The 250,413-nt window shown below is 39.7% G+C and overlaps 3 protein-coding genes across 16 annotated transcripts; 2 read left to right on the top strand and 1 right to left on the bottom strand.

The window, feature by feature from the left end:
* The first annotated feature begins 17,738 nt into the window (after window positions 1–17,738).
* Window positions 17,739–150,472, top strand: CLASP2 (cytoplasmic linker associated protein 2). Of its 8 annotated transcripts, none has more exons than XM_085226538.1 (40): window positions 17,739–17,956; window positions 26,165–26,243; window positions 37,771–37,874; window positions 41,164–41,255; window positions 41,573–41,648; window positions 42,835–42,932; window positions 47,799–47,869; window positions 65,986–66,132; window positions 84,792–84,871; window positions 89,186–89,278; window positions 90,082–90,227; window positions 91,711–91,846; window positions 94,782–94,852; window positions 96,736–96,795; window positions 98,853–98,930; window positions 99,509–99,676; window positions 101,069–101,124; window positions 101,735–101,905; window positions 104,710–104,733; window positions 107,396–107,413; window positions 109,203–109,304; window positions 114,556–114,726; window positions 115,680–115,787; window positions 119,623–119,685; window positions 120,401–120,507; window positions 123,418–123,662; window positions 124,298–124,361; window positions 129,223–129,386; window positions 130,321–130,399; window positions 130,550–130,600; window positions 134,759–134,902; window positions 139,878–140,021; window positions 140,451–140,557; window positions 141,230–141,380; window positions 142,019–142,241; window positions 145,132–145,298; window positions 145,845–145,973; window positions 147,667–147,873; window positions 148,945–149,061; window positions 150,132–150,472. In XM_085226538.1, exons 1-40 carry the CDS (start codon window positions 17,762–17,764, stop codon window positions 150,216–150,218), a joined length of 4,593 nt encoding a protein of 1,530 aa, XP_085082664.1. In that variant the 5' UTR covers window positions 17,739–17,761; the 3' UTR covers window positions 150,219–150,472. The 8 variants fall into 8 exon arrangements, with proteins under 8 accessions (XP_085082664.1, XP_085082662.1, XP_085082663.1 ...); XM_085226536.1 differs by having other exon boundaries at window positions 145,105–145,298; XM_085226537.1 differs by lacking the exon at window positions 107,396–107,413 and having other exon boundaries at window positions 145,105–145,298.
* Window positions 150,473–150,623: 151 nt separating this feature from the next.
* UBP1 (upstream binding protein 1) lies at window positions 150,624–197,072 on the top strand. Of its 5 annotated transcripts, XM_019616620.3 has the most exons (17): window positions 150,624–151,093; window positions 160,632–160,748; window positions 174,526–174,677; window positions 178,855–178,931; window positions 181,582–181,687; window positions 182,293–182,399; window positions 183,856–184,008; window positions 184,160–184,270; window positions 184,836–184,943; window positions 189,948–190,051; window positions 190,808–190,862; window positions 191,081–191,174; window positions 192,278–192,368; window positions 192,869–192,978; window positions 194,338–194,480; window positions 194,973–195,024; window positions 195,228–197,072. In XM_019616620.3, the coding sequence occupies exons 1-17, from the start codon at window positions 151,014–151,016 to the stop codon at window positions 195,263–195,265; spliced, it is 1,698 nt and encodes a 565-aa protein (XP_019472165.3). In that variant the 5' UTR covers window positions 150,624–151,013; the 3' UTR covers window positions 195,266–197,072. The 5 variants fall into 5 exon arrangements, with proteins under 5 accessions (XP_019472165.3, XP_085082671.1, XP_085082673.1 ...); XM_085226545.1 differs by lacking the exons at window positions 150,624–151,093; window positions 160,632–160,748 and adding an exon at window positions 166,084–166,790 and having other exon boundaries at window positions 191,084–191,174; XM_085226544.1 differs by lacking the exons at window positions 150,624–151,093; window positions 160,632–160,748 and adding an exon at window positions 166,086–166,790.
* A 188-nt stretch (window positions 197,073–197,260) lies between these two features.
* Window positions 197,261–249,377, bottom strand: FBXL2 (F-box and leucine rich repeat protein 2). Of its 3 annotated transcripts, none has more exons than XM_031553977.2 (16): window positions 242,345–242,400; window positions 242,115–242,232; window positions 234,323–234,384; window positions 221,172–221,226; window positions 219,679–219,753; window positions 215,572–215,666; window positions 212,056–212,124; window positions 211,874–211,969; window positions 211,434–211,560; window positions 211,170–211,244; window positions 207,721–207,851; window positions 205,188–205,248; window positions 203,438–203,482; window positions 202,830–202,886; window positions 199,668–199,884; window positions 197,261–199,261 (listed from the first exon to the last, which is right to left on the bottom strand). In XM_031553977.2, exons 1-16 carry the CDS (start codon window positions 242,383–242,385, stop codon window positions 199,056–199,058), a joined length of 1,530 nt encoding a protein of 509 aa, XP_031409837.2. In that variant the 5' UTR covers window positions 242,386–242,400; the 3' UTR covers window positions 197,261–199,055. The 3 variants fall into 3 exon arrangements, with proteins under 3 accessions (XP_031409837.2, XP_085082674.1, XP_010711289.1); XM_085226548.1 differs by having other exon boundaries at window positions 199,672–199,884; XM_010712987.3 differs by lacking the exons at window positions 242,115–242,232; window positions 242,345–242,400 and adding an exon at window positions 249,049–249,377.
* Window positions 249,378–250,413: the final 1,036 nt, after the last annotated feature.

The raw sequence follows: 250,413 nt of genomic DNA, 5'->3' as shown, positions 1-250,413 counted from the left end.
GACTGAAGCTGAAAATGCAGATCATCCCCAATTAAAACAATACGAAACAAAACAAAACTCCACCCGTTACCCCACTGATTTTGTAAAACAATGCTGAGCTGTAAATTTGGAACTGACAGCAGCTTCAGCAATGGTGATATATGGAAAATGTTAGAAAGACCAAAGGTGAACTCAATGGAAGAAAAAAACACCCCAAAATGAGAACTAGGAAGCTTCCAGTTGCATGCATAAAAAAGAAATCTGTGCACAAGTAGATTAATAGAGGTGAGGTCACATCAATGCAGTGTTGAGCAGGAGAATCACTTCCCTCAACTGGCCGGCTGTGGTTGAAGCAGCCCATGACATGGTTGGCCTTCCTGGCCACCTGGGCACACTGTTGACTCATGTACAACTTTGGTCAACCAAGACCCCCACACAGCCGGGGTTGCCCTTTTCCAGTTGCAGAATTCAGTACTTGTTAAGCTTTATGTAATATAGTATAGGGTTTTCATAATAAACACCATTTTTATGGCTAAATTATTTTTATACATCATTAAAAAGGTGGTAAACTCCTCGTCTGTGCAAAAAATATTTTCAAGAGTTTTAACACATTGTTTTTAATGTCCATGCAATTCCTATCTCTGTGGTTTAAATTTACAAAGCAGAGCAGCTTGTAGAAGACAGCAGCAACACTCAGTAATAAGTAACTGAGAAGTGATTAAAACATCTCTTCCAAAAGCTGAAGGTCAGGATTAGGGCAAGGTGCATCAATACAAACATTTAACATCCTCCTTACAATGTATTGAATAAAACTGCTTTCAATTTCGTTAGACTCCCATAGACTTCTATATTGCATACCAAGGTGCAGTCACATTCCGGCTCTGGAAATGTACTTTCTGCTTAAAGTGATGCAATGGTTCTATAGGAAATTTTGCTGATGGAATGCAAAACATAAACGTGCACTGCTGTAGATACACTGGCACAAGTCAGTACATCTGTGCTTGTGAGTATACGTGCTTACCTCCTGCTTCCTCACTAGTGCTTGGGGGGCAGCTATGCATAAGAAGAGGTGAACATAATGAGGAATATCATCACCATTTGATCCCAGACACGCACACAGCCCTTTACTGAATCCAATCCTGCATATATAATCTTCTGAACAATCCATGTGTGAATATTTGAGTCTGATTTTGGCATGAAAACTTTGCAGTCAACACATTTCGGTGCAAACTTTATGATGTGTGTTTTGAAAAATGTTCAGAGCTTTTCTCTGAAAGTTTGTTGAAAGAAAGAAAAAGACTTGTTCTGCCTTTGTTCAGTGTTGAACTGCTGCTTAATACATCGTTAGTTCTGCTTTGCATATATAAATTATGTATTTTAAAATAATTTTTACCCCTAGGAGTGGAAAACAAAGTACCTGTCATACTGCACAGAAAGAAGATGAAAAATCAAACATCTGCTTTTTGAACAAAATTTTGTCTTACACAGCACTTATTCTTGCTATGGACCTTTCCTTGAACTGTCATAGGATTTCAAAAGGCCCCAGCAGGAGATGGATAGCACTCTAATGTTATCACATCTTTAATTAGATTAGAAGTTAGAAGAATAAAGTATTAATAACCTTGAAACATAAGTTTTTCTAATATATTCTTCCCCTCACTATACGCTAGTTTTACTGTTTCCAATTTAAAGTAAGAAACAACCAAAATTTAAGTATGCATTTCTTTATTCATGACAGGAAAGAGAAGAGGTTTTTAATTTTGCAGATTGCTCTCACAGGCTTGACTAATTAAGCTGACCCTTCAAATCTGAAAGCCAGAGTGTTTTCACTTCAAATAGTGCAAAGATGTCAATGATGGGAAGTGACAAAACAGAAGAAAGATAGTTGGGTAACATGGAATCTCTTAATTATTGTTATACAGGGCATACATAAAGCAGCAACTTCGTTTTATTCACTGTAAGGTATTGCTTGCTTTATTTAAAGCATTGAATTTCACATTTTATAAAGAATTTGTTCTGAGTATGCCATCAATCCCATTCAAATTTTTTTTTGCATCGAAGAGTAGCCTTTAAAGAAGTAGAAATTCGTATTTTCCTTTGTTGGTGTTTTACGCTCTGTAATTAAATTGTATGTTGTTTTTGCCTGTATATTTAATGTAAGAAAATGTCCTTTTCCTGTTTATTACATTATAACTACAAAGTTTGACTAGAAAGCTCCATGTGTAATTGGAAGACTGGGAGTTTTACTGGACGTGAAGGTATGAAAGAAATTAAATCTCCTTAATTGAGGAAGATTCTTTACAAGTCATCTTTGACTTAGCATTTATTTTAGTAGTATTTTCTGTTTGGGGTATTTGTTATCCTGAAACATGATATATTCAAATAGAAATCATTTCAGAGAACTTGAAATAGGTCTGAACTGGATGTAGTCATTAGACAGCATAATGTGTGCTAGCATAGAGAGGTCACATCTTGCTACATGGAAAAAGCAGGATGGTGAATAAGATCCCTACAGAAGTACCTTCATTGGCCAAGTTCACCCAAAAACGCTGCTGAAATTCAGCTCTGTGGTTCTTTATGGCAACTGGGAGTTTCACACTGCCGTGCAATCCTTTCTACAGACAAGGAAGTATTATATTTTTGGCATTTCCAGTAGAGAAGAGCCTGTAGAAAGTCATAGCCCAGATACCTGCAGCTCTATCACTGCACAAAGCAGCCTTGTGTATTGATCCTACATATGTCCAAAAGTGGACCTACTGGAGCATGCTCCTATGGATCTATCCTCTGGATCCCCACCCGGGCACATTGCCCTTGGCACTGCATGGATAAAGTCTGTTAAGCAGAAAGAAGCTCAGAGAGGGAAGTGTCTGCCATGATGGGCCAGACAGAGCAGGCCCACGCTGCTGGAGCAGTATTCAAATGTGCCAGCAGGGACCGAGGCCTAATTTTACATCTGAGGGGATGGCAAAGATGCAAGGAGGAGAGAAAGAATCTGTTTTTAGAGCTGTAAAAATCAAGATTTCTCCTCTTAATGTGGGAATTGAAGGAACTGCTCCCAGGAAGGCACCATGGAATGAACAACTGCAGGCCTTATTTGGTGAAAACAACTCCAAAACAGCTTGAGACCTTGCAAACAGGAAAGGCCAAATCAAATACAGAAGCCTGAGAGCATGGTTGTTCCATGGTCCATGCAGGAAGGGGGTTGTGCCTTTTCCCAGTTCAAGATGTCTTCTTAACACCCACACTGACAGCGTTACAAGGAGCCACCACTAATAACAGCACAGGAAATGCACTTCTGAAAGCAGCAAAGATTCTCATATCTCACTGTTAAACTTGCCCATAATGTCAGGCTTTTATCTTACACATTCCACATGTTATGAATCAGAACAAAGTTTCTCTGTTATGTAATGTTACAAAAGCCAGTACAGACACTTCATTTGCAAAGTTTTGTCCGGCCACAAAAATCCAGGGCTAAAGAAATGGCAACGGGATTTACCAACAGTGCTGCAAGAGGACTCCTTCTAAAAATGCTTGCTTTGCAATTTTCAAAGGAGAAATGATACACAAACTGAGACTTGTGCAGACTTAAAAATGCAAGATGCAAAATTTGTGGCTTAATCTATTTCAACATTCTCTTACTGGCTGTGTGTGGACATTTGTGGCACAAGCAGGCAATGAGATGCAGCATCATTCTGTGCACTCCAATTGCACAGAAGGAGGAAAAGGAGGATGGTTTGATCAAGGGCATTGTTACAGTACGTTTCTATTTCTATTCTTTTTCCTCACAAAAGGTGGTATAAGTGTGACTGATGTGGATTTTAATCATGGTAGGACAGCCATAGGACATCACAGAGGCTGACTCAGACATTAAAGGGGATTTTGTGAGAGAGACTGGGAGAGCTGGCTTGCATTAGGAGACTGCACTTCAGGCAACAACACCTTTGCAGAAGTTACATAAATTAGGGCAGATTCCAGTTCACTGCTCAGAATATATGATTCATCCTGGCATGAAGTATCTGGATGTGGCTTGACTAATGCTAGCACCTAAAATGTCACTGTAAGGAGTGTAGCAGGCACATCATGCTCTGCAAAGCTCAGAAGATTACCCCTGGTGATTACCTCTCCAATTCTAAGGTAGCTCTGCCTGGCATTCCCTCTGCAGGCCCTGGAAGTTCCTAGTGACATGTAGGCAGACTGAAAATTGTGTAACTGTGGAATCAGACATTCAGCTGATTTGCATATGCAACATTTCTTTTATTTGCACTGACTGGAATAAACTGTAGCCTGGCATTCCTTCCAAACTGGTCAGCCTCACAACTTGACACTGTTTCCTCTACTTCCAGACAGAGAGATGCTGACATGCACAAATAAGGTATTTCAGGAAACACAGGATAGTATACTTCTGCTTCAGATATTTTGTTTAAATGACGTTTCCATTCTTCACACAGGCATGACAGGTTTATCAGCAGTCACTACCTACGAGCTACTGAGCTAGGAACTTGACAGTGACTAGGGATGACTGACATAAAATTGTCCTTGGAGTCCAATGAATTTCTCAAAGTAAAACATACAGGCCAACTAGCAGAATCCTTTGCCTTTCTGTAACTCCAGTAACTTTGGATATGCATGTTTCTGCCTACTTTCACTCTTGTGTTTTCTGTATTCTGTCTCTACTTCTCTGCCTATTTCTAGAATCTACTTCCTCCGCCTTCCACAGTGTTCAAAGGTGTTATGCTCAGATTGGTTAGCTGAATGTGAGTCATCAGAGCAGGCCAATTCATTCTCCCATGGTGTGTTTTGCTGCAGCTCATGACCGTCATTTTTTTTCCATTTCAGCTTACCAGTATTACCTGCTTGGCACGGTAGTTTATCAGTAATTAATGAGGTACCTATTTTTTGGTATGAAGCAGCTAAAGAAGTTTTTTCTTTACTATGTAGATGATTCAGTATGATTTTCATTCTGCTTTATTGCCCAGAGAGGTGTGCTGTGATTCAGTTCTAACCATATCTGTTCTTATAAAACTCCCATGAAGTCTAAGTATATACACATCGTTCCCAAAAAACAGCCTGGTGAGAGATGGGCTTGTGATGTACTGTTTGTTAAGTGGGAAGACAAAAACCGAAGTGAAACCCTCTAGCTGGCTAGAAAGTATTTTCAAAAACACTCCACATGTACCCAGTAATTTGCACTCTTGTAGCAGCATGCTGACACTGTAGCTCATCACGGGCAAACAAAAAGTTTGCTCCAACTTGTTTTCCCTCCTGTTTTCTCATGGACTTACACAGAATAATAAATCACGTCAGAAAATGGCACATTAGCCAGATTACATGCAGAGAAAGAGGAAATAGGAATGTTGGTATTTTAGGAAAAGGCTGTAAGAATGGAGAACTGTGGGCAATTATTGCAAGCTGAAGTGATGACTCACAGTACTTGTTGTGAAAAAGCATCACATTTGGGGTGTCCCAACCAAGTCTAGTCATTTTTTTTCCCCAGCTTTTAATTTGTTCAGTGAAGGACACTGGGAGTGTGGTTGTATTTGCTGTAATACCTGTTGAAGTACTATAGCTATTTGCAAGGGTCTTTGCAAAGAGTTAGGAACCCTTCTGTAATAAAGATAGGCAATAATTGAGGGAATTATGTTTGAATAGACCTGTCTTAAATGTAGACAGAAGTTATTTGCTGGAGGAACTCTTATGCCAGGCCTGAGATACAAACTGGGGATTTCTCTTTTGGTAGATTCCACTGACACATTCTAGCCCTTGGCTATCCCTGTCTTTCCCTTTTTACTTCTCATCACGTTCCCAAGAACACCTGCACCACACAGGGTCTTCCCAACAAATAAAGCAATGCTTCAGTTATTTGCTAAGGACGTTTCAGCGTGCCAACCAGCAGGAAAGCAGTCTGAGGTGTGGCTGAGATGTTCTTCAGTACTTCTCACGTTTAGTGCTGAAAGGGAAACAGCAATTATGATACAAGTTAGGGCAACTCTTAGGGTAGCTGGAATGTTTCCAGGGACCAAACAGGCAACTTCAGAATAGAGGTAGCCATGTATTTCTTGTACCTGAGAGGATCTCCCCTGGCTGACATTGTTTCGATTTCCCAATGTTTCTATTCCTGTTCTGCAGAGAGTACTCAATCAGGGGACATGACGCTGCTGCTTGAAGTGCTGTGCATGCAAATAAAAAAAATTCTGTCCAAAACAATGTACATGATGAAGGCAGACAGATAAAGATAGGCAGAAAGGTCCAAAGTTACTTATCTGAGGCACAGTGCAGATTTTGATGTAATCCCACCAGAACTAGTTCCCAAACTGGAAACCTATACCAGCACCGCTTGGAGCCAACTCGCTCTGCATCTCAGCACAGTGTGTGCATGGTGACAGCACACAGGTAGCTTTAATGCCATAACATACAGCCCACAGTTGTTACTGTCCAGGAATAAAATGCACTTTTCTCCTTCCATCTTAAAAATTCATTTACAGAACGGAATGGAAAGCTTTTAAAAACAATTAGCGTGTAAATGTTGTTTCCACCCTTGCCATCCATGCTGCCTAATTTAATAGGGATACTAACAAAAGTGACAGGAATCTCATTTCTTCTAGCCACAAGATAAAGCTAAAAGTAATAATATTCATGCCATGCTTTTGATTTATTTCCTGAGAGTGGTGATGTATGTTGTAAATCTATTACCAACCGCAAATGCCAGGCTGACAAAATTCATCTCTCGGAGCCAACAGCTTACACTGTACTAAGCTCTTGTGTATTAATTTGGTGTCAGATTTTCTCCTTGTTGCAGGATCAGCTCTCTGCTTTATGACCACTGACATGTGAAATAAAATGCAGTGACCAGAAGATGTCTGAAGCAAAGTCAGATTTCATTGCGTAATGGACTTTCATCAGTGCGGGATTAAAACAAGGCTCATAAAACCAACTGCTATTTAGTGGTTATGGAAAGAAAGTAAATCTGCAATTAAATTATAACGGGGGCATGTTAAGTAGGGGTGAGTAAAGGCAATTCAACTTAATTAATTAAAGCTGGAAAATATTTAAACTATCAGGAACAGATTTTCTACTGAAACCATATGATGAGCTTTGGCTTGATTACTCTCAGACAGCTCACTGCTGTATAACTCTTCAGGCAAAACACCTGCCAAGAGCCGTATGCTGGTAAAGAGAGATGGCAGACACATTTTGAAGTCGATGAAGACAGTCCGGATTCAAGCAAAGATTACATAACCACCGTGTAGCTCTGCATGATGCTGGCTGTGCTGTGTTTCAGTGGGGGGTGCTTCTTCATGGAAAAGTATTGTTTGGATTCAGTATTTGTTTACTTGGGCTACCAGAAGCAAAATTATGGCTCAGAAAAACCTTTTCATGATAATGGTGTTCTTGGATCTTCCTGCACTGAGCACGTCTTGACAAGGAAGTTATGGAGTCTTCCTGCAACTCTATTCTGTGGTACAGCTGCAGCATATTGTCATATCATGCACTGCCAAAAGCCCCAGCTCTCCATTGCCCACTGTTCCTGCATAGCCCAGGCACGGGGAGAGCAACCCGCTGAAGTGCATCCTCCTGGCAGTGCCCAGCAGCACACAGGTCGGAGGGCCTGGGCTGATCTGTTCTCAAGAGCATCGCTGCTAGGACAACGTACAGCCAACAGGACTGCGCTGCAGCCTGCACCATCTGTGCGTGCCTTCATCCGTGATGTACTTCTTCAGAAATTCTGCCACACGGGTGGGATGGTTAGCCTTGTTTGCTGTGCCTACCACACCATCCGCAAGACACAAGGGAGCAACTCAGTACCACATGCCAGCACTGGAAGGTCCAAGATCTTGATGACCCACTGGATCCAGAATCTGTCTTCTGCCTACAGTAACAAGCAAAAGGCCATGTTGGTGGCAGGCAAGCACAACCACCACATCTACACCTACAGTCTAGCTTTGGCTTTTACCCACAACCGTCTGTTAGCTGTTGCATTTTAAAGAATCTGCAAGATACTGTAAAACTGTACAGAGGAAGGCACAATTTAGGTTTGGGGTAGCTTCTGAAGAACAGGAGACAGTATTATGGCAACAGTATTCTCTGGAGTTGACTGCAACAGCTTCTGTTAGGCTACAGCATATGCTAGTAAGGACAGCAGAAGTGTTTTGTCTTGAATAATATTGGCTTTGGGGTCTGGCCAGCAATATGGTCACAAAACCATACGAACACTGCAGTGCCTGAGATGGTGCCTTGGAGATAGCTTTTGGTTTGCACACTGACATCCTTAAGTGCATATGAAGTTGCACAAATGCCCACTCAAAAGTGCTTTCAGTGCCCCATTTCTGGTTTCTTTTTCTGACATGCCTTTAGTGTATCCCTATGTATGGACATCTCTATAATAGTCTAGAAGCTCCCTGCATTGTGAACATGGATAGAATAACCTCAAACATGGTGTGGGCATAGTCAGAGTGTCTGTTTCATTCTCTGGGCTCAAGTTAACATTTCTCAAAGCAGCATCAAGATATCAATGACACTGCATTGAAAAGGGAAAATGTTTCCCTTCTAGTCTGTCCCAGGAAAACGCAGAGAGCACAGTTCTTGTGAACCTCCCAGGAGCTCAGGGAAAAGAAGGGAGTGCTACAAAATGCCAGGAATGTCAGAGCTTCCCCAAAAGTCTTTTTCATTAGCAAGACCTGACTTACTGAAGAGTTTGCTTTTATAAAATGGATAATCAGGAAGCTGTTTCCTTTCATCTGACTTGAGGCAAGTCAGACTGGGAGATTAATAAATTCTTATCCTCTGTTTGAAGAATGTCTTGATTTTTCTTTCCCGAAAATACATATAACTGGATGCTAGTTCTGAGAATGTCATCATGCCCTAGGATTGCTTGAGTAAATAAGAGGAATTGTAGCTATTGCCAAGATGTTCTTCATTCCTATTTTTGGGCATACTTCTGAAATTCATACGTAAGCAACGCTCACTGCAATCAAGGGAAGTTGTACTTAGGTAAGAACTGATGCTGAACCTCATCACAGCAGGATTTTCTGGATTTCTGACTCTCAGCCCAAGTTTACAGCTCAAATCTTTAAGCTACTCCTCACCCTTACATTTGTCCACAGCAAAACCGCAGAAAGGAACAAAAATGAACTGTGGGTGGAAAATCAAACTCTGCGTTGGAATGTTAGATGTTGTCATTCAGGTCTATCTCAAATTTAAATCAGTAGTTCAGATAGACTGGTTCTACTGCTCCTACTCCTCCTTTACCACGTAGCTCTGTGACAGAAGCGAGACAGAAGTTCTCCTACGTGCAGTAGCAGGAACCTCAGAGATGCTGCAGAGCACAAGGCTGTGTGTGGCAGTGTGCTGCCCAGCTGCCCCATGCCGTAAATATTACAGCACTAAGACCTAAAAATGGAGAACACTGTTTCATCACACAAAACAAGCTGTTGGTCACTCGATTGACATTATTTTAGCTTAGGCTTTGCAATCTTTCTTCTCGAAGGATTAGGTTGTAGACTGGTATGTAAACCAGTTTATAATCAGCCAATGTGTTGAGAAGAAGCATGTATCTAAGCTAGATGAACTTCAAGTCTGTTCATAGGTGGTGGCTGGCTAATCACTGCCATTTATATCCATCTTTGATTCTCTGTGAGTGCCTGGAGTGACATCAGTGAGAAGGAATAGACTGGGAGGTTCAGGCATTCGCTGCAAAGGTGGACGTGTGGTGTGCTGATACAGACAGTGCTGCCTATCTGATGACATGCCGACAGCTGATACACCCTTACCCACATTCTTGTGCTGTGGGCACGTGTTCTGGAAAATCCAGAGCATACAGGATACATCTGCAGGCAGAAATGCCCACATGCAGAAATTTTTATTTCAGTAAGAATTTAATTCTAAATAGGAGGCTATTGTGTTTAAATTCTGGCAGTGAACATAACAATGTTTCTGCTGTGAGTCATACAATATTATTTAATATATATATATAATTTTTAATTGGCACAGACACTATGGTTACTCAGTTAAAGCAGATCCAAAAGAGTCCACTTCTGCTGTCATGGATCCGTGTGACTGTACTTGGGATTATGTAAATAATCTGCATGGATTCAACGAATGCCAAGTAACAGTTAGAAGCTGTTTAACAGTTAGAAGAACTGTTTAACAGCTCTTTGAAAGTGATTGTTTTTAAGATAACTTGCACATATATGTGTACATATGGCAATTTCTCATTTACATTCTGACAGATTTCATTCAAGGCCAGGCTGGATGGGGCTTTGAGCAACCTGGTCTAAAGGGAGGCATCCCTGTCTATAGCAGGGGGTTGGAACTAGGTGATCTTAAAGGTCCCTTCCAATCCAAACCATGCTATGACTCTATAATTACTTTTACTTTTTTGTTATTTAAATTAACTGGTATTTGCATGTGCTTTCATTGAAAAACCACATAAGCACATCAACTTCTTCCTGCAACTTAATAAAATAAAAAGTACCAAGCCCAACTTCTTATCAGGTCAGTCCATAGGATCTGAATCCAACCCCAGTTTTCAAAAAGTGCCTGCATTTGAGTTGCTTGGACTTATATATTTTGTGATAAATGCTTTGTTTCTTGGTTAGGTACTGATATGTGACAAGATGCTTTATTTTCTTGATGAAGTAAGCTTTCTGTTGCTCATTGAAACACTATGGATCTGATTAGATTTAATTTAAATAGTCTATTTCAGACCCCACAAGATACATACACACAGAAACAACCCCACTATCTCCCCCTGTAATCCACCTTACTTTTCCAGTGATTTTACTTCACTTATAGCACTGCTGCTTTCATAGCTGCAATTACAGCTGTTATCTCATTTCATTCAAAAATAGTATGATTCACTTTAGCTCTGGACAAACCACTAGCATGCCTTGAACTCCAGCCACAAGAAAGCAGCAGCAACAGCATCATCTGCATCCTCAGAAGCATCCTCTGCACTCCCTGGGTACAGAGGTAGCACAGAGCATGACTCAGCCTCTCTCCTAAGAGCCACAGGATCCAATCTCTATGACTTCACTGCGTTGCACATGAAATCTGCAGACTCTGTGGCTGCTACTTCAGTCCCTGTCGCAGCAGATCTGCATCTATTCCCAGGTGAGCGCGGGAGGTGGGGATGTGGGGGGAAGGGAGGATGTCCTGATGTTCTTTTTCCGAGCCAATCTTGCTCCTCCTGAGTTCTGAAATGTGGTTGAATAAAAGCACATCCTTCTATGGCATGGATCCATAATGGTGCATTTGGTCAGAGCTGTTGATGGCTGGGCTAAGTGCACTGCTTTAAACTGCACATTCAGCACCAGCCCAAGTACAAGGGATTCCAAACAATTATAGACAAGAACAGTCAGTCACTCTTCTTAGGTTAAAAAAAAAAAAGAAAAAAATTATCCATAACTGCATTTTTTTTTTCTAGAACACAAATGAGTACTTCATTTTTATCATTTATAGGTATCAGCCCCAAATACCAACTTATATTTGCATCCGTGCAAACCTAGTAAGTTTCTATGTGAGAAGGGTGGGCAGCCAAGGAGAAAATATTTCTAGCAACTGCTGTCTTGGCTTCTTTCCTTTTCTGCACAGCATTATCAGTAACAGATAGGGCAGGTAAAGTTTCAGCTACGTGCCTCTGACCAGGAATACTCGCTCAGGGCTGCGGAAAATGCACCACACGAGGGAGCTCTCCAGCAGCCAGACAGTCTTTTTTCCACCGACCGGAGGAAAAGCCTATGAAAATTAGGCAACGGCCAAAAACTTCAGCCGGCTTAAACTCGTTCCAAAATGTAAATGCATACAACTACTTGTGAGAAAAAGAACTCAAACCACCACAGATTCAACTATACATATGAAACTTCAGATGAGCATTAAATTGTATGTATGCGAGGAAAACTTTACCTTATTGAGGAAGAATCCTGCAGACTCTACTTGTGTGAGAAAACCTTTCTTGGTCAATCCTGTTAAAGCAGGAATTGCTCAAGTAATGAATGACTGCTGAATCTGATTCTATTGATAGCAAGGACTTGCAGTACAGGAAGGAAAAAAAAAAGCCAAACCAAAGACAACACACATATTTTCCCTTTCCCTTCACCTAGCTCCAAGAGCAGTGGTTGCTCTGTGTAGATGCGGGCACGGTCTGCAGGCATGCTGGCATTACCAGCATGAGCAAAAAGCACTTTTTCTCACGCAGTTCAGCACATTTACTGTCTTGTAAGTTTCACGCAGATGATAAAAGTGCCATGACTTGTTTTGCAAGAGTAGAGATTTTGGCGGTCCAAGGCCAAAATATACTAGCTACACATGTCCCTTGATACTGCTGTGCAGTACACTGTGTGCTGCCTGCTTTTCACTCTTCAGGTCAGATGAGTCAAGTAGTTTGGATCTTTTTCCAGTTCCTTCATGCCGCTGTAGAAACAGCAGTAAGGGAATTGCATCTACATTGAAAACACTTTTATAAGTATTTTCAATAAATTTTGGTCAATTTCTTACATATAACAAGGTAGAAACTTTTCTATTGATGGACTCTCACGATGAGCTATTGTGTCATGGATTTTTCCAAAAAGTTGCTGTGCAGCAACTTTACACAACTGTATCCACACAGTGCAGGCGTGTCACAGAGATTTACAGATGGAAAAGCAAAATCAATCAAGAGCTAGCAAAGTAACCAGCTGCACAAGAGAGGCAATCACCCTCTGACAAGTGACAGTCAAGTATCTCTACCACTGGAGACAAATAAATACCTCTGCCATGTACAAAAATGACACACAGGACAGAGCTAAGTACCAGTGCTTTGGAAAATTGTAGAGGATGTCACAGACTAAAGATGATAAAAGAGAAATGGCTGCTTTCGGGTTAACTCTGACACTGTATCCTTGATCTATGTTTTTCATCACCTTCATCACCTTCATTTTCATCATCTTTGAATTTATTCTTCTTTCTTTGTATCACACACATCAATAAAATTAGCAAATGATTCATAAAAGATGTATCAGCATTAATTATGTAATTGAAGCATCTACATGTTCGTAGATGTACATATTTGACCATAAGAAATGAATTAATACCTTGCAGTAATCCAGCAATCAGCGATGAGTCTGCACAACCTCACTTATTTCTGCAATCAAATCCATTCAGTATATATCAGAAAAATTATTATATACTCTGTATAATAATAATTTGACCTTTTGACCATCTAATAAACAGGCATATGAAAATGACCTCTAGCAAATGTGTAACTTCATCTGTGGCTGAACCCAAACGTAGCAAAAGTTAGAAGGCACTGAGTACAGTTTTGACATTTACAAAGAGTTATATCTGTAAGGCCTTGTGACAACATGGACTTTAACTATGTATTTTTTTTAATTTTAACCAACTTGCTACAGATATTGCAACATCACCAGAAGGATCTCCCTTACTGTCCTCATCCATTTACATTCAGAACATATGTATTACTCCATTATTCTGATATTCTTCTCGGAGGGGGGAATTCAAACCATTCTTAGAAGTTATCAACAGTGATACATACAAGATACACATCATCCTTTTACAATTAAGGTAAGAAAAGATATACAACAAATACCTGTACAACATGGACAGCAACCAAAACAATGACACATTTCTGCTTCAGATGGCACAGTACGACAATGTTTTACCTCATGACAGCATTAACAAAGCCCTGGGTGCTCTGATCTCCAGCCTATTAACACGTAAAGCACACGGGGTGCACCAGCACACATTGCTGTGCAGCTTACAGGCACCATCCAAGGCTCCAACCCAGTGCTGCCTGGAGCTGCCCAGCTGGTGCAGGAGCACTGTGTCTACTGCTGAGGAATCTGGCAGGAATGGAAGGACAACTTTCTCATGGATTTCTCCAGTGAAGCTGAGGCAGTGTCATTTGTAATTTACTGGAACTTTCTGCATGATTCATGTTTAAATTCACTCTATTTTTATCATTAAGGCCCATGCTTCTGACCTGTAATAAAGAGACATTTAAATCACAGAGTTCGTAAGGGATTTTTGTGGTTCCTTCACCGACGGGATTACATCTTCTGTACGGGAAGCATCTGTCAGAAGTCGGTGCGGGAAAGCAGCCTGCCCGTTGCAGTGACTGACAGTCCCACTGTGGGACAGCCTGCTGGTGGTACCACTGGGAAAGGAAATGGCAGAAGGGCTCCTAAAAACTTCCTCATCAGCCAAAAGGACGAAGAGCGCAGCGTTCTTCCTCTCCAGCGTTCTCCCAGCCTGTTTCCCAGCACAATTCCTGCCCTTTTCAGAACAGGACACTCTATGCAATAATTGTGCCGCTCACTTGTATGGAGTGGGGGCATGGAAACAGCTTTGGTGTGAAGTTGAGGTTGGAAATGCGCCTCATTGGATTAGTGTCATTTACCTCAGCTCCTGCTGTAATGGCTCACATTGCTGGCCAGCCACACCCTGAAGACTGAAAGAAATTTTGATTCTGCATTCAATTATGGGGCTTAATTGCTCTGCAAAGTACTATTCATTGTTACCAATACACCAGAGTGGATTTACCCTCACATGCTTGCCTATCATAAAGAAGATTGCATTCCAAAGGAAGCAATCTCCTTAACCGAGCATAAGAGGCTTTAGGAGATCTTTGGCTTGAATGAAAACGCCTTCTTCTTGGAGCCAAGCCTACATCCCTGGGAATAAAGTCCACCAGGGCTCTGTGCGAACATCTAACATCTAACGACAGAACCGTGTCCTTTATCTGATCTGGAGTCTGCTTTGGATGCAACGCTGGAATGCTGCTCCTGCCTTATCAAAAAAAAACAAAACAAAACAAAACACACAAACAAAAAACAAACAAAAAAAAAAGAAAAAAAAAAGAAAACGAAAAGCGTATTCAGAAGCTCTACTTGCCAAATGAAATTGCTGTTTGTTGGCAGAGAGAAAGACTGGACCACGGTTTTCTTTATCTCCACCAAAAGTTCACTGCTAAGAGTACAAAGGCAAATGCCACGGGCAACACTTCAGCAGCAAAAAGGCCATCAGCAGTGTCCATCCACTATAAAGGCAGTGGTGCTGGCAGGCAGTCCCCTGATTTTATAGCAAGGCTGTAAAAAAAATATTTCCTCCTATGTTTTCTAAGTGCTTCTTACAAGAAATTGGCGGGGTAGGGGGGGAGAATGTCTACATATCCCGGTGTGGCCTTTTGCACTTCACGTAGCTTTGTGATGTTGTCTGTGAGTTGACAAAATATTTTCAACATTTACCCTTCCCCTTGGTTTCAGTGCCATTCGCAGCTCATCAGATTACCTTATCAGTTTATTTGCATTGATTCAAGGGAAATTCAGAGAAGTTAGTGCTATGGGATGCCCCCATTTATTGACTTAGGATTTTCCATCTTAAGAGACTGAGGTTAACTTGGACTGTAACTAAAAGTGAATTTTTAATTTCCTAGGGGATTTTTTTTTTTTTTGGAAGTTTGTCTGCTGAACCGAAACTGTTTACAGCTCTTGTTATTCCAAGAGTCCAGTGTGATCTACACAGTTACTTTCTCTTTAGCCAATCCTATTAGGTCCGCAGTTACTTTTCAAACTCACAGTAAGAAATTTAGTTTTCAAACTGACACTACCATAGAATCGGACTCTAATGTGCTGAAAAAAAAAAAAGTATATATGACACTACAGAATTTTATTTTTCTGCTGCTTATATTTCCATTTCCAGCAGTTTCTTGGGTCGTTTACAATAAGAAGAATTCATAATTATACACTATTTTTTTCCCCATAGTCTTTCTTAGTAAATGACATTGCACACACAGGACAAGTATTTAGCTTTGTCCAAACTCACATGCCATACGTGTGTGTAGGTGAAAACCAGATGAGAAGCTTATAAAAAACGTAATAAACTCAAAGTATAATACATACATTTCTATTTCAAAGGTATCTATAGGTTTATAAATCATCTTTATTACTTTAATGCCTACAGACAAGCAAGGATGGGATCCCAAATTTGTCAGCTCACACCAAATCAACAAAGGGCTGCTTGTGCTCATGCCCTCCCCCACGCCTGTGCAAGGTCACACAGACATCAGCGCGTGGGAAAGATTGCACAGAACTCCTTGGAAAGAGGATTTGTGAGAAGCAAGCGAGACCACTGTAGCACCAAGTTAGCTTGGTTTAAAGTGCTGCGAGGTGTGGTTCCCTTGCTGGGAGGTGCAGCTCCTGTAACAGAGTTTAAACCTGCCTGAGTCTCGCAGCCGAATGAAGGGAGTACCCGGAGCTCCTGCAGTCTCACCCATCCGCAGCGCTAGCACTGCCTCGTCCTGGGACTAAGAGGAGCCTTCATGCCACGACGGCTAGCAGCGTAAAAGAAAAAAAAAAAAAGAAAAAAAAAAAAAAGATCTCCCTGAAGCGTTTGCACAAGGTCAAAGCAACACCAGCTGGGGTGGAAGAGAGGGAAGGAAAGGACCGAGTACGTGACAGCGCGGGAAGGAAGGCATCGCCTGTCCCAAGGGCAGCTCGCACTGTAGAGTAACGTGATGCCTCCAGAATCAGAGGAACGGCAGACAGAAACCACCCCTCGCTGTCATTGAAAGGAGCTGCCGCGTCCTCTGCTTCTGCCCTTGGGAGCCGAGCCCGCTCACCACTACCAAGGCACTGAGGCGGCTAACGGAGCTGCCACAGGGGACGGCCGCGTCCGAGCGCAGCAGTTGCGTGAGAAGCGGAACCGCCGCCCGCTCTCCTGCGGCACTGGCAGCCACAGCGCGGCTCTCGGGGCAGCGCCGGCACCTCCTTTCCCCTTCCTGCATCGGCGGCGTTCGGACCGCTACATCTGGCCCCTGCTCACAGCACCCCGCGTTTTAAATAAAGCCGACCCACAGGTGGGCTATTACGCCGCAGATTCAGCTGCAGCGTGGCTACCGAGCCGGCTCCCCGGGCTTTTCCACCTCACGCCACGGCAGAGGGCGTGGCGAAGGGCTGCGGGGCGCTTGCTAAGGCGGCGCCGGGAGGGGAACGACGTCGCTTTCCACCTCCGCCCGCTTCCCGCTCTCCGCAGCGGGGCTCCCTGCCCGTCGTAGCGGCGCTCGCCCACCCGCGCGGCCCGCCCCGCCGCCTCCCGGCCGCCGCCGCCCCCTCAGGCACGGCTCCGCGGGGCGGCGGCGCCGCGCACGCGCGTCCTTCCGCAGGGCACGGCCCGCAGGGGGGCGGTAACGCCGCAGAGCGAGGCAGGAGAGGAGGGATGTGCCGAGAGGGCGGGGTCGGGGCAGGCCACGCCCGGTCTGGCTGGCGCCGGCCGGGGCGGGGGACGCAACTTCCACGGGACGGCGGTGCGGGAGCTGTTCTGTTCCGCGAGGATCGCGCGGCCCGGCCCGGCTGCAGGGAGGGGGAAGAACGGTGAGAGGCACCGGGACGAAGTTTGGGAGCCGCCCCGCGACCCGGGGGCCGAGGCGGGAGGGGCCGGAGGCCGCGGCGTAGGGAGCATGGGAGGTCCGGCCCGGCCTCGCCGCTGCGGCGCCCGCGGGGGCACCTCCGTGAGCTGCGCGTAGTAACAGCCGCCCGCCTTTCCTCGGTCTCCTCACCCCGCGGCAAGGAGCTCTCCGGGACGGCGTGCGGAGGCGGCCGGGAGCCCCCCCGAGAAGCCCGGATCCCTACGCGAAGCTTCGTCTCGGGGCCGGAGGCGGCTCCGCATGGAGGCTCCGGGCGCGGAGCCGGGGCGCGGGGCTCTCCGAGGATCGCCGTGAGCCCGCCCGCCTCCCCGCCTCCCCCCGGCCCTGCCCGGCCCGCCGGCGCCCTCCGAGAGAACTTCTACCGCCATGGAGCTCCTGAGAATGGACTATTTCTGCGCCCAGGTGCAGCAGAAGGACGTGGGCCGCAGGCTGCAGGTCGGCCAGGAGCTGCTGGAGTACCTGGGTGACCCCGCCCGGTCCCCCGACGTGGAGCAGGACCAGCAGCGCCTCGACAAAGTGATCGACGAGCTGGCGGCCTGGGTCAACTCCAGCAACTTTAAGGTGAGGTCGGCCGGGGGCTGCCCGGCGTTCCCGTCGTCGTTAGGCGGCTCTGCCGTACGTGGGAAGTTGCGTCGGAGCTCCGTAGCGGCCCGGCGATGACTCACGTTGGGCTGTTTGTATGTTTGCCGTCGGCTGAGGGGCGGCGATCGACGGTCACGTCGGGGAATGTTTCCGCCGGCGGGCAGCCGGCCCGGAGCGATCGGCGCTGCGGTTCCACGGCGGGGATTTCCGTGTGCTGCCTGCGAACGCCCGGGCCGTCGGCGGGCGGCGGTGTGGGCACGCCGCGTTGCCTTCTGCCTGAAGAGCCCTTACTGTAACGGAGGGCGTCGGCTGCGGGGGAGCGCGAGAGCGGGGCGGGCTCTTGGGCTGCGCTGGAAAGAGGGACCGGTTGGTTCCTTGTCTCGGCAGGACGGCTTAAGCTGTTTCCCTTGTAAAGGGGTGAAACCGGGAGTCGAAAAGCCGATGTCGAGGTGTTGTGGTGGTTTCTTTCCCTCTGTCACTCGTTGGTGGCCCCGTGCACGAACAGTTGTGTTTTGGAGCGTTGTGTCGCGTTGTTAATTGCAATAGAGCGAATTGTTGGGTGCTTTGTGAGCAGCTCCTGTGCTCCCCTGTGCGGTGGTGGCTGCCGGCATCTCTGCCTCAGTCACAGTGGAAGTTAGCGGGATGCTGGGGAGCTGCGCTCTGCATCTGACCTGCGTGTTTTGTCTTGAACAAGCATGTGTTGGAACGGATCTGCAGAGACCGAGCCCAGCTGAACTGCTCTGTGCCATGTCGAAATGTTAGACTTCTGTTTTTTTCACAGAACGGCCAGGGTTGGAAGGGACCTCAAGGATCATGAATCTCCAACGCCCCTGCCACATGCAGGGCCACAACCTCCTCATTTAATACTAGACCAGGCTGCCCAGGGCCCCATCCAACCTGGCCTTGACCACCTCCAGGGACGGGGCATCCACAACTTCCCTGGGCAGCTTGTCCCAGAAACTCACCACTCTCATAGTAAAGAACTTCCTCCTGATAATGTTGTTAATAACTTCAGGATCTGAATGACAATATAACGGGTGCCGCAGGCTCCTGTGCATCTTCAAGACAGATATTTGATTAATCTTTGTTTTTAATTGCTGTATTTTTGTTCATTTGTTGGATGCCTTTTCCTCTGCGAAGGAGTAGATATAACAGCACCTAGAAAATTCTGTTTTCCATCTTCTGTGTTGCTGAAGGTTTTGCAGCTTGATGTGGCTGGTTAGTTGAGCAGCGATACTGGCTGGCAGCTGACTTATTCATCAGAACTGTTGAGCCTGATGAGCTGGAGTGGCAAGTCGGGAACATTCAAGGAAGTTAGGAGAGGGAGCACTATTTCCTCCTAGGTGACAGGTGTGGGTAATGTGGGAATAACTAACATAACTCGCCCTGGATGTGCTGTGTCATTTTCCACTGACAGAAAACTCAGTTTTTGCATGTGATGTGATCTACTGACCACGCTGAAAACAGCAATGAGAGATGCAGGGGCTTTGGGTTCAGAACTGTGCTGTAGCTGAGAAATGCCATCCTGGGAAGGGGTAAGAACTGGAGGGAATAAGAATAGAAGAGTGGATTTGTCAGACTTGGTAGCAAATGGGGGAAAAACAAATAGGTGTGGTGTAAACAGGTACAGACTTGTTATCAGCAGGGTTGAATCAGCTTGTGGCAAGATTTTTGACCACTTAAATAGTGCTTTTGCTTTCTTGAAGTTGGCAGCTATTCACAGGGCTTTAATAAGCAAAACAAATCTGGTAGTTCTGAACTCTAAAAGCAGATTAGGGAAAACTTGCGACTTCATCTAGCTCATGGAAGAGGAATGCACGATTACCAGTTTGAGTAGCTGACAAATCAGTAAGGTGGAATTAAGAATGTGTGGATGGGTGCTGAAATGGGATGGAGTTTGCACTGAAGGTTTGCTGGGGAACACTAGAAGTACTCTGAAGAGGGAGATGGGTCCTCATTAAAGGCTGTCTGTAATGGGTGTTCTTTGTGGACTTAGCATGTCCATCAGAGGTCTTATGCAATCAGTGATTAAGTGTCTTCCAGAGACACTAGGGAGAGCACAAAGGATGTGCATGTTTGAATGCCTTTATTTTGGTCATATTTAGAACTAGAGTGTTGCCCACTGAACTGGGAATGGTATGTTTATTGTTCTGGCACTGTGATTTGGTTTATTTTGTGGTAGTTGGGACTGCTTCCTTTCTTCCTACAACCTAGAGGTCTTTGTGTCTGTGTTTTTAAATGGCTGCTTTCCCAGGGCTGTGAAGAGCAATGGAGAAAAAAACTTAGAGAAGTGAGTTATGTAATCTTCCTTTTTAAGGAGGAGGTAAGTTGGAAGCAAAGCATTAAGAGTTGATTGTGTTTTTTTGCTGGTATTTGTTTTCCCAAAGCTTTGAAATACCTGGCAATCAGAAGACTGGAACAATGCTAATATTTGTGTTCAGGCTTGTGGGCCAACTTCAAGCACTAAACTCGTTCCACTTTCCTGAGGGTATCCTATCCTTCTATTACTGATACGTACTTAGAAGCTTTGTTGTGTTAACCTGCATGTTCTTCCCTGTGAATGATGCCTAATCTGAACAGATTTGGAAGACCTGCCATACTCAACAGTCACTTGAAAAGAATTACAGGATTATCTAACTTGAAACAGTCTGGTAGCTCAAACTGTTTTGTGTCTGAGTCAGATAAGTAATCTGGAAATCTGCTTTGATACATCCGCTGAAGAGTTGTAAGATGACACTGGAGAAATAGTGCTTCAGCTGCAGAGTTGAGTAAGTCTGCTTTTGGTAGCTAGCAGTTTGTGTGTGTTCTCTGGTTCGTTTTAGAGCCCATGAAATCAAATAATTGTCCTCCCAAAATGTAATTATTGAGCAGTGAAGCCAACTTGCTGATCTACAGCTAAATCCAGTGTGACTGGCAGTAGTAAAAATTACTACTAAAATTCTGATGGGAAGTCAAGGTATTGCTTATGTGAGAAGATTACTAAGCAATATTTGGATTTCTAACCTTTGCAGTAGAGATGTTTTATTCAATTGCAGCAGGAAATCAGTAAATGATTGTTGTTCCTGTGTCAGAGCAGCAGATTACTATTGCATGACAAAGTTGGATTTCACATAGTCTCTTCCAAGTAATATGATTTACCTGTTATTCCCAGGCAAATCCTTGGAGTTAATGGTTACTCTGTGCTTCTTGGAAAGCATGCTATTTCTTAAGCTTTGCTTGTCACCTCACCAAATGCAGGAAATGCTAAAATAACAGCAGTGTGGCTGCTGTATTTATTATCATTGTAGGAAGTACGTGTTGTGTCTTCAATTCAAGGGAAGGCTACCAGCAGGAGGAGTTCACAGCATGCGGCAAGGAGGGGAAATCTGCACTGCAGTCTTAGAGTCAAGAAACAAGTTTAGCATAGTAGCAGCAGTTGTAACTTCTGTGCATACACGTAAGTAGGTGAATGAGGAGCTGAATGAGAAAATGACTGTTAATAAAAGGAAACAATTGACAATTTAGACATGGTTGACAGGGGCCACACATGAACATGCATTGATGTGGCACAGCTTGACATGTGACACAAATGGACACATGACGTGTTTTAACAAACAATGCTTTAACATGCATAACTACATCTATTGCATCAGCAGTGCATCAGCATGGGGTGACATGTGGCAACTGTTGATATGAGATATGTTGACTGATGTGTTAACAAAAGAAGCTGACATGCGACACGTGGCATCACGTGACAGGCGGCATCATACATGTCATGACATCACAACACAAAAAAAGACATCTGTCAACGTGCCAGTCATTGACAAGCATTTACCTAACTCACGTTTGGACAAGTGTAACAATGTGACACACGTTGACACACGTGAACACAACAGTTGTCATGTCACACAGTGCCCTTTGACATGTGATGACAGGCTTCAATAGGTGACACATGTCAGTGTGTGACAACACTACACGCTTAGATGATGACATGCGTCATGCTACACTCTTTGGTATGTTAGCATGCAAAGTGCTTTAGTGGATGTGTGGTCGTGCCCACATAATACTGGTGTATGTTGACACAGAAAGTCACATATCAACGTGTGATGTGTCAATTTGCAGTGCACTTAGCTACCCTGACCCTCTGGCATATGTGGCACACCTCATCATGCGTCCATGCATGACATGCTTTGCACATCAACATGCAACATGCTTCAGCATCCATTGTCACACATCAACATGTGACATGTTTCAAAAAAAGTTTTGGCACGTAGCAGACTGACATGTATCAACATGTGACATGCTGACAGATCAACAGGCAATACGCTGTGACATTATTATCTCACAGTGGTGTTCTTAAATGCTTTGGCATGCAACATGCTTTGATACATGTCATCACTCTAGACTCTTCAGCATGCTTTGACACATGTTGACATGTAGTATGTTTTGGCACACTGATATGTGTTAACGTGTGATGATTTGGCACACTTACACAGTGATGTGGACCTATGTTTATACACTCCCATATGTTGTCGTGTGACATGCTACAACTCTCGAACACATGGGCACATGAAACACTGATTTACATCTGGTAACACTGAATGTGTGTTGGCATTCACTGGCACAGAATAAGCAGCAACATGCAGAGTGTCGATACATGACAGTGAGTATCAGCAGACTGACAGAATACAAGGATGTGATGATGTGACAACATGCAAGATGAATTGTGTTGACTTGCATTGACGTGTCACACGTACACTTTTGACATTGATGCATCATACGTGGTGTGACAACACAAAATATGTCAGCATGCAAGTCTTGCATGTGCATGAACACATCACATGTGAACATATTTGAATCTCAGGGCTGTGCTGTACATGTTAATATGCTGCATGAATCAACACACTGCACATGTGAACACATGCATGCAACATGCTTAATACCATGCTAACTTTATTAAAACTTATGAGAGATATATCCCCAGTTGAAGGTAGTGGAAAAGAGCCATGCTGATGATGACATTAGTATATGGCCCAATGCTATTGGAGCACTTGGAGCCTTTATCTTGTAGATCAGTTCTGCTGCAGCTCCATAACATGTACCCCAGCATTTCCAGCAGGTCAAGGGAGGAGGTCCTTCCCTTCTGCTCAGCATCTGGCTCCAGTTCTGGGCTCCCCTGCACAAGTGAGTTGTGGACATACAGGAGAGTTGTGAATGGCCTGGAGCATCTCTCCTGGGAGGAGGCTCAAGGAAATGTCATCTGTCTCCATAAACACCTGAAGGAGGATTACTCAGAGAACAGAGCGAGACTCTTTGCAGTGGTGCCTAGAGCCAGGACAAGAGGCAGTGGGCAAAAACCAAAGCACGGGAGGCTCGCCCTGAACACACGCAGCACCACTTTGGTGCTTGTAGATGGCAGAGCGCTGGCGTGGACTGCCCAGAGAGGCTGTGGGCTCTCCTCCTTAGAGGTCTCCAAAAGCACCTGGGCACCGTGCTCTGGGTGTACCTGCTGGAGCAGGGACTGGGACGGATGGACCCAGAGGTCTCTGCCCTCCTTAGACCTGCTGTGATTCTGTGATGCCAACTGATAACAGCTCCTTAAAAAGGCGTGCCTGAACACTCAGCATGGTGTTTAAATTGGTAGTATTTACTGCACTGGTTATAGAAGTAGAACTCCGCATTTGCTAAGTAATTCATTGATAGACAAGTTAGAAAGAACCAGCACCATCCATATAAATGTGACTTACATTGTAAAAGCTGATCACACAATCTTTCTCGCAAGGAGGGATACAAACATATGGACCACACAAGCATTATATCAGAGTACTCTGGATCAAACTACTCTTACAGGAAGGAAAATGCAGGTGGTCAGATTCTCTGATGGTAATGCTCAAAGTAGGACTTTCCTCTGATAACTATCAGGCCTCTCACTGAGATTTATGGAGCCTCAGATCTTCCAAATGGCCAGGTGAAACTTCAAAGAAACAAAACCCCAAACCGTAGCAGCACAGCACTGGAAGGATTCATCATGAAGTATTTGCTGTCTTACTCAGGAATGTTCTTCAGGATTGTAACAAGCAGATAGGTAATAAAAGGCAATCTTACATGTGTCACTTGTTTTAAGTCTCTGAGCTGTTCTTCTTCAGAATAGAGGACTTAAGAGAGATTTAAGAAATGTAATCAAACATGGAGAAGGGAGTTTCTGTAAGTGCCTTTACAGAGGGAAGTGCTGCAGTTTTGTGTATTAATGGAAAACAGAATACTTACAAAGGAAAGCTGTCTTACAGATTGCCATTGGAGAACAGGTCTAGAGTGGAATTTGTAGTCTGGAAACAGATGCATAGGAAGACAGAATGTTTATCCAAAATAATTCAAAGAAAATCTCAACCTGAAGTCTTTTATAGCATGAAAAGCTATAAAAATAACATTAAAGGTAGGAGTCTTTATGAAGTTTTGATGTTACCCTAAAAACTGATTTGTATTTAAAGTTAACAATTATAATATTCCACTTCCTCGTCTTCCTAAATCTTAGCTGCAGTTACTTAGTGGAAAGATATTAATTTAATATGGGATAGCATCCACTTACGTTTGCTAGTGTCTGTTAGCTTGTAGTAAAATGAGTTTCCAAGTAAGTTGGAATTTTGCGCCTCCCACTTAGGAGGAGATCTAGTCTAGAAATAATAAATCCATTAAAATCTGTTCCATTATGTGGTTGTTTCAGGTCCTGGATTTTATGGGTGGCTTAGCAGTCTGTTTTCCTATGGAAACATGAGTCCCGTGATGCTGTGTGTGTGGGCTGCCTGTGCTCCCATTCATCTCCACTCAGATTGGTTTTGGCTTGTTGCCTGGGGTGGACAGTTGTTACAGTGAAGGATTTTAAGAAAACATTCTTTTTGAAGAAAATGAGGTTTCAAATTCTATGGAAATAAACACTGATAGGAGGGATTAATTCTGCTTATGTATTCGTGGGGAAATTACAAGTGCCAGTGTTTCAGAAGGGCTTTTCTTGGGCATGGGCCTCTTGATGGGCGGCACCTCGAGGTACTGCAAGATGTGACAACGTGTGTTGTGTGTTCACAGCGAGCTGCTGGAGGGAATTAGGAATGAAAATTGTAACTGGGTGCAGGATAATAAAAAGAGAGAAGATGCGTCCCAACTGGTCACAGTGGGTTGGTTTAACCAGTTGTTCTGACCGTGTTCTTGTTCTGATGTAAATGGCTGTTGTCCTCGAGCTGGTTTCTGCTCACAGCTGGGAATTCCTCAGAATTCCAGTAACATTTTGAACTGTGTGCTGGTTTCTGAATTTTGAACAATATCGAGTGAAGAGAAAAGAAAACTTGTTAGCTGAGGAGGTAGGCAGATGAGGGGTGTGGTCTGCACCGTGATGGCAGACAGTGTCAGTTTCTCTGAATTCTGCTGGGAGTTCAGAAAAAGTTGTCATTGCTTCGTGTGAGCTACGTAACCAGACTGAAGCAAGTCTCAGCATCTGGGAAATACTTCTTTTTCTTGCCTGCATTAGTGCTTACACACGAGGGCTTGATTTGTTCTGTGTTTTAATCTGTTTGCCTTTTCTGTGTCTGGGATCTGCTCTTCCAGACTCCTTTTAGTTATTTTTTTCTTTCATTTTATTTTTTTTGCTGAGGCTTTCTGTTTGATGTTTCTTTCAGCAGCTGGTAGAGGAGGTGAGCCCCTAAGCAATATGCCTGTCCTGCTGCTGGTCTCTGTTTCTAAGGAGCTTTGGTTTCCACTTCACATTGAGCTAAACCTCTGGCAGCCTTCTTTTAAAGGAATAAACAGCAGAACTGCCTAATATTATAACCCAGAGAGATTAACAGCTACATCCAACTCCTAAGTCCTTTTAATTAATTACTTGAATTTTTATCGTTTATAGTTGCAAATAGTGAAATGTGAAAATAGTAAATCTGAAGTCTTAACATTTATTTTCTTTCTATTTTAAGGCAAGTACTGAAAAATCTGAACTGCTGTGCTATATGTAAATATAATTGATCCGTTCCAAACATCTGCTGATAAATTTGTGTTAATGAAAGCTTTTAAGAAATTGGCAGCTCTCTAGTAAGAAGTTTCATTTTTCTTTAAGATATGGTGGTTGAACATGTTTTCTTATAAAGTCTGTAATTTCTGTAGAATTTACTCTAAAGAATTCTGTACTCTTCAGTTTTGTATATCTGATGCTTTTCTTTTCAACAGGTGGCGTTACTGGGATTAGATGTTTTAGGTGCCTTTGTCCACAGACTATCGGGACGCTTTAAATCCTACATAGGAACTGGTAAGTGAAAAGTAACCTTATTTTAAGACCAAAATGAAGAAGGAATGCTGCACCCCTAACCCTAGCAGTGGTAGCTGGACATGTGGAGTTAAGTCCTAACTCAGATGAGTGAATTTCACGTATCTGCTCGATTCGTTTTGCTGCTGTCCTTCAGAAGAGATTGCAGTTCCAGGGCATTCACATTGTTGTTTTATCACAGGTTGTTTTTAACAGAAGTGCCTGGCTTCATGTCCTTGTTCAGAATGTGTGTGAATTATCTTGTATCTTGTCCTCCTGCACAACCAGTTACGTTAAATTGCCTGTCAAAACTTTAAGCTTGCTCTTCTTTGGGTTTCCACTGTTGTCTTTAATTGTTAAGAAATCAGCAAAATTTGAAAGGTTATGAATACAAAGATTAATTTATGATGTTAATAAATCAACAGAACACATATTTTAGGATGCTTTAGAATAGTATTTGTGCTGCAGCAAAGTGCTACAGAACTTACATATTTTGTTGCAGAGGGTTTTGTTTGGGTGGTTGGTTTTGTACTTCAGTAGCATAAGGGAAATTGACTCATATTGTGCTCATGGAATATTGATTTATGAGCGTAGTTTGTAGCTAGCTACAGACAGTGCTGGGCTTCAGTCTTACTATGTTTTGGTTTATATTTTAGTTACTTGTGGAACTTGAAATTTCAACAATCTTACTGATGGATGTAATGCTTTCTCTTCATTTCTTCTATTTTTGCCTCAAGTGAGCTGTTTAGGTTCACACTTAGACTCTTCCATTGAAAAAGCTTTTTGTTCACTCCTGGTAGCTGCATACACTGAGACTGTGAGCAAATAGAGACATTTATTTATTTATTTATTTAATCTTGGTAGCATTTATATGGAAAGAAGAGAAATATTGGCACTAGGTAACATGTGTAGCATCAGTAGGCATCTGAAGCCAAGTATTCCAAAAGTATTTTCTAGAAAAGGTGAGAAGCAGTGCCCTCAACTGGAGTGAGTCCTCTGAGCATCTCCAAAATCAAGACCTATAAAATCCATTATGCTCAATATGCAAGTCAAACCTCTGCATGATCAGCTTTTTATAAGCTTAAAGACAGAAAAAAAGGTTACAGAATGCACCATGTCCTATAAGAAGGTTTGGGTCATTTTCAGCTCATATCAGTGAAGTGGAAATACCAAAACTTGATGATAAATGCCTGACTGAGGATAATAGAGAGTTTGAGAGTAATTAAAAGCACACTGGTGAACAAGAAATCTGCTTCCTTCAAAATCTAAAGAACCACCAGTTTCCCAGGTCATAATGTGTTGGATCTGCAGATGTGACTCCAGTAAGTCAGAACAAAGATATGTGTCTGACAGTGGCCCATTTCCAGGTGCCTGAGAATAAAGTAAGAGCAGAATAATACTGTAGGGATTACTCCTTCAACATGACGTGCAAACTGCCTACGGTCCTAGAGTTTAGAGCCAGCTGAGGCATAGATGTTGCCTTCAGTGTCTTCTTTAATGTCACTGTTTTTGTACAGTTCATGGTTTTTGAACCAGCCTTTGACTTCTGAAGTGTACTGTAGTAATGCTTAATTATGCATAGTGTGACAAAACTCATTTTTTGGACTGGCTGTGTAATAACTTTATGCTTGCTCACCACATACATTAAGAATGTAAGCCATAATTTCTGTTCTTCTTATAATTGACTGCCTGTCTTTGTCTCCTGTATCTCTTCCGTGCCCCTTCTCTTCTGTCCCTATCCCTTCACTCCTCTGTGGTTTGTTTCTTACACACTGTTCCACAGTTTTTATTGTTCTTGTTGCTGCTTTCAGTGCCTTTTAGTTGTAAAGCTTTTGAACTGAGGAATTCAAAACAGCCCGGAGGGAACCTATTTTTATTATGGCATAATTATGTTTGTTTCCATTACATCACAGATTACTTTCATAATTATTGATAATCTTTTTTTTTTGTTACATTACTGCTTCCTGAAAATTGACCCAATGTATTCCTGAAACTGTCTAACAACATGTTTCTTTTTCAGTGATGGTGCGTTTACAGCCCAGCCTGATGTTTCTTAGTTACTGCCTCGTCATTATTCTCTATTTATTTTTATGATACCTTCATTCTTGGAAGCCCCTTTCTTGAGAATATTGTAAAAACCCACCTGCATTCTGTCAGCTGAGTTTCTTTCTGCAGAGCTGTACTTCAGAGGGCTCTCAGAAGCTTGTAAGCTATCACAAAGGTGTTGCCTCCTATTCGCTGCTGGAGCTGATTGTGCATGTACTAATTTTAAGTATAGAAGATTCTTTACAGATGCTAGAAGAAACTACTTTGGCTAGGGTTTTAGATGGTATAGCCTCTGTATTGTAGCTGGATGATTAGAATTGCTTGGAGGCAGGAAAAGAAAAAGTTATTTTTCTTCACCAGAAACTTCTACGAAGTTTCCGTAACCATTTATTTGAGGAGATGGGTAATCCTGTATTGTAAACGTGCAGACTTCTGGTCTTCAGTAATCAACTGTGTCTTCATTTTTCTCCTGCTGTCTTCCAGGGAGAAACCTTTCCAGGCCTGTTAATCTGCTTGTTCAGAGATTTCTTTAATTGCATGTAACAGTATGCTCCCTAGTTTTATTTTTGGGGTGATTTTTCCCTTCGCATTTTCACTGAGTTCACCCTCAGTCTTTTCTTTCTAACATGTTCCATACATCATTATTGCTGAAGCTGCTGTCAGTTCCTCATTGACAGCTCAGCATTATTTTACAAAATCAGTGGGGCGGCAGGGGTGGTTTTCTTTTTAATTGGGAATGATCTGCACCTTCAGCTTCAGGCTCCAGTGGAGAAGAAGTTATTCAAGTGTAGTTACAGTTTTGGTGGATTTTTTTGTTGTTGTTGTTGAAGGGAATTACTCCGCACCTAGACCTTGCTTCCCCTTCCCTGTGTGGTCCCTGAATAGCTCTCTTCTGGCCTCTTTGGTGTCCCTCTGGTTCTCCAGATGGGGCTGCGAGGGAAACAGTTTCCCAAGCAACACTAACAGAAGAAAATAGCAATCTCTCCCCAGTTAGTTTCCATTTCTTGCAAACGCTCCATGATTTCAGTATTCAGGCTTCTGGAAGGCAGTAGCTATGTTCCCCAGTAGTGCTCTGCAGTGTCAGCAGCCTCTCAGACACTGCTCTGTAGGTCTAACTAGAACAAGACACTAAGTGCATTTGTTAGGTGGCATAAACAGGAGATGTGCAACCCCTCTTTGGCTCCTGTGCTTTCGTTGCATATTTTAGGATGTTAGAAAGCAAGCTATCAGTAATGATCTTTAAACCTTTAAAGTCACACTCTTCTCTCCAGGATCAAGTGCTTCATCTGTCAAGGAAAGGCTTGGTCTGGAGATGGTGTCTGTTTGCAGGGCTTGAGTGTATGCTAAGTCTGAGGACACCACTAAATTGGAGGAGCTGTTGACTCCCTCAAGGGCAGAGAGGCCTTGCAGGAAGATCTTGATATATGTGAGGGCTGGGCAGTCACCAAATGCATGAAGTTGAACAAAAGCAAGTGCCAAATTTCTGCAAATCCCCCTGGGATGAGGCAGCCCAGGACGTGTACAAACTGGAGGACAAGAGGCAGGACTTCATTCACTTCCAGAGGAAACAAGCCAGTGTTGCAGTAGCTTTCTTCCAAGGTGGTATCCTTTTATGAAGAACCACATCACACACTCCCTGGGCTGACATCAGTATTTTAGGAACTTGGACACAACAATTTGGATTTTTTTGATAGTACTTAGAGATGCTGTGAATAGCTTTACAAGCAATGAGAGTCAGGATATGTGTTAGTTGATAAGACTCAAGGGCTGTGTTCTGGAAAAATAGAGCAGATTAAGGAGTATTTGAGTGTTCCATCTTTCACTATTTAATACTAATGCTTGTTCTGTGATTAAAAGAGATTACGTAAGAGTACTTAATTACCTTGTCACGATCTGTTTTCCCAGGTGAAGGCATCAATTATTAAAATACTGTATATAACAAGTAATTTAGTTCTTTAAAAAAGTGAACATTGTTTTGCTGCTGTTCCTTATTCTGCTTCCCAGCTCATCATTATTTGAACAGTTACTGAAAAAATGTTATTTGTACTTTTTTTTTCCCTATTCCATATAAAACCACTGAAAAAGGTTTAAGTCCTTTGACTGCCCTGATGTAAGAAATGCCAGCTGGAGTCAGACAAAGATGCAGTGGTTCATTCAGTGGGGCCTGGCTTCCATCTGTGGTCAGTTACCTCTTACTGCTTTCACATCCCCACTCATTGTACATCTGTGCCTTTTCTCTTTGGCAACTGTTTATCAACTCGTTGTCCATTAATTTCTGAATTTCAAACCTGCTGATAGTATCTATCTTTTAGTATTCCACGACGATGGATTCTGAGAGTTCGCTGGTTAAAAAAATAAATAATAAAATAGGAAAATCACAACAGCTCACTCATTTTTAAACTGCTATCTAACTCTTTTCAGCACTGTTTATACCATGCTTTTCTAAACCAGTGCTGTCACCAGGGATTTCCACCATCGGAATGTTCAGTATACAACATACAAAAGTGATCAGTAATTCAGAATTTTCTTTTTAATTTAGAAGATGAATTTCAAAGTAAATTGTAGCTTTTTGTATTGTAAGCTATTGTATGAACTGAGGTCTCATACTGCAATGGATAAAAACAAGGAAAAAAGATTAAAAGTAGTTTAATGAGATTTTGATTCAGAATTCTTCTGTTATTCACAAAGGAATAATAAAAAGAAAAGGTTCAGTAAAAATATATAGAATATGTTTCAGTTTTAATATATTACATCATTATACATTTTTCTTAATGTATAGAACTGTACGTTAGTCTGTGATATGATGTTGCCATTCACTGTCATAATAAATCTTATGAGAGGTCCTAACATATCTTTTAGTTACCTATGAATTAAGAGAAAAATATATGACACTTAGAAAACCAGACATTGTTTATGTACGTGTAAGTACGAATTCATACATACATGTGTGTTTGTGAGTGTATGTAATAGCAGTGTTGATGTCAGAGCTCTTAATTTTTGCTAGTGAACAGCAGTTTTGGATGGAATGACATTTTTTGGATAGAAAGGGCTTAAACATGCAGCTTAATTGCAGTGTGACTGCTCAGTAGGTGGATTTAATGATGTATGGAAAAATGTTTTCCTCCTTACCATGAAAATCAAGAAGCGTTTTAGGATGAGATATCATGGACATGTATTATGTTGAAAAATATGATACTCTCAGGTTTTATGGACTCACTTTGTTTTCAGATTTTTATTAATTGATTTTAAATGCTGAAACTAATGTCAAGAATCTGGTGTTGGATAAGCCAAAGCCTAAATATAAAACCTGGAATAATTTAGGTTGGAAGGGACCTGTGAGTTCCTCTGGCCCAAGTCTCTGCTCCAAGTGTGACTGACCTCAAAAGTTAGACTAAACTTTGAAATTAAATCAAATTGCTCATAAAAGATAAAGCTTTTTTTTTTTTTTCTTTTTCAATTTATGTGAGAGAAGCCGGCCTCAGAGATACCTTGTTGCATGTAAATGCGTATCATTTGTTCTGACTTTGGCTTTTCATTTTGCTGCTTAGTAATCTCAGGCAGAACTCTGTTGGATATGTGCCGTAGGATTATTTTAAACAATAAATGTTGAATATTTATTTTTTGTTTGTTTTAGGAAGGGCTGCAAAGGGAGACTCAATTATCTGTATTTTTCTCCTCTAGAACAGATGTTTTAAGTGGCTCATATTTTTGAGTTTCAAAGAAGATGGACTTTCTGCAGCATTTCAGAAGAACATTAAATCTCCTTCATTTCCCTGTATGGTTAGTGATCACAGCTAACGGCCACAGCTCTTTTAGTCTGTGACTTCTTTCATCTTGGTGACAGATACTCTAATGCTACTATAAAAACCAGAAAACTACCCACACAACTCAATCTTTAATGCTCTTTACCTCCTGTCCAGATAGCACTGGAATTTGTATTTATTAAATAACCATAATTCTATGTGATCAGAATGACTTTTATTTAAGTGATCAATGCTGATGAGTTGGAGTACCATCTGCTTGCTTCTGTGGATAATTCACTGTATGACCCTTAAAAATACAGTGTCAATAAAGTAGAGCTGACAAACTGTAGCCTTCCTTTCCCTTTCTTACCCAATTCTAATTAATGTTAGTTCCCCACTTCATAGTTTTCTTGTTCATCTAACGCACCTCTTAAAACTCTTTGGACTTGAAGCTCTCTTCTTGTGTTTTCTGGGGCTGAGACCTTGATGGATTCATGGTTATGTCGTGAAAGAAATGCGTGCTTTTTTTTTTTTCCCTCTCCATTATTGATGATGAACAGCAGGTCTAATTAATCCCATTAATGCTTGTCTTGGCTCCTGGAGAGATGCAGAGAGGCATTTGTGTCTGAGATATCTCCTGACTGAACTGTCTTGCTCTGGACCATACTTCATCTTGAGGAGGATCAGAGGGGGAACAGCAAGGCCTTAGTGGACATTTTAAGTCCAAAAGCCTGTTAAAGAGTCTTTGTTTAGAAGCAGTCTTTGTGCTGTCAGACCAGCCATATCGCTGGCCTTGTCGCAGCCTCTGTGAGATATTTGCTTCTGTACGTCTTTCACAGAAAAACAGTCTGCTCAGATTGTCAGCTGTTTTCCCTCCCTTCTTTCTAATACCAGCAGCCATTTAGTGCTGTTTCCTGAACTGGCAAGGTTTCTGAGAAACCTAGTAGACACGGCTGCCTGAGTTTAATCTGTTTCTGTCCCCAAGGCCTTTCTTTTAACATCTGAAACAAGAAGATGCACTTTTTAGTAACAGAGTTTTTACTTATGCTGATGTTGTTCCAACTCTGGTGGAGCTGACAAGAATCATCTGAAGTTGGTTCATGTAAATGTGGGTAGGCAGGAGAGGGTCTGCATGAAAGGCGCACTTTGAAAGAGCAGTGGTCGAGAGAAAAAGGAAGAAAGAGGGAGCTGGGAGCCATAATGCAAACTGAAAAACTGCGTCATAACAGAAGGAACAATTGTTAAAGTTTAACAGAAGAAAATTGTTTGTGCTACCTGTGGCATTCTTTGCTGCGGGGGTCATACAGTTAAGCTGCTCAGAATTTTTTAAAATAAACTGGGTGCCATTCTGCCATTCTAGGCACCGACTTCTGTGATTTATTTGTTTATTACCTCCCGTCCCTGTAGAGTAAATAAATATTTAATCTCCCAAGGCTGTACTCTGACTCTCCAGGCTGATTTTGGCCCCAAATCTTGCATATACTGTCCAACTAACAGTGATAAAATCATTATGTGAATTTGTATAAATGAAGTTTTATTTAGGTTTACCAAGCCAAGAAGAGGAAGACAAATGAAGGAAAATAAACCATTTGGATAACAAGCTGCTAGGGATATAATACCAAGATAACTCTTCATGCACTCAGAGAATGTATAAATAGCAACTCAGCTGTAGAAGGGAGGTTAGGTGGAGATAGGTCAGGCAGAATTAATGTGTACTGTAGAATACAATTACTGACACCTTTAAGTTTACTTCACTAATGAAAATTCTAAAATCTTTGTATAACAATGCAGAAATCTTGGCAGGAAAATCTCTGGGATGGCTGGTAGTGATGGAGGCTGACAGTACAGTGTGGTGAGAGGGCAAAGAGAATGGGGTACAGTACTTCTTGGATCTGCAAAGAGTAATCAGCAACTCTGCATATGGAATCAGTGTCTCTGAAATTTAGTGTAATATTTTTCTGCATATCAACAGAACTGAGTAAAAGGAAGAAAGCTGTAACACCATCACTAGTTTTTCAAATCCATTTGAAATAATTTAAATAAACTAGAAACACAGAACTGCTTGGTTGGAAAAGACTTTTAAGGATCATCAAGTCCAACTGCAACCTAACCAAACTACCCTAACTCTAACAACTCACTGCTAAATCATGTTCATGTTCCACTATGTAGTGGAAGAAGTAAGAACAGCAAGATTAGCGTAAAGCAGCAGGAATACGAGTCCATATTCTATGTGACATTGTATACTTCAATGTGGTATTATCCCAAGTTCCTCAGTGAACACTGCCTTCATGTATGATGCTGCTTCTGCATCTTCACCTTCCTGTAACTCCAGCATCAATTTGAGACTGTTTAGTTGGCAGACTGAGGCCAGAAGTTACCAGATGCATATGTTTGCATTGCAGCATAAAGAAGAACATCAGGTTGATAATGAGTGAGAAAGTATAAGTGTCACCCAAATGATTGTTCAGTTGTGTTTGGGATAAAGTTGGGATATGAAAGCACTTTCTCATTGATGCACTTTCTGGTCATCTATTTGGGAACTAATAGCGCTCTCATCTTCTGATGCAGGAACTTCAGTATTACAAGTATGTCTTAAATTGTTCCTGTTAGGGATAGAGACAAGTTAAGTTAAAAAGTTGAGAATTTGTTTTGTAAACTCTTAGTGCACAAATACCCAGTGTTTACTTTCTAAGGTGCTGAAAATTTTCCGTAATTTGTTCCCGTTCGCTTTGTTCCAACATGTCTGGTAACTTCTGCTTTTGATTGATGTGTGTGTATCTTCATGGAGTGTGAGCATGTCCTCAGTTCTTATGAAAAGACAAATAGTGGTGCGAGGGCTGGGATAGCGAGTAGGCAAAGCTGCTGCTTTCTACTAACTGTGCTGGCTTATCTTGATGTAGGGTAGTGGCCTGTGTTGAGCTGTAGTCTCTGAAGTTTGGCTGTAATTGGGCTTAGGTGAGGCTTCTGCTAAGAAGTTGAAGTTTCTTGTGCTCTGTAGTCTTGGCTGGACAGGACTTGCATGGAGAATGAAGAGGCCAGGAGGCACTAGGGAAGGGAAAAGAGAGGGGCAAACCAGGATGCTGAGAGGGAGCCAAGTGCTTTGAGAATGGTCTAAGAATGTTCAGGTAGGGAGATGTGTTTCCCACTTACCTGGAGAAACAAGAGCAAATACCTTCCAGCTATTTTTTGTCACTAATGCAGAAAAAAGTGGTAATATAAGTAGCTCTTGCTAAACATTTAGAACATCTGGAAGAAAAGTGGTGGAGGCATTAAGAACTCCACTTGCTTGGTGGAGCTGCCCTTCTAGGTGAGCATTCTGAAACTTTACCCATAGGCAACCGACTTAAAGTCATTTCCTATGTTTTTTTTCCCTCTATTTAGGGGAAAAAACATGAAGCCCGCAGACTTGTGGGCCCTTGAACAACTCATGCAATAGATAGTCCCTCTGCCCAAGCCAGCTGGGTGACAAAGGCTGGCACGTTTAGTAGTCTGTGGGTTGTGTCATCACTTAGTTTAACACAGTGACCTCATCTCTGTTCAGCTTCTTCTAGTAGCTGCTGTGTGTGCTTGTCTTAGTGCTTTCAGCCTGGTATCTGCAGTTCCATGAACTGACTCAGCCTGCTGATGAGTCACCACAGAGCCCTGCTCCAACAGGACTGGCACTCGCTGTGCTTCCCTCCCTTGGAACAGCTCACTGTTTGGTTTTGTTTCCCTCTTTATAAGCAAGATTGCCTTGAGCTGCGCAGTAGTCAGGTGAGCTTTGAGGGCCTCAGCAGTAAGGGATGGTGCAGTTCGCAGTTCAGCTGAGAGGTGCTGCAGAGAGTCAGGAGAGGTACTGTAGGAAGGAAAAAGGTAGCCAGTAAATGTACAGAGAGCTTAGGAAGGATCAACTGTGTAATCCCAAAACTGATTTCTGATGTTCAGGATGTTTCTTTGGTGTTCACAAAACGTGGTGTGGGGGAAAGCCCTTCGAAGTGTAAAATGAAGGCAGCTGTACTGACTTATTCAGAGGAAAAGGGGAAGAGAAAATAGAGGAAAAATGCAGAAGCTGCATAACGAGTGCAGGAGATGTCAGTGCAGTATCCAGGGCCAGGTGAATTAAGTGTTCAGATTAGAACAAGTAGGAAGTCTTTGGATACAGCTGGAGAAAAAGTCAAACCTCAGCAATGTATTTGTCCAATAACATCAAGCTGCGGAGACAGCTGTGGGTTTTAATTCTGTTATGTGGGAGCAGAGGACTGAGGAGACATTCAGAGTTAATGATTCTGTTCCCTTTCTTTTGCTGGCAGCGCTGCTGTTTTGTTATAATATTATCAAGCTCTGTTAGAACTCTTCCATATCTTCCTTTCAAAAAGTAGGGGGGTGGAGTTATATCTTTGGTGAGCAGAACAGCAGTCAGTGGCTGAGAGAAGGATCAAGCAGCAGCTGTAAAGGGCTCTCTGGCGCAGTAAATGCAACACCAAACACATCAAAGGCAGATTTGAGGTGTAATTTTGTGAGCTGGTGTTGGAATATGAGAGTCTCCAAAAGGCTCGCGGTAAATATTAGGCTGGTGTTAAAAGTTTGAAATAAATGACCCAGTAATTGCTAACTTGGTCCCTGCTCGAGTGGAATACTGATTTGGAGGACAATTACGAAGCCGGGTGTCGTGATCTGTGTTGAGTAAAAGCTCCGGCTAGGATTACCTCCCTGCTGCTTCCAGCTCTTAGAAACCTGTGAATCAGATCAGAAACAAAAGCTAATGCACGAGGTTGAGCTGTTAAGAGGTAAATGTTACTGTTAGCCTGTGACACTCATTCTCCCAGGTTGTGTTTCACGTACTGATAGTGCCTCTAAAAGCTCAGTCCCCAGGGAGCTAAGTGGGAGGTGACATCCCTGCCAATTCTACCTCACTTGTAAAGGCCTGAGCAAAAGCAGAGCACTCAGTGTTGTTGCTGCTTGCTTTGAAGAAGCGGTACTGAGAGCACTGGGGGTTGGAAGAATGTGAGTGTGCGTGTGGGCCCCACACAGAGGGCGGGAAGGTGGTCCAGCAGGGCGTCCTGCACAGTGCTGATCAAAGCCTTCGTTCTGTAAGTCGCCTGATGATCAGATGGCATTAATTTGTTTGTCAGGTGCTTTTATTAACCTCTCTCCGTGCGCAAGCAAATCAAAGGTTTCTCATGTTCAGTTTTTAGTGAGTTCTAATTTGTAGGATGTGAAATCCATCAGCTCTGATGTAATTTTAGTTAAATACTACTTGAGGACGCTTTGTTGTAAGATAATAACTTCTACTGAGATAAGTCCAGTTACCACAAGATACACTGTGCGAAAAGAAGGCTTTAAAACGTGTTGCATTTTCATAATTAAATAGCAAAATCTCAATGATTTGACAGTATCCTGTTTTTGTCTCGTCCCCTCCATTCCCTGGGTCTTCAGAAAAACCGGACATTCAGAAGTTTATGGCGTACTTCCTGAAGGTTAAATGGAATCCATTCATACAGTTCTTAAGACAGGAAGCTTTATTTCTTTTTTCAGTCCATGTTCTTCAATTGCAGTTCAGTGCATTTGTTGTTAATTTTTGTAATGTATTCAGGAATACATTTCAGAATTGAAAATACTTTGGCCAATTTACAGTCAGCTTTTGTTTTTGAATGAGGTATACCTTACATCAAACAGATGTAAGAAAATACCCTTTTGAATTTGAAAATCTTCACTGGATAAGTGTTTCTTTTATTATTTTTTTCTTTTTTTCTCTCCTGTAGTTCTCCTGCCTTTGATAGATCGTATGGGAGATGCCAAAGATCAAGTTCGAGAGCAAGCACAGAATCTCATATTGAAGTTGATGGATGAGGCGGCACCGCCCATGGTATGGTTTCACTTTATATAGATTGAAAAGTAGGTCTCTATTAAGCATATTACTTTAGCATGAGCTTGACTTTGAATTTATCATAACGTTATAGTGACTGTTAGTGAAATAAATGTTAAAGATGTTCTTAATGGGTCAACAGTGATGCTTTGTTCAGCTGAAGATAAAAACCTAGCACAGCATGATTCTGCAGTTTTTGCATATTGTAACTAAATTCTGACTAGATGTTTTCATGTCATGTGGCGGGACTTTGTTAATTAAACACTGGAAACAACCTCCTGTGTCTGAGTTTGTGTAATGAGAATAAGTAAGTTTATTTAGCTCAGAATTTAAAATTTACTTAGTGCCTGAACAAGTAGGAGTAGTCTCACAGTTCAGATGGTGCATTCTAACTTAGAACATCTAGCTTTCTACATGTTTGACAGACATGTGAACCTTTGACGAACTCAGATGGGGATGTTTCCTTCTGCCTTCTCGTATGTTGAAGTTTGAGTTCAGCAAACCTTTCTACAGCTGTTAGTGCTGTATGGCTTCCAAGTTCTAAGTCTGGTATATCTACTCTGTGAGTCTGACAAATGCGAATGTTTAACAGGACGTTACTGATGCAGGAGTGACATTATTTGGAACTCTGAGAACCCCAGTTGTCAGGAGAAAGAGTTCTTTGAGTCCTTAATTTCTTAAAAAGATCTGTTTCTGACTTTAAATGGCAGAAGTTAATTGGGAATGTCTTATTTCTCGTGATCCAAAATGAAGTTTTTCTGCTTGCTAATTCTTGGCTTTGTTTATTCATAGATAGAAGTTTGAATGTTTGTACATAGGGATTATGATTTTTCAGACTTTATCTGCAGTGAGAAAACTGTTCATGCCTGTTTTATTTGTGTGCTGGTACAAAAATATTGCAAGTTAAACAACTGCAGAAACTTAGATTTCAAGTAGGATTTAGGTCTCAGAGTATTGCAGTGTCATCCATGAAGCCTAGCCTTTATCCACTCACTCATTGCATTTTTGATCATATTCATTACCAAGAGATGTCGCAGCACTTGATGTGTAAGTGCTCATTGCTTGGTAGCTCACAAGTAACATGGTCCTGTGCCCAAGATGCTCTGAAGTGTCTCTCTTACACCCAGCCCTACAGTAACAGCTTTTGGACAGATGCATTGCGTCTCGGAGACACTTTCCCTTAAACAGTCACTAATAAAGAGAGTGGTTGTGCTGATTTTGTGTGGGCCCTGCTGATGAACAAGTTGTGGTTACTGGTGCATCTTTCAATTTCCAAAGGGAGCATTTGTTGTTAGGCTGTACACTAAGACGATAGAAGGAAGCTTCCCCTTTGAAGCTTACCCTGTGTAAGAAAGAATACAAGATTTGTGGGGTGCAAGGAAAAGAATGCGTAAGTGAGAGGAGGCATGGTTCAGGTGTCAGCTCCCAGGATAGCTTTTATGTATCATTACATACTTGAAAAAAAAGCATCTATCATCATCATAGCAAGGACCAAAACAGAGGAGTCTTTCCTGTGCCTCCTACAGAGTTTTAGGCTCCCTTTGCTGCAGAGAAACATCCCTTTGGAGGAGCTGGGTGGAAACCATTTTGGGGGATAAAATTTGTAAGTTTCTTCCTGATTGTCTCCTCTGGTTTGTTTTGATGTGTTCTTGAATAGTACTAAATTTGTCCCGTTGTCAGTTCCTTTTTCTCATTTTTATTGTTTGGGTTTTTTGTGTTGTGTTTTTTGTTTTGTTTTTAAGAGCTTGATGTGGCTGTCTATGTGCAGGGTATCATCAAAATAAGAATACAGACAGTGTTAATGCATGAATAGGATAAAGAGAGGTCGGCACAAACGATTGCTAGCAAGTCAGTAGAGCTGAAATGTCTTAGAAGCCGTTTGAATTTCTGATTAGATGGATTCAGTACTCTCAGTAGGTTTAATAGCAAAAGACTGAATTTTTTTTCAGTCTGCTTTCTTTCTTTGTGCAGTTTCTTCTCTGGCTGTTTCTGCACACCTAGTGGGGAGATTTCCTGTATTTCACATTAGTCCTGTACAGTGGGCTAATTGGAGGGATGTTTTCTTCCGTAAAATCCTGTTCTTTACCGTTAAGCTGTGCAGTTTTGGCAGGCTGTATTCTGATTGTCTAAGGTTTTTGGTTTTTTTTTCAAAATGTGATGAAGTATAAGGCACACAAACAAGAAACCACGAGACGGATCCAAGTGATGAAGTAGGCTCTAGCTAAAACATCTGCTGTGAAGTGTGCTTCCTCATCAGTGCAAACGGTGCAGTATTCCCTGTTCCCTCACTGCCTGTTCTGTTGACCGATAGCTGTTTGTATTCCTTCTGCGAAGCCAAACACAGTCATTGGTATCTAGGAGATGTTATGCAGTCCCTGTACATCGCAGTTGCAGCCCTCCAGGGGCAGGAGGGAGGGTGGTGCCTGCACACGAGATGTGCTGCTGGCAGAGTGCGGCCATTGCTAGGCGACGCTGCCGCGGATGCTCGCGCCGTGCCGGCTGTAATGGCAGCACTGCAGCTGGGGGAGTTGCACTCTGGGGCTGCGCATCCGCTCTGAGGGACCGCTGGGAATCCCACGTCTCGTAAGCTTTGCCTTTACACTCTTTACACCCTGTGCAGCTGGAGATTGACAGGGAGATGGAGAGGTAAAACGATGAGCTGGACAGTGAAAGGCAACGGGAAACAAATGGGCAGGAAGGCAACCGAGGGCTTAGCGAGCCAGAGAATTGTGCTACGGAAAGCAACATCAGCACAAAAGGAGAAGTGAAAGCAGAACGAAAATGGAAGCTAAGAAAGTAGAATGAATAGGCAAGAAATAACCAAAAAATTAAGAAGCAAATTTAAAGCAGAAGTAGGAGAGGAGTGGACAGTAGGAGTGTGGATAAGCACAAGCTAAACTGGGTGAGAGGAAATCTTGGCCGGGAAACAATGTGAAGCAGAAGGGATATAGCAACTTCTGCTCGAGTCCCTAGTTGGAAATGTTAATGTTTGTGTTTAGCAACTGTAACAATTCTGTATATTTTCTAAAGCTGTTTCTCGAGCAATACAAATACATAGGTAGATTTCTGAAGAACATTTCTTGAAATTGTTTTTAGTTTATGAGTAATCTGTATTGTGTTTGTTACTGCATATTTTAAAACTTAATTTTATCTGCAAAGTCTCTTTACTTTTCCAATGGACCTGTCTTGCATTATTTTTGTAAGTGTTATGAATGTAGTTATAGAAAATGGATAGAATTACATTGTATTGTGCTCCTGGTAATCAAAGACAATTATTTCTGTTTTATAGTACATTTGGGAACGCCTTGCTGTTGGTTTTAAGCACAAGAATTACCGATCCCGAGAAGGAGTGTGTTTGTGTCTTATTGCAACCTTAAACATGTAAGCTTTTTGTTTCTATGGAGACATAAGGATTCTATCCTTTTTCTTAATTGTCCTTTCTTGTCTGAAACTAATACTTCAGGAAGTCTGATTCAGTTAAAAGAATAAATGGGAAAAATCTGAACAACTTGACCAGTAAGCTTTCCAAAAGAAAGACTGAAGGTATAATTTTATTTTTTTTTTTCCCAAAACTAAATGTGAGACTAGTAAAAGAAAGATGGAACTTGATTGGTGGTTGTATTTTATCAATGCTAAGCTAAAGATCCGCTTTCTGTTTTTCTGCCAGAAAAATAATTTTTCTTCTTCTTTCTCTCCAGTTATGGTGCCCAACCATTAAGTCTCAGCAAGTTAGTACCACATCTGTGTGCAGCATTTGGTGACTCAAATAGTCAGGTAAGTGTTTCAATACTTCCTGGTGCTTCAACAGCCATATTTAGAGAGAAGGGTGAATGCAAAATAAATGAAGGCAATTTAAGAAAAATTGTTAAGCTTGCTTTGTAGTAGGTCACTATTTTGTAGTTAATTTTTTAACTTGTAATTAAAAACAAAACAAAACAAAAAAACACCTTACATAGGTAAAACATCTGCAGTGAAAATCAAGTTGTAGTTCATAATGAAGACATCTGTTGAACTTTAGAAAGCCTTCAAATGGAAATGGTTAAATTGTCTCGACTTTTCTAAAGCTGTGTCTTAGGGGGAATACTAAGAATACAGTGAAGAAGAAGGCAGCACTGGCAGGAGGTGGGCAAAGAAAAACTTGTTTTTATGCTTACCGTGTGTCAAAGTCTTTGTCTCCTATACATACCATAGTATTTCTCTATTCTGGAGAAAATCTGTTAAGAATTTGACTTGTTTGTTGCTCATTAGTGAGGAGGTAGTTTATATCTTGATAAAGCAGTTCTAGTTTTAGTGCAGTCTGCTACAAAGGACAGTACTCAGGTATTCCAGAAATTCTTTATAGAGAATAATGACGTGTTATTGTCAGTTTTTGTTGTGATGATTCTGCTTTACATTTTTGTAAAAGGCACTTCATCTCTTGCTGTAATGGTTTTTTCCTTTTACCCTAGATATTTTACTCCCTTTCTTGTGCTTATGTGAAACCACATAATTCCTTACAAAGGAGTTCAGGAAATGCTGTTTGCTTTGGCCCACTCTTGTAGGCTGTCAGATACCTAGTTTTCTAGAAGGTCCTTGCTGCACATAGGAAGTGGTCAAAGCAAGATGATGAGGTGTCAAGAGTGAGTTCAGGGACTAACTTTTGGAAGTGTTGCCTGGTGTGATAAGCTCCTAAAGACAGCACATGTTTCCACAGATAGTATTCTTATGTCATTCCCAGAAATTCCCTCCAGAGCTGTTATTTCTAGGATTTTTCATTTACTGTCTGGAGATGCTCTAACTTGGAACAAATACCATCTTGAAATAACAGTTGTATTTCCTTTCCTTTCCATCCTCACAGTTTCAACTGTTCTGTGAAATGAGTTGGTGCACAGGTCTGGAAGATTAGTGGGTTGTCAGCAAAATGTTGTTTTGCTTTCTGAAATCCTGAAATGAAATAATAATTTAAACTTGGCTTTCACAGGTGAGAGATGCTGCCATACTAGCCATTGTGGAGGTTTATAGACATGTGGGGGAGAAAGTACGACTAGATCTTACAAAAAGAGGAATTCCTCCAGGAAGGTGAGCAAGTGGTTTTGATTTTGTGATGCTGAGCTGTTTCGCGTTACTTTTTTTTTTCTTTTTTTTTTTAAATCAGAACACAAAATTGACCCAGAATGTTTCTGACCTTCATTTTACAGTCTTTTCTGCTTGGAAGAGGTATATGGGTTATAGCCAAGAGCAGCCTAACATTCAGCAGTTAAAATTCCCTGATTTTAGGAGAAGGCAAGAGCTGTAAAATAGTTTAAAAAAAATATAAAATAATAGTAAATCAAAATTATGCCTAAATATATATATAATGGGAGCAGTGAGAAGTACAGTAAACAGTAGGGAAATAGCTGAAAAACACTTGAATACTTGAAAATATTCATAATGTTCCTTACTCTAGAGTTTGAGTTAACTTGTGTGTAGAGAGTCACAGCTGAGGAACTTAATCCTTTCCATGCACTGTGCATAGTTACTTTGAAAGGCAGCTACTTCCCAATTCTGAACTGAAGTTGTGGGATTCAGTGAGAAGGAACTGCTCTAAGGGAGTGTAAGCTGGTCCGGTACACATGCCATCACTGGATATTTCATGCAAAAAGTGAAATGAGATTTTGAAAACGCTTCCTGAGTTGCTTTCTGAGCAATTCAAGTCTGTAAAGGCTGGTCTGCATTTTGTGTACGTTAGTTTGTATGAAATAAAAGTAGCCATTGTTTTGTTGTTATGGAGTTAAGCATTTGTTTTGTTGTGAAAACCAGACAGATCTTGACTTTTCAAATTTGTCATTAAAATCATTTTACTTAAAAAAAAAAAATCTTAACCCCGTACAAACTGAGATAACACTGCATTCTGAGTCCTGATGGTGTTTCTTTATTTTAAGAGAGCTGATTGTGTCTGCATGGGCTCAGTCAGGGTATTAGAATGGATTCTGTGGCTCACGAGAACGCTGAAAATTGTTAGCCTTAGTTTTTAATGGTTTATAAGGTATTGAAATACTGTCATAGGAAAATGATGCTAAATTTATTGTTTCACATGCTAGGCAGTGCTCAGCCTCTTTGGACAAAAACTTATCCTGCCTATAGGAATGGGAAATTGTGTGCATTCTCATCTATTCGATGATTGTTACAGTTCAGGGGTATAAAGTGATTATATGGTTACCACAGAAGTTTAAGTTGTGTTATTACTACAATTCCAAAAATTCAGTTCCCCAGCAGATAGTTTTGTCTGAGAAAATCCTTCTTGCATTAAGGCAGAGTCTTGGATGTTCTTTGGAACAGAGAATGCAAGCAAAAGAATGCAGATAACAACAGCTTTTGTCTGTGCTATGAATGTTGGGTCTGACCATAAGTCTAGGTTCAGCACTCATCCTGTTCACGTTTCCATGTGATATAAACTAAGTCAATCTTGAGATCCAAATAGGATTAAACACCACAGGAGCTTTGTCCCTCCAGGCTAATCAACAGCTTCTAACTTAACTTGCAGTAGGGACCAAATGGCTCATACCTACTGCCAGAATCACTTGAGCACCAAATTCCCCTTGATCTGAAAGCAAGCGTAGTTGTGCCATTTTCATTTACATAAACAAGCAAAGCTGGACTTGGTGCATATCCAGCTGGTTCTTGCCACTGAATCTCAGCAGTTTCATACCTGACAGTCAAGGTTAGCATAAAATAATACATGAACTGAGACTCAGTGTTGTGTCTTCCCTAGCAATCTTCAGGTTGGGAGGAAGTGATGGGTTACAGTCTGCATGAGCTGAGCATGAAGCTACTGGTCTCCATCCCTACTATTGATGGAAAGCAGAATTCCTGCAGTCTCTTCCTACTTAACTCAGTAACAAGGCGGCTGACAAAGCTCAGGAAAGACAGATTAGCTCTATCTCAGACAGTTGCTCCTTTGCTGGCAGACCCAGTTTAAGAGCTTTCTTTCCCACTGTCTGCCAGAAGTTCTCCCTTTGCTCTGATTCATTAAACTTTTCATATGGACATGCAGGAGCTATGGTCTGTGAAACAACTTGATTTACGGTACCATCTTACTATTATTCTGAGGGAAATTTATGTTCATATTTGTGTGTCTGGGTAGGTTTTAAGGATTTTAAGTAAGTATTACGGATAATCTGTAGTTCAGACGCAGCTGCTTTCAGTTGTTCAGTTCAGCCTTAAAGAATGCTATTGCAGCTCTTCCACTGTATGACAGTGCATTAAAATTGCAAGCATAAATATTAGCACCATTACTTCAGTATTTGGTAAATATGTGATTTCAGAGAATGTAGGCTTGCTTCGTTTGCATAACAAATTGCACATTAGAGGTCTGTGTGTTGCTGCCCGAGTGCACTGTGCCTTAAAGCTGAGAATAAGAGCTCATGACAGCTGGAAGGAAGGCAGGAAAGTTCATCAAGCATTATTTAGAGAAATCACTCAAATTATTTAAATACGAAAATAGTGTATACATTTTATGTCTCTATAAATGTAAATGTACATAGTAATTCACAGACGGTAGCTTAAACAGGTTTTATAATCTGTAGATTTGCACTTGCAGAAAATAGTAGCCTGTCTAGAGAAGGATATTGGTCCTGAGCAGGGTCTAGATGGCTAATAAAAGAAGATGCAGTTGTACTATTGTAGTCAACTCCACTTGCTACTAGTGTATTTTTTGTTCAGTCACTGAGATTAATTTGCAAATAAAACCGTTGAATTCCTCTTTGCATGTATGTTTTTCAAGTTACAAATCTCAGAAGAATATCTTCAGTTAGTCTTGAAGAGCATTTCTTTTCTCAGAAAAATCAGTATGGAGTCAGTGGCCGGAGATACGGCTCTTGTGTTTTCCCTTTAGTTAAAGTTACTGCCAAAGAGGTTTGACAGTCTTTGTTATTGAGCCTGTAAGTATTAATGTTAATATGTTTGTGGATACTGAGAGTGGATATTGCATTTCTGGCTCTTTGAGCCAAGAATATGGAACCATTTTTGTTCCATTTGGACCAAATGGAATTTGTTAGAGTATGAAACATGTAGCTGATCTGCCATGAATAGAAGAAATACATATGGATTTAGAAATTAGCACTTGCTTGGTCTGAGCGTTTACAGTCTTTCAAGATCTTTCAGGAAGTTATCTGACAACTTTTTCCACCATTACTTGAGTAACATAAATGTAAAAAGTACATTTGTTTGTTTAGAGTTCTCGTGTCTAAGGCTGCAGCTTCATATCTGGAAATGCGACGTATTTTACAGGAGGCATTGATGAATACTGCGTTTAATGCGGGCTGCACATTCTACATATCTGTCTGGTTCATACTGTAGTCAGGGTCCATCTATGTGTCCACATGTGGGCACTTCTTTTTTTCCAAAGGAGGAAGTAAGGAGAAATGTATGTCAGCTTAAGTTGTGTCTGCACTGCAGGATACGTCTGTCTGAAGTCAGAAATACATGCTTTTAAGCTTTTGCAGCTGGCAGTGCCGTGTTGCTCTCTAGCCTGTACCACTGTGACTGCATAGCACTGAGTGCGGACAGGTTATTGGTGCGTGCTTATAGTTACTACTGTATCAGATATTCTGCCCACAGTGAGAGGCAACGTGTATCATCACAATGTGTTTATAAGGAAACATTGCATTTTTCCCTACTTTCTCTGCTTAAAATGCTCCGTGAAGCATGTTTTGATAACTAAGTTCAAAAGAGCAGGAAATAATGTTTTGTTTTGAATTCTCTGAAAAATGTGCACGTGTGCCAAAAGCACACCATCAGCCTAGCAACGTGTAAGAATCAGGGTGCAATTCTAAAGGAAATCTGTTACCCTCTGTAGTCTTCATATTCAGCCTCTCTCAGGATAACAGCTTCAGCCTTTCGGACATACTGCTAAGGGTGTTTGTTTTTTGTAGACATTTGAAGGAAGGTGGGCCTTCCTGTGGAATTCTCAGCTAATTGTGTGGTGTCTAGCAAATGCTTTCAAGTATTTGGCAAGGAAAAATAACACTTCAAGGCTACTAAAGTATTTGAAAGTGTGAGGCAGCGTAACTGAGCTATACCCACTATGAGAATTGCCAGCTGCTGTGTGACTTGTAGTTGATAAATGTGCATTTAAGGTCAGTATTCAGTCCTGCTAGTTTTGTACCTAAATTATCCTTACATCCATACATACCATACTGAGATACTTCTACAACTTTTATTGCATTTGCTGCAGAACTGATGAGAACTGGCTGTTCAGATTTGGCCAACTTTCTTGCTTAAATAGCATTTTCTACCTTATGGGACCAGACTGGAACTGTGAATTTTTTTTGTACTTTTTCTTGTACTTTTTTTTTCTTTCCGTTTAACATGTAGCAAAGCAATTGCAGCTTGTTTTCCATGTGAGAATCAGTGGTACAGAAGTGCTTAGTGTTCCTGGAGTCTAGAAAAAAGAGTTTCTTCTTTTCAGTGGAAGCACAAACCACTTAAAAATATCTTCATAACAAACCAGATTTTTCAGAAAATTAGCAATTGTCACAGAGCAAATGAAATATCAATCACTGCCTGTTTTTTTCACATCAGCATTCTGTAGTTCAAATTGTTGCCTTGTAGGGTTGTGTATCACTGCCCTTCTGAAGCAACTATATGAGATTACTAAACCTCTACTTCAGAATTTTCATTATTGTTTGTGTTACTAATAGTGATACTTGGTTTTATTTGCTGACTTGGTGACATTGCTTTATGTGCATTTGTGTGAAGATGCTCAACTGATTTAAGAAGGGGAGTCCCTTGGAAATGGTTTCTAGAACTCATAATCCCTTGTCTGATGGCTTTATATATACTAAGAAACTAATTCATGTTTTTACTGGTAACCTGGAGGATTTCCAATATGTATATATATGCTTTTATAGATATATTTATGTATATATGATATTATATATTTATATATATTTTTGTTCTTTACAGGTTGCAAACAATCTTTGCAAAATTTGATGAAGTGAGAGACTCTGGAAATATGATTTTAAGTAACATCAGCGGTGAGTGTGAAAGAACATATGTTAATCATCAGCTTTAGATTAATACAAGATAAATATTTGAATGCTAGTATGAACAGTGTGAGGTGGTTGACAAGAAACATCTGCAAGTATACTGAGACAAACAGACATTTGCATAGTGAAACAGACTTATGTTACCGATAGAGTTTTTTAGGACTGCAGTCAGAATACAACTGGAAAAGATTTTGAAATCACATGGAAACTGGCAGTGAATCTTTAACAAGTTCTGTGTGCATGCAGTAGAGGCTACGGGAATGCTGCAGAGTATTCGTGCGTGGAAAAAGGGAAATGAAACAGGCTTTTATCTTAAAGTGATTCCAAAAGAAAATAAGTGAATAATGGCTGTTTTGTGTGGTTTCTTCTCAGTTAAAATGTTGAATGATAGAGTAAGTTCTAAATTAAAGAAATAGATGATTGAAGCATTAAGAGACACTTCAGTGTTGAAGTTGTGACTTCATCTTAAAATTCTCCTCTAATGTACTGACTTCAAGCTCTTTCTCTGGTGTCTTTCATGAAAATGAAGCCTGTTATGCAATGAATCCCTGTTGCTTCCTGCTGCAGTCCTGAAACAGTATCTGATGGGATGAAAGAGCAAAACCATCATTCTTTCTTACTTAAAACTATACTTTAAAAAAGAAAAACAAACAGCAGTTACATAACAGCACAACAAGGGAGGTGTTGTGGCAGTGGCTTTAATTTGATTGGTTTTGAAAGCTTCATTGTCTGTCTGTCTTCTGCAAACAGCCGGCAGATTTTGGTTTATGGTGGAGGGTTTTCAGATGCTTTTGGTGAAATTATACTGAAAAGGAAGCTTTGCTAGACCTAAAATGTAACAGTTTGAGGGAAGAAATATTTTGAGGAATGCATATGTGATTTGATAATGTATGCAAATGTACTTTTTCATTTTAAACAGTTTCACCTTTCTGTCGTTACTGTGAAAACAGAGATTGTGGGTTTGCAGAAGTGCATTTTTAAACCTTTTTGAGATTACAGTAAAGTTCTGCATTGCATTCTGGTTTGAAATAAAACGTTGCTTTTCTTGGGCACTTGGAAATAAGAAAATATATTTGTAAGGATTAATATAAAAACGAACAGTAAATATGTTCATTTTTTTAGAAGAATGTTATACATAAATATTCTCTTTGATTGTAGATTGACTCCTATTGAAAGGACAAACCATTGTTTTTTTGCATTTAAAGTTCATACACTGCATGGGTTTGAGTGGTTCAGAGATACATTTTAGTTGTATTTTTTCTGTTCTCAAGAGATACGAGAAAGTTACAAAGAATATAAATGTATTGAAGTAATTTAAATTGTGGGAATAAAGAAACAACACCTTTATTGCTGGACTTGTTTACATTGCGTGTAGGAGCTTTTGCTTGGTATCTTACAAGAGTAGATGCAATTCGTTTGAAGCCGTTTTACCTCATCTGTACAATGCAGGTATTAGTGCTGATCTGCAGTGGTACAAATCCTTTTGGGCTCGTAGGTGGCAGATTCTGTGCAGAAGCTACCATGAGTCTGTTTCTTTAGTCCCAGAGACAGAATCCCTCTCGTACCTTTGTTTCAGAATCTCTGTTTATCTGTTGAATCCATCTAAGTGGATATTTTTTTAATGCTATGGAAAATATACTCTTCTATTGTTAGTGGTTTATCTCGACCTTCTCTTTCTTTATTCTCTAAAGGACAGTTTATATTTACTGCTTCCATGTGTAGATTTGAAGTTAGTGTTGAATTCCTGTAGCTTTGCTACCAACTTCTTTCAGAGCTTTATCGAACATCTCTGGATAAAGGCCAGATGTTCATGTCTAAATACATGTGTTACAGTACAGAGGATATTTTAGTGCTTTTAAAGGCTGATGTTTTGGAGTAGGATTCAAAGACTGTGGGGAGTAGGGTTGTGTTTCCAAAGGGTGAGGAGCCAAAAACTGTTTCACAGACTTCAGTGTAATTAGAATGGTACAGTCCATAGCGGACCCTTTTTTTTTTCTTTTTTAATTCTTTTAACCTCCAAAAGGAATGGCTTTTTGCTATCTTAGCTGAGTTGTTTTCTTAAAGAAGTTAGCTGTAACTGATGGGAGTTCTCTTCAAAGTGTGTGCTGGATAGGGAAACGCTGAAAACAACTGTCAGAGGTGCAGTCTTTTACGTAGTTGTAAGGCACCACTGTGCTGGTAAATCTTTGTTGTGTTGACCTAGTTTCTGAGGATCCAGAGATGTCACTTAGGTTCCTTTCTTCCAACAATACTTCTGACAGTTGTTCAGTCACTTCATTTTGCATATGCAAAAAGAGAACCATAACCTAAAAAAATAGGAGCTTTAAGCAAGCTGAATAGAAGAACGCTTTCCTAGTATTTTTAATAATTCAGACAAACAAACAAAAAAGAAAAATATGTTCCTACTAACACAATTAAACATGTGACAGGTTTTAGAAACGTATTGGTGTTCTTCAGCATGTGTGGGAGAAACAAGGGAGGAGAGAAAAAAGTTCTCCTGTGTTCTCCTGCACACTGGTGGATTTCATGTGTTGTTATCCCTTTGACTGTGACAGTGGACCTCGCGTGTGCAGTTCTCCTTCATTGAATCTAATCCCTGATAGAACAGCAAAGAGAGCAGGAAATGAGTTGTCTGTAGGTACTGATGGATTCTAGCGAAGGGCAAAAGATGTGAAAAGCACACTGAAATGAGTGCTGCTAGAATAATTGGGGCAGGATGTAGCTTCAAAAGCCAGCAGATGAGAAGTGTGGAAGGTCCTGTGTCTAATGATGGGACTGGGCTCGAGTCTTATGCTGCTGCTTGATGAGTCATTACAAGCTTAAATAATACCATACCAATAATTTGCCTCTCCAGCTGACCTTTGATTCCCTCTCCCCCCGTCTCGGTTGCAGCACCTCCCCTCCAATAAGCTGTGGTTAGTAAAATCAGACATCTTTTCTTTGCCACGAATTATGTGAATGAATGAGCTGTTCTGAGAACCTCGGGTTCTGTTTACATTCACATAATGCAGCATGTTATTAGAATCGTATCTGGACGTGTTCGTTACGCCAAATCTTGTGTGCGGTGCTTGTTTGGCCATTTTGCTTCAGCAGAAATGTGTGGCATCCCTGCAAACTGGAGGAGGCTCTTTAAAGCACCTCCCCGTTTTTCAGCACATTAATGAGCATTTCTATGGAAACGGGACTGGCAGCCAATCTCAAAGCTGAGCAAGCACTTGTTTCTGCCGGCTGAGATTTGTAAATACTGTTTTCCCTAAGAGAATTTAAACAGACCTCCATACTGGAGAGCAGCGTACATTTTCAGACAGAGAGTCAAAAGTAGGGGGAACAATAACTGAGCTCTGTGTTTTGCTTCATTCAGTAGAACGATCCAAGCTGAATATTGATTGTATCTCTCTATTCAGCCCATGCAGTTTTCCCATTAAAGGCATGCCTCGCAGTGCTACCTTACAAACATAGCGTGCGATCGGTGGGATGCACTCATTTTGGTGTCACACTTGTTTTAGTGTCACACTCGTGGGGGCTGATGGTACGGATTACAAAGACACAGCCAAGCTGTATGTTCTCCTATAGCAAACAGTAAACACCTGCAGAAGGCAGAAACGGGTATTTGCTTTGCCACGTTTTGCTTTTTTCTTTCTTTTCCGATTTTCCTTTGCTGTGTTCTTTTTGCAAAGAAGGTTTCTGTGAGATCACACAGCGACAGCCTGTGCCAGCGGGACGTGGTGTGAATGTATAGCGTGGGAAACGCTGAGGCTGCCGATAGGCGCTACAATCATTTTACGTTGTTTGGGGTCCGTCCGTGTTCCGCTTGCTCATCCGGCGGCTCGGAACGCATTCGTACGACGATCAGCTTCACCCGCTGCCCTTTGTGGTTCGTAGCCGGACGTACGGAAGCGTGCCGTGCAGGCCCGTGTCCGCACCGTGCTTCGAGGTGCCCCGTGCGTCTCTCTGGGCACCGGAGCTCAGCGCCAGCGCTGCTGGAAGCGAGCTGCTCGGCACGGAACGGCTCAGCGCGGCGCCGCCGGTTCTCAGACGAGAGGGAGCGAGGCGGGAGGCAGCGCTTATTACTTATTACAGCACGCGGTGCCGTCGCGGTGGTTTTGGGCCGGCCGCGAGCGGGAGCTGAGGTTCCGTCAGGCTTTCCTGACGGCAGCAGGACGCTCTGCGGCAGCCGGTTCCCGGACGCCGTCAGGAGAAGGCGTTTTGCTCCAACCGACCGGCTCTGAACGCCTCTCCTCCGCCGCCCCGCTCGCGGTTCCGGCGCTCCTTTCGGCCCGGCCGGGGCATGGCGCGGGCACGTGACGGCGGGGCGGAGCGGGGCGGAGCGCAGTAAAAGTCCCCGGTGGGACGGGGCCGGGGCCGGTCGCCGGCGGGACTGCTATTTTGAAGCGGGGCGCGGCGGGCGGCTGTGGCGGCGGGGAGCGGGGGCCGTACGGCCCGGCACTCGCCGCCCGCGGCCGCTCCGCGCTATGATGGCGATCGGGGACGGTGAGTGGCCGACCCGGGGTCCCGCGGCGAGGGGCGGACGAGCTTCGGCGCCGCTCCCCTTTCTGCGCTCGCGGCGAGGCTCGGCCGCGTTGAGCGCGCTGAGCCCCGCGTGCGGCGGCTCGACGTGTCGGCCCGGTGCGGGGGGTCCCGCTGCGGGCGGCTCGGGGCGCGCTGCGAGAGGTCCGCCCCGGGAGCGGGAGGCGTCCGGCCGCGCTCCTCGGCGGGGAGAGGCGGCGCTGCGGGCGCCGGCGGGGAAGCGGCTCGCTGCCGGGGCTGCCGTGCGGCTCGGGTGACGCTACGGCGTGCGGAGCCGCGTTTCCTTCGTTACACAAACCGGGGGAAAGTAGGTCAGTAAAGCGGTGCGGGCCCCGCGGTCACGTTTTGGATAAAAACCGGATTCGTGCCCAACCCTCTCCCGGTGTGACAGCTTCCCCTACGTGCGTCTTCGTTTTCAAAGGAAGTTGAGAAGTTGTCATTTGGCTTAAAGCAAGATGAGGAAGATAGTAGGAGGGCTTTGCGTTTACAAAGTGCGATGTGCGTAGTACTAAAAACGTTGAGGAAACCGGTCCTATAAGGATTCTGTGTGTAGATGAAGGTGAATCTTTTATCTGAGTTTGCCGAGATGGCAGTAGTGAGAGCCTGGACAAAGACCTGTTCTGAGGCGTCCTGAAATGGACGTGTAGCACTGGGTGCTCTGGGCGTGCGAAGCTGAGGGACACGGCAGAGGGATCCGGCCTCAGGCTGCTCTCTGACGTTTGTTTTTATTTGTCATCAGCAGACTGTAGGGAAGGTCACCGTCTTTGTGGAACTGAGCGCACACTGAGCTCTTTCTTGTCATTTTTGCTCTAGGACTGTTTTTCTCAGTGCCGGTTTCCCATGAAGCAGTGCAGTTCTGCGTGGTGTAAACATGGGTCGTGGTAACGCGCAGATGAAGGATGCGAGTTGTAGCACGTTAAGAAATAACTGTATTCCCTAGACAAAGCCATAGGATTTTTGTGGTTCTCTAATGGTCGAGGGTTATGAAGTGAGGGTGGTTGCGGAGCTTTGCTCTGTATAATTAAATTCGTCATTAACAAAGGCACTAAGAACAGAGTACTGTTCAGGCAGTCAGCTGACATTCTGTGTGGGAGCTTTGAGCTGTAATGCCAGATACAATTAAGAGTGTGTAGGATGATTATGTAGCTGCTGGTTTCTCTTGAAACTATTGCTTACCACATTTACAAAGAATTCAGTCCTTTGGCATTGTGTTATAAGACTGTTAGGAATAACAAAACCTTAGTAACCATTAAGAAAACTTTCTGATTTCTTTTTCTGTTTTAGCCGTGATTTTCCATTTCACAATCATCCCGTACATCCTGCAACACAGCAGACACGTTCTGTTCTAAGGGTGGTGATTCTGTAGGCTTTGAGAAGTTTATTTTCTTGACAAATTGGCTCTGTGCTGTGGCTGTACGTTTAGCTTACTGTCTGTGAAGGTGCGCCATTGTTCTGAGTGATGTTGTGCTGCTATGTCAGAGAACAGAACTTGTCATTTGTTTTCCTTGCTTTGTTTATTTAATCGGCCTGGATATGTTGTAAAGGCACAAGGAGTCTGGAAGTACTGTATGGAGGTGGTATTTTGAATGTTTTGTCTGAAATGCAAGACAGTGGCTTATTGTAACTGTTTGGCATTCTTTCAGTGTTTCTGGAGCGTGAGCAGGAATGTAAATAAAACATAATGCTTAAATGTTGAATCTTAATCTGATTTCCAAAGTGAAGATTAAAGGGAAAAGCCAAGTTTTCTGTTTACCACTGCTAACTGTCTCAAGCTCTCCAGTCTTTTGTTTGAAGCATCGGAGGAAGAAAATAATTCTGTTTCTGGACTAGCGAGCAATTGAACTGTTACTTCCACTGCAGTGAATGTGTGCCAGTGGGAAAGCATTCACTGTCTTGGTCTAAAGGCATTTCACATGCCTGTGTGAATGTAGGTCTGTGTTTGTTCCTCAGGTTGCTGAAGAAAACCAGTCAAGAACCATTCCTCGCTTGGGATTTCTTGTTTCTTGGAGAGGCTAATGCATTTCTGCCCTTATCCGCGGATAACCAGATTAGGGTGTTTAGGAGGCAGCTAACGTAATGGCAGGGTGGCACATCACCTTGTGCATTCTCTTCGTGCCTTGCCTTCGATCGGTCGTTGCCATCAACTCTTTCTTTCCTTGGTACTGTGCCACTTCATTGTTCTACAGGTGAGGGACTGTCCTGCTCTCAGTTCAACAGGTTTATTAAAATAAGGAGAAATTTATCTGCCTAAAACTTGGGTCTGTGGGAAGAGTCATGAAAGAAAGGTTAGACCTAAATGTTCTTTGGATGCACTAACGAGTGCAGTTCCAGACACAAGGTATTTGAGAGCTATCTAAAAGCATCAGATCAGCTTTATGGGAGAATATTCTTGGTTCCCTCATCTGTTTACTAGTGTGTACGGAATATTCTGTCTTGAACTGCATAGATGAAAGAGGGGATGTTTGTGTAAATGCTGTATGGTGTTAACGATGTTTGATGACTTCAAGCTCTCATCATATTCCAAATGATACAGTATATGCAACTGATTTAGCTGCTTATACTAGTAATTATATCCAGATAGTAAGAATTGTACTATAGCATATACACATATGAAATTATGAGTTTTGTCTTTTTTGAAAATAATTCATTAACGTATATGTGTCCTAGAGCACAGGAACCGTCACCTTCTATTCCCTGATGTTCTTCTGAGCGGAAGGCTGTCTTCCTAAGTCGTTAATCTGATTAGTGCTTTCTGTAAAATGTAGGTGCTGCTCAGCTTTAATATGTTATTTTTGACAAATAACAATAAATAAATAAAAAAAAAACGGACACATTAAAGTTAAAAGGCGGTAGAGTTTGTTTTCAGATGATAGCTTAATTTTCAGTATATAAAAACTGTTGTCCTTATGCATTTTTGACATTCTGCATTCTGACTATTCAATCCTCTGGTAGAAGGGAGGAGGCTTTTAAAACCCACTCAGGCCTGGGAATGATAGTAAATAAAGCAGTTGTTACACGAGCCTGGAAAATGGGCAGGATTTCACTGTGGTGCTTCGTACTGTCCGGAGCCATTTCCTGAAAAAGATCTTTTAGACAGTAGATGTTGTGAAGTAGAAATGCATGGCTTCTTCCCTTTTCTGTTTTCCTTTGAGCATGTTTTGTAAACATGCTAACTGTGCCTGCCTTGGCTCATTTCCCTCTGGAGGAGCCCTACTCCTCCTCTTCCATTGCAAGCAGCTGGTAGGCGCTGTGCTGGGGGGAGTGGCTTTCCTCCCTGTGCCTTCGAGATGAAGGACAGATACTGTGAGTTGGAATTACATGGCTGTTCTGAATCAAACCAGTTGAGAGGTTCTTTTCACTGTAAGGTCATGTGGAACTGTCACAGTATTTAACATAGGTTATGAGTGGTGTTTTGTCTTTAAAGCGCACATACCATTGCTAATAGCTGAAAAAGATCCGTGGGACAATGAAACAAATAAATGGGGGAGGGAGGGAATGTGTAGAACAGCCAAGGGCTGTATGAAAATGAACACTTTCTGCTCAGCGTGGATGAACAAAGTAAGGTTCAACATGGAAACAAAGAGTTTCAAAGAAGAACTATGTAAGTCAGACCATTTCTTACTAACAAAGATGCAAACATATGGAAAAGGCATCACTGTTTTCTGGATAGCAGTAGATTCAAGACTGATAACTGAACTTGATTTTTATTTTTTATTTTTATTTTTTATTTTTTATATTCCAGCAATGCGACTAGAAATAAATTTTGTCTTTAGATTTCTAATTGACATTCATAAATGGTTGAGGATCGTCTGGTGTTCAGAACTGGGGAATTTGTATACATGATTCTGTAGTTCAAGAGTCAAGAGGGGGTCTTTCCTATGTTCTTGATGATGCGTGTGTGAAATATCGCTGCCACGTAGCAGAGGGTGCTGAGGCAGGGCAAGGGGACAGCCCCAGCAGTGCGGTGGTTGTTCCTTGGGCTGGCAATGAGGGCAGTGTGTCCTGCTGCGGGGTGCGTTGTGTGTGCGGGAGGCAAGGAGGGGACGCGGGAACCTACGTGCAAACTCTAAGGTTCCTAAAGCAGAGAGACAATCCGTGCTTTTCTTTTTAAAAATGGAAAATGTTTTATTTAGTTTTGTGCTTTTTACTTTTTATTATTTTGAATTGTTACTTTAAAATGATGATGGTCCATTCTTGAAAGAGAAGTCCAAGCGAAGCATCTGATCTTCTTGCTGTGTTTCAGCACTTCTTCATGTCCAAACTGACGTGTGATTCTCCCCAGGAGCAGCTGCCTCTGTCCCTTCTTTGGCTTCTCCTCCAGCCCTGGGCAGAGATGAGGGAGGGGGGCAGGAAGGATGGGTTCATGGGAGCCTTGTTCTGTCAAGAGAAGGATGATCAGGAAATGGAGGCTCTGTGTGAGCCCATGGGATGGCCGTGATTTGGTGCTGTCTCTCCCGACTAAGGATAAACTTACTGGATCCTCGCACCCCTGTGATGTTTGAGGTCCTTCTGTCAGACTCGTCCCGCTGCCCCGGCACAGCAGCTCTGAGGATGGCAGTCCCTGCCCTGCCCTCTTCCTCAGGACTTGGTGAAGAAGAGATGAGAGGACTTGGGAAGGGACGAGGGAGGGGCTCGGGAAGGAAGGGCTCATAGGAGCCTTGGCTGTGAAAAGAAGAAGGACCAGGCAATGGAGGCTCCACGTGAGCCTGCAGGATGGCTGTGAGCTGGGGCTCTCCCGGGTAAGGGCAAACTTACAGGACGGGAGGATCAGCGCCGGCGTCGAGGCGGCCATTTTGCGGGAGGTGGACGGATCCTGGCGCCCCTGCGATGAAATTTGGGGCGCGACCTCTTCCTGGTTGGCCTGGCAGCAGCAGAGAGATGGCCAGTCTGCCCCAATGGAGGTGGATCCACTTCCATCAGCTCATCTGCCACAGGTGGATCCACCTCCATGGGCTCCTCTTGGCTGCCAGGCGGGTCCACCTCCATGGGCTCGATGTCATCAGCCTCTTCCAGCAGCCGCCTCTTCTTGAAAGGTGGCTGCTCCATCCCGTCCTCGAAAATAACAAGAAATACAAACTATCTCTTTCCGATACTGGAAAGTGCCGCTGTCTCCTCCTGGGTCAGCTGAGGGACTGCAGTTGAGGGCAGTTTGGTGCCCATGGCAACAGGATTCTGAGTGCCACGTGCTGGCCCAAACATTGCGGTTGGCTGTTGGGGCCTGCGGCCATTTCTGGGAGGCAGTGGCAAGACTGTAGCAAGAGGGTCAGTCGGGGCAGGGGCTTCTCAAGCACCCTGCAGCTGCCTGGGGTGGAGGAGGAGCAAAGCATGCTGACACCCCACAGGCAGCCAAGGGAGAGGCAGTCATTAAAAACAGTGGAGTTTCTGTGTTCGTATCAGCTGTCCTTTGCCATCCTTCAGCTCTGGCCCTGGAGCGTGAGAAGGTGGCATCTCTTCTGCCCTGATGCCAAAGGAGAGGGGTGTGTAGGAGAGGGCCTGGCATCCTCTGGGCGGCTGCACTGGGACTGCAGGAGGTACATTGGAGAGCCTGTGAAGTCCTTGGGGCCTGGTGCTGGGGTTTTGCACCCAGAGGATGGGAAGGCTGATTAGGGATTGCTGTCCTCAGCCTGTTCTCTCCTTGATTGCAGAATGGGTGGTTGAGGGCGAAGCAAGCTTTATATGTGATAGAATTAATTTGTCTTAGCAACAGATCTGAGTATTTTTTATTAATGGAAACATAAAAAAAAGTGCAGCAATAACATAGAACGAGTGGGATATTCTACATTGTCTCTGACACTAATGCATCAGTCTGGTGCCATAGTAGGGGCTGCCTTTACACACTTGTTCTAAAGTTTTATGGGGATAATGACCAGAAATTCTGCCTTTAAATCTGATTTCAAATATTGTGTGTGTGATCCAGTTGCCTCGCCTCAGGCGTCAGATGCCCTTTGAAATATCCTGTAGCACCCAGACTGCCATGCATTACCTAGAAGAGCTGGGTTTCCTTCTGGAATATCCGCTGAAAGACAGTTGGAGACCCAGGATGTGTATGTCGTGTAAATGGTTGGTCTTAGGTAGCTATATCCTGCTTTTTTTGGTTGGAGAAATCATAGAATCACAAGGTTGGAAACAACCTATAAGATCATCTAGTCCAACCATCTTCTCACTACCACTGCTACCACAAGCACTAAACCATATCTCGCAGCTCCTCATCCAGACGCCTCTTGAACACTTCCAGGGATTGCGACTCCACGACCTCTCTGGGCAGCCATTCCAGTGCCTGAACACTCTCTGAGAGAAAAAGTTTTTCTAACCTAAACCTTGTCTGATACAACTTGTGGCCATTTTCCCCAGTCCTGTTCATTGCTTGGGAGAAGAGGCCAACCTCCCTTCAGGAAGTTGTAGAGTGCAATGAGGTCTCCCCTGAGCCTCCTCTTCTCCAGACTAAACAATCCCAACTCCCTCAGCCACTCCTCATAAGCCTTGTGCTCCGGACCCTTACCCCTTTTGTTGCTTTTCTCTGGACACGTTCCAGGGCCTCAACATCTTTCCTGTAGTGGAGGGCCCAAAACTGAGCACAATACTCAAGGTGCGGCCTCACCACTGCTGACTAGAGGGGGATGATCACCTCCCTGCTCCTGCTGGCCACACCATTTCTAATGTAGGCCAGGATGCTGTTGGCCCTCTTGGCCACCTGGGCACACTGTCGGCTCATGTTCAGCCGAGCATCAACCAGCACCCCCAGGTCTCTTTCTTCTTCACAATCATCCAGCCACTCATCCCCAAGCCTATAACTCTGCGTGGGGTTATTGCAGCCAAAGTGCTGGACTCGACACTTGGCCTTATTGAACCTCATCCCATTCATCTCAGCCCAGTGATCCAGCTTGTCTAGATCCCTCTGTAGGGCCTTCCTACCCTCTGGTAGATCCACACCACCTCCCAACTTGGTGTCATCTGCAAACTTACTGAGGGTTCACTCAGTCCCCTCATCTAGGTCGTCGATAAATATATTAAACAAGATGGGCCCAGTACCGACCCCTGGGGAACACACTCATAACGGGTTGCCAGGCTGGACTTAACTCCATTAACCACTACCCGTTGGGCACAGCCCTCTGGCCAGTTCCTTACCCAAAGAAGTGTATACCTGTCCAGACCACAGGCAGCCAGTTTCTCCAGCAGAAGCCTGTGAGAGACCGTGTCAAAGGCTTTGCTGAAGTCTAGGTAGACTACATCAACAGCCCTTTCCTCATCTACCAGATTGGTCACCCTGTCATAGAAGGAGATGAGGTAGGTCAAGCACGACCTGCCTTTCATGAACCCATGCTGGCTGGGCCTGATCCCCTGGACGCCAGGCACGTGCTGTGCAATCTCACCCGAGATAATTTGCTCCATTACTTTCCTCAGTATCGAGGTCAGGCTAACAGGCCTGTAGTTCCCCGGATCCTCCTTATGGCCCTTCTTGAAGAGGGGAGTCACATCAGCAAGCCTCCAATGCTCCAGGACCTCTCCAGTTAACCAGGAGTGCTGATAGATGGTCGAGAGGGGCTAGGCAATCACCCCCGCCAGCTCCCTCAGCACCTGAGGGTGTAGCCCATCCAGTCCCATGGACTTGTGACAGTCCAGATGGAGGAGAAACTCTCTGCCTGTCTGCACCTGAATCGCCGGGGATATATTCTCAGTAGGGTCCCAGACTTCCGGGTCAAGGATAAAATGCCCAGCGGATGACTGGTCTGGCTATTAAAGGCAGTTGTAAAGAAGGCATTGAGGACCTCAGCCTTCTCTTGTCCTCAGTGGCCACATTCCCTGCTGCATCAAATATAGGATGAGAAATATCCTTGGTTCTTCTTTTGCCATTGATATATTTATAAAAGGATTTTTTATTGTCTTTTACTGCAGTGGCCAATCTGAGCTCAGATTGGGCTTTTGCCTTCCTAACTTCCTGCTTGCATACCTTAGCTACTCTCTTGTAATCCCCCCAAGTAGCCTGCCCCTTCTTCCAGAGGACATAGACTCTCTTTTTCTCCCTGAGTCTCAGCAATAGTTCCCAGCTCATCCACACCGGTCGTCTTCCCCTACGGCTCGCCTTACGGCACTCAGGGACAGCCTGTTCTTGCTCCTTTAAGATTTTCGTCTTGAGGAGCATCCAGGCTTCCTGGACCCCTTACCCTTGAGAAGCGACTCCCAAGGGACCCATGCTACATACACCCTGAACAGATCAAAGTCCGCCCTCTGGAAGTTCAAGAAAGTAGTTTTGTTGGTCACTCTTCTGACATCTCCAAGAATAGAGAATTCTACAATTCCATGGTCGCTCTGCCCAAGATGGTCCCCAGCCTTCACTTCTCCCACCAGTCCTTCTCTGTTAGTGAAAACAAGGTGTAGCAGGGCACCACCCCTGGTAGTCTCTCCTACCAGTTGCATAAGGAAGCTATCTTCTTCTATGTAATGTATTCCTACTTCTTGGAGTGCTTGATGTATCAGGGTTAAAGTGTTCAGTAAATAGTGTGCAGTCTTTGCCTGAAGAATGAATTAAACAAAAGGTTCAGGTTGCCTGTCACAGCTGTAGTTTTTGTGGCATCCTCTTCATGCTTGACAGAAATCTGAACCGGTACAGCCAGCAGCACTGGAGCTAACAATGCTAACCCAGATGTTCCAGGCAGCTGATGCAGGCAGTGTTTGTGTATCACTGAGTGGGGACTGGCAGTTGGGATTTTGGTAGGCACAGGGTGTAGGAGGGGCTGGAGGAACCTAAGGATTTTAAACTGTTTGGCTTAGGCACATTTTTGCAATCATGTTACCAACAGTTTGTGGTGTGAAAGAGGAAGTCCTAAGAGTAGTCCAAAAGCATTCACTATTTGTTAGCAGTACTTGAAAGTAAGATGTCTATAAGAAGGGCATCTTTTAATAGAAATCAGTGTTTAGAGGCAGTTTTGTTTGAGTGCATCCTCTCGTCTGATGTCTCTTTATACTGTAAAATACTGCAGTTTTGTATGCACAACTCTAGAAGATCTTGGTACTGCTACAGTTTTGTTTTTTTTTTTTTCCTTCATAGCCAACTTTAGTTCACTGTTACTGTGAGAAATACAGGGATTTTTTTTTTTTTTTCCTGCAGTATTACTTAGGGACTTGCTTTAAGATTAATTATCTCCTGATTAGCTTCTAATGAATGGCATGAGTAGATTGTCTGTTTCTACAGCCATTTAGATGACGATGCATTTCTTTCTTTCATCCTTTATTGTGACTTACAGCATAATAGATACTAAATGTCACATTTATTCTGTGACTCTTAAGATTAACAAAAGTAAAGACTTCAGTTGTATAGCAATAAATTGACTTTAATTTACTTCAGCCCTAAAATGCTTTTTTCTCTCTATGTATGAAAAGTTTTGGATGCTCTTTTGTCTTTGGACATTTGTAATTACCCTGATTGTTCCACCACCAAATTGGAGTACGTAGTTTGTTAAGAGGCTTCTTGCATTAATAGTAGTGAATATCAAGTTTGTAAATAGTTGTCCTTTGTATGTCTGAATACTTCTAAAAAACAGATACTACATATTTAAAATATAGGGACTGAGTGTAATGCTACAAAGTGGAAAGATAGCCCTTATCGTTCAGTTATTTTTACTTCAAGTTGCATACTGTTTCTTACGAGTTTTAGCATAAACTTTTGCCACTGCCAAAATTTTGGCTTGTGTTCCATTAGGAGCAGCTGTGCCTGGATTTCATCTAAGAACATTTGTGGTAAATGCTGTGTTCTGAAATTGTGGCTATCTCTAGGGCCAGGTGTTTCAGGTTGGTTTGTTTTACTAGAAGCGTTCTATTGACTTTTCTGAAATGTTTTGCAGATAATGGGCATCAATGGATACCAACTGACTTAATATGCAGTACCTTCACAGCATATGCCAACTCTACAGGTTTCTGTTTCCTTTATTGGAGGAAAGAACTTCTAGTGTTTGTTGTTGTTTTGTTTTGTTTTTCCTGGAACAGAACTCATACCAGAGCGAGAACATGCATTTGGTATTTACTTGGTTTCTTGAAAAGCTTTTGGCAATACTGGATTCCACATCTTCTGTTGGTGTGCTTGCCTTCAATACTCTTTTTGAGATGCAAAATGAAGACACTGTGTACAAGAATAATCGAAAGGAAATTGAACTGAGATCCTGTCTCTTACATTAACAGTGTTTTTTAATATGTGTGTTGTTAGCAATTGTTAGCAGTTCGTACAGCTTTCTATTCCCATTTTCAGTAGCTTGGAACTGTATTGGAAAATGCTGATTGGAGAGTGCTCTCAAGCTGTCAGGTGTATTTGCAAATGTGGAATTAGATATTCTTCAAGTATTTGGTTTTCAAAATTATCTTAATATCTTCAAGTTATTTTTCTCCAAGCTGTTCTACAATGAACATTCTGCATCCTTCAAATAGATTTTATTTGAAATTATTTATTATATTTAATCTTTTGTGAGATCTCTTGATTATGCTCTGTGGATTAACAGCTCATCCCAAGCTGGAGTTCCCTGTGCTCAGCTGTATGAATGTGCTTTTGGAAGAGATGGAAATATGTGTCATTGGTAAGCATGTAATACTGGAAGCAAATGTGATGCTTCAGTTTCATTAACTTCTGTAAATGCAGATTTCAGTTATCAGGTCTTCACAATTATTGTCAAATATCTTCCTGAGAAGGAGATACTCCTGAAGGTCAGTTGGTGCAGTGTTAGTGAAGCATAAGGAAATAAAGCTGTGAAGGCCTGAACTGGTGGAGAAAATGGACTTATGGACTTCTGTTAAAAGTGGCACAAAACCTTCTTGTTTTTCTTTATTAAGAAAATGGGCTGGTACCACATGAGCCTTGGAACTTAGAATTAAACCAGCCCTTTTCATCAGTTAATGCTACGTATTTATGGTACTGGGCTTTAACTTTGTAGTGACTGTACTTTCAATTTTAATGTTCTTAATGTAAGTCATGAAAAGGACCAATTAAGAATGCCCATCTATCAGTGGTTACAATCAGTTCTGTATTTCAGACATGCTTGTGCACGTGAAAGAAGAAAAAAATGGGATTTTCAAGTGATTTTCTCTGCAATAAGCGACTGTATGAAACTATTTCATAGGCTAGATCTTTAATCCAGTGCTAACAATGTCTTCAGTGCGTGGACAAATACAGCCTTTGGCAAGGCAAAGAAATTTGACTGTGTTGTCATGACCATTGGTTAATGCATAGTTTGCAAAACAAATAAGTAGCAGTTTTCCGAAATAGAGTTTCTGTATTCTTGCCTCGTGCAACAACTGGCACAACTGCTCGTCTTCCTTGGTCATCTGCAGCTTGGGAAGAACACAGCTGGAGATGTGGGCTCCCGGAGCACAGCACTGTTTGGGGTGGTTCGGCTGCTGGTGTGTGGCTGCTTTCTGATTAGCAGATTTTGAGTAAACGAGCAAATGCTCACTTGCTATTTTTATACCTGTACTGTAAATAACTTCACTTTTTCCAAGGCGTCTTATGCAGTATTTTTGCATATCAATGCTGTGTTGTAGTGCTGCTGGATAGTAGCGTGGAAGTCCACCCTGTTTCATTATGGGTACTAAAAAGGAAAAAATATATATAGTACAGCAACAGAAGCATTTCTATTAGAAAAGCCTATTTTTCATGTTTAATCAGTGATGGCATAATGATGCGTTGATGTTGGTCTGTTCAGATGTGCAAGTATCTGCACGATGCTCCTTAATGCCGTTTTAAAATGATCTGCAGCGTTGCAGGCATCCTAGATAGAAACCATTCTTATTTATGTCTCTGTTAACCCTTTTTGCTCATTTCTTGATCTGGCACTGGGCTTTCCTGTTTAGAAGTCCTGAAGTCTGGCTACCTTTAATCTACAGGAGTAAGAGCAGCAGGAATCAAAATGTATCCCTCCGTGAGCTGGGCTGCTCCCATGGCAACGTGCAGCCTCTGTGGTGCATGAATCCAGCCCTGCCTGCTATGAGGGAGATTCTCTAAAAATCAGCTCTTGAGAAGGGAACGATTGTTATGAAAATCACTGCTGTGTCACTGTGCCTCCAGATGTTTATTGCGTTTTTTTGTTTGTTTCTTCTTTCATCATAAGGACTTGGCTGCGCAGCACGGTGATTTTTGCTAGTGCAAGAAAAAGATTCAGCTGTAGGACTGGCAATCTCTGACATGTGCAGCGTGGGGTGTTCCCCTGTTCGCTGTTGCTGCAGATGCTGTTGGAAAAAAACCTGCTTTACTGCTCTAATAAAAGCGGCTTCCCTTTGGGAGGCTGTGTTATTAAACATAGGTGACATATTGCTGGAAACAAGTTCTGGATAAGCCAGGGTAAAAAGTCACCGCTCTGGAGATAACAAAGGTGTGCAATCCAATGGTTTGTTTGTTTGTTTGTTTTGAGGTGCCAGTTTTTAGAGATGGTAATATGCTAAATTGGTCTTTTATTGCTGTAGTGCAGCTGTGGCTCAGCCTCGCCCATTTTCTTTAATATGGGAGCCATAGGCTGATACTTTCTTCCATGCTGAAGCTTATAGGTAAATCCTTCTTCCGCTAACATGATTGATTAACAGTTACCTTCTGCTGGAATATATATTATTTTGAAGGCTGAGCATTTTCATTGAGGCTATTCTATCTAGTGATTACAGATCGATCTGTTTCTTGCTCAAACACGTACAGAGCTGGAGTGACAGAGAGGAGCACACGCCCTGGAGCACTGTCGGTCAGTCTGTCCGATCTTTCAGTGCAGGATGGGGATTGTGGCGAATGCCGTGTGTGGGAATGAGTTTCTTTGCATGAGGGATTTCCACCTTTCCCCCTGGCCGTGGCTCCCAGCAGATGATGTCACCTCGCAGCTCATTGGCTCCGCCTGCACCTAGTGCAGGGAAGGCAGAGAAAGATGCCGGCACAAATCTCAGTGGTGGATCTCGGGTGTTGCGAGCAGGTTCCAATAGCATCTTGGATTAGCATTTAGAATCGACTGCGTGTGGCCATGTGAGGTGCTGGGTCCTTCCTAGGGCCAGGGGACTTAAGAGCTATCAGAGGAATGAGGCGGCTGATCTGCAAGCGGATCTGTGATTGTAAGTTGAAAAATCTGGGTGGAAGGGAAGAGACAGGGAGTGCTGGTAGACACATTGTGGGAGGATGTGTAGCACAAAATGCATGCACGAGTAAAAGAAGAAAAGGGAGAAGCATTTGTCTTCGGTAGAATGCAGTGATAAAAAATGGTATCTCCTTGGGGGGAAACATATGCAAGTGGGCAAAAATATTTGATCTGTGCAAAGATATTTTCCCTTTGTGGGAATGAATGTGAAGGATTCATTTTTAGGTGCAGTATTGTAGCGATTAATTATGGAGGCAAAATGATATTTTATGAGCACTTACTATGTAGAAAATGCTGTTTATTTCTGATTGTCATTTTATTCGTAGGTCACAGGCAGAGGACAAAGTGATAATACATGTTTTTATTTATGCATTTTTTCGGTCGGTGAAATATGAAGCAGAACAGACGATTGAGAACTAAATATACATTCATTCTAATATATATATATATATATATATATATATTTCAATTTAATGTATCCTTTTCTAGACAAAAGCTTCGATGATGAAGAGTCGGTGGATGGAAATAGGCCATCATCAGCTGCTTCAGCCTTCAAGATTCCTGCACCTAAAAAGCCAGGAAATCCTTCCAACAGTGCAAGGAAGCCGGGTTCTGCTGGTGGGCCGAAGGTTGGAGGTAATGTAAAGCTATTCAGTCGCTAATGGGTGTTGCCAGAAACCTTGCTAGAGCAAGCACAAAACAGAACTTTGAAAGGTGATGTTTAATTCATGACTGCAGTATTCTTGCAGAACTGAAAACAGTAAGGGACCCTTTTTTACGTAATTATTCATATTTAAAGGTGTGTGCATGCCTGTCTGCTTTATGATGTGCAATTGGCTTATAAAGGCCTCACAAATAAAAAAAAATATCTGGAGAAAGTGATTGTATTGGTAGAATGAATGTATGGATGCCCTTTTCATGGAATCCACATGTCCATCACAATATATACACTAAATATATTGTGAAACTGTGTTGTAAATGTATGTAAGTGAATTTTTTACTGTAGGTGTGCTCTGTTTTGCATGGCTCAAAAGGGCTGGTCATCAACTGTATACTTCAGCAGAGGTGTATGGTACAGCTCAGTGACTTCTACTACTCATAAACTGCCAGAGTAATGTGAAACTAATTGTAAAAGATACAAATGAGAGCCAAAACTGTTGCCAGGATTTCTTGCATGCTAGATTTCAAAGTGGAATAATGATGATGCTTGCTAATTATAATCATTGAAGGTGGACATGCTTTTTTCTTCTTCTTTTTTTTTTATAATAGCTGGGAGGGGCAGAATCTAACAAGCAACTGTTCACTGCTATTTAAAAAAAAGTGACATCTTTTTTGATGGTTTATGCACACATTCAGAAAAATGTATAAGTGGAAACATACCATGCTTTAGGTATGGTACTTTATAAATAATTGTTTCTTTTGGTAGGGTGTTCTTCTGAGAGTCATTTTTTCATGAGCCTATTCATGGAGTGTTCTCTTAGGTGAACTCCACAGCGAAGATAAAATTTGAGCTAAAATACACATACCAAAGAATCTGCAGTATCCGTTTGCCTGTCAGTAAGATAGAGCTCATCTTTTGGCAATTCATTGCATCTCTAATGTGATCTTCAGACTTCCTGATACCTTGAAAAGATATCCATAGGGCGGGATCAGCACTGCCATAGTACAACTCACAATTGATAGCAGTATGAATCAGGAAATGCCACTTAAAAGACTTTATAAGGGAAACTGTCTTTGAAATTAACAGTTTGTATTTTGTTGTCATTATTTATATCTTTACAGCCAAGTGTCTAGAACAAGGTTCTTACAGAAAACCATTAGTTTGATGTTAGAACCATTGCTTCTGCTTCTTTTGAGAGACAAAATAGAGACGTCACCATTAAATGAATGAATAAAGGAGTGAGTCAAAGGACATGACAATGGAAAAAGGACAATTATTCAAACATTTTATTTCCAGAACCATTAAAGAAATAGATAGATAGATAGATAGATAGATAGATAGATAGATAGATAGGAGGACTTGAGATCAGAGGGGGCATATGATTCAAACATCTTTCCAGACCTGTCTATGAGCTCTCAACTCATGAACCTATCACTGGTGCTGCTGTCCCCGCTGCCTGCAGTGGGTCCCACCTGGGGTGCCGGCCCATCCCCTGCATGAGCCCAGTGAGAGCTGCAGGTGCCATTGGGGCAGGACGGGGCTGCTCCTGCACGGCTGCTGCAAGGGATGAGGTGAGGAGAGCATGATGAGCTGCCGCTCTGCTGCCTGTGGGTGCCGGGGAAGCTCCTGCTGTGCTGGGCCGGTTGTAAGGCTGCTCAGTGGCAGCAGGGAGGGGGCCAGAGGCTGGCACATTTCCCTCTGTGCTGCTGCAGCAGTCTGGCAGGGCAGGAGCAGAACTGGTTTGGGTGGTGGCTTTTTTTGGGTGCTTCAGTGGGGCTTCCATGAGGAGTCTTACCATGTTTTCAGTCTGAAAAACTTCTTACTTCCCAGTACTTGGAGCTTAAACATTTCTTCACTGATGACAACACAGTTTCCACCATGACCCCACCAACTCATCTTAAACTGGTCACTTTCAACCAGTTGCAGAATTTCTGTGGAAAGCTGAGGGCTGAGGAGATGCTGGCTTTGCTCTCCTCAGAAGAAATGTGAGGGAAACATGTGGTTTGTTCTTCATCTGAAAAATTAGTGAATCCTTTTTTTTCCTTTACCTATACTGCAACAGCATCCCATATTGTTCCTTGTTCATCCTGTTCTGGAGGATGAGGAGAAGGGGAGCCTGAGACCTCAACTACCTTCTCTGGCTCAGAAACAGAAGACGTTTCTGATTCAGCTGGCTCAATTTTAATTTTTCTTTTCTTGATTTGACTGAAGTTCTCTCATAGAGGCATTTCTGTGACAAACCAGTCTTTGCCCTGCCAGTTTACAACCAATGGTGTGAATAGGAGATGCACAAACCATTTTTGTTTCCTATACTTTTTTTTCTCCTTTTCAAAAAAATTTAGGAAGCAAGCTAACAAAATCAGTGACGTTCTTTTAAGTCTTTTAAGTCACCCCTTTTCTACAGGATCAGGTGCTCCATCAGACCTAGCCTTTCCTTGTCAGGAGATGTATCTGGATGCAGGTCTCTACTGTATGCTAAGTCTGAGGACACCGCTAAATTGCAGGAGCTGTTGGCTCCCTGGTGGGCAGGGAGGGAAGAGAGATCTTGAGAAATGTAATGGCTGGACTGTCACCAAGGGCATGAAGTTTAACAGGAGCAAGTGCCAAATTCTGCCCCTGGAGTGGGGAAGCCCAGGACATATATATAGTCTTGAGGACAAGAGTCAGGAGGGCCGCCCCGCAGAAAGGGCCTGGGGAGGTTCTGGTTCAGGGCAAGTTGAATCTGAGCCAGCAGCATGCCCTGACAGCCCAAAGGGCCAACTGTACCCAAGGGTGGTGCATCAGGCCCATGTTTCCAGCCAGGTGAGTGAAGGGGCTGTCCTGCTGTGCTCTGTGCTGTGCAGCCTCACCTCCAGCACTGGGTGCTGGGTTGGGCACTGCAATCTGAGGACGTGAAAGTGCTTGAGAGCATCCGAAGGAGGGTTACGGAGATCGTGATGGGTCTGGAGGGATGACCTATGAGGAACAGTTGTGGTCCCTTGATTTGTTCAGCCCAGAGCAGAAAAGCTGAGTGATTCTATTCTCACAGGAGCTGTAGGTCACAGGAGCCTCACAGAGCTGACCTGTACTCTCTGGTAACAGCAACAGGGCCTGAGGGAATGGCATGGAGCTGCCTCAGGCTGAGGTATAGGAAAAAAGTTCTTCACCAGGGGGTGAGTTGACAGTGAAAGAAGTTTCAGAGGACAGTGGTCACTGCCCCCAAGGTGCTGGATTTCAAGAAGTGTTTGGACAGTGCTCTCAGGCATAAGGTTTGTGTTTTGGATGGTCCCATGTGGAGCCAGGAGTTGGACTCAATGATAGAGTGGATTAAGGTTGTGATCGGCAGCACAGAATCCAGCTGGAGGCCTGCATCTGGCGGTGTTCCTCAGGGATTGGTGCTGCATCCAGTCTTGTTTAACATCTTCATTAGTGACCCTGATGAAGAGATAGTGTCCACCCTCAGCAAGTTTGCTGGTGATATGAAGCTGGGAGGAATGGCTGTGCTGCTATCCATTGAGACCTGGACAGGCTGGAGAGTTGGGTAGTGAGTAACCAGGTGAGCTTTAACAAGAGCAACTTCAGTCTTGCACTTAGGGAGGAGCGACTGCGTGCACCAGTACTGGTTGAATGGTGACCTACTAGAGAATCATGGAATCACAGGGTTGGAAAGGACCTTGAAGATCGTCTACTCCAACCATCCTCCCATCACCATTGCTACCACAAGCTACTAAACCTTATCTCGTAGCTCCTCATCCAGACGCCTCTTGAACACTGCCAGGGACGGTGACTCCAGCAGAGAGTAGCTCTGCAGAGAGGGACGTGTAGGAGTCCTGGTGGACAGTAGTTTGGCCATGAGTCAGCAGTGTGCCCTGATGGCCAAGAAGACCAATGGCATCCTGGGGTGCATTAAAAAGAACGTGGCCAGCAGGTCAAGGGAGGCAATCCTCCCACTCTGCTCTGCCCTGGTGAGGCCTCACAAGGTTTATTGTGTCCAGGTCTGATCTCCCCAGTACAAAAAGACAGGGATCTCCTGTAAAGAGTGCAGCAGAGGACCACAAAGATGATAAAGGGCCTGGAGCATCTTTCTTGTAAGGAAAGGTTGAGTGACTTGGGTCTGTTCAGCCTTGAGAAAAGATGACTTGGGATCTGATCAATGTCTGTAAATATCTAAGGTGTGAGAGGCAAAAGGATGAGGCCAGACTCCTTTCAGTGGTGTGTGGCTATAGGACAAGAGGAAATGGCCACAAACTGAAGCATAGGAAGTTCCACACAACTGTGCATTAAGATCTTCTTCACAGTAAGAGTGATGGAGTGCTGGAACAGGCTGCCGAAGAGGCTTGTGGATTTCTCCTCTGGAGATGTTTGAGACCTGCCTGGATGCCTACCTGTGCAACCTCGTCTAGGGAACTTGCTTTGGCAGAGGGGTTGGTCTAGATGATTTCTAGAGGTCCCTTCCAATCCCTACAATTCTATGATCCTTGTGGGTCTCTTTCAACTTGGGATATTCTATAATCCTAAAATGTGGGTTTTTCTGCAAGGAAGACTTGTATATGTAGTACTAGAACTGAATAGTTAGAATTACCATTTATTTCAGTATAATCTTAAGTGTAGTTGATGTCCTCACTGCCACCTTTAGTAACATAGATGTTTGTTAATGTGTATTGGCTTTTACATGCAGATTTTCACAAGCTTTATAGTGAAAGCCTGGGGATAGGAGGATAAGGAAGAGGAAGCAAGAACAGAATAAATACTTAACAGGTTTATCATTTAATCTAGAAATTCTATAGAGCATAAGCGAATATCTTTTTTTCCCTTTTTTATGTATTGGGAAACATTTAAAAAGAAAAGTACTTGGACTAAGGACAATAATTAAGCGTGCTGAAAATTTAGAGCCTTTGGGTCCTTGTTTGCTTTATACCTCCTTCTTTCAACTCTCTGGAATACTGGGCAGTGTTTACCTACGTACCTGTTTTCCCTCTTTTTATGCCCGTAGTCAGAATTTCCAAAATGTAAGGTTGTAAAGTTGAATCGACCAAATGTTTAATGTTGATGTAGTTGTTCTTCAAATGGTTGTGTGTATGTGCATCACAGTGTGCTTGTATGTACTTTTCAGGTACATGTCCGTGGAGGATTTTTACCTTATTTTACAGGGTGCAGGTTGTGTCTTACATTCTTCACCAAATGTCTAGATGGTAGAAAAGTGCCTACTGGTCTTCAGTTCTCAACTGCCTGCACATTTTTCTCTTGCTGTCAACCACAGAGAAATCTTTTCTGGTCTATAGACCTACTTGTGCACAGATTTCTTTAATTGCATGTAACACTATGCTTCCTTGTTTTCATTTTTGGTGGTTTTTCCTTTCATATTTTCATTGAGCTCACTTCCATTAATTTCTTTTTAACATTTTCTATATGTAATCATTGCTAAGCAAGGTTGTTCTCTTATCTTTTCATATTTAGCAGCCACTATACTACTTTATTCCCATTACTTGTTGTTCAATATCTTCATACACTTTTTTCTTTTACCCTACTTTTTATTTGTAGTGTTTATTCTTTTTTTATTAACCATCTTGTTACTAGTTCAAATTGTCAAATGTATGCCTTAAGAGAGCAAAACCATTCTGATGGTATTCCCAAATCTTCGGTCACCTATTCTAATAAAAAGCGTTTGTGTGGGTTCTAAAAGTATTTGTTACTCAAGTCATCATCTTTTCAGTAATGTGGTTTTCCATAACTTCTGCCACCTGCTGATCGTGCTTATTTAAGTTTTCTTTGATTGACTGTGTATGTGTGTGTGTGTGTGTGTGTGTGTGTGTGTGTGTGTGGACATGCATGTACATACTGAGAAGTTATGGTTCAGCCTTGGAGGAAGCAGCAGCTCCGGTGACTGTGTTGCTTTTTCTTCATTTTTCACAAAGATCTTTTAAGTTATCCCGGTGCTGGGCAGCTGAAGCAATCTTTCACTGCAGTTTCTTTACCTCAGGCTTGTGTGACCAGTTAGAATTGTCAGTGCAGGTGGAAATCTCGTTTAGTGTAGGCTGAGAATGCTAGAAGTTGATTCCTTCAAACCAGCTATTACGTTCCAGATGTCGTTTTCCCACTACTACTTCTTTAGAAAGACAGTTTTTTCCATCAGCTGGAGATGTTCCAAAACTGACTGGATGCTAGCTTGGCTTGAGGCTAAGAACATTAAACCTCCTAACCATGTTGTTTTGTTTTGTCTTTAACAATATTATCTGCTGAATTTGATCTCAGATGGATGCGTGCTTGGCTTTTTATTACATACTCTATGGAGATATTTCTTATTGAAGACACTGTTTGCTTCCTGTCCAGTGTCCAGGAGGAGATTTTCACTGTGTGGAGGACTTACTGTAGGAGGTGCACTTTGGTGACACTGGAAATTCAGAATCATTGTCCAAGGAAGCCAGGCGAAATAGGTACAGATGTTAGTGATAGGTGTCCTACTTGGGGTGGAATTGCTTCTCCTAGTGCTAGGAGTTGTCATTCAAGATCTATTCCTGTCTACAGCAGGGATGACACAGCTTGTCATTGCCTTTGGTGGCAGGTGTGATTAAGTCTGCAAGAAGATGGGCTGCTAAGAAAGTATCAGAAGTGGGCAACATTAGCAGGCTGAAAAACCTAGTGGTCTGTTTTTGGTCACACTTTATTATTGGGAGGTGCTCAGACACTTTCTTTCTTCTGAAGAATAAAAAGTGTTGGATCTTCAATTTAATGGAGCAGCACATCATCTGGCATGTTTTTTATTCCATGATTGATGCACTTCCCTAAGCTAGTGATTTGTCAACAAATACAGTGTCCTGCATAGCTGATCTACTTCTGGCACGCTTGTTTTCAGCTGTTGAGTAGAGTGGCACAACCTCTCAAATGCCCATTTGCTCAAAGGCCACCTTCTTGAGAATGCAGGCAGCATGTGTTATATACTTCAAGAAATGGATATTCATGGGCTCTTGGCAGTTTGGCAAGATACTTTTGGGTTGAAACAGACACCATAATTTCTAGCAGAAGACAACCTAAGTTGAGTGTTAGCCAGATGAGCTATATTTTTTATCCTTGTGCTCTTCAAGATCTCTTGGAGGGCTTTGATTGGTTCTCTTGCCAATGTGAACTCCTTTTATCACAATTTCTACTATTTAGAAGTTTTATGCAGTGTGGATATTAGGAAAGCTCCATCCATACCTCAACGAGAAGGCTGGCCTCTTTCCCCATAATGTCAGTTTAGGTCAGTAGTCTCTAAAATCTGTTAAGAGTAGGAATGCTGGCATTTCTTTAGACTGGAGTGATGCTGGGAAGAAAAGCTTGCAGATTAAACCATGTCAGGGTGAAAGTTTGTAATAACTTCCAATTGTATGCTTAAGAGAACCTCTGTAGGGCTGGAACATTATTTTTAATGTTAATTATTTTTAATGTTAAGACAATAACTTGGACTTCATAATGTTTAGAGTATCTCCAGTGAGAAGATCATACATCAAGTATTTTTGTCTGGGGTTTGTTGGCTTTCTTTTATGTGTTATATTGGCCTAGTATCACTAATGTGTGTTGCTTACTGTTTTGCACTAATAATATTGTTAGACTTTTGGAAACAAGCTTAGTTTAGGATGAATTATCCAACGACAAACCAACAAAGGTGATTTTATTAGTTTAAAATAATAACTATTCTGAGTGCTGTTTTAGAATAGATTTTGGAGTAAGAATGTTGATGGTGAGGCCGTGGATGCCCCGTCCCTGGAGGTGTTCAAGGCCAGGTTGGATGGGGCTCTGGGCAGCCTGCTCTAGTATTAGATACAGAGGTTGGCAGCCCTGCCTGTGGCAGGAGGTTGGAGCTTCATGATCCTTGAGGTCCCTTCCGACCCAAGCCATTCTGTGATTCTGTAATGCCAAGTGCAATCCAAAGGACATAATGTTTTGCTTTTTTGATTTTTTTAACCTTTGTTAAAAAATCTGTACACATCCAAAAAGCTTATTTTTTTTCAACATTGAAATAAAAGGATTTATTATGCTGCTTTTTCTTAAACTGCTCGAAGGTTCTGATCCTCAGTGAAATCTGCTAGTGTGGCAGTGTGAGGTTTGATGTTGGTATTACTTGACATAACCCTCAGTTTTAGGATGATCTTAATTCTTAAGAACCTCCAAATGTTTGATGGCTCAAAAATCATTAAAAAGACTTTCTTCTAGGTAGGAATCCATTAGCTGGAAAACAGGAAAACCAGGTGAACAGTTTTCTCAAAAAAAAAAAAAGAGAAAAAGAAAAAAAAGAGAGAAAAAGAAGAAGGTTATAGCAACTATAATAGCGTAGTACACATTCTTCTTAACTAAAGGACCACATTCTTCACTGTAGGAAGTTATTCACACCTGCTGTAAATTTAAGTTTAGGTTGTATATCTCTGTCTGTAGTGAGTTTTATTAGCATTGTAATGCTCTTTTTTCCTCCTTCTCAATAATAGCAGTGCAACCCTTTGAAAAGTGTTACAGTGGTACTGATTTACTCCTTTGGAATCTATTTTTTAGCAGAAAAAGAATTCAGTACTTTGTTATGTTAGTATGAGGCAATATAAATGAATAGTCTCTACCTAAAACAGATGTACAGAAAAATGGATGCTTGCCTTCTGAAATCTTAGCCAGGTTAGGTTAGCCTCATTAAAGCTACATTGTGTAGTTAAGAAGTGTATTTGTTAAAAGGACTTCAATAATTGTGGAACTGTAAGTATAAATTGTTAGTGAATGGACTTCAATATAGCAAGATAAATGCCTTTCTTGCTGTATTGATTATCTTCAGACTGATGAAGACAGTGCTGTGTTTACTTGACACACAAGAGAGACTTCACACTAATCATACTCAAATTATTTTGTACTTTTGAGTTCTGTAGAAAATAAGCTCAGGAGTACTAGTTCCATTAATGCATTGTGATAATCCTCCTTCTATTACTTGAACTAAAACTTTAGTTTTCATGAAGTGACTTCCAAAGTGCTTTATTTGTTGTGTGAAACTAACTAGATTTTTCTTCATAGTTGTGTATCTCAACCCTTTGTGAGACACAAAACCGAGATCTTGGCATTCAGAGCATCACTGACACTCTGTGACAGTTACCTTCTTGGCTTACAGGTTGCTGAGAGTTGGGAGGATTTTTTTTTCTGCAGTCAGACCTGTCTTTCTGACCACCCTTTAGAATCAACAGGTGGGAATTGACACTGAACCAGAAATTGTTACAGAATATTTGTTGGCTTCCTTGTCGCCACAGTGGAAGTACGTTACTTTCCTTCCTTACACAGCCTTGCCTGTGAAATAGCTGGTTTGCAGTGATGCAATCTTCAACTGCATCAACCTAACCCAGAATTCAGGGAAGTAGGAGGAATTCCAGCTTTCCATCTTCTCCTCCAGTTTTGTTACTGTTTGATCTCCTGTGTAGGACTTCAGGAGAAGGTTTCGTTTCATACGATCAGTGATCTGTTCTCCTTAGCCATAATAAATTCATGGGGGTTCCTTTTCTTGCCTATAGTATTCTTTTGTTTGCAGCTTATCTTATCAGGTGAATTAGCAAACCAGCCCCAGAGACCAAAATGATTTGCATATGCTGTTACTTCACATGCACATAAATACACATATATACATTCATAGAGCATGTGTGTGTCTCACTCTGTATTCACTTATAACTACCGTTTATTAGTCTCCCTAATAAAATAAGATGAAGAGAGTGACAGTGAGCAATAATTAAGAAGTCTATAGGTAAGAGCTTATAACATTTTGTGACCTTCTTTTAACATCTGTACCCTATGATGTAGTCCCAAGCATCCTACTAGCCATCACGGGAATAGGGAAGAAGAGCCAACCCTTGTTTATTTTGCTAACACGGAATACTGATTTTTAAAGCACTGAGAAGGGGGAAGGCAGCTTCTTTGTTTTCACGTGGCTGAATCTAGAAGGAAAAAGAGGAATGAGATAGGAGGAAGGCTGACTGAAGTCAGCTGACTGTGTTGTCACTTTGAGTCCTTAGGGACTGTGGCTGTGTTACACAGTAAGTGAAAACAGACATGCAAAGTAACCCTACGTTGCTGCTGTTGAAGAGAAGCTGCTTTACAAAGTAGAAAGTATGATTCCACTTTGTAGGGCTGGAAGGAGAATAAAGTGACTTAAGTTTCATTTCTTAGGACAATTGTATGTACTTTAAAATAGAGTAGAAAAGTGGAGTAATGAAACAAAATAAAATAGACTAAAAATAAAAGGAAAAGGAATAAAATCAGTACCATTCTAACGAAATAAATGAAAATAACTAGGGTTGAAAATAACTTTGAAATTAAATATAAACATAAAGTGCTAATTATTATAATGTGGAAATGTGAATAGTGCAATTTTAGCAAAGTCACAAGTATTGCTTGCACAGAATAAATAAGATGTTCTTAAAAATATAAAGTAGCCATATGTTAAAATCAAACGAGTTGACCTTCTGTCTTGCACTAGTGAAATTCTGGAATGAAAAGATAGAAATTCATTCTCATATCCACTTACTTCAGAGTTTGCAGCGACAAACAATGTTAGTTCTACTTGTTCTTAATAGAGTATCAGTTTAAATTGTGTCAGTAAAGAAAGTGCAGCTGAAGAGAAGCAGTAACAGTGATGAAAATTCCTTTCTTTTGAAAACATGACATAGCAGCAAAACCCCCAAACAATTACAATACCACAACCCAGCCTGTTTTGTAAAACAAGTTCTAGGTGATACAAATGAGTTGTTTGTGCTCCTGCTTGTTCTCAGTAATAATGCCTATAATGTAAAATAATTGGCAGATTTTACACTATTGAGGTGTAAGACTAGGAACAAATTAAAGTAAAATGTAAATTCTAGGTTATTAGAAAACTAGACTAAAGCTGAAAATAAGTCCAATTTGCATAACATTTTAAGCCCACCTGTTGAAGTTTGGCAAGCAAGGCAGGGTCACAAATGATCTTTTAAGTATTTGTGAGAATCAGCTGTTAGTTAGAGAAAAGAAATACATGAGCGATTGAAAGATGACAGTGTGAGCATGAGCATTGTGCCTGCTTTGAAAGATGACTGTGTGAGCTGATAATTCAGCAGAAACAGACATTAATCAACTATGAGATGAGCCCAGAGGAAGTCAGAGATCTGTATTCCTGTTGCTCAAAGAGCTGCTTTTCCCCTCCATGCAGCCTTATCTAATTTATGCCGTCCAAACTTTGAGCTGACTACATGATTACTTTCTTGTGTTGTCAGCGTGTCTGCATGCTTCACAGATGCTTGTTAGTTGATCTGCATAGCATACCTGTGAAAATAGCTAGTAATATTAATCTTTTATGATTGTGAAACTGTGCTGCATTGAAAATTGGGTATTGAGAGTAGAGCTGTTGAAAGTGTGCATTCAGTATTGGGACTTCAAATACTGGTAAGTATCTCAGAGAATATAATGTTTTTTTAGCTCATACACTCAATACACGATTCCAAAGGAATCTTCACACTCAAGCACAGCTCCAAAATTTAGACCAAGAATGCTAAATCTTCAGTTTCTTCAATTGAAACTTCAGTTGAAGTGAAAATTAGCTCCTGCTTCCTCCTGGTACGTGAGTCCTGGGACAAGGAACGTGTGTGCCCTTCACTCTGTGCTTGCTCTTGGAAAATGTGTCACACCTCAGCGACTGAGATGGGAGCTTCTAGTGGTTATGCACTTCCTGTCACCTTCTTTGCTGTAAGCATAGCTCACTCCCCATTTCTTCTCATCCCTCCTGCCCCTATTCTTTATTGGAGTGAGTAATTGCATGGAAAGTTCTGCTTAGCATTGCAGTCCTGAGAGAGAGAGAATGCACTCCATTACTGCATGGAAACTTCTGTTCATGCTCAGTGGCTTTGGCATGTGGGAGCAATGTTTTGATGAAACAAGCACACCATAGGTGGAGTCTCTTACCTTGACTGTCAAGTTTCTAATGGAGGAAAAAAAAGCAGCAGCAGAAAGTAAGAAATAACATTTATTTGAATATGTTTGAAAGCATTTTGCTATTTTGTTCAGTTTATGCAGCTGTTACAGCTTGAATGACTGTTTCTGGCTGCCTCAGGATCAAGGACTTTTGGCATCGGAGGAGTTGAGGTGGACAGGTTGTCTCTGTTGGCAGTCACTGGGGCTGAATTGGCCAGAATTCATCTGTCAGTTTCCTTCAACCAGGCTTTCTCACTGAGGCTTTTTTATTCTGCAAAGTCACTGTGCTGTCTTCTAAGCTGATTTAAAACAGTGGGAAGGTATCCTAAGTCAAGTTTCCGTCGAAAGTGGTTTATTTGGTGTTAGCATTGTATCTGATGATTAAAAAGTGTATTTTGTTTCTGAAATTGTTTACCAAAAAATCTGGTTGTGTTGGGACAGCTCAAGAGTTTTACTGATCCTGGTTGTCTGTCTGATGTCTGTCAAAGGCACTTCAGGCTATTTTAGTGTAATTTAACTGGCTTGAGGAGCTTATACATGTTTCTTCTGCTGTTTCTCTTCCTCCTCCTTTTTCCCCTCTGTGCAGAAATAACTGCCATCAAAAAGACGTGCTAAGCATCCCAGTATGGTAATCTCCCAATATTTTTCCAGCATTAATTATCAGAGCCCATTTCATGGAGCCCTGTGTTTTATGCATGAGGTCTGTCAGGTAGGCAGGGTGTGTGCTCCTAAAAGCTCTGAAAGTACAGACAAGTTCCATAGTATCAGGGTTTTTAAGGATGGGGAGTTATTTGTTTCTCTCCAGGTGCAGTTGGTTTTTATCTCAGAAAACATACATGAGGCAGCTGGAATTTAGCTGATTGATTCATCATCCACAGTAAGATCACTGCAAGTTTATTTTTGGACATTCTGAGTTTTAGTGGCAGAGCTGAGGTAGTGAGCAGTGTGACCTGTTTCTTAATTTGTGTACAGAGCCTCCAAGTGATGTGAACAGTTAAACCGGAACATTTGTGCTATGAATGGTTTGTTTTGTGAGTGAAACTTGGGACATCTTATTACAGTAACAAAATCTTTTAACAGTTACTCTAAATATTGCTGGTAGCTGTTTACTGGTGCAACTATTTCCAAGTAAATCAGCCTTGTTTGCAAAACTGCACCTCATCTAACTTTGATTGAAGTGCTTTTTGTTAGAGCAAGTGCTGTATCTCTGTTGCTCTAATAGTTTTTTAGCTGGCAACTTGAAAATACCTATAATACGAAGTGACTCTTAATCAGCCCATGGAAAAATACTTTGTTCTTTATCCAGGTACTTGAGACTGGAGAGTAGCTCTTTCCTTGTCTATTGATGAAAGTTTTTTGATTAAAATCCAAACGTGGAAATAAGAGCTTACTGAACTGAGGTAAGACCACCTGTGTTCCCTGTGTGCTGTTAATAAATCAGGGTGTGTGCATTCTATTGAAAACAGAAATTGAAATAGATTGTGCAGTCTATAGAGATGCTTTACATCACCTAGTAATTTAAAACATGAAGGGATTTTTCAGAGTTTTAGTCAACTTCCAGACATTTGTTTCATGTTTTTGAGAAGCAGGGGTTTGAAAACCGCATAAGAAAAGATGTTATTCTGCACTGTTGTATTAATTGTAGCAGTAATTGCATGGCATCTGGAAAGGTGGAGTGATTCCTTACTGAACCACTGAAATGTAGCCTATATTAAGGGCTTCACCAGAATCATTTTCTTAAAAATCACCTTTGCCAGCTGAGAGTTCACAATTTGGATCATCGAACACAGATAACTTCTTCCTGCAAAAGGTACCATTTTAAACGTGAGCAGTAATAAAGGCTGACCGAAGGAGAAATAAGTACATTTGTAAAACACTGCTCAGGAGCTACAGAAGATTCAGGAAATCTCACCGTTTGAGAGACTAACAAACAGCAGAACACGCAGGGACTGTGGAAACTTACTGAGGATTGTCTTGGCACACTGCAAGTACTGTCCTCCTCACAGGTGGTCAAACTTTACATCATTTAAAGGGATTCTATGAATTGGTGATAGCAAAAACTGGTTGCTGTAATCTAAAGGAAGTATCTTCTAATTTCTGTCATTTATTTTGTATCTTGTGTTACTTTGTATCAAAGCTGTTAAACTTCTTTTTCTACTTCCATTTTAGCACAGTGTTTGTATGGCCCCACAGTGAGGCAGACCAGGGAACTTCTCTCACTGTAAGCATTCCTCTCAGCCAGTGTATTCCTAGCCCAGCCTCTCCTGTTCTGATGTTCTGTTTGGTTGTGCTTGTGATACAGTGATAGGGTCAGTGGGAGGAACCAATTTGAGTTCCAGATAACGTATTGTTTGAAAAGCTCAGTAATTTGTGAGCTTGTCCTGTGCACTTAGCTGTGCCGAGCTGAGGCGGCTGTCAGTTCCTAATTAACAACTCAGTAGAATTTTACAAAATCAATAAGGTAACAGATGGATTTTTTAATATATATATATTTTTAATTAGGAGTCTTTGAGCTTCTTTAGATTCAGTTTGTGGTGAAGTTATTGAAATATAGTTATGGCCTTGGGGATTTTTTGATGTTTCAGTTTCGTTTATTTCAGAGGAAAAAAAACCCTGAATCATATTACTCCAAGGGTAAGATCCTGTTCCTGTGTGTTGTTAGAGAATTCAAAGGGATAGAACGAGTTTGTGTAGCAGTGTGCTTTTTAAAGCTTACCAGTGCCTTCTTCCTTTGGTGCTGCCAGCAGGTCCTACCTTGCCCAGCAGCTGCTCCCTGCAGCTGGGCACCTCGTCTGCTCTTCAGGTGGCTCTTGTTCAGGTCCTGCAGGGCAGGGGCAGCCACCTCTCCTCTCCTCAGGGCAGCTCCTTGCTGGCAGTGTTCAGGCAGTTGTGGATCATCTGTCATGAAGCATGGGTGAGAGTAGAAGAGTGAGTGAAAAATGCAAAGGAGAAGAGTTAGTTGTGTGGAGAAACTGACGTACCTCTCTGTGAGCAGCAAATGCTTCTTCCTCTGGGAGAAGTTGGAACCTCAGGAACAGAGGGAGATCTTTTTGCAGGCCTGGTGTGTTCTTGTCAATCCATGCAGATTTAGTTGGCGAACAAAGCTTTTCATGTTTTTAGTCTGCAAAACTCTCACAGGTCCTTTCCTTCTCAGTACTTGGAGCTTAAATATTTCTTCATTGATAGCAACAGTTTCCACCATGACCCCACCAACTCATCTTAAATTGATCACTTTCAACCAGTTGCAGAGTTTCTGTGGAAAGCTGAGGGCTGAGGAGATGCTGGCTTTGCTCTCCTCAGAAGAAATGTGAGGGAAACATGTGGTTTGTTCTTCATCTGAAAAATTAGTGAATCCTTTTTTTCCTTTACCCATGCTGCAGCAGCATCCCATATTGTTCCTTGTTCATCCTGTCCTGGAGGATGAGGAGAAGGAGAGGCTGAGACCTCAACTACCATCTCTTGCTCAGAAACAGAAGACGTTTCTGATTCAGGTTTTTGATTCAGTTTTAATTTTTCTTGTCTCTTTTGGACTGAAGTTCTCCCGAAGAGGCATTTCTGAGATGAGCCAGTCTTTGCCCTGTTAGTCAGCAAACAAAATCCAAGGGAACAGTTGGGGGGTTCCCTTAGAGATGCTCAAGCCTCACCTCACCATCATGCCCACATGTCATCACAGCGCCTGTGATGCTATGTCTTTGAGTTTCTTAATTGGATAGTATATGTTTGAAATCCTAATTAAAAAAACAGGGAAATAAAAAAAACTTGAATTGGTCTAGTGAAGATGTGATACTATAAAAAACTAGTAGAACACTTGTTTTTTTAAGTTTTGAGATAGTGTATTTATGTTTTATTAACTAGTTAATCATGCTTTGATTAGGCTGTTCCTTGTTTCAGAAGAAAAATATCGGTCCACTACCATTCTAATGCTGTATTTCTTCTTCCTTAATATGTTCTTTGTTATGCTGTTTCTGTCCCATCCTGTAGAGCTTTGTAGGTACTTGTGGAGAGAGCATGAAAATGGTAAAGCAGTATAGTGATCCCAAGTCATTGCAGTGCCATCATAAGATTCCAAGTGTTATAGTATAAAAGCAAGGACTTTAATGCCTGGTTGTTAAAACTGCTTCTACAAAACAAACAAACACAAAAAACCAACAACCAAAACCCAACAAACTTATTTTCTTTATTTGCATTCGGGACTTATTCTGGTTATTGAGCTTTTCACATTACTGAGCAGCTCAAAACCTTGTGACTGGGAAGAAACTTTCTTACAGAAAGAAAAAAACAAGTCACAGGGCCTCTTTAAACAGTAAGAATTCTTGAGTTTAACTTAAGAAGATGTCATCTGTTGTAGTAAAGTGCAAGAAGGAAGGGGCTCATTTCCTTTGCCTCCATCCCCACACACATCCAAGCTAAGATGAAAGCACCAAAGTTGGAGATGCTTAATATGCTGTAATTTTCTTCCATATCAAGACTGTTACTTTCAGTACGTTCTCACCAGCTTCCTGATGTGGAACCAAGGCCTGCTGGTGGCTTTGTGAGCCTTTCTAACCAGGCTGCTTGAATAATAAGAACTGGTGAAAGTTATAATTGATCGCTAACAAGAGGATGAAATTTGTGTATAAATGTCTTGTGTGCATGGTTCATCTCCTTCAGATTCATTCCTGTTCTGTTTTTCGGCCTAGGGGTCTAGATCCAGAAGTGATGTTGATTGCTCTCCTTAAAGACAGAGCTGTTTGATGAGGCTCTGGATTTTAGTTACCTGCTGTGCACTTGCAGATATTAAATGCAGTGGGCTTACAGACCTGTAGAATTACTTATAGTGTCCTTAATGCCAGGAATGCAGCGGTTGAAATTGTCTTTGATAAAAAGATGATGTGTTATGTGGCTGTCAGTTAATAGCATGCGTTGTTCGGTGGAAGACATTAATAGTTAAAAGTATGCTTCTAAAAAATGTGCAGTCATAGCTGGGTCTAAGAAGTTAAGTAACAACAGGCATACAGCTTATCAGACTACGGCATACTCTGCCAGATCCGCCAGCTATAGGTCTGAGGGGACTATCTCTCAAATGAGAGTTTTGTAAAGCTCTGGCATTGCTTTTGTGGAGGAAAGGCAAGCTTTATAAATGCATGAGAGGTTCTTTGGGGGGGTATCTTGAATTGTGTGCCCGTTAAATTCTGCCAGCAGGGTTAATCACTGTGGATCACATTCTCTGAATTTTTTTTTCTTAATCTCTATAGAAGTAATGACTGAGTGAGTTGATCAGAATACTTAGCAAGCAATCAGGAAAGAAAATGAACAATATTTTCTTCCTTCTGCAGTGTAGACAAAGGCAAAGCTGTAAAAGCACTTCCAGGATCAATAAATTAAGAGAAAAATGGACTGTTTAACTAATTGAAGCTGTGTCCCTCAACTATGTCAGATGGGTTTGCAGTAGTAGTCTGTCCCTCTTTTTTCTAACATCAGAAATTGTTATCCATTAGATAAATTATGTTCCCTTATCCAGTACTGTTGAGCTCAGTCTTGTTGCTTTCTGTATGACACAGAAATGCTAACGTGTCCAAATTCTGGTAGATATCCTTCAAAAGTGTTCTTGAACTGCAATTTCAAAGGAGTGGGAGAGAACTTAATCTGCGTAGGGGTGTTCAGATCTATTAAGTCTGCAATCTGAGCCATGCTTGAAGTGGATGCTCACACTTTGAAGTACACAAGTGTACAGTCATAGCAGTGCTTAGCCCTGCACTATAAATAGAAGATCCAGGTCTGTAAACCATAAAACATCTGTGAAGACTGTAGTCACCAAGTGTTTGTGTTGTCACAAAGTCCTTGTTTTGTGTTTTTGATGACCTCTCAGGCTTAACTTCATTTAATGATGGTTATTTGCCCAAGGAGGTTGTGGACGCCCCATCCCTGGAGGCATTCAAGGCCACTCTGGATGTGGCTTTGGGCAGCCTGGTCTGGTGGTTGATGACCCTGCACATAGCAGGGGGTTGAAACTAGGTGATCATTGTGGTCCTTTTCAACCCAGGCCATTCTACGATTCTATGATTATTTGTGCTGTAGTAAGTAAAATACATCTCTGCTCCAGCTGATGCCTCCATTTCAGCTGCACTTTGTAAGCTGGCAGAACAATGTGGGGAATGCACCTCACACTTTCTGACTCCTGAGGAGGATTCTGGGGAGCACAAGGTATTACGACTCATGTAGGGTACTATCCAAGATTTTTAAAAAGAGAAGAAAATGAAAGCATTAAACAAAACCAAAACAAACCACAGCCATGGAGGATTGATTCCTTGTGACACGTGTTTGTGTGAAAATGAATCTTGATGAACTTTAATGACACATAACTCTTGCTCTGTTAAGCAATCTGAAATTTTGTGCTTGGGAGTGTTTGCATTATCAGGATGCAATCCTGATAACCTTTGCAAACAGCTACTGGAGGGGTGTTGTACTGAACATGTTTCTGGTCAACCACAAATAAAAACTAAACCATAACTTTGTCATTGGAATCTGCTTAGAATTCTCAAAGAATGAAAAGATTTGTTTTTGTTTTTTTTTTTTAACTTTAAGATGAAATCAGAGTTGCAGTTTTACACCGGTTGAATGAATATTCTGGCTTTTTGTGAGCTGTGTTAATTGTTTGAAAACAGGTTGAAAGCTAATTCTTTCACTTCGAAATCTTTCATGTGCATTAGATTCTGCTTAACCTTCTTTTATGTTTTTGTAGGTTCCTCTAAAGAAGGAGGAGCTGGAGCCGTGGACGAAGATGATTTTATTAAGGCATTTACAGACGTTCCTACTGTACAGGTAATGTGCTGTGTATGCTAACTTTTGTTTCAGGAATATGCTATTTACAACACTGTCTTAGCTTAGTCTTATAATTTTATAGTCTTTCAACTGAGGCGCCATTACCTTTCTGTCTTTATGAGCATTGTAATTTACAGCCTCCATGAAAACTTACTATTTTTTCCAGTTGTTAATTAGCAAAACCCACCTTTTAAAACTATTTTACAAATTATAATCCCATCGTTTCAGCTAAAATCCATTATTAATCTTTTCCAAGGAGTTACTGAAAATAATTGCATGTTTCAATTTTTAATAAGAAAACCATTTCCATAATCTTAGGGAAACATAGGATTTGAAGTTTTGTGGGATAAGCAACTAATAATAATATAAGCAAATAATTTTAAAAGCAGGAATTACAGTTTCAAACCTGACTTTCTGAATTCTAATGATGCTTGTCGGACATAAACGCACTCTTCTGTAGCAATACTTCAAAAAAAGAGAAAACTTATAGTGACTTATTTGAATACTAATGAACCTTTGGGATGCTGAGTTCTTGAAAGTTAAGATCTTCTCTTTTAACAATTCCTTAAGCCAGAGACTCACACATACGTGGTGTTTTCACACGAGCTGAGTCACCTAACATCTTTGAATATGTTTTATTTGAGCAGCTGAGCAGTGGAAGGCAACCAAAAACTCAGCCAAAGTTTTAAAACGCCAGCAGGATTTTGTACAACTCTCTTGATATATACTTCTGTTCTATTTTTATTTAAATGTTATATATATTTATTTCTATATGATATATTTTTATATTATATATTTATTTTGAGATGATAATGTGGTTCATTGTTCGATGTCATTTTACAGACTGAAATACTGTCTGTTTTAATGAACAAACACGTTATCTCCGTGGTTCCTGTCTCGTTCAGCAAAAGTTTGTTTATATTGTAAAGGTTTTGTTTCTTCTTTGCCTCTCCGAGCTGTTAAGAATTCTTTGGAGAGCAAGACCATCAATCTTTTCATATTATTTGTCCGTATTATGTTGACCAGTCATATTCCACAACACTGAAAACATGTTGCCTATAATTTGATACTTCAGTGTTTACAGTCCTGAGCAGAGTTCTCTGATCAGTCAAATTGCTTAATAACACTGGGAGAATAAAAGTGGAATACTTGGATGTGTGTGTGTGAGTGAGATTTTTCTCTCTGACTCTGCTTGGGAAGGTAGGTCATTGCTTAATTGCAGAAGGTGGAGGAGAAGAAGGACCACCTTGTCCTCACTAATAGCCCCTTAACTGAAGTGGAGGCAAATAGGAATGTGTAATTGACCCAGAATAACCTAATTTGTAATGTATGAGAATGTAAGACCTCCTAGCTGGTCAAAAAACAAAAATAAATGCTTATTATCTTTAAGAATAATGACTTTCTGATGTCCAGTCTCAATCTCTGATCTTTCAAAAAAAAAAAAACACCCTGCAATCTGAGACTGCATTTATTACTGTGGTAGGGAGAAGTTTTTCTGATAGACCCTGGGAGAATTAGCAATGCTCCTGTTTATTCTTAAGCCAAAATCTGTTAGACAGAATGGATAGGTGACGTTATTTCTGTGTTGCTGGGCCCATTCCCATGTCTGTTTTCATTACACTTGTGTGGGTTTTAGTAGAGGTTTCAGTAAAAACAAGGGAGGGAAATTTATTATGGAAATACTCTCAATGAAGTTTATGAGTGCCTGGATTAATCAAGTAAATTCAGAGTGTTTTCTCTGTGTGTTTAACTTGCTCCTAAAAACCTTCAGTGGCGATTCTGCTTTTCCAGTAAGCTATTCAAACGGCTACGCTCATCATTAATCTTTAAGGAATATCGTATTGTTTACTCCTATCTAGTTTGTAATTCTTATGTGGAAATACTTTCTGTCTAATTTGTTATTTCTTTAATTTGTGTTTGAGCGTTTAATTTCTCTGTCTTCAGTGTAGCTTTTACCATTACTGCTGTGTGTGCATGCTACCCTCCAACGGATAATTGCAGCTTATAGAGAAGACAGGTTATTTTGAGATACAGTGCAATGGCTCTTTTTGCTAATGAGTTCTTTACTTACAGCACTGTGATAGACTGTGAGGACTGTGCCTCCGTATTTAGATTACAAACTGAATCATTTTACAACTCCTTTTTACAACTTTTGTTTAACTGGAAGCAGAAAATTCAGTTGTCATGTTGATAGGAATAATAGCCATTAATAGCCACATTCTTTTTCCAGAACGAATTTATTTGTTTGTATAAATAGCTGACATTGAGACTTGCGAAAAAAAGAAAGTGTAATTGTTGTCTGCATTCAAAATTTCACAAAATCAAAGGCAGGGAAAAAAGATTAAAAACGTAACTTGTTTTGAAACTGCGTATGGAGAATATATTTGGGATTTTCAGCGGAAAAATTTTAATTTCATTCTAATTGAAGTTATGCCGCTTTCTAAATTGCTCATTAAAAAGCCAATTTGAATAGCAATTTGAATTTGCTTAGACCCCATTCTGTTTTTGCTGGGTAATCAAAATATTAAATTCTGTGCCTAGGCATGCAGGTAGGACTAACTTAAAGTCACTGTATGTGTTGCTTCTCCCTTGTCTATTGCCCAGCAATTATAATCCCGTGGCATTAAATACAGCTCATGACTGAGGTCAGCTGAGAACAGAAATTGGCCTGTTTTTGAGGGCTCTCTCATTGAGACAGCTTCACCAGAACCTCAGACTGAGCTTAATGTGCCCACCAAAGAGGTCCTGGTTAGCTGCCATAAGGTATGATCATGCTTCCCTTGTGGTTGCACTTTGCTTTTGGGATAAGTTGGCATCGGCTGCTAAATTGACATATTTTTGTGTATGTTAAAGCCCTGAATTAGGAGCAAGACATAGCAAGGTGGGTGGTGGTAAAGAGGGAATCTGAGGAGCTAAGGTTCCTACCCTGCCTATCAGACTGTTCAAATATGCAGGTGTTGTAAAGCATGGATATTTTCCACATCCTTAATATTGCAGCATGCAATACAGAGGCCTTCATTACTGTGTTCTGTTGCCAAAGCATAGGAGAAAAGGTAGAAATTAGTCTACTGTAGCTACTGTAACTTCAATTAGTTCGGTATACTCAGGACATTGGAAAGCTGGTTGTTTGAAGTTGCACAGGAAAATAAACTATTTTATGAAAAGTACAGATTTGGCTTAACTGTAAAACAGAGACATTTCTAAATCTTCAGAATAAAGTGAAAGATGTTTGTGCAAGGGACCAGAGTAAAAGTGCATGCAGAGTGAGCTGTTCCTAACCACTGGTTCTCATTTCCCCTACACTGTGCTCTTCAACATTAAAAGTAATACCTTGCATTTAAGCAGGTAATTGGTGAGAAGTGTTGAGTTTCTACGTAAGTTCTAATGCTCGCTTCTACTTTATAGGGCATAGGTCTTGTAGCAGTCCTGCAGAATATCTGGCAGCCCCATGTAGATGTCTCATTTGCTACCAGATGCCTGTGTCTGGGCAACTGAATGTAGTTCAGTATGTTTATGTAAACGACTTTGAATGCAAGAAACTGGAAGTCCTTAGCTTAAAATACGTTGTTGAAAAAATTCTTGCCAGAGCAGTTTTCAATAATTTGCTTCATATCTCCTTCATATTATTCTGAAGCTGGGGAATAAAAAACAAAAAAATCCTTACATTTTGCATATACAGTGAAAGCAGAAAAGAGTATGCCATGCAAACTGTCTCCACTTATATTCTCATACTTAAATCCGATAAAAATGTATTATGTGTATTAACATGACATCTCTTTCTTTCTCACTGTGTGTACATACATATATACACACACACAAAATAGTTTTTTACAACTCTTCTATTTCAGTGTTGACAAGCAGCCCAGTTAAGGCTTTATAGAGTCGCACACTCTGAGCCTGAGTCCCTGTTCCAAGAGGGACTTATAATCAGGTGGTTGATTACCGTTTGTATCAGTGGGTGTGAGAATGAAACTGAAGTGCAACAGATTATTTAAAATCTCCACTCATAGTGAATTGTAATCTGAAAAAAAAGGCAAAAAAAGATGAGGCAATGAAATTCTTATGGAAGATGAATTTCTAATGAAAGGTGAAATCTTGAGGAAAATATTGGTTCTTCTTTTCTGTTAGTGAGCATTCGCTGCTTAGTGTTATCATCAATATTTGCTTTAAATTGCTTTTAATACCACTGGCATAGTTCTCTGGTGTTGTATAAGAAAGGCAAGATTTTTAGAATTATAGTGGAATTTCAGTCGTCTTCAACTAGCTTCCTCCATCATGTTAACTGGGAATTTTCCTGTGTTTTTAATATTCCAGATCTATTCGAGTCGAGAACTTGAAGAAACATTGAACAAAATCAGGGAAATCCTCTCAGATGACAAACATGATTGGGATCAACGAACCAATGCGGTAAACTTTCTGTCTGATTTTGAGTGTGGGGGGTTGTATTTTCTAATACATGGGTGACTGCATGTTTGAAAATGCTTTTCTTACTGATAACACTCACAATACTCAAAGGCAGTTTTATTTTACATTTTAAAACCACGAGCTTCCACGTATCAAATAATTTCAAAATAAGCTTTAAATAAGTGTTTTCTAAAGGGCTGAAGTATATTTTTGTTGACATCTGAGTGGAAGCTTTTCTAAAAGCCCTCATAATTATTGGTTTTTCATTTCTTCATTTCTTCAAAATTACATACTCTGCAGGTAAACTGCTAGCATTGGTATCCCTTGTATGGCTATAGTAACATTTACTTCTGGAATTAAAATGTCTGTGTACATGTGGCAGCTATATTCTTCATCTAGTTTGTGGTATCTTAGTAAGTATTCAGAAATGGGTACATGAACACAGTTGTGTATTTGTATATTTGTAGACTGAGATCTAAGACTTTCTATCTCCAGAATTTATGTAATAATTTTTTTAACTGTTTTTAAGTTATGACCATATACTTGAAAATACGATTTGCTTTAAGTTCCTTATTGTTGACTAACATAATGTTCCTCTTTTGTGGAATTAGACTTTGCTGGAGACAGACACACTTCTCATACACTTAAACATTTTCATGCACAGTTGTCTCAAGAGCTTCAACTTTGAAACTGGGGACATACATATGTACATTCTTACAATAATTTGATACTTCTAAAAATTATTACTATTTTTAAGGAGAATATGTATTAGTGGTGTGCTAAACTAAATGCCTTGCACTTTTTAGCTCAAGAAAGTTCGGTCGTTGCTTGTTGCTGGAGCTGCACAGTATGATGGGTTTTTCCAGCACTTACGGTTGTTGGACGGTGCGTTTAAGCTGTCAGCCAAGGATCTCAGATCCCAGGTGGTTAGAGAAGCATGTATTACTGTAGCGTAAGTATAGTTTTACGTTTGTTTGTGTACACTGCTAGATTTTAGTGTCATAGAGTCACAAAGTTGGAAAGGACCTACAAGATCATCTGGTCCAACCGTCCTCTCATTGCCATTGCTACCACCAGCCACTAAACTGTATCTCATAGCCCCTCATCCAGACAACGTGAATTCGACTTAAAAGTACTTTTACCAGTGTTGCAGGAAAGATTGTCTTGCTGGGCTACTGTACACTATTACTGATAAAGTGTCAAGATCTGAAACTATAGGGATAATGTAAAAGAAGCATTTCAAAGTAATTTGTTCTTTTAGATGATAAAGATACAGTAAAACACTGTATGTGAAGAGGAAGTTACCATCACTAGACCAAGTACTTAGTGTTAGTACAAACTGCAGCAGGTACTGCTGTACTGTCAGGTTAGTCTTAAAAGCACTTAAGTTTGAGTGTTTGGCATAGGACTTTACTGTGACTATAAAAGTGAGCTGCAGTGCGCTTTGTGCCCTTCCACTTGACTTGAATTGTCTGAGATCTGATTGAAAAGGTAAAACTCAAGTGAAAGCTTAAATAGAACATCATACGTTTTGATGAGGCAATAATCTTAAATTTCTGTGACAGTCTTAACTAAGCTGACTTTAAACTTAACTTAACTGACTAATAGAATTAAGACCTCTGCCCTCATTATTTTGGGATATAAGCTGGGAGGGAGGGGGAAGACCTATGTTTACAGCAGAGCAGTTTTTCCTACTTCCATCTTTTCTGTGGCTTTTTTGCCCCTTTGTAAAGGCATTAATGTACTCATTGGTATGCAGTGGCTGTGTATGTCCTAGAATTCAACCAATTCACCCTTGCTCTTTTGGCCTTACAATAGAACAGACCACGGAATGCTGCTGGAACATACAGCGGTCCTTGCCAGGGAAATTCAGGGTTTGAGAACATAATTATTGTTTCCTAGTTGAAGTCGGTAGAAGCATAAGCATACTGTGTCATGTCCTCATCCAGACCTAAAAGTTAGGAATTTTTCATGATCCCTAAAACAATGATGTATTTGTTGTTACTTCCAGATTCTTTTTGTATATACAGTCTGCCTGCATGGAAGCATTTGTTGTCACCACTGGACAATGATGTTACTTTGTGCTGTATGTGTTACCATATTTGTTAGTATTGAAATTATAATGTTGAAAAAATGGAGTACATTTTTATGGATAGCTTACTATGATGAACTCAGTTTTGCCAGCATTTTGATGAGAATATTAGCTTTTATTTGTTTTTCCTTATGAAATAAAGTTACGTAGTTGAACCTTCTAATGTGTCTGCTAAGTAATAAAAATGTTCTGCAAATCCTATGTTTCCAGTGAGGCAAAGACTTGGAAATAATGAAAATGAGAAATTCTGCTTTTAATGTTAAAACAACAAAATTCATTGTACATTTTACGTAACTAAGAAATTAATTTCAACTAATCAGCTCCATTTCTTTTTCCTATATAGCCATCTTTCAACTGTTTTGGGAAACAAGTTTGATCATGGCGCTGAAGCTATCGTGCCTACTCTTTTTAATCTGGTTCCCAACAGCGCCAAAGTGATGGCAACTTCTGGGTGTGCAGCCATTAGATTCATTATTCGGGTACGTGTTCCACTCAGTTGTGTTTGCTAGAAATAGATAGCTGCTCTTAGTAGAGATAGGACCAAGTTGGAAATATTAGAATTATCCAGTAATTTTTTAAAGACTGTTTACTGGATAAATAATTTTTCTTCTGAGAAGATGAGTATTATTTATTGTTGGTGTAAAACAACATTATCATGGTAAAGATATTATCAGTATGAAAAGCAAGTCTGCTTTCATGATTTTTACAGTCTTAATCGTATTAAAAAAAAAAAAAGGCATTTTCAGAAGTTATCTGACCTTTTGCAAAAGACAGAGTAAGCTACCAGTTAACAAGCTTATAACAGATTATTGGATAAAATTCTTTTTGCAAGAGAATTATCATTTATAACACATTTAGTATCAATATATGAATATATTGATATGTAACATTAATGTACATTAATATATAAAATATATCTTCACACATATGTATTACATATATAAATACAAAATAAATATTTACTTATTTATTCCATGGAGTTCATAATAGAATGCTGAAGAGCTCAGACAAGTATAGATAAGTTCAGAAGGCACAAGTTTATTGGAGAAGAGTGCCACAGAGATTTGTAATCCTTGAGTTTGAGAACTTTCTAAGCTTTTGATTCCCTAAAGCTGTAACACATGGAGGAGAATATTGTAGGCTAGCTTTGTTTTTTTTTTTTTATTGTCCATTCCTTAAGCACCTACTAACAACCTGTGTCTGAGCCAACATACTTAACTGGACTTCTGGAACTTGCACTGCCATATTTATGTTTTGTATAGGAGTGGGAGGCTGCCTGTAGTTTCTAATTTCTAGTTAAATGCTTTGTTGTTCTTTAGTTATTTATGCAAGTCGCTTAGTTCTGTTTGATGTCATCAGTGTAACAGTGTCACAGTTGTAGTTTTCTGAAGTTTTAGGAACTTAAGTGTTTTGATCACTCGCACATTCTGTTGCTGTGCTCATTATGTTTTGGAATCTGAAGTTATCATTGTCTGACCATGCCTCTAAGAAGGTTTTCTTGAGAGTTTCTGCATCACCTTCACATCAGCACTTGGGCTAAAAAGTATCAGCATTTCCCTCCCAGAGTTTTACAGTGCATTCTGAGATGACTGATGGCATAGTGTTGAGAGAGGAGGAAGAAATACACCCTTACATAGTATGATTACAGTTCTCTCTGAGAGAAGAATATCATTCACGGTCACATTAGATGAGTTCAGACATGTAGGAAAATAACCCTGGCTTCTTACTTATGGTGGCAAATCTGTCACTAGAAAAGCAACATGAAATTAAAAAATCACTAAATTATGTTAAATTGGTTTTGTTGGTTCAGTTGAAGATGAACCTGTGCATCAGCTACAGCTGCCCTGATTTTGTAAAGCTTCTATTATCTTTAGCTATCCTTTAACATACAGGGTTAGAAACACGGAAGCAGGAACATCCTACCCATTCTGTTCAAATCCTCAATAAATAAATTGCATATGCAGGGTGTTTTGACAGACAGATAATTCACATCTCAGTGTTAAAATGGAAGAAATAAATATCAGAGTTGAGCGAAATGCAGTCCTCCTGTCTACAGAACTCTCCCCCTTGGATTATGTGAGCTGAAGAAAACTTTGTGATCAGTATTAGATCCTAAGCCATTATGACTGATGTGTGCTGAAAAACTCATAGCAGAAATCACTGACTGCCAGTTCACATCTTTGTGCTGTTTAGCTGAATAAAAGCAGGCCTGAGCCTTTGAGTCCTTTGTTGAACATATTCCAGAAATTAGAGTTGATATCTCCGCAGATTTGGAACATGGAAGTTTCATACATGAAACCATTTTATTTTTTTTCTCCCCAGTATTGCTTGTTATTCTCTTGTAGCAGTCACATGCCATTTAAAACTATGGAAACATAAACAAAACACCAAAAAATAGTAGGAACAATTGCAGCTGCTAGGCTGGGTTTTTGGACTCATTCCCTGCTAATTCTGAAGTTGGCAGTACTGTGAGAGCTGATAATTCTTTGTCGGCTCTTTTGATTTCTGTGTTTATATCCTGTAACAATAAACTAAGGAGAAAGGAGTGATACGTGAGATGCTAACAGTTTTTCAGAACTGTAGCTTTGAAGCACGTTCTATAGACTTTAACTCTGGCAATATAAGGGGAGCTGTTACGCAAGTCATCTGATGTATTTATTCAAGAAAGGAATAAAGAAATTAACAGAAAGTGCATTTGTTTAATCATATTACTTGGAATTAAAATGGTACTGCTTTATGTCTAAAATAAAATGAGCTGAAGTAAGGCTCTTTTAATTCTGGATTAAATTATTGCATCTAGATTTAATGTAGCTTAAACACTTCAAGTGATAGTTCAAGGATTTCCTTTTTCCATGAGAATGTTAGGTGTTTACATTTAGATTTCATACGTAAGTTTGTTTATATTGTATATCATACTTTCATTGTTTTATTGACATATTTTGCATTAAAAAGAATTTGATGTTTTTAATGTTAACCATATTGATGGAACCTTAAAAGAGAGCCCATAGTTTCAGGTTTCTTTTTGCTCCATAACTCTGATTATAAGACTGCTGTGCCTTTAGTTTTCCTTCAGGAAAAACAAATGAACAAAAAAAAAGCTGTTTAGAACTCTTCTGAAGAGAAAGTTGCATTTGAGCCTTCAGACATGACTTTACACAGCTAAACACTGCACATCATAGTGAGGTTGTTGACTCTTGTTGGAAGCACATTTTGCTTGATCTTGTGAGAATGAACAAAAGCTTAATAAATGCACGTGCTAGCAGTAATCTCCTATATGTAGCTTCACTAATAGTTGTAAGAGACCAACTGTAATTTGTATTGTTTCTAATTCTTCTTGAGTTAATTGTTAACTCAAGTAGATTGTGTAAATTCAGGAATACTTTTGTCATTAACTACTTTGTTTACTTTTTTCAGCATACCCACGTGCCCCGACTCATACCTTTAATAACAAGCAACTGTACCTCAAAATCGGTTGCCGTTAGAAGGTATGTTACAATATACTCAAACAGCAACTTACTGAGGTTGTTGCTTTCTAAACATGACAATTGTTTGTTGAAAGTAAACAGCTTTAAAAATGTTTAGCTGTCAGCTCTCAATACAAGGAACTGTGTGTTCTGGTAAGCAACAGTAATGAATGTAAGCAAAGTTACTTGGACACTGTTAAGGAATAGTATTTTCTGACATAATCAGGTGTGCACTGTATCCTTCTGCAGAATTTAATTTCAAGTATTCTTAACACTTGTAGGAAAAAGCACCGTCTATTTTAAAATCAAAAAGGGGGAAATAAGTTCTAAGTTGAATCTCTGGTGCTTAGGCTAACAAGAACAAACAGACCAGGTACTGAGAGGCATTGGGAGATTGTAAGTTAGGTATGCATGCCTTTGCTAAGAATCAGCCAATTACTATTACAATTACTAACTGCAGTTAGAGCTAGTCCTGGCAGACCTAGGGAGGTTAGCTCTTGCAGGAGCACTGCATTATACTCCTGCCTACTGCATGTGGAGGACTTTGTAAGTGGAACTAGGCTGTCTGTGCCCAGATTAATGAGCATACCCCTGCACTGGGCTGTGGGGTTGAGGTAGAGGTATGACATGGTGGGTCAATCTGTTGCCATCTTTAAATGCTGATGTGCATCTTTAGCATGTTTTTTCAAAAAAATGATACTTCAGTACTTGATGGGGCTTTTAATGACTCTCATTACTTCTGATAGTCTGTAGTTTTTTGCACAAAATCTCTCAAAAGCAGTTTATGCTGTTTCTGGATCCACAGTAACCATAAGTGCAATATAGCTATGTATTTACTAGAAATAACTGAGCATCTACACTGTTTACTCTTTTTAAGCTGCGTTGTCATCCAAAGCAACTACTATCTCAACCTCTCAACTAAATTATACTAACATGTTAAAACTTGCTGTTTTACTTTAAAACACGGCTTCAGCGTTTCCATTTACTTCAGCTTTGTCAAGGAAAATTGTTTCAGTTCATAATCTGGTGCACATCAGTGAAGGCAGCAAAAATTGTATTTCATACTGACTTGCTGCCTTCGTAAAGAAAAACTAAATTAGTTAATAGTGAGAAGAACTTCTAATCCTTTCAGGGCTTTTTTTTTTTTTGCCGTGTTTTATACGTGTCCAAATGATTTGGCCAGAAGAAAAATGATATAAAACAGGTCTAAAGTGAAAAATATCCAGAAAATGTAAGAGTTCTATACCATAGAGTCTACCACTTTTTCAAAGTCTCAGTTATCTACACACCTTCCTAATCTGTGCCAGTTTGATTTGTTCACAAGGATTGAGTTTCAGACATACTTCAGAATATGCATTTGCTAATGTGTGTCTGCTGTGTTGTCAGGTATTATGAATTATAATAAATACAATTAAATAACTCATTATATTCAGTGCCAGGAAATACTGAGGAGTACTTTCTGTGTGTATGTCCCATAATAATGGTGCCATGGTGTCATGTTTTCCTTCCATGGAACGTACTTTGTAAAGACTTGCAAAAGGATGGGAATAGTGTTTGGGACAGAAAAACAATGCTGGATGAACATTATGGTGTAGCTTAATAGCTGACTTTTTAAAGTATTGATGTATTATTTTTTAATATTAAGATGTTACAGTTTGTGCAAATTTTGAATTACTGATGTAATTCTTGTATTTAGAAGCTAATAAAAGTAACAGCATTGTGTAATAACATGATTTGTACTAAAGATGTTTAAATTTCTGAAGTTTAAAGTTTTGTTGACAGTTAAACACACTTTTATGTTAAGTATTTCTTCCCTCAGTATGAAAATACTGAAGTTGCTGTTTATTCTACAAGCACATTGGAGAAATGAGTATCGGTTGATATGTTTTATTCTGTCTTCTTAGGCGCTCCTTTGAATTTTTAGACCTGTTATTACAAGAGTGGCAAACACATTCTTTGGAAAGGTATGGGCCTGTACATTTTTTCCCCCAATAATAAACTACTAACGAATGTTAGTACAGAAGTTTTTTAATTGAATCCTTGAATTGATTATGTTATTGAATGTTTGCTAGCCTTTCTAGTACAGCAGGTCATGTGGCTCATTTAGGTACCAAGGAGTAGGAAATCTGTATGCTCCCACTTTCTGCCTCTTCTCCTTATCTTCTCCCTCTCTTCCTATATTGCATATGAGAAATTGCTTTTCATCTGAAAAAGTTAGTGAATCCTTTTCTTCCTATCAACAGCATCCCATATTTTCCTTTCTCATCCTGTCCTGGAGGATGAGGAGGAGGGGAGCCTGAGGACTCAACCAGCTTCTCTGGCTCAGAAACAGAAGACAGTTCTGATTCAGGCATCTCAGTTTTCATTTTTCTTGTCTCAATTTTTTCAAAGCTCTCATGTAGAGGCATTTCTGCAAGGAGACAGTTTTTGTCCTGCCGATTCTGCTGGGAGGTGTTCAAACTTCACTGTGATACCCGTGTCATCACCGTGATACTGCTGTGTCATGCCTAAGGCCTGGTTGGCTTGAGCAGCCAGAACAGATGTCACTGACCAGAACTTATTGTTGGTCCTGCACACAGCAAGAGATGTTTGAACTGGAGTCAAGTAGCAAAGAAAGTAGCAATCTCTTCCTAGTTGGTCACCATATGTTGCAAATGCTCTATGATTTTAGTAGTGCAGCTTCTGCAAGGCATTAGCTATGTGTCTGGTGATGCTCTTCAATATCAATAATCTCCCAGAGGCTGCCCTAAATGACATTAAGTGCATTTTGCTGATGACATAAACAGGAGATATGCAACCCCTGTTTGGTTCCTTTGCTTTTAGTGGTTATTCTAGAAATGTAGAAAGCAAGCTAACAACATCAGTGATGTACTTTAGGCCTTTTAAATCACACCCCTCTCTACAGGATCATGTGCTTTATCTGTCAAAGAAAGGCTTGGTCTGGAGATGGTGTCTGGAAGCAGGACTCAAATGTATGCTGAGTTTGAGGGTGCCACTAAATTGGAGGAGCTGTTGACTCCCTTAAAGGCAGACAGATATTAGAATCACAGATTCACAGAAGTTGGAAAAGACCTCCAGGATCATCTAGTCCAACAGTCCAACTATCTCCAATATTTTCCCACTAAACCATGTCCCTCAGTACCACATCTAAACGTCTTGAACATCTTGACAGATGTGATGTCTGAGCAATCACCAAAGGATGAGGAACTGTGTATGAGGAACTGTTGTGGTCCCTTGGTTTGCTCAGCCCAGAGCAGAGGAACTGAGAGGAGGCCCGATGGCGGCTGCAGCTCCTCACAGGGAGCGGAGGGCAGCGCTGAGCTCTGCTCTGTGTGACAGCGACAGGGCTGAGGGAATGGCATGGAGCTGTGTCAGGGGAGGGGGTGGTAGGGGCGGGTCGGGGAGTAGGGACAGGGTCTGCAGAAGGTGATGAGCATGGAACAGGCTGCCCAGGGCAGTGTTCAATCGCACCAAACTTGCCAGAGTTCAGGAAGCATGTGAATAATGCTCTGAGACACAGGGTTAGAGTTTTGGGTTGTTCTGTGTGGAGTCAGGAGTTGGACTTGGTGATTTTTGTGGGTGCCTTCCAACATGGTATATTCTTTGGTTCTTCCAGAAACTTTTTGATTCAAGGAAGTAAACTGTTGAAATATCTCTGTATTTACACAGTCAGCATTTCAAAGTCTGGTTAAAGAAAACAAGAAGTGTGTTTTCATTTGTTTGTTTTGTTTAGTTTTTAAAAAAACTGCACTTGTCTGCCTTTGCTGTAGCCTTTACTTTTTTAGAAAACATAGTTTCTACCTTCAGAGAAGGAAATAGCTGGGAAGCCTACTTAAGCCTCTACAGCAGGTGCAGTTATATCATCAGTATGCTTACGCATTTGTTTACTTCATACCTTAAAATTTCTCTCTCTGCTTTCTTTTTTTTTTACTTTATTATATTTTAACTATTTAAACTTTACTACTTACTTTAGAATTGAATTCGGAGGAGCAAAATAATATGAGGAATGTTTGTCTTCTAGGCATGCAGCTGTCTTAGTTGAAACGATCAAGAAGGGCATTCATGATGCTGATGCAGAAGCAAGAGTGGAGGCAAGGAAGTAAGTCTGTACTACTTTTTGCTTTGAAAATTTGTAGATTTTACATGAGGGGCTGAAGGGTGACAATACATAATGCGTTAGCCACAGAAAAGGGCAGAAGTTAGATTGAAAAGTTACATGTCTTTCTCAGAGTCTTGAACTATCATCTGATTTCTATTGTAAGAAAAATATTCTAAAGATAGAGGCAATTGCTACCTTCTTAAGGTATTTGCAGATTCTTGTGAAACAGGAGAAAGAATGTTTGATATTGCTGTATAATAATTTTTTTTTTTCATGAATGAAGTTATCAAAATTTTTTTCAGCATTTTCATTACTTTAGGCCAGAGTAGAATTATTGTTCCTCACCCTTAGAATCAGTAAGTGAGTGGAGAATTTCAGAGGACAGAGAGACTCATTTATTTTTGAAAAGATGTGTTAGTCAATTTAGTTGGTTCCTTAATGAGCTGGAGAGTTTCTCTTATACTTTGTCTTTTCAATTCAAGTTCCTTTTGCTCTCATCCCTTGTAATCTTTAACATCCTGACTATATTTTGAAGACAATAAAGAACAGTTACAGTTGGTTGTTTTCTTTTTTTACAGGGCTTATTTGGGTCTTAGAAATCACTTTCCTAGTGAAGCAGAGACTCTCTACAATTCCCTTGAGCCACCTTATCAAAGAAGCCTCCAGACATACTTGAAGAATTCTGGGAGTATAGCATCTCTCCCTCAGTCAGACAGGTCATCTTCTAGCTCACAGGAGAGCCTCAAGTAAGGGTCACTTGCCTACTTCTCAGTCTAAAGAAATTATTTTTTACAAAAATGTTATTCAGATATTATTAATTACTCTTCTTTAAATTAATGTGTATTGCTTACCTGAAAATTAAAAATGTTGTTAAAACATGTTGTTAATGACTTGCCAGTAATGTTAAAAACTATGTTATATAGAAATTAAAATTTTAAAATACTCTTAAACTACCAAGTGTTACTTCCTGTACTGCAGGAATTTTGTACTGTATGTAAGTTTGCAGATATTTGAACTTAAATATTACAGAAAGGAAAGAAGGGTAGAACAATAAATAGAAGTAGTTACGATGCAGGAAATGTATTTTTAATTGAGTTTTGAGTAATTTTGTATTTGGATAGATGTTATTTTCCCTGTGTTACACAAAACTGAGTTTTTAGCTTCTAGTATTGATGAAAGTTCTCCCTGTGTTTACTACCCTGAGAAACAGGGACATGGTTTTAATTTGTCTAATTCTCCATGATTTTTGACTTCACTGTACTTACAGATCTCCTAGATCATTGATTAAAAAAAAAATGGCAAAGGAGATTATGGGATGAAAAAAATATGATGACTTGTCCCTACAAAACAAGAAACAAGCTCTATTTGAAACTGCTTAAATGAAATGGCATTTGCAGTAGATTGTGTAAGTGATGAAATTATAACAGTTGTGTAGGACTTTTTGGAGCTCAATTTAAGGTCAGTTTAACCCAGGACTTGCATCAAAATGCTTCCAAAACGCCAGGTATTAATATTAGGAAACCGTTTTATATTGTTGTTGATAGTTAGCTGCAGATACATAGTTCTCTGAGAAATTATATAATAATTCTGACATCTGCATTATCCTTGAGTGCCTGAGCAAGTAACTCAGGTAAATACACAGTATTATGCACCTTCTCTCAGCCTCGCCTTTTTTGTAATAAAAATACGAAGGCTTCCCCTCTTTCATCCATTTTTCCTTGTTACTGCAGACACCACATAATTTGTTATATATCAGTCGTTTTTATCTCCCACTCTTTTTGCATGACAGCTGATTTTGGAGATCAGCTCTGTGGTTAAATAAGAATTCGCTGTGGCAGCCTTATATATTTCTGTGACTTGAACTTTCTGTTATCAAAGGAGAAATGCTCTGTGGTATAGGTGTAGTTTCAGAAAATATAAAAGATGCTCCAATAAAAACATTTGTGTTTTCAGTCTGTATTAAATGTTTTTCTCCAAAAATATCCAGAGAAAGTAGAAGGGGAGAGGCAAAAAAATATATAAATAATCCTTTTGTTCTCTCATTTCACCATGTATTAATTGCCTTTTGGATCTGATACATGGGATGTTTTATTTATAAAAGCCCTTACTTCATGGGTTTATTGGATTTTGTCTTTCAGCCGTCCTCTATCTTCTAAATGGTCTGCAGCCAGCCCAGCCAGCTTTGCAGGCAGAGGTAAGCTAGTGCTATCTAGTTGCTAAGTGCTATCTAGTTTGCTAAGCTAGTATTCTTTAAAATTCTTTGAATTAAAAGATTTAGGTGGAACTTAAAATTTTACTTTGTTATGTATTTACCCTGTTTCAGAATTGAATAATGTTATGTCTCTGCAAACTGCACCTCCTGCTATGTTTTCCTCTCACTCAGCTTGGATTTTACATATTCTCAGTTGCGAGCAAAAGACAAGACAATTTGTTATGTATTGGAATTGTTTGGCTGTTTATCTTGGAGTTTTGTCATGGGACAGCCATTCTCAAAGAAGCAGTGCATTGTTCTGTTGTCTCTGTGTGATAATTGGGCTTGTGGTGTTTGCAAGTGAAAGATTCCTTGTACCTTTCATCTGTTCCAAAGTAGCTGCTGCTGTCTACGTGAGAGAAAACAAATAAAGCAGAATTCAAACAGTTTGATTTTGTCACCAGTTTTCAGAGTTGAATCTCATTTATATTAACTTTATTTCTGAAATACGTGTTTTTTGCAGGTTTGCTGCAGCAGTAGAAAACATTAACCTTGCAAATATAATTAATTCTATTCATTACTAACAATTTGTTGTTGTTGTTGTTGTTACTAGTTTCGGGCAGCAGCAAGAGTGTTCCAAGCCCAGGAACTCTGCAAAGGTCTCGCAGTGACATTGATGTTAATGCTGCTGCAGGGGCAAAGGCCCGCCATGCTTCTGGACAGACAGCTGGAGCTGGGCGCTTGTCAGCAGCTGGTCTGCCTCCAGGATCTTACGCTTCACTAGGTGAGGGAAACATCTTTATCTTTACTGGGAAATTATTTCTGAGGCTTTTCTTCAAAGAGTTATGGGAAGACAAGCCTACTTTTGAAAATCTCTCATTGTCATTTTTGCTAGAGTGTTGTAAAAGAGCATATTTTCTCACGTAAGTTACCAACTTTGCTAGATCTTTTATTTTTCGTCTGCTAGAAGAACACTGATGTAAAGAATATATTCATACTATGCTCTTTAAACATCTTAATCTGGTATTACATCGTGTATTGGAAGGGACGATACCTTCACTTAACAGCAGATGGTGATCGTGTTTTTTTTATATCCAAAAGTAAAAAGGAAATCAGTATCAGAACTCTTGATTTCCATGTTTTTTTTTTTTCTCAGCTCTTTAGCACTGTTGTAAAATAATCAGTTAATGAGACATCCTTGTATTAAGTAGTGGTTCTTCATATAATACAAAGCGTTGCACAAATGTGTACAGCCGATTTTGGAGAGAGCTTCCAAAGTCCATTCATAAAACTCTGTGAAAGTATTTTTTTCCACCTGAGTGATAATCTTCTTTGTCAGGAATGCTTGCTACAGGTTCGCAGAAAACCTGATAGTGATGGTTGGTGTTAGACGGTAGAACTTCCAAGTTTAAATTTGACCATCACATAAGGAGAATAAAGGAATACTAGGCATGTTTTCTTCTTAGGCTATCCTTAATGTAGGGGTGAGATTCAGTGGTCACTGGTAGTTTTTTCTTCTCAGCCTATGTTCCTGCTGGACCACAGAGGAGGCAAGTTCTAGAAGTGATACTGCCAATCATGGTCACAAGAGAGGCAGAGAAATAATATTTAAAAAAAAAAAAGAAGAAGAAAAAAAAAAGAGTACTTCTTATTTAGCCTTTTTAAGCTTTAAAAAAAAAAAAAAACTTTTATTTAGCTTTTCAGTTTGTGTTGTGCTTTGGGAGATGTTAGAATATAAGGATGTAAGCTATGTTATCCAAGGTTTTGATTGTGTTTTTAGTTGGGTTTAAGTGAGCTGCTTCTTTTGTCATCAGTTGCCTACTTGAAGTGGTTTTGAACTGCTACTGAACGTGGATCCAGTGTGTTTGCAGTGCTCTGAAAAAGAGCACTGCTTGGAGCAGGACTTCAGCATAGGGATGTGGGCTCCCTCTACTGCCCACACGGGGAATCAGGGAAGCTGTTGGGTGTAGACTAAAGGGTTAGGCTGCTCAGTTTGCTTGCTGTAGGAGAGAGGCTCGTGACTTTCAGTTGGAGAACTGATACTCCCTGCATGATGTCTGAAAGCCTGAGATAGGCAGGATTAATATTCTTCAAGATCAGAGTATTTTTTAGTCTGTTTTGGTGGGCCAGAGGACATAACTCTTGTTCTTAGGTGAAGCTGGAGATGACTCATAGGAAAATAAAAGTGATAATAAACATAGCAGTAGGAGGAGGAGAAAAATGTCAAGTGGAAAGCAAAGAGATAAATCTGTTGGTGTTTATTCATTGTGGAACATAGGGTTTACTTCATCATTACAGATTTTACAGAAATTTAGCTCTTGTTTGGAATACTGGTTTGCTTTCAGAACATCTTAAGCCGTGGGTGTGATTCATGCTCAGAATTTTGCAAGCAGGAGCTAAGAAGGGCACAGAGGTTTTCAGGGAAGTAAAGAGTGGTGGTTTTATGCAGGGAAATAACAGATAAAGAAATGACCTATTCTCATTGGAGTTTGTAGATGGGGAGTGGTGAATACATGGTCTGTTAGTCCATGTCAAATTCTTTTAAGGGTTTTGAGTAATGGGAAAGTTTTGCCTTGCTAGCGGATACAGTGACTTGTGGAAAAGAGTGCAATGTTGAATTGAAATGGCAAGATAATGTGACAGTACTGACAGATAGAAAACTCAAATGCTGTTATAGATGGATTGTATAAAGGTAGTGATGGTGAAGGAGGCCAAGGTTTGTTAAAGTCACACAAAAGGAATACTTCTCAGTTTGATCCTGATTCATTCTCACCCTTACTGAAAGAGTAACATCTATATTTTGATAAAATAGCTGCAAATGTAGAGCCTAAGAGAACAAGTTCATAAGCATAGTAATTAGTATTTGTCTCTGTCTCTTAGCTTATTATTATAAGCATTCTTATGTGTATCTCTGTGTGTTTTTGTTGTTTTAAATTATTTGTATTCGTTAGTTTATTTTAAGAGTCTTCTCGATATAGGACAATCTTATTCTGAACGTTGACTAGCTTTAGCATCCTTAATAGGTAATGGCCTATCGAGGAGACTTGAGCTGTAATTATATCTGTTGCACATTAAATATTTTAATTCAGCTTGTTGCTGTCAGAATAAGCACTTCCAGCTGAACTTGTGAATCTTTAATGCTTTTAAATTTGAGTGGAACTTTGTCCCATTTTGCCTCTGTTTTTATTGTGATGTCTCTTCCCTTCCTGTCCCTTAGCCCAACTTGAGGAGCAAATTTCATCAGATACTGTAGTTCAGTAATGATACAAATGTGTATTGATGCTGAAAGCCAAGCATGAAACAGTAGATAAATATTTTACTACAAAGGCTTGATCAAAGCTGGATAATATAGATGCTAAATCCCCATGCGGGGTACTTACTTGTACCTTGCTCTGTAATATTGTACCTGGGGCTGACAGAAACCAGTTTTACTTAAGTTAGCTTATACATGCACAAGTTAGATAGATGTGTCTACAGCATTTAATATTAATGTATTTTCCTTAATTAATGTTTTATGACTCTGCTGTGAACACCTTTATTCTAACACACTAAGTTTTCCATGTTTCTTTGCCTGCTTTTTCAACAAAGAGGATACTTCTGACAAGATGGATGGTAAGAAATTGTTTAGTCTGTCTTCTAATTCTATTAATTATGTTAAAGTGTCTTTTATGTAAAACATTTAATGTTTACTGTGTTTGTCTATTGATTAACATGTACTATACTATTTTCATTAACTCCTATGTAATCTTAAGGTCTTAATATATATGTTGTGTATATGTATTTGTCAACGTTTTGAATACATCAACAACAGGAAGTTTTATCAGAATTTTGCTATTACTCCAAAGAGTAAAAAAAAAATTACAGAGCAATTCTGTAGTTAAATTTGTTTTTATGACAAGGTCTAGTTTTGTTGTATTCCATAGCTCTATCTCTGAAGTCAGCTTTTTTGTTTGCTTTATTTTGGAGTTTTTGGCAAAACAGCCTTTGGAAAACAGAATAAGCAGATAATTAAGAATTTCTAAAATGAAATTAAAATTTTCTCTTTAGAAATTGCTCCCATCAGAATCTGGTCTAGCTACTTAACTTTACATTCCTGTAAGTCGCATAATCCAATGCAATTCTATTACAGAATAGTTTGCTGAGGAGACCTACCTTTTTAAATAGCTTACCAAGTAGTCCAGCTATGCTTCAGCACTAACTTTTTCTTAGTTCACTATACATGGACGAGGTTGGCTTATGTTTTTGTCAAAATTTCAGGGCAATTGAGAATCATGTTTCTCATAGTGCTTGTTAGACTTTATCAGGTGTGTGCAAGTAATGCTTCCCATGTCGATACCTGGTAGTGGTAATTTCTTGTTGGGAAACACTTCACAAGTCAATTGCATTTGCTACTTAATTCATAACTCTTGTCACGTGCACGTTTAGAAGAATGAGTAGTTTACTGAAAGCAGAGCAGGTGATGTTTTTCCTGTCATAGACAGTATACTGAGTCTCCTGAGGGAAATATATACAAAATAGCACAGAAATGAAAATAGTGGGAAGGTAGGTCTCTACAGAACTCAATATCGTGCACATGTAGCTATAAGAGAGATCCTCTGGGAAGAATTTTAGCTATTTCGGGGTGTTGCAGGTGGCAAGTCAATAAAATACGATTTTCTGGTATTTTAGTATCTTTCTTACTTATTTCCATGTCAGATTTCCTTCTATTGCATATAATAGGATTTAGACTGTGCTGAGCACTTGCTGTGTGCATTTTGCACATTGTCACCAGGAAAAAGCTTTCTTAAGGACTTGTGTCATGACTTGTGGAGGTGTCCCATGCACCTGTTTTAAAGGGGAAGCGCTCCACAATTGATGAGAGCAATGATTTTTTTGTTTGTTTTGGTGGGATAATCTGTAGAGATGATGTGAGACAGAATGAACGCATCTTAACTCTCAAGCTGTAGTTTATCACACAGCTGCCCTGATCTAACCGCTTCCTGCAGGAAGTTTTTTTTTTCTTTCTACTGCTAATCATGGCCTTGTTTCTATGACTTCTTTCACTCCTCGTTTGTAGTATTCCATTATGAACTACTGTAGGTGAAGAAATTCCAGAAAGGTACTTAGAACGGAGATGAGTCGTATTCTTTTTAAAATTTCTTGAAACTGACAGTGAACCTTTGGCTGGCCAGAAAAGTTGGTTGTGTTACAAAGGTGGATAAAAGGAAGCAGCACCACTTGTCCTGGGATGAGAGCTAGCTGTTAGCCTGGCTTAAATGTTCCAAGATCAAGCTCTGAAAGAATGTTGGGTTTTCTGTTCTTTTTTTTGTTTGTATGTTTTTTCTTAACACAGACTAGCAAATTTGATTTGGCAAAACTGAGGTACTCCTACATGTGTATTTCTGTACCTGATTTTTGTGGAGAAATTTACACTGAGTTAAGGTGTAGAGAAAGTTTTTAACAGTAGTGACTTCAGGATATTACAATATGAAGAAGTCAGTCAGATATGCTGGTACAGTACAGAATGAAAAGAAAAATGGAACTATCCTTTGAGTACTTATTTTTTTTAGTCCATTTAACATTTTATGAGTGTTCCTGTATGTCTGTTTTTTATCATCATCAGATCTGTTTCAGAGGAGCTTGGAGAAATGGAGCACTGTATAGATAGCTTCTCATTGATTCATATGCACTGATTCACATTCGTCCCACTATTTTGTCATAATGTAGCCTTGTTAAAGTTGACGTATTTGTTCAAGTGTGATCTTGTTTCAGCAAGCTCCTGTTCTACCTGCTCACTTCTCTGAACAAAACTTAATCTCATGTAGATTTTAAAAGTAATCGTGCACTCAATTCAGAGAAACTCTCCTTGGTGGAGTTTCTAATGAGTTTTAACTGTCCAGTGTGTGAAACACAGTTCTTGTGATGTGTTCTTGTCTGAGATAATTTATAGTAGTATGTTTTATATCAGAAAAGCTTGCACTAGAATATTTATAAAGTCTATTTTGGTCAGGATCTCATTTAGTTGCCTTACTTACTCTTTCTATTCTTTTTCTTGTGTTTTTGTGACAAGTTTGGAAGGCAGTGCTGTGTGTTGCATTCCTGTAAATCACTGAAAGGATAGCATGGGAGTTTTTTGATAACTCTGCTTCAGTTTATTAATGGAGTTGTAATCTAGGTTTTAGACTTCTTCCTGATCTGGTAAATTGTCAAGATTCCTAAGATTATCTCAGAAAAGGAATTAAAGACGCACACTGTTGTTTGGAATATCATGTATTTTGTTATTTTTTCTGTTTAGGAACAGCTTCTGAAGATGGTAAGAAAATATTTTGTTAGAATAGCTAATATTTTCAGCTTTATATTTTCATTGATACAAATTAAGCTTTGAAAGTACAATGTGGTCTTCTTGGGGTGTTGTGGAGATACGTAACTCCAGATAGCTTATGCATCTAATACTTGGTTGTCATGTAGTATTTTTTAAGTTATTTTTCCAGTACTCATCTGCAATCTGCAATCGAAGTATCATTGCTTAACATTTTCAGTGTGAAAATATAAGAGCTTTATAGTTTTGTGTTTATTTTATTTTTAAAGCACACAGATAATCTCATCAAATATGCTCATGCTCTGGGAAACAGGTGCTGCTATTATAATTCATCTTTTTGAGACTTGTGAATCAATTTTCAGTATGCTGTTTGTTTAAACGTGTCATTAATGACAGATAATAGTTTATTTGCCTCACAAATACAAACTGCTTGTTGCTGGTGTTTTTATTTTTTACTTTGATGAAAATGAACCAGGTTCCAATCGATAATTTAACACAGCAGTGAAATAGTGGCACTCTGTATTCCTATGATTTGGGGCCAAATTCTGAACACAGTCTACATGCCTTGCAGTCTCACAGCACTCATTGGGAAAACACTGCCATTGCATGGGGATAACTAGTAGAGTTTGGAGCACTTAATCTAACCAATCTTGCTAACATATTTTTTCTAGTAGTTTAGTGAATAACCTCCTTTATTCTGGTTCTCTTCTTATAGACTCTCTTCTATAGCTATTCCCTATACTTGGATGAATAATATTAACTTGGTTGGTCTCCAAATTCTGGTGTGGAAAGCTTAAAGAGACTAGAACTAAAGAATAGTCTGTGTACCTGGTTATTCTGGGTCTAATACTGACTGTACGTGTCTGGAAAGCATTTAAATTATTCTATTTTAAAAAATGAATTACTCGTTGAGCCTGATCCACGATGCTCAAATCTTTCAGGTTTTGCTTGTGAAACTTCTGAGAAGCATGGTTAGCACAGTTTTATGGGAGGGTTTTTGGTGTTTTTTGTTTTTTTTTTCCCTCTGTGTTTCTTTCTTTGGTAATTTCTTTGAACATTTATGAGGGATATAGTTAATAGTGCAAAAAACTTCAACCTCTGGCATTCTAGAAAGAAGTGATTTTTGTTGTTTCAGAATTGTCAGTTCTTCTGTCTGCCGAGAGGAATGGTATTTTTTGATATTATGCTGACACTGAGACTTGATTTTACTTAATATTTCCTAATTGCTGTAAATCCTATAGAAGTCTATTTTACCATGGTCAGGGAAACAGTACAGTAATAGGGAAGATAGTTTTCAGGTTTCTAAAAAGAATGCAGAATTTAGGAAGAAATCTGAGAACCCTATTCAGAAATTAAACAAGGCTAGTTTTGTAGTTTTGTGACAGTGAAAGTAGAATTATGAACACAAGTACTAATGAAAAGACTAAGTCTGCAATATTAGCACCTGCATTGCCTGTTATACATTTAATAAATTTCCCTTTTTGTAATGTGTGATCAACATATTAATGTAGGAAGCAAGAACAAACTAGTTCAGGGTGTTTAAATGGTAACATGCAAATAATTCACTGAGGCATGAAGCATCAGAGAAGTATTCTGAACCCTCAATTATTAAGTCCTTAAAATATGTTCAAATTTCTACTAATTATCCCAAGTGAATTTTCACCTTTTACATTGTGCTTTGTTTTTATGCGCAGAAATTTAAGAACATATTAGTAAATGCTACTAATGCTCTACTTTCTACGTTGCTGTGAAAAACCAACTTAATGCAATTTTTCTGTTATAGGTCGTATACGAACAAAGCTTTCAACACCTTCTGTTGGTATTGGAAATTCTAAAACAGATTCCAGAGGACGGAGTAGAACCAAAGTGGTCTCTCAGTCTCAGCGTATGTATTTGCTGTTTCTCAGATATACCTGATAAAAGGCCAAATGCTTTAGCATACGTTCATTGACAAATGGCTACAGTCAAAGTTAATTTAAAAAAGAACAAGCTACATACTGAGTTGTTGTTCTGTGCCTTAGGTTCATCATCGCCAGAGAAAAATGAAGGTATTTTTTCAGTGTTTTGGGTCAGTGGTATTTGCATGCTTTTCTAATTCATGTTGTTTTTCTCTGGGCAAAATAGTAGGCTAGGTCTTAGTTTGTCAGTTCAATTAGATCATGTAAAAAGAAGCGAAACCTACCCTTAAATTCTTTCTTCAGTTATAACCCCTCAACATTCTTCTCTGCCCCTCCTCCCCAAATCCTGAACACACAACACCAGTAAAATATCTGTGTCAATTATATGTAATACATGGAGAAATAACTCAGAAAAATGTGTAGGCTGAATGGTGTCTTCAGTGTTAACCTTAAAAAATTAATATTTCACTTTTCAAAAAGTCTTATATTTTCATCCAGAAACACCAGATTTCATTTTAAGCTAGGCCACTATGCTAGTTCTTGAATATTTACTCCTTTTTTGTGTTACAGACATTACCTTGCCTTTACTTTTATCTTTGGAACAAAAAACACTACACACTACCCAGATAGTCTTGTCCGTTCTGTAGCTTGTGCTGAAACCTAAAGTTGTAAAGAATAAATTTGCTGTATGTTAGCTGATCCCCAGTCATTTTCTTGTGTGCTCATAAACAAAAGCAAATGGAGAATTTCTCATCTAGTTGAGCTGCCTGTCATTAATTAGAGACATGACTCTGTCTCGCCTTCTTTGACACTGGCAGACCTATGGCAGTTTGTTTGTTACCTGATGCCTACAGCCGACTTCTGAAAACATACCTATGTTGTTTTCAGGTTTTCAGCTTTGTCTCATCTAGTGAAATGCATTAAACATCTCTTAATTAAATTGAATTTAATTAAATTAATGAAAGGAACAGAAATGAATGATAAAATTAATGAAAATAAATTAACCAAGGCTATAGTTTCACATGTTTCATGTTACAAAGCTAGTAAGTAGCATAGATTTTCAATTTCCCATTGTAATTATTTTTCTGATCAACTGTACCTACTTTCAGTAAAAACCTTTAATTCCATGGTTAATGGCAGAAATGTTTATCTTCTTTGTAGTGATGATTGCATTTCTCATAATTAGAATTTTAGAGGTTAAAAAAGTAGAAAAAATTTTGTTTGTTTTTCTAATAGAGCTCTTCCCGTTCCCTTCTACTCTGTAGAATTCATTTTCCGTCAAACGTAGTTGGATCAAATTGGATCCAATAATTTCAGGTTTTGTGAAGTAAAATTCTAAAAACAAAACAAAACAAAACCAAAACCCCAAACTGAGCAAATAAATAAAAAATAATAAAATAAATAACAGAAATGTTCTTAAGTAAACTTTTCATGGATAGTTATCTAATCCCATGATTATTTGTTATCTAATCCCATGATTATTTGTGGTTGAAAGTTAAGTTAGTTATTGGCTGTGACAAAAGTTGTGCAAAACTTGTTCCGTTTCCATTGTCAACTAAACTCTATCATAAGCAAAGAATTTTTGGATTAATAGTTTAAGGGCAAAGTAGGGACAGCAAATGACCTAAAAAACTACTTCAGTAAGAGCAGTGAGCAATATCTGTATCTTTCCACTGATACTTGGAAAAGCTGATCTTCCTTTGAAGGAATGTAATAAATTCTTAAAAACAAACGGGAGGGAAGGGAGTTTAAAATTTAAGTAGTGATCTATGACTTCTCTGATGATAAACATCATGTCACACTGAACTGCCTACAAATCAAGGAAACAAACTGAAGCATGTACAGTTTGATTTTTGCAGGTGATGACAGTTTTTTTGCAAGATAATTTTTTTTTAACCATATTGATATCAAAAGAGATGAGTAGGTATTGAAATAACTAGATGTGTTTACTTGTGATAATGTGTAAAAATTAAATATAAGAATGCATCTTCAGTGCCTTTTATCGCTACCTCTGTTCAGAACTGATGCTTTCAGTTAGCTCTTTATAACCTGTAAGTTGGGGAGAACAGCAATTCTGTTACACTTTAAAGAAGGTAATCAGGGCAAATATAATGTGAAGGAGAGCTGTCAGGCAGTGTATACCTGCTGTTCAGATGATGCTTCTTTACATAAATAAAAATTTTCACAGCATCGCATGGAGTGAGATTCTTGATGTTTCCCTATTTGGGGCTGGTTTAGTTTCCTCACTTGTAGCAGGGAAATAATTTCATATTAGATTCAAGCTTAATACTTCTTAAACAACAACAACAAAAGACTGTAACAGAGATGCTTTTGTAAATTTAGGTTTAAAACTATTTAGTATTTTTGTTCAAAGCTCATTGTGTGAAAGACTTGCAGATCTGAATGCTTTTACAAATGATACTTTTTAGGGTTTTAGATGGGCTTTACTCCTACACTTACCTCAATTATTAAATTGTTTCCTAAAATAAATATCTATACGACCTGCATCCCATTACTTTATCCATGGAAAAAATTATTCAGTTTTTTCCTGTCCCTTTCTATTTGGTTCTCAGTTAATATGCTAAAATTAAATCAGTCTTCATTCAGAGAAAGAATAAAATTTCTGAATGGAAACAAATTCTTACTGTTACACTTCAGATGAATTGAGAAAGAGGAAAACCCTAAATTATATGCAAGTCTTTTCAAATGTGCCATTGTGAAAGTTGTTTGCTTTTTTTTTGGTCATCCACCGCACTTGCAGCTCAGTTCCTTTACTGTCTGTCTTGAACAAAAATATGTTTTGGCCTTGTGTGTAATTTTTGTTCAGCTGTTGAAATTTTGAAGTTGTTTTGGCAAGCTAGTATTTTTTAAAAGTAATTTGAAGGCTACAGTTTCATGTTTAATTGAAATTAATTCTTCAGTGTTACCCAGTTGTTGATTAGAAAGCTGAAGAATTGTAATTTGCTTGTGCAGCTTTGCTTCATCTGCTTTGTATATGGCATTTGAACTTAGTTCTTCAATCGTGGAAGCTACTTAAAAGCACTGCTTTAGCATAACCCCCTTGTGGCTTTTTTTCCTGTGTGAAATGACTAAAGCTTTCTTATTTCCATTTGCCATCCATTTTTAAATCTGCTCTGCTCCCTCCCTCTTCATGGACTATAAACCCCCACCCTAATCCTGCCTTTACACTTGTTCAGGATCACAGTCTGCTAACCCCATTGGTGGTAAGAGTCTACAGAATTTGTGTATACATCATTGTTTGATCACCTGTTTTACACACCTCATTTTAAGGCCCCTATTCAGCAGAAATTCTGGCTTGCTTTTCTCCACATGCTGCACTTAACTCCTATGATGCAACTGTTATTCAGAAGGCAGCAGAACTGGGAGGGTTTTGTCAGTTTAGAATACTGTTTGAGTAATTCCTCCTTTTTAATTAATCATCTAGCTTTCGGTGTTTAGATCTGATGCTGATGGTAGTGTTAAGAACAGCATGACAATGGTGTTGCTCTTAAAATAACGTTTTCAGGATATTACACTGGGTTTGGTTTATTTAGGCTAAAGTGGTATGCTCTGCAGGTCAGGCAAAAAATACTAAAAATAAGCTAGAATAATGAGAGGTTATATTCTACCTGTATATTTTGAGGAGAATTGAAGTTCTCCAGTTTCTGATGTATTGTAAAAAACAGTCTAAAAATCTCTGGGACAGTGAAAGGTTTTTCCAGCATTTGGGTTGGAAATACAGGAAAGTGGGAGCACAGCATAGTAGCATCAGGCATAAGTTGAATTACCCCAACATGAAGAAACTGACAAACCCTTAACTTCTGCAAACCACAGCAATTTTATCCACTTGCCTATTCTTTTTCCTTCCCTACACTCCCCCAGTTACAGAAGCTATGCTTATTTTTTTCTAGGCTGTTTAAAATTCATTTATCATTTCTGCTGAATAGGTCCGTAGTTTGGAAAAGGGCATTTTGCTAAATAACCATTTCAAGTTTGAATTCAAACAATGAATCTGAAGGTATATGCATGGTATATATTTTTTGTTTTCTCCCTTCACCTAGCCTACATTTTGTTTTGTTTAGGATTTTGTTTCTTTTCCCATACAGTCAAGCTTTATTAAACTCATTTTTTTAATAAAATACACCTCATAAGAAGCATCCCATGAAACTTAGTTAAGATGTTGCATGTTAAGGTCATAGATTTGATAGCATAGGTGAAGTCATATGGTTACGCGATTATTTTTAAAAGATTAATGGAATATTCTTATCTGCACATAATTAACCTTTGGTTTAAATTGTGTTTTGCCATGTCTTTGGTCAGAATTGTTCAATTCCGCAGCTGGAAATACAAATAAATTTATATCAACTGGTGGTACAGAGTTGTAAAAGAAGAGTGGATTGTTTGTTAGGGCATAGAGCTGACATGCGCTCCAAGAGCGATGTCAAAGGATGGATCCACATCAGGGACCACTGACAAGTTTCTTGTATTGGGTATGCTGTGCTGAAATGAACAGTTCCAGTGTACTTCAGAATATACAATTGTACTGTAAACTGTTAATAAAAGATACAAGGTGTTTAAATAGAATGTCCTGATCAGTTTTTTTTTAACCTTGTTTAAAACTAGTTAAAGCTTTTAAATTTGTGGAGTAATCTCCACAGCAAAGAATGTGAATATTTGAATTGTTTTCAGTGGCATTTTATTTAACTCCACTAAGTTTGAAGAACCTGTGCTTTAAGGAGCGTGTAAGAAGAGTTCTTATGTTAGGAAAATAATGATTTCATTCTATTATAACATTGGTGGCACTGGAAGAGCTGGGATAATGACAAAATCACTGGTTTATAGTTCCTCAATTCAGCTTCCTAGCTGCTCTTTTAAAAATTATTTTATTAACATAACTATAGAAAACATGATCAATGACACAGTGAAATTTGAAAGAACAGGCCAGTGTTCGTGTCAGGGACATCCAAACTGATGATGAAAATGGGAAATGCAGTTTGTGGTTTCTTGAGCATACCTAGTGCTCAGTGCCATACCAAGTGCTTCCTTGTTCTGATAACTGTATCTGCCTGCTGTGTGGTTCCTTAAGAACTTGTACCAGTGCTTTAAATTTCACATTTTTACCATGTCTGTTTTTTCAGACCATTTCAATCTACCACCAGTTTCCTGCTGTTTTTAAGCATTTTTTAAAACCCTGGTTGTTTATGTGCTGTCACTTACATTCCTTCATTTTGCCTTCAGCTGGCAGTAGATCTGGATCTCCTGGAAGAGTTTTGACAACAACTACACTGTCCACTATGAACACAGGGGTTCAGAGAGTGTTAGTGAACCCTGCAGCTGCACAAAAACGAAGCAAAATCCCAAGAAGTCAAGGATGCAGTAGAGAAGCTAGTCCTTCTAGATTATCAGTAGGTAAGAACTGATAGAGAATTCTTGATTTCTTTACAGACGATTTTATGTTATGTGCTGGCTAACTATTCCTTGCATTTACATTACAGGTGAATGGTAAAAATTAGAATGCATATAAATAAAAATCTAAAATGTACCTGGATGCTGACACTAGGAATTGATAAACTAGACAGATTTTCTAACTTGAAGCAGATAGCTTTTTTGCTCTGAAAATGCAGTAGTTGTTCTTCTCTTCTCCATTTCTTCCTTCCCTCTTTCACTCTTGTCTTTTTCTCACCCTCCAAACTACCACATCCATTAAATAAAAGTGCTAACATTTTAAGAAGGTTTTCTTTATTACTTCTGTGTCCTCTGGATATGTGTGTGTGTATATATATTTCTGTGATACAAAAATGAATGTCCTGCTTCCTATGCCTCACAGTATAAGCTGATTACACTTGATTATCTGTACTGAAATCAAACAGTGTTTTTCAATAGGTATTGCTGCAGTTCTTCATCTACTTTATTTTGTATTTTTGATTTATGTCCTAGCAGTATGGTCTTTATATTTTCCTTCTTGTGAAAGCTTAATTTTTCATTTCTGTTACTGTTGAGTAGATTACCTAGAGCGTGACCACGAATTTTGAATGAATATTCTCTCCGTAATTTTTTATTGCTTGTTCAGTCTCCATCTTTTTCAAGAGTTTTTTCAACCATTCAGTGAAGAGTTGATAAATCAATTTTGTTAGCTGTCCAAAAAAGTAGTTTCACTGAACTGACTACACTCAGTGTATTCTAGCACAGTCAAGAAAGTGTGTGGAGTCAGTTAAAACTTAAAATACAACATAATCATCAGTGTCTTTTCGTAGAAATACATCTTTGATCTTAGTGAAAAGCAGAATATCATTAAAACTGCAACTTTTCTTATGTCTTCTCCCTTCTGTGCTGCTGTTTGTCTGTACCCTGAATCATACTAGCACGAGGCAGCCGCATTCCTCGGCCTAGTGTGAGTCAGGGGTGCAGTCGGGAGGCCAGCCGTGAAAGTAGCAGGGACACGAGCCCTGTCCGCTCTTTTCCACCCCTTGGTAAGTACTCAGAGCCCCTTGTCGTGCATGGCTGTCTTTGCCCTTCATTATTTGCACCTAACGAACCCATGCCTCCTCCATGTAGCTTGTAGCAGGCCACCGTTATTTCCCTTCCTTGGCTCACTCACCATTTACTTGGATGGAAAATTGACCAACGTGTGAATGGGTTGCACACTTCAAAAGTACTTTGCTAGTATTAGCCTTACCTTAAAATTTAGGAGCTTGGAGAGATGTGTGATTCATTGCACCTCGCTGTTTGTTGTTGTTTAAAGGGTGATTCTGCTTTTGGAGGGTTTTTGAAATTACGTGTTGATCTTTGTTAGACTACTCATCCATTTGAGCAACTAAAATATAGCTTGACTGTCATTCTCCACCTTTCCCTAGAATCTGTTAATACGTGAAATGAAGCAGATTTTGTGCTTAGCTATCCTGTCATCAGAGTGCTCTGTGCCATTAAAGGGAGTAATGCAGTGGTACAGATAAGGAACTGCTTCAGAGGAGTCACTGTGGTGTAGGCTGCCTTCAGTTTGCTGCAGATGAGCAGGGCAGGTAGCCGAGTCCTTATTCTAGTACATGAACCAAAGTAGTTTTGTAGTTTATTTTTAATCGGAGTTGAAAAAGTGATTGTGGAGCAGAGAAGTAATTGAACTGTGTTTTTACATAGGAAAGAAAGAAGTTGAAAACTTTAACATTCACACACACAGTGTAACCACTTTCAGTCCTCGTTCCTAGAGTTGCTGTAAGTTTTGTTTTCACTGAGCATTTCAATTTGCTGTCCTAACACTTAGATGATTTTGTATAATTGTCAAGCTGGTTTGTGTTTCTGAGAAGTGGATAAGGAATAGGGAAGTTTGCTTGTAATTATTTTAACATGCTATGGATTAGGGAAACTTCTTAAATCCTTGTCAAGCTTGCTACAAACTTGGTTGCAGATGTTGATGAAAGTATCTTACATGCTAGATTTTTATTTTTTCAGCAGTACAAAACTCTCTCCTTAAGACTGAACTGTGTAATTCTGTTTGCAGTTTAAGGTGATGTGATTTTAGCCGTGAAGCCTATCCTGAATATAGAAGATCTCTGGTTTCTCTTTCAGATGAAGCACATGACTGTGCTCCTAATTAGCACTGGAAGTCTGTTACAGTCTGTTAAGGCAGTGTGCTTCCTGTCAGCCGTGGTTTTTATTGGGGAAGTGTGGATTAATTGAATGAAAGCTGTTTCAGTAACTAATGCTAATCTACCCAGATGCTGTTTAATTGGGAAATTCAATTAAAAGTAGACATGATGCAGGATCCAATAGTAAACCTGTCTGTCTTACTAAAACACAGCAGGTGGGCTGTACTGTAGCATACACACAGCTTTTCTCTTAAAAATGAGATTTTTCCAGTTCTTTTTGTGCTGCTTTTGCTGCCCTACACCTTGAATTTAATTGCATGCATGTAAGATCTGATTTGATTTTTTTAATCAGTGCTGTTAATTAAAAAAAAAAAGAAAATCTTTGTTAAACGAATACAATAATAATGGTATTTAGTGGATCATTGGGCCAGATGCTACTTGAGATTTTATTTCTATAGATGGAGTTTAATTTTTGTATTAAATTTCAGAACAAATACCTGTACAAACACAATAGGTTGAATGACTGATAGCACAGGGAATGCAAAGTAGCAAGTATGGGAGTTCGAATTAAAGACAAACAAACAACTATAACTGAAAGAAACCTGAAATCCTTCTACTTGTGAATTTCAAATGTCATTCAGTATTTTGTTAGACCAGCTTTGTCTTATGAGATGTTGTTGTTTTTTTCAAGGATAGAATTAGAAGACAAATCAGTCCCTGTATCTGTAACAGAAATAGTTACACATGGTATTGGGGAAGGGAGGAAATGTTTGTATTATCTGGGGTTTAGCAGAGGAAGTTTTGCTTACAAGTGCTAAACCATTCAGGTAAACTGGCACACTTGTTTTAAAGTTGCTTCTCTATGTGAAGTGCTTCTGTAGCCTCACATCTCAATGTAAGACCACAAAGGGAGAAAGAAAAGCCACTGAGTAGCAGGAGATTGGTAGCTAGTATGGAAGGGCCAATTTTTCTCTTACATGCAGCTATCAAGCAGCAAGCCAGTGTAATTTTTATACTGTAGTCAAGAAATACATTGTTATTTTGACTCCTTTTAAAATAGTTCTTATTTTGATTAATCTTATCTTTCTTCATTTTAATTGTTTAAAAGTAAATATGTTACTTCTGCTGTTCAAAGGCTACAAAAAATATTCTTGAAAATACTTTTTGAAATGAGTTGCATTTGATCCAAAATAGTGCCTCCTTTCACTGTCCTAGAAAATTTCCCAGCATAATTCAAATGTATATGGAGACAGGATCATCTTGAATTATATGGCTAAAGTTTACCTTTAGTTTTCAGGGCTTGTTGATGGAAAACAATGGAAAGGTTTACTCCACTGTTGCATGTACTTCCAGCTGTATCACTCTTGATGCACATGTTTTGACATGTTCTGTCTCCTTTTCCATACTGAGATGTGTGTTCTGAAGAACCAAGCACTCCATAAAGTATTATTTTCTTAATAAAGCTACCTAACTAAACATTTCCATGCAGATTTCACTTGGCATAAAATACTCAGCTGTACCTTTGTAAAAAGCAGAGAAAGGGGAAAAAACAGTGTTGTTTCTGGGGGCTTTGCAGTGCTCAGTATCATTTTGGGGTTCACTCAGGTTAAATGATACGTTGTTCCTCAAGTGTGATTTGATCTGTGTTAGAATTGCTCAATTCAAACCAGGCTCTTAGATTGTGTATGATAATCAGAATAAACGGTGATTCATTTAATTCCTGGTTTCTATTTTTACTGCTTAATATATCTAAAAGGTGTAAAATATTTGCATTTTCAGTTCTTTATTAAATTGTAGAATTATGTCTGGGATGCAAGTCACTTTGGTTACACTTCGAAGTCTTCAAAGCCAGTTTCAGTTACATGATTGTAAAATTCTGCATTAAGTGAACTGCAGAAGAAAACTGACTTGTTAAAAAAACATTACTGTTTCTTGATATAAGAAAGAAAATACTAGCAATATTGTGTAGGCCAACTGTTTTAGAATCTCTGTTTTATAGAAGCATCAGAAGAAAAGAGGGTGCTCCTTTTTATTTAGAAGTCCTAAGGGTCTTTGGTTCCAGCTTTCCATAACTTTGAAGGATTTTCAGCAGCCATAGTAACCGCCATGTGTTGTTAAGAAAACAATAAAAATGTGAGATGTTAATTACACTAACTTCCTTTATTTTTTTAATTACAATTGAATAATTTTAACTTGCACCTGTAAAGTCGTGATTTTAAGTGAAGGCTAGCTTATCTGCACATGGGCAAGAACTCAAGCTAATGCCAGTTGTCAGCTGCTAACACAGTTTGTGCAGTAGTTACTTCCTTCCAAATTGTTTGGTGTGTGAGCTCTGGCTCTTGAACTTGCAGAATCGCAGCTACCGCAGTGGAAAAACAGTATTAGTGAACCTTTTCCAGTGTTTTTGAGGATACTGTGTGTGTGTGTGTGTGTGTGTGTGTACCTATGCTTCCTTTTTTCTTCGAACTTGAACATATTTGCTTTTAATCTGCTCTTAATCCTTCAAATTAAAAAATCATGCATGAAATATGCAGTGTACATAAACCTCTCTGTTCTACATAATCAAAGGACTTGTCTGAATCTTTATCCTTCTGTGTAGTATTCATTTTCTTGTGCTAAAGCTCTGTCTTTTTGATAAATGTGCTTTTGTTCATCTAAGCAACTATTGCAGCACTTTGTTTCCACGGTAATAGATAGGGTTTGTATGATCCTGTTATTGCAGCTTCCAGACATCACTCCAGATCCACTGGTGCCCTCTACGCTCCTGATGCTTATGGGGCTACAGGTGAAGGATGAGTACACTTTGCTGTCATCTGTGCAGTCATCCTGGATTTTTTTTTCTCACCCACCCACTTGGTTATCCTCATAGTTCAGTTGTAAAAAGCATTATTTATATTAATTTCTGTTCTGTGGTTTTAATAATCCAGATAGATATGTTTGTGTTACTAGATTTTGTCTCCATCCTCATGCCCCAATGATAATCCTTTCCTTCCCTAACAACAGTCACTTTATTTTTCCTTGCAGAGGATTTTTTAGTTTTTCCACTTATTCAGTATTTGTAGTGCATTCTTTATGCATGTAGTTTTTTCATCAGTAGTCTCTATGGCCTTCCTATTATTTTTGCTTTCCTTTGAAATGAAAACAAAAACCCAAAATGAAGATGTTAAACAAACAAACAAACAAAAAGAAGGGCACTACTGAGTTCTTTTAGTCAAAGTAATTCGTTGTTGTGTTTTTTTTCTTCTGTTATACCGGAATAGAATCTTCATATTCCTGTTGTTATTTCAGTTGCACCTTTCACCACACCACTAAAGATGTTGGGATGAAAACATCCGTATTTTAGCCCCTATGTGATTTATTAGAACCATTAAGCAAATGCTTTTCTTCTGCTTGGGTTTTTTATTAATAGTGAGTATATTATTAATATTTTGTGTTACTGTACTGACTGAAGTCTGTTTTGTTGTTTTTTTTTTCCCACTTTTTTGTTGATGATTTCACAGGTACCAGCTTTGGAATTAGTCAGTCGAGTAGATTGTCCTCATCAGTTAGTGCTATGCGAGTTCTGAACACGGGTTCTGATGTGGAAGAGGCAGTAGCAGATGCTTTGGTAAGACTCTCATGCCTGTGTTGTGTAGGATGCAAACTGCTAAAATGTTTAGTGTCTGTACATTGAAGAGTGCAAAAGAACTTGTCCTTCCATGTCTTACTGACTTGAAGGTGTGGAAGAAAGAGAAGCTGAATTACTTCAGCTGCAAAGCATGGGAATTCTTGTTCTTAACTTCTGAGAAATGTTCATTTTCCATGGCAGGCTGGATATAGTCTTGGGCTCCTATAGCTGGAGGAGCCTCTTGAGCAGAAGGCACTTAGAAGCAGTGTCCCACAACAGCTACACAACTTCTAGATAGATTGAGGTTGGTGGGCTTCTCAGAGCTGGGGACGATGAGAGCTAAGGCACACTTAAAGTTGTTTTGACAGTGTGCAAGGTTAATGCTGGAGAGAGAAACTGATGGTTTGACAGGCAGTGTTTAGTAAGCTTGGTTTTTATTTCTAAAATGTTACACTGATTTTTAAGCTAGTCGTGCTGTTCTTGGTCTGAACTGGACTGTTCTTTAAAAGGGTCTTTTGGCTTCTTCTCCATTGGGCCCAGTTAGCCAAACTGAAAGCACATGTCATGTGTTTCATTGTTCTGCCATCAGTCTCAGCAAGCTGAAATCTTCAAATAATTTAAAATACTGGTATTATAAGTTTTCAACATTTTTATCACATATTGTAGAAAATTTGTGTAACATTATTTATATATAATATCTATTACATAACTAATAGAATTCTTTAAGGAGTTTGTTGTTATTTTTTTAACAACAAAAAAATGTATCTAGAATCATAGATAAGTTTGCGTTGGAAAGGACCATAAATACCATTTACTTTCAGAGAGGGAAACAAAATTTTAAAGAAAGAAAAATCTGAAGAAGGCAATCAAGTTTGTATAGTCTTGCCAGCTTATTGACTTCTTGGTTAATACTGTTTTTATGATAAATTTATTTCTAAGTTGTTTGCTTTCGCAGGCATGAGATAGTATTATCTGTGACATCTTGCCTAACAAGCCATGGTGTTGTTGATGATTAGTGTTTATCATTTTTGATATTGTGAACTTGCAAAAAGTTTTGGGCAGAAATCTGGAATGCTTGTTAACAAACTCAAACTCAGTCTGCATTATAGGTTTTTATAATGTCAAATAGAGAGAAATAGCACATGGGACATGAGAAGTTTCTGTCTATAACAAGAAAACCCATGTTGCTGCTACGTAATGTCTGTCTTTTCTTTGAGCAATTTCATAGCTTATTCAAATTTAGCTTGGTTACAAATATAGTAGGAAATGCGTAATAAGTTGAGGAGAAACTCTTGCTTCTGATGACTGTTTCTAAGACTTGAGTGTTCTCTGCTTAGCTGAAGCAATCAAGTTTGTTCATAGGAACTCATTTGTATTACCTGAATGCAGAATAGCATGATGTTTCTATAAGTGCTAGAGGAAAAGTAATTTGTGTATTTTAGCTAGAATCTACACACCTAGGGAGGATCGAGAAGAGCTGAAGTAGAGTACTACAGTATTAGCAAGACCGCTTGCCTCCCATGCAGTTGGCTCTTTTTAGATGAATCTGGCTATGAATGTTTTTTTTCCATCATAGGCTAAAGCCCCCTATCAGAATTGTGTTCTTAAAAGGTAGAACAGTAACATTATATAAAAATCAAATACTATGGATTGCTTTGTTGTTATGTTATCTTTTCCTTTACTCTCGTCCATGCATATGTATGCATGTGCTGTTGACAGTAAGCCTGCTTATTACATGATGTATTGACTAGTTTGTATTTAAATACTATTGAAGCTATTCAGCAAGGAAAAATGAAAACCCTATGTAAACTGCAACGGTAACTAAAGGGAAAACAATCACTTCTGCTTATTTGAATGTGTAACGAAACTGGATTTTTAACTACTCAGTTCAGCTCCAGAGTCTGAATGGCAGAGTTATTTTGCAGCAGCTTGTGTTTGTCCTTTTAGGATAAACTGCATTTTTCCTCTGGCCTTTGTTATGTTGTGTTTTGTTTTGTTGGCTTGCTTTTGTTTTTTAATGTATTTGGGATTTCGCAGTAGGACATTTTCCAAATTTATTTCTACTGATTGTTGCAATTAGAACATTTGAATATTTTACATTCTAAAATGCTGCTAATCAGAACAAGATTGAGAAGCACATGGAAAAATGAATTTTAAGTGAAGCTTCCATACTTTAATAGTGTAAGAGAGAAAGATTTTGACCAACTAGCTTTGTGAACAACCAGAAGGTGACATCATGTAATGTGTCCTTGGAAATGGAAGTTTGGCAGACTTCTTATTGGTAATGCATGATATGCTAATCAGATAGAGAGAACTGAGTCAAATTTGCAAAAGATTGTGTTTTCCAGTGACAGGTAGTTTAGTAGTCACAGTGCTGCTATGCCTTACCTTGCTGTTCTCAATTTCTGTTTCTTTTCAATAATTTACTGCTATCAGCTCTTAGGAGACATACGGACTAAGGTATAGAAATTATTTTCCTTCTTCAGTAGTTTAATATTTTGATATTAACATGTTTGATGCAAAGTAAGTTAAAATGAGAGAATATGGTTTTAGACCTGATTCTTCTATTCTTTAACAAGTATAAAGTTAAGTGAAATAACTAACTTTCAGTGCAATCTGTCATCCTATCATGCAATTTTATGAATTTTTACAAGTAAACTTTAAGCTGAACGTTTCATCAAACGTATGTCTTCTTTCCATTTGCTTTGCTTTTATATTTGGAATCCTATGCAAGCCATACATTTTTAAAATCTTTTTATTAACTGGCTTTGAACTGCTGAACGGTTAGAGCCATTTGTCAGTGCAAGGAGTAGGGCTTGCATCAGTTCTTGGAAATGTTGGTGTTTCTACTGATAATGGATAATACTTCTTTGTAAATCGCTGTTAACGTGAGGTGTTTCTGAACAATAGAAGAAGCCTGTGCGAAGAAGATACGAGTCCTACGGGATGTACTCTGATGATGATGCCAACAGTGATGCATCAAGTGCCTGTTCAGAAAGGTCCTACAGCTCTAGGAATGGAAGCATACCAACATATATGAGACAGACAGAAGATGTGGCTGAAGTCCTAAATCGCTGTGCTAGCTCCAACTGGTCAGAGAGAAAAGAAGGCCTTCTGGGCCTGCAAAATTTATTAAAGAACCAGAGAACTTTAAGGTAAGAAGACATGTTAGTAGAAGAATATTTTTAATTGAGAGTTGAAAGAAGGCAGGGAAAGTAAGAAAGGAGGCTAATGTTCTGAGCAGCACGGAAAGTTGAGGAGAGGGGAAGCAGTGTGTGTGTCTGAGAGTAAGAATGGGGAAGGAAGGAATGAGGAATCTACTGTCCATTCTGGCTACTAATGCAAAGGGTCCCTTAAAATGCTTTGTTTAAAAATGGAATTTAAAATCAGTAGCGTGCTTATAATACAGAGGAGTCTCAAAGTGGTTGCATCTAGTATTGATGACATGCTAGGGTAGGTGTTTTATTCAGAAGAAACTGTTCATGGCTACCTCTGAGAATGTCTTTTTCATGACTGGCTCTACAGTAGTTAGGAATAGGAATGGAATTTAAAGTGACTTTTGCTGTTTTAAGATTCATAAGAATTAAAAATTCATTTCTAGCTTGAGAGTCATATTTTAGACAAAATTATGACATTTTTATTTATGTCTTAAAGGAAGTGAGTGCTTTTTTCAAAGTGGTATACTAGATTATTTGATTCAGCATTGAGGGTTGATTTCACTGATTGCTATGCATTATGTACCAGTAGTACTGGCACTCGAGTTGACTAATGTGTTTTGTCACTTTGGCAGTCGTGTTGAATTGAAAAGGCTGTGTGAAATCTTCACAAGAATGTTTGCTGATCCTCACAGTAAGGTATGTTTAGGTTTCCTTATCTGCAGTAAAAGCTTGAAAACATGTTCATAGAAGGCCAGCTTCAGTAAAATGTTGGCAGTAGTTGCACGTGTAAAAATTTCACAAAATATGTTCTATACATAGCTAATGATCTTAGGTCTGAATCCATTTAATTTGCAGCTTTGAATAAGGTAATTCTGCACCTTTTGTTGCAAGATAATTGAAATAAAGTGAAGGTTTATTTCAGTTAAGATACATTAGTTTACCAGTTAGTGCTCGAAATTGGCAAAAATCTGTAGAAAGTCATGGTGTTTACAAAGGTCACTTCAGCATAAGCTAGTGGTTTCCTCTCAACTACAAACAAACACCCTGCTGCAATAATTTAAGTCATAATGATAGATACGTAATCTTAACTGTGCCAAATATATGCTTGCTTATTTTCCAGGGTATGTATTCTGCATTTCCATTGCTACTGATATCTTCCTCTAGTTTCACAGATAAGACTGAATAATTTTGTATCATTGATAATAATTGAGATGGCAAGTATGTTATGTATAAAAGAAAATGTTATTAATTTTTACAGTAGTAAAGACTGCGAGTGAATCAGTTTCATAAGAACATTTTAAATCTTTAAAACTGAGTTACCACTCCTGTTTTTTTTTTTTAATAACACTTATTGTGATGTGCATATATATGCAGCGTATCTGTGTGTATATAATCTACTGCAATAATTTCCACTAGCTAAAGGACTGCAAGTGAATATGAACCTGATCAAAGTTAAAATAATAACATACAGAAAACATGTAACTTCATGTTTAGTTTACAGCTACAGTCTTGCTTGGAAGAAACTCTATTTTTTATGTTGAATGTAACATGTGCCACTTCATATCTGTATCTCAGAATTGATAAAGTGATAACACAGAAAAACTCACAGTGGAGTAGTTACTTCAGAGCTACTGGCTTTCCACAATTCTGTTGAGAAGAAGCTTTGATTATACAACACTTTTAACATTTTGAAGTCTTTGTGATTGTTGTGATGGAAAACTAAATTAGAGAGATACAAAATCTTGACAGGCAAACTTTGTTATTTTTCTGGCAGGAAAAGTAAAGGCAGGTGAATGCTCTCTGTATTTTTGGAAGAAAATTCCATTGCACACATGAGCATAGTAATAAACTTGCTTGCATACTGCAGTAATCCAGAAGAAACAACAAAAACCAAACTGAAGAGAAACAAAACGTTCAATTAAAAAGAAGAGAGCAAAGAAAATTAAATACTGAAATATGATTGGTTTCCAAATGAAGTATGATAACATTGTGAATAGCAGCTTGGCTTCATTTTGGTGGCTCATTCTTCTGTTAATTCATACAGCAGCTCTGCATCTATTGGTGCTATCCTGGAGATTTTTGTTGAGGTTGGGGTGGGGGAGGAGAATGAAAGCACTCCAAAATATGGCTGTATGTGTCAGAAGAGCATTTTAAATTTTCTTTGGGCCTTTATGAATTACTGCAACCCAGTCGATTTTTCGGTTGTTGTTTATTGGGCATTCTGACGTGGAATAATGTAACTTTTGAGTTCTGAAATTTGATTAATGCAGTAGCATAGGTGTTAGCACCTGTTCCAGTCACTGAAAGCTTGCCTGCTTTTTGATATTGCAAAACTAATCATAATTTGTGAATATGCTACTGGGGGTGAGTGGGGGGGTCAGCTCAAGTGTCAGAGTTCTTGAGCTGTGGATTTTTTTTTTATCATGCATATATGGCTGCACAGATCTAATCTTAGAGTCTTGTCTTCAAATGCCTGTAGGAATTGTTCTGTCATCACTTCTGTGTTGTCTTTTTTTCCATTTAAAGGTTTCTTTTAACATGGTATCTGGATGTAGGGAGTTGCTTGGGAGGACAGTAATATCATTTGGAGGAGAAAATGGGTGAATGATTTGAAGGATGTGCCAGTGCTTACTGTTTAGATATCCCAATCTAGCTTAGATAGTTTAGATATCCCAATAAAATCCTTAAATTTGTGATAAAAGCTTTGAAATACCTTTTTTGTTTTGTTTCGTTTTATATTCCATACAGGAACTTTGTATTGCTGGCCACTAATTTATATGTTTTTATCTTTTTCCCTTTTTTGTTTTTGTTTTTTGTTTTGTTTTGTTTTGCATGCTGTCTCCTGTGTTGGAACTCTCTTTAGAGAGTAAGTTGGTTCAGTATTTGTTGGAAGCCTAACCTTATTTGCATGAATGTGCAATTAACCCTTTTTCTCTATTTTTCTTCCCCAACAAGTTCATGCAGTGTCAAGCCTTTTGCAATCATAAAATGCTGTATACAATGACGTAAACTGTGTGGCAAAGTTTTGAGATGTGCTTTATCTACTAATTAACTGACATTGTTTGGTTATGCATTCCTGCTTTATATTGTGGTGGTTGGCACATCTGAAATAATTCACTTTAAAGGTAGACCAGTTACAATTATTTTCATATCTGTTTATTTTTTCCACTATCAAATTATTAAGAACTTCAGCTTTAGGTGCTTGATAGAAGTTTTAAGTTGCATCTTAAAAATGGAGATTGCAGAAGTTGTAGTACCTACATACATTGCTCAGGACAGAGGTGGCTGAGATCCATTTTCCATTCCAAATTCATCCTTTACCTTAAATTCTCTTCCAGCTTTTTTTCTTTTTAATCCTCACGCTTTGACTGAGACAAAAAGCCATGATATTTTCATATTTTTAATACCAGAAAATGATTAAACTTACACAACCTTTCTGCTGGCAGTCATGTGGTAGAGCTAAAATCAAAGCCTGAAAAGAAAACTGAGTCATCAGTTGTGAATGTGTATTTTTAACATTGAAAAGTTGGCACGAAATTTTTAAAGTACTTTTGCCATAGTAATTCATTATTCACTTCATTCTAATTTCACTGTAATCTCCTTACTTGTTGGAAGTATCATAAGGAGTCTACATTACTCCATCAAGTAGCTTGCTGTAACCAGTCTGTTCTGCCTGCACATTTTAATGAAGAATTGAGTGTATTGGTGTACAGAAACTTTAAGAAACAGGTACAACTTCTAAGTTCTGCTATGCTAAATAATTGAATCGGAAAGATTTTAAATATAGTTGTAAGACTTCCAGTGTAATCTTTATAGTACCTTTTTTTTTCTTCTTATTCTAGGGGGCTGTAAAATCCAAAGATAGTAACATTAGAATACAGAAAGTACTGTTTGGCTCATTTTGTCTAGCTTTTAAAAACTGTGTCCATGATTAACCCTTTGTGTTTAGTGGCATATGGTTTCAGTTCAGCCAAATAGAGAAGGCATTTACAATCACAAATGTGAAAATTACTTCCCACTTCTGGGAGGGCAATTTTTAAATGTCGGACTTGCATAAAAATCTAAGTGCAATATTTTTTCTCATTTTCAACCTAATTTACCCCAAAAGGGAGGTTGTACTATTACATCCTAATTGGCTTTATGTCAAGTAGAGTTTGTATTACTTTCTTTCTAACGAAGATTTTTCGGTGTTCAGGGTATCTCTTTGTAGATCCTCTGGTCTTTACATGGTTCTGAAATTAATAATAAATGTTGAGACATTTTTTAACCTAACTCTATTATTTTTTTTCATTATACGAATTGACTTACCCTGGCTTGATTTATCATCGTGAAAAGCTAGGAGATCTACTTCCCTCAGTAATGGTCTGACCCCTCCATTCTTGGTCAGTGTTGTGGATGTGGTGTGGTATCTACAGCCATGAGAGGTATCATTACTGCTGGGGTTCATCCACTCTTACAGCAGCAGAATTTGGCATCATCACAAGGCAGATAAGCTGCAGGAGGAGGAGGAGGATGTGGTGTTACAGCCCATCCTCTGCAGCAGGTATTTCCAGCCTTGTACCCATGTCAGGTACACACTCAGGAGGCAGTGTGTGTCCAGACCTCTTTGTATCGTAAAACTTTGTTGTACCCAGCTATTTGCTGGAACAAGAGTGCAAGTCAGATGTGAAGGCAGCATTTTCAGCTCGAATACCTGTTTTTATTATCAGAGAAATGGGAAACTCATGAGCTACGCTGAATTTATAGCATACACGTCTTGATATCATTGTGAGCCTAGGAAAAACAAAATCAATGAGAGATACTAAAAAGACTGTTCAGATGAAGTTGTGTATTTATGATGTCCTTCTTCCTGATCTCCGTGGTAAAGTTATTATCCATTAGTATGCATCACTTTTTAAAAACTGAATACTGTGTTTTCAGCATTATTTGTGTAAAAGAACACAATGGATAATATGTTTTGGATTACAAAAGTACTTAAACAGCTGTCAATCCAAAACGTATTGTGGCTTTTTTTCCTGCTCTGGGGAACGACTTTGAGTTTGGATATCTGCAGTAGAAGAAGAATCTTGTTCTGTTCCAGAAATGTTTTATGTAAGGAGTTGGCCAGCTTTCATGATCTTGCAGTACTTAGTAGTGAAGATATTTACAATGAAGATTCTACTAGAGCACTGTAGGTGTTTTTGTAGTTGTTGAGGAGTATGTAAAATCCACTTAATGATAAAGCTTGAAATGGGGGAAAAAAAGTTTTACTTTAAAAAAATGAGATTGCGCCAGCCATCACAGTAAGCATTTCTTTTCTTGACAATACTGCATGGAATACCTAGTTTTCAAACTTCTGCAGAAGTCAGCTAATGCTTCCACTGTACTCTTGTATCAAAATCCAATGAAAAAGCAAGACAGGTTCTTTTTATTTTTTTCCTGCTTGGCTGCAAAACACTGCCTATCTCTGCCTCTGATTCCCTTACTGCTGCTTCTTTGTTTGTAAGTTCAGCATATGTCAGTGTCATTTCCTCTTTTTCCCCATCCTACCCTCTTTCCTTCTTCTTTTACCTTTTAGGTGTTCAGTATGTTTTTGGAGACACTAGTGGACTTCATCCAGGTCCATAAAGAAGATCTGCAAGACTGGCTATTTGTACTGCTCACCCAGCTATTGAAGAAAATGGGTGCTGATTTGCTTGGGTCTGTACAAGCAAAAGTTCAGAAGGCACTCGATGTCACAAGGTAATGAGTTTTGGGGAAAAAAACACACAAAAAAACCCAGCAACGTAATAGATCATCACTTCATGGTATTTCCAAGGTGTTTTGTCTGTATGTATGTGTAAATACATGCAATGAGATTCTTGAAAAAATATAGACCTAACAACAGATCATGAAAAAACTTACTACTTAAGTGTTCCGGTTTTCTAGATGTTTGAAGAGTTTTTTGATTCCTTAATGCTGAACAATTAATATGTTTCTACACGCTGAATTTCAAAAGGTGAATTTGAGCCATGTGTGTTATTGTTTTTAGTTATTTTTTTCTTCTTTTTGATATCAAAATATTGTTGCAGTATTGTTAGAACGTCTCTTAAGGAGCTAGAAAGCAAATCTATTATTGCTATATCCTTCCTTCACTCTCCCCAAACAACTTTACGTGGTTCTGGGAGCAGTCAACCAGCCAGCTTTTTTCCCAGATGAAGGCTCGATTTTTAAGTAGAATTGGAAAAGCTCTGGAATCTTCTTCTCACCCTCTATTCTCTGAAGAATGGGACAAGCTAAACATTTTCTGCTGCAGCAGAGGCCCAGTAGGGTTATATCAGAGTGTGGAATAGTGAAGAACAGAGGCAGGAAGAATGGACAGGATCATTCAGAGAAATTTGTAGGAGTGTTGTGTATGCTTTTAACAGTTGATGTGCATAATAATTGTGGGATTTTTAGAATTGCATGTGTTTAGATTCAGAGTACTACAGTATAATTCATTACTACTTGCGTTATATGTATTTTAGGTTTAACTACGTCAGAATAGTGACTTCTTAAATTTTGTCCTCTATGTGCTAGGTGAATGTTTCTGAAAGTCAATATTAACAAAATTGGTAGGCGTTTTTTTTCTTAATATAATAAAGAATATAAAAGTTTAAAGTTTATAAAATAAAACGTGGTGTGATTTATTTTACAGGGAATCTTTTCCAAATGATCTTCAGTTTAGTATTTTAATGAGATTTACTGTTGACCAGACCCAAACACCTAGTTTGAAGGTAAGAATTTTCAGGCTTACATGATAAACAGAATCATAATTCATAGACATTTGATTGTCTTACTTACCTTTGGATTGTTATTTTTGTTTTCTTCTGTTTTACAAAAAAATAGATTTTCAATTAGTGGATTTTGTTTTTGTAAACTTTCAGACAGTCAAGCCAGCACTGCAGGACCAGCTTCGCTCTTTTTGGAGCTCAAAGGTTTTTGTCTGAATTATTGTCTTTATTCTTAACCCTATGTCAAAACTCTTACAGTGTTTCCAATACTTTTTTTTTGAATGCATTCGTATGCTGCTACTAACCTTTGCAAGAAACTTTAAGCATGCAGATGTTCAACTTTAAACATTACACTACTATGGAAATGTTTGCTGCAAGTGAGATCTAATAAAACCACAGTACAGTAAAAATGAGCAAGAAAAATGTGGCCGCCTAACATCGAGCTGGTGATGCAAACTCACTCTGTCAAGTCTTCTAATTTTATGTTTGTGATTTCCCAATATTGTTTTCCTAGTTCATGTATAAGTTTTCCTGTGCTTAGCCTGTTAGGTCTTCAATTCATTTAAGATATTTTAATATTAACTTTTTGCATTAAAAACAAGCTCCCTCTATAGTACCCTTACTTTTCTGAAAGCTGTGTGTAGATGTGTCTGTACACACATTTTTATGTATTAAAAATCTCTACCCGTAGACCTGAAAATTTGGGGTTGGAAAAAAAAAGAAACCAGCCTGAATCCTGTAGTACGTTTACATTTACAAATGATTTTAAGATAAATGCATCAAATCTGAAGATTTACCAGTGAGATAAATGGGGAAATAACAAGCATATAGCTGGCATTTTCCGCTCTATCCTGCACGATCTGTTATTGCGCCATTTGATACTGCACAAGAATATGTTTTTTTCCAAGCCGTGTTGAACCTAAAGTCACCTGAATATGCCTTTTTTGTCTACAATACAGTAAAACTTACATTTTTAAGCTTTTGAGGACAGTTGATACGTTGACCACTGTTGCTTCGTAGAGCTGTGTTAAAAAGGGACTGCTGTCATTTATTGAAGACAGCAAATGAGGTAGTAAAAATCAGTTTGTTGTTTAAATAAATCCTTGGAACAAATTGGACTTGGTTTTATTTTACTTGGTTTCCCTCACCAGAAAGGTGAATTTGGTGATTGAGCTATTCTTTTTGGGACACCCAATTATCTAACTGCTAAAGAGAAGGTGAGTTTTTTCAGAAAGAAGTGGTGCCTGTCCCCCATTTTCCATTTTTGCTAGATAATTACAGCTTCAGATCAAAGCAGTGAAGTTACTGAACTCAAATTGCAAAATTATTTGTCTAATATCCACTCTGAATGTTTTGCCAAAATTCGATCCTCAGTGCACCCAGATATCTGAGATTACCTGAAAAATCTTTAGGTACTGCTCTATTTCTTGGGATCTTCAGCTTTTGTTTTTTTCTCTGAAAAAAGAGATAGTTTTGGTTCAGAATTGATAAAATCAGAAACTTGCTTCCATTGAAGGATTCCTTCCTTCATATGATGCTTTTTTCTTGTTTTCATGTGGAAGTACTACCAATCGTGATCCTTCTGATTAAACTGTCGTTGTCATCGCTTAACATTTACACACACCTAAGCCTTGGAAAATAAATTCAAGCTTTTAGAGTGACTACAGGAGGTAGATCAGGAAAGCTGAACAAACAGAGAGATGATGTTATTCTACTGGTGTAGAATATGTGCTGTATTGTGTCCTGTCTTACTCATTTGCATTAAAGAAACATGTAGCTGTGGTGAACTGCTGGAATACAGTTTACAGATGTCAGGTGCATGTATCTTTTTTGGTCAAATTTATGCATAGGAGTCACGTGTAATAGACAGGGTATAATGTAATAAGCTTATTATTTTGCAGGTGCAGAACGTATCTTTTCTTATGGACAAGTGTTGTCCTGGAAAATACTTCAAAGCGTCACTTTCATTTTTCTCAGGCTGAATACGTGGTGGCTCACATACAGAGAGGAACTGTTGATAAGCATTTTGGCCAAAGCTCATTAGAAATTTTTGAATTATTCTTTCCTTTGAAAATATTAATGTCTTGAAATGAAAAGTTTTTTGCTACAGTTTTTTTTTTTTTTCCCCCTCCAAATTCATATTAGATTTTCTGGATTAAAAAAATAAAAAGACAAAAACACAGCACATTCATGGAGATGAGAGCCCTTTAAAAGTCAGTCGTTACGGTTATTGTAGTCATTTGCTTAAAGCAAGATAGAGGTGGTGTTAAAGTAACCCAAGTGTTAGGACAGACACAAGGGATGTGGCAAGCTGGAAATTGTGCACTGTGATTGCATTTCACCTGAGAAGGCAGAGTTCAGACTCTTCCATCCTAGGAGAGTGCTGTAAGAGATGGACATTTGTCTATTTCAAGTAGAGTATTCTCTGCATTCCTCTTGACTCTTCCCTGCTAGATGGAACATTTCTGTGACTTATCTTTGTGGACAAAATGAGACTCAGTAAATCTAAAATGTTTCACAGGACAGGAGAACAATTTGCCTTCTGACACTGACTGTGTAGCATCCTTACAGCATTTCCTGAATCTCTATGGAGATGAGTTGCACAGAATATTTTTGTGCCAAAATTTACCTGTGAAAGATGTTTATGGAAACACTTTGGTTTCATTTCTCCAGTTTTTGTGAATAATAGTGCTACCTAAAGCTTGCTTTATGTTTCGGCTCACTTACTACAACTGTGCTATTCTTTAAGTGTCTGTCTGTGTTGTATTCTATATAGGAAAAATATTCACTGTCTCAGTGCTTGTAGTCCAGCCAGATGCAATAAATTCAGCCTACAGCATGCAGTAAAGTCATGGCAGTATTAAACAGCTTCAGAAACAGTGGTTTGAGATTAACAGCAAATAGTAATTTTAAGAATTCCTGCAGCTGCTTTCACTGCAGTTAAAATCATTTATTTCAGGTCTTGTAGAGATAAACTGGATTGTTAAAAGAGTACTATCTTAAACCTTTTATTTCTACTCTCACTTGTTTGTAGTAGTGACTAAAATGCATCATAAGTAGATTTGCTGCTCTTCCAGAGTTTAATTTAGGGTGTTTTATATCAGCAATATGTGCATCTCATTATGGGGATTTTCCCTATAATGAGTGTTTTCCCTCTTTCTGAAAGAATCTTGCCAATAGTATTTTCATACCAAGTATGTTGGTATTGATTTGCCTAAGCTGAAAACCTCTAGCTGTTGGTTGTTGTGTAACCTTGAAAAAGTCCAACTTTAACAGCTGCCGTGAAAATGAAGTGTTCATTATTAGTGTATCAGCTATCAGTGATGTGCATGTCATGTTATATCATGTGTGTCAACAGCTTGGAAGTTTTGATGACCGATGGAAGTTGCTAAATAGTTTTGTTCAGAACACTACAAGTCATATATAATTGAAACTATGCCTAGAGCTTGCTTTCTTTCTGCTTATGGGGGGCATTTGTTTCTCCCTCCTGATAGCAGCTTTTATTTCCACTGAGCCAGAAATACCTAGTTGGAAAGGTTGCAGAAATGAATGTTAACCACTTTTTTTGATGGGTTGAATGACAGTTATCTCTGGGGCAGAAGGAACTGAGCAGAGAATGTCTAAGGGAGTTACAGGCATAGCACCCCTTCTACTACAGCTGGGCAGTGATGCAGTTTTGAAGAAACTAAAGAGAGGTTGCAGTTGGGACAATTAAAACTGTAATTCTATGTAAGGGGAGTCAGTAAATTCAGAGAACGATGTCTGGGCAGTTGAAAGCCTAGAACAGCTTTTCTCTCCTTCTGGTAAACTCATGTCTATCTCCTTAATATCTTCAAAGGAAAACTGTTTATGTGTCAAGGTAAAGTTTTGTAGATACTCTATTCCATACCTTTTAATTTTCAGTCAGAAGATTCATAGAGCTTATCCCCAGCAGTACGACTGCTGAGCACTGGTTTTCATAAAAGGGTACTGAGTATTAACTGCATCATATTCTAACTTAACCTGACTACTGGTTTATCAGATTATGTCCTTTTTTTGTGATAGTATTTGAAAGAAGTTCTCAATAGTTTTGAATGTGCACAGATGTTTTGAGTGCTTTCATTTTCTGTTTGTTAAATGATGGTTATCTTTTAGCCACTACCAGTGAAATCTGAAATTTCTATTAATACAGTTTCTGTAGAACTTCCTTCTTGAATTAATGTACCTCTCTGTAAATTAATTTGCTGCTTGAAGTTTTATGCCAATGCTGAAAAGACGTTTAGGATAATTAAATATTTTAGAGAATGTGCACTGTGTTCTGTAAGCACTCTTGTTCTTGTCGCACAATTTTTATTATCCAGCTGACTCTATTTTTCTTTACAGGTAAAAGTTGCAATTCTTAAATACATAGAGACTCTTGCACAACAGATGGATCCAGGGGATTTTGTAAATTCAAGTGAAACTAGGTTAGCAGTGTCTCGAATCATCACCTGGACCACAGAACCTAAAAGCTCAGATGTTAGGAAGGTATGTTTGTTAATGTGCACTTACATTATATTCCAAGTGTCTTGGGCAGATTAAAAAAGCTATTGATAATTCATGCCTAAACAGAAAAAAAGTTTATTTTTCTTTAAAAACAATTGTATTGTTTCACGGAGAAAATATACTTTTTTGTCCTTCTGAGCAAATACAACTAAGAGTTGTGTCTAAAATATCCAAATTGCCAAAGTAAAACTGCCAGAAAGTACATGTTTGGGAACATTTCAGTAAAATTTAAAATCTTGAATCTCCACATTATGGTTGTATTTCACATCTGTTAACATACAGAGATCATATTTCATTGGATGGGGATTAACTTTTGTTTCAAGCAGCACTCTCTGGTATTAAGATATTTTCTGTAGACATTTTCTGTACAGTTTCATATTACTTCCAAAACCATCTATAATAGTAATAGCATGTTCACAATAGGAATGGTGACTGTGAGAGTGAACTCACTTCAGCCTTGGTTTGTTTGTTTTTGTGAAACACAAAGGACTGGTAAGCAATCTTGTATTTAGCCTTTGATGTGTATAAGTGAGACTGTATCAAAGAACTGTTCCTGTAATGCTACAGTTCCAGTGCAAAAATCCCCTCTCCACATAACTCTTGTGAAGCCAAATTAATATTTGTGGGCATTCAGAAGGAGGATAAAAAATAACTATGAGAAATTTTCTAATGCAGCCTTCAGAAAAGGACACTAAATAATTCTTGAAATTAGATAGCAAATATCTTTTTAATTCTCTTTGAATATAGATGGAATAGATTTATTTGTTGTTTATCTCGTCAACATCCATCCTGTCTTAGCTGCCTTTATCAGTATGTTAACACTTCTTGAACGTTAAATATTTTTATTGTTCATAAAGCAGAATCGTGTTTGACACAGAGAAATAACTCTTCTGTTCATTTTTCCCTGTTTATTTCTGCAGTTGAAATAAAAACAATTTATTTGTTTAGATTTCCTTAGCTAGATTCAGTTCAGCTTGAGTTTTGGCAACTTTGTTTCTGGAATCAGTATCAAAGCTTCCTTCAGGAGGGATGCTTTGTGGGAGAGAACTGATAGAAAAAGATGGAGAGCTATCTCACAGTGTATAATGCAGAAGAAAATAAAAGTAACTTTTGCCACTTCTTGATATCTTGGTTATTTATAATAATTCACCATAGCAAAATTTATAATGCAGATAACTTTTTTTTACCTTCCACTTCTAATGTAACTTTCAGCATGAGAAAGCAGTAACAGGTTATATCCTTTGGACTTGTCTCGCCTAGTTACCACGTTCTAGTGACATGCATAAGACCATAAAACAGAAAGGCAACTGAAGCAGCACTATCTTCTACATCAGTAAAGTTTTAGTACTGAGACACGTGGCGAGCTGTCTTATCTGATGGTTCATATCTTTAATAACCATTTTGATGTCAATAAGTAACTGAATCATGGAAAGAATTGGCTTTGAGTTTTACCATCTGGAACACTTTAATTATATGAAGCTTTCTCAGTTTATATTTTCTTTCCATAACAGACTTTTTAGGGGTTGCTAACTCCCAAAAGCCTTCAGTAAGTCTTGAAGTAAAAATTTGTCAATAAATAGTCAAAAAAAGTTATTCTGATCCTTTAAAATGTTTCATTCTGTTGACAGACTTGAAAATGTTAGCACGGTTATTTTAATCTTTCTAAACTTTTTTTAAAAGATGATAGTAACATTAACATTTCATATGCTTTCTTTAAATTAAGACTTTTTTTACCACCTGTTATTCTGTGCCATTTTGCTTGTCTCTAAAACACAAAACAAAACAAAAAACATTTCAAGTAGATTAAAAATCTTTTTTTTTTTCCTTAATATTAGAGTTAAGATGGGCATAATTAATGTAGTTTAGTTAGGGACTTCAATCTGGAGTGTAAAATTTTAAGTTCCTCTACAATTAAAACTCTTCTGAGAAGAATTAAAATCTTAGAGTTTTTCTAAGTTAGAACAATACAAAACATACTTGTCATTCTTACTTCTTTTAAAATGTGATCTGAGTGACTGGATGTGAAAATCTCAAGAGAGCAAGCTTATACTCGGAGGGAAAAAAAAGCAAATACTCTAAAATGCCTTTTTTCCCCTTTTTCTTTTTTTCTTTCTTTCTCTCTCTCTCTTTCTCTCTCTCTTTTTATTAATAAGGAAGAAGGAAAATAGATGGCTCCTTAACGAAACTATTCTGTGAGTTGATTTCCATTTTGATACTTCAGGTTGAGCTTCTAGGCAAACCTGATGGTTATCAGTTTCTTTTCTGATATGACTGTAGACTGTCTACTTTGTTATATATATGTTTTGTTTTTATTGTTGGCAACTTAAGTAGACAGAGAAAAGAAAGTGGTACTTTCCGAACCTCTGTTCAGTTGGAGCTTTTGTTTTGGTTTTGTCTGTATCAATTTATGTTAAAAGACTGACTAAAAGAAATAAGGGAAAAATGGAGCACCGAAGACAGGTCGTAGAGGGCGTTCAGGCTGTTCACTTGAAGACTGTTCAGGGAGGAGGGAATAAAAGTTCAAGAGAATAGCTGATCACGAGTGATCACAAAGACAGTTTGTGGCATTCTAACATGCTAGAATTTTCATCATGAAATTTAATACTAAGACGTGTGCTGGTATGTGCGCTCATAGCTTGGCTTTCCACTTCTAATTAAAAAGTGCTACAGTTCATTGCTCTCGAAGCAAAGGAGGGAAATAAATGTCTAAAAGAATTTCTAAACTACTTGCTTAAAGTATTTTTGGTGCTGAACCAAGCTGCCTGTCATTCTGGCTAGCATGAGGCACTGGTTCTCTCCAGTGCGTGGCAGACCTTGATGGCGTGTCACTTCTATTGAAACTAGATAAAGTTGGTTAATCTCAGAGCCAGAGTTTCATACTATAAAGAAACTGTTTAAAACTTAATAATCACTAGCTTTTCATTGCATGTGATAAATTTGTTGACAGTTTTGTTAGCCTGTCCAGTGAATATTCATCAAACTAAGTCATGCAGTCAACATTTCTTTAGCAGAGGGGAACTCAACTGGTATCCCATCATTCTGTAACATACTGTAGTGCTTTGTCAGTATCTATTTACCTCTTGGCTGAGGTAAATAAATAAAATACGTTGCATGAAAACATGCTGTAGGATGAGGATGCTATTAAATATGAAATGCTAAAACTGGGGTGTGGAAGGTGTAATCCAGTACACTACAAACTCCAGTACATAAGTTTTCATCTTTCAAATGTATAGCAATACGAAGGTAGTGCCAAAGGTAATATCTCCTGTTCCTGGCCCACAGTGTCAGAGGGCAGAAGGCTGGTGGTATGGCAGTAGGGCTTGAACCTTCCCACCAACACCCTGTTGCATTTTGTTGCTGTGTGACCAATGGCAGCAGAGGGGCAGTCTGATCAAATGGAGTCTGGTATGGAAGTACATCTGAAGCAAAGGTGTGGAATTAAATTGTTCCATGCAGAAAAAAAATGCTTCCTTTGACATTCACCGACACTTGCTGAACATTTCTTGACACCAAATAGTGGATGTGAGCAGAGTGAGACAATGGGTGCTGCGTTTCTGGAGTGGTGACAGCAGTGTGAAAGACAAATCATGTTCTGGATGGCCACACAATGAAGAACATCTTGATCAGTTCATCCATGTGAAATGGCAGATTACAACCAGGGGTCTGTTTATGGAGCTGAATATTGGCTTCAATGTGCTGGAAAAAGTGGTGGCTACGTTGGAATATCATAGTGTTTGAGCCAGGTAGGTTCCACAGATGTTCACACGGGAACAGAAAGAACACTGCATACAATTCTGTTGTGACCTGTTGAACCAGTACAAGGCTGAAAGTGAAAATTTCCTGGATCACATCATTGGGGATGAAGAGGCATCATGTCACCACTACAATCCAGAGCCAAAATGACAGTCTTTGGCATGGTGACATGTGAATTTCCCATCAAAGAGAAAGTTCAGGACACAGCCCTCAGTAAGTAAGAACATGTGCAGTGTCTTTTGAAATAGGAAAGGGGTGATCCCTCTGGATTTCCTGGAACCCGAACAAATCAACTTAGGCTGCTGCATCACTGAGCTGAAGGCTTGAATTTCCACAGCCCATCCAGAGGAGAAGACAACATTTCTCTTGCAACACAATAACACCAGGCCTCATACCAGTTTGAAGAGCATAGAGCACATATCCAATCTTGGCTGGACTGTCCTGCTTTACCAACAGGATACTCTGGATTTGGTGCCTCCTGATTTCCATGTGTCTGGGATGATGAAAAAGGACTACATGGGCAATAGTTTTCTGGCAACAGTGCTGTCATAGCAGCTGTGAAATGGTCATCTCCAGTGGTGCAGGTTTTTTTTGACTGTGGCATGCAGGTTCTTAGTCACAGCTGATAAAAATGCATAGCTACTGTGTTGAAAAAAAATATTTTGTAGCTGACAATTGGTTCTATTAAGTAATGTTACTGTACTCTTTGTATTAGTTGATGTTTCCACGGAAATAAATAGGAGCCATTTAGTCTTGGAGTGGCCTGCATCATCATGGTGCTTGAAAGCTAGTCCGTTGGTATCGTGTCTTACCACTTGTGGAATTCAGGAGAAGGAATTACAAACTTATTCCTATTTGGTGTGTTCAATTTCTCCTTTTTAAAATTCACTCAACTTGCCAAAACCTGTAGAAGCCATTTTGATACGTCCTTCACCCCTTTTAGTAAACAGAGTTCTGGGAAGGGAGGGCTGAGGATAATCTATCTGAAAGATTGCTTATAGGATGATTCTGAAAGGTGTAAGCTCACTGTTGTGTGCCTGAATTTATGAATATTTGAACCTCGATCTTAGCAGTACATATGAACTGCAGTAGTTTATAACTGCTAATATCTTTATTTAAGTTAACTTAATACTTATATCACCTTTTGTGACTACTTGTCCTTGTGGCAACTCAACTTAGTGATTTTAATCTGCTTTTTTTCTAGGCTGCACAGTCAGTACTCATTTCCCTTTTTGAACTTAATACTCCTGAGTTTACAATGCTGCTGGGTGCTTTACCAAAAACATTTCAGGATGGAGCCACAAAGCTTCTTCATAATCATCTCCGAAATACAGGCAACAGTGGTCAGGTATCTACACTTCCATATTATTACTTCTGAATTTACCGGTGTTTTGGACATGAGTCCAATTCATTAGATTTGTGTGAGAGTGAGAAAATTAGTGGAGGTCATCCAAATCCCCCATGAAGTCTTATTAGCAGGTACCACCCTTTATGGAATGCTTTTTATTTTCCTGCAAAGATATTTGTTCAGTGTATGTTGCTTCCAAGTAAGTGATTTACTAAGTTTGAATGGACTTGTTAAGAGTAGTGTTTATTATCTCTTACATTAATTATTTCAGAGTTAAACATTTGAAATTAATGCCATTGGTTAGAGAAGCCAAGAAATTAAATAGCATTTCTTTCAATGTTTATGGGTGCTAGAAAATAAAAACAATAATCAAGTAAAGGGGAAGCTGTGGACTTGCTGTAGCATCTCTTTTCATCTCTCCTCTACCAGGGTTCAATGGGAAGTCCTTTGACAAGACCTACTCCACGCTCCCCAGCAAGCTGGTCAAGTCCTCTCACTTCCCCAACCAATACATCGCAGAACACTTTGTCACCAAGGTAATGTTGGCCAGTGTTGCTGCAGTTCTGCATCGAAGGCTTCATTAAACATGTTCTCCTAAATAGTAAACTGGGCTGTGAGCAAATGGAGTGAGTTTTGCACAGTCGCAAATGCTGAAAAATAATCCCCCTTTTTCTACAGAATGATATAATAGTGAAGTGTTCCAACTCTCTGAGTGGTCTGACAGGAGCCAGGGCTGCCCTAACGTGTGCACCTCAGAGTGCAAGTGGCATAGGAGAAGATGGAAGAGAAACCTTCATCTCCAGCACATGTTAAAACAGCTTAAGTCATCCAGCCAGAATTAATTTGGGAGGGATAAGAATAGTTCATAAATGTTCTTACCTTCTTTAATGGCATCAGAGTTGTCAGTGAAGTGGATTTTGTAACTTTGCGTTTAGCAGTCAATCAATACGTTGATCAGTTCCCCTTACTCAGGAAATTTTTCTTACAGAGGGAGGATGATGTAAAATTCTCTTAGAAGAGTAAAACAGCAGAAGTTGTACTTGAGTCAGATGCTGCTATATAGTGCAGCCTTCTTGGCTAGCCACTCGCAGTGCTTACTTTTATTACTGTTTCCTGGGTGTCTGTACTTCCATGTTAATGTTATTTAAAAATACAGGATCAGAAAATAAATCCACCTTAATTTGTATGTCCTTTTCCGTGGCCCACAGTGCATTTGATTATGATACAGAAAATATGAATTCCGAAGATATTTACAGTTCTCTTCGTGGAGTCACTGAAGCTATTCAGAACTTCAGCTTCCGCAGTCAAGAAGATATGAATGAACCTGTGAAACGGGAAAAAAAAGATGATGTTGATTCAGTAAGTAAATGTGGTACGTCTTGGTAGTGGCAAATCAAGCCAATATCTGACTTACTATGAAAGATAAAACATCTTTTTAAGTAGGTTTATCTGTACCAATTTCTGCAGTGGGACATACATGCTAACTTTAGAGCTTAAACAAACAAAGCGTAACAGTTCCCAGCATTCAAAATGCATTTTAATTGCTAATTTTAAGTGGTATTAGCTTTTTATTTATTTTAAACATAAGTAATTTAAAAAAAATTATCTTACAGAACAAGGAGTTGAATTTTTGAGAGATTTGTACGCTGCTCTTTTTTTTTTCGAGAAGTTTAATTCCATACAAAACCCAGAGGTTTTTCAGTGGTGAATGCGCTGTTTTAAACTTCTGTTTCTGTGGAACTTCGACTTTCAGATCTGTTGAACTTACCCAAAGTCTGTATGCTTAAACATGAATTGTCCAAACATCTTTTTTTTTTCTTTCTTTAAGTTCAGAGTGCTGTAGCAAAGTCTTACCTGAAGGCCAGCTTAATGTATTTTCAGGAACGCTTAGGAAGCTTTCCAGTCTTTAGAAGTTTTTGCTACGTACGTGAGTGTGTAAAGTAGTTATTTGAAAAGTGTGTGTTATATGTAAATCTGTGGTATTTCTTTTCCTGCAGATTGGCAGTGCTTCTGGAATAGCAGACCTACGAGCAGGAGGTGGTGTGAGTGAGACAGGCCGAACAGCCCTCGATAACAAAACATCATTACTCAACACAATGCCTCCTCACTCTTCACCACGCTCACGAGATTATAACCCATACAATTATTCTGATAGTTCATTTAATAAATCTGCTTTGAAGGAAGCCATGTTTGATGATGATGCAGAGCAATTTCCTGATGGTAAGCTTCAGATTGCATTCTGTTCTAGAAGGGAAATTGTGGCATTTTTCACCTTTTAGTTCAGTTTCTGAGTTAACTATTAGCACTATATGCATCACCAGTGCCATTTCCTTAAGAGGTTTTACATAATATATTTTAAACTATTTTATTTACCAGTAATCCTTCTGACTGACACTGTTGGATTGTTTGATATTTATATAAATTGAGGGTGGCTGGGAAATGAGGTAATTATTGAATTGTATTGTATTCTTCTGGTATTGTTTCAGTAGCAGGATTGCCGATACAACTTTATTTACCACACTACTCTATGGTTGGGATTTAAAGAAAAACAAGTAGAACTGGATTAAACCAGTTCAGGAATTAGGCAAAAGTATTTTATTAGTAAAATATTTGTATGTGAAACATGACGTTGGTATTTTATATTGACTAAACAGGCTTTTGCAAGGGGAAAAAATGCTTTTACCTAGAAAGTGAATCTTTTAGCTCTTCTATTTGCAGGAATTTGGATTGTTGTTTTGTAGGCTTTTTCCTGGGAAATTTCTTACACAACATCACGTGCATTCTGTTCTTCCAGCAAAATGTGTTGTCAGATTAATTATTTTATTCAGCAATCTTTTTATTCATTTTCTTTACCTATCTACTTTTTGGATCTATTGGTGTATAGTAGCAGTTATTCAGAAGAGACATATCTTGTCTTTTTTGGATATGAGTGTATACCAAAATATAGTTTGATGCAAAATAGATAGATAGATAGGTAGGTAGGTAGGTAAATATATCAGTTGGGGTGTTTTTGGTTTGGTTTTGGTTTTTTTTTTTCAAGGTTTGGTTCTGAGCATCACTGTGATAGTCTCATCTCATATGTGTGTAAAATCTATATTTTTCAACTTATCTTGTGTTTATTTGCTACTAACTGCTAGTATCTGCTGAAAATCTTGCATTTTTCTTCCTCTTGGCAAAGTTAGCTTGGATTTTTAAGTCACTTTTCCTTAGAAGCAGTACACAGCCTCTGTTTGGAACTCAGTGTTCCTTTGCAAAGAAGCTCCTTTCCTTCATCTCTTCCATAGATTGTGCTTTGCAAATGTCTGCTTTTTTAACTAGTACTTTATGGACTTAAGAATTCACTTCTTTGTCTTGCCTTTAACTTAATTTTCATCATTTTTCTTTCAGACGATTCCTTATTTATCAAGTTAATTCTCTCTTCTCTCTTTCATTGTTTTTAAAATGAAATAATTTGTAGATTTTAAAAGCGGTCTCCATATTCTATGAAAAACATTAATAAAAGCATCAAACAGAACCAGGCCGTGCACAGGCCTGAGCAGGGACATCACTGGTATCCTCCGAGATTAATAGAAAGCAATTTAGAATCCAGTCATTTTACAAGTATTTCATCCAGGCTTTGTCCCTGCCTTGTCGACTTGCTTGGGCACGTTTCAGGCAGCAGGCAAATCTTTATTGTATTCAGAACATGCCATGCTTTCCTTCTGAATGCCAGCACTGCGTATCTTGTCAAAATGATACTATTTGATGGTTTGAGAAGAGCTGTTCTTTATCAAATATTTGTGTATATATAATATTTTATATGTATCTGCTACATACTTTAATTCATTCAGAGGAAGCACTTGCATTTGCTCCTACTCATTTCTGTTGTTTTCAGGGGGAAAAAAAGTTGCAAGTAGATTTTTACACTTCTCCTTTCTTATCTGGAGAATGTTTGGGAATTAAACACCACAGCTAAATCATATACAGGAATGGAAAATACAAACTGTGAAGAACACGCCCTGCATCTTGTCCTTATGGTTTTAAGAACTGTAATCTCTCAGTATATGACCTAATTTATTTTCATTTCATTTCATTTATTCTGAAAAATGTATTTCATCTGTTAATAAAGTGCAGTAATTTGGGCAAAGGTGCAGTTCTAGGAAAACTTGGTTTTTAATGCTGTTCTTTACTCCCTGAAAGAAGACTTTCAGCCTCTGTCCAGGGGAACTAAAATAATAATAATAATAATAGTAATTTATTCCAAAGTCTCAGTGCAAAGGTAGAAGCTATCTGCTTTTCTTTCTTGAAGGCTAAAAGAGTCTTGATGATGGAGTAAAGGCAGTATCTTGATGTTCCATTTAAATTAGACCAGAATCAAGGCTTTTATTTTTGACATTGCAGATTTCCATGTCTGTAGTGCAGTGTTTCCAAATAAGAATTGTTACTGATACTTTTCTCCGTCATGGAATTGTCTGTAATCAAAACTGAAATCCAGTGCTATCTTGTAGTGACTGTCAGTGGGATAGTAGGCATTCCCTGGAATCTCTGTGATTTGTTGATAAGCCTTGGTTTGTTTGTATTTCCACTATTTTACATCAAGCATTTTGTTTTCCTGTTTGTGTTAAAAGCCTAGCCATTGCTGTGGAGTCGTGGCTTACAAAAGTCTGAACAGTACAGTAATACTGAAGGTGAAAATGTAAATTTTTCTTCTTCAATGGAAGGGTCATATGGGAAAAGCAGCCCTTTGTGTATAGATCAGATTTAAAAGGATACAGGGAACTTGCCACTTTGTGTATTACAGGAGTAAGAAACTCTAGCAGTAAGCCAGCTCACAGGTTGCTGGATTCTCTTCAATTTTGTGGATGCTTTTGTTTTTTGCTGCATTATTGTTGTTTTATGGTGATCGTAAGCTTGGTCAGGAATATTGGCTGCTTTGAAAATGAAGTAATTAAACTGAATTCTGGCAAACAGACTTGGAGGAAAACAAACAAACAAAAAAAGAAAGCAGTTAGCTATCCTAGAAGGTAGTTTTCAGTTCTGCATCAGGCAGTAATATATACTTCCAAGTTTCAAAATTCTGTTTGTATAATTCCTTTTTTGTTAGAGCCTCCCATGGATCATTCTGATCTAGTTGCAGAGTTACTAAAAGAGCTGTCAAACCATAACGAGAGAGTTGAGGAAAGAAAGGCTGCCCTGTATGAGCTCATGAAGTTAACTCAAGAAGAGTCTTTTGGTGTTTGGGATGAGCACTTCAAAACAATACTGCTTTTGCTGCTTGAAACACTTGGAGACAAAGAGGTAAAGTGAAATTAATCTAGTTAAAAATGCTAACAGAGCACATGGTTTGCTTTCAGTGTCTTTGAAAGTTGTGTGTGTTGTAGGAAAAGTACAAATTCCAGCTAGTCTTGAAAAGCAAGAAGTTATGGAAATGCAGGATCATGTGAACTCTTGAATCTCTTAATGGTGAAAAGGCCATCTTCTCAAGTATCCTTCAGGTTTTTTTGGCACTAATAATTGCTTTTGATTTGATAATAATAAAATGACTGTTTTCAAGGATAATGTATTTGTGTGACTGTGTGATGCTAAAATTGTAAGCAGCTTAGCATAGATAGTTCCAGTTAGCAGCATGTTTATGATGCACCACCTGTATTATTTTGAGAAGAGCAAACAATTGAAGACTTTCTTTAGCTCTATTTATTTCCATATTAGTTTCATATTGTATATATGCATAGAAAAGCACTGATGTTTTACTATTATCAAAACTTTATAAACTGTTGAATAAATACTTAAACTTTTGTCTATTCAATGTTACATAACTCATTTGTTTTCATATTTAATCTCTAGCATGCAATTAGAGCTTTGGCATTGAAAGTTCTAAGAGAAATCCTAAGAAATCAACCAGCAAGGTTTAAGAATTACGCAGAGCTCACAATAATGAAGACATTAGAAGCGCATAAGGACCCTCATAAGGAGGTTAGTAATCAGTTTTCTTTATTTGAGGCTGTGACAAAATATCACAAAATGCAGCAGCTGTCTTATGTCCAGAAAGTGTTTGAGAAATCAGGTCTTACCGGTGGAGTCATTTGTGTAATAGTGAAGATGTTAACACAGGTATGCAAAAGAAAGAAAAATGAACGACAGTTTTGTAAGCTCTGAAATGCTTAATATCAGCCCTAATAACAGTTGGCTTGGGTGTTGCCCAAGAGGACATAAAACCATAGCCAAGGATGTGCCAGCAGAGCTCTGTGAAGAATAACTGAAGGGAGTTTTATGTTATATGTCTTTTTAAGCCCAGTTATCTAATGCAACCCTCTGCATTTCTGTAAGGTTGGTAGTTGAGAGATAGGATTGAACATGGCAAGGAAATTATTATCCCTTCCCATTTTTAACCAGCTCTGGTTAAGTTATTCTTTTTCACCATTCGAAAGCATGGCTTTCAGTGTTTTTAGGAGAGAAAATACAGGAAGATACTGCAGGGAAGAGTTGGTTTGGCTGAGAACAGTGAGGAGATTCCGAAGTAGAAGGATAAGTGTAATCTTGCTCAGAAAGCTTATGATATGTGCATACACATCAAAGGATGATGTATTTTGATATAAGAAACACAAATACAGAAACCACCCAAACATTAAACAGTTCTCATCAGTGTCACTGATGTTATGAAAATAAGATGGCTAGTGAGATGGATAAATCTCCTCCCTGCCTTTCCTATGCCCCCATACTCCTTATTACAGGACTTTTTCTGCATATGGGACTTGGTGTGGAGTTCCAAATTCAGAGTTTGACTGCAGTTTTTGCCATACCACTGATGTTTGTCACTCATCCAATACTCATCTTTGTTTTCCCTGCATCCTCTTAATTTCATGCACCATGTTTTTTTTTTTTCTTTCCATTTTTCCCTCCATATTGCTGTTCCATTTCTCCTTTTTTTTTTTTTAAATGCATGTGAGAAAGAGTAAATAAGACAGGGTTGAAGAGAAAGACTTCTGGAGTTTTTTGTACATAATCTAGCAGCTTGTCTTGTTAGCTGCCAGATGCCACAGATGCAGAAATATGAAAGATGAATTTTCCCTCTTATGTCTGTGTTGTATCCTGAGCTTCTGCACCTTTTGTTTAATTGTTTTACTGTATCTTCCCTAAGAGTTTTAAGAACTCTTAACTGAATTTTTTTAAAAATTAAAGATGGGGGAAGCCTCCAGAAGTAGCAATCTGTGATTGCCATTAAACAGTTTTTGAGATGAGCATGGAAGCTTATCAGTAGTCAAAGACAGTAATGAATGACAGCACAGGAAATTACAGATTTCAATAGTAGAGAGATTTCAATATGTAATTGCATGATATTGTATTTATATTCTGCATAGCATTGCAGACTAGAGAGGTTTCAGATCTGACTGGACAGTTACTGTCAAGTTTGGAAGGTATTTTCAGGCAGGTTTGGAAGACACCAATACACATCTTGCAGAGCATATAGTTCAGTCATACGATGTTGGGAAGAGCCTTGTTTCTACTACAGTAGTCCAACAGTTACAAAATTGCACACATTTAAAAATCCTTCATCTATTTTTACAATGCTGTGGAGCTGTTAAGAAATCTTTATGCTCAAGACTTGTACTGGCACTAATACTCTAATAAATAATTTTTCCACGTCTTTTTCTTATTCTTTCAATAGGTGGTGAGATCTGCTGAAGAAGCTGCTTCCATGCTGGCCACCTCCATTAGCCCAGATCAGTGCATCAAAGTCCTTTGTCCAATTATCCAGACTGCAGATTACCCAATTAATCTGGCTGCAATCAAAATGCAGACAAAAGTCATAGAGAGAGTATCTAAAGAAACTCTTACTCAGCTTTTACCAGAGATTGTGCCAGGTTTAATACAGGTAAAAACAAAGCAAAAAAAAACCCACCTTCTTTGTGTGTAAGAATTACAAAGATTTTTTCAAAATACTATTGCTTGGCTCTCGTGAGGGATTTTTATTGATGGCTGATGGATACTTTGACCCAAACTAACTCAGATAGTGGCCACACTGTCTTTCATTGTCACCTGGCTAAACTGTAACTGTGGTTAGGACTCAGGATCTTGCTAGGATATAAAGTATTAGCTGTAGTTAAGTTTAATAGACTCTTTCAGTTATTTGTAGTATCTTTTCCAAGTTGTGACCATTTGGTCTGAAATCATCCACGTTGTATGCATGTTTTTGTAGGGTTTTATAACTTGCGGCTTGGGGGAAGCAAGAGGAAGGAAGCAGTTGATTGGGGAAAGTTCAATAAGATTAGGAGGTTATAAAAAGTTTCTTTCTCCGTCTTTAAAAATGAATAATCTGCCACCATATAAAGAGTCAAAACACATCAGCTTGCATGTGCTGAATAAAGACTTTCCAGAATTTGACAGCTGCATTCTGCAGATTTCTGACTTCAATGCATATGGTCAAATCACACATCTGCAAGAAGGTAAGAGGCAGAGCCTTCTCAGGAAGGGATACGAGAGAACCAGGCATGAGAAACAAAAATCATTTGGTAACAAGATGGGAGTTAATAACGAAGTTTTACCTGTTAAGAAACAGCTTCTTTAGGAGTAAGAAAGCTCTGAATGTAATGGTCTTCTGTTTAATAACTATCTGTAATCTAGAACACTTTATCCTATGATCTCCCCTACTGTATTTCCATGTGGAGCGTGACAGTGGCTCTGTTTTCAGTATAAATTACAAACAGGAATTGTATGGGTTTTAATTTCAGTCTGGAAAATAATTGTAAATTAATTTGTAATTAATAACAGCCTGCCTTTCAAATGTGCATGCTCTGTATTCACTTGTTTGTTTTTTTTTCTTGGAATGCTTACCACTCACTTTAAGCAGATTTTAATGTATTTATTATAAGTAGTACTGAATAGTTTTCTGAGGCTTTTAATCATTAACTGATAAGCAATTAATGTTAATTTTATTGCTTTCTAGGGTTATGATAATTCAGAGAGCAGTGTTCGTAAGGCATGTGTTTTCTGCCTTGTAGCCATTCATGCAGTAATTGGTGATGAACTAAAACCACATCTCAGTCAACTCACTGGCAGTAAAGTAAGTAAAAAATGACATTTAAGACGTTTTGGTTCATAATTACATGTATACGTTTGTGTTGTGGCTGCAATTACCAGGAAGTTTATACATAAAAGTATATAGCTGAATGGAGATAACCAGGGATACTGAAACACTCAGAGGGTGAATGTAACTTTGATATCAAAGGTTCAAAACTGAAAATGCATAGGTCTGCAGATACTTAGGCACATGCACAAAACTTCAGCAAACTGAAAAATAGTAAGTTGTGTTTCTTATTGCTTTACAGTAGATTTAATTGTATATGGTCAGCGGCTGAAAAAAAATCAGAAAAATTTTTACTTGAGTACACTGTCAGACTTTTTATTCTGAAACAATGGTAGTAGCTATATTCAGCATGGCTTTTTCTACCTGTATATCTTGCCTTGTATTTCATGCAGTGCTGACTGAAAAGTAGTTATTATGTAACACAGTTCATCTGTTCTTGCTCCTTTGTTGTTTTTGTTTTTGCTTTAATCCGTCCTTTCAGAACCTCTGCTTTGGTGGTGAGGAAGAACCTTGTGTTCCTTTTTTGGTTAGGAAACCTCTTATGTACTGTTTTTTACGTTCAAATAGATGTATGTTATGAGTTTGTCCATGGAGCTAAAACAAGACAATTAATATTGTATATATTTGAATAAAACAGTTACATCTTAAAAATAGTCTGGCAGTGATTGCATTAAATATGACTGTAGACAGCATTGGAAGCTTCAGTAGGTGCTGGAATCAATGCCTGTAAGTAGAGGCTTAAAACCACAACATTCACTTAAGAGAAAGAAACAGACAAAACAGAAAAAACCCAACAACCTGCCTTAATCAGAGCAGCACAGTAATGTGGGGAAAAGTATCTTAGTGTAGCTACCATAGGTTGCTTTCTGATTCACATCCTTAGTTTTGCTGTGTTAGATATTAACAAGTGTGTTACTTTTCAATTCATGGTGTAAAATACAGTTTTGCTTTTAAGAGAAGAATTCTTTAGTGTCTACTTCGATACATCATTTCTGTAGTGTGTACAGTTTGTAAATACTGAACAAAATTAATTTCTGGCTTTGCAGATGAAGTTATTGAACCTTTACATCAAGCGTGCACAAACAGGCTCTGGACCAGGGGATACGACAGCAGATCTGTCTGGACAAAGCTAATGAAGCTGACAAGAATTAACCAGCTCTCCTAAAGCAAGGGCAAAGCCCTCATCAAGTGAAAGGAAAATTCTTACACACAACTTTTGGGACCCTTGTTTCTTTTTCTTTTTTTCTTTTCTTTTTTTTTTTTTTTCCTTAACCAATGGCTGTCTTCAGCCTGCATGTGACTGTTGCAATAGAATTATTCCAAATCTAAGGAAAAGCAGTATTAACATCAGTTGGTCAAAGCAAAATAAAATTTAAAAATAATCTAATTCATCAGTTATCCTGTTGCAATCCTCTGTGTCTTCCCATTAACTTTTGCCAGTGTTACTGTATTAAAAACAGGTTTTTTTTTTAATGCTAATTATACAGGTATGCTTTAAGCTTCAGAAGTTAAAATATAAAATTCTGTTGCTTTTTTTCAGCTGCAGATAACATTGTTTTTATTGCTATTTTGTTTGAGTATTGTGTCCTTCGCTAGAAACAAGAAGTGATGTGAAACTAGGCCGAACTGGTCTGAACTGCAGTGAGACTCAGTCACTGTTGGTGGTTCATCATCTTATTTACAGCTTGTTTGGGATATTCTGGAGATTGAGAAGTACGCCTATAAAAAAGCTGGATCGATCCAGTTCTGTACAAGTGATATTGTTCATTGGTTGTATGTTTGTTGCATAAATAAGAATTTAGTGTGCACAGCAGAGGACTGGTACAACCAGTGCCTCTTAGTGTGGGAGACAGCCCTTCCAGGGTAGCACTGCCGACCTGGTGACAGAGTGGCAGTCTGCTTTTAGCAGCAGACTTAATGGTCACTTGATGGACGTGAACCATCCTTGCCACCTTTCGTTCTTCAAGCAGGATGCTTCAGAATGGAGTGCTCTGCCCAAGCATGCTCAGTATGTATTTATCACTAGAATGTTTCCTCTCGACCTAATTGCTGGAACCAGTAGTCTTGTATTGTAACTCACATGGGATTTTATGACAACAGTGCAGAAAACTATTTATTCGTTACCTTCCTAAAAGCACCAAGATTTTCTGCATTGAATTTTATTGGGGGGGGAGGGAATAGTCACAAATGCTAGCAATCTTGCCACCTTCTAATTTAAAAAATTATATATTTTGGATGAGTTGGGAAAGCTGCACCGAACTGTTTGCATGGTTTTCTTGAATAGCATCCTCAAGACCCATCTGGATTAAGGTGTGGAAATGTTTCCAGGGTTTGTTTTTCCATTTTTGAAAAAGAGTTAGTTTATTGTGAATAATGGTTCTTTGTATTTATGAACTTGATAATGGAAAGAGAAAAAAGATCAACTAAATGTGTCCCTAAACGTTCTCATCTTTTTTTTTTTTTCTTTCTTTCTTTATTTTTTTTTTTTTAATACTTTTTTTGTCTTTGATATAAGCAACAAGTTAGTTAACTGAGAACTGGGATAAGCAGCACCCTTCCCAGAAATGATGGAAACTCTTTTTCCCTAGCTTTTCTTTCCCTTTGATTGTGGTGTTGTCTAGTTGTAGGAATATATCCTGATAAGAGAGAAAACTGTAGTGCCAAGGATGATGATCAATGCTAGGCTAAAATTCTCTCTACCTCTTCAGGGTGACTAATTTTTGGCTGAGCTGCTGCATATAGCACCCGGTGGAAGAACTATCTACAGAAAAAGTCTTGGTTTTTCCCAAATTATCACTTACTGCATATTGAAAACTGTTTTTCAACACACAGCCAAATATTGCAAGAACTGCTTATACACTTTGCTTGCTAAGTACCCTGAAAACCAAAACCGAATGAGAAAATGTCAGATGCTTGTAGTTACATGAAAGGTTGTTTTCACTTTAGTTGGAAGTGAATCTGATAGAAAAGCTGAGATGTTGTTGTTAAAGAAGCAATGCCATTACAGAGATTTATTTGGAGGAAAAGTTGTAGAAATATATGTAAAGACTTTAAATCAAGGCTGTCATAACTTGTCACTAGCCCTTCTTAACAGCTACATCAGGAAAATAGTATCTCCTCTTTCTTTCCTTTGTTACGTGTAACATTCTTGTTGTTTTCTACCATTTAATTACATTGTGTATTTATAGTTCTATGCTTACCATTGTGCATATACTGGCAATAAAATGTACATAACATGACTTGAAAAAAATTAGCAATGTATACATTCTGTTTTTCTGTGTTATTTGATCACATGTTATAAGAAAGTTATAAAGTCATTGAAGCAACACTGGTTAAAAAACATAACCTTCATGTTTTTGTGTCTAAATGATGTTTCTTTAGATACTCTGCTAGTAAATCAGACAGCATTTGAGAACATGGTGTGAATATAGGTGTGGTAGACAAAAGTAGTTTGGGAAATTGAATAGGTTCTTTATGAATACCAAATTTCCTTCATCTCAGCAGGCTTCTTGTTTGCTGCTTCATTTATTTGTACATTATGCATTGCTAGCATTTTATTTTTTTAATGTTTCAGAAATATTTTTCAGTTTAATATCTTGTAGCTTAACATTTTGACTATGTGAAATATCATTTAAAAAAAAATGGCACAAATTCTAAGTTTAATAGTCCCATATATTATTCCTGCTTTTTCTACAGGTGATATTTATTTTCAAATGATCATTTCAAGATGACTTTGCTCAGTCATCTTTTTGAAAATGCTATTTCATACTGAAAAAATAAGTTTATTGAAACATACCATATATATTCTGGATGGACGTAATTTTTTATCTGTAAACAAAAGTTGGTAAGAAAGAAAGGTTTTTATCCCCTATGACTGAAAAGTTTTACTCCAGGGAGAGGAGAGGAGATATTTACACAAAGTTTGTCCCTCAGTTATGCTTCAAAGACACCTGTAATTGTTCTGAGTGTGACATCCCATGTACTGAAAATCTAAATGCTCTATGTTTAAATGAATATTTTAATTATGATCTGACTTGTTCTGTTCCCAACAAAGATGGGCCTGCTGTATGTGCTTAGAATTTGTATTAAATGAAGCCATCAGAATGTAAGAAATTGCAACCAAATGTTCTCCGCTGCAGCCAGTTACCAGATTTGCTGCATTGCTTTTTGCCTTCATATCCTATGCTACGAACAGACAGTAGCTCAATTAAAATTGAGCTGTGATTAGTCATGCCTTACGTTTGTACTGCAGGTGGTTTACCTTAGAAACAAAAAACCCACAACCATAAAGTCCTGTGAAAAATCAGGACAATTACTGTTGTTCTTTTTCAGAAAGGCTTTCTTGATATTCTGTAAAGATAGGACATTGCAGTGGTTTGAATACTGACACGTGATTCTTAAAGGTTGATTTGGGGCTTAAAAAGAAGGAGGAAAGAAAACTACATGCAGAATCAGGATAGAAAATGCATGTCTTGGATGTCTTGGACTTGGATGTCTTTTGCTTTAAATGATTTTGGGTAACATATGTTCAGCTAAAATTGGGATAGTAAATGTAAATTGAAAGGAGAGTTGATCATGTAAATTTTCTTGAGTTCGGTTGCTTGTTTGTTTTTAAAGATAAAGACTGGAACAGATTGAGTTGTCTTTATTATTTGTGGTCGGACTCCCAGTGAAAAGAACAAACACTTGTATCCTGAAACAGACCTGCATATAATTAACAGCTTCTAAGAATGTTTAAATGTTTGAGTAAATTTACAAACACATCCGTGGAGAATGCCTGTAGAAACTGAAGGCCTGAGCTGCTCACAGTTTAACTTCCAGCAGAAGAATTCAGATTGTGAATATAACATTGTCCCTTTGAAAGTCATCATAAAAGAGAAAATAAAGAGGAATTCATTGAGTTATGCTACAGTTAATCCCTACAACAGGCTAGTGAGAATGGTTTGGTTGGTTGTGGCAGTTCACTGACAGAAACACAAAATACAGTAAAAATAAGATAAGGATAGATGGGCAGTTTTGGAGCAGAATATCCAGGGATTATCTGGAGAAATTAAATCCATGCTTCCTCCCAACTGAAATAGTTAACTGATTAGTTTTGCAGTTGTAGTCTACTTTAATGTAAGATAAAAGTTACTCATGCTATGTCCTCTAAAGGAAAACTTGTTTTCCCCTCTAAATTTTGTAGTTAAGTCTTCCATGTCCTTAGAAGCACATACTGTAAGGATTTGCCTCATACGTCACGAATGTTCTGCTAATGGATTTTGTTTTTGTTAGAACATGGATGACTCCTGGTGATTTGGGAAGTTTGGGAAATCATGGTAGTTGCCAAGTGGAAAAAAAATCAAACCTAATTTGCTTTTTTTCTATATATCTTGTTTTTTGCACGTATATTTAAGTACATTTTGTGACTTTGGGGTTCCCAAGCTGGGCAGCTTGGGTTATTCCAACTAAAGAAGTTCTTTCATTTGCTGTCAGGATTTCAGGGTAATAAACATGTTTACTTAGAAGTTCCCTAATAAGTCACTTCTGCTCAGACAATCACAGCAACATTCATAAATTACTGTTAAACGGTAACACTTGGGAACTTAAAGATTATATTTGGCAAGCAGCTTTGAGTATGGTGTGATAAAAAAATTGTTCTTCAGTGTATCTTAGGTAGATACAAATGATTCTAATGAAGCATATTTTCAAGAAGTAAGATCAGAAATGAGGCTGATGTAGAAATATGGAAGATATGCTGGAAAAGCCAGCATATCTGCATACGATATCTAGACTTGTTACCACTGGCAGAAGGTAAAAAGGTAACTGAAGTTTACATTTGGCATCAAAGTTCCATAAGTCCTTCATTTTGGTGTTGCTCCTTTCCTAGATCTTGGCTATTGTCTAACAGTGGATATCTTTGTACCTCCATAAACTCATACTGAAATCAGTAGCTCAGACATGTCAAGCAAGATTCAAAGGTTGTCCCTTTGTAGTCAAGGAAGGTTTATACCAACAAAAAGATCCATTTGCATTAGGCAGCGGACATTCCCAGAACTCAATCTGGTTAGATGTGCCCTCACCACCTATTTACTTTGACTATGGCAGAGCCAAGAACATCCCATGTGAGCTCAAATCTTACTTCCAGACAAATCAGACTAGGGAACAAGCTGAGAATGGTCCTCCAGAAACACCCTGGAATCAGTGACTTCTGCCACAGATGTTGGCAAAAGTGCATGTTCCATGCCTTGGGGGTTTGCTTATATGAAAACAAAACACTACCATTTTCTATCACAGTCTGCTTTACCTGAGCATACGCAGTCATGTTACAATACCAGGCAAGACAAGGAGACACCGAGACACTGATTTTAGCTTGGTTAAAACAGTTGCAATGTGTGTTGGTGAGGAAACTGGGTGTGTCTGTTTCAGTTGCAGATTAGCATGCTTTAAATTGCTGACCGCACAGTGCTTGAAAACGTTTGACCTAGGAAGGTACTAGAGATGCTTTGAGCCTCAGGTAAGAGGGATGCTGTCCATGAGGAAAGAGAAGGAACTGCACTCTTCAGTGCATTGTGTCAGATCATGCCAGAAGCTGGCAGTGCCACAGCAATCTGCAAATCCAAATACTGATTTTTAGACTACCAGATAGGTGCAGAACAAGTGCAGGACAGCAGAACAACAAGACACTTGAAGTCGGATAGACTTCTGAAACTCCTACAAAACAGAAGATATACTCCATTCCATTTCATAGCTATAAAAACTTTATGAGTTAAGTTTTGATTCAGGCAGGATGTGATGGGTTTAACCAGAAGTTTCTCTGGGCAATGTCACTGTCCAAATCTCTTTATGCCTACAAATGACCTGGGTACAACAGTTTCCTTTGCAGGCCTTAAGGTCCTAAGATCAAGAAAAGAAACAAAATGTATTACCGATTATGCCTTCACATCATAAGATATGAAGTCAGTAAGCCTGCTTTTTCTTAGTTTGTGCCTCAGGACTGTAATCACATCCTCTTAGGTTCAGAAGTGGGTTGTATTAGGAATACAGAACGTTAAAACAGAAGAAACAGAAGTTACAGGAGTATCATCCTGTAATTGAGGCTTTTAGAATTTTTGTTGAGGGGATAGAACCCTTGAGGGAAGGAGCACATCCTGCACTGATCAGAAAAGCAGCAGCTGGCCTGGTAAATGCAGCAGTCTCTACCACAGTTGTTTCAACATATGCAAGCCCGGATTAGGATGTCTAAAACTACCCAAAGATCCAGAGTAAAGATGGCAAGTGAACCTGGAAAATATGCAGGCATTACTGCTTATCCTTCCCTCCATGACAGTGGCACAGTGCGTTGCTGTTTTCAGGCTGTTTGCAGTCCTTTGTGTACTTCTGCCAGCTTCAGGTGACCAGCCACGGCAATACAGAAGGATGTGCCAGGTCTGACCAATGCATCAGAAGATGTGATTGGAACCCAACTTTGGACAGGGATAGAGCATATGCAGAAATTTTTCTTGCTAGCAGTTCTTACTTGTCAGTGTTGAAGTTCATTGTAGAAGTGGCAAAAAATGCAATCCCTCTAACAATATATATGAGAGAGACAGAAGTTGTACTTTAAGAAGTGCATGCAAAAAAAATCTGACTTGGCACCTTTCACGTGTATGTATGATGGATTCACAGCCAGTCCAAGCAGGGAGCATCATTCAAATGTGAACACCTGATTGCTAATCAGTGAATTGTTGATGGTAGCTTTTGACAGGTGTTTCCACCCCAAAGTTACCCTGCATTTGGCAGCAACTGTTGACATAACCGAAGAGTCCAAAGACCAAACAAGGCACATCAAAATAACACCTCTATACTCTCCTGAGGCTTAAATACATAGGGATTGTTTCTGCATTGATGCAAATCTGTCTTTTGCTTTTAAACTGAACTGGCATTTCAAGCACAACTAAGCACTGTCACTTAACATCAAAAACCTTAAAGATCCCTCACATATGCGTAGCCTAAGTGAGTTTACCATGTCTTACATGTACCTGACTGATCTTTTTCCCATTTGGTGATGTCTGAAGAATACTTCCCAAAAACAAATGGCAAACACATTCTGTGTGCATAACCAGATTTAATATTTAACAATATTTGCTGAAGTTCTCAGAAGGGCAGTCACAAAGACTGATGGAGAGACTGATTGATCTTTACAAAAGCTTAAGTAGGTAAAGTATATCATGGCTTAATAGGCCTCACGTTGGATACTACTCATGGAAAAAAAAATAATAATTAAAGTAATTAAAGTTTTCAGCCACAGTATGCTGAAGTACTTAGATACAGTGCAAATCCACCTGTTAGCAAAACATGAGCCTCCCCACCTTAAATTTCAGGTTGGACTTCGCATGCTGTACACAAGCCTTAAAGCAAGAGATGTTTTAAATAAATAGTGTCTTGTTGTTTGTGTATACAATGCTCCTTTGCCGAGACCTGTTTAGTACTTACTAGGCAGATTATAAGCCAAGAAACAAAAATAGCTCCTTAACAATAACAGTACGAGGATAAAAACTCACCTTATTTGTCCCCAAACTTGCACAACTAGGTAACTACATACCTTTCAGTCTAGAGGTTAGTCAAGGGCAGCAGGTGTGGGTATGGGAATGTACAGTACTTCACAAAGCAAAATACCAGAATTAAGTACAGTGCGTGAAGCTTATCCTGATGTTAAAAATGCTTGCAAGGAAAATCAGTTGAAATACAAGACGACCATGAAGAGAAGAAAGTGAAGAAATACTGAGTGTGGACTTTTCTCCTTTTTTTTTTATGTTAGTGTTTCAGTAATAACACATCCTGCGTGTTAGGTCTAGTACTTTACTTACAAGGAACTCAAAGCTTTAGAATCAGGCTTCTTGCCAACCCCTAGTGCAGAGAAAGAGTGACAAACTTTCTTCTGCAAAAGAGGGAGGCAGTCCAGTGATATAAACCCTCATGTACTGTGTCCAGGCCTGGGGCACCCAGCACGGGAAGGACGTGGAGCTCTTGGAGCGGGATCAGAGCAGGGCCACTAAGATGATCAGAGGGCTGGAGCACCTCTGCTATGAGGAAAGGTTGAGGGAACTGGGCTTGTTTAGCTTGGAGAAGGGAAGGCTCCAGAGAGATCTCATTGTGGCCTTCCAGTATTTAAAGGGAGCGTACGAACAGGAGGGGAACGGCTGTTTACGAGGATGGATAGTGATAGGAGAAGGGGGAATGGTTTTAAACTGAAACAGGGGACATTTAGATTAGATATTAGGAGGAAGTTTCTCACACAGAGGGTGGTGAGGCACTGGAACAGGTTGCCCAAGGAGGCTGTGGATGCCCCATCCCTGGAGGCATTCAAGGCCAGGCTGGATGTGGCTCTGGGCAGCCTGGTCTGCTGGTTGGCGACCCTGCACATAGCAGGGGGTTTGAAACTAGATGGTCTTTGTGGTCATTTTCAACCCAGGCCATTTTATAATTTGGAAGCCAAGTACTCTGAACTTGAGGCCTTGTGTACTATGTGTGACATCATGCTTTTGCTTTAGCAGGCATTTACATATTTTATTTTTCAAGGTACAGATACCTGCAACTAATTTTATGTAGACAGACTCAAAAAGATGTCTAAAAGACATGAGGAGATAGATACAGTTTCAGGAAGTTTAACTTATGTGCAATGGCAAATGCCTGCCTCCACCCAAGCCATCTCCTCTGAGAAAATGTTTGTGGGCAACAAAGGAATGAGGAAGTGAAGTCCTTTATGCTTCCCAAGCTGCAGAGTGGCAGTGGCTTCTTCAAAGCAGGAGAAACTTCACACGGTCACCCAAACTGTGATGTGCCCAGTTGTACAACTGAACCATAAAACTTTTAAAATATTAGAACAGGCATTCCCACTTAAACGAATCGATGTGGCTGTCATCTTACCAAATTAACAATGCGTTTTTGCATGGGAGTCCACAAGATTTTGTTTTGCTTTGCTTCTACACCATCAGGAGCAGTGGTCACAGCGAGGATGGCTTATAGCAGTAGCTGTTGTGACCACACACAAGTCTGAAACATGCACACTGTGAGGAGCACCCATAAAACGGGCCTTGAACTTTCACCTTTTGTCCGAAGCAGAGACTTGCAAACTCAGCTGAACACAATAGATGTGATCACAATAGCCTTCATCATTTCATCCTCTACTAATAAAAATCTCATTGCAGCAGCTGCTTTGGATGTTAGCAGTGACTTCACTATTTTTAGCCTGCATAAGCATGACTCCTGAAAAGTGAAATGGAGACTGATGGGGCACATTGCTGTGATGCTCCACCACACCAAAAGAAGAACAGTGAAGTTTTCTGACTGCTGCCTATTATCATCTCTCTAATAAGAAATAATTCCATTTTGTTTTCCAGAGCCCTGCTCTTTGATATTCTGATTTTCATAGCCCAGGTTTTGTCACAATATTGCAGTAACATTTCAAAGTATTTTTTTTAACAGAAGGAAGGAGTATGGAGACTGTTTAAAAAAATAATAGCAAACTATTCCTGTTTGTCAGTAGTCCTTTCTGTTTCAAGCAGAATGGGTGCCCTCTGCAGGTAGCTTATTTCTACTGAGATTTTTGGATGTATGCACTCTTAATTTTGCATGATCTTAGCAGGATTGATCAGCACTGCTTTGTTTTCAAGTAGATATTGCACTCCTCACTGCAAACCTGGGCAAGCAAACAGCACATGGGTGTGCCAAGCAGTTAGTTTGCTTCTGAGAGTGATTTTTTTCTTTGAAGAATGTGTGTGGCCAAGGAGGGGAGGGAGAGGAGGAGTTGTAAACATTTTCCAAGCAATTTGACAGTGGGTTTTTTTGTTTATTTTCAATGGCAAGAAGATAACTTAAAATAACTATAATGTTATGCTGTGTAGTAATCTGCCACTTGAATACAGGGATAGAATGAACAGGCAAAAGGGGTGCAGTCTAAACACTACTGAAAATCACAGAATTACAGGGGTTGGCAGAGACCTCAAGAGACTGAGTCCAACCCCCTGCTAAAGCAGGATCCCTACAATAGGTTGCACAGGTAGGTGCCCAGATGGGTCTAGAATATCTCCACAGAAGGTATTCTGCTCATCTTAAAGACATTGGTGTATATTCCCCCTTATTTTTTCTCTTCAGTCATCCCTACACACGTATTTTTCAAGTCCTTTCAGTGGACTGCATGAAGAGAGAACAGTTTGTCTCTGAGTCAGCAGTGCTATGAGGTTTCAGCTTCCAGCTCTATAACATGCAGTTCTGCACAGTGACACTGATAGTGTGGGAGAGGGGAGGAGATAAATGGAGATGCTGGTGATGACTAGGCTGCACCTGACACCATGTTGGCTCGAAGTCAAGCCTAGCAGCTGGGCAGCAGCTAACAACGCAGCAAGACTGGGGAGGCAAAAGAGGAGGTGGGGACCAGCCAAGACTTTCAGCTATCTGTCTCTTCTGGAGAGTGTGACACCTGTAAACGTGGTGGCAGAAGCTAAATATAAAGGTGTGAGAGGAAATAACTGCAAACTTAATCTGAGTGTGTGTGTTTTTCTCTCTCCTCTCTCCCATCACTGCAGTGACCATCTCTTGGTTGAGCACAACGCTTCATCTCATCCCAAAATGCTTTTCTGGCACAGTCAGCCTGAACATTATCACCATCACCAGTATCCCACCCCTAACAGCAGCTACCTGCGGTAAGAAAATAATGATTGTGGGTAATTTTAAATAACAGTAGTTATAACATTATAGCACCCCATAATGCAGTCTGTGCAGCCTTTGCTAATTCACAAGTTCAAGCCTTCATACAGAGTTGGTGATTGTAGACCCACTGATAAACCTTTGTGCAGCGGAGTCACTGTAGTGGAGATTTACTTTACTACAGCTTCTTGATCTTCACAACTATGCCACCCTACGTGTGCTTGCAACAGCACTGAAATGTCTAAATGCTTTATATAATATCCACAGATGTCTTAATTTCGACCGTTTCTCTATGAAATTCCATTAGTGCTCCAAAGGTAACACTCTTGTTTATGTGAAGTCATACAGACTTAGAAGCATCCTAGCGTTTCACGTGTAGTTTCAAAACTGCATTTTACCTATTGAAGTTCAGTTGATGTGCACACTTGGGAATACAAGCCCCTTGTAGCATCAGGGAGGACACAATGGTTAAACACTCTGCAGAGAAATCTGATGCAGCATATATCTTATTGCACCAGTGTATCCCTATGAACTTACCTCACCTCTTCATGACTAAAACACTGTTTGAATACAAATAAGTGTTATTTGTGTACTAAAATATTATTTGTGTACAAACAATTGTGTACAACTTTATTTGTATTCGAATGCTTCTTAAAAACGATTGTGTTTTGACAGGAGCAGAGTTCATAGATTCCAGATAATCTTGAGTTTGAGTTTCAAATTATAACATGGCTCGTGCTCTATGTTAAACTTCAGCTTATTACTTTTTAGTTTAATACCATGTGTATAAACATGATAGTGTTTAACCTATTTTCTTCTAGGCACCCCTTGTTGGTAATCCTAGTGCTGTATCACAGTAGTACGCCTGTTCTTGTAGAACTGTGAGGGAGCATGTTCTTACTGAAGCATGCCGAGTTGCAGGTTTTAAAAATGCACAGAAATGAAGTGATATTTATGTTCTGATTACTCCAAGTGTTAAACAAATGAAATTTTAGCGGAGTTTATCATTCCATTACAACACAAAAGATCAGGGTGATGTGAAATACAGATTGGCTAACACAAATATGTTGCAAACACAGTGCTGTTTCTACTGACTCAAGCAGTAAGTCAGAAATGAATAGGTTCTGCAATTTCCTCATGTAGTCCTGCTTAGGACAAGTGGCATGCATAGCCCTGCAAGAGGAAGCATACAGCAGGTAACAGTGAAGACATCCACTCCCACCTCTGGTTTCAATCCATTCTTCAGTGCTGGTAAGCCCAGGGGTGGTGTTTACTTGAGCTCAGGACCACATTCTCTCTGGGATCCTTTTCACTGTTCCTTATATGTCTTTGTTTCTCCCATCATATTTGCTTCTGGTGTTCCCACACTATTTCAAAATCTGCCATCCAAGCCCCTCTGAATTTACTTTTCCACACACATTTGAGCACATGCCTTTAGGTTTTGGTGGCAGCACCCATCTGTGTTTTGGTGTTGAAATACCACATATGTGGGGTTTTTCCATAAATTAAGATCTGTACATAGAAATTAACGAGGTAGGCCCTTGAGGCTGATGACCTTAAGCAAAAGGGATACAGACCAGTTCAGACAGTAGGCTTCAGCCTGGTCATAATCACAAAGATGTTTGGTTCTGTCAGATCCTTTACCACGCGTCAGTCCCACATCTGTATGTCAGTGAGGTTTATATAGAAACAGCAGTTGACTTCAGGAAAGGATGTTAGCACAAAGTGGGGAGCAGATGGAGAAAGGAATGTCTCAGGATCTTTTCTTCCCTCCTCTGCCTTCTCCCACATGCCAGTAGAGCTGTACTTAAAACACTCCTATGCAGATATAAATCAGCCTCCTGCTGTGTGCACTTGACCTGTGTTACATCTCAAGCTTACAATTACAACTGGTGAGTCTGGGCTCAGGGTACAACCTCTGGTGGAGCCTTTCTTGGGAACACAGTAAGAAGAAAGAGTTGCTTGAAGAAACCCACTTGTGTTAAGTAAGAGACTGGTTTTGAAGCCCTGAGCCCTCCTAGGATGGTAAGAGGAATGTGCAGAAATGGAATGGTAGAGGCACAGGAAAAAAAATATCATCTGTGACAGGTTAGGGTTGTGAATTTTACCTGCTCCGAGTATTAAAGAAGCAATTTGAGATCTCAAAATGTTTAAGTCCTGTTTTACACTATTTTACCAGGCAGGTGAAAAGTTTAGAATGATTTTTACGTAGACAAGTTGGGGAGTCAGGAAGAAACAAAAAACTGCATCATTTTATAAAGTTTACAGAATCTTCTGTCCCATAAGCTCTGCTCTCAGCCTTACTGAAGAGCATATATTTATAATTTGGGCATCAATTCTCTAATCTCATCCTCAAAAAATGCTCTTTTGTCTAACTTGAGGAACTCTGCATAGAGCTTACACTGCTTATATTGCAGAACAGAAATTGTGTCAAGAAAAGGGCTTAAACAATGCACCATATCTGCATTGGATGTGGATTTTCAGTGGTTCTTTTTACAGTGGTTAAACCCACTGTAGTTTTATGTGAAATACAGACAGCAGTAAAAATGTGACAACTTAACTGTTCCAGTCAGGACTGATTATTGCTTATAAAGAATACTTTTACTCTTGCAGTAAGCATCTGCCTTCAACTTTTAACTTAGACTTGAAAATTGCTTGAACTCAACTCACCCTGAGTATATGGCCAATACATATGTTTAAAAAGAGACAGAAAGATTATGATTTAGTTTTTGTTGCTGTTGTTTATGTCAGCTAGTTTAAGTGAAATGAATATCAGAACTGCTCTTGAGGTTTCTGTTTGAAAATGCTATCTAACTAAAGATATTTTAAACTCTTTTGCCAAAAGCTGAGAACTCTGTATGGTAACTACAAATGCTGGAGATGCAATTTATGTTCAGTACCTGAGCCGATACGACTTCACATCTTGGGGTTTGATAGGTCAGGCTGGAAAGTGGTGTTTGTAGGCATGTTTGGTCCTCAGCAGATGACGTGAGAAAGAGACAGACCAAGGAACCTGCCCCAAAGAAAGCAAATGCATCAGAGGTCTGTACTTACAAGCAACAAAATCCACACAAACATGTACACAGTCATAAACCAACACTGAAAACTTGTTGTAAATGATCTATGGATAGAAATAATGTTACAGGAAAAAAAAAAAAAGGCAAGGATTACAATATTTATTATTTAATAGAGGAAGGTGCTTTGTATCCTAAAATACCCAAAGATGATATTTTCAGAATACTAGCAGTCCATTTGCTTATCACAGGCAAATTTTATCCAATTTTTAGGGGCTGAACTGCAAGAAAATGGGTCTTGCTGTACCCACTCACAGTAACCTCAGCAGACATTTGAATTTACATCAGCAGAGAACAATTCCAGGTTAAAAAATCATCAATTTATGGTCTTGTGACTGCTGTGTAACTATACTAAAGTGGAGTAAGCAGATAAACCAGTTTTGCTATACATAAATCACTTATATCTGACTGTCAGAAGTAGACAGTTCACCACCCTCAGCTGTCTGCAAGCTACCAATTTCTTTTGTATAACTTAGAAAAGTATTTTTCTTCCATGTTATTTATGCCACTTCTCTTTCTTATGGGGCCCACTTTACATCTACAAATGCCTACCTAGAGAAGGTTTGAGTTCTCAATTTAAAATCTATTTCTTCAGTAATGAGAGTTTAAGCCAATTTCTTCCACAACTGTTATATACTGAATAATTACTACCAGTTTATTAACTGGACTATAAACATCCCATAAAATTCACTAAAATTAAAAATGCTATTTTTGTCATCCATCTTTAGAAATGCAAAAAAAAAAAAAAAAAAAAAGGGGCGGAGGGGAGGGGAAGAAATAATTGTTGGTTGTTTTCTTGTCAGGTTTAAAAGCAGTATTTTGCCAGCAATATTTTCAGTTCTTCTCATTAAGAACTGTAACTTGGGAGCTAGTGCTTACGTTAACAAGAAACTTGGGCTCATGACCTTTTCATAAATCTTCTTTTTGTCAGCTGCTGCTTTGTCTGTCCACTGACAGGCAAGAAACACTTAAATCAATTACTGCAGCAAAAATACTGTACACACTATTGTTGCGTACAGAAATAGGCAGTCAAGTCTTAAATTACCATTCATCGTTAGGAATCAAGAGTAATGCTCCGTGTGCTTCTCTTTAAGGACGTCATATGTATCTTCTGAATCAACAACGGATATTATTTTACTGTTAGTGCAACTAAGGCCCCACTGAGTTTTGAGAAACCTGTGCAATTGTACTTAGAGCAGGTTGATATACGACTGTGTTATAGAATCATAACATATCCCAAGTTGGAAGGACCTGTAAGGATCATTGAGTCCAACTCCTGGCTCCACGCAGGACCAACCAAAATCAGACCGCATGTCTGATTACACTTTACAGTCTAAAGGCTTTACTATAGATTGCTCACTACTTGAATCATTTAATAGGACTTCTCATATTATTTAACAATCCTCTGAACGATTAACATTTGAGTTTTCTAGAGTGGTGGGCTACTCAATTAGCATCCCCTCAGTGGACCAAATATTTTAGGGCCAGAGGGAATGGGATTAACCAGTTCTTCCTTGCGTCCCCACAGCATTCTCTAACTGCTAGACTGCAGTATAAAAACCATTTATTAACTGCTTTGCTACGTCTTGGATAATTAGAAAAACAGCATAAAATCAAGCTACTTTATCTAGTAACTCCACATTCCATAGTGACAAACTTTCTGCCTGCGGGGGCTGTGTGACACCGATTTTGTAACAACCCTGAACCCAGGAAGCAGAGCTGTTAGGGATTTCTTACCCCGGAAATGTTTACTTATAGCACATTACGTATACAGCGTGTTTCCTTTTTCTACTGCTGTGTGCCGGTAGGTGTTGTGTTGACTTTTTCTTTTACAGTCCTCAGTACCGTAGGAACCCCCAGCCCTTTACGCTGGCCCGGCTTCCAGTTCCTCATGCCAGGCTCCCCAGCTTTCTGCGCTAAGGCCACACACCCGGAAACCGACTTCCATTCTCTTACCGCGCAACCTCGAGGCGAAACCCACCGCCTCTCTGCGCCCTGACATCACTTCCTGTCATTTCCCTTTCCGCTTCCGGCAGGCCACTCCCGGCATGCAGCGCTCCCGTGGCACGAGGGAGGGCGGAGGAAGAAGCGCGCCGGAGCAACCGAGGGCGGGGCTGCTCCTCCGTAAAGTCTTCCGGTGTCGAGAAATCGCCCGCTGATTGGCCGCGCCGCCCCCTCGACATTCCCCGCTCCCTTCCGATTGGTCCTTCCGCCGTGGGCCAGCCAATCGGCGGCCCCGATAGCGGGCGGGCCGCGCCCCGACAGCGGCGGCTCGGGGCGGGGGGCGTGTGCGGAGGAGGCCGCCATGTTGGCGTGAGCGGCGGCGCGGCGCGGCGCGCGGGCGGCGGCAGGCGGTAGCGGCGCGCGGGGGCCCCCCAGGGGCGGCCTTCGGCGGCGGGCGCAAGGCGGCGGCGGGCCGCGGAAGCCCGCGCCGCAGCTGCTGCCACCCCGGCGAAGGATGCGGCGGGAGGCGCCGCCGAGCCGGGTCGGTGCTCGGACGGCGGCCCCGAGGGGCGTCCGGTCAGGGAAGGAGGGAAACGGGGAGGAGGAGGCGGCGGCCGCCGGGTCTCCGGCCCCCCTCGGCGGCCGGGCGGCCGCAGGATGCTGAGGGCGGCCCCGCGCCCCGGTCACACCGCGGGCGAAGGGCCCCCCCGGGGCTGAGTGCGGCCGCTCCCCCGCCCCGCACGCGTTTCTCCGTCCGGCTCCGCGCCGCCCCCCCTGCCCCTCTCGTTTCCTCCCGCCCCGCGCCGCCCGCCGAGACGCCGCCTCCCGGCGGAGGCTCCGGGGCCGTGCGGCTCCTCCCCGTCCGGCTCCTCCCGCGGCGCCGCGGGAGCGCGGGGGGCGGCGGAAGATGGCGTGGGTGCTGAAGATGGATGAGGTGATCGAGTCCGGGCTGGTGCACGACTTCGACGCCAGCCTCTCCGGCATCGGGCAGGAGCTGGGAGCCGGCGCCTACAGCATGAGGTGCGCCCGGGGGGCGGGCGGGGGCCGCGGGGCCGCCCTGCGCGGAGCGAGGCGGCGGCTTCTCTCCTTCCTTCCTTCTTTCTCCTTCCTACCGTGCCTCCTCCTCCCCTCGGTTTCATTTCCCGCACCCCGAGAGCTGGCACGTGGCAGGAGATGCTCTCTGGAGCTCCCCGGCTGCGGCCCTGCCTGCCGTTCCCGTCCTGAAAACGGCGTTTTCCTGCCCCTCGGCTGTGCTTTGCCACTATTCCAGAAAACTGTTCTCGGTTCTGGTTCTGCGGTTGTAGTTTGCGGCGAACCGTAGCTGCATTCTCTTTCAGAAGCGTTCTTTCTTGAGCGACCAAACGCTGTGGCTGTTAATTGAGTAGTAACATGGCTGTACTTTAGTCACTCTGTTTATTGTTTCATATTTACGTGTGGATGGGTCTCTGGTGACCTCCATTTTTTCCTTCCACTGCCGTGGAGCTCTTCCTGTTGGAGCTCGGCAGTTTCTTCTCCTCTTGATCGTTTTCCAGGTTTTACAGTAGAAGTATTTAAGCAGCCTCTGGCTGTGCTTTCCAAAGTTGAAATGAAACGGTACCCGTTAGAAATAAAGTGTGTTTGATCTCAGCCATGGGCAGAGCTGTTCGGTCTCTATGTAACTCATTAGTGCCAAAAGGGAAGCTATTTTGAGACCTTTGGTTTTGGGAATCTTTCAGTCTAAGGCCTCGTTCACGTAAGTCAGTGTTTTGAATCCTGCAGAGGTGCAAAATGCTGGCACTGTTAGTTTTGGTGGCCAGACCTGTGTGAGAGGTGTGCTCTCTCCCATGGTTATCTGAAACTTGCCCTTTCCCCCCCCTCCCCACTGTTTGGGTTGAATTTCTCAGGTGAGGTGCTGTAACTGAGATATCTTTGTTTGAAGTTAGGGATTGGGGTTTCAGCTGAGCAGGAAGGAGGGCTGTTGTCCTGGCATCTGGGTTGTGTGCTCAGCAGGCGCCGGGTGCACCGTGCATTTGATTTTATTGCTATTGTTAAAATCAAAGCTGTCTTTGAGAACTTGCCAATTCATAGAAGCAGGTGATTCACCTCTTTCAGTGAGGAAACTCATGAGTGTGTATTCAGCTCTTCTGGATGGTTATTCTTGCTCTGTTCCATTTCTGTCTGTGCCAAGCAGTCACCAATCCCACAGAACAGTGCAGGTCATTGGGGCTGTATGGCAGCTGCCTGGGTGGCTTCTCACCATTCAGTTTCTGGTTTATCTTTCTCTCATGCAAACAGTAATTGATAACAGTTGATAACACTCGTGTCTGTAAAGAAATGTGCTTCATTCTTTACCACGATGCAGTTTTTTCTAGGGTATTTTAGGATAAAAATCCCAAGGTTTGAATGAGAGGGTTTTTTAAAGATTTCATTTTCTGTGTTTAGAGTTCATTTCTTCTCCTAATAACGCACGCTGCTTGGTTCCTTGAAACTTTAGTTTTGATCCTCAGTAGTGTTGTTATGTCATCCTTTTTTTTTTTTTTTAGGGATAGTTTTAACAGTCGAAGAAAACTCACAAAAAGTAATGTTGGATAAGTGGAGTTGTATGTTAATTTTAAATGTAATATCGTCCTCTTTGCAATTCTGATGAGTCACTTAAAAGTGTTTTGGGAACACGTACTGCTATTTTAACTTAATTCTTTGAACACAAACGGATCACCTAACTTCAATTAGTATTTGCAGGACTCAGGGATTTTGGCATTTTATGCATTTCTTACACGTTTTTCAAGTTATACTTGTGGGAAATGATGGCCTGTTCAGTTGATGGTGATGTCAGATGGGAAAGCTAAGGGAAGTGGTGTAACAGAGAGTGAAAATGTTCCGGTCTTGGCTCTGTGTGCCAGCAGAAGCTGTGTGCTGGTCACTTCCTTGCAAATGCTAATAAAAAAATAAATGTTTTTTGGAAAAGAGTATTGGGAGAACTTCTCCAGCTCTGTGGCTTTGTATTTCTTAAGGAATGCTTGCGTGTGGTCTCTGCTTTACCTTCTGGATTGCTTGTAATGTAGTCAGTACTTCCTTGGGTTGAGGTGTGTGCCCTGCTGTGGAGTATTTGGCATTATTTGTGTGGGTGTTGTTAGTAAAAAGGCTGCTTGTCAGCACTAATTGCAGGTTTTCTGTAAGAGAAACTGGCTGGACACAGCTTCTCTGAGGATTTATCTTCAAATAGTGCTCAGTATTTCTTTCCAGTCTTGAATCTCAGCTTTTTCTGTTTTTGTTTTTTTCCCTCTAATTCAGGCCATGAGCGTATAGCCAGGAATTTCGATACTTAAAGTACCTTTAGCAGTAGTGGACCTGGGTATTGCTGTTAAGTTAAAGTGGCAGTGATGGTGTTGCACAGCAGCACTCACCCTCCTGGTGATTTCCTATCACTTACCTGGCATAATATCTGTGACCAAAGACATTATCTTCATAGTGTAGCAATAATGGATAATTTTGGGGACCACTAATCTTTGGTGTGAACTATTAGAAAATGGAGACTCTATGACTGAAAAGAGAACCTTGAGGATCAACTTGCCATTTCTCCAGTAAAATTCTGTATTTAATCTAAGTGGTTTGATGTATTAATTAATTGATTTAAGTTAAATGAGCACAAATACAAGAAGTACCTTAGTACCCATGGTGCAATTTTATGTGTAATTTGGAGGCACGGTGTATGGATTTCTTTAAGTGCTTGCAACCCCACTGGTATTTCTGATGAAGAAGCTAAGGCCTGTCCTTAGGGAACTTGATTATTTTAGGTGTAGCTATTTTGGTATGTTTTTTCTGGATTAAAAACTAAAGTTTATTAAACTAAATTGAATATGATCATCCTCACACAAATGACCACACAAATAAATAAATAAATACTCAGCCAGCCCTCCATTTTTGGGGCATGAAGTTGGTTTGACTCTCCTGCCTCCTCAGCAAGCTCAGGGTGTCTGTGGGGAGCTGAGCAGCCGTGGCTGGAGGCAGTTGGAAGGCCGCTGCAGGCACTTTGGTTTTCTTGCTGAGCTGCCTTGAATGCTGAGGGAATGCTGTGCACCAACTGGCCTCCAGGGCTGAGCATGAATTACCCACTGAGGTAATCTGTGTAGAGTCAGGGAGCTGCTATCCTACAGCTCATCGTATCGCTTGCAGGTGAAAAAGAGGGTGTTAGCTCACAGTTTCTGGGTCTCTGATATCCTTTTATTGACGTCTGCTTAACGAGGCTGGGTCATGGCAGTTACCATCCTAACCTTTATGGTCACTATACAAACAGAAAGAAAGAGAGTTCTGTGGTTCAGGCCCTGCTGCCCTTGTGGCTCCCGTTACTTTCTAACAGACAGGGTGACTGCTTACCCCATACAGCACCCAGTGCTTTGAGATTCTGCCATTGGTTAAAACTCCTTTTTTAAGAGAAGGGCTGACTTAACGTGCTCCAAAAAGTGTTTCTGTTTTTAAATAAATGCAGTGTTTTCTGCATCACAAATAAGGCTCACGTTGTAGTAGTCTCTTCTGCTTTTATGTCTTTCACTGCAGAAAAAATACTTTTCACTGACCCCGGGACTCTGTAAAATAGAATGTTATGTACTGATCAGCTTTGGAGCCTGATTCTGTTTGCAGACACAAGTACATAAGTATCTGTCAGGAAATAGGTATTTGGGGAGAAAGAAAATCCACAGACCTAAGCCTTTATTACCACAGAAAACGTTTCTGTTCACAAGTGGTTTGGTGGCTGTGTTGAAAGATAAATCTCCCCTCTTCTCCATCACTGACACTGATTTTTCTTTTTCATTCCTTTCCCCCCCAAAACTGGATACGCAATAAAAGCTCAAGAAAAAGACCTTTCAGCTCCCATGCTTGTATTCAGCGCTCACCCCTCGTGATGAACAGAGGCAAGGACTGAGAACAGGTCTCTGAGAGATGTGTTATCAGCAGTCTTTACACCAGGTGGTGCAGATTGGAGCAGCTGCCTGGCCTCCCTGTGTTGGAGAAGAATCAGGGATTTGTGGCTGTAAACAAACGTTGGTCGTACACCATCTCCTTGCAGTACAGAGCTTTTGGTGGTAGCATGGTGGTGTCTGGGTCCCCATAAGCTGAGGCCTTGAAGCAGTTGAGTTTCCATTATGAAGGTTTGCAGGATTCCCAGCACAGCAGTACGTTTGCACCTGTTTTCTCATTCATCTTGTGCCATGTCAGAGAAAGTTGTTTCCCAGCAGCTACTGCTGGTGATCTCTTCTTACACTGAATTTCCTTTTCTGGACGCAGGGAAAGAATTAGGAAGCATCAGCCTGTTTCTTTATATGTTCCTATTGCTTGTTCAGACACCTTAACAGTGCAGAGCTTAACTCCTATTCAAATAGTGCTCAAGAACCATTTTTCTCAAGGTATTTGCCCTTGTAAATCGTGGTTTAAAGTTTCAAAAGAGCTATGTGTTCTTGGATGCTTTAGAACTCTCACACCCAAAAGCATACAGTCCAGAGACAGATAAGGCAGGTGATTGATGGAGTGTCACTTGCAATTTTGATGACATGCTAGTTCCTATTTTTGTAAGGACAGGAGGTGGTTCTTTTGTTTTATGACCATAAAATCAATAGGCAGGATTTTATGTTTGGAAAGAAGGTGATTTCTGCAGCCAACAAAGGCATTTCACAAGCATGGGAAAAAAGTCAAGTCGTGTTTTTCTTGGCCTTCCTGTACTTTATCTATATGGGCTACTTAAAGTGGGGTAGCTTATCACGTGTGATCCATCTGACTGGGTGCTGTGCTTCAAGCTGTGATGTGCACCTTGCTGCTTCTTGGGTGCCTTACGACTCTTGTGTGGTGCAGCTTCACACATGTGCTTCTCTGGAGTGGACAGTCCCAGCTGGGTGTTGCAGAGGTATTTACAGCATGCTTTTGGTGCGTGATGAAGGTTAATTCTGTTTTTCTAGGAATGATTTCTCCTTCCTCTAGAAGGAAAGAGTGCTTTCACTTGAAAGCTTTAAATAACAAATTGTGAGGTCCCAGGACAAGACTTCTCTTACTGGAGCAAATAGCTTCATAAATTGATCTCAGAGTTCCTTCTATCAGGAGAGTAAGCCTTGATAGCCAAGATTTGTCTGCTTTTTCAAATGATGTTAGGTAAGAGTGGCAGAATAGTGCTGCTCTGTTGCTGTGTTAGACAACCTGAGCTGGTAGAAGTGCCCACTGTTAATCTGCTTTGGGCTGACGCTGATAAAATTGCACCAGGTGAGTGAGTAGAAGGATGATGAAAGGTTATGAAAGTAGAAGGCTGATGCTGGTTATGATGATTTCCTGTGTGAACACGGAGGTTTGGTGACTGTGTTATTTCTTTTAGTAAGCATGAGAAGGGGAACGTGCGTAACTCGTTATGCCTGCCCTCGGGTTGTGTTTGGCAGGACGGGGTATCTCTATAGTAACGTTTTCCACCACCCTCAGCTGTGTAGCTGTGTGTTAGGCTGTGCTATGTGCTGATAGAGATCCCTAAGTAGCCCTGCAAAATATTTTGGAGGGGGAAGGGAAAGTGCTGTCCATGTGGCAGGAATTCCTTATGCCAGCTGGGCTCAGAAAACCTGCATTGCTGAACGATGGGCTCTTGAGCATTGAATGGGATGGGCTGTGCTCAGCTGCTGTGCCACAGTGCCAGGACTGCCTCATTGGAGTGGGACAGAACTGATTTCTCAGTTCCTTTTTTAAGAGCAGTTAATAGTTGGGTTGCAATCAGGACGCGTTTCTTTGTCACTGACGCTTTGAAACCTAGATTTGAAGCAGTTTATTGGTACCTTATTGACCGTCCTGCTTTTATCTCTATCTTTGAATGTGAGAACGCTGACATTCCATTCCTGTAGTGAACAAAGCTGAATGTTAATGAAATGGTGTTTCATTGCATTTCGGAGGTAGTTTTGAATTGCACTGGCTTCTCTTTTCCTTTGCAATGTGCTGGAGCCCAGAGGACTTTCCTTTCTCAGTCATATGTATGCTTCCGTGTGGGGAGAATCTCTGCAGGTTCTTTTATTTACTTTGTGCCATTTTCTGGAGCTTTTTTTTTTTTTTTTTTTTAGAATGGTGGCTTTTAAGGATGTGCTTTGTGTGCTCTTTACAGCTAAATTGTGTGGTTGGAGTAGGATGTCATTTTTCCTCTGCAGCAGCAGTTAGTCATCACCACTCTGCAAGTATTAGATAAAGCTGGCTAAATTTGTCTTCTGTTTGTGTTTGGTGGCTTCCAGTGCCTTGTCTGTTAGTTTAACTAGCTCCTTAACCACTGCACATATTCTTAAGGTAGGCCAGATGCATCTTCATTTTCTACCTGTGGTTTACAGGTAGAGACTCGAAAGATGCTTTACGTATGTACACGAGAGACTTGCTTTTCAATTTTGTGTTGCGTGAAAGTAAGCACTGCAGGTACTGAGAGCCGTGGGTTATTCATTTGGTGAGATGCTTTGCATGCCTTTTTTTATTGCACTTCTGCTCTTACGTGTGTGTATTTTAAACACTTTAATTGTTGCTATGTTCTTTCCGTTTTAGAGTTCCTCTTCATAAAAGCAGTGACAACTGTTCAGCATTCCAGAGCGTGTCACAAACACAGGTTCCCAGTGCTGAAGTCCCATCTTGGGACAATTCTTCTCCCTGGCTGGTGGCAGGGCTCCCTCCTGTGTCAGGCTGCCTCTGGTCAGCCGTGGAGCACTTCCCTTTTTCTTCCCACTCATTCTCACATAGCAGCCCGCTGACCTAAGGTGTTTTCTCTCCTGCCTCTGGATGTGTGACTCCTTTTGACTACAGAAAGGAACTCTTATCTTCGTTAAGGAGCACAGCCTCCTCTGAGTTCCAGGTTTGGGGGCTGGCATCACTCCAGCAGGCTTTTTGAACAGCTTCCTGACTTGATGCCTTCTTTCATAACGTCTCCTGTGGTTCCTTCCGAATGGAAAGGAACCAGGGAACCTGCATGGATGTCTTTTGGAGTTGTTACTTCTGGGAGAGACCATTAAACCTCCATGAGGTTTCCCTTCCAGTGGAAGGGAAGTGTAACAGCACTGAGCAATGATGAAACACAATTTTACTTCAAAAACTCAAGTAGTAGTGCATTTTGGATAAGGCCTTTGGATTTCTTTTGCAAAATGTATTATGTTTGTAATAAATGGAAGGGGAAGAAACATAAGAGATACATTTGGATTAAAAACCGAACAGCGGAGGTGATGTGAGAAATCTTCAGTTTAGGAATTAATCTTTTTAAAAAGGCTTTGTGGATCTGCAGGTTGAAATTTAATCACGATCAGAAATTCAGTGGTAGAAGAACACTATCCTGGAGTAGAACTCACTTATCTTTTTGAAGCCTGATGGCCTATTACTGTATACAAAGACACCAAATTAATATACTGCTAATATATAGAAAGTATATTAATATACTTTCTATAGAAAGTAGAAGGTGTATCATTGGTTGTGGTGAAGTTCCTTAGTGCTGCCTGAGGACAGCATGGATTGCTCTTTATACTTCAGAAACTGGGAACGCAAGGTTTTGCCAGTCTTTTTATGAAATAAATTATGGCATATGCTATCTATACCTTGTGAGTCTGCTGCTTAATCATTGCTGTTCCATTCGGCGTGGTAAAACCAAATAACAAGTCTGAAAAATATTCTGTGTCAGAATTTATGTTAAATAAAATGACGTAAAATGGGGAGAAGGATTTTCAGGTTTTTTTAATTTATTTCACGCAAGTGAGGGCCAACAGTCTCACAGTTATTGTGCTTTTTTTCTTTTCAGTGATGTTTTGGCACTGCCTATTTTCAAACAGGAAGATTCCAGCCTTCCACCAGAAAATGAGGCCCAACATCCACCCTTCCAGTATGTTATGTGTGCTGCGACATCTCCAGCAGTAAAATTATACGATGAAACTCTTACATACTTGAATCAAGGTTGGTATGCATATATTGCAGGCATAACTACCATGAATGCAGCTTATGGTGTAAATTTCAAAACAAGATTTCTTCATATTTTGAACAAGTGAGTCTGGATAACTTGTTAGCCATCTCGTGTTGTCCGTGTGGTATGTGGACAGCTATATGTCTTATGTTTGAAACAAACACAAGTGCAACTACCCTTGTAGTTACCAGTTGTACGTGTCTCGCTTTTGTCTTGTCTGCATTTATCAGAAATTAAGTAGATATCTCCTCTGAGTTTTGCTGTTTTTTTTTTTTCTTTTTTTTCTTTCTTTTATAGCCTGTTTCTGACTTGCCTGACAGTATAGCTTGCTTTCTACAGACAGCAGTGACTGCTGAGTAAAATAGTATGTGACAAAACCTCCCTCATCTCTGGAAATGCCATTGCTGCCCTAAGTTTAGTCAGCTGGTGTTTTGAACTGCAATCAAAATCATTTTACAATTTTTGGACTTCATTGATAACCTTTGTACACTCTCCCTCTCCTTACTTCAGCTCTAATACTATAGAATCACTTCTTTTGTGGGTTTGCTTTTTCTTTGTGTACTAGCACCTAAAAATCTCTCACTAGACAGCACTGTAATTAGAAGGAATGGTTCTTCAGCACAGTATGTATGAAAAATAACAACTAAAAAAAAAACTACACGGTTTCTTTTCCATGCCCTACTGTGTTTTGGTGCATTTATTCTTTTTAGCTCGGATGCTTCTCTGAGCAGGGTGCTTAGTCTGCAGGTAAGAGGACATACATTAAAATATGGCTTGCTGAATTTTCATTGGTACCCAAAAAAGTTTCACTGCACACTGGGCGCCTTAAATCTGTGAGAGCAGATTGTATCTAATTTCATAATGACATGGTGATGAGGAATCATTTTGAGCTTTCCATGTGAATAAAGTTGCCAAGTGCTTCATCTTGCAGCAGCAAGTCTGTCTAAATATACCTTAAACATTACTTGACTTGTCTACTGATGTGAGAGTATTGGAAGTTCTCGAGGCAATTAGTCATTTCTTACAGACACGATTGTATAGCTCAGCAATTTGCTTAGTCAGGCTTACTCTTTTTTTTAATCACTTTTTGTACCCTGCGTGCTCTCTTTAGCAGTAAGCAGTACAGTTGCATCAGTGTGCTGGACAAGCAGCATGCTTGGCAATGTTTAGAAAAATCTGGTCTCTGTAGAAATACACTTTTTCTTCAGGGATAGGATCCAGCCTCCCTGCCCACACAGTGCTTGAAGGTCAGCTCAACATGCTGGGGAAGCAGCACAAGATAGCAAGCTGAAATAAAAGAATTGCTATCTGACTTCTGAGGAGAGCTTGCCATTTAAGTGCCACTGTCTGAAATAACTGTAATTGTTTCATCTGACCTTGAAAATCTCTGCTAATTTAAGATTTCTTGCAGAGTTGTTTTGTGGTTTTGCAGTGTTCTAGGTAACTTGCTGACATTGAAAAATAAATAAATTTATCTTCCAGCTGTTAGTACAAGCCCTACGTATTAATATATTAATTGTGGATAGTTTTGAGAGATGACATTTTACACAGAAGTCAGTTTAAGGCAGAGATCTAATCTTTGTAGTCCCGTGTTATAGTTTACAATACTTTTGAAGTTGTACTGATGCAGATGTCTGCATAATAAGTTGGAATAAGCTCTCCTAGAAAAGGAGTAATTTTAATCCTGGTTACTTCTGTTACCTGGTTGCTAGTTTAGCCCTGTTACCACTCTCCTGCTTAATCATTTTGAAGGGGATTGCAAGTAGGAAGCGCCATAGAGACCTGATGCCCTCTTCAGTTTCATAGTTACCTTACTGTACTGGATCGAGACTACCAGAAGCCAAGGGGATGTTTACCATATCTGTTAAGGTATGATGATGTTTCCTAAGGGAACATATAAGTATGCCCTGACTTCACTCTGTCAGTAAGTATTTTAATGAGAATAGCTAATGCAATATTTTAAGCGATGAAGTTTTCATTAGAGCTGATGCTAGAAGTTCAGATCTTGGAGTGATGATGGTTGTTAGGGGTTTGCAAGGTTTTTAGTTGTAAGATCTGTTAAATGAGTCCGTGGAGAATGACTATCACAGTTGTAGGATGGTGTTCTAAGCTGGCTGCTGTTCAGCTGGATGTACATCCTCAAATAGCAGAAATGGTATGGAAGAAAATCCCTGTTAGAGGGGAGGTTTGTAGGTTTGTTTATACGGTGCAGCTAGGCTTGCAGTTCTGTGAATGTGAAGGACTGCTTAGGAGAGGTGAAGCTTGTCAGCAAAGAAATGCTTGCAGAGCACCATTGTGGGAAAATCTCTAAATCCTTTCTGGGAAATTGGTGTGGTGGGCTGCCTTTTTGAAGTGTGTGCACTGTTACATGCAGCATGGGGAGTAGATAATGTGAATTAGAGGTGTGTGTGCAGCTGTAAGGCTGTGATCTTCGTGTGGCTGGGGCACAGTGCAGCCTCTGCGTGTTGGCAGATACACCAGCAGGTCCTGCTGCCATCCCGAGGCACTTTATCAGGCTGGGAAAATGAACTGACACAAATCTGAAGTCTAACAAGAAGTGCCAGATCCTGCACCTACAGAAGGACAGCCACATACACCAGTACATGCTGGGGACCACCCACTCAGACAGCAGTTTGGCAGGAAAGGAGATGGGAGTCCAGGTGAACACCAGATTGAACAAGAGCCAGCAGCATGTCCTTGCAGCATTAGGCAAAGTGTTGTCAGCAGGTCAAGAGAGATGATCCTTCCCCTCTACTCAGAACTGGTGAGGTCAGATTTGAAGTTCTGTGTCCAGTTCTGGGCTCATCAGTGCTCGAGACACATGGACATATGGAATAGTGTCCAGTGAAAGGCCATGAAAATGATGGAGCATCACACCAATGAGGAAGGGCTAAGGGAGCTGGGAGTTATCTCATGTGCAAATACCTGAAGGGAGGGTACAAAAAGGAAGGAGCCAGGCTCTTCTCAATGGTAGCCAGTGCTAAGACAAGATGCAATGGGCACAAATTGAAACACAGGAGGCTCCCTCTGAACACCAGGAAACCCTTCTGCACTGAGTGGGTGACAGAGCACCGGCAGAGGTTGCCCATGGAGGTTGTGGAGTCTCCAGCTGTGGAGTTAACTCAAAAGCTGGGAATTGGTCTGCATGTCTCTGCTTGAGCAGGGGGTTGGATGAAGACCTTCAGATATTTCTTCCTACTACATTTTTAGTGTTAAACGTTGGGCAGTAAGACTACGTGGCACCTTACATTGCCTTGCTTCCCTGGCTGTTCTTGAGGAAAATGTATAGCACTCAGTGGAGATGTGACTGGAATAATCATATTGTTAAAGCAGCTATGTATCCAAAACTTCAGATTGGAATGTATCTATCCCCTTGTCTCAAAATTTTTTTCCCCTCAATTTTAAAACAGTAATGGACAGAGAAAAAGTTACAAAATTTTATTAGTAGTGCTGAATTAAATCTCAGAATCACAGAATGGCTTGAGTTGGAAGAGAGCTAGTTCCATCCCTCCTGCTGTGGGCTGGGTAGCCACCCACTAGATCAGGAGTAGAAATGATCTGTTGTTTGCTCAGCTGCAGTATGTACATTTAATTTTTATGTATATTTTTTGTGTCATCAGTGGTCAAAAGTTGATGGAGTAAAGAAAGCTTGTACATGTGTGATGCATACCCCGATGGGCTGATTGTGTTACAGCAAAGTAAAACCCCTTCATAGTAACGCTCTTTAAAAGGCTTATGTTTGGAAATCATATAAAACCTCTGCAGGTCATACAAAGGCAAAAATTAAATGGACAAAATTAAACATGGGAGAGTGGTATGTATTTTGCATGAAGCATTTAAATGCTTTTTTTTTTCTTCTGGGAATGAATCATTCATCAGCAAAACACCAAAAAAAACCCACAAAACCAAAAAAACCAAACCATCAGAAGAAAAGAGCATTTACTCTAAATGTGAAATATAATATTCAAGCTTTGAGAGTATCTGTAGTTTTACCTGAATTAAAAAGATTCACTTCATTGTTGCACTAATTCCTGTACTGCAGAGTAAACCTTGTTATAGAAATCTCTGAAACAAGTTTGAGGTACTGATATTCTTGTATAAGTATCAAAGGCTGATAGAGGTGCATTAAGCACGAAATGGCTTTGTGGTCTGACTGTTCTTTCTTTACAGGTCAGTCCTATGAAATACGGATGCTGGATAATCGGAAAGCTGGAGACATACCAGAGATCAATGGCAAACTGGTGAAGGTGAGCATCAGTTCTCTAATAGTGTTGCTGTCAAGCCTCTGCTGTTGGTTTGCATGTGAAAAAGAGTAGCTTTCAACCTTTTGTTGGCCAGTAAGTCATGGAGGGAGATGGACTAGCTCATCTCACCACTGAAGAGAGTAGACGTAGTGGAACCTAATGCTTCATTTTGTTGTTATGCTGGTTTTGAATTTACTACAAATTAAAGGAATATACAAGTATACATTTCCCCATTTATGAATGAGTTGATTTCATGTAACTTCAGATAAGTAAAGGTGACCTTATCACTTTATTTAGCCTTTGTGAGGTTTGCAGTCTGATCTGCTGTAAGATGAGATGAATCTCCGTTAAATGTGCATTGAACTCAAATATTTAAAGTTGGGTGAGATGAATCCAACCCAGAGGCCTTGGATTTCATAGATTTTTTTTTTCTACTGCCATCAGATACTTGTTGAATGATAGTTGACTAGAGATACTAAAAAGAAGAAAATAAAATACTACCTATAGTGTGCTAGAGTGTAGAGAAGACAGTTTTTTTTCATGTGAAGCTTTAAGATACTTAGATGTCTACAGATGCATATCCATGCCATGCCATTCCGTAAGTCCTTAGGAAAGCAGACCTCTGTAATTCTGCTGCTCATCAAGGACTTTGTTCCATTGTTGAACTCATGCTCTAATTGTATATTTGTTTTGCTATGCTTTAATATTAGCTGAAGGTATGTTAAATCTGACACGGTGCACAAAGTAGGAGAACGAGGCAGAATGGAAGGTGCCCAATTCATAGGACATATTATTAAAAGAATGGCCTAGTGGTGATGGGGGGTTGGATTTTTCTCTTTGCAATTTCTGTCAAATCTTCCAGGAAAATCTTACTCATGCTTTGCGTTCGGAGAAGAAGGAAAATACAAGTTACTTCAGCAGCAGTACTGAGAAATTAAACCAGAACGGCGTGCCTGTGGGAGGCTGAATCTTTACCTGTCAGCTTTGGGCTGTGTCATTTGAGAAATTTGGCTGGGCTGTATAGTCCTGGGCTTTGTTCTTACTTGTCTGTGGGATGCTTGTTCAGAGATAATTTGAAGAAGCATTAAGCACAAGCATAACATTTGGCTTTGGGAGTTCTGCAATTAAATCTTTACAGCCAGGCATTTTGACTTGCTATAATAAGCACGTTGCATATATTGCCCCATCAGGTGCTACTTTGTTATAGCTTTGGAGAGTCTCTCTGCTGCAGTTTTATAGAATCATATCTTGGTTATGAACTGTTAGGTAGAATGAGACAAAGCAATGTAAAAGTTTTATAAACTGAACTTTATTGTAGCAAGTTATTGTGTTGCTGCATCAACATAATCTCCACTTCGGAAACTTAAATACCAGGATCTTAGAACATTAACAAAGAGGATGTTTCCCACTGATGAATTAGTGGATATTTTGAAGTTTGATGCTTGTCAACCAGCGCAGCACAAAAGGGATGGTGTGTTGGTGTCTGTGCACAAGAACACATGCTTTCTGTTATTTTTGATGTAAAACCAAGGAAATGTTATATACCTTGAAGAGGTGCTGCATTTAGAAGTCCTTGGTTTTGTTTTGTTTTTAGCACTTTTGTTCACAATTGATGGCCATAGACTATACAATATATTTGTTTTCTCTGCATTTCAGATTGCTTTGTATATGCATTCATGCAGCAGAACATACATTTGTTTAATATGTCTAATATAGTAGGAAAAGGGGAAATGGTTTTAAGTTGAGATAGAGAAGATTTAGGTTGCATGTCATGGGGAAGCTCTTTACAGAGAGAGCAGTGAGGTGCTGGAACAGCTGCCCAGAGAGGCTGTGGATGCCCCATCCCCGGAGGAGTTCAAGGCCAGGTTGGATGGGGCCCTGGGCAGCCTGGTCTAGAATTAAATGGAGAGGTTGGTGGCCCTGCATGTGGCAGAGGGGTTGGAAATTCATGATCCTTGAGGTCTCTTCCAACCCTGGCAATTCTGTGATTCTGTGGCTTGGAGCACAGCTGCAACAGAACTGCTTACAAGAATGGGTACTGCTGGATAATTGCTTCCAGATTAATAAAGTTAATCAAATCCTACTATTTTAGATAAATATTTCAGGTAGAATATCTGGAATAGTTTAGAATTTGTTACTACTTACCATTAACTAAAATAATAGTTTTATTGTAAATCTGTTTACAAGTACTCAGAGGAATTTTTAATCTCATTTCTTAAAACTTTCAACAGTAATCACAAAATCTCCAACCAAAAAATGAAATGGTGGAACTGTATTTCCTGCTTTTCAAAATAAATGATGGTTTTGTGTTTTCTTTCTAAAACAAGTTTATGTAGCCTACACAGTGTTGAGTTGTGCTGCCAGTGTTGTTCTGCACATGATTTATTGTGACCTTTATAATAAAGAATTTGTAAATCTTTTCTTCCATTTTTACCACATTTTTAGCTGTTTCCTTCTGTTCAGTTTTATTTCAGTATTCTGGATTATTTTGGGATACTGATGGTTGCCAAGGCTTTTCTTTTTTAATTTTTCTGTAAATATATATTTGCCAGCTGTATGGCTATTTTGGAGTGCTGTAGTGCTTTGTCTTCAGGCTGTTTCTAGGCATATAATAACACTGTGGCTCATCAGATTATTGTTCTCTTCTTATTAGAGTATTATAAGAGTTGTGTTCCATGACAGAAGGTTGCAATATACTGAACACCAGCAGCTAGAAGGATGGAAGTGGAATCGCCCTGGGGACAGACTTCTTGACTTAGGTATAATTGTTTCTATCTGTTGGCATTATATTTGATTAAATTATCACATTTAAATCTATCATGATCTTATTTATGCTAGCATTTCTGCTAACTGATGAAGAACACAGTGCAGTGTTCTATGTGCCACTCACAGTGTATTTGGAAGAAAAATGTTCTTTCACTTTCACGTTCCTTTAAAACCTTGAAGTGCTGCTGAGTCAGGTGGGAACTCTGCATCTTTATGCGTTTAGTACTCTTTGTAATTCTGATTCCTAAATGTTATAGTAATTAGAAGAACACAGATAAAAATAACTTTCTCTAGTAGATTGTGGAAGTGGCACCAATGTGATTTCTTTACTTTGCATAGCTTTATATGATATTGTTTCATAAGCCCTGTGTCTCTGGTGGGGAGGAGAGGGGAAATCAAAAAACACCCTCATGCACAGAGCACTTGGTATGTTGAGCCTACTAAGATTGTTCAGATCTGTCCTAAAAAGCTGTTCATGGCAGCCCACCTTTTCTCACTGTACCCATATGTGCTTGTGGTAACCTGATATTAAAATGTATTCCTGTTGTTTTCTTGGAATATGGTCATTTAAAAATATATATTGCTTATTTTAATGTAGATATTCCAATGTCTGTTGGAGTCATTGATATCAAGACAAATCCAAGCCAGCTCAATGCAGTTGAATTTTTGTGGGATCCAACAAAATGTACATCTGCTTTTATTCAGGTTTGAAACTTTACTTGACTGGATGTTTGTGTTTGATGCCTTTCAGGTCACAAATAGTAGTAGATTTGCACAAGGAAGTTCCTTGGTTTCTAACATGTGAGATGGCCATTAAATATCAGCTTTCTAAGAAGCACAGGTTCAGAGCAACTGTTAGATATATAAAGGTTCCTAGTTAGGTTTTTCAACTTAATTTCATCTTATAAAAGCATCTTTTAAGATATTTTTCAAAAACCTCTTTAAAAAAAATAAGTTCCTGGTTAAAATATTTAGTCCTATGGAGTGTTTGAATGTATTTATTCTAAATAATTGGCACTATTACGTTATTTTGTTTGGGAGATCCTGGATGAAGTTTTTAGATCAGATATCAAACTTGTTTCTTATATCGGTAGGCTTCTCTGTAACAGGATTTCTATTATTTATTTTTTCTTATATGATATTTAGGCCAATTGAACATACTAACTTTGCACATTATTTAGATAGAATGTTCAGTTTTGCATTACAATTTCTAGCTTGCTTTTGTCTCAGACCTGTTTTTACTACGGAAAGAAGTATGAAGTTTGAGGTAGCTTTGTTCCTTACTGAGACTGCCACAGGTTAAATTCAGCATTGTCAGTAAATTAACTTTGATCTGGTGCAGAGACATTTTTTTTCTAGTAAGAATTACACGATTATATAATGTAGTCATTCTTGAAAATGTGTAAAGCAAACCATTTAAGATTTTTGTTCATGCACTCCTTAGAAGAAATGATAGCTGACTGACTGAAAAGTGAACTTGATTCTCACTATCCACGTATAACTCACTTGCTCTAAAGGCTGGTGATCACAGCATAGCTGCACTGGCTGCACTTCTGTGCACAGTCTGTGGTTTTCTGTTGTTGATGGCCATAGGAAATAGATGGTTTTGTCCCTAATCGTTGGCAGTGCAAGGGATGCAGTTGTCCCTGGTGCTGAACTTGCTTTGTTTTTCAGAGGCAAGCAGAAAAACTGAGAGCGTAACCCAATAAGATTCATTATAACTCATAGGTTCAACTTATTTTCTCATTAGATACTTTTGAAGGATATTTCCAGCTAATAAAGATGTACTTTCCAAGAAAGTCCGTTGCCTTTTATGGGAAGGTGGGCATATTTGAAAAGACCCTGTTTTCACATGAGATTAAAAAGCTCTTCTAAACCAGAGTCTTTCTATAGCTTTGATAATACTCATGACAAGTAACTCTGAAGTTTATTCTAGCTGCAATACATTGAACAATAGTTTCTTTCCTGTCAGCTCAGGTATAACATTTTTGGCTTCATTTGCACGTGAGCTGGAAAATACAAGTTAGTTATACATCTTAATCCCCAGTTATGCTGGGTCATTTGTTGCTTGTCCTTAAAAATATATCTCTGTGGGTAACACCTAGTGAAATTCATGTGTAGAATACTTCAGAGTTTGTTATTTGTTCCATTTGTTTTTTAGGTACATTGTATCAGCACTGAATTTACCCCTCGTAAGCATGGAGGAGAAAAAGGAGTTCCTTTTAGGATTCAGGTTGACACTTTCAAGCAGACTGAAAATGGAGAATATACAGATCATCTGCATTCAGCCAGCTGTCAAATTAAAGTTTTTAAGGTGAGGATGGAAAGCAGATATTTTATGAGTCACTCAAAACTCTTATAAAGATGGGGGGCATCTTTATATTACTGCTTGACTTCTGAAATGAGATTTCAGTTATAAAGCTGTTTTCCTTCTGCTTTATTTTCATGTAACTGTTCATTTTTAGCCAAAAGGAGCAGACAGGAAACAGAAAACAGACAGAGAAAAGATGGAAAAGCGAACTGCACATGAGAAGGAAAAGTATCAGCCTTCCTATGACACCACCATTCTCACAGAGGTAACAGAGCAGATTTACTTCTGTTTGCTGAGGAAGAAATACATAGGTATAGTATTATAGGGTTGGGGAAGAATTAGTTCCACGCAGAGGTAGGCTTTTATTTAGCAAACTTGTCCAGTGGGCAGCAACATTAAACTTAAAGATTCTGTTTAATAAGCTTCGTTTAGATGATAGATGCTTCTATTAATGCACACTGAGGTAGAACGCTGTTTGGCTGACTGTATTGAACCCAAGAGCAAGCCTTTTGGTACAAATGTAAAAGCCTTGCAGCTGAGAAGGCTGAAAAAAACCTCAGCAACAATTAAAACAGAGGGGGGAATCTAGAATTTAATTATCTACTAAGATTTCACTTCAGACTACAGGGTTGGTTTGGTGTTTTTTTTTTTTTTTGGACGTTATTGAATTTAAGGCCAGAGCCTCAGTAGGTTTTTGCATTTTCTTTTATTTAAGCATCAGTGAGTTCTATACAGTTTTCTAAAGAATTTCAGAAATTTTACAAGGCTTTTAGATCTTTCCTCACTGTATAATGAAAAGAAATTGATCCAAATCTTTGGTGTTTGTCCAGATGAGGCTTGAGCCTATAATTGAAGATGCAGTTGAACATGAGCAGAAAAAGTCCAGCAAGCGGACTTTGCCAGCAGACTACGGTGATTCTCTGGCAAAGCGAGGCAGTGTAAGGGGCTTCTGCTTACCTTTTCATTGTGCAAGATACCTTGTGCAGTGTTAGATATAGGAGAAACTTCCGTAACATAAAGCAAAAACATTTTGATTGCTGTGTCTTAACTTGATCCGCTCTTATGTATATCAATTGCTCCATCGTTGTTCTTAGCAAAGGAATACTTCCTAAATCTAACACTTAAGATAAACTGTTGCAAAGGGACTGTGTAACTTTCAAAAGTAAAGAGCTTTAAGTTTGTCCGACTTGAAATGAAATAGCATTTTGCTTTTCTGTATGTATGTGCTTAGTGGAAATAAGAACAGTGAAATGTAGTGAAAATGTTTTGTCCCGTATTTTTATTTACATTCAATATGAATTTCCAGTACATCAGTATTTTCAAGTGGCATGCAGTGTTGCACATGGTTGATCGTTATTTACTGATTTTTCCTTTAGCCATCTACATCTGCGCTCCAAGCAGGCTTAATGTAGTTCAGAACAGTCAGCACAGCTTTACATTGTGTGTGTATATGTGCCTCTCAGACTGAATCTAAAATCCTTCTTGTTCTTCCTGTCAGGGGTTAGCATTAGATTTCCTAAAGGCAAATATCAGTGAGGCCTTAGTAATGGTTAAGATAAGAAACCATCCTGCATCTTCCAAGTTGAAATGTCTGCTTATTGTCTAGCTGTGGAATACAATGATTTGTCTGTTGTTTGAACAGAAGTATTGCCGTTACCTTTCCAGCAGCACTGAGGCAGTGGCTGCCTGACTGTTGTCCCTCAGACATTATTTAGTTTTGCATTTATGACCTATTAAAATGATGCATAGGGTTCACTTCAGTGTGTGCCTCTTGTTTGTAAGCAGGGAGGGATCAGGTATTATTTAGATGGGTTCTTCAGGCACTTCTTCCCTCCACTCCCCAACAGCTGTAAGCACTGAGCTGTCTGAATTTACTTACTACTGTTCGTGGGTGCGGGGCTTTAAGGTCCATCTTTAGGATTCTGCTCTGCTCTTTCCTAAGAACCTGGGTTATATTCAACTCGCTCATCTTTCCTTTCTCATTCATTTCCACAAGAATGCCATGTAAGTGCCTTTCCATCATTGCCTTTTTTTTTTTTCTGACCTCGTGTTTTAGAATGCAGTGTATTCAACACAATTTCTGCAGTATTTCTCACAGTTTTATAAGAGGCTGCAGACATAGCACTGCCTCCTGGGCTTCAGAGCAGGTGTTTACGGACAGGTGACTTTCATCCAGGGGCCATCAAATGGAAGATGCACACTATTTGTCTTTCAAATACGCAGAAGCTAGATCTTATCTAGGGAGGAAAGGAAAAAACAACCAACGCTTTTTCCCTGCTTTGAATTTGACAAGGTAACAAAGCAAGAAGTGCCTTGGCTGACTGTTATATTTGGATATAGTGCTTTATGTGTCACAGCCCTAAAACTACCATTTGCTTAAGCTTAGTCCAGTTGTGGGATTTTTTGTTGTTGTGGTTTTTTTTTTTTTTTTTTTAATGGATGGAGTTGACTATAAGGCACAGATGGAAGTTAGAAAACTTCCAGGTATCAACCTTAAATTGGAGCATTGTGTTCTGGTTATGAAAGATTGCTGCAGAAGTTACATATATTCTGTAAGCAATTTAAATGTAGAATATGAAACTTAGAGGGTAGAGGGGTCAGAAAGTGGAGCTGGAGCAAAACAATTTAGCAACATAAGCATGCAGTATTGCTTACATTTGTTTCTCCTTACATCTGTAAGTCATACAGCAGTAGCAGTGTATGTGCAGGATATATAATACATGTGTATGTTATGTTTGGGGAGTAACTTCTGCTACGTTGAGAATAATCGACTCTGTGTGAGTAGAAGTTTTCCACTTTAGACAAGAAAGGGTCTGCAGCTGCATGGGGCAAGAATCCTTTATAGATTCTTGGAAGAAGCTCTGCATAATGAAATAGCTACCCTGTTGTCTAAAGGTGATACTGGTGTAAGACCATTTTGGAGCATGCTCTTGTTTTGTGTTAATTTATTATTTAATACAGTATGGAATTCTATGCCAAGTTTCTTTTTACTCCCTTGCAAAGCATGAATTTGGGCATACTTAAGTAGGTGAAAAGTAGGAGAGAAAAGGATACTCAACAGCAACTTAAAATAGCTTCAGTCATTTCAACTCCTCCAAAGTTAAGAACATTCTGAGTTTGAATGCTGCATATCCTATGTCAGAAAAGTCATACGTTCTGGTGGTTGGCAACCCTGCCCATGGCAGGGGGGTTGAAACTAGATGATCTTCGAGGTCCTTTTCAACCCAGGCCATTCTATGATTCATTCTTTAACACATGCAAAGAAGGATTTTTCTATCTTCCATTTTAGCTCAATGAAACTGCTGATCAAAAGTGTATACAACTTCATTCATACCCCGTACAGAAGGATGTTAAAGATTGGAAGCCAGAATAATTTTCTATCTATCAAGAATTAGTGTTCAGAAATAAAGGTATAATTGCTGGAGTATGGTTTTGTCAAAAGTATTGCATCGGTGTGCTAGTAATGGAGAGCAGTTAGTGCTGAGAGCTAAGAAATTAACCAGTGTATATTTTTGCTGGTCATCACGTAGGAAGATAGAACACCAGTGTTTCTTCTGTTCTCTGGTGGCCCTTGACGCACTTGGGTTCATCCTTGTGATGGAGCAACGTTTTTCTTTTTTCAAAGTTTATGTCTAGTGGCCAGGGATTTCTGTGTTAACATCATCGGATGGCCTTTGGTTAGCTCAGTTGTGGCTTCAAGAATGTACAGAATGCCATGCTGAGTAACTGCATGTCTGTAAGTGCAGTGCGGTGGCACTGACTGCTGTCTGGGGAGAGCCTGCAGCAGCAGGGGAGTCTGGCTGCTATCTGTGATCCGCTCCCAGGGTCCACAGTTGTCATGTGGGATGTTAGGCTCCAGCCTGCTGAGTCTTTGTGGACTTGATGCCCAGAATTTTGTCTAATCCTGTTTTTCTGACCTGATAGGTTTATGCAGTGTGGGACAATCGTGTGATTTTGAAAGCGTAAGCAGATTGGATTAATTGCTAGAAGACACTGGAAGAGTGTGTGCCAAAGCCATTTTTAGTTTTCATGCTAGGCTTTTTTTCTACCTCGGACCATCCACAGTTAGGTATCTCAGTGCTCAAATGCTCATCCCTTCCCTGCACAACCTACGTGACAGAAGGGAGTAGAACTGAGCCAATGACCACATTGCAGGATCAGTGTTACGTAGCGCTGCTGCTGTTGTTGCTTGTTGGCTTTGAATAGGACTGAAGTATGTTTTCATGAGAAGAAAGGCTACTTGCTTTTGGTTGGGGTTTTCTTTTCCTGAAATACCTCAAATCTGCTTCTTTCTTTAAACTCAGAGCTTTGTTGTGAAAACTTCAGCTGAGTTTGACTGAAAGAAACACGGGCGGCAGTGGTTCAAAGCCTGTTCTCTGACACCAGTGCATTCTTCTGGCCCTGAATGGAAATGCTTGCAGAGCTGAATCTTAAGTGGAGTAGTAGCTAAGGATGTACTGGTTGCAACTGTGTTCAGATTAAAAAAAAAAATTGCATTAAGTTTTAGTTAGAGAATCTCAGGAAATTAAGGAAAATGCATTTGGCTTCAAAAATATTTTAGCAAAACAGCTCATGTTAGTGTGTTGAGGTTTTGTTTAAAATTATGCCTTTGGGGCACATCATTCTTTGAGGTGAACTTTAAACTTAGCTTGAGTAGGAACAACAGCAGGCAATATATAGCATGGGAGGAAAAGTGGCTGATGCCTGAAGGTCTTTGTGTGGCTGGCACTGGTCAGAGCCTCGAGGTTGGCTTTGACTGCGTGACCAGTGCCAGCGTGTACACAGTGCTAGTAAAAATACTGATTTGAAGGAATTCTCAAACAAAGAATTTCCTGATTTCCAGGCTAGTGGCATGTAACTGAGGCTGTATGCACCATGCCATAGAGCTTGTTGTCTTTCTGTGACAAGTGAAGAGTCCAGCACAGAAGTGCTGTTAATGGTTTTACGGAAGGTTACAGCCACTATAGCACTTATTTATGGTTTCTCCCCAGCTTGTGGAAGGATCTTTTAAGGGAGAATCATTGAAACAAGTTTCCATTAAGTCACATTTATTGCTGACTCCCCTCCCCATGCAAAGCTCTGATAAAACTGTGGAAATTTCTGGTGCATGATGTGTGTATCAGAAATCTTGGTTGTTCTAACAGGTACGGTCTGAAATTACTTTATCTCGGGCAGCTTGGTTGGTCTAATGCTGGCTCATAACATATCAAATCTGGTTATCATTTTTATTTAAAACGATGAATTTGCAGTGATGCTGGAAGCACTGCAAGCTAGTATAATTTTGAAAGGCCTTTATCACGATAGTTTACAAAATAAGCCAGAAAAGACTTTGACAAGGCTGGTTAGCTGGCTCATCGTACACGTGTGATGGCATAAATTCGTGTGTAACAATGCCAGCTTACTTAGGAAAGGCAGTACATACAGCACTATTAACTTATTCACTGTTATTATTCAATTAATAACAGTTTTCATTGAACAGAACTCAGGTTGTATTTAATTGCTGCCAGGGTGGCTAGAATAGACTGACCAGCAATGTGAAATCTAGCTTCACATTTTTCCTTACTGCTGCTGAACACCTGTCTTATACCTGCTGTTAAGCAGCCCATTCATGCAAGGATGAAGAAGTTCTCTGAGCAGATGGCTTTGGGTTGGTTGGTTTTAATCAGAGTAATCCATGCAGGTTCTCTGTCAGTTCCACCACTGATATCTTTGTTGTGTTAACTGTGAAGGTGTAAGTAGTAGTAGTGTAGTCTTCCAGAGAGAACAGGGGAACATTGGCTTTGGCTGGGAGTATCTGCATGTCATGTATGGGATGGAGGGAATAGGTAAAAAAAAAATATATATATGTAAAAAACCCCACCTTGGATCTAAATAAAAGAATTATGCATGAAAGTAAAAAATGTATTGTTAAGAGAAACTGAGTTTGAATTCTTTACCTTCAGTGCTCACCGTGGCCTGATACTCCTACGACATTTGTAAACAATAGTCCTACTCCTGCTCCAACTTTTACCTCTGCTCAACACAATACCTACAGTGTCCCAGACAGGTAAGTTCCTTTTCTGTTGCTTCACTGAAGATAGCAAGTGTAAATCAGGTATATTCAGAAGTGCCTTCTGAGTTAATCTAGAAGCTTGCTACTGCTTTCTGATTTCACTGGGGAATGAGAGTTTTGTTTTGATGTATGTATTTATTTGAGAGTCTGACATATGCTTGCATTGCATGTTTATAATGTAATTTCTTTTTGCTTCAAAATTTCTCTTTCTTGCTAAAGAATACTGGAAATTTTTCTTCTTTGGCATATAACAAATATTTAATCTTGTAATGGTTCGCATTCAGTCCCTGTCAGTGTTCACAAACTATTCAGCTTCTTTTTTCATTAAGAACGCTCTGCTTTCCCCTCACACAGTTCATGTAATTTGTGAGACACAAAAGATCTTCACGAGCCTTTTAACAGAAATTGTCTTAGTAAAAACATGTCCCACTGAGACATTGATTATAGGCTATTGCAATTAATCTTGGGTGATCAAGGAATAATTCACAGTGATATTGTCTGTATACATTTGCAAGCCTCGTATTTTACTGCCTCTTCTGCAGTCACCCTTTAAGACAGACAAACATCCATGTATCCTCCCATGACTGCTGGCAAAGCTGCTCCTCCAGTTGATAAGGAATACAGAGGTTAGGAACTTGATGGTGGTGTATCAGGGTGTGATGATCTTTCTCTTAGATATAAGTTTATTGAGTTTCAGTCTGTGCATTGTTTAATTTGTCTTAATGCTTTTTTTTTTTTTCTCCCCTGTAGCAATTCTTCCTCCCCAAATCATCAAGGAGATGGAACCTCTCAAGGATCTGGAGACGTGAGTGTTTGCTTCCTGGTACTGATTGTGGCTGCATTTGCACCAAGACATGTCTTTGATTTATTTATGCTTTGGCATTAATACCAATTGAGGGAAAGCATTTAACTGAGGGAGGCTTTAATATTTTGGGGAGTGCTTTTTTTTGTTGTTTTTGCTGTTCTATTGTTTTGTTCTGTTTTTTACATACAAATGTTCATGTCCAGCTTTGTTTCTTATAGCAGCTTCATCCTTCAGCCACAATCCAGGAAACGCAGCAGTGGTTGCTCAAGCATAGGTTCTCCACCTATACAAGACTTTTTTCAAATTTCTCAGGTATTGTTAACTTCTCTTTTATTGCATTAATGAGCAAGTTTTGTGTGGAAAATTACTCTGTAAAAATGATGTGGCACCAATATTTATCATATCTTACTTATTATGTGAAATTTGCTTATTAAGTACTGAGTTTATCTAGACAAAGATCTTTAGAAAAGTTTTAAATCAGTTCTTTTTTGAGGTGGTCTTCATATGTTCACAGCAGCCTAATACTGTCTAACAGATTTCCTTTGAAGCAAAAGATGTAGTGTAGCTTTTATTGTACTACTTCAGTTGTTTTTTTTATGGCAGTATTTATGGGCAGTGATGGCAAATCCTTCTTGCTGGCTTTTATCTGTGCATTCCTAGATCGTCTGTGGATTGTTTCCATAAATAAAAGCCAACTTTTTCTGTCCTCCCACTCATCGATTACAGCTACCGATTTTTCAGACTTCTGCTTCCATTGTTGACACCCATGCCATTTCTAAGAAATATCCTTCCATTTTGTGTCTAGAACTGATCAGTATCCTTCACTGAAGCTTCCTTTTCTAAAGTAAATTCTCTGGAAGCAGTTGGTTTCACAGCTCACTTACTCCCAACATCACTTTAAGAAAGAAAACACCCGCGCCTGTATGGAACTATCCCACTGACCTGGATTCACTCTGCAGGCTGCCAACTTACAGACTGGACTTTGCTGTTTTAGTTATGGCAGCCTTTGCCAGCATCTGTTGTATCTGGGTGTGGTGTAGTAACTTGAGAACATAGAGGGTGTGATGTGTTAGTGGGGATGATTCGGATGAGGGATGATTTGGTGAGGATTACTGCACGTGAGAAGCTGTCACATCCCATTGCTGTGTTTGCATGTGTCTAAAATAGGCTCACACATGTGTCTTAGTCATTGTCTGGATATAAAACTGTCATCTGTCTCTGTTATAATTGTGTCTTGCAGACTCTGTAGTTGTTAGAAGATGAGGAAAGCTGCTCATTGCTTCGTAGTGCTGGGTAGTGCCTAGGAGCAAGTGGTCTTTGTTGTTCTTGGTTTAAATGGACATACAAATTCTCCTAAAAAAAAAACCATAAATATGCAAGAATAAACTTAGTAAAATCCTCTTGTGTTTCTCCAGGTGCTGATTTATTAAAGCTGACAAGAGAAGATCTGGTACAAATCTGTGGTCCAGCCGATGGAATTCGGCTCTATAATGCACTGAAATCCAGGTAAAACACGGAGCACCTGGCTGAGCAGACTTTGTTCTATTGCTCCCTAGAACATGGAGATGCAGGGAGTGAGAATTCAGCAGCTGGATTGGCCCTGAGCGCTGTCCCGGGGCTGGCAGCAGTCAGATAGAGGTTCCTGTGATGCCCTCAGAGCAGCCCTGCTGAGCTGTGGGCAGCAATGGGCTCAGGTGGTACCGGTGGGGCTGCGCACTGCTGGCTTCCTGTATGTGTGGATTTGTTGCCACAGCACAGAGTGGCACACGTAGGTGAGCTAAGAACAGCCTGAGGCTTTGGGATGTTACACGTGTTGGCTGCCAACACAGCCTCTTGGTTGATCTGTCCTGATTCTGACTGAAGTGGGTACTCACAACGGCTGTGAGCCGTTCTAGGAGCATTTCAAGCTTACTGCTGACATAACAAATTCACACTTCTGGCAAATGACTTCTTGTCCTTCCAGGGCAGGGAGGCATTTCTGTAAATGTGGTCTGTTTGCCTTGCAGGTCTGTGAGGCCCCGTCTAACAATCTATGTCTGTCAGGAGCCAGTAAGGAGCATACAACTGGAAAGACAAGATGCAGGCAATGGTGATAGCAGCAATGGTGCAATATATGGTATGGAGCAGGGGGTCCCTTAGCGTGCTGTTATTGTCTGAGAAACGTGAAACAAGATGGGTGTGGGGGGGAAAGGATGGTGAAAAGATGAAGTTCTGTTCCTGAAACATAGGAAGCGAAACCATAGGAAGGTGTGTTCAAAAGCACCCGGCTTGTCTGTTAACAGTGCATGACCTTAAAACCTCCCAAGGTTGAATCCTTGATTTTTCAGTCCACTGATAAAACTAACTGTAGTTAAACTGATAATTAATTAAAGGACTTTCAAATTAGCCGTGCTGTGTGGCACAGCCAAGACACACTAACTAGATGCATGTGGAAAACTAGCTGCAAATTAAAGGCTTAAATTCACAGCCATCCTTTAGATTTCCTTTACATTTTGCGTCATTTTCTGTGTAGCTAAACTAAAACTGGTGCAGCTTGGACAAGGAGAGACAGCCACTGTGTTACTCTCTTATGGCTTCAATGTTGTTTTCCTAAGACATAGCTCAGATGGGAACCTGATGTTTAATTGTAAATTCACATCAATCTTAAGAGAGTGTTACTACTTGAAATTACCATTTTCTTACTGAAGAGACATCCCTGCCCACAACCAACCAACCGGAATCCCTAACATCTGTCTGGGCTGCAGCTGTACTGATAGCTCTGTTTGTTCCATGAGAGAACTGAGGTGGAGGAGGATCTGTAAATAGAGCCCTGCCTGTCAGATATGTGCTTTGTTCTGGTTATCTTCAGTCTGTGGTTTGGGGAAGAAGCATGTCCAAACATAGAGCTGCTATGGGCTTCTGGCACTATTAAGTAAAGAGAGAAGGCTCTAAATACAGCATCAAACCAATGAGTAGATACTTTGTCATACTGTTTGCCACGTTGTATTTCACCCCCCTTTCTCAGTTCTGAACTGTTGATAAGGAAACTTGTTCAGAAAGATGAAAAAGGTTTTTCTTTACCAAAAAGATGCCAGCCCACTGTTTCAAGCAGCAGTGTCACAGTACAAGTCAGAAGCATTATTGTCATCTTTTGAGGCACTCCAAAACTATTTCCAGAGTCATCTTCAAGTGACTCCAAAGAGCCATTAAAGCCCATGCTGATCGTGTCTTGTGCAGGACAGAGGAAAAATGTGGGAATTCAGTGTCAGCAAGCAGAGGCCTCCCCCTGGGCAGAGAGCTGTGCTCCTGCCTTACCTTGAAGGAAAAGGCACGGCAGCTTGTGCTGGTTAGCGAGTCCAGGGGGAGCAGAGGAATGGTGACTTCAGCTTCTAACCCTCTAGGAGCTGGGTATATAAACAAAGTCAGGTTTTTTTTCATCCAGTTTCCCTTTTCCAGTTAGCCTGGTGCTTATTCGTGTTTTTTCTTTTCCTGGCAGTTTATCATGCAATCTACTTAGAAGAAATGGCAGCCTCAGAAGTCACGCGCAAGCTTGCTTTGGCATTTAATATTCCTTTGCATCAGATCAACCAGGTTTACAGACAGGGTCCCACTGGCATCCACATTCTTGTTAGTGATCAGGTAATGGAAATGTTATTCTTCAGAAAAAAAGCTACAAATTCTGCAAAATTGAAGTTTTTTTAAATACATTGTTGCTGTTTTGTCTGTTTGGTAAAGCAACCTAGCATTTTTAATCCAGATAATTGCATACTAAAGAGAGAAAGACCACTGGTCTGTGCAGTTGTGAGGGGCTGCATTCATTACTTGCTTTACATCTATTTTGAACATGACCGAAGACAGGGACTGTCTAAGTACTGCTGTACACGGCTCACCCAGGGACCTGCTCTGCACAGCCACCACTAAGAGGCTCCTGCCTGGCTCTCACATGGTTGACAAATGGTATTGAAATGTAAAATTTGGTGTATGCTTGTCACTCTCAACACTGGCTGAGCATGTGCAGTTGCTCATTTAAAAAAAAAAAAAAAAAGGCTGCTTTTAGTATCTGATGAAATTAATTATCTGCACTGGACATACACAGGAGGGTTTCAAAAATGTTTTTTTGTTGTTTTTTAGATGGTTCAAAACTTTCAGGATGAAAGTTGTTTCTTATTCACCACGATAAAAGGTACAGTATCTTGTAATAATAGTTAAGAACATGGATGTTTATTGTACCACCAAGTCTTGCTTAAAGCAGTTTCGAGTGTAATGTTTCAGAGCAGTAATGAACCCCTTCTGCATGTGAAGCCCAGGTCCATTCCTCAATGTTTGGTGTGTTGCTGGAGAGGTACGGATCTCTCTATGTAAGAGTGACGCTGCTTTCTCTTTCAGCTGAAAATGGTGAAGGCTTCCACATAATTCTGAAGTGATGCCACACGATTGCTCGACTGATATTCCAGTGCTGAACGAAATCCTGCCTAATATGAAGATCATCCAAAAACTTAGGATCTAGCTTCACCGTATAAGATGTTTCATATTGAAAACACAAAATGACCTTTCTAATGAGCTGTTTGATAGGTGAACTTTCTTGTCACTGCCATAGCTACGTGTCCTCATGAGAGGTATAATGCCATGACAGCTTACGTACAGGCATGGAAGACAATGTAAGCACAGGTGCTTGCCCTTCATTGAAATAAGGCAAATTACGGCCAGTAGATACAGGTTCTAGAGGTGAAACACTGTTGCTTCTCTATTACCTGTATCCAGTTGGAAATGAATGTAAACTTATTTGAGGGCATTTACCTTTCTGTGCCAGTTTGTCTGTGACTTGCTTGTACCTTATGCTGGTTTTATTTTTTGATGTTAGCAGAGCACATATTAATCTGTGTGGAGATGAGTAGTTAAGCTGATAGTGATCAGGTTGTCGGGTCTCGGAGAGTAAAGCTGTCACAACAGCTTCTGTGTAAATTGTGTATAAGAGTGTATGTAAGAAGTGTAAATGCCAGAATAGGGCTTTGAAGAAGTCCTAGACAGATGCAATATATGCATGCAGCAAACTGCATTATTAATAGTACCTTATTGGAGGGATTAATACAAATCCTATGGGGTACCGAGTAATTGTGTTTTGCTTTAACAAACTTAATGGAAAAGAATTGCCTATGCATCCTTTATTGTTTAGTTTCCTAGGTTCTCTGCAGAGCACCACTGCAGTTTAACTCTTTGCTTGTAAAGTGTGGGGTTGCAACACACTGGCAGTGAGGTGGATCGTTCTGACTCAACGCAGTTACACTCACAGGGGCAGGTAACCCACAGGCACCAGGGGCTGCTGTTGCTTTCAACACCACCGAGCAGCTGGCCTAAGGAACACTAAACACGCACCCTGGGAGCCTCCTTAGCAAGGTGAACCCTTGCTGGAGGCACTGTTATGGCTGAGTGTAGTACCTTTTCTGTTGACTTTTCTTTGCCCTCAGATCCATACTGTAAAGCTGGTACAGTGCCTCCTTCATCTGACCACATTCTCACTTCACTCTGAAGCAGGCAATGCGCTTTTTCAGCATTTTGGCTATTTCTTGTGAAGACGTGGCACAGCATCTCCTACGTTACTGTTGTTCCAGCTGTTTAGGTACTCAGAAGGGAATACTACAGAAGGTATTGAATGACGGTTCAAAATCTGTCATTTTGTGCCTTTGGAAGTTTCCACCTTGTTCTCTGGCTTAAAGCTTGGCAATACTTTGCTTTTTATGCTGCAGTGTTCACTGTAAACAACTACTACAGCATGTAAAAAAGCAACTTTGTTGTTTTTTTTTTTGTTCCCTCTTTCATACCTGGCTCAAGCGCTTAGCAGAAAAGCTTTTTAAACCTGTAGCATTTTGAAAATTAAAATTCATCAAAGCTAGAGTTTCTTTCCTATTTCTTCTGCACTGAAAATGAAATTTTCTGTACTTTTCTGCCTATAAGTTGTTCATCTTGGGGTATTGTTTGATCCTACTACTTTCTTGAACTGACAATGGTCTTTTCAACTCAAACCACATTCAAATCCAAATGTTTTATGAAAGATTGATTGGAAAGTGTCCAAATATCATCTAATTTTAAAGAATATTGAAAGTTGTATAGTAGTTTGTCCAGCTCACTTGAAATTGGAATTAAATTATGGCACCAGCAAATTGCTTTTGTTTTTTAATAAGATGTACACATTTCAATTTAAGTATAATAAATGTTTTTCAATAATTTTGTAAACATGTTTTTCTTTTTATTTGTCTTCTTTTTGAAGAGTTTTAGACATACTTCTGTTCAGAGTTGGAGACTGCACCGCTTCCCCTCACAGAGCGGTTGGTAAGGGTAAATAACTGAGGCAGAGCAGCTCCGTAGTTGATCTTGTTTCTCAATGAAAATTTAAATTGGAAAAAACCCCAAAGCAATCAGTATTTGACATCAGCTGATTGTTTATTTAAATGTCCTATACCAGAGTAGGTTCCATTTGTTTTTGTACATCTTTAATGCAGTGGACATACTTACAAGGTTCATTACGTTCTTAAAAAAAAAAGAGCCAACAAAAGGCAACACATTTTGACACAGGGGTTATCAATGACTTCCCTGGTACAGTGGAGAATAAAATCTGCTTGAAACTCTCCATTACAGCAGTGCCTTACTGGAAATCTTAGTCTGATTGTGACAACACTCCTCTACAAGTGTGCAAAATGAGCCCTGATTGGTGGGCTTATTCTGCAGTAGAAAAGAAAACTACACTATCACGTTCTTTATCCTTTAAGTTGAGATCTTCATTTACCATCCCTGTCACCTCTGAATGGCTAAAGCAGGATAGTAATGTTGTTGGTAGCCACTGAGGTCTTAATGTTCACATCACTGTTAAAAAGTAGTTCTAAATTTATGAGAAGACACCAGAATGCTCCAGTAGGAGCTTCTTGGATGGCTTTATTAATGAAGCCAGTATTTCTGTTAGATTTTGGTAAACACGCAGGCCCCAAACTCTTAAAACATAAACACACACAACCAGTCTTAGGCAGAAAAGCTTTCTGAGCTGTTGAGTAGTTTATCTACCTCAGATAATTAGGTTGCTTTATATAAAAAAGTTCATCTATCTAATCCTCTAGCACTGGAAAACTAAGGATGAAAGCATGGCCTCGAGTTAATACTTTTCTTAATTATTTAATTTTTTAAATTATTGTTCAGAAATTCAGAATTTTTTAAATTATTATTCAGAAGTTGACAGCTTCTTTTAATAACCCAAATGTGAAGAGTTTGCCTTTCTGCTTTTGAAAACCACCGGTCTGGTTCAATTTCTGCCCACAGATCTATTGCCCACCTGCATCCCTACAACACAAGGACAAACAGCTTGAACTCAAGTCCCCACTCCATCACAGTTCCTGCAAGTTAAACTTGCTTCCATTCCTCACCTTAGAAAAGCACGAGCAGTGCATCCCTCTTCCTAGAGCTGCTCCGTCCTTCCATTATAAACCAGGAGGTGACTGAGGACACAGTAATGGCATTACAGTAAGCACCGTGGATGGCTGTGGCAGCCCATTTCAGTAGAGTGCACAAGCTCCACCCCAATGGATTTCCAACCCCTTTTAACAGCTGATGGCATGGGGCATAAAACGTGCTTCAGTGACGGGCAAGCTTTATCCTAACTGATAGTTCAACTGAACCAAATTCAAAAATTTGAGGAGTATTTATATAGTTATCATGAGGTACAATCTTTAACTTTTGACATTACCTATTATGTCCTGTTAATGTCATTAAATGCAGTGCTGGATCATGAAGAAGTATAAGCTGTTTTGCTGGAAGAGCACATGACTACCTTGCATTTTTGGTCAACATTTGCTAAAGCTGATTTGTCCTTAAACCTGATATTTAATCTGCCACGTATATTACAGAACAGCAGGTTCAGTTTCATCCCGTGTCTGACCTGAGCCCCATCTTACATCAGAGCTCATGCTGAATACAACTTACAGAAGTGCTTACAGATACAAACTAACTTCCACATTAGTGAACGTTCACCAAATACCATAATGCTGAAACACCCCCGCGTCGTACACAGCACTTCAGTTCTCATGCCAACAGAAGGAAGGAGTCACTAGCACAAACCAAAGCATCACCAACTTAATCCACATCTGAACATTACAGTAAGACTTTTTACCTGGAAAAAAAAATGCTCTTCTCGTCACAAAACTGGATGACCAAACATCACCATAGTAACAGTCAGGAAACCAACTCCTTCCACTGACTTGCAGTCCAGTTCTTTTCTTCAACAACAACAAAAAAACTAAACAAAAAACGCTGTGTGGTTGCACTTTGTGTCAAAGAATAATACAGCATCTGCAGAGGCGCTGTCCGCTCCCTCCGACCGAAGGAGGGGGAGTTACTGGAGCAAAGTAAGCATGCACTTTCACGTGAGGTCGATGAGCCTGTGGATGAGAAGTCTGCATTTTAATGGGAAAGAAGCAAGCATAACATAGCCAAAAATGAGCTCTTGTTAAGGTTGGCTAGCTAAAAAGCATCAAGCTCCCCAACCTCTTCTCCCAGCACATAATTCCTGCATTCCAGCTGCCTAAATATATTATCTGTATGCACTGTACAGATATAAACATTCACAGTTCCAACAGTAAAAAGTTCTAGAATTATAAGCAGGCAAGTACTGCAGCTCATGTAGAAAAGCTATGTTCTGTGGGAACACAGATGGGAACCCAACAGAACGAGCTCAGATGCTGTTTCCCTGCCCTCCCTTGCCTGGGTCACCTACAGGACTACTCCCACAATCACAAGAAGTATCAGTGACGTGGGTGCTCCCTCCAGAACAGGCCCACACAGCACCTACTCGGATTCTTTTGATTCCAGCCCGTGTAACTTGCTGGCAGTCATACAGCTCAATTCTCTCCAGGTTGTGGCAGTTCTCCAGGTGTTCCAGGGTCACGTCAGTGATGAGCAGGCAGTTATCAAGCTCCAGTACTTGCAGCCGCTCGTGACCACACGTGCTGTTGCTCAGATGAAGAATTCCATCATCAGTGATCAATTCACAGTGAGATAAGCTCTGAAACAGAGAGGTAAGCAATATCAACGCAATTCTAAATGAGTCAATCGTCCAGCCACCAGCAATTGTCTTCAGCGTCTCTCACTCCACTGGTTAAAGTTGCAAATAGTATGAAGTTTAAACCCAGAACCGTAACAAAAGCAGCAGTTTAATTAACAGAAGAAGAGTTGTACTTAATTTTTAATTTTGCTTCCAAGTAAATCGCAGAGCTTAAGAGCCCAATTAGGTGTGTCCCTGGCCAACTCCTCAACGCCCTCAGCTCCTGTGAGTGGCAATCCATTGTTGCATACCTCGGTCACCAAAAGGTCCGAGCAGCACATCCAGGGTGTCAGAAGCAGGAGACTTTAAAGGATGATCAAGAACACACGAGGAGTGACTTTCATAGCTACTGTAATAGATTCAGTTTTCATATATGCCACTAGGACCGAGTTTATACAGATCTGCAAAGGGGAAGGGTGAGCCAGTAGCCAGAAAGGAGGATGAGAGATGGCTCTCTGCAGCTGTCCTCTTTCCCTCACCTCTGGCTGACTCCATTTTACTCACTCACCAAGTGTGAGCAGCCAGCAGTGACTGAGCAACGCCACAACTGCTGCATGCTGTCTCCTAAAGGTGACAGAGATAATAAGTTTGTCCTTATCAAAAAGCATTTTATCTCTTGTTTACATTCGGTGAGTCTATTAACTCTTTAAGTAATTAAGTTCTCTCCTGTATTCACTTCCATGTGGGAAACCTTGAGCATTAGATCTGGCTCAGAGTCTGGAAACAGTCAGCAACTGCAGGGTTAAAGAACATTTCTAACAGTCCCGCTGTTTCAAGGAAAGACAGGAGCTGTTGGCACAGCAGCAGCCTGATGGCTAATTAAGAGTTTTCCATCCCAGTAAGTAAGCAGCTTATAAAATTCAGCTTTCCTGAGGCACCGTATTTGGTGCTGAAAGAGCAATACAAGATGTACAGCTGAGTTCAGAGGTCTCTGTGAAACAAATATGCAAAACTGACTTCATATACCTGTTAAAAAGTGTTAGGAACATGGAATTTCCAAACATTTTTGCTTGACATCTTTCGAATAAGGAGATACAGCCATTAAAAAAAAAAAACACAACACATTCTAAAGATTGTGTATAAATCAAATATGGCATGAATATACTGTGCCAGTAAGAAACAGTATGATAAGCAGAGCTTTCCTCTCTGGGTCTACCCATGAGTGCTTCACAGTCAGTCTCTACTAATCTGAGTGCACGAACCTCAAACAGATCCATTGGAAACTACTTCTCAAGTCCAGTAATTAAAAAATCATTAGTGAAGATGTAACAGTTGGTTGTAATGTAACAGTGCTTTCCCTTATTTCCACAGTCTAAGCCTCTGAACACCAAGAAACAAATTCAAAGTTGTCTTCTTCAACTTCAAAATACTTGTTTAAACTGCAAGTACACCTGAATGTATGCTAAGCCACGGCCACCCAACAGTTTACAAACCCACTGATAATACATGGTTTCAAATCTAAAGTATCAGGATTACTTCATGTAGGCTATCTGCCATCTGCTTTCTTTCCCTGTGATTGTCACCCTGTTCATTCACAGGTTTGAGTATGCATCCTTGCTACACACAGGATACACACATCAAGGAAAAAGTAAGCTTCTCTGACTCCCCTATAAAGGTGTCATTTTACCACTGCCACACGTCCCCATCTGTGGGCTAACAAACAGAGGGCTCAGTTGATATTAGCAAGCAGCAGCAGGTTAAGCAAAATACTTGAATATTGTTCATTTCTATGATCTCTCTGATAAAGCACTGGCAGAACTGGTGCAAAAGATCTCCTACAAGTACTGGTGATAGCTGGGACTACAACACAAAAACATATCCATCACAGAAGCACAGATCATGTAAGTGACCCCACATCTCCTGACAACTCGGGTTTGGTTTAATTTTAAGAACAACAGAACAGAAAGGAGGTGGGACAATGAGCAAGGAAAAATAAAAACCATCAGCAACAAAAACTGAATAAGGTTCTCTTTTAAAAGCCATCTCTCCCCACATTGCTGCCTTAGTAACACTGAGCTGGAAAAGCCAATCATAAGACAATTCACTTAATGAAGCAGCAAGCCTTCCTTTAATCCCATCTAAGAGCAGATTATAAAGATACATGTTCTCACAGGTACATTCCAAGTAGCATGTAAAAGATCTACACTTAACAGACAACAGACCCTGAACAGAGAAGCCTTGCTCCAAGGGCATTCTAGTAATTAATTGTTATGGGGTACTTTGACCAGAGGACAGCCAAACTCCCATCACCTGAAACTGTTCTGATGTTCAGGAAGCTGTAACCAACCACTCCCTACAAAACAGTTCTTTGCAATACTGGGAGCAGTGCCCTGCTGAAGGCACCTCAGTCCTCCCCGATCTCTTTGCAAAGGTCAAAAAAAAACTTCTCCAATTTAAGTCCTTGGGAAAAGCTGCACGCATGCAAAACTGATTACAGAAGAGGATTTGGATTTATCTTCAGTTAGTGATTTTTTTGCTGTTGTTTATTCAGTATTTGACTTGCTTCAGTCTACAACTTCAACTGTTTGCACCCCAAGAAAACCATTACTGAACACACAAGGACAACTATAAAGAATCTAGGTACTGCAAATTGCCCATAAAAAGTTTTATTTCAATTGAGGAATCACATATGAAGGACATTAACCATAAAATATAAGCTTTCTGGCCATTACTCACTAACTTGATAATCTTTTTTATCAAACAGTGAATTTAAATACTTGGTAGTAATTCATTTATTCATTCATTTCCTATAAAGTACTTATGAAATTTCCATTTTTTTTTACAATACTGTACTACTCCAGGAAATTTTTGTAGTTAAAAAGTGGGCAATCTGTTCTTAATGTCACTGGCATGTTGTAAGAGTTGTATATCAAGTGTTGAAGCTCACAAACAAAAGTTACACTTACCAATGCTTGTAGTTTAGGACAGTGTATAGAAAGTTGTATCAAGGTGCTGTCAGTTATCTAGAAGTAAAAAAAAAAAAAAAAAAAAAAGCAACAAACAACAGTAAGCTGCCATCAGTGGTGAGGTGTGTGCATGTGGGGGCACCGATCAAGGAAGATATCCCTTCCTTTAACAGATTAAAGCTGTTTTTTTTCCTTCACCATACACTTCTCTGGCAAACACCCAATCAGCTGTTACTCATAACGTATTTCCTTGTACAGAATTTCCACATAATTACTTCTATTTATTCTCAATAACACAGCACTTACCCCCTCCACTTCTCTTCCCAATCAAAACAAACTGCAGCAAATTTATTTCGAAGTGCTGATGTTTCTGGAACAGGCTGACCACAGAGATTGTGGAATCTCCTTCTCCATGCAGGAGACATGCAGAAAGAACTTGCCTGGATGCTTCCCTGTGTAACCTCCTGTAGGAAACCTGCTTCAGCAGGGGGTGGACTCAATGATCCCCAGAGGTCCCTTTCCAACCCCTACGATTCTGTGATTCTATGCTGTTATTGGCACTGCATTCCCACACTGCATGCTCAGTACTTTTTAAAATGAAATCTCACCAAAACACATTCTTCCAAGTCCATCTTCTCCAGCTCGTGGCAATTCTAAAACAAACAAAAACAGCTAAAATGAAATAAAACAACATACAGATGTAAGATAATGCACGAGGCCAGCGACGTGGGAAAGCACAACCTTCAAGAGGAAACTGTGAGCTAAATCCCTTCAATTATTTGACTACCATCAAAGAACAAAAGTTAAAAAATTTAAAAAAACAAAAGCAATACAACATCTCCCTCTCAAAACCTTTATATTTTCAGCCTTTTCTCTTAATCAGTGATGTTTGCCCTCCTTGCCCTACAAGATTTGTTTGTCATCAGCACTCAGGCACCCCTGCTTTCAGCATTCCCCTCTTGGCAGGACTTGTACCACTGGCATTTACAGCCTTTGTATTCAAGTTGCCTTATCTGCACGCAGATGAATTCAACTTCTGCATACATCAACCTGCATCAAAATAATCCAGAAGACACCACTGTCTCTGAAACATCTCTCTTTACCACTAAACATTCAGAATGAAGTCTTAAAAACAATTTGTTTTGCTAGCTGAAAATACTAAAACAGAGTCTACTTTAAGGCTGGGTGAAAGCTGCACTTCACATTGATTACTTCTTTTTTCTTAAGTGATAATTCAAGCAATTTTCCCAATATTCTTAGTGACCCTGGTCTCTTCTCACTGGTGACAGGGCGAGGGGAAATGGCTTCAAGTTGTGCCAGCGGAGGTTTAGGTTGGACATCAGGAAAAACTTCTTTACAGAAAGCACTGGAATAGGCTCCCCAGGGAGGTGGTTGAGTCGCCATCCCTGAATACATTTAAGATCTGTCTGGATGTGGTGCTCAGGGACATGATTTAGTGCAGGGTTGTTAGAATTTGGGTAGTATGGTTAGGTTGTGGTTGGACTTGATGATCTTTAAGGTCTTTTCCAACCTGAGCAATTCTTTGATTTTAAGTGCTTTTGATATCTGATCATGACTAATTTCAAGAAAATGATGTCACCTTGTGGCCTCACAGCAGAACATGCAGTGCCACACTGCTCAGACCAAGCCCCGGCCCTTGTTAGCAGCAGGCCCAGGAGGGTACCATTTAATTGCAGCTCTCAGAGGCAGGCTTGAAGAGACTACTGAAAGCCCCAGGCTGCAGTGGTGAATGATTAGAAAATCACTCTGTTTAACCACTGTGGCTGGAAAGACTTTCATTCACGCTAAATACCAGTAGTGCAAATTAATCCTGTTTACACAGTATGTGTTTGTCTTCAGCAACACAAGTGTAACTTCAGGCATTTGGTACAGTCAATATGCTTACCTCTCCACAGCACGAATCATGGCACGGGTGCTCACGGTTTGCAGCATATGGCTGAAAGCATTTTGAAGCTTCCAGGGGAGCTCAGAATAACCTACTATATGATGATATTTTTGGATGCAAATATGACAGGGGTATTTGGTATCTTTATATGGGAAAGTTGGCTGGAATGTATAACAATGTTAGACTTCTGCTAAGCAGAATAAATTCAATTTAAACATACTAAAAATACAGAAAAAAAAAACAAGAAGGAATCTATTAGCAAAATGGATTTAGTTGCAGCTCTAAGTGGAGTCCAGAAATAAAAAAAATCTTAATCCTCTCCCCGCCCCTCCAATGGACTCTTTAATTGATTTTTCTTTCTCATATTCCTTCCCAGCAGGACAACATCAACTCACAGCTGCTCAGCAGCAATGAAAACAAGGTGAGCTCTAACTTTCTGAAATGACCCTTACCCGTGCTAAAAGGGTAAAACCAGCATCTGTGAGCTGTGAACATCTTGCAGCTTCCAAAATCCTGAAAAAGTTGGAAATGGTAAAGCAGAACATTAATACAGGGGAAAGCAAGTGTATTTGAGATAGAGGCCTGTTGTGTGTAACTCAAAAGCTCTTAATAGCAAAGGTACATGCCTATTTTTCACACTGATTGGCAATTAAAAAGCACTGGGCAGACTCTGGATCCAGCTTATCAGAATATTCTAATAGACATAGAACAGGATCAAGTGCAACCCTCAAATCTTCTCAACTTTTAGTGAAAAACAGTGTACATAATTACAGGTAGTTTTAACCTCTTCAGTGAGTTTTCTCAAGAGTTATCAGAAGAACCATGTGGGAGAATATATCCTGAGTTAAGAAAACACAGATAAAGGCCCTATCTAAAATTCCTGCCATTTAAATGCACAAAGCTGGGAAGCCACTGAACTGAGACACCACTTAGTATCAGAGCTTGTGTGCAAAGCACTGTGCAGCAACCTACTAGAGGACGAAGAGCTTAAACCCTCCAAGCCAGAACGCAAAACAAGAAACTAACCCCTTTAAAGAAAATAACGCTATCAGCTAATCTGAGAATACCTATGATGTCATTTAGGACAAAGGAAAACAAAAGGAAAAAGCAAACAAAGAAAACCAACAAACCCACAAAATCACAAAACAGACAAACAAAGATTCATGCCGTGTTTGTTACCCTTCTTCCTCCTTTCCACATTTAGTTGAGACCTCAACCACATCACACTTCCAACATTAAAGGGTGAGAATAATGACATCTAAGCATGCACAGCAATGAAGACTCTACTTGGAGCACATCTGCTTGAAAAGTTCTGAAGGTTACTTGCAACTTGAAAAGTTCTGAAGCAGGGGATAAGAAACCAGCATACTGGCAGGCTGTTCCTGAAAAAGGGTGTGCACTCAGCCCAAAGAGTCTGCAATTACATTTCCCCTTCCCTTTCAACCTATTTTGTAAAACCATCTGTTCCACCTGTCCTTCCATCACACACTCCTCTGCAGTGACACTGCAAAGGCTGAACTGTTCTTTCTGCTGTTCTGCTTCACAGAGGCCACCTTCCCCCTCATGGCACAGCCGAGGTCCAACAGCTTTTATAACAAAGGCTTCCCAACAGGAGTGACTATTTCCTGTTAAGAAGATATTATTTTCTAGAGAAAAACAATTCTTGCTATGCTTGTACTTCCCCTGGAAAGATCTGTACAATTAATAGTGCTTCAGACTTTTATTTCCCTGAGAGAACTGGAGAAATGAAGTCTTTCAATAACAGCACAGCTTTCTTAGGGAACACAGCTGAGCGTGTCAAAAGGTAACTTGGCCCCAAGGAGAAGATCTTGTAATTATGAATGGTAACGTGAGGGAGATCATCACTCCTCAGCTGTCTCAAGGAAAGGTTTTCTGAAGTAACAAAAGCTCTTCTGTCACTCAACAAGCGACAGGAACACCACACACCAGCACACTGCACGCCAGCACACTGCCTTCTGCCATCCCACTGGAAGACCCAGCACCAGGAATGTGCAAAGATGGAGATAAAACCAATATCCCATGGTGTAACTCGCTGCTCTCTAAGTATGTTAGATTCTTACTCTTGCTATTAAAAGCACTAAGAAAGTTGGAGAAGAACCAGCTCCTGATCTTTTATTACCCAAAACACATCCCACAAACACCAGAGACCTCAGTGCTTGCAGACATTAACATACTCCATATCAGAGATCAAGATTGCCAAAAGGCACTACAGAGCATGATAAGAACGCATATATAACAAAATCTGTACTGTATGGGAACTGTTGAATCACAGCCTGAAGCTCTGATTGACCACCTGAGGTGAGCACTGAGTCAGCCCTGGGAGCACAGGTGAAGGGGTGGAGCCTGGCTGCACCTCTCCTAGACCCCATTTAAGGGCTGACTGCCAGTAGGGAAGGATCTCTTCTGGAGATCCATCCTCTGGAGTTTCGTAGTGAGCCCAGAATACAGGTAAGCATTCTATCTATTCTGTTTTGGTATAATAACTACATAGCCAAATTCTCTGGTATATTTCATAATTGTAACATTTGTACATTCATTGATTATACATATAATATTCAGGTATAACTTACCTATTTTTTGCAATATAAATAATTGCATAAAACTACAAATACCACTAGATGTACCACAACTACAGACACTTGCACCTTACAAAAAAAGTAGTAGGCCTTATCTTTTTCTCACCTGGTTCATAATGTTCAGCTAAAGAACTGAACTTACAGGGTCTACGTGTTTATTTGTCATATGTTTATTCTTCTTTTTCCTACATATGATAGACTATATTTGTTCCATAGCTACACTGAGGACCAGCCTTTTAGTTTAGATTCAGCTGATACCTCTAACTTCATTGTAAAGGTAATGCAGAGCTAAATCAAACTCATGGATATTAGCTGGTATCTGAAGAAGTGAAGCTCATAGATCAGGTCAGTAACAACACAACGTACAACATGCTCATGAGATACTCACTTCAGCCTTGGGCAGTTTAGACCAAGTGCTGTGAGAGAAGCATCTGTAAGGTTGCAACAGCCCGAAACACACAGTGACTGAAGTCTATGGCATCCTCTACAGATTTTTACAATACCTTCATCTGAAATTTGCTGCAACACAGAAGAAGTTAAAATTACTGTTATTCAGTTGTCTGAGAGGAACAAAAATCTAGTCATAGTTCTGAACTTCTTGTCACCCTGTATATAACCATGGACAGCCAGTAAATTTTCAATCAAAAATGCCATTAGAATAACATGCTTATTGATAACATTGAAAATAATCTATATAAATGATTCTCTTTTCTCTGCATTTTTCCAAACACAGAATACTGTTCAAATGCAATCTCAAGAACAGAGGGAGACTTCTTCCTTCTCGTTTCTCTTTCAATTTGCATTTGCTTTACAGTTTTCATATAACACTTGCTTTTTTTTTTAATGTAGCTGCCATTATGTGAAGTACCTCACTCCTGTTCAACAGCAGGAGAACCACAACTACAAAACCTATTTTACACTCAACAGTAAAAATCCTTCACCTATACTTAAGATTCAAAGAACGGGATTTTTCCATTTCTCAAAACTATTCCATAGTTGATAGACTGGAAAAAAGTCTTTCTCAATCTGGAAGACGAAGGAAAAAAAAAAATCTCTGAAAAAGGCAGCAATCCCAGGTAGTCTCAACACAGCTGTGCATAAAACAGCAACAGGAACTACATTCTTGGATGCATGTGCAAATATTTGTTTATTTACAGGTCCCCTGTTTTGGGGAAAAACTGTTCCTTCCTCCACTCATTCCTATTCCAAGAACTTAATTTTTCTGCTGAACAGCTAATCCTTCATGGCAAGGCAAGTCGTATTTCCTGGACTAACATTACTCTTGCAATGGTAACAAGGTCCTCTTCCATATTTCAAATTCAAAGTACACACTTCTTTTATAAGCCTCCCACCAAGGTATGCTAACACTACTATAGCATATTTGCTTTAACCATTACCACAAACATCACCTTTCAAGGTGATGTAATAAACAGGATGGGAAACTGCAGTTCAACACAAAAGGTTATTGCCTTATATTCCTCCCCCCCAAATATTTCAATATCAGCAGTTTAAATTTGCAAACTTTTCTCTCAAATCAAGACAAAATTAAATTTCTTCTCATTGTGGATCCAGAAGAACTTGCATCAGCTACAAAGATAAGTTTTGATTAATATTACTTATTATTATTGATAGTCCAATGTAAACCAACTATTTTTCTGGCTTTGACTCTCCCAGAACATGGTATTTTTTGTTTCCTTTGAGATACATTCATGACATAATTATTGAGTAACCGATCTACTTTATAGGTAGGGACGATGCAGAACCTTACGCTGGTTATGGAGCAAAAACTTCAAGTTACATATAGAAATACTCCTATTCTGAGACTGTGATTTCAATTCCTCTTAAGAAAGAAAAGTGGCCAGAAATGCCTGCAAGTCCCCATCTTCTATATTCCAGAAATGTGATCTTTCAGATGCAGTTTCCAGAGATATTGTCAGTTCATTTTGCAGCTAATGGACTTTACCTGTCACTTTAAGAGGTCCATAAAACAAAGCTGCTAGAATTGAAGTATGGATCATCTGAAATACAGGGAGACCTACTATGTAAAATCAGTGGGAGCCCTTTAATCACAAAGAGCTTGGCTGCTTCTGGAAGCACACTTCTAAGCCCAGCAAGCAGGGCATACTTGCTGGAACCAGCTTCAAAGCACACCCAAATAAGCAGGACATACATGCTATCAACTTGAAAATTCAAAGGGAAAAATATTTTCACTTGTGATTTTTGAGGCTTGTTTATTTATACATATTTTTAATATGCTGGATCCTCACCTGGGGAGGAACAACCACACACATCAGTACAGGCTAGGGGCTGGCCTGCTGAAAAGAAGCTGTGTAGACAAGGATCTGGGTGTCCTGGTGTATGGCAGGTTGGCCATGAGCCAGCAGTGTGCCCTTACGGCCAAGGAGGCCAATGGTGCATTAAGAACAGTGTATCAAGGGAGGTGATTTTCCACTCTGCCCTGGTGGGGCCACATTTGGAGTACTGTGTCCAGGTCTGGACTCCTCAGTTCCAAAAAGATGGGGAATTTCCAGAGAGAGTCCAGTGGAGGGTCACAAATATGAAGGGCCTGGAGCAACTCGCTTTAGAGGAAAGGCTGGGAGACCTGGGCTGCTCAGCCTGGAGAAGAGAAGGCTGAGAGGTCAATCTTTTTAATGATTATAAATATTTACAGGGTAGGTGTCAAGAGGGACCAGGCCAGGCTGTTGTTGGTGCCCAGCAACAGGATATGGGACAATGAGCACAAACTGGAACACAGGAATTCCCATATGAACACAAAGAAAAACTTCTTACTGTGAGGTTACACAGGACTGGAACAGGCTACCCAAAGAGGTTGTGAAATCTCCTTCTCTGGCAACATTCAAAACCCAACTGGACACTTTCCTGTGTTATCTCCTATGGGGAGTCTGCTTAAGCATGGCATTGGACTGGATGACATCCTGAGGTCCTTCCCAACCCCTATGATTGTCACCTATGTGACAACAAATATACCAAACAAAAAATAGTGCTATGAAGCATCAATTGAGGAAACAGATTTCAGTGCTTGAACTCAAGCAGATTTTATGGCATGTTCCAGCAATAAAACTGTAAGCAACTTTCCAAAAGGAAAAAATCTAACACTTTAATTATTTGAAGGTGCATGACAAAAACCCTAGTACTCAATTTATTTCAAACTTTTATTTATAGACAAGCAGTGATTTAACTACATTTCAAGCCTACAAGATCTATCTCACTCCTAAAAATTTAAATCTGAAATAAAAAAGTAGATGTAGTACAGCAAACCTAAATTGTATGTATTCTAAGTACAATTTAATAAACATGAATCATTCCCAGTTATTTCATTAGAAATGAAGGTCTTCTTCCATTGCTGTTGAAAAAAGCATGCCCTTCTGCTATTTAGATGGTTCTGAATCATTCTCAGTATGATGCCAATAGATTTTTACTTTCCATTATGTAGCCCACAATATGGCTTCTGCTCAATTAGAGATCTTAACATTATGAACAGATGAAAATGTTTGACCTTAACAGATGGGAGAACAAGAGCTACATCTGTGACACTGCATGTTTTAGTATGTACACAATTCATAAGAGTTGAATGAATGCAGTTAATTCTTACTCTGGAGCTTGCTACAGTCAAAAGACAGAATGATGAGAAAACCCACTGTAAATCCACACTTAGCTGTGGAACTGCCAGCACATTCCACAAGACATCTATTATACACAAAAATATCTAAACTGCAGACATGTACTATCTGAATTATTTAAGTGTGTTACTCATTAGCATTTGGAAATGGTCTAAGATTCCTAGAGAATGTATCTTTTGAAGTACCAAATACTTACTGTGCAGGACTGCAAATTCAGGATTGCAAGCTCATGACAGTGATTCTGAATGTGTTTCAATGCTTCATCTTCTAACTGTATCAGCAATTAAATTGGACAAAGGAAAAGAAACAAGAAATTATAAGCAAACTGAAGGAATGTATATATCTTGTAATACTGAACAAAAGACTACAACAAAAACAATATAGTTTTTAAATTCATGGAGATTTCAAAAAGCCAAAAGAAAAATTTTATTCCTAAAGGATCACCCAAGCAGTTATGTACCTGTGTGCAACCTCTAAGAAATAGAGCTTTTAGTCCACTACACCCTTTCACCAGTGCTTCAATACCATCCTTCGTAATCTGATCACACCAGGAAAGATTCAAATGTTCCAGATTTCTGCAACCCTCACTGGGAGAATTAGAAAAATACATAAAGTTAAATCCAGCCTTCAAATAGTCATAACAGTGGGAAACCCAAATTAAACACACTGTTAGAAATTAATGATAGCCAGTGGACCGTGCCAGGCCTCCACAGAAAAGTCAAGAGAAAAGACCACACACAAACATCATTGTCTATACCCAAGAAGTGCTAGATATAAGATACAGCCAGTGCTGATGCACAGCATTAAGGTTCAACACTGTGGTTTTGTCTTAAAACTTTATGATATGTTGAACAGTTCTTTAAATTCTTTTCTTTAACACAAAACACTACATCTTCTTACCTTAAACCTTTCAAAGAGCTGTTTGTGATGGCTACACAAGATGTCAGATCCAGATGTTTCAGCTTGGAACAGAATCTGCTAAGACTGTAACACGTGCTGCAAAACAGCAGACACACTAAAAATACCTTCAGCTACTTCTTTTTCCAAATTTCACCATCAAACAGAAAAAACCTTCGACTTACCTGTCAGTGATTTTTGTGCACCCGTTCAAATTTAAGTGTTCGATGTTTCTACAGTTCTGTGCAAAGGTCCTAAAACAGCAAGAAAAAGCTGGAGAATTACTATAATGCCAGAAGTTATGATTCAGTCACTAGAGTGCGCTCTGTCCCGTAACTCCTTTTCATCTCAGTCGAAAAACTCCATCTTCAAGCCACAGAGTAAAACATCTGTTCCAGTGATTGCCTTTTTATTTTGCTACTGCAAGGTTCTGCCTTGGGTAACTCCCGAAACTAAGTGTTGTTCCTCCCTCAAATACCACTAGAGAAAGCTGTTTATTTCTGCCATTAAACAGAACTGATTTGTTTCAAATGCCTTAACTGAAATCATTAAGGGAATGAATACAAAGGTTGAAATGGCACAGCAGATACTTAGTAAGCGTAGTTAAGGTGCTGGGAAGAGTTGTTACACATTTCATTACTGAAGCTGCTGTAGGCACCATTAAGGAGCTCATTCCCACATCAAACAAAAAGAACATGCTTTGCACAATACAAAACTGGGACCAAGTCTACGTGGAATACTAAGGAGAAGCCCTGTGGGCTCTAAATTAGTTATTTATTATTTTAAAAATTAAAATGCATCTGTGTGCACCACTGAGTATACACACTAAAGATGATTACAGCTATTACACCACTAAAAGCCTATACATATCATTATACTAATTACCCAGAAAAAAAAAAAAGCATCAACTTTCTTTTCATCTCTTCAGAGTAATGTTTACAGCTGTACTGCATTTCAGAACACTGTTTTTATGCCCGCGTTTCCTCCAACTGCATGGATTTTATTGGCAGGGGTGGAGGAAACACACAAAAACATTTTTGTCTGGAGGCCTGCCGTGGTTAACAGATCCAACTACACGCTCAGCTGGTAACAGCTTCCTGGCTCTCCTGTGTGGACTGAAAACAATGGAAAAAAAAACAACAAAATCAGCAGCAGTTACACTGGTGATAGTTTCCACTTGAATACTTAAAACAGCTATTCCAAAATTCACATAGTGGAGAGAAATTTGCAATGTAGACACTCTTCAAATCACTCGAAAAGACACTATGCTCTGTAATAACTTGCATGAACAGCCTGTGAGATTCAAGCAGGGATGTGTCTGTACACAAACACTCAGCACCTGCACAGCCAAATCTACTTTGATTTCTGCCTGTTTTTAAATGAAATATGGATGCAGAAGAAGGAAAAAATGGATAATTCGTATCACTTCCAGAAATACTGAAAGGGTCCTTATAAGCCTCATCTTAATGTTTTGAAACTTTTAAAGCTCATGCATTTATCATTCAGTGGTTACTTTCAATACCACCTGCTTGTATTTCAGGGGTGCACCACCATTCTTCCTGAAATGCCTCAGACACAGCCACCTGCACCAGTTATTACAGATGCACTTGTGTACAGTGCCAACAGCCCAGCAGCTGTCTCTGCTAACCCTGCCCTATTTCCTGTTGGCACAACTAACCCACCGACCCATCGACGCACACGGGCTGCATGCTCAACTGCTACACACACTTACTCTAAATACTCCTTTACTAAACACACTGCCATTCGAAAACATCACAACTCCAGTTCTCTTCTCAGACACCATTAGTACCTGAATCAACTTGTATCTACTGGTTCTATTCACTGCAGTCCCCTAGCCTTAGACTTCTGATTAGTACTCATGAGCCTAAACTGAATATTAAAGTTAAGGGGGAAGGTGGGTGAAGAGCAGAATTTCCTGCTTACTGTCATCTTTCCATCTTACACCTTTCTTATTTCTTTCCTATCTATTCCCTCAGTTTGAGCCCCTCTCCAAACATGCCTTCCCCATCTCCTCTATTTCCAGACCTTCCCTACTGAGGACACAGGGGCCATCTACATGTGTGCACCGGAAACTTGCAGGGATGCTGCAGAAAGTTAACTGTGGTTGAGGCTATTTCTTTTTTTTAAGAGCAGCTGCCAGTCATCTGGAAAGGAAATGGTAACACACACTTTTCTCTGAGGAGACAAGACTGTTTGAAGGTGGCAAAACCCCATGGAGCAGTTAGGGAGATGGCCTGCAAGGACTCCTGGCCCTGGCCTGCAAGTAAACCTCTGAAGAAACCTTTGGGTCTGAAGTCAGGATGCCTGCCTGGGTTACTAAAGCAATCTATTATTTAACTAGCAGCTGGATTCAGAGGACCACAGCTCTGTCAGGAGTATCCTTTTCTTGTATTAGCAAAATGGATGTGAAGAATTAATTCCACAGATCCGACAATATGCCTATAATTTTAATACTGGATCAGATTCTAGATTTTTAGCAACATGTAAGACAAATCTAGGAAGACTGAGAAAACAGAAAAAAGACTGTTTGGAACGGGTCAACTTAACATTTCTAGTTTTTTTGTTTGTTTGTTTTTTAAACCAAATTTCTGGTCCAAAGCTAATTGAGGTTCCATTCTAAATCTCGGTATTTCCTATCTCAATTACTTCACCAATACTTCACATGGTTTTGTCATTGGCTGGTTTTCTTTCTGGTTTTTTTGTTTTGTTTTGTTTTGCTTTGCTTTTAAGAAGGAAAAAAGCCTTAAAATCTCTACAGGGAGAAACACTCTGAACCAGATTATGCACAAGAAATACTCACGAATTTGCTCTGGAAGCAAACTCAATGAATTAGACTTGCTCATAAATTTTAGAAAGAGGTCACGAGGCACTAAAAAAATGCCACTGTTTAACCCAAATCTTTATGCTTTTATCTTCCACAAAAAAGCAGCCACGCTAAGTCAGACTGAACATCACTAGCCCAGTCTGCTGCAACACTGAGGAAAGAGCAACAGCTGCCAAAAAGTTGTATCCTGAGTTTGGCTCCCAGTATTCTGAGTCCTCAAGGACTTGTCAAACAGGGGCCCTTCAGCTGGAGGTAAGATCTGTGGGTTAAACAAATAAAGAAACATCCACAGAGGAATCTGGATAATTAGTCTGTATATAGAAAAAGCTTACAGGGATTCAAAGTTTCTTGTGAGAACAGGCTGCACAGTTCAATTTATATACTGCATAAAAAAGGGCCAGCTTCCCTAAGATGCTTCATGTTGCCTGTTTGTTCTTACATTACAGAAAGAAGAGAATCCCATACCCTTCCCAATTTGGCAGGTACCAGTCTTTAGTTTTTCTCCCATTGCTAGGGTCACTCTTGTGTCTAAAAAAGATGAATTATAATCTGGCTACTAATCCTGATGAAATTATGTCGGTAGGCTGCCAAAGTACAAACCTGAAAACATTTAAAATGCTTGAAAATTGAGAGAAAAGAAAAATTTAAACTCATTCCTACGGGAAAAAAAAAAAAGTAGCTATATTTTGTTCTCAAACTGATGGCTCATTTAGTCACTGCTAAGGTAATTAGTACTTACTTAAGTGTCCCATTTTGACCATCAGAGGGTATATAAAATCCAAACAGATCTACCAATAATTACTTTTTTCCTAATATTTGGAACAAAAGCAATGTCTTAGCCTAGGACATTACTTACTTTAAAGAGGAGTCTCCAACAACGTGACATCCTCTCAGACTAAGTTGTCTCAGGAACCCACCGCACCTTTTCGATATATTTTCCACAACACGACCCTTAAACCAAATAAAAGGAAGATTTCGTTGAGTTTTATTCTGACACAACATTCTTAGCAACTTAAAAATCCCAACAGAAATGTATCTCTTTGAAATTCCTTTTCTATTTCAAGAAAAAGTGTTATCAACATAATGATGAGAGAAGTGCTGTTCACTTCAATCTTTAGTTCTCTTTTTGAGTCTACCATACGTAGCTCGATTTTTTGCCTCAGCAATACCCTACCCACTAAGATTACTGTCAATTTTGCAAGAAATCTGAAGAACTGCCCAGAAGCAGAACAGGAGGCATCTTGTTCCTCAATGACCGGTTGTTACTCCAGCACACAAGGTTACATTATCCACAAATATGTGCTTAGGATAGCATGACGCGACACTGAGCTACAGCCTCTCCTAAGTCTTGTTTTACAGAATGGCTTGGGTTGGAAGGGACCTCAAGGATCACGAAGTTTCAATCCTCCTGCCACAGGCAAGGCCACCAACCTCCAGATTAGGTACTAGACCAGGTTGACCAGGGTCCCATCCAACCTGGCCCTGAACACCTTCAGGGACGGGGCATCCACAGCCTCTCTGGGCAGCTGTTCCAGCACCTCACCAATCTTACAGTAAAGAACTTTCCTCTGACATACAATCTAAACCTTCCCTCCTCGAGCTTAAAACAATTCCCCCTTGTCCTATCACTGTCTACCCTCATAAGAAGTTGATTCCTCTCCTATTTATAAACCCCTTTTAAATTCTGGAAGGCTGCAATGACATCTCCCCACAGCCTTCTCTTCTCCAGGCTGAACAAGCCCAGTTCCTTAAGCCTGTCCCCAAAGGGAAGGTGCTCCAGCCCTCTGCTCATGTTCATGGCCCTCCTCTGGACCCTCCCCAACAGCTCCACATCTTCCCTGTACTGGAGGCCCAAGACCTGGACACAGCACTCCACAGTACTTCAACCACATCCAGAAGATCTGCCAGAGATTACCTGCTAACTTTCAAAGTTGTATTTATCTGTATGTCTGTTCCTACTGTTTAGAAATGATACTTCTCACATTGTGTAGCACAGTTTACAAACAAAACTTCCTACTTGACTCCAATTGCTATAAAATTCTATTTATATCTTGAAAGCATTTTCCTACATAAGAGGAGCAAGCAGAATGGTACAGTACTTCTAATATTCCAAGCTCAAAGTGTAGCATTATTGAAAATATGTTATTTAAATTGTGGTAAATAATATGCACCTTTCTTTTAATTTTTTTGACAGTCAGATTAAGATGACAGACCAAAAAGCACTGCAGCAACTGACTAGATATCATATGGTGTCTAATTTTAAAAAGATAAAAGTAAAAATAAATCAACACTGATCATCTAACGAACAGGACCACTACATACCCAACACATCCTTCTATCTTCTTCTATTTTACATATGGAAAACTTACAAAATAATAGAGCAGTGGATTTTTTTTATTTTTATTTCCTCTCTATATGCAACGGTCGCATTTTTACAGGATCAGTAAAATATTTCTTGTATCTTGTCATTCTCCTGCAATACTGAACTCTTGGTGAAAACATTTTTATCAGCACTTGTTTGTTAAGTTGGTAGGTAACCGGTCACCTCCTCCCTCAAACACATTTACATCAAAACAAACAAACCAAAGATCATTATACACTTCATGAAATTACATATTTTTTTAGAGTTCTCCAATCACTCAGAACTATTTCCCAGTAAAGGCCAAGTACCTTTACTGAAAGGATAAAGTCTTCTCAGTGAATTACATATAATGGAGGCTTAATAATGGAGGGGAGGAATCCAAAATCTAATTATTCAAAGCAAATAGAAACAAATAATGACATACGTTTTCTCATATCCATTTATTACTTGAAGCATGTTAAAAACCCACCAAAACAGTGTATTAAGAAGGACAAGTACATTAAAATGTGTTCAGGTATTTGAATAATATAGTGTCACTCAAAAACTAGTTCTTCAAACTACTTAAGCTTGTATTTGATACCACAGACCAACAAATCCTAAGGTACACTTAACTTTAAGAAGATTTTCACACAACTTTGCTGAAGGAAAAAAAATTCCTTTATAGTACAGAAATATATTTTTCTTGGCTTGTTCTACATCATCTAAGATCTCAAAAAGGGGAAAATATACCACAAAACATGATTTTCCTTTACCTGATAGTTTCAGATCGAGTACTGCTTGATGTTATGTGAAACAGCACCAAACAGTACAACAACTAATGGAGCAAAAAGCTGCCATATGCATCTGTCCTTAAGTCCTCTGACAAAGAAAACCACATTACTAAAACAGCTTAAAGCAAAACAGGACACACTACAAGATATGGACTAGTAGCTTGTGGCAGTAATGGTGATATGAGGACAGCTGGACGAGATTGGACTAGATGATCCTGTAGGTCCTTTCTAACCTTGTGATTCTATGATTGTAAAACAGAGGTCTTAAGTATTGAAAGTGAATGCATACCTCATTCAAAACTAATTCATGCAGTAATCATTGGTTTAAGTTACGAATAAATTTTAAGCATTTATATTACAAATGTACTTAAATACAATATACTGAGGTAATCAAATTTCTCAAAACCACAGTGGGTCCTTATAGAAAAATAGGATCATAACTTAATTTCATTCACTCTCCTTTAGACCAGGCCAGAAATACATCTGAAAGGACAATGCCATTAGGTACAATGAAGACAAATTCAGCATAAACATAGCAAAAAGGCTTCAGAAAAAAGCTGGCCAAGAGAAAGGACACCAGTATCGTGGGCTTCACTTTTTATTTCTTAGCAAATGAAAAATACAAGTTTATATTTTTTTTAAAGGCAAGTGAAAAAGATGACATTAGAGCCCCAAAACATCTTAGAAACTTACAGATTCCAAAAATCCTTCTCCTACCTCTGCCAGATCCTCATATTTAATATCTGTATAGCAGAGGAGTTGGCAATAAAATTTTAAGAGAATAGTGAGGAATTTTACTCTTTATTACTGTAAAGCTTTAGGAATTCTTTGAAATAGGGATTGCAAAATATACCAAATGACCCCCATCTGGATTTTACTTATGCAATTAAAACTTAAACACAAAAATTCAGAAGCAAATTCATTATTGTATTCTAAGCTTAATTTGCATTACCAAATGCAAATAATGAATGAGTTTAGATTATACTAAGGAACTGTATTTCCCATGGGCTTTGGTCTTCATTTTCCAAAATCATAATTTATTTTCTTATGTACATCTAAGGTAATGTACATACAAATGTGTTTTTTTCTTATGGAACATAAGACTGCCCTAATTATTTCATTATATGCTGTATGGGAACTGCTGAATCACAGCCTGAACCTCTGATTGACCACCTGAGGTGAGCACTGAGTCAGCCCTGGGAGCACAGGTGAAGGCAATTCTCCTGTGCTGCTGGAAGCGGTGGAGCCTGGCTGCACCTCTCCTAGATCCAATTTAAGAGCTGACTGCCAGTGGGGAAGGGTCTCTTCTGGAGATCTCTTAGTCATTTCATTTCACTGAAACCATAGGAAAGGAATGTTGATAAAATGTACTAAGGTACACAGCAAAGCAAATCCAGGCCAAGTCAGCAGTAATGAAAGATTTTTACCATTTTGTTGCTTCAAGTCCAAAACAAGCACTTAGAGAGGTTCCAGCACTAGATGGCACTCTCACAGAGACCAGGGACAAGCAACAGAATCTTCCCACAAGGCAATGAGTAACTGCGAGCATCTCATTCAGTCCAGAGATAGTGCTCATACCTTTGTTTTCTGGAAATGATCAATTCTGAATTTGTTGAACTCTGCATATATGCAACATATGCAAATTATCTGATACATTGCTTCCAAGCAAAACTCAAACATCATCCATGTAAAAAAAGTCAAATATGGAGCTGACCATTCACTCCTTTACTGCTTTAGTATCCTGAGCTTTAGCCTTTGAAATGTGAACTCAAAGAGAATCTATGACGTACTTAAGCATCACCAGAGGAATGAAATAAACAAGGATACTAACCTCTATATCCGTCTGAAAGTTAAAAAGGTCTATTCTTTGCCAATTGCTTCCATCCAGAGCTAAAACATTCCATGCCTACAGAAAACAAGTAAGAGTTATACACCTCCACTGCCTGCTCCCTTTGTATTCCCCTCAGCAATTCCAAAACAACAAACTCTCAAATACCAAAAAAAACGTATTTGGGTAGCACTTTTTAAAAAACAAATGTAATAGCAGGTATTAGTAATAAAATATTAACTAGTTAAAACCAGAACATTTGTTTAAATTAACCTCAAATCACCTAAATGGATTACATCTCAGAGTCTTATACCCATAAAATGTGTAACAGTAAGAAATGAAATGCAAAACACATACATAGCATGATTTAACTAGATATATATGGAGAGAAAAGCAAATGCACATGAGACTCCTTCCAAGAAAACCATAGTTCCTCAACCTCACAAGTTACTACTCTGAGAGGAAGACAAGCCTTTCAGAACATTGCTGACTTTCCACTGTTGGGATCGGGCCTTTCCATGTGCTGAGTTACGTACACATTTGATAATTTGTTCTTCACTGTTGAAGCAGTCCTTCAAAGCAAAACAAAGTAAAAAGGTAGAAAAACAAAAACATACTCAGAAAAACAGAAATGAAGACTATTGCATCCAACTGACATAGTTCTGAGAGAAAACAAAACAAGGATTTATTGATTTGCCTTGTTTTTCTTCAGATGTGTTCTAGGCTTTGACTGAAAATTCTTACAAAACCTGATGTTAGTTAGCTCAGAACTTACTGAAGCTGCAGGCTAGAATACTATAGGTCTGGGAATTTAGTAGTTACACAATTATAAATTAAAACAAATAAAAGGGAGAAAGAAAGACAATCTGCATTAGAAGAATGAAGAAAAGAATGATTTAAAAAGTTCATTCATGTTGTATAAGAATACACTTCACTGTACACATTTCATGTAGGAGCAGAATGCTTTTCATGTTAATTAAAAAAAAAGTAAGATTAGCTGAACATAAAAGCTTACTTAGCATGCCTTCTCTATTACCTTCTGTGTGCCTTTCTTCTCTACTGGTAGTCCATTTATTTAACACCTTTTATATTTGGCAAGCAAATGATGGATGTACTTAGACACATGGTGCACATTAACTGAGCTACATGGAATTTTAAGCAGAATGTGTCTGAAAAATAGTGTTGTACAGCCATGTGTTTAATAAAAAGCAAATGCCACTATGCCAAAATGGGTTTAATCCCTTCTCCAGATATAGAGCACACACTACTGGATATCTTTTCCATAGCCTTTAAAAAGAAGTCCAGTACATAGCAACTAATTTCACATATCTGAACACAAAAGTGGACCAACAATTTTTTTGTTTTAATAAAAGATGCTGAGAGATACTTGATTTTTTATTTTTATTTTTTAAACAGGAAGAAGACATCCTAAAGCCCTTGATTTGCAAGTAATTAAGAGCTTCCCAAAGAACAAAAACAACAATAGAAATACATACCTTGGAAACTTGTGCACATCGACACAAAGTAACTATGTCCAAGAAAGAAAATATTCTAGAAAGAAAAACAATAAGAACACTTTTATTATTAATTTAAACTAAAATATGAATTCATTGTTTTATATATTTCTATGGAAAAATCACCTGTTACACAACAACAAAGTTAAATTAAATAAAAGCATTCTATTATTTTGGTTATTCAGAGTGAAGGAGTAACCCCATACCCATCATCTTGAGACAGCCAACATCTACATATGGATCAATTTTAACAAAATCTATTTTAAGTTTTCCCCGCTTCATTTCCCAAACATGTGTGAATAACAAAATATTTTATTGCTTTTAATTCAGAGAAACTGATTTATATGCCTTTATATAATGCCTGATACAATTAAAGAAATAACTTACACAACTATAGGTGAGGATTTAAGAGTCTGGTTTTTGCACTGAAGGGTTAATACTCAATTTGGTGCTATGGGTCCAGCTGTGTTTGAATGGACTCCCAACCTTAAGGAATTTGCCCATATCCACTGAGAACTCTTATGACTAGTTTCATGAATTGTGCTCTTTATTGGAGTAACAGATGAGAGATGCTTTTAAATTGTCAGTGATAAATACACTGTCCGCAGAGCACGAGTGAGTATCATTAATGTGAATAATACAGCTGACTGCAAATGCATTACATTATAAAATAACTCTCTATAGAGTTTTTTAAGTTTCCTGAGGGAAGCACTTTGTATAACTGAGTATGTAAATCTCACCCATTAGACACTCCTAAGGGAGGAAAAGAAGCTCAGTCTGTCAACAGGTCCCAGAAGCCAGTGGTTTTCTCCCTCTTTGTCTGCAATGATATCTTCCCCAAACACTTGCTCTTTAAAGCCACTTTAATACTATTTTCCTTCTTTCAGGTGGAACTTGAGTGACTATAATCATACGTAGCTTTGTTGCAACTGGTGCAAAAGACGACTGAAAAGCTGCTAACTGGGAATGGCTGCTATACAGTTTACCTGTTCTGTAGTACCACCAAGTTCCCCTCTCTGCAATTCTAACACACAGCCTGGCTTTACTCCACTCCATCCTCTGTGCTCATCTCTTAAGCGTCAGCATACCGAGCTCCCTGGTGCTGTTAACAAACTAATGTTTCCCTGTCTTGTGTTGCTTAGCGAACTATCATGGAACAGACTACTTGCATATTCACTGCATTCCGCAGCAGAGGTTTCTTCAGTGCTTTTCGTAAGAGAAGTATATTCCAACACATTACCTCCAATAATTATTCCACATATTTCACTTTGAGACAGTCATTCAAGCTTCACAACTATTTAGAAGGAACTGGGGAAGTCACATGCAGTCTTATTAAGAGGATTAAATCCCCAGGGGCTCTTGGGCTGCTCACTATTTACAGAGTAAAACTATTACGTTAAACTATTATTATTAGCAGGACGGTGTCATCATATAATCATAAAGATTGGACAAGACCTTCAAGATCATCAAGTCCAACTTCCAACACATCACTATGCCCACTAACCACATCCTTAAATGTCACACCTACATGTTTCTTGAAAACCTCCAGGGATGGTGACTCCACCATCTCCCTGGGCAGCCTGTTCCAATACCGTATCACTCTTCTGCAGAAGAAATGTTTCCTAATATCCAACCTGAACCTCCCTTAGTGCAACTTGAAGCCAGTGCCTCTCATCCTATTGCTAATTACCAAGGAGAAGAAACCGATCCTCACCTTGCTGCAACTTCCTTTCAGGTAGTTGTGGAGAGTGTCAAGGTCTCCCCTGAACCTCTTCTTCTCCAGACTAAGCAATCTCAGTTCCCTCAGCTACTCATTTTAAAACTTGTGCTCCAGACCCTTCAACAGCTTTGTTGCTTGTAATGAGGGGCTTAAAACTGAACACAGTACTCTAAGTGTGACTTCACCAGTGCCAAATACAGTGGAATGGTCACTTCCATAGTTCCACCAGCCATACTACTTCTGATATAAGCAAGGACAGAGTTGGCCTTCCTGGACACCTGGGCACACTGCTAACTCAAGATCAGCTGGCACTGAACACAGACAAGGGAAATAACACGCCGATAAACATAAGGTCAGGAATCTAAGTACTAACACAAAGCATGGTGACGCAGATTTCCAAAAGGCTATGTTACAATACCTACCAAGTCTTACATCGTTAGTATATTATTTTAATTCACTTTACAAGAAACAATTACAGTTCAGAATCTAGCATTACTCTTTCGAACACTGAATCAATTCTTCATGACTGGCAACTTTTAATAGTTTTCTAAAATAAAAGTTTCATTGTCAAAACAAATTTTTGCAAAATACCATTTCCAAGCAACAACAGAGCCATTTCAAAGGATGTTCTCAGGAAATAAAATACATTAGCTTAAGCATAAAATACAGATCCCATTCCAAAATCATTTTCTTCTGCAAAGAATGAAAGATGTTACTGAAATTCACATATAAACTACCACTTGACATTTTCAGTCATCAAAGAACTGAACAGTAATAGTAACAATTCCATCTTATATCAAATCTTAACACTGAGGAGTGAACATCAGCAGTATAACAGACATGGTGATCTTAGGTTTATAGAAGCTGAAGCACAAAAGACATCTTGAAATTGTTTCTAATGAAGACCAGAAGGATTGTGACAAACCATCTCATGACTCAACATTCTTGCCTAAAGAAAGCACACAACATGCTTTGGAAGTGATGCAAGTTCTGCTGGAAGTAAGAAATAACAGAAGAAATTGCAAGATGCTGAAGAAAAGGTACTTTATATATCCCATCTACTGAGTTGTCTAGCAGTCTGCCTTCATGTTTGACTGTTTGTTACTGTTACAAGATTAATGTTGGTGCATGATTTCTGTTGAAAAAGTAGACCGAAACCAAATATGGAACAGATGTTATTTATTTTTGCTCCATTCCCTATGAAGCGACTTTTTACAAAGTAAAAAAAAAAAAAAAAAAAGTGGTTATTTTATGTTAAAAGGAAAACTATTCTAGTAAGTGTAAAATTCAAGACACTTCTACGTTTATTTTTGTTCTAAAGATACTGTCTTGAAACGCGCCTGAAGCTGCCCTCCTCAAAATAGGTAATTTAAACAATGTTAGGATCCAGCAAAATCAGAATCATTATTATTCAGTTAATAACAGCATAAATAGGAATTACTAGTAAATGATTCTATAAGTGCTAAGACTCGTTTTGCCAACTTGTTTCAAAATTTCCACACTGTTCTCCTTTTTTCCCCTCTATAGTACAGTCTTATATGCAAACCACTGAGACAACTGCTCCTCTGCTTCCAGCCCCACAGAACTCCAAGGCACATCCCTACCAGTCAGGAAAAATACCCTACAGGAGACAAGACAATAGCATTTTAAAGGCTTTAAAATCCAACCAAGGAACTGAGACGGAGATGGCAACACTGATGTTGTCTGGTGCTTACGGTGAAGGGCTATGTTAGCAGGCACTTGTAATTTTACAATGTGGAAAAAATTACCATGTAGGCCAGCTGATGGTTGTATAGCACATCTGTCCTCTATGACCATAATTATGTAGGTGGAAGCTAATGCAGCCAGCAGCCGGATTAATTTCCACTTAAATCTTTGGCACAGATTAGTTAAGGAAACTGGAAATGTAACTAGTTAACAGATTCACAGTGAAGTTTAGGATAATCTGTACTCACTTCCTGTACCCAAGGCCATTATTTTTTTCCTTAGTTATCCTGCATCGAGCCCAAGGAAGATAATCTGCTTACCCATAATCAGAGTTCTTCAAGCCTCTTCGTCCCAGGGCATACACCTCTCTGGACACATAAGTGCCTCATAAGCTTGGCCCTGGAGATCTTTCAATGCTAACAGTACCTGAAGTATGCATGCAATTCATGCCAGAGGCACAAAGACTGGCACAAGCTCACAGTTCCCCAACTCCATTAAGGTAAACTTGTATTTGGCTTAAGTCTAAATTCCAGAAAATTAATATTCTTGATTTGAAAGCCTGCAAGGGATGGAAAATCACCACCTTCTCTGATAGTTTGTTCCACTGGCTAATCACGCTGTTATAATATTTGCCTTATTTCCAAGGTGAATGTCTGACTTTCAGCTTTATGCTTTCCTCTACTTTTCTTCACCAAATTAAAGAGTGCTTTCGCAGTTAGTACTTTCTCCTTATGGAGTTTTAAAATCACTTATTATGTCACCTCTAATTCCTTTTATTTCAGTTCTTTAAATCTCATTTCTTCTGCACGTTCTTTTCCAGCATGTTTCTTCAAAGACAGACATCTAAAGCAAATGTAGCATTAAAAAGTTTATTAGTTCCAACAAAGCTGTACACAGACACAAAGCATTATTTTACCGCTCCCATTTTCACAGCCTTTTTGACACAGAATCAGACAAGGAACTTACAGTATCTTATACATTTCACTCTCACATCCTCTACTACGATGACACATCCCAGACCACAGCACTTGATGCGAGAGTGAAATGGGACACTCCTTAGTCCTATATCCCTGCAAAATTAAACTGTAAAATTAATCTTGTTTGAAGGTACCTCTATTTAATGTCATTCAGACTTCCTTGGGAGTGCCTTTTCCTCACATTTATTTCTGTGTAACTCTTAACCTCCAGTGACTTCTGAAAGAGTGATTTCCAAAACATGGGGTAGAAGAAAAAAAAGCATTTGGTCTATCTACCAGCCAGTTACAACAACTGTTAACCAAATCTGAATCTTTTCAACATGTATTTATGTACTGTACAGTGCTCATTTTAAAATCAAAATGCCAAATGTTAAAGTCAAACGCATTTGTAGATGCATGTAATTTGGTTGGTAGAGCCAACTGATTGTTTAATCTCAGAGTGATACTGTCTAACCAATTCTTCCACAAAATCACAACAACTGTTAATTATATTCCTTTCTTTCTATTTTCTATTAAACAAGAATAGATCTACATCAAGATTTTCCTCTACATATTGAAAAGGAGGCTGTGTTTTCTGGTCACCTCCCATATACTTCCATACATACTTTGTTACTCCCATGTGCTATAAACAGAACTGTGTCTTTCCAAAAGCAGAAATGGCTGATGTCACTTCTATTATTTGTTTCCTTTCCTGTGGAACCACAGAAAGAAACAGCTATTTTTCAAAATCCAAACACTGCACCACTTACAGAATGAGAAACAAAACTGTTCAAGAGTCAAACTGCTTCTCTCTCATCTCTTTAAGGCCCTTGCCAATCTGATCAGATAGGGAAGAAGCTTTTGCAGAGCATGTGCTGTTCTTTCAGTTTATTACTAATCAAGTTTGAATGCATATAGTTGCAGTCTTGCCACCATCACAGAATCATCCTGTCTTTCTCTAAAATGACATATTCAGTAAATACCAAACACCATTATAAATATTTATATGTGGAAGGTTTAGCTTCGCCCTTCTTTTCCCTGTCTTATCAAATGCCCTCCTATGATATGAGATACCTCACCAACAACTGCAGTTCAGCAGCACTGTACAAAGGCTGCAGTAAAATAAAAGCAGCTAAAAAAACAGAGATCAACTGAACAATCATACAGCAAGTAGAACCCTGCATTAATACATTTTTAGGTAGGGACATGCTACATTGCAAATTCCAGTAATACCTTATTCAGTAAAAAAACCCATAATATATACGCCTTGGAAACATAAATGGTGAGACATATTAAAGACTTAAGGAGCCTGACTTTTTTTTTAAAGCATCTTAGCTTATTTCTATCAGATTTGTTTTCAGCAGCATGTCATGAACTTCTACTCAAAGCAGAAATCAACTGTATTATCTACTGTTTCACCTTTCAGGTCAATTATTAAAATAAATCCTTTTTTACTAGAGATGTGCTATCTTCTGAAGTAAAGCATTTAAGCTAGAAACTGTGAAACACACTGAAATTTTCCAGTAACTTTTACCCCACAATCGCCACTTGTAAACTACATGGACTACAACGCCTTTCTCAGCTAATCTAAACAGCAAGTCTTTCATTTACAAACCTGGCACCAAAAAACACTTCTTCACATGCCAAACCTTTGCTTTTGCTCAGTTATTGCTACACAATACCTACACAAATATTAGCAATTGCCAAAGAACAGGCTGTCTGCACGATGCCTAACATCTATTCTCAGTTTAAACTGAACTCAGCTTTTCCTACAAACAGTCAGCTTTGCTGGATTCATTTTATAGCTATACGACAGCATTTAATTTTTTATGGTCTATACACTAGTTGCAAGACAAGGGGATAATGTCACTCACTCAATTTAAAAAGATTTTACTTAAAGCATTATCATATGTAACAACTGCAGTATTCTCAGTACTTAATTCTCTTCGTATCCTAAGGAAAGTCTCCATTGATCAAATCAAGCAGGGACAGGTCTGTTTAACTTACCATCAAACATACAGAATACAACCACCACATTACATGGAAATTCTGTCAATGATGAAATTAATAAACATTATACATTATACAAATCATTCAGTAACTTCAGTCTGCAAATGAAATACAGAAGATATCACAGGAATGCAACTTTTTGTGTCTTTGACGTATAGTCATTTGGATATTATAGACATAAATGCAACTTAAAAAGTCTTGTTTTTGTAACCTTTTAGAAGTCAATTTGCAGACTTGAACATAAAACACATATAGGACATACTCAGGAAAATTTAAACCCATGAAACAGTTTATGTAATGTTTTCCAAAAAGTCAGCCTTCCTAAAATTAGAATACTTGCAGAGGGGGGAATGCTCCAGACTTCTAACCTTTAAAAGCCTAGTGGACTGTCCAGTTCAGTCATTTCTTAGAAGGGGTGGATGAGATGCAAGGTTCTGCATTTTCTAAAATTTACATGCTGCAGCTCACATGACTGCCCTGTTTCATTAAATTTTTATCAAAGTTTTATCTACAGAAACCATCAGGTTTTTTTTTTTGTTTGTGAGGCATCAGAGCAGCAGCAGAAAGGATTCCATAAGGAACAACAAAGCTCAGCTAGAGATCTTCAGTAATTTAAAGAAATGGATATGATAAATGACAACACAACTTCTTTGAGACAGAGAGGAAACTGAGCAGGAGATGCAACCCAGGGAAGAACACCTAAGGCACCCATACAGGCTGGGTCAATCACATGCAAAGCAGCTTTGCACGAAAGGACATGGGGATTCTGTTGAGCACCACTTCGAACACACCTCCAAGCAGGAGGCTTTGAGAACACATCAGCAAGTTAAAATATCTGATGGAAGTAAGGACAACAGATTCTCCCCAGCAGGGCCCAGCAACAGGAAAACAGGTGTTTCCCAACACCAAACTGGCGTGGTTATGAAGCCCCTGTACCTGTAGGCAGTCAAAACTCAAATGGGCAATGCCAGGAAATGCCTGGTGTAGCTGACCCTGTTTTCAGCAGTGGGTTGGACTAGGCAATCTCCAGAGTTTGCTTCCAACCTCAGCTAGCCAATTTTATGAATAACAATTTTATTTTTATAAAGTGATTTCATGAAGTAAAATTTGGCAACTATAGCACAGTGCTAAATAAAAATAGCCTACTGAATATTTAAGAGTGGTTTACCTGGCAGCCCACAGTTCCAGTGCAATCTGCAGACCATTCCAACTATCCTACTAAGCATCTTTTCCCAGGAGAGAAGAGATTACGCAGTCTGGGCACCAAACAACCAAAACTAAATGCACCCAACTCTGTGAGCTCAAAGCTCGACAGACATGGAAAACAAACAAATGTATGATGCTCTGGTGGTATGCAACCTAGGGATGTTTCATAAACCTTGATCCTTACAGCCATAAGGGTTATGGAAAATTTAGTCTTTGGACTAGGATGAGCCTTGGCTTAATCACACCTGGAGCTATGCTACTGTCAGGACTAAAACTTTTTTTTCAATGAATTCTTATCCTGATGCTCGTGTCTGTGTCAGGAAGGCATGGCTGAGAAAGCTCACCTCTTCTGTAGATACCTTGAAAGTTACTGACAAAAAACCCAACCCAACGAACACAAAACAACACAGTATAAATAACAATACCAAGTATTCAAACTTTTGCATGAATAACAAAAGAAATGAGAATAATATATTGTGGGTATTTTTGTTAGGAGTTTCTTCTGAATTACCTTTCTTCTTTGATTGTAATTTTAGTATAGAAATGAGGAACAATAATTTCACGGAGGGGTGAGGGAAAATTACATATGAATGAAATGACTGTTGTATCACTGATACTTCTAAACATTTGGCTTTGGTAATTTGTTAATCAAGAGTGAGTTTAAACAAGGCTTCAACTTCAAGGACAATACAGCTCCAAATGGAATTAGATCTTGATTAGTTAAACAGCAGATTCTAAAGAGAGGCTTAAGAGTATATATATGGAAAAAAAAATCAAATACCAAAATGAAACAAACAACTGGTAAAGCATGATCCTGAGTTGTGCAAGTCACCGTTACATTCTCTTTAGCTGTTATTCCTGCTTTGAATGCTCATTGCTTTTATTTGGTCCAATATGACTAATCCATTGCAACAAGCATGTTTGTAACTAAGCGATATTATTCATATTGAATCAAGTAATGCTGAAGCAGTACATTCATAAGAAAGTCCCAGTTGTTCAAGCATAAACATTAAACAAAGTATTTCCTTTTCATAATGCCTGAATTTTACTCGCTATCTTGGCAAAGCGGATTTTCCATTCCCAAATCTCCTCTTCTGCATTAGTACCATGCATAAAGGCACTCATACAGTTTTCAGTTTGTGCTCTTACAGCCTCTCACATTTTAAGAAGAAATTCCATTTCAAACAATTCTGTTCCAAACATCCAATTTTAAGATTACTCTTGCACTTGTTTATGAACAAACCCAAACCACTTAACTTAAACATTACATAGAAGATGGCAATTACCTCCTCCACTTACAAATGACCAAACTTGTTTGATATGAGCAATCATTTTTGAGTGCTCAGTACCTCTTAAAGAATTTGGAAATTGTATACGGAGTAACCAAGTGGTAAGTCAAAGAACTGGAAAATAGAAACTTGCATTTGATACTGATCTTGGTAAGAATTCCGTAAACAATGCATGTATTTCGAAAGCAAAAAAATCTATCATCTGAAACATGGCTCATTTTACCCAATTCAACTCATTTGTGTAATTGAAGACTGCAGCATTTCACCTTGAATGGCAAAGATAGCTGTTCAGTGCTTGACAATCTTAGAAAAACCTTCCTGTTTTACAATGCACACACCATTTTCAAGTTTGTTTTAGACCATATTTCTTGTCTCTCTCGCAGACTATAATATTAGAATACTTCCAGCAATTTCAATATTTAGAATCAGAAACGACTGCATCGATAAATCAACTGTGTTTACAAAGATTGTTAATCTAACTGATTGCATAGGAGCTGCTTATTAATAAAACTTATTTGATTAGATTCTGGGATGTAAACACAAATCTATGCTTTCTGTAAAGGGAAGTCTAATAGTGCCTTGTGAATGTAGCTTACATTGAGCAAAATAAGTTCCCTGATTTGCATGCCAGAAATACATCTAAGCAAGCATTTAGTGCACAGCAGCTACAACACTCCAAACTCTCATTAACTTCCCAATATAGAAAACTCCACCATATAAAGACAAGGGCAATATATTTATTAACCATAAATAGAGACTAAAGTTGATAGTGAGGAAGAACAATAAGACTGGGAACAGCACATCTAAATCCAGACTCAGGCCTGTAGAGTCACACACCCATTTCCAGTGGTCCTTAATCACAAAGACATGATTAGAAAAGCAAACAAATGATCAGAGTGAACTGGGCATGGGACAAGATAGAGCTCTCAGGGAAGTGATGAAATAGTTTGATCTTCAGCCAGGAAAACAATAGAATTTTAATAATTAAGACTATGACTTAGTAAGTATTTTAGAAAAGTTTTATACACTTATCAACCATTGATAAATAATATCACAACACCAGTGTAATTTTTATTTAACATGGTTTGTCCAATGATAAAATAGTCATTTCATTTCTCTGTACCCTCACAATTCTCATGGTAGCACACCTAATCTCAAATAAACATTGAGGATACAAGTTGCAACTGTCAGATTAATCTGCTTTTATTAGAAAACCTTCCAATTACTCTCAAGTGGGAACTGACTTCAAAATCTTTCAGTGATTTAGCTCGAATTCAGAACAGAACTTCTGCTACATCCAAGAAAACAAGACTTGATCAATAGCCTGGTTGGTGGTCAATGAACTCCCTTTGGAACATGGAAAAGATCTCACATTGATCTTCTTAGAAGCTGTGTGCCAGCCAGTGGTTTAATACGTGCTATGAATGAGGGAAAAAAGCTGAGAAAGAAAAAATGGCTAAACGGGGTTTTAAAAGTCACAGTTTTGTTCAAATTAGATGCAAAGTTTCAAAATCAGGAAGACTGCTGTGTTATTGAGAAAAACACCAACAAAAAGCACCATGGAGTAATACAAAAACTAAAGAAGCATGAAAATACATAATACCTTATTAGCTAATCCACAACCTGCAAATTCTTATTTACAAGGACAGGTGCTGCTGGAGGACAACTACTGAGTTCCTCTCCTAACTTGGGTCCCAAAACTTTCCTCTTCTTTTGTATTTGACTGAATGCTTAAATTTGAAGTCTGAAGACTAAGACTTATTATTCAAGTATGTGAACCCTTCAAGTACCATTTATAGCAGAAGTCATAACTTCTACATTTAAGGTACAATTCATGAACATCAGAAGTTTGTTGGCATGAAGGAAATGAAAATGGTTCAAGTGACCAAAAGTAAACATCTCTACTGCTGACAACATAGCCAATTTTCATTTCTTGAGTAGCTGGAATAAATGCAAGAATAACAAACAAGAATAAAAAAAGCCCACAAAAAGCCAAAACCATTATAATCTCCCTGGACAATTTTTCAAAATAAAGTAAAACTTAAAGAAAACAAGATAAGCAGATACATGCTTTTACATAGTACTTGTTTTTCCCCACAGCTTCTGTTTGCAGGTCCTTCAATACTTCCACAGTAACCAAAATTGCTTATATCATCACTGCTTTGTTTTACAATCCAGTTTCTGAAGCTTGCCATTCTTATATCAAATCTTCTAGCATGGAATGCTAGCACAGGTGCTTACTTTAACTTCAGAGTACATGATCATTGCAATAAATGAGTATGTTTTAAAGAGTGGTAGTATTCCTTAAGCCTGCCAACAGAAAAATATTTCTCAGTATTAAGGAAAACACTGGCCTGCTTTTGTAGTCAAACTACTTAAACACTCAATGCAAATGAGAATAAGACCAACCCTTGCAACACTTTGCTTTACCATCAGTATCAAGATATTAACCACCTTTTTCCACGTGTCAAGTTTTAGTGTTTTTTTAATATTTAAAACAAAGCTAAAGAATTTTCCAATAGTTTCATTTTGATGTAAGCAAGAAAAAAGCTACATGCATTTGATGACACTTCACATTTACTATTCAGCTCCTGTGCTGTAAGCAAAATGTTTCCACTGCAACTGATTTACTCCTCTTAATTTAAGGGCAGACTGCATAGTTAATATGACAAAAATTAAGATGTTCATTACACTCAATACAGCAATACTGAACCTGTTCTGTCACACTACTTTTAAAACATGTTGCAACATAAATGGTTTTAGGTTTTGAAAGGCATTTAAGCTCAGGCTTACAAAAGCATTTACGTTTCCAAGCATAAAACAAATTCCCCACAGATAAGCCCTTCTTTAGGCACTCACGTTAAGACAGTCCCACAAAGAAAGCTAAGGCACACCATGTAATTACTAAGTTGTTTCAGAATAAAACATGTTTGCTGTCTCATTTTCTAAAGTACATCAACAAATTCTGATGAAATACATAGATAGGATGCTTAACACCTGTGACAGTGGAAATCACAGTTATTTCCATAGAAGACAGTCCTACTGCTAGAAAAGATGTGCTTCAGATTCAGAGATATGGCATGAGTGCAACAAGCAGTGTTATTAGAATTTGTGTTTAGGGTATTATTTGGTTCATTTACTCACATTTTCCAAACAGTTCTACAAGGCTAATTTACAATTTCAGCACCACACAGAACTGGTACTTTGGAACAAAAATGGAAATCTTTCAAAAATCCAATTCCTTTAACAAAAGGCTGTTGCTTTAACACCACCAAGTGAACACTGTGATAGTACAGACAGTACAAGAAGGAATAACATTCTAGAAACACATTCTGAATAAACAAGAATGCAACACATCATTGCTTCAGATATTATCCAACATCAAAGCAGACAGGAAGCAATAATGTACACGCTCCTCTTTAGAGTACTAATAAATCAGCTCAGTTTTAATAACATCATCACTAAAAACTGTAACTGCACCATTATATGCAAACATTTCTTTTTGCACAGAGTGGACTGTAATGAAAACTATAGGCAAGTAGAGAAGACACTGCTGAGCAGGTTCAGTTTTACCTCTCACGTAGTCACATTTTGCAGTTTGCTCTTGCTCAATTTGTTCCAGGTTGCTTTCATGTGAAGACATTCATCTGTATTTACCTCAACCATGGGCTAATATTACTGATCATGATGTTGTAGCTAACTAATCACACAGTAGCGAAGGAATGGCTGGCCAAATGATTACAGCAAGTAAAATTCTTTTCTTGGTTCTGCCACGTGTAACACGGACTGACAATAAGGGCGACTGGCAGTGCTTTTCACTGCAGTGTATTGTTGAAAGCTTTGAAGTTATATTTATGTTGGTTATAACAAAGTTAATAACAAGAAGAGTGAGTAACCATCATAGAGAATTACATTAGAGAAGGGATCATACACTCTTCAGACGGACAAACATCATGTAATGTGGAAAAGAGTTGGCTATATATACTAAAGACGCGGACGATACTTCACTTTTTCTCATATGCAACAAAAACATCACTAATAAATTACATCATCCATAGTATAATGTAATTTGAACAGATTAAAACAACTCGAGAGCAACCAAAAGAAAACAGGTTGAGGAATTCCAAAATCTAACAGACATGCTGCCATTTATTTCAAGAATGAATAGCATTTTGTGGTTTGTAAGCCACATAAGCAGTAAATTATCCTCACATTTTTAGTTCGTAAGATGTTATCTTGAATTACCTTAACAGAAGTTCTTTGGGCAATTTTTTGTTAATAAGGGCTTCATCGTTATTTGAGAAAACCTGGAAACAGAAAGAAAAAAATTATTTAAAAAGACCAACAAGAAAAACTGCCTTTAGAGAGTCTTTTCACCTTCTTTGTAGGTGATTAATTCTTTTTAATTACCATTAATGCAAGTTTTCAACATATTATTTGGTAACCCTATAAATGATTTCAGTACACATGACGCAGCCACACATATACTTGCTCTTTCTTAGTGCTAAAATTTAACTGCACAAAACTTATGGAGCCACTTCGTAATCATCAAACAGAAAGAAGCACACCCCGAAAAGAAGTACTTTAGGTAGCAATAAAAGATTCGGCCATAAAAAGACACATACAAACATGCACTATTGGCACACTTTAGAACCGTTCCATTAGAGAAAGTGGACACGTTTTATACTGTGTGTTCTATACAGTTCTACACTCTTTGGCACAAGTACATGAAAACTGAGAAACTATACTAATGTCATGATTTAAAGAACTTACTGCCACAGTAGTATGGCAGCAAGAGTAGTATGGCATTTCAAGAAATGCTGCAAGAATAAACCAAAGTGCCTCTCACCCAGAATTTCCTATTACTGATGTGTCTCCCAAGAAAACATTCAGTTCCACCATCAAGATTACAAGATTAGAAAGCTGGAATTTCCTTCTAGCTGCCATGAAGAACCTCTTTCTTCTCTTCCAGTATGTGCAAGGAAGACTTCAGAACTAACTGTACACCACTGTTTCTCAGTTTTGATACCACAGCAAAAGCCACTTTCTGCACCCACTAACTCGAGTTTAATTAAGCTTCCTTTTCATGCAAATGCAACAATACAGTTACCATAGACTCAAATCTCAAATCATGTGCATTTATACTCCAAAAAGATAACTCTAGCTCCTTCTCAGAAGACACACTACTTGCTTTAGCAGTTCCATACAGCTGACCACAGGTTCAGGTTTGCACTGATCTGCCCTACATCTAATAGCCATCGCTATCTGTATTTTCACCCTTTACGTTGAAACACACCACATACATCACTGGTTTCAGAATTACTTGACTGCTTCAGAGCACTGAAATTGATAGATTTATGGATTTATGTGCACATTTGCCATTTAATATTACGTGTTACTCACAGCTTGTAGGTTACAGCATGGGAACAGTACACATTAGGATTTCTTTTCTTTAGAGATACAGTCAAAACAAAGGCTTAGTTGTAATTATTGCTGCATCACTCTGAAAATGGATAATGCCATCCTCACAGAGCTTAAGATCACCAAGGCGATGGTGGTAATATTCTTGTGCATCACAGTTAAAAAATAAGTCAAAAAAGGAAGTTACCTCCAAGAGCACACACAAGGTCAGTGGTAAAACAGACAAGTGAACTTAGATCTTGTTAATTCTGGTCCAGTATCCAAAGATTCAGTACCACAGACTGCTACAAATCCTCTTTCAACTTCATCACTCTACAGTTGTAGATGCTTCCTCAAAAGCTTTGATATGCATCTAGACTGTACTTTCCATTTATATGCATAAATATGTTTTAAAATATAGCTACCCTGCAGACTGTTACTAGTTTACAAGCAGTTTATCCTTTTGCCAGAACAAAATCTATTATTATCCTTCCTCTCTTTATGCTGGAGACTGCCAGATATACAGTAACAGGCACATATGCTCACTGTGTGAAGAGGATGCAGCTCTTAAGTTAATAAGCTACGAGCAAATTACTATCTAATAAAAACAGATACAATGCATGTTCCAGCTGATATTTGCAGCTACTCATCATAGAATTATCACAGAATGGCTTGGGTTGCAAGGGACGTCAAAGATCGTCAAGTTCCAACCCTCCTGCTGTGGGCAGGGTTGCCAACCACTGAATCAGTCACTAAACCAGGTTGCCCACAGCCCCATCCAACCTGGCCTTGAACACCTCCAGGGATGGGGCACCCACAACTTCCCTGGGCAGCCTCACCAGTGCCTCACAATCTTCTCAGTGAAAAATCTACCTGACATCTAAACTGAAACTCCCTTCTTTTAGTTCAAAATCATTGCCCTTCTTCTATCACTATCTTTCCATGTAAAAAGTTGATCTCCTTGCTTTTTATAAGCTTCCTTTATGTACTGACCACAACCCTCTGGCTGCAGCCTTTCAACTAACTCCTCACCCAACAAACAGTCTGACCTTCCAAGCCATCTCTCTCCAATTTACAGAGGATGTAGTGTAGAACCATGTCAAAGGCCTTGCAGAAGTTCATGTAGATGACACCAGTTGTCCTTTCTTTGTTCACTGATGCTGTCACTCATTGTAGAAGGCCATGAGATTGATCAGGCACAATCTGTCCTTGGTGAAGCCATGCTGGCTGTCTTGGATCACCTCCTTGTCTCCCATGTGCCTTAACATGCCTTCCAGGAGGATCTGTTCCATGATCTTCCCAGGCTCACTGGTCTGTAGTTCTTCATTTCTTTCTCCCTTTTTTAAAAATTGGAGCAAAGTTTCCCTTTTTTCCAGTCACCAGGGACTATGCTGATAGCCAAGACTTTTCAAATATAATGGATAGTAGGTTGACAAACACATCAGCCAGCTCCTTCAAGACCCTGGCACGCACATCATAAGGCCACATAGATTTATAAACATCCAGTCTCACAAATCAGTCTCAGACTTACTCTTCTCTTACAGTGGGAGGTATTTTGTCCCTTCAGGCCCCACCTAGAGGTTCAGAGACACAAGAGACATGAGAAGCTTGGCTGACAGTGAAGACTGAGGCAAAGAACTCACTGAGTACCACACCCTTCTCCATGCCTGCTGCAGCCAGTTTTCCCTTCTTATTTATCAGAGGGGGTAGACTCTATTTGGATTGTCTCTTCTGAACAATGTACACGTAGAATCCCTTGTTAATCTTCACATCCCCCATCAAGTGCAGTTCTATCTGTGCCTTGGCTTTCACAATCCCATCTCTGCACATCTGGAGGGCATTCCTGTATTCTTCCCAGGCCACATGTCCCTGCTTCCACTGTCTGTGTGTGTGCTTAACTCCCAGTTCTACCAACTCAGCCATGCCAGTTTCCTGCCTTCTCTGCTTTTTTTCCTATACCGACGGACAGAGCTCTTATGCTCTCAGAAAGGTATCCTTAATTAGCTGCCACCTCTGCTCCTTTATCTCTTAAGACAACTTCCCAGGGGACTTCATCCAGCAATTCCTTTAACAGCCTGAAGTTCACTGTCCTGAAATTCAGGGTCCTGACTTTGCATTTTGCCAGGTCCATCTTCCTCAAGATCACGAACTGTACCAGGGCATGGTCACTGCAGCCCAGAATGCCTCCAATCTTAACCTCTTTAATGAGGGTTGGTGAGCACCAGGTCCAGTAACGCTTCTTCTCTGGTCAGTTTGCCTAATGCCTGGACCAGGAATTTAACTTCTGAATTAAAAAGCAAAATCATTACAAATCATAGCACAGATTTTTGGGAATGCTTAGTAATTTTCTCTTGTGGGAAAGCTGAAAATCTAAACCTACAACTGAACCATACTCCTGGCAACTCTTATGGGAAAAAGACCTTCAATCTTTGTTTACATAAGATATAGTTAGAATTTAAAGTTGGAACGGCAGACTATGTTAAATAAATGAAGTGAGTATGACCTGTATGTTTGCATTTAGGAATACAAATTAAACTGAAAAAAAAAAAAATTTAAAGCAGCTTTTACTCCTCCTTTTAGGAAGTAAGCAACACAAAGTACCATGCCTCTAACATAAGTTGCAGATGAGGCCAGAAACAGATTCAAAGCTGTTTTCTCTCATACACTTGTACATGTTCATGTATGCGCTGGCTACAGTACCACACCATCAAGTATTGTTTTCATAGAATTAGCATATTTAAATAAGTGAAAAAGCAGATTAGCTTCTAGAATGATAATGCATTTGCAAGTCAGAAGACAGTGCCATCTTTATTGGCTCTTCAGTACTAGATTTTGGCCAAATGAAGAGCAGACGTGATAAGGTGTTGGTGCCTTTTAGATGAAACTACGTGAAGCGATTTTGACAGTATGCAACTGGAATCAAAAGAGAATGTGCAAAGGGGACAATGTATTTCTTTGAAGATTTCCTGATGATCTGAAACTGCCATTAATCACAGAATTTGCTAGTGAAGTAATTACCATACGTGCATATATCTATCACCTCTCTGAGGTAAACAGTACTGCCCTACTAAATTTTTAAACCGTGACTTTGCTACCTCTCTATTTGAAAAAAATAAAAATAGATAAAACCTGCCAAGGAAGTGTTCATCAACTGCTGTGAAAATATTTAATAACCTTGACAAATCTATTTTTCCTTACAGTTAGAAAGCACTGACAACTTTCTCTCACTGAAACTTTTTCTCTCAGAAAGTGGTCAGGCAGTAGAATGGCTGCCCAGGGAGGTGATGGAGTCGCTGTCCCTGGCAGTGCTCAAGAGGTGTCCGGATGAGGAGCTACGAGATATGGTTCCCTCAGTAGGGATATTCATCCCTACTGTATGGATATCCCTCAGTAGGGAGCAAGTTGTCATCCAGCTTGAAGGCTGTGCCGACACGTCTTCTGAACTGCGGAGGTTCCTCTCCAGCACTCAGAGGATACTCCTTTGGCTTCTTCTGGAACTATTTTTTTCTTTTTAATTGCTTCACTGCATATAAATAGAGCATATAAACACATTGTGCAAATAGATCAATTCCAAAAAGAATAATCTCATCTTTTGTTTCCTCTTCCACATTGTGAAATGTAATGATTACCACCAGTCTCAGAAAATAACTTTCCCATACATCACAGTTAGCTTGTTAGCATTAAAAGCATCCACGTGGTATTCTCTTGTGGTCTAACAGTGATAAATCTCTCCTGTTTACACCAGAATTACTGAGTTGAAGCAATCCCTTTTTGATGGGATTGCACACACATGATTTTGTACCCCATTGGCAAGGAAATGTGGTATGAGGAACCTATCTCCTGGATGACGTGCTTGATCACATGAGGAATGAGTGTGTGATCCGAGACAGCCAGCACGGCTTCACCAGGGGAAGGTCATGCTTAACCAATCTGGTGACCTTCTATGGTGGAGTGACAGCATCGGTGGACAAGGGAAAGGCGACCGATGTCATTTACCGGGACTTGAGCAAGGCCTTTGACATGGTCCCCCACCACATCCTTATCTCCAAATTGGAGGGGTGTGGATTTGATGGGTGGACCACTCAATGGATGAGAAACTGGTTGAAAGGCCACAGACAGAGGGTGGTCATCAATGGCTCTGTGTCCAGGTGGAGGCTGGTAACGAGCGGCATCCCCCAGGGGTCTGTCTTGGGACCGGTGCTCTTTAACATCTTTATCAATGATATTGATGACAGAATCGAGTGCACCCTCAGCAAGTTTGCTGACAACACCAAGCTGAGTGGTGCGGTTGACACGGCTGAAGGAAGGGATGACATTCAGAGGGACCTCGACACGCTAGAAAGGTGGGCCAGGGTGAACCTGATAAGGCAAAGTGCAAAGTTTTGCACTTGGGCCGGAGGAATCCCAGGCATCCATACAGACTGGAAGGAGCAGTCATTGAGAGCAGCCCTGCAGAGAAGGACCTGGGGGTCTTGATAGATGAAAAACTTAACATGAGCCAGGAGTGTGCCCTTGCAGCTCAGAAGACAAACGGTATCCTGGGCTCCATCAGAAGAGGGATGGCCAGCAGGGACAGGGAGGTGATTGTCCCCTCTACTCTGCTCTTGTGAGGCCCCATCTGCAGTACTGTGTGCAGGTCTGGAACCCCAGTACAAGACAGAGAGCTGTTGGAGAGGGTCCAGAGGAGGGCCGCGAAGATGATCAGGGGACTGGAGCACCTCCCCTATGAGGACAGGCTGAGGGAGCTGGGTTTGTTCAGCCTGGAGAAAAGAAGGCTGTGGGGTGACCTCATTGCAGCCTTTCAGTACCTAGAGGGAGCCTACAGACAGGAGGGGAATCAACTCTTTGAAAGGGTAGATAACTGCAGGACAAGGGGAAATGGTTTAAGTTGAGGAAGGGAAGATTTAGGTTGGATGTCAGGGGGAAGTTCTTTACAGAGAGAGTGGTGAGGTGCTGGAACAGCTGCCCAGAGAGGCTGTGGATGCCCCGTCCCAGGAGGTGTTGAAGGCCAGATTGGATGGGGCTCCGGGCAGCTTGGTCTAGAATTAAATGGGGAGGTTGGTGGCCCTACATGTGGCAGAGGGGTTTGAGATTCATGATCCTTGAGGTCCCTTCCAACACAGGCCATTCCGTGATTCTGTGATTCTTTGATGATCAAAAACATAATTTTTCCTCCATGAACAAACAAAAGAATATTCATCCTGGTTTATCATGTTTATCTAAATAATTCAGAAATTCCATGTGACTAATATTTTCAACATCAAAAGACAGTTACGCTATTAATTCTGTTGAAAGTTGGCATTTTTTGGTGTTTTTTTTTTTTTTTTAAGGGATGCATTTTTTCCGTTGTCATTTAATCAACTCTTCAATAAAGGACTATTTCCTTAGCAGATGAAACCATTTTGTTAGCAGCTCAGCCATTATGGCTTAGTTCCACGGAGATATTTATGTATTTAATTTCCACTGAAATCAGAGTAAATGAGGATTTTCAACATGCCAACTTTTAAAAGGAGGTTCTCAAAAACAACTTTGCTCATTAGAATGCTAAAGCAAGGATTTTTGAGTAAACATAGGTTTGGGAGAGAAGATGACAGAGACTCCAAAGAAAAATCAGTAAAAAGAGAAGATAGATGGACAACGAGGTTGAATTATTTAACAAGCCAGTAATAAAACCCAAGAGTGGGTCATTGTCACCTAAGGAGACAGTAGTTTAGAATTAAATCAATTAATTTCCCTTCTACTGTTGACACAGCAGACATACTAGTTAAGTTGTGAACATTTCCATATGTTAAAAGCATCAGGTCTTTCAGGTTTCCACTTGCAAGAAGAGCAGTTTAGTACTATTTATGCAGTAAAAGGCACCATAAGATGTTTTAGAAGAAAATCCTTACAAAAGACAGCTGAGGTTTTACCCAGTTCCTCCTATGTGCAGATTTTTGTGCCCCAATGCAAATCCCACCAACCTGCAGCACATCTTTCCTCCTCAGTGGAACTGCTCAAGTGTTGCCCATACAACTTTGCCTTCACCATGCAACTGAAAATACCTTTTGCTGTAGTGGAAAGAAAGCCAAGAGAGCTACCCAGAGCAGCTCATGAGCACTCTAATGTCATCAGTGGCATGCTAAAAAGCTTTTTTCATTTAGTTAGAAGAGAAAAATGAAGGAGGAAGAAAAGTGAAAATGGTTATACTTGATAAGAAATTTAGGTTTATCTCACGTTACTCTATAACCTATTCCCTAATAGTCAGAGAATAGCTGCTATATGGTCCTTCCTCTGGAAATGTACAATTAATGCACTAGATTAAGGCAGACAAGGAGAATCATTTAGCATCACTTAAGTAGCAAAATGTAACTGTATCTAGGCAACAAAAGCAGTGTTAGACAGGAGAATGGATAAGCATTGCAACCAGGACTGAAATAGGTGATACCAAAGACAACAGAACCCACAGTAAAGCTTTCTGTACAATCAATGACACAAAAATGAACATCACAAAAGGCAATGCCATCTCAAACCACTGCCACCTACAGCAGTCAGACTGGCAGTCTTTTACTTCAACACTGTTTCCTGCCATGCTCCAGCTGTGCTTTGCTTCCAGCTTTGACTCTACACACTTCTACACCCCAGCCATGTTGCTTACCATGGCAGCTAACCACTCTCCCCAGAGCACAGCACACTGTCTTCTGCAGGCCCTCAGCTTCCTCCTCACTGCCAGATGCCGACTGGATCTTTCCTCTTCCAGAAGTGGGACAAATGTCCTGATGAAAAACAACAGCTCATATGAAAGCCTTTTGTGTTGGTCCTATGAACAATTACAACTCATCTTCACAGATTAAGACGAAGCATACCCAGGAATCTCTGTGTCCTTACCCAGTTCTTATCATTGTCCCAGGGCTGCCCATAAGGGCCATACTCCTTTCAAAGTTGCCCCAAGCAAGCTCTGTCCAACATAATAAAACTCATCAGGCAGATGCAGCTAGCCACACTGCCCGCTTTACTGCTTGGTTTTCTTCCAGAAAAGCCATCATTCTCGTTTCACCAGCACTGGCATTCAGAGCACATCACTGACATTTTACTGGAGGGCACCACCCTGGCTCTTGCAAGGCCCTGTACCCACTGAGTAGCAGATGAAGGTCAGCGCTCATCTCTGCGGCCACAACTCCGCCTCAAAGCCTTCGGCCACCCCAACTCAGATGCCCTGTTGCAGGGAGAAGAAGGTGCCTGAGGTCGCCCTGTCTGCTGCCTTGTGTTCCCCAGCTTCTCAGTTAACCAAGCAGTTGACAGCACTCTTTCCTACACAATTTGCAAAAGTAGCTGCTTCTGGCCAAATGTATTTGGAACTATCAAGCATTTTTAAGAGTATGGCTTAATCTGACTGTGTGCAATAATTATTAAGGCTTAATAAGTAGGTTACCCAAACTTGTCAGCTGAGCTGACTATCCTTTTAAGCAAGAGCTGGCTTTTCTCCTGGAAAGTCACCAAAGAGAGAGCAATCCTCTGAATTAGCCCCACGTAGTAAGCAGACTAGCACAATCTGCTGTCTCACCACCACCGTTATTTAAAGTGCTGTGACATTTCTTCAAATGGTTATTTCATTGTAAATTCTGAGACAAATCAAAGAGGTACAGAACAAACTCTCAAAGATGCAGAATTTTTCCCTGTACCATGGCCAATATTTCAGGAGATGCAGGCTGTCCTCAGCTAGCTTGAGTGTAGTAGCTCCTACACTAATTTGTTAAGAATAACAAAGGGGAAATCGGGTGGTTGGCAGAATCAGATTGACCTCATTAAATGCAAGTCTAAAATTCAGTTGAAAGATAGCTTTTTATCAATTCTACTATCGTGTATTAATACTACACTATCGTGTAATTGATGTTTTGTAGTCTGCATGATGTAAGATATCAGATTAAGCCCTGTTCCTAAACAACAGAAACAGGTTTTGCATTACTGTTTGGAAAAATAAAATATTTCCAAGTTTTGCTTCTCCCATGATAGAAGTCTTCAATTTCATACACTTAGAGATAGGAACAACACTGGGGGACAATTAGCTCTTTGTTCAGATTATGATCCATTAGTTCATCCTTTTTCTTCTGAAGTGCTTGTTCGAACCACTACCAGAGATGGCCGAAGAAACACAAAGTACATGAGCGTATGGGAACTGCTGGATCATGGCCTGAAGCTCTGATTGACCACCTGAGGTGAGCACTGAGTCAGCCATGGGAGCACAGGTGAAGGCAATTCTCCTGTGTTACTGGAAGGGGTGGAGCCTGGCTGCACCTCTCCTAGATCCCATTTAAGGGCTGACTGCCACTGAGGAAGGGTTTCTTCCTAGAGGTCACTCCTTGTGGAGAATATTGTGAGTCTACAACATTGTAAGCATTTTCCATTTATTGTCTTCCTGTTGCAATGATCTTACTTAGCCTGAAATTCTGTACGCTGATTGATTTTACATCTCTGTACACTTATTGATTGTACAGTGTGGGGAAAATAATCTAATGTTAATCTAATCTTTGACGATTAAAGACTGATTGGCTCAAGGAAAATAACTCCTTAAACAGCAAGAAATTTAGAAAAAAGCTGTTAATTCTATCCCCAAATACACCTTAAATGTACATAAAGAGGCAAAAAGACTAGGTTTGGTAAGGTTCCACCTTCATCTATTGAAGAGGAGTTCTATGTTTAGTCATATGCTATGTGTATGGGAACTGCTGAATCAAGGCCTGAACCTCTGATTGACCACCTGAGGCGAGCACTGAGTCAGCCCTGGGAGCACAGGTGAAGGCAATTCTCCTGTGCTGCTGGAAGGGGTGGAGCCTGGCTGCACCTCTCCTAGATCCCATTTAAGAGCTGACTGCCAGTGAGGAAGAGTCTCTTTCTGGAGATCCCTCCTCTGGAGTTTTGCAGCAAGCCCAGGATGTGGGTAAGCCTTCTATCTATTCTCTTTTTGTTATTATAATCTGCTTTGCCAAATTCTCTTGTTTATTTCATAATTATAACATCTGTATACTCGTTGATTATACAACTATGCTCCGTAAATCTTTTCTTCAGGTAGTTTGTATGTTTTGTTGCTGATGGTGAGTTTGCTGTTTTTTTGTTTTTTTCCCCCTTCTATGAAATATTGTAAGGACTGCATTTTGCTTTCTTCTTCATCACTCATCTTTAAGATAATCTTTAAGATTATAGATTTCCAACCAAAAACAGTATATGATAAAGCATTCACAGGTTATTCCTTTGAAACTAAAGCCTTCAACTGATGTAGACTTGAGATTCGATTGTTTAAACAGACTGTGGGGAAACCCAGATAGTCTGCTTTGCAGGTTTCAAGGGCAACAGATCTGTGAAAGAAAATAAGTAGACAGGCAAACAGTTGTTGTGTTGACTGTAGCCCATCACAAAGCTGGATGATGCATTTTCAGGTTCTGTATCTTTCAGTGCCTTCTTGAGCAGATGAGTAATAAATCTTTCTCCAGCATTAAATAAGATTTAAATGCAATTTGCAAAGTCCCAAGGACAAAGCACTGGAGAAAAGTACCTTTTCCAACCTGAGAAATTCTATGTTTGTTTGAATATTCAAGTAACTCTGAGTCTCTAAGCAGAAAGACTGAAAGGAATTAAATACATCATTCACAGGGACTGTGCAATCATACTAAAGTTGATCTTGTGGCAAAAATAGTCTCTTGGTTTCACACACTCTATAGAATCATGCTGCAATAAATGTTGTAGACATTCACACCGTGATACATTTTTGGAAAATAGTGTGAGAGAAGCTGTTACCTATTTGCTTAAATACAGCGGTATTTGGTTGTGGACAGCCTTTCTGTTTCAGCCATCCAAATTTGATCCAATCACAGATTCATCGAAGCCCTTAGGAGTTAATCTTTCAAAATTCCTGCTCTGAATCATCATGTCAGCCTATAGTTGTTTTCAGTGCCATACATATGACTAGTTTTATTCCTAGTCTCCAGTATTGCTCTGACTGCAATGCAATGGAGAGCAGTGTACAAACCTAGAAATTATTCTGCAGGTTCATTTCTCTAGTTTACACCACTCTTCTTTGGATTGATACAGTCCTCCATTGGCCTTGGTCTGGAAGGCCAGATCTTTCCAATATTTCAAATATTTCCAGTGACACCAGTTCACACTGTAAATGTAATTATGGCTTAAGCCCTGTTTGTATGGCTGAAGCAGGATCTCTAAACACCTTTGAGAGGAGTTTTGAATACCGATTTCTTTTTCCCCAAGCATACCTGTTTTTCAAAATTATATTAGAAGATGTAATTCATCATAGAAATGACTCTAAAGCTTCTACAAAGCTGTTTTAAAGCAGCGCTTGATCTGCATCATAAACATTATGTCGGAACTGATGTTTTTCTTAGCACTGAGTGTGAAATTTTTATTATGAAGAGCAAACCTCCGCCAGACAATCTCCCCAGAGCATGAACCAGAAAATAAAAATGACACAAGATGTGTTGCTACTGCACACATCATATATATAATGCGTAATTAATAACAGTTTTCAGTTGCAAGAGACAAGATTACGTACCTCTCCAAGATTACATGTGGCAATTACAACTGACTTCACAGGAAATAACATTAGAGTAGCACTTCCAAAACACTTTAAACTGTTACAGGGAAGGAAGGCATTTGAGCTTTAGAGAAGCTGGACATCCACTTAGTTTCTACTATTTGCCAAAACTTACAGCTCTTGAATTTCTTTGGAAATAAACATCCTTGTTACCTTTGCTTCAGAAGTAGATTACAGACCATTTTCAGAACTATACATGCACAGATGTTATGACTGTTAACATCCAGGTAATAACTACATCAAGTCATGATTTGGAAACAGTGTTCTTCAGTGAAGCTCTGACATCAATTTCAACTTCTGATGACAGAAGAGCATGACATGCTGGTAGAGTTTCACATTTATGACTACTTGATGTCATCTCCTTATTGATTCAGTTTAGAGAACATTCAATAACCAGTTCAAAGTAATCAAACTAATGAAAATAGACTTTACTATCTCCTGTCTGAAGGAGAGGACAGAAGAACACTGGGATAGAGTATATCATCAATCACAGCCCATATTTTCATGTTTGATATCTTGCTGCTGCCATTATGCACTTTCTTGTAGGCCACACAGCAGCAGCTTGTGGTCCTCAGTAATCATAAATGGGCAAGTACAGGAAGGGGCACATTCCCAGTTCCAGCCCTCCTCTTCCATAAATACAATAGTTTCTCCAGGGTGAAAATAACAACCCAGATGGAATCACTCAAGAGACTGAAGAGTGTTGACAGGACAGCGAAGGAGATGGGAAAATCATGCAGTTTATAGATTCTGGACTTGCTTTTTTTGAGCAGGTTAGATAATAAGTGACAGATCCCTCCTTAAGCACTGGAGACTCAAACGGAAGTAGCAAAGTAAGTTCAAAATAGCTGAGACTGCTCTTCCTTTGACCATTCAGGTAATTTTGTAAGTCCTATCAAAAATACTGAAACTGATCCTAGGGCAGATTCCACCCTGGTGTCATTCACAGGGACTCTGTGATCAAAATTAATTTTGCCTCAAAAATAATCCACTTGGTTCCATGCAGTCTTGGGGAATAACATTATACTCATTTTCAGACATTCATAGCATGGTGTATTTTTAGAAAAATCACTCTGAGAAAAATTTCATCTTCAACAAACCATCAGTAAAAAAAATGTTCAAGCTCAAGAATAATGAGTTTAAATGTCAACAGAAACAGGCAAGTAATTTCTTGATCCTGAAAAATAAACATGGATTTGACAGAGGAGATAAGAGCATGCTCTGAGTTCTATTCCTTAGAAAAGCAAACTATGTCTTTTCCTATTATAATAGTGCAAACTGACTTTGAAGTGATGAACGTAAGAACTGCATTCTTAAAAACTCATGAAATCACTGTTTGTGTTCACCTCTGAGGCTTTACAAAGAATTAAGGTTTCCCATCACATGCTTTAAAGTTCCAGTGGGAAAGCTGTTTTACAGAAGCTCAGGCAGAAGACTGGACTCCAACCCTGCCACGTCCAAATCAAGTTGCTCAATATATCTTGCTCAAGAAGGATCAGAGGTTCTATCATTTTTTTTTTTTTGGAGCATGCTAGAACATAAAACAAACAAAAATAAATGTATGGAGTATACTGATTCCTGAAAAGGTTATTAGAAAGAATGCAAATGGATGTTCTGATTATTGTCTGAACTTAGCTCCAGGCTAGTGTTTGAACATGGAGTGAGAACTCTTTGATTGCACAACTTAATATGGTTTTGTCATACTTAGCATATTCCTTTCAAGTGCGTTTCTGATTCAGGAGAAATATTACCAGAACGATTAGACAGGTTGGTAATTTATAATGACATTGATGCTGTTATTCTAGCTTCTAATTGACAAAACAGCTGAAGTACTGTTAATGTATAGCCTTCTGCTGGCATTCAGATCAATACTGTCACAGTGCCAAGATTAGTACTACTTTACTCCATTAACCTAAAAATAGTTGCTATGCTTCAGTCAAAATTTGACTTCAGTTTCAACTTTCCACATCTGTTAACCCCACGTAGTCTCTAATTTTAACGAAGATCACTAAATCAGTCTTCTATTGCAGTCTACTGTCAAAATAAGCAAACATTAAGCCAATGGTCTTTCTGATTTGTAGAAATGCCAATATTCCCTATATTGAAATGTCTCATTATCTGGTCAAAATGAATCCCTTTTTCATATTCCTCAGAGTTGAGTTAATGTAAAATATTTATATCATAAAACACCTCATCAAATATTTTATTCTTTGTTTCCATACCTGCAACATGAAATAAATCTGTTTTTATTAAGCTAGCTTTCCAGATATTCCACATCAGAGAAGCCCCATAGCACGTGTGACAGAAAACCAACCCCAAGCGGGACGTCATCAAGTCACATCACAACCATCTCACCAACACCACACCACCTACAGCCATGCTCACTGGCGTTTGCTATTCCTTGTAGCAACAGATATTTCCTACAACCTCTGCCGATCGAATCTGTCTACTCTAAAAACACAACACTACAGAGAGGTGCGCTGTGAGTGCTGGCTACCCATATTATCATTCCTCCTCACGTTTCGCCTCTCAAGGTTGTTTTGCTCAGGTTCAAAACATATTGGGAAGGCACAGAAGAGACAGAAGGAGCATTATTTGTGCAAACATAATAGAGAAATTCAACTTACACTGCCACAGAGGGGCATCCCCCTTCCCTCCATAGGGCTTGGCACTCCACCCCAAACAGGACACCCACAATCGCCCTCGTACACATTAAACCAACCTTCTGCCTCAAAACACCGCATTGCCCCACGCGTGAAAGCCTGCCAGCCTTCCCCGCACACAACCACCACTGCAAAGCGATCGGGCGGCGGACGCCGAAGTTGAAGCCGGGGCTGACGCCGGCACCGTTCCCGAGCCCGGCAGGCCGCTCTCGGTTCCCCACCACCTGCTGCACGCAGCTCCCCTCGCCCCGCAGCCCCGCACAGAGGCGCTCCGCCGCTCTCCCGCCGCCTCCACACGGCGACGCGGCCGACCACCGCATACGCACCGCGGTTCTGTTGTGGTAATAAATCCACCTGCGCATACGCATCGATCCACCGCCACGCATGTTTATGTGCACGACCCGCGGCCGCTCGGCGCGCACGGCGGACCACACACGTATGTGCAGCGCGCACACGGCCGCGGCCACACCCAGCGCGTACACGCCTGTGGAAGTGCACCCACACAGCGCTGCTCCTCACGCATACACACACACAGACACACAGCACCGCCAGCCCACGCCGCACCGCCCGCACACACACACACACACGCACGTACGCGCACACAGCCAGCCACGCCCTGGCAGCCCCGCACCGCCCTGCCGCGCCGCCGCTCCCCGCCCTGGGCCCGTAGCGGCCGGGCCGAGCCTCTGAGGCACCGCGCGCCGCCCCGGGGCCGAGAGACTTGCGGCGGGCTCACCATGGCAGAGGCGCGGCGGCGAGGCCGGTTGTCCTGGCGACGCGGAGCCCCGAGGACGGCGCCAGGTGCAAGGGCTGCGCGCGCGCACCGCCACCGCTGCCTCCGCCGGAGCCGGGGCGGGGCCGCCGCCGAACCCACGTGACCGGCACCGCCCCTTCGCGGTGGGGCCTCGCGCCGCACCGCCTCCCCCCCCTCACTCCCAGCTTGGCGGCTCCTCCCTCCCGCCCCAGGTGGCCGCCTCAGGGGACGGCGAGATGGCGGCTGTGGGTGGGCCTGTCCTCAGCCGGTCTCGAGTTCTCGCACGGGCTCTCTCGCGGCTCCAATGCTACCCCGTCCCTTCCCGAGCGATGGTGTCCCACCGGTTGGCTGCTCCTCCAGCCTTAGATTGGGATCTGCAGCTCTCATATTAGGAAGCCAAGCTCTTTAAAGTAACGCGCGCTGTCAGTTGCTCGTGTGAATGCCGTATAAAACCACGCTCAGAGCCAATGGCAGTATTGTCAGTAGCGCTTACAGGTTACATCTGTTCAGCAGTCACAATACCGCATACAACGCTGAGGAGATAGATGGGTTCTGCTCCTCAGTTTTGCCTATCCCAGCAGGCGTTGCTTTCTGTTGGTGCGACTTCCAGGCTTGCAGGAGACAGAAGCGGCCATTGTAGAAAAACACAAATTTGCTGTTTGGAACGAGCTGCCTTCATTCCTTGAAGAAATGAGACATTCTGGTTTGATTAACAGCAAAATATGTTTTCTTAGGAAAGTGCCCTTTCTCAGAACCCACAGGGAAATAGTTGGTGTGTACACATACCATTTGTTGGCACTTCTCTGGACCTTCTGTCTTGCTCTCCAGATTTCAGAGAATAACCTGGTTCATACGTACAGCTGATCTGGTTTGTATAGCAGGGAAGAAAGCCTCAGAAATGTGAAATATGTATAAACAATTTGGACACGTTCAGCTG

This window comes from Meleagris gallopavo, chromosome 6, assembly GCF_905368555.1.
Source record: "Meleagris gallopavo chromosome 6, MGAL_WU_HG_1.1, whole genome shotgun sequence".
Classification (NCBI taxonomy): domain Eukaryota; kingdom Metazoa; phylum Chordata; class Aves; order Galliformes; family Phasianidae; genus Meleagris; species Meleagris gallopavo.
This window is presented reverse-complemented; position numbering and strand designations above follow the sequence as displayed.

Excerpts from the sequence above, each read along its gene's own strand:
- CLASP2 (XM_085226536.1), top strand. The coding sequence starts at position 17,762 with ATGGAGCTCCTGAGAATGGACTATTTCTGCGCCCAGGTGCAGCAGAAG. Across the intron at positions 41,256-41,572 it reads CTTATTGCAACCTTAAACAT|TTATGGTGCCCAACCATTAA; the intron begins GTAAGCTTTTTG and ends CTTTCTCTCCAG. Across the intron at positions 140,022-140,450 it reads ATACAGGCAACAGTGGTCAG|GGTTCAATGGGAAGTCCTTT; the intron begins GTATCTACACTT and ends CTCCTCTACCAG.
- UBP1 (XM_019616620.3), top strand. The coding sequence starts at position 151,014 with ATGGACGTGAACCATCCTTGCCACCTTTCGTTCTTCAAGCAGGATGCT. Across the intron at positions 182,400-183,855 it reads GTACATCTGCTTTTATTCAG|GTACATTGTATCAGCACTGA; the intron begins GTTTGAAACTTT and ends TTTGTTTTTTAG. Across the intron at positions 191,175-192,277 it reads ACTTTTTTCAAATTTCTCAG|GTGCTGATTTATTAAAGCTG; the intron begins GTATTGTTAACT and ends GTGTTTCTCCAG.
- FBXL2 (XM_031553977.2), bottom strand. The coding sequence starts at position 242,385 with ATGGCCCTTATGGGCAGCCCTGGGACAATGATAAGAACTGG. Across the intron at positions 211,245-211,433 it reads TTCTTAGAGGTTGCACACAG|TTAGAAGATGAAGCATTGAA; the intron begins GTACATAACTGC and ends TTGCTGATACAG. Across the intron at positions 202,887-203,437 it reads ACTTGGAAGAATGTGTTTTG|ATAACTGACAGCACCTTGAT; the intron begins GTGAGATTTCAT and ends TTTTACTTCTAG.